At 39.0% G+C, this 257,823-nt stretch overlaps 15 protein-coding genes and 1 long non-coding RNA gene across 22 annotated transcripts; 9 read left to right on the top strand and 7 right to left on the bottom strand.

The window, feature by feature from the left end:
- The first annotated feature begins 31,836 nt into the window (after window positions 1–31,836).
- LOC133739049 (uncharacterized) lies at window positions 31,837–43,570 on the top strand. 6 transcript variants are annotated; one of them, XM_062166763.1, is made up of 16 exons: window positions 31,837–32,017; window positions 33,580–33,639; window positions 34,329–34,446; window positions 34,967–35,039; window positions 35,712–35,757; window positions 35,873–35,983; window positions 37,140–37,218; window positions 39,088–39,205; window positions 40,114–40,174; window positions 40,307–40,437; window positions 40,658–40,775; window positions 41,320–41,443; window positions 41,633–41,740; window positions 41,844–41,918; window positions 42,275–42,356; window positions 42,507–42,739. In XM_062166763.1, exons 1-15 carry the CDS (start codon window positions 31,973–31,975, stop codon window positions 42,334–42,336), a joined length of 1,329 nt encoding a protein of 442 aa, XP_062022747.1. In that variant the 5' UTR covers window positions 31,837–31,972; the 3' UTR covers window positions 42,337–42,356; window positions 42,507–42,739. The 6 variants fall into 6 exon arrangements, with proteins under 6 accessions (XP_062022747.1, XP_062022749.1, XP_062022746.1 ...); XM_062166765.1 differs by having other exon boundaries at window positions 31,839–32,017; window positions 39,109–39,205; window positions 42,507–42,730; XM_062166762.1 differs by lacking the exon at window positions 42,507–42,739 and adding an exon at window positions 43,279–43,570 and having other exon boundaries at window positions 31,840–32,017; window positions 41,633–41,749.
- Window positions 43,571–53,940: 10,370 nt separating this feature from the next.
- On the top strand, window positions 53,941–57,527 carry LOC133740492 (probable F-actin-capping protein subunit beta). The gene is made up of 8 exons (XM_062168442.1): window positions 53,941–54,229; window positions 54,337–54,407; window positions 54,837–54,950; window positions 55,138–55,220; window positions 55,321–55,394; window positions 55,549–55,668; window positions 56,941–57,036; window positions 57,223–57,527. Exons 1-8 carry the CDS (start codon window positions 54,101–54,103, stop codon window positions 57,301–57,303), a joined length of 768 nt encoding a protein of 255 aa, XP_062024426.1. The 5' UTR covers window positions 53,941–54,100; the 3' UTR covers window positions 57,304–57,527.
- Window positions 57,528–64,401: 6,874 nt separating this feature from the next.
- On the bottom strand, window positions 64,402–66,566 carry LOC133740787 (co-chaperone protein p23-1-like). The gene is made up of 6 exons (XM_062168728.1): window positions 66,405–66,566; window positions 65,382–65,568; window positions 65,125–65,287; window positions 64,985–65,022; window positions 64,865–64,901; window positions 64,402–64,748 (listed from the first exon to the last, which is right to left on the bottom strand). Exons 1-6 carry the CDS (start codon window positions 66,407–66,409, stop codon window positions 64,630–64,632), a joined length of 549 nt encoding a protein of 182 aa, XP_062024712.1. The 5' UTR covers window positions 66,410–66,566; the 3' UTR covers window positions 64,402–64,629.
- Window positions 66,567–73,389: 6,823 nt separating this feature from the next.
- LOC133736341 (pentatricopeptide repeat-containing protein At1g34160) lies at window positions 73,390–76,205 on the top strand. Its single transcript, XM_062163800.1, has one exon. It carries the CDS (start codon window positions 73,468–73,470, stop codon window positions 75,196–75,198), a length of 1,731 nt encoding a protein of 576 aa, XP_062019784.1. The 5' UTR covers window positions 73,390–73,467; the 3' UTR covers window positions 75,199–76,205.
- Window positions 76,206–76,400: 195 nt separating this feature from the next.
- LOC133736342 (protoheme IX farnesyltransferase, mitochondrial) lies at window positions 76,401–86,080 on the bottom strand. The gene is made up of 7 exons (XM_062163801.1): window positions 85,687–86,080; window positions 85,171–85,300; window positions 84,412–84,549; window positions 84,172–84,305; window positions 83,260–83,385; window positions 77,097–77,200; window positions 76,401–76,917 (listed from the first exon to the last, which is right to left on the bottom strand). The coding sequence occupies exons 1-7, from the start codon at window positions 85,992–85,994 to the stop codon at window positions 76,565–76,567; spliced, it is 1,293 nt and encodes a 430-aa protein (XP_062019785.1). The 5' UTR covers window positions 85,995–86,080; the 3' UTR covers window positions 76,401–76,564.
- A 1,093-nt stretch (window positions 86,081–87,173) lies between these two features.
- LOC133741350 (uncharacterized) lies at window positions 87,174–89,045 on the bottom strand. The gene is made up of 2 exons (XM_062169274.1): window positions 88,550–89,045; window positions 87,174–87,910 (listed from the first exon to the last, which is right to left on the bottom strand). Exons 1-2 carry the CDS (start codon window positions 88,570–88,572, stop codon window positions 87,361–87,363), a joined length of 573 nt encoding a protein of 190 aa, XP_062025258.1. The 5' UTR covers window positions 88,573–89,045; the 3' UTR covers window positions 87,174–87,360.
- A 150-nt stretch (window positions 89,046–89,195) lies between these two features.
- On the bottom strand, window positions 89,196–92,982 carry LOC133741349 (uncharacterized). The gene is made up of 4 exons (XM_062169273.1): window positions 92,717–92,982; window positions 92,520–92,634; window positions 89,790–89,958; window positions 89,196–89,704 (listed from the first exon to the last, which is right to left on the bottom strand). Exons 1-4 carry the CDS (start codon window positions 92,915–92,917, stop codon window positions 89,488–89,490), a joined length of 702 nt encoding a protein of 233 aa, XP_062025257.1. The 5' UTR covers window positions 92,918–92,982; the 3' UTR covers window positions 89,196–89,487.
- A 1,340-nt stretch (window positions 92,983–94,322) lies between these two features.
- Window positions 94,323–98,286, bottom strand: LOC133740510 (very-long-chain aldehyde decarbonylase GL1-9-like). The gene is made up of 3 exons (XM_062168466.1): window positions 98,096–98,286; window positions 97,529–97,881; window positions 94,323–95,260 (listed from the first exon to the last, which is right to left on the bottom strand). Exons 2-3 carry the CDS (start codon window positions 97,757–97,759, stop codon window positions 94,709–94,711), a joined length of 783 nt encoding a protein of 260 aa, XP_062024450.1. The 5' UTR covers window positions 97,760–97,881; window positions 98,096–98,286; the 3' UTR covers window positions 94,323–94,708.
- A 32,249-nt stretch (window positions 98,287–130,535) lies between these two features.
- Window positions 130,536–131,216, bottom strand: LOC133740305 (uncharacterized). Its single transcript, XM_062168234.1, has one exon. The coding sequence runs from the start codon at window positions 131,162–131,164 to the stop codon at window positions 130,538–130,540; it is 627 nt and encodes a 208-aa protein (XP_062024218.1). The 5' UTR covers window positions 131,165–131,216; the 3' UTR covers window positions 130,536–130,537.
- Window positions 131,217–132,544: 1,328 nt separating this feature from the next.
- LOC133737499 (disease resistance protein RPV1-like) lies at window positions 132,545–133,063 on the top strand. Its single transcript, XM_062165038.1, has one exon. It carries the CDS (start codon window positions 132,545–132,547, stop codon window positions 133,061–133,063), a length of 519 nt encoding a protein of 172 aa, XP_062021022.1.
- Window positions 133,064–133,162: 99 nt separating this feature from the next.
- Window positions 133,163–141,023, top strand: LOC133737498 (disease resistance protein RUN1-like). Its single transcript, XM_062165037.1, has 6 exons — window positions 133,163–133,176; window positions 136,296–137,394; window positions 137,561–137,650; window positions 140,330–140,663; window positions 140,746–140,819; window positions 141,000–141,023. Exons 1-6 carry the CDS (start codon window positions 133,163–133,165, stop codon window positions 141,021–141,023), a joined length of 1,635 nt encoding a protein of 544 aa, XP_062021021.1.
- A 4,297-nt stretch (window positions 141,024–145,320) lies between these two features.
- On the top strand, window positions 145,321–147,645 carry LOC133739902 (uncharacterized). Its single transcript, XR_009860878.1, has 4 exons — window positions 145,321–145,771; window positions 145,859–145,992; window positions 146,977–147,065; window positions 147,211–147,645. It is a non-coding gene; the product is annotated as an uncharacterized LOC133739902 (long non-coding RNA).
- A 24,122-nt stretch (window positions 147,646–171,767) lies between these two features.
- Window positions 171,768–175,318, top strand: LOC133736711 (NAC domain-containing protein 17-like). The gene is made up of 5 exons (XM_062164306.1): window positions 171,768–172,233; window positions 172,890–173,167; window positions 173,261–173,623; window positions 173,985–174,567; window positions 174,789–175,318. The coding sequence occupies exons 1-5, from the start codon at window positions 172,044–172,046 to the stop codon at window positions 175,148–175,150; spliced, it is 1,776 nt and encodes a 591-aa protein (XP_062020290.1). The 5' UTR covers window positions 171,768–172,043; the 3' UTR covers window positions 175,151–175,318.
- Window positions 175,319–183,968: 8,650 nt separating this feature from the next.
- Window positions 183,969–189,892, top strand: LOC133738320 (cleavage stimulating factor 64). The gene is made up of 10 exons (XM_062165836.1): window positions 183,969–184,275; window positions 184,380–184,458; window positions 184,877–185,051; window positions 185,664–185,697; window positions 185,803–186,047; window positions 186,149–186,226; window positions 186,550–186,585; window positions 186,664–187,188; window positions 187,695–187,967; window positions 189,202–189,892. Exons 1-10 carry the CDS (start codon window positions 184,242–184,244, stop codon window positions 189,349–189,351), a joined length of 1,629 nt encoding a protein of 542 aa, XP_062021820.1. The 5' UTR covers window positions 183,969–184,241; the 3' UTR covers window positions 189,352–189,892.
- An 863-nt stretch (window positions 189,893–190,755) lies between these two features.
- Window positions 190,756–199,699, top strand: LOC133738586 (uncharacterized). Of its 2 annotated transcripts, XM_062166148.1 has the most exons (15): window positions 190,758–191,072; window positions 191,295–191,525; window positions 191,639–191,953; window positions 192,160–192,267; window positions 192,934–193,123; window positions 193,348–193,610; window positions 194,408–194,537; window positions 195,138–195,217; window positions 196,344–196,577; window positions 196,661–196,737; window positions 197,027–197,118; window positions 197,610–197,692; window positions 198,380–198,451; window positions 198,784–198,909; window positions 199,445–199,699. In XM_062166148.1, the coding sequence occupies exons 1-15, from the start codon at window positions 190,938–190,940 to the stop codon at window positions 199,484–199,486; spliced, it is 2,178 nt and encodes a 725-aa protein (XP_062022132.1). In that variant the 5' UTR covers window positions 190,758–190,937; the 3' UTR covers window positions 199,487–199,699. The 2 variants fall into 2 exon arrangements, with proteins under 2 accessions (XP_062022133.1, XP_062022132.1); XM_062166149.1 differs by lacking the exons at window positions 197,610–197,692; window positions 198,380–198,451; window positions 198,784–198,909; window positions 199,445–199,699 and having other exon boundaries at window positions 190,756–191,072; window positions 196,856–197,069.
- Window positions 199,700–225,061: 25,362 nt separating this feature from the next.
- LOC133736484 (uncharacterized aarF domain-containing protein kinase At1g71810, chloroplastic) lies at window positions 225,062–240,205 on the bottom strand. The gene is made up of 21 exons (XM_062163984.1): window positions 239,783–240,205; window positions 239,663–239,707; window positions 239,504–239,542; window positions 238,632–238,802; window positions 238,340–238,492; window positions 238,045–238,080; window positions 237,111–237,154; window positions 236,329–236,419; window positions 235,729–235,770; window positions 235,531–235,639; window positions 234,225–234,339; window positions 234,081–234,130; window positions 233,840–233,918; window positions 232,542–232,592; window positions 229,354–229,495; window positions 229,184–229,228; window positions 228,068–228,172; window positions 227,914–227,955; window positions 226,961–227,143; window positions 225,603–225,722; window positions 225,062–225,314 (listed from the first exon to the last, which is right to left on the bottom strand). Exons 1-21 carry the CDS (start codon window positions 240,143–240,145, stop codon window positions 225,210–225,212), a joined length of 2,130 nt encoding a protein of 709 aa, XP_062019968.1. The 5' UTR covers window positions 240,146–240,205; the 3' UTR covers window positions 225,062–225,209.
- Between the last annotated feature and the right edge of the window lie 17,618 nt (window positions 240,206–257,823).

Below are 257,823 nucleotides of genomic sequence, written 5' to 3'. Positions count from 1 at the left end.
AACACAAGGTTCATCCATGTTTTGTGTGAAACCAAAAGATTTGACTGCATCATCAAAACGGATGTTCCAACTCCTTGAAGCTTGCTTGAGTCCATAGATGGACCTATGAAGCTTACACACTTTATGAATGTCATCTTTAGACGTACGTAAAGCCTTCAGGTTGATCCATATAAAGCTCTTCCTCAAGGTTGCCATTCAGAAAGGCAGTCTTTACGTCCATTTGCCATATCTCATAATCATAGTGAGCAGCTATAGCAAATAATATCCGAATGGATTTAACCATGGCAACAGGAGAGAACGTATCTTCATAGTCAATGCCCTCTCTTTGCTAATAGCCCTTTGCCACCAACCTAGCTTTGTAGGTTTCTATTTTACCATCTGAGCCTATCTTTTTCTTGAAGACCCATTTGTTTCCAATTGGTCTAATACCAGGTGGAGGGTCAACGAGAGTCCAGACTTGATTGGTATACATAGAGTCAATCTCGGATTCCATGGCTTCTTGCCATTTCTTTGAGTCAACGTTTGACATTGCTTCATTATAACTAGAAGGATCATGCAGGTTTTCATTGTCACCAAGGAGATTTAACTCCCCAAGGCTTTCATGACACAAACCATACCTCTTGGGAGGTATCCGGATCCTACTAGATATTCTTGGAGTTTGTGTTATAGTTGGTTCAGGAAGTTGTTCAACGGGAAATGAAGTGTTAGTTTGTGGCTTGTTGGACACTTCCTTGAGTTCTACCATTTGCTCAACATTTCCATCAAGGACATAGTCCCTTTCAAGGAAAGTGGCATTCCTGCTAACAAACACCTTTTGTTCTTCAGGTTGATAGAAATAATATCCTAAACTATCTTTAGGATATCCCACAAATAAACACTTGCTTGATCTAGCTTCAAGCTTGCCTGCTTCTAGTCTTTTGACATAAGCTGGACAACCCCAAATCTTAATATGATTGAGACTTGGTTTCTTCCCATGCCACATCTCATATGGTGTAAGAGGGACGGACTTGGAAGGCACTCTATTTAACAAATAAATTGCTGTTTGAAGTGCATATCCCCAAAAGGATATAGGTAGATCAGTATAGCTCATCATGGAACGAACCATGTCTAACAAAGTTCGATTTCTCCTTTCAGAGACACCATTGAGTTGTGGTGTTCCAGGAGGAGCTAATGAAGAAACAATGCCTTCTTGTTTGAGATAATCAATAAACTCATTGCTTAAGTATTCGCCTCCTCGATCAGATCTTAGAGCCTTAATACTTTTGTCGGTTTGTTTCTCAACTTCATTCTTAAATTCTTTGAACTTTTCAAAGGCTTCAGATTTGTGCTTCATAAGGTATATATAACCAAACCGAGAGTAGTCATCGGTAAAGGTTATGAAGTATGAGAATCCACCTTTACTAATAGTGGACATGGGGCCACATACATCAGTATGTATTAGGCCTAAGAGTTCTTTAACTCTTGTTCTTTGTCCACCATAATGTGACTTGGTCATTTTTCCTTTTAGACAAGACTCACAAGTAGGCATAGGATCAGATCCTAATGACTCTAAGTATCCATTTTTGGATAATTTGTGAATTCTATCTTGGCTAATATGACCAAGTTTAAGGTGCCACATCTTAATGGGGTTAACCGTTTCTCGAGTTCTCTTAGATCCCAAAGCATTTTCCTTCATACAGTTAATACTACCATCTAAAGCTAGATGAAAGAGACCATCAATAATATTAGCATGACATATCATGCGTTCATTAATAGATACAAAACCACTTAGTTTATCAAAAACTACTCTATAACCATCCTTCAAAAGCATGGAGATGGAGATAAGGTTCTTTATACATATAGGAAGATAAAGACAATTATTTAACTCCAATGTATCTCCTGATGGTAACTTCAAAATATAAGTCCCCACGGCTTTGGCATCAACTCTTGTGCCATTTCCTACACGTAGGGAAATTTCTCCAGCTTTAAGCTTCCTTGCTCCCACTAGGTCCTGCAACGAAGTGCAAACATGGTGGGATGCACCTGAATCAATTATCCAAGTGGAAGTATTATTAACTGTAAATATTGATTCAATCACATTGATCATACCTTCTGTTGAAGACTTGTTCTTCAAGGATGCAAGATAAGCTTTGCAATTCCTCTTCCAGTGCCCATCTTTGTTGCAAAAGAAACAAATACCTTTTGGTTCCTTTTGTTCCTTCTTCTTCTTCTTTTGGACTACTCCCTTAGGCTTTATCACTTGTTTCTTCTTCCCTTTGCCTTTGCATTTGGACTTACTGGATGAAGAAGAAGCGATAATAGCCGCACTCCCACTCTCTTTCTTAATTTGCTTCTCAGCTGTTACCAGCATATTGAGAAGATCAGAAAGAGTATGATCCATTTGTTGCATATTATAGTTCATTATGAACTGAGAAAATGAATCATCTAGGGAGGAAAGAAGAAGATCTTGAGCTAGCTCCGCATCAAGTGCAAATCCAAGGTCTTGAATTTGCTCAATAAGGCCTATCATTTTTAGACCATGTTGATGAACAGGTGCACCCCTCACATGCTTTGTCTTAACAAGCTCATTGACTACTGTGAAGCGCACATTTCTATTTCTCTCACCAAACAATTCAGTGAGATGAAGTAATATAGAACTGGCGCTATCCATATTCTCATGTTGCTTCTGAAGTTGTGAGTTCATGGATGCAAGCATAACACATTTAGCTTGCGTGTCATCATCCTTATGCTTTTGATAAGCAACACGTTGCTCATCGGTTGCATCTTGAGCCAATGGAGTGTGAGGAGGTGCATTTTGTAAGACATAAGCGATCTTATCGAATGTCAATACAATTTTCAAATTGCGGAGCCAGTCATTGAAGTTTGGGCCCTCAAGACGATTTTCATTGAGAATTTTGGTGATAGGATGTCCTGACATATTGCAGTCTACATAACATAAAATAAAAGAAGTGAGATTGATTTTAAAACCAAGTGACTCGGGTCTTAAGAATCAAATGGCACCCTCTCACTATTTTAACAAATTCCAAATCCCTCAAAGGAATTCGAGAGTATAAATTAAAACTCTTAGTGAGTATGGAAGACTCATTTTCATTAAGCCAACCGCATCATAATAGAACTATAAGTCAACTTAATTTCCATGAGAGGATACTCTTATTCAATCACATCAAATGTGAATATCCATAACTTTGGCCTCTAAAGTAATTAAGTCTCACCATAATAGGATATTGATAAATTACTCTAGTTAAGCTATACCCAACATCTCATGTAAGTATAGAGATCAAAAATTAAATCTCATCATAATAGAATATTGACCAAGATTTGTCCCTACCTTACAACATCAAATGTTGAATAACCTCTCTTTAATGCTCCTAGCAAGAAATACCTCCGTTCGGAATGATATTCACATGCAAGAACATCTACTAGGAGATTACAATGTTGGAAGGCCACAAAGAAGCATTCATAATGACTTCTTCGTTTTTCAACTTAATATCACTTTGAGGGAATTTTAAGGTCTCATCTTTAATAATCTCATTAATAACAATCACATTGCATTTGCTTTGATCCTAATGCAATCACACATTCATTATACTTGATCTATAATAAAATACTCCCACTAATTGTTTTCAGAAAACAATTTGATTTCATCAAAAACATTTTTCAAATGGAATCATGGGAAATATAAAATTACTTGATCAAGTGCAATGAACATGCAATTATAATAGGTCACATAGGATGATTATGGACTTATTGTTTGATCCAACATGAGCCAATATGTTGGATCAAGGTCATGTTTGGGTGGTTGATTTTAATTACGCGTAACGATTACGAGAATTAAATAACTAAGCTAAGTTATTACACTTTGCACTTGAACTCCTTTCAAGGCTTGATGACTTCAAACTTCTTCTTTGGATCATCCTCATGTGCCTCCATCTTTGATTACAAGAGTGGATGAGGGGCATACAAGCTCCCATTTAATTTAATCAAACTTGAATAAATTAAATAAGCTACTTAGTTACACAACCAAATGAATTAACTACTTTAATTACATAACCCAAATGAATTAACTACTTTAATTACATAACCACATTCATTCAAAATGAATAGTCGGCCAATCACATGCTCAATTATATTTGGCCATAGTCCATAATCATCCTTTAATTAACCAAGATTAACAAGGTTAATTAAACAAGCATAATTAACTCAATCAAAATAAGTTAACCACTAAATTACTTTAATTTAATGCAAGTAAATTAGTTGAGTGATTTAGGGGATGATGATGTCTTACATCATGCATCACTAACTTTTGGTGAGTAATTTAGGGGATGATGTCTCACATCACTTTTGATGAGTGATTTAGGGGATGATGTTTTACATCATGCATCACCAACTTTTGGTGAGTGATTTAGGGGATGATGTTTTACATCATGATTCACCAACTTTTGGTGAGTGATTTAGGGAGACATGTCTTTTATCTCATAATTTAGGGAGACATGTCTTTTATCTCATTCCAACTTTTGGTGAGTAATTTAGAGAAACTAATAGTAAATATGACTAACTCTACCAACCTTTTGGTGAGGGAAACATGGAAATGATTTTATGTCATCATTAACTATTAGGTAAATTTGAATTCATGAATTTATGGATCAAAAGTGAAAAACAAACACCATGAAAAATTAGCTAGTTCATAACTAGATTAGACATGTTCCAAAGCTGGAAATAAAATTTCAGCTTTGTGTTCTTCCATTGAACACTTGTTTACTTCATCTTTGAAGCCAAAAATCATGCATACCCTAAAGCATATATAATCTAACATGTTTCTAAGATTAACACCTTAATTAAGAAACATATAGAATCCCTTAATACATATCTCATATGCATCAAAGTTTCATAAAACTTAAACCACTTCTTACATGTAATTTCCAGAAAACTTTTTCTAGCTATCATAAAATCTACCTTACATCACATGCTTCATAACTTTTATGATAAAGCAAATTTTATGATCTAAATTACATATTACTCTAAGCTTAAGAAAATCACATCAACCAACATACTTAGCCATGTTTATAACATATCAAAATTAAGCCAATGGCTCTGATACCAATTGAAGGAATGGATGGATTTCAAAACTTTTTAATTAGTGCGGAATTAGTTTAACAATTAAACTACTAACTAAACATAAAATCCATTCCTTTAACCCATGATCTTGGCTTATTGTGATATGTATATAAACATAGCATGCATAGTAAGGAAGAACAAAGAGGGAGTTTATGTTCTACTCACCCTTGGAGCGTGATTTTAATCCGATCCAAGTGAACCACCAAAGTTCCTCTCCTTGATCTCTCCTTGTGTGTGTTTCCTCCACCTTGAAGCACCTTGGATTAAGAACTCCTTCTTGTACTCCTTCTTGTGCTTGTAATCTTCTCTTTGATGTAACAAGTAAAGCCACAAAAGGATATGGCCTCTAAGGATCTTCACCAAGTGAATCAAGAGATGAAGAAAGATGAAAGAAAAGAAGAAATTATGCAAGTGTTCTTTCCTTTAATTTTGTAATGGACCAAGAAAGAACTCTTTTTCTCTCTCTCTCTCTCAAATCTGAAAATAATAGTGTGGAGACACACTTATTCTCTTTGTCCATGCTTTCACTTTTATATAATAGGAAATAACTCCAATTACTAAAAGAAAATATTGACTTTCATAAAGCCAATATTTTGGCTGGTCCATACTTGTTATTGGGCACTAAAAATGTGTCTTGGGCTTTCATTTAAATCTCATTTAGTGAAGCCCAAGTCCACACGAAAAGCCCGACAATCGTTTAGGCCCAATAGGTTCGGTTTTACCCGAAAAACCTAATTATGTCCAAATAATAAATCTAATTAATTATTTGGTCATAACCAACTCTTGTTTAATCTTCTTCATATACAATCTCAAGGATCCACTTATATGGTGTGCGATCTCTTAGGTTCTAATTAACAAGGCAGTGAAGTTTATAGAAACCATTCTATTTTGTTTACGAATCAAAAACTCCATTTTTGATTCTCCCTTGTTATTAGGATTATAAATGTTTATTAATCCTCGGGGACTTCACAAGTCATGAGTGACGTCTTGCAACATATCATGACTACCCTAGTTAATGTGGAATGACAAAGAACCTATTCAATTGGAATTACAATACAATACGGTCCTTCTCTAACACTATGTTCTAAATCACATCATCGGGGTATGGAATTGATATGTCAATCCCCTAATGTGATTTTCATTCTTATGTGATTCTTAGAATGTGATTAAAAACTCCTTTTTAATCTCATTCAATGCTTTGGCCAAAGACTCATTGAATCACATCTTTGAACATACACCTTATTTACTTAAGGATAGAGATTCCTTATTGTACACTCACATGTCTCCATGACCGAATTGATTATACCAATGAATGCATCTATTATATCCATTAAGGGACACAATGTTATTGCATCATCAAGAGATAATCCATTCACTCATAAGACAACTATGGTGTCTCAGGTCAAAGGACTAATTTGTATTATTGCAATTTAGAGTTCAAGTTTGACATGTAAGTAAGACTCCATACAAGAACTCTAATGATCGCGTTCAGTGTACTCTTTAAGTTAAGAGCACCCACATACTTGTATTAGTGTCTCTACACAAATGACAAGAGACATATCATCCTCCATATTGAGCATACATAGTATGTGCTAGTCTTTCCGGATTATCAATGTCCAAGTGATAATCCTATGACTAGGAACCTTTTAGGATAAGAGTGTGAAAGAGTAAAGGTCTCACACATCTAACTCTTTAGATTACTTTCTCTTTAACTCATATTCCTTGGACATTGTTCAATCAAATATTAAATATAAGCAATGAACAATAAACTTGCCCTTTTGATTAATAATAATTACAATAATAATTACATCAAAATGATTGTTTTAGGACATAATTCCTTCACATGTCACCCCCTCGACTCTCAATTTTGAATGTTTACCCCCCCAAACTTTTCAATTTCAAACAGTCATGTCCAATTTCTCAGATTCCGTCCAAATTGGACGTTAATTCTGACGATCTTACCCACTTTGACGCCTTTTAAGGACACATATGAGTTTTTTTTTGTCTTGAAATGACCATAAAAGACTTCAAAGTGTGTTAGATCGTCAGAATTAACGTCAATTTGGACAGAATCTGAGAAATTGAACATGACTGACTGAAATTGGAAAGTTTGGGGGGGTAAAAATTCAAAACTGAGAGTCGAGGGGGTGACATGATGACACCCCCAAACCTCAGGGGGGTAAATTAAATTTAATCCAATAATTTATCAGCTACAATAACATTATCTTGAATCTGGCGCCCAGTAACAAACGCATAATGATTCTCAGTAACCAATATGCATGAAAGGTTTTAATCCAGTTGCCAAGAACTTAGATTAAATATTTTAAGAAAAGTTACACAACACAATTGAGCGAAACTGTGAAGCCATCTCAGGAGCCTGTGATTCGGAAATAAGAGTAATATACATAGCAGTATGAACATTGGTTGTGCTCATCGAAGAATGAATAGATTGGAAAATGTAGGTACATCATACCTGCCGGCCATAATCAACACTCATGCATAACCATTCCACCTTGTCGGAATGGCTCCAACAAGGTAACCTCTGGAAACACAGCAAGACAACCTCCACTGACAAACCAACACCAGGCCGAAATGTGCCTTAACGGGCCGACACGCGCCACCCAAAGTCACCTCTGCAGAAAGGACCGAAACTCAACAGACTGAAGGGTATCAGTCCCACATCGAAAACAAGGGTGAGTTGCCTCACCCTATCACCTATAAAAGGTCAACTTCTCTCTCTTCATTCACTACGCATTCAATAGCTACATACCGCTATATTTTTCAATACAAGTACATCGTCTAACTTTAGCATCGGAGGAGCGAAGACCGCCAACCGCGGTCTCCCTTCTTGACGCCGTTGTATTTCTCTTGGCAGATTAGCGGGATCTCAGTAAATCACACACATATCGGAAGATTGGACCCTCGTCCACGTCATCAGAAGCCGACATCACTTGGCGGCATTCTGAGCATTAACATTGGCACCGTCTGTGCATGGGAAGATCCTGAACTAAGAGTCATTCCCTTAACCTACCATGGCTAGCGGAAGCGGCGAGGGCGTTAGAGACCAGGCAGATCAAGCCGCCAACCCTCAGCCCAACCCTACCAACTCATCAACCGTCAACCGTGAATTATTTACCACACCAATTAATGTGGACGGTCAAAATCTCAACGCCCCTAAGATGCTCCCGACATAATCTGTCGTAGAAAATCAAATTGGCGCAAGCCGCCAGGCTCAAGGCCGGGATCTTGCCGCTATGTTGGAGATAGCCTTGGCGGACCTACACAAGGCAAACAAAGAGCGAGAAAGAGAACAAAGGGAAAAGGCGGAAGCTCAAAATCAAGTGGCAACACTACTGTCAAAATTTGACAAGCTGAAGAAGGCACTAGGGACAGGTGCACGACCAACCCAAAGTGAACACTCTTAAAGTGCCAGACTCAGCCCAGGCACAAGGATGAGGTTAACACAGGTGCCAGTGATCCCAGTAAGTGTCGCCTTAAACCCAGCAGAGCTAGCAGAAATAGGACCTACACTGCCGCTACAGCTGGTACAAGAGCAGATTGCGGACTCACAGCAGCAATATGACAATTCATTTAGCGCCAAACAACAAAGGGCAACCGGTAACATGCAGCCACCTGTACAACAGATAATGCTGCCAACCCTGCACATGCCTAGGCCAACTATTGATGCTGCCGCTTTGATACTGGGAAAAATGCAGGAATTAGAGGAAAGATTATTGAGGGCAGAGGCCGGCACTCTACCACCAGCACAAAACCCACTCTTTGCGGCACGATCGAGTCCATTCACCACTAGAATTTTGCAAACCGTCAGACCCACATATGCCAAGACACCCAAGATAGCTCAATTCGGCGGATCAACAGACCCATTTGTGCACATGGACACTTTCAAGAAGGTAACCAATAACAAGGGATTTGATGACACAACACTTTGTCACCTATTCAGCGAAACATTGGATGGCGAGGCAATGAGTTGTTTTTTCGAATGCCCACCGGGTTCCATGGACTCGTTCTCTGCTCTGTCAAATGCTTTTCTGTCAAGGTTCATCTTCATGACGGACGGTTACCATAACTCCAGTCAATTATTCAGCATCAACCAGGGTGTGGATGAAACGTTGAAGTCATTTGTCACAAGGTGGCGAACCGCCACATCAAGATGTCGGGATCTTGACAAAACAATGGCCCTGGCGGCCTTCAAGCAGGGACTCCACAAGGCAAGCTTTTTATATCACCTCAACTGCAATTGCCCAAACGCCACATATGACTATGTCATGAATGAGGCGGTCCTGCATGCCCAAGAGGAATACAATACCTATGGCGCCACACCACCACCACCAAACACTCCACCCAAAAACACCCAACCCGCCACATCCCAACCAGGAAACACTACCACCGCCCCAAACATAACCACACCACCCAATGACAAGAAAAGGGAATGGCAGCAGGGCAATTACCAGGACAAGCGGCAAAAGGACCAACAATATCATGGCAAGGGCAACAGGTCTTTCCACAATGATCGTCGGGACAGTCGCGATAACCGCCACAATAGGTTCGCCACAAACAATCAAAAGTATGACGTCTTTACAGTCTTGACGACATCATACGAAGACATATATGATCAATGCAAGGATCAGATACCACCACCACCCCCAAGAAAATACCCAAGAGTAGGAAAACCTAGAAACATCGGCAAATGGTGCAAACACCATGAGGATAGCGGTCACAACACCAATGATTGCAACGCTCTCAAAACGAAAATTGAATCATTATGCCGTGACGGAAAACTGGAACAGTATAACACCATCGATGAGGCGGAAAACGGAAAACGGAAAACTGCCAACCTCCTCCGATCGTCGCCAACATTGAACCAATGAGGCGGATTAACACCATCGATGGCGGTGCATTCATAGGTAACTTGTCGCACAGAGCAAAAAAGCGTTATGAGTGCGCTAACCACCCAAAGGAGGTATTCAATATCCGTTATGACAGATCTGCCAAGATGGCAAAAAATGGTTGGGAACCAATCACTTTTTCCGAGGAGGAAGAGCGTGGTATTCACGCACCACATGACGACCCATTTCTGATAGATGCAGTCCTCGACAAGTGGTCGGTAGGAAGGGTACTGGTAGATAGCGGCTCAGCTGCCAACGTTATCTTTAATGGTTGTTACAAACAACTACAGCGCAACAACAAACTTCTGCAAGACCACGAACCGCTACTCAGTTTCTCTGGTGATGTAACCCAACCGCTGGGGTCTGATTACATGCGCTTGTCGGTCGGAATAGCCCTTTGCACAGCGGAAATTCATACTGAATTCATTGTAGTAGACTGCTTCAGCTCATATAATGCCATTATTGGTCGCCCAGCTCTCAACAAGCTCAAATGCATTATAGTTGGATACATGTTACTCATGAAATTCCCAACACCCAACGACACTGGATCCGTCAGGGGAAGCCAGTCAGTTGCACGAGAGTGTTACTCAACAACAGTGTCACGGTCAAGAGGTCGCCATGAGATTTTGACGGTGGCTAACACACCACAGCTGACGGACAGAATTGATGACCCCAGGGATAAAGAAGATAAGAAGTACTACAAGAAAGAGCCCGTCAACTGATAGGAGCATTTTAATGTGATATTTTAATAGTTAATTCCTCACATTTTGCTTAGTTAATTCCTTAACGAATCGATTTTTAATTGAATTTTTATTTTTAGGTACATTGGAGTAGATGATGATGAAATAAGTGTTAGGTCCATAAAATGATGGAGAAAAATGGAAATGCACTAAAAATGTCAACTTTACACATTTTCCTACTCCGGCTTGGAGAAACCAAGCCAAGCAAGGAAGAAGGAGCGACCACCTGACCAAATGAACTTCAAATGAGCTGAAACATTCCAGATCGATTCTAGACATCCTAAGAAACATTTCTTATGAAGAGTGCAAGAGCCAAATAGAAGTAGAAGGCCTTCAAACAGTCAGCCCAATTTTCTGCAGAAGCAAAACTGGAAAACTGGACCTGTAAGGAGTCCAGCAGCAATTCCGGCCCAAAGGCATGGAGATAAATTCTGAAAATTTTATAGCATGATCTAAACTTATGTTGAATCATTTCATATGAAGAAGTCACGGGCAAAATCTGAAGTCTTGGTGGAGAATTAATTGAAGGAAAAATGAGTAGAAAGTGACTCAAACCTAACAAATTTCATTAGTGTTTAAATATTCAAACCTAACAAATTTCATTAATGTTTAAATGCTCAAACCTAACCCATCATCATTTGTTTAAGGCCAAATAGTTTTGCTTGGTAGCCTATAAATAGAGGATACAACAAAGAAGAAAAACACATTCCTTCATCCATTTCATCTTCTTTGTCTCTCCATTTCCTTTCCATTTTCCTTTTCATTCTCTAGCTTAGAAACACATTCCTTCATCTATTTCATCTTCTTTGTCTCTCCATTATCTCTCCATTTTCCTTAGTTATCACTTCCTTGCCTAAAAACTATTCCAAGACTCTACCCAATTCACTCCTCAAACTTCCATCACCTACAAGACCGTGACTACCATCTATCCATCCATCAATCTACAAAGCTCTTAGGCGCTAAGTCAAGGACGCTCCACCACCATAATAGAGACGAGTTCATCACCTTGTTGCCAAGCCGCTAAGGAAAACACTTCAAAGTGTAACTATGACTCTACTTATAATTTTTGTTTCGGTTTTGTGTGTTTGGATTTGTGAGTTGTGTAATTGGAGAGATGAAATTTTCAGAATATTTTTATTAATATTTTTGAAATTTTCAGTTTATTATTGAGTTAATTTTGAGAATTCTTTTATGATGCATGTTACAATCTTGTGCCCTTTTACGTGTTTAGGTAATTTTCAGAGTTAGGTTAATAAGTTTGCATGCTAGAATAACGGTGAGAGTTCTTGTGTGTTTGCTTAATTTTCCAAGAGTAATTGTTATTTGTTAAGGCGTTTAGTTAAACAAGTAGTAATTAGTTCTAAAAAGTGGTAAAAACCATGTTCAATGGTTAAACGATTCTGGAAATTACGTGTTAAATTCTATATGTAATGATTAATTTGCACGTGTGAGTTGATTCGAGGGTTAAATAATAATACTATTTAAGAGAATTACGCTAAGTGTTTTCGAAAATTAGTAGTATTGGGCTTGGTAAGGACTAACCTGATCCAAGACCACATTAGAACGAATTAGATAAATGGATTGATCCGCTAAGGCTTTTCATTTAGGCTCTTATCTAAGAATTTAAGATGGGCATATCTTTGTAGCATGTTGAAATGGATTTTCTGTTTTTACACTTAGTAATTCCCGAGTGGTATTGGTCTAGGTTAGGGAAGTCAATCATTGTAGATAGTTTTATTTGTTTCGTTTTTATTTTAAGTAGATTAGGAACCAACTTTCAAAACCCCCCATTTTATTCTTTTATTTGTTACTTGACCATTTTTGTACAGGTGTACCCTACAATCCCCAGACTGAACGACCCCTGCTTATCCTATACTGACAACTACATTTTACAGGGTTAAATTGTGAGACTATTTTAGCAGCATCATCAACCCAGAAACATCGCTCCGCACTGTGACCATCTCTGACGAACACCTAGAAAGAACTGTTCGTATCAGAGCCCAACTCTCCCCAGAGATAGCGGTTGAACTCACCCAGTTTCTCAAGGAGAACTCTGCTGTCTTTGCATGGTCGTATGCCGACATGCCGGGAATCTCCCCCGATATAATCCAACATAAACTTGGCATCAAACTATCCCATTATCCCGTCAAGCAGAAGCGACGGGCATTTGACGAAGAAAGATATCGGGTAATCAGGGATGAAGTAACCAAGTTACGCGACATTGGCTTCATTCGTCAAGTGCATTATCCGCAATGGATCTCCAACGTGGTAATGGTAAAGAAACCTAACGGTAAGTGGCGATTGTGTGTCAACTTCAAAGGTCTGAATAAAGCATGTCCCAAGGACAGTTTCCCACTACCTCGCATCGACCAACTGGTTGACGCAACAGCAGGACACGAGCTCCTCAGCATGATGGACGCCTTTTCTGGCTACAACAAGATAAAGATGCACCCCAATGACCAGGAGTGCACAACATTCACCACCGACAAGGGTTTATATTGCTACAACGTCATGCCCTTTGGCCTCAAGAATGCTGGAGCCACATACCAACGGTTGATGAACGCAATGTTTGCAGAACACTTGGGTAAGATCATAGAAGTATATGTTGACGACATGTTGGTCAAAAGCGTTAAGACTAACGGTCATGTGGCCAACCTCCGCATCACCTTTGCCATATTGGTAGCATATGAAATGTGCCTAAATCTGGAAAAATGCTTCTTTGGCGTAACCGCCAGTAAGTTCCTCGGGTACATAGTCAGTGAACAGGGAATATAAGCAAATCCGGACAAAATACAGGCGGTCATAAACATGAAGTTTCCAGAGAAAAAAGTGGAGGCCGGTGCAAAGTCTACAAGGAAAGTTGACGGCTCTTTCTCGGTTTATCTCCAGGTTAACCGACAAATGCCTACCCTTCTTCAAGGCAATGAAGCGGTCTCATTGCAAGGTGGTAGATTGGACGCCTGATTGTGAAGATGCGTTTTAGAACCTCAAGGAGTACTTAACCTCCGTTCCTCTACTCTCTATACAGGTACAAGGCGAAACACTCTACATCTACCTGGCGGTCTCAAAGTCCGCCATCAGCTGCGCAATTGTACGCAGGGAGGCAACAGAAGAATTGCCGGTATTTTATGCTGGCCGGGGCATGAATGGAGAGGAAACAAGATATCCGCCACTGGAGCAACTAGCGTTGACACTCATAATGGCTGCTAGGAGATTACGCCAATATTTCCAAGCACATACAATCCATGTCCTCACAAATCAACTGTTAAAGCAAGTCCTCCAAAGCCCGGAACACTCGGGACGCCTCAGCAAATGGGCAATAGAACTCAGTGAGTTCGACATCGACTACAACCAAGAACCTCCATCAGGGGGCAGGCTGTTGCTGATTTCATAGCAGAGTTAACGGAACTACATCCAGATCCGACAACCAGTCTAATATCGGAGGATACCATTCAACACTCTGAGGTCACACCGACAGATAGAAAATCACATTGGGATCTCTATGTCGACGGCTCTGCATGCTCCAAGGCTTGCGGTGCCGGTATAATTCTAAATGGGCCAAGGGGACTTAACGTCGAGTACGCCCTGAAGTTTAACTTCAAAGCCTCCAACAATACGGATGAGTATGAAGCACTTATCGAATGGCTATTATTGGTCATCGATTGTGGAGCAGAAAGCGTCAATATCTTCAGTGACTCACAGCTAGTGGTAAATCAGATCAACGACATCTTTCAAGTCAAAGACAAATAACTGGCGGCATACCTTGGGTACGCCAAGACATTGCTGGGAAAGTGTTTCGGACGAATAAATTCTCGAAACGTTTTATTTTCGAGGGGTCAAAAGGTTGACTTTTTATTCGTTGGGTTGATCTAGAAACTTCCTTCACGAAAGTTATAGAGCACGTCGATATGAGTTTGTGGATATGTGGATCACGGAAATCAGAGTTCGTATGAAAAAGTTATGGGTAATTGAAAAATTGGGGAATTTATATAAATAGGAAAAATTCTGGGATTTTTCATAAAACCCCAGAATTTCCCTTTTTATATTTTCCTCCCCTTAGTTTCTCTTCGTTCTCTCTCCTCAGAACCGACGAAACCCGGCCGACCCGACCCAGATTTTCTGGCGTTTTCTGTCGTCCTCCGACCAAGCCACCAACGCAAACTTCTTCGTCGCTACCTCCCAGTCCTCCCTCCGGTGCTCGACGGCGACGAAAGCCACTATAAGCGGCAGATCGGAGCTCCGTTTCTGACCCGGTTGAAGTTTATGATTCCGTCAATTTCTGGGACCGATCCTTACCATTTCTGGATTCCTCTTCTTCTCTAGATCACATCCATACTAGCCTTGAAGGACGATTCAAAGTGTGAAGTGAAAGATTAAGGTTGGAAGATCAATGACTCATATCGGTTATGCAGATCAGACGGCCACGATTGATCCATCTTGGGAGCTTGATCTAGGACGATCTAGGCTGAATCTGACTTAGCTCCAGGTATAAAAGTTGTTCCTCTCTTCATTGTGCACATTTTGGGATGGTTCGATTAGGGTAGTTTTGAGTTTGGTTCGGCAGCGGTGTGCCACCGCCTGTGGCAGCACTTGGCGGTGTTTCCAACGATCTCAGGGACAGTTTCTGGTTTTGTTTATCATCTACTCATTGATACGAGCATTTTGATATATAATACGTAATTTTTGGAAATCGTATGAAATTGGTAGGGTTTTTACCATTTTTGATTATCTCGATTTGCGATCCATGTATTCGACTATCCGATCGACTTGTGATTTTGGTATATCGAAGGTAGGAGTATCTCGGAGACTTTAGATGGTCTCGGATGAGGTTCCACCTAGATTGGCGTTACTTTTAGGGTTTTAGTTCAAACAGGGGTTCAAACTTTAATCGCTTCGTGTTTCGTGTGCTAAGTTGTGACTTTATTTTCCTTAGGTGCTCGACAGAGGGTGATATGTAATTATTATTGTTTCGTTGAAGACGCAGTTGGATTATAGGTTAGTAAATCTCACGTGATTCAATTATGAATGGATTGACTTATTTTTCTGAATTAATTGATAAATTGTAAATCGCTTTCGGAAATGAATATTTGTTTTAAATAATATGAACTCGATCGACTACGGTTCATAGGACTGCGGTTCACAGGTATGGAAAATGAGTTTTTAAGCATAAAAATGAGTTTCTCGAGTTTTGTGTTTGTGAACTATAGTTGGTATTAGTGCCATTCCTGAGTGGATGACTACATATTTACGTAAATTAAATGATGCATTTATGTTATGAATAATGGAGCTTTGGTGTGGAATTGATATGGGTTGTGATTGTGATTTTCTTATAAATGTGTGTGGTTTCGTATAGTATAACCAAGGTGGTGAGAACAATTGTGGTGATTATGATTGATATTGAGGATTGGTTATGATGCTATTGATGATCATTTCGATGAGCTTTATAGTAATTCATATTTCGTTAAGTGTTTACAGTAGATTGTTGGGTAAATTAAGTTATGTGTTATTTAAGCAATTCCATGTGCATGTAATCTCTTAAACTAAAATCATACGCAGGGATTACCATTATTCTGTATTGTTTTAATTGCATATAATCTTCTGAACTAAACTTTATGTACGGATTATCGTTGTTTGCCTTCATGTAATCACCTGAACTAAACTTTAACGACATACACATACAAATGTTAGCACCTACATAACACAACATCAAGCAAGTTTACAACAGTAATCACAACACAAGGAGGGAGGAACCTACTCAAAGGTTGAAATTGGCAGGACAGATGAGGAAAATCCTCATTTTGCCAACCCTTGCTGGCTATCATAACTTTGCCCCTCTACGAGAAATTCACGGAGGACAATAACCCCTCCACAATGTCACCATACTTTCCAGCCTTCATGGTGACATACCCATTGTCGCCTTTCTTCGTGAAATACTGCAACTTGTAACAGGCGCTGATCTCATGATGAGTGGGAAATTTCCCATTGGTGACACTCCAAAGCACAACAGTTCCCAACAGTTGCCTGAGAGTGTTAGGCGACACCTGATTGATATCGAGATTAAGGCAGAACAAAATATACTGCAACCAACCTGGTAGCGGTAGCGACAGCCCACACGTAAAGTGGTAATCATACACGGCGATACAACCCTCTTCAGGGTGACTTGCCATCTCCCCATCTTGCAAGGGGCACAACTCTACCTCATCTGGGATCCTCCTATTTCTTCTAAATTCTCGGATCTCGCCTTCAATCATGCTATCGCTAGCCTGGTCAATAGGAGTCCCATCACATAAACACCACCGAACATCATCACCCATGACTATGGTACCCGCCGATCTTGGCTTGGCACCAAATTTACCCTTTTCGTCCATTTCCCTATTGGCAGTCTCAGCAGCGGGCTCCTCAACCCTCTCTTTCGCTTTCCCCTTACTAGCTCATTTGGGACCCATCACCTAATTCTACGAATAGGTACGGATATCAGTCAATTTCATAGTCTAAACGACCTATACCCAAATCACAACCACACCTAGACCCCCAATTCTACCCATAATCCGGTTCTCACATAATCACACAAAATCGGTTTAGAGTCAGGAACTACCCTCTCAAACAATGCACAATCGACCTCTAAACTACAATCATTATCTATTCACAATACCTAACCTATCTATTTCAATAATAGCAGAACACAGCATACTGATTAAAGCTCAGAAAGTCCGTACCTCTGGGATGAATTTATGGTAGGATTGTTGAAACTTCACGGGCGGTCGTGAACGCTTCAAAGCTTCTTCAAACACCAAGAATGACAAAAGGTACTACCTTTCTCTAGTACAAAGCTCACATTTCAGAAATTTTCTTAACTTTCCCTTTTCTGGGTACACTGCACTCTCTACAAATCTCTGTACAAAACCAAAACGAGTGAAGGAATAGTGCTATTCCTCTCATCCTTTATTTAGATACTACAAACAGCAACAGATTATGACTGTATACACTAACTTTTCAGAAATTTTCTTAACTTTTTCTTTTTTGGGTACATTGCACTCTCTGCAAATCTCTGTACAAAACCAAAACGAGTGAAGGAACAGTGCTCCTTTCCTCTCGTCCTTTATTTATATACTACAAACAGCAATAGATCATGATTGTATACATTACCGGGGCCATGATCACACAATCCAGCCACGTGTTAGTCCAAAAACGACATAATCATGAGCGTGTGTAGCCATCCTTACAAATGGCAAACACGCATTTATGGAACGTTACAAAAGTCAAACGCCTATCCCACTAGCGCACAACCTATAGGTCACAGCCCGCCACATGGCATTATTCAAAACCCAAGAAACCCGCAAGCATATGAAAAGACAAAACACGAACAACTGTCACCAACCACTCTCAGTTCATCTAGTATAACGTCCCGAACTTGAAATTACTGTTTTACTAGTCATTTGGATTGTAAACGACTTTTACTCTTATTTTTATTGTCGTTTTGGTACTTTTAGTGGCCCTAAAGTTGACTTTTTGTTCGGGCCAAAATTTGAGGAAATGTTCTTCATGAAAGTTGTAGGGGACGTTAAACCGAGTCCGTGGACATGTGGTACACTTAAATCGGAGTTCATTTGTGAAAATTATAGCTTAAAATGTGAAATTTACTGTTCATGGTAATAAATATATATATATGGAAAGTTACCACTGTAGGTTTCCATTTTCAGAAACCCACGGTAACTCTCTCTTTCCTCTTTCCCCGACCTCTCTCCCTCTTCTTTCGGTCTCCCTCTGTCTCCGTCGAGATCGGCGCCGTCTGGCCACCAGAAAGCGAGCCCCGGTAAGTGGTCGACGCGGCTTCTCCCCCTCTACACGGCTGTGGCCTTGGGTGGTGATGTTTTGGTCGGAAAAATGAGATCGAAGCCTAAAAGCCCGACGGTCCCATTTGACGAATTCCGGCGATTTCTTCCGATTCCGGCTGTATCCGGCCACAAGACCGACGTCGAAGGAGCGGTTTTCGCCAAGGATCATTTTCCCCCTAGCCTTGAGCCACGATTTGCAGCGTGGAGGGTGAATCGAGCAAAACCCGATCCTAGGGTTCTTGAATTTTCTGGGTTTTGCTTCATCGGCCAATTTCGTGCAGTTAAAGGTAAAATTGGATTGTGTTGCAATTGAGAAAATTGTTGGGTCTTTTGAGTAGGTTGTGCTGCCAATTTTTGGTGGTCATCGGAGGTGGTTGCCGGCGGCGCGTGGGGCCCACGCGCTGCCACTGTAGATGGCGCGTGGAGGCGCGTAAGTCAGGTGTTTGGCTTTGGTTTTTTAGCCTGTTAAATTCTATAATTGCAGTAGAGCTTGAAATTGTGATTTTGATGAAGATTGGAGAAGTTTGGAATTGTTTCCAAATATTCCGAAGTTTAGGGTTTCGATTAATGAATTACGAGAATCCGACCGTCGGATATCTCTCGGTTCTGACTTGGAACCTTAAGATTATGAATTGGTATTAGAGGTAAAATTTGGGTTGAATCCGAGAACAATTGAAGAGATGAATTGTGAGGATTTGATTATGAGATTTGTATGAAATTGTCAAATTGTCGCTTACGGAATATAATCGTGTACAGGGCAACGTACCGAGCTCTGGCTCGATGAAGGAACTCGTATACGTGATCGTCGGAGTAGTACTGTGAGTGGACTTTTGTTTTTTAAATAATGATGCATGCATTTATTTCTTAAAATAATGCTCTAGTGATTATTCATATTACATTTTGAGCAAATGAATTAATTTTCGGAATTTGATTTCGATTTATATCGTGGTTTTGCTTTCAATAATGAGTTCAAAGGTTGGTTATGATTTATAATGTTATTTGATGAATTACTTATTTCTGAGGTAATTTCCGGAATCAAGTATATTTCTAATCGCCGATTTAAGCTCCTGGAAGATTTTCAAGATGAGTTTCGATGGAGTTGGATTTTTCTCATTTATTTTTCGACTTTCGGTTTTGGCATTGGGAATGCCTAATTAATGATTTTGGATTTGGTTTGTTTCTTGGAGATATTGAGAGATTTTTGTTGGAAATGGGATTTGCTTTTACTAATTTCCGGTTTTGGTTACGGATTTGAGAATATTTTGGCGTGTGGGACACGCCGTCGATTTATTATTATTTCTCACTTATTTATTTTGAGTTTGAGAGTAATCTTGGCGTGCGGGGTCACGTCGTTGAATACATTGATTTTATCTCGTGAGATATATGGAGAAGCTTTATGGATTTACTGGTTTTCGATTGTTTTTCCTCACCATACTCGGGTCATGTGATTAGGTCTCCTCCTCACTTACTTTGTGTTTGTGAGTGGCAGTTGAGGTAGCTTATTCTCCTCCTCACGTGGGTGGCAGTCGAGGTAATGTTCTCCTCCTCACACAATCTATGTGTGATTGGAAGTCGAGGTTATTAGTTCTCCTCCTCACACAATCTATGTGTGAGTGGCAGTCGAGGGTAGGTAGAGCCTGAGAGGCTCCTTTACCCGTATGGTGATATCTCTTCCCCATATCCTATCATTACTTGACTAGCGGGGCTAGTCCGTTTTCCGTTTAACCAGCGGGGCTGGTCTTATTTTTTGAGTATCGGAGTTTCAATCTTTCCTTATGGTTGTATGTGACTAGCTGGGCTCGTCGGTTTTTCTTGAGCGGAGCTTCTTGTGGTTTGTTTTCTTATTTATTGCATGCATCGGGAGATTTTTTAATGAATTAAATGTGGGAAAGTATAAAATCCTTTTTGTTTAAAAATTGTTTATTTTTGTCCACTCACACTAACGTGTTTTCAATACTTTCCCCTGGGCCCTTCGGTTTCAAATGCCCAGTTTGCAGGCGAATTAGTTGAGGTCGGGCGTACACGGAGTTGAGGCATAGTCAATAGCATGGCTTCCGCGTTTGCCTTTGAATTAGGTTTTCCTTATTTACCTTTCTATTAGAATTGCTCTGATTACCTGTGAAATTTATGTTGTTAAGATGAGTTTTATGTTTGTGAATTGGAGAATGTAGTAATTTGGGGAGCAGGGTGACTCCAGGAGAATAAGGATGAATGATTTAGAAGTGTAAATATGCTTTCTACAGGTTTTGGGTAGTCCATTTTAGGGGAAGTTCCGCCAACTTTTTGGTAGAATTTCTTCTAAGGTGGGCCCCGCAGGGCCACTTCGGATTTCGGGGTGAAATCCGGGGCGGGTCCTGTCAGTTGGTATCAGAGCATTAGGTTGTCAGATTCTGTAGACTTGTTCATATCTTGTTACCGTATATGCTTGATGTTACTCAGTACCTCCCGAGTGATGGCCCGACTGCAGCGGTTCCCCATCATATACTCTTCGGTGCTGTTGTACTCATCAAGTGTGTACGGTACATGTCTTGTTGGTTTTCCTTAGGTTCTATGCCTCCTGTACGCCGACCTCATAGGGATTTCACTACGTATCGGATTGATTACATGTCATGCACCTTTCCCCGGTAATGGTAGAGTAAGGCTACTCTACAGATTCGAGTTGTACTATGAAATCTGATTCGAGGAAATGTTGTGGGTATATCTTCCTCGATGCCAACAAGTTTGTTGGGGCAAGGGTTATTGTGCGAGATCGGAGTTTGATTTTGTACTCGATGGTTAGAGATAAGCGACCATTGTTTTGGGCTGTCGCTGAGTGTTATAATTCCTTCAGAATCAGGATTGTGGTTAGAATGGGAATTGGTAATAATGATGGTTCTGACCTTGAACCGAGTTTTGGAAAATGTGTTACTTGGTACAATCGGCCCTGTAAGCGGCATGTGTAATATTAATGAGATTTTTGTGAATCTCATTGTTGGAAATCAATTATAGAGAATCCAGATTGAAAGATATCATAACTGGACACCTTATGTTGGCGTCATGTACGCATCACCCTCCGGTGGACAATAAGGAAATTGAGGAAATATTTTGGGCTGTTATGGCTAGAGGCTGCGTTTTCAAGTGGCTATGGTCACTGATGTTGATAAGTGGGAAATGATAACAGTAAATGAGAATTGTAAGTAGAAAGAGATTTTAAAAATTGTCGGTTTGGGTCGTTGACCTAACCAGGGTGTATGAGCATAGTTTTGCTCTGAATGAAAGAAATTGATTTTAGATACCACAACTTATAGATTGTTTTCCTGAGTCTTGGATGGTAACGAGTAGGGAGATGAACAAGAGTGGGCAATTGAAGTTGATATGTATCTGAAGTTCGAGAAATGGGAAGAATGCTTAAGGTTTTATAATGGAGTTATGACTTTGGTCGGTAAATAATTGGAAGAGTTGGAATCAACTCTTCATTGTGATATTAGGCAAATGGGTGTCCTTGGTTATCCGCTTTTGGGTGAAACAGTCACACATAAGATTGGGGAATAGCGGTAATGACCTTGTTGGGTGTTCATGGAAGTTCAAACGGAATTACTATGTGATATGGAATGTGATTCGAGTTTTGAATCACGGAGCCTTGGAGATTGAATTGTGATAGGCTCTTGGTGGAGGTTTTGCTTGGCGGATGGGTTGTACTATCATATTATGGATGGTAGAATAACTTTAAGGAAATAAGTTTTCAGTCGGCTCTGGAAATATTTTAAGTTAAGGCTTGATCAGGACTCTTGTTAGCTTGGGTGGAAGGTAAGGTAGCCTGTTTTAAGTGACGTACTTCAGCGATGATTATTTGGGGAAATTGGGTCATTATTGTGGTGGGACCACGTTCAGATCCGGATATCGATTGATGTGACACAAGATGTTGGACGGATGTCCTTTGAGTTATATTAAGGATTGTTCGGGAAAGAGCTTGTGAATTGTGTTAGCTACCTTGGGGAATTAGTTATTACTTGAATTAAATATATGTAATGGATTCCTTTGGAGGAATTAAACAAGTTTTGCCATCGTGGTGACCCTTAATTAAAAATGTATAGAAAGTTTTTGATACGAGTGAAATCTGGTCACCACTTGTCTAACGGTAAGAAGCCTTGAACAATAAGTAGGAGTTGAGTTGGAATAAATTGATTGAACTTCTGTTCTATCAAGGGTTCAACAGATATTTAAGTACTAAATGTTGAGCCACTATGGTTGAGTTAGATTATTGGAATTATTTCTTAGTGAGAAGATTTGGAAAAGTTGTTGGTACAAATTCGGTTAGCACAGGAAAGTCATAGAGATCCTTGTTGTAACTAAAATCTTATAAGTCAATTGTCGATCGAGGAGCGGATTTGTGGTTATCTTATAACTAAAATCTTTTTTTTATAAGTCAATAGAGATCCTTGTTGGTAAGGACAATCGTTGTTATCAGTTTTGGCCTTAAGTAATTAAGAAGAGTTGGCTATATTCTAGTACTTACAAGTTCAACGTTGATTGACATAACTGATTTCTGGTGATTCTTGTAACATCAGACAATGAACTACTTCGATATCATATTTTCCTATCTTGGGAAGTAGACTCCGTTTCTGTGGTACACAAAGTGTTAATTATTTAATTAAGTGACTTTGAGTTTTTCTATTTGGGCTCTTATTCGACTTTCTCTTTAGGTTGTTTTGAGCAAAAGAGTTTTTGCAAATTTTTGCTTAGCAGTGGCTAAGACTGTTCGGCAATGCTTGAGGGCATATCTATAATATAAGGATTGTTGAGTCAATGGGGGATGCTGTGAATTTTAATGGGATTGTTGTCATTGGCCATATTATAGCTTGAGGATTGTTCATTTCAAGAATTGAATTTCTTTTATAGTTGGTCAACTCTTGGATCGGATTTGGAGCATTTATAAGTGTTGTTGGATACATTGTAGTCCAGTAATGGAGTTGGTACATACAGGGTTAGGAAAAATTTCCACAATGTTGTATCTGTAATGAAATTGTCATGAGGTGTTATATGTGTGGCTAACAAGGTAGCTATTAAATGAGTTTTCCACGTTGACTTGGAATGTCATCTCAAGGCGTGATCAATGTTCCAGTCAGGTATCAGAGTAGCGCAGCAGAAGTGTAGTGGCCCCATAACCTACTTGGTTAAGAACTTATGGGTCTGTTTCGAGGTTGACCTTTGTATGTTTGACAACTATGGGACCTTTATGGGAGCGACCTTCGATTAGGAATTTAAGCACAAACAAACAAGGAAGGAAGTGCTATCTTGTGGTAGCTAAGGAAGTTAATTGTTTTGGATTTGTCGATTAGCAATGACCATCTTGTGGTTGTTACAATATTGATGGTGAATGGGTTGAATCTTCACTAAGCAACTTTTATGAGAAAGTTATGAATGCTATAATTTTAACAGTGTGGGTTGTGTGCGTTTATCTAAGCTAACCATTGCAATGAATTTTCTTTTACACCGGAATTTAGGTACTTGCAAGTTTATGGTGTTATACGGTTCAACAAGGCAAGTGTTTTGACTTTGGACGTTGGTAATATTGGATTGTAAGCATGTTTTCATTGCTTTTGTAGTGGGGATCATAAGAGTTTCGGTTGGTTTTTGATTAGAGTTGGTAAAAAGGAAAGTTTAATCTAGGGAATGGTTGAAGAGTTTTGAGATTGTGGTATCTTGAATCAGTTGGTGTGTACTCTTCCGCAGTATGAAATTTCGAGGACGAAATTTTTATAAGGAGGGGAGATTATAACGTCCCGAACTTGAAATTACTGTTTTACTAGTCATTTGGATTGTAAACGACTTTTACTCTTATTTTTATTGTCGTTTTGGTACTTTTAGTGGCCCTAAAGTTGACTTTTTGTTCGGGCCAAAATTTGAGGAAATGTTCTTCATGAAAGTTGTAGGGGACGTTAAACCGAGTCCGTGGACATGTGGTACACTTAAATCGGAGTTCATTTGTGAAAATTATAGCTTAAAATGTGAAATTTACTGTTCATGGTAATAAATATATATATATGGAAAGTTACCACTGTAGGTTTCCATTTTCGGAAACCCACGGTAACTCTCTCTTTCCTCTTTCCCCGACCTCTCTCCCTCTTCTTTCGGTCTCCCTCTGTCTCCGTCGAGATCGGCGCCGTCTGGCCACCAGAAGGCGAGCCCCGGTAAGTGGTCGACGCGGCTTCTCCCCCTCTACACGGCTGTGGCCTTGGGTGGTGATGTTTTGGTCGGAAAAATGAGATCGAAGCCTAAAAGCCCGACGGTCCCATTTGACGAATTCCGGCGATTTCTTCCGATTCCGGCTGTATCCGGCCACAAGACCGACGTCGAAGGAGCGGTTTTCGCCAAGGATCATTTTCCCCCTAGCCTTGAGCCACGATTTGCAGCGTGGAGGGTGAATCGAGCAAAACCCGATCCTAGGGTTCTTGAATTTTCTGGGTTTTGCTTCATCGGCCAATTTCGTGCAGTTAAAGGTAAAATTGGATTGTGTTGCAATTGAGAAAATTGTTGGGTCTTTTGAGTAGGTTGTGCTGCCAATTTTTGGTGGTCATCGGAGGTGGTTGCCGGCGGCGCGTGGGGCCCACGCGCTGCCACTGTAGATGGCGCGTGGAGGCGCGTAAGTCAGGTGTTTGGCTTTGGTTTTTTAGCCTGTTAAATTCTATAATTGCAGTAGAGCTTGAAATTGTGATTTTGATGAAGATTGGAGAAGTTTGGAATTGTTTCCAAATATTCCGAAGTTTAGGGTTTCGATTAATGAATTACGAGAATCCGACCGTCGGATATCTCTCGGTTCTGACTTGGAACCTTTAAGATAATGAATTGGTATTAGAGGTAAAATTTGGGTTGAATCCGAGAACAATTGAAGAGATGAATTGTGAGGATTTGATTATGAGATTTGTATGAAATTGTCAAATTGTCGCTTACGGAATATAATCGTGTACAGGGCAACGTACCGAGCTCTGGCTCGATGAAGGAACTCGTATACGTGATCGTCGGAGTAGTACTGTGAGTGGACTTTTGTTTTTTAAATAATGATGCATGCATTTATTTCTTAAAATAATGCTCTAGTGATTATTCATATTACATTTTGAGCAAATGAATTAATTTTCGGAATTTGATTTCGATTTATATCGTGGTTTTGCTTTCAATAATGAGTTCAAAGGTTGGTTATGATTTATAATGTTATTTGACGAATTACTTATTTCTGAGGTAATTTCCGGAATCAAGTATATTTCTAATCGCCGATTTAAGCTCCTGGAAGATTTTCAAGATGAGTTTCGATGGAGTTGGATTTTTCTCATTTATTTTTCGACTTTCGGTTTTGGCATTGGGAATGCCTAATTAATGATTTTGGATTTGGTTTGTTTCTTGGAGATATTGAGAGATTTTTGTTGGAAATGGGATTTGCTTTTACTAATTTCCGGTTTTGGTTACGGATTTGAGAATATTTTGGCGTGTGGGACACGCCGTCGATTTATTATTATTTCTCACTTATTTATTTTGAGTTTGAGAGTAATCTTGGCGTGCGGGGTCACGTCGTTGAATACATTGATTTTATCTCGTGAGATATATGGAGAAGCTTTATGGATTTACTGGTTTTCGATTGTTTTTCCTCACCATACTCGGGTCATGTGATTAGGTCTCCTCCTCACTTACTTTGTGTTTGTGAGTGGCAGTTGAGGTAGCTTATTCTCCTCCTCACGTGGGTGGCAGTCGAGGTAATGTTCTCCTCCTCACACAATCTATGTGTGATTGGAAGTCGAGGTTATTAGTTCTCCTCCTCACACAATCTATGTGTGAGTGGCAGTCGAGGGTAGGTAGAGCCTGAGAGGCTCCTTTACCCGTATGGTGATATCTCTTCCCCATATCCTATCATTACTTGACTAGCGGGGCTAGTCCGTTTTCCGTTTAACCAGCGGGGCTGGTCTTATTTTTTGAGTATCGGAGTTTCAATCTTTCCTTATGGTTGTATGTGACTAGCGGGGCTCGTCGGTTTTTCTTGAGCGGAGCTTCTTGTGGTTTGTTTTCTTATTTATTGCATGCATCGGGAGATTTTTTAATGAATTAAATGTGGGAAAGTATAAAATCCTTTTTGTTTAAAAATTGTTTATTTTTGTCCACTCACACTAACGTGTTTTCAATACTTTCCCCTGGGCTCTTCGGTTTCAAATGCCCAGTTTGCAGGCGAATTAGTTGAGGTTGGGCGTACACGGAGTTGAGGCATAGTCAATAGCATGGCTTCCGCGTTTGCCTTTGAATTAGGTTTTCCTTATTTACCTTTCTATTAGAATTGCTCTGATTACCTGTGAAATTTATGTTGTTAAGATGAGTTTTATGTTTGTGAATTGGAGAATGTAGTAATTTGGGGAGCAGGGTGACTCCAGGAGAATAAGGATGAATGATTTAGAAGTGTAAATATGCTTTCTACAGGTTTTGGGTAGTCCATTTTAGGGGAAGTTCCGCCAACTTTTTGGTAGAATTTCTTCTAAGGTGGGCCCCGCAGGGCCACTTCGGATTTCGGGGTGAAATCCGGGGCGGGTCCTGTCATCTAGTTCCCTAGTCCATTCCTCCCTTGGGCACGGACTTGGAGGACTGGGAATATCGACAGCGAGACCAGTCTCGGTTGGCAATTACTCTCGTTTCACTGGTATTCTTCTCACCAATACAAAATCCCCACCCAAGGGACTCTTAACTGGGGACTTGGGGGACTTGTTCATACCTCTTATATAATATTCCAATAATACCAATAAAACAAGACTGATTGCCAAATACCCACCAGCGAGACCGACTAGGACCACCGCGATGTGACCGAACAAGCTGGCCCATCCCTAGCATGGACGTATTCCAAAGGGAACAAACTTCTCCCAGCGTGGACATATGAAATGAGCAGGACTCAGCGTCCTTTAGTGCCTATATAAGGCCAAAAACCTTTCACAACAGGTAAGTTCTCTAATCTAATTCTTCTTTTGATATTGTCAAACTTTACTGACTTAAGCATCAGAGAGTTTTAGGCCTGCAAACTCAGTCTCTCTCTGACTTTAGTTGTTTTAGACAGATTGCAAGAAGAGAAGTAGGCGAGACTAAACAAATCCATCGACGGTTTGAAGTTGGAGGTTACTATTCACGATTTCGGGTTCAACCTTCCCCTTAATTGTTGAGGTACTTCCGCTCATTTTCTAACTTGGTCACAATTGAAAGAATTAATGGGTGTGTTGAGAAGGTGCTACTGCCAAATTTTAGTGGCCATTGGAGTTGGTGGCAGTGGCGGCGGCGCCGCCACTGTGGGCGGCGGTAGCGGCGGCTAGGGTAGCTTTTTAATTTCAATTTCTGGCTAGTTGAATTCTATAATTATCATAGAGCTTATATATGAAGTTTGGTGAGGATTGGTGGAGTTTTGAATCGGTTATAAATTTTTAAAGATTTGGTTTCGGTTAATGTTAATCGTGAATCCGATTGTCGGATTTCCTCCATAATTGTTATATAGTCTGAAATCGACGAGTGGGCAGTGTTGGTGAAGTTTGGTTGGATGTGGAAGAGGATTGGAGAAGTTGAGGTTATGGGTTTTGAGATTTAATTATTGATTATCGTAAAATTATTTTCCGTCCGGTAATTATTTATGTACGAATAATTGTGTACAGGACGAGGTACCGACTCATCGTTCGTTGAAGGAACTCATATACGTGATCGTCGGAATAGTACTGTGAGTGGACTTTTGTTTTAAATAATGATGCATGCGTTTATTTTCTTGAATTAATGTTTTACCTAATTAATATATTACTTTCGAGCATACGAATGGATTTCGGAAATTTATTTCGGTTTATCTCGTGGTTTTGCTTTCAATAATGATTTTCTGAGATTGATTATGAATTATCTCGGTTATGACTTTTGGATATTAATTTTGTTATGCTTGGATTCGAAATTATGATTTATGTTGTTTTTCAATAAAGTATTTTCCAGGGTATTTTCCAGAATGGAATATTAGTTCATTATTGAACTTCCTTGCTTATTCATTATTGACCCGAGAATATTTTGGCGTAGGGGACACGCCGTTGATTTATTGATCTTACCTATTTATTTATCGACTTTCGATTTTGGCATTGGGAATGCCTTGATGATGATTTTAGAATTCGTTTTGTTTCGGTTTACGGGGATTACGATTTATTATTATTTCTCGCCTTTTTGCTATTGATTTGGAGATACTTTTGGCGTGTGGGACACGTCGTTGGAAATTCTTTTACGAGAGATGGGGGAAGTCTTATGTATTTTGGATTTACTGGATTTTCGGTTATGTTTCCCTGTGCCATACTGAGGGGTGATTTTATCATGCTAGCATTGATTTTCCGCCTTTGTGGCGCGGTGATGGGATCACCGTAGCCCTTCCGCCTTTGTGGCGCAGGTTACTGTCTCTGTGACAGTAATTCTGTAGCCCAGTATCCTATCGCTACACTTAGTGGCGTAAGGGTATATTACGGGAGTTATGGGAGTTCTTTAGCCTGGGAGGCTATCACCCAAGCCTGAGTGGTTATTCGTATGGCTATCATCTTCCCCTACTTATACTATTTTTGACTAGCGGGGACTAGTCTGAGTTTTCTTAACCAGCGGGGCTGGATTTATATTTTCGAGTATTGAAATTTCAATCTTTTACTCTGTTGTTGTGACTAGCGGGGCTAGTTGGTTTTCTGGAGTTCAACGTTTTTCGGGTTATTTTCTTAAGTGTTTTATAAATGTTGCATGCATCCGGATTTTATATATATCGAAAAATGTGGGAAAGTATGAAGTTTTATTTTGTTTTATTCATATTAAATTATTTATTTTTGTCCACTCACGCTAACGTGTTTTCAATACCTTTCCCCTGGGCCCTTCGGTTTCAAATGCCCAGTTTGCAGGCGAAATTAGTTGAGGTCGGGCGTACATGGAGTCGAGGCATAGCCAACAGCATTGCTTCCGCGTACTCATTCTATTTCTGTTTTCTTTGTTACCTAGTGGATTAGTATTGCTCTGATAACCTATGGGATTAATATTGTTTTTGGGTTGAGACTGATATTTGTGAAATTGGAGTTGTGATTTGGGGAGCAGATGGCTCCAGAAGATTAAGGATGGATGATTTAGAAGTGTAAATGTTTTCCTACAGGTTTTGGGTAGCCTACTTTTAGGGGAAGTTCCACCAAATTTTTGGTAGAATCTCTTCTAAAGTGGGCCCCGCAGGGCCACTTTGGGTTTCAGGGTGAAATCTGGGGCGGGTCCTGTCAAATCCGATCCCAGACTTCGTTGGCGGCCAGCTGTCAGAAGACCTCGGGAACACTACATATAGTCATGAATAAAGTAGGATTAGTTCTTGAGTTTTTTCAAAGCTCTCCCTAGTAGTGTCAAGTTACTGCTTACTCTAAGCTTATTCTCATGGCTCAATCTTGTCGTAACTAAATTTTGGATAAGTTTATCTACTTTTACTCTTTAATGGATCCACAGCCATGACAAAAATCAAAATACCAAAATAGATAACTCAATTTGAAAATCAAAAATTTAGTTTTGAAATTGATAACGCCTATAAATTTTATTGGATTAAATACTTGTTACTCCTCAAACTTTTAGTCCCTCCCTTTCAAATTAAACTAGATAGTCCTTATTTTCTCTAATTCTCATATAACAAGTCCAAAATGATCCGAAATGATTATTATGCCCCTCATTTTCTATTATTATTATTATTTTTATTTTTTTCTCTATTTTTTTTTTAATTTTTCTCCCGTTTTTTTATACTCTCTCTCTTTCTCTCTCCCTCCCTCCTCCTCTCCCTCTTTCCTGGCCGCATGGTCTCTCTCTCTCTCCCTTGACCTCTCTTCTTCTTCTCTTCCTCTGCCATCACCGGAGACCACCACTTCCGGCCACCATCTCACCAAAAACCTAAACTCTCCCTTTCTCTCTTCTCATCCGCGCGTCCTTCTCTCTCTCTCCCCTGACCTCTCGCTCCCTCTCTCTTCTTCTTCCCTCTGCAACCACCGGAGAACACCATCTCCGGCCACCATTTCATTTCTTCTGCCATGTCTAATCTACCAACTCAAAAAAGATTTTTTATTTACATTGATCAAAGTACGGATCAAGAATAGGTTTGAGCACCTCCATGCAACAAGCCAAGCATGAAAGCATGACTTTAATAAGAGCATATTAAACAAAAAATCGTACCTAATCTTACAATTCTGCAGCTAAACTACCTTCCACAAGCAAAAAAAAAAAAAAAACATTGGAGTAACTAATGAACAAAGATTGCTGAATCAAAACTCTCTAGTCTACCGTCAGATTTCACATAATCAATCCAATGCTCCGTTACAACTAAATTCAAACTCGATAATCTAAACCATACATACGAGATTCGAACCGAGTACTGTGTGCTCAGATACAACACAATAGCACGAACAGGAGGATTTGCTGCCTACAGACAACCAAATTGAACCCAAATTTAGCTAAAATTTCCGAAACACCAAACATTTGATTAATCAATTCGATTAATCAATTCATAAAACACAAAGATTGCCTAATAGAGGCGGTCTGAAGCTCCAGCAGCCATGAGCGGCGGAGCTAGCTTCTCCCACGCACCAGCGGCGGCGCGGGAAGCGCGTGCGTCGCCTCTGGTCAGAATCGGAGGTCGGGAGTTTGGGGTTTCGAAAGATAGTGTAACTCCGACTTCGTTTATGGAGGTGTTGAAGCTCGATTCGAGCTGGAGACTAGAAATCGAAGGCATGCAGAGCCGAGAGCTTCGGTGATGCTCGAACGACGTCGTCAGGCGTCGGCGGGCAGAGGGGTTTCTGGGATTTGGGTGCTAGATCGATTGGAGGTGGCGGCGTGATGAAATGGTGGCCGAAGATGGTGTTCCCGGTGGTTGCAGAGGGAAGAAGAAGAGAGAGGTCGAGGGAGAGAGAGAGAGACCGTGCGGCCAGGAAAGAGGGAGGGAGGGACCGAGGGAGAGAGAGAGAGAGTATAAAAAAAGGGGAGAAAAATTAAAAAAATAGAGAAAAAAATAAAAATAATAATAAAAATAGAAAATGAGGGGCATAATAGTCATTTCAGATCATTTTGGACTTGTTATATGAGAATTAGAGATAATAAGGACTATCCAGTTTAATTTGAAAGGCGAGAGACTAAACTGTTTTTCAGGCAAAAGTTTGAGGAGTAACAAGTATTTAATCCAATTTTATTTTATTTTTCGAATGACAAAAAAATGTCTGAAAAAAAAAAAAAAAAAAAAAATTAAGTCGTTAATCTTCAAGTGATTAGAAAAAAAGAAGAGACAGGGAGTGCCCTAACTGCAGCGCAGGCCGTCGTTTTGGTTGCCGCTGGAAAAGTAGAAACCAGCAGAAGCAGAGGATATCTATCGACCATGGACGTAACCACTGTAGTCGACTCCCTCCGGCATAGAGTTCAGGTACTCTCTCTCTCCCTCCGTTGAATCAAAACAATACATTGTCGATTGCTTTGCTTAAATTGTTGGCTGGCTTGGTTATTATCAGTCTCAGCTGTTGATTTAGCTTCCTTAAGCAGACAGACACTGACTTATAAACTCAACTGTTGATTCAGTCTCTTACTTCCATTTTGATTATGTCCACCTCTCATATTATGTTCAGTTCCATTTCGAAACGCCAAAGGGTGGTGTAAGCTGGGGAACTTGTTGAAAATGAACTTATGATTAGTTGTACTTCTCCTAAACAAAACTTGTGCTCCGACAAATTTTCGAACAGCCGCAATGTTATGACTTGAATCCTACACTGGGGTTAGTTGTGCAACCCCACTGTGGTGCCAATAAGGAAGGAATAAACTATTCCTAATACTAATTGACAAAAGATTACCTCTAACCCTCGTTGGTTACAGAAAGGCAACGGGCATGACTATATCGAGAGGTGTGGGGCTCATAGAATCAGCGACTGGGAAAAGCAGCTGTCGCTTGGTGTAGCGCTCCAATGAGAGAGTGAGGGAATTCCAGTCCAATGAGTGTGGTAAACCACTCATGGTTTGAGTGAAGGCAATTTGAATTAGAATACTGCTCTTGTTTAGAAGCGCAGAGAGATCAATGTTTTGCAGTCCGTTGCAGGGAGAAATTGAGTATGGGCAGAAGAGAAGAGAAGAAAAAAGAGAGTCCATATGGTTGAGGACACATGAAGTAAGATTTGGAAAGGAATAAAAACTACCGGTTTCACACCTGTAGGTTTCAGGAGTCACTCCTAGAAAGAATTCCGGTCTCACACCAGCCTTTGGCATCACACCAAAGATGTCTTGGAATCTCTACAAGTTAACCCTTGTCTCATACCAGAGCAGAAAATCTCAACCAAGTATTTTTATACCACTTCTGCTTCAAAGCTTACATAGTCGCCCTTTTTATGGAGCCATTACATGAATTATTGATAATCCTTAAACTAATGCTCGTAGGAATTCTGAAAGACATAACTATATGACACTTACTATTGAACATGATAACAAAAGAAAATCAAAAGATATAACCTAAAATTGCATTAGTGAAATGCATTTATTTCATGATTAAGGACAATCTCTTGATTGTATTCTGGATAGCAAGTGGATGAACTTATTTTTTATAATATGACTTGGCTTCCGCATCACCTTATTTTCTTATTCTTTCTAGTTATTCATCAAGTTTTGGGTTAGAGGCTAGCTAAGATTGTGTACCCATAATTCATGTAGTGGAAGATAGATTGTTGCTGCCCAATTGAAGTAGGCGACTTTGGAACCACATTATATCTGTTGTTCTTGTGTTCCTTATCTCTGTGTTTGATTCTCTTGGTTTTCTGGGTTTTGCTTGGTTTTGATGTGCCATTCTAAGCAATCAGCACAATGTCTCACTCTCAGTGTTTATTTAATACCGTAATGATAAACTGTCTTTTGCATTTATCCTATAGTATAGTCCAATAGTTACTTAAAGTTTCTATATTATTTACAAGTGTATTGTTCTGATTACTATTTTGAAATCACATCCAGGAATTAGAGGCATTAAATGCCAAGTTGTCATCTCAACTCGCAGTTTGTCGCTGCCATCAGGTTTGCTATTTTGCTGTTAGATTCTTTACTGTTTCAGATATAAACAAGAAAATAAATTTATGACTGAATTCTTTTTCTAAAGTTAACATGTAATGTTGTATGATGTATCACAGTTGAATATATGGTTCAGAAATTAGAAATATGTATAAAAGAAAAGGTAATCTAGTTCTGGTCCTTGATATATATCCACTATAAAACATCCAGTGCATCTTAATCATGCAAAATCCCTGTGGAGTTGGACTTGTCAAAGGAAACGGAACTAGAATTTGCTGCATAAGAAACCTATCAGGCATTCAAATGAATAAGTGAGGGAGTGAAATGGACAATTTTCTGTAAGACGAGAAACCTAACTTTAAAAGGAATAAAACCCCTTATACTTTTAACCAAAAAAAAAAAAAAAGTTTTATTAATTCCTTAAGACACATAAGAAAATAAAAACCCGCCTTCTGTTTGGTTGCATTTGTTTATGTTTGGAATCTGTATATTTTGTGGTAATTGTGTTCAGTATTGCCCAACAAATTGTTAATCACTGACTGAAGAATATGAACTTTCTACCTATGATCGTCGCTAATTAAATTGTAATAAACTTTCTTTGGGTCATTTACCGATGTCAGTAATTGACAATTATACAATTTGAACAACTTTTTGTTTTGTTTTTATTTTACGAAGATAAGTATGTTGCAATGCAGCAACAGGACAAGACTGAAGACTCTTCTGTAAGTTCTGATAATTTAGTTGAGAAAAGCGGGAAATCGAGCTTTCAAAGTAAGAACACCACCAAGGAGAAAGTTAAAGGGAAATTGCCAGGTATTTTCTTTGATTCATTTTTTTTTTCGGAAAGAAATAAAAACAAAGAAAATAATTTTGGCAAAAATTGCCAAACAACAAATAATTTCATTGCAAAGATGTCTCATACATTGCCAGAACCGGTGCCAGTGCATAATTCATAATTGCAAACATCTTTGCTTAATTACTCGCTCTCTTTCTCTCTCTCCCTCTCTCCCCCTCTCTCTAGTGGTTCATAGTTGTCCTTAGTTATTCTTCTTTCTAATAGCTATGTGGAGACTCATTGCATAATCAGTATGTTGCTTATTCTAATTTTAAGCTCCAAATTATTATAATTCAGATTTAGTTGTCTTTTTTTTTAATTGATCTTTAAATAGCTCTGTGGAGACTCATTGCATACTGAGTATGTTGCTTATTCTAATTTTGAACTCCAAATTATTATAATTCAAAATCAACAGTCTACTTTGTATAGGAAAGTTCACCTTTTGAACAGTGATACTCTGCTGAGTGATGGCTGATTCATTATATATGCTTGTATCAGGTTACGACACAAGGATCATGAATCACCACAGCAAGAGATATGTTGCTTTGAAAGTCATGTATTTTGGCCAAAGGTAGCATTTTTCCAGCAGCCCCAGCCCCCACCTCCAATAGAAAAATAAAAAAAAATAAAAAAACCAATAAGACCTTTAATTTTAGTGACCATTTCTGTTTTGGTTTTTATTTTTTATTTTTTGTTTTTTAGTTTATTTTACTCCTCAGTCCTAAACACTTCTCATGACCACCTTTCTTCTACCCAGACGACAATGACAATCCTCTCCACTGAAAACCCAAATTGCCGAGATTGTTTCTTTCTCCAAACAACCCATCCCAGCTAGCCATAGTTCTCTCCCCTGCTCTTCAAGCTGCACAAGTTTACACCTTCTCTTCCCCTTCAATGTTCAAACCCCTCCAAACAAAAAAAAGAACAAAAAAAGAAAAATCTAATCCCCTGATAAACACTCCCTTGGCTTCGTTGTTGCCTGCTTCCAATCCATCCGCAGCAAGAAAATCTTCATTGTTGCCTTATGTCGCCATAATCTCCTTTCTACAAGAGTTGAGGAACGAGGATAAGTGGTAACTCAACCAATGAAAAGATAAGAAATATAAAATTGAAAGCAGGTGTCATAGTCATATGTAATTAGGGCAGTGCGAATTTCACTCCCCCAAAAGTTAATATACTTCAAAAAAAAAAAAAAAAAAAAAGGATTATTGAGGCCTTTTTTACAATATGTGCTGTCTTACAGGTTCTATGGTTTTGCTGCTGAGGCACAGATGGATCCAACTATTGAGGTATTGGTTTCTCATAACAAATTTCTAATTTCTATTGATGTATTCATGCTAACTAGAAGAGCAATATAAATGAACATAACGTATGAGCTTCTATTGTACATTGAATAACGTGCAGTCTGAAATTTTCAAAGCTCTTGAGAAGACAAGACTTTTGATCGGTGATAAGAAGGAATCACATTACTCAAGATGTGGTAGGACAGACAAGGGAGTTTCTGCTGTTGGGCAAGTAAGTTGATAAAAAAAGTATCTATTTGTATGTTGTTGATTGGTGTTGACATTGCAAATGTTTGTTTAATTTTTGACATATATGTTGATGATATTTTTATTTTTAGTTTGTTATTCTCTTAGGTTGCTTATTTGTTTATTTTATCAATTTAGGGTCAAGATGCTGGAAGTAGATTTCCAGTATTGTCTCTGTATTTTCTATTAGTTTATTTCTCTGGCTTATGTTCTTCATATATTTATTCACAATCAGTTTAATTGTATCCTACCTTATGCTCAAGATCCTCGAGCTTATGAAATGACATCAAAATCAAACTATCAAACTTACTATGTCGTTGGAGCGGTTTTTGTGTATACATCCTCCTTTCCAAGTGTCTATAGATATTTGCATGAACATTAAAGTTGTTGGGAGAACTTGAACTGTCCCACTCATGGATCGACCATATTAAGGGATGCAGAGATCTATTATGTGTATAACTATGTTTGGAACCTTTCCTATTTCCTAGGTTGGTCTTACGATTATTTTGTCAAGATGAAATTCAATATACTGCATCTAAACCCATAGCAGCTCCATTTGGTGAGATAAGTCCACATGTATTTTTTTCTTTTTTCCCTATGTATATCTACTTTGTCTTGTTAATTAGTTTTCATTGAGGGATGCATCAGGATCCCTGTCTAACTGTACTTTTTCTTTAACGGAAAAAAAAAAAAAAAGGTTTAGTCTGTTCATTGAGGTTTGTTTTTAGATGTTTTGTACATAGTATTCAATTTTCAATGCCCTGTCTATCAGCAGCGAACATTGATTGGGAAGCTTAATTGTTTGATTTGTTTAAAACTTGAATGTCCTATCATCAACGCACCATTTTCAATGTCCTTACATTTCTTCATTTAAACATTTAGTATTGACATGCTGTTTCGGAAGCTTAATTGTTTGATTGTTTTAAAAGTTCAAAAAGTATCATTCATTTAAATGTTGTAAAGCAAATTTCTACTGATATGCCTGTAAACCCAGACTAATAAGTATGTTAATAAGAAACACATTACCTATATCCACATTATCAACCATGCTTGATCTAGCTCTAATTTGTGCCTCTCTCTCTATCTACCTTAACTTTTCCATTTATGTGACTTATTGAAATTATAACAATTATATTATACAGGTGATTGCTCTCTATTTAAGATCAAACCTCAAGGAAGCATGTGAAATCAGTGAAGATCCTAGCAACCAAGAACAATATGGTCAGCCTTTTTTTTTTGTGTGTGTGTGTTTTGGGGGGGGGGGGGGGGGGGGTTTGTGGGTGGGGTGCTGGGGTTCGTGTGGGGAGTAACCCGACATCCAGAATGCAGAGCCTTGCATTACAACATACAACATATAATGCCATGGGCTCTCCACATATTGCCAATTGGCTTTGGATTGGATGCTACAATTTGTTATTGATCTTGTCAAGCCCGACATGCTTCACGTCACCCAGTCTTAGTTGGACCACGCTTTTGGGTCAAGTCATGCCCCACATAAGGTGGCATATTGAAACAGAGTTGCATTACAAGTTTACAACATATATAATGTTCTCAGCATCTCTACGTATTGCCAACTTAAAATAGGATACAAGTAGTACATTGAAAAGCAAAATGAAATAAGCTTTATTCCTAAGATTGCAAGCAAAGCACCAAATCTACTACAAAAAGAAGACACACAATCAATTGATGTTACTTCAGCCCAATTAAGAAGAACAACACTAAAACACAAACACCTCACAAATGTTCAGAGGATTTCCAAGGAGAGGCTTATATCTATTTCTATCTAAAGTAGAAGAGATCTTGTATTCTTGCCATAGTGTCTAACATTCTTTTGTTACTCTCCAACTACAAAGTCCAAGTCATGGCTGTACAGGGCCAAAATCTTGTTCGTCCCCATTACTTAAAAGCCTCAGCATAGAGTAACAGTTTCCTGTGACCAAAGTTATATGGTTTGAAATAGTTATACAAGACTCACACTTGATATTGCATCTCAAAGTTTGTTAATCAAATTTAATTATTTTTCCGCCTGTAGATAGTAATCAGTTTCTAGTGGTTGAGTAAGATTTATTATTTCTTTAGGATTATGATATTAGGATCGGGTTGCCTTGTTAATTTAATATACATTTAGTTGTTTGATAAGGGCGGCACAATTGCTTAGCCTAGCGTCATAGAACACATAATTAGAGAAGTTGATAAGCATTGTGTAGTTCTACCTTTGTTGACTCAGGCTATTCCCAAATCAGATTTCCCTATGGTATGGGAGTAGAAATTTGAGGTAACTCTGAATAGGTATTAAATAATCTTGTATTCTTTTCAAGAGCAAAACTAGGACGTGTCTATTATACTACATTATTGAATCAAGCTGCACAAGGGTTTGACTCCAACAAATGGGTGAACGACACAGTTATATGGAAAACATCTGTGGAATATATGGTTGATCATCACTTAAGTAACAAAAACATGTTTACACTATTGCTTCAAAGCTAAGAAATTCTAGCACCTATGCATCTAATGCCTGAAGATTGGCGTATGGCCTGGTCTAAGCCTCTTGACCCGTGGGTGTTTTCTTTCAGAGGCCTCACAGGACACATGAGGAATGGGAAGATAATTTTGTCTTGGTGTTGGATGCATAATTAGTTGGCTATGTCGAGCAATTGTCTGTCTTGAGTCTTGATGGTACACCCACCTAAAAGTGTGGCAAGAATCTATTGTGAACCTGGATACATTGGACCATATGTGTCCTTAGATTCATTTTACATAGTTCTTAATCTTTAGCAAGCTCAAGTTTTTGAATATTTGTCTTTAAACGTAAGTTGCATAAGGCTGGCCTTTATTTGGAGAAGTTTTGGATAGTTGGTGTCTAACCCAAATTTGCAGACCATAAAATGTTAGACATGGAGATGGATAAAAAGTTCCTTAAGGGAAAGAAAATATAGCACTGTATTTGAGATTATAAAGCTTACTTGTCACTTGACTAAGATCTTTTGAAAATTTGAGCCGTATGAAATTTGCTAGAGCTTCATTTAAGATTTGTTGTACATTTGAGTTTGATCTCATATTTAACCCAACCAGATTCCAATTGAATAGCAGATGCTTGTTTGTTTCCCTCAGAAGGTGAAATCGATTATGTGAGGGTGCTGAATCGAGTCCTTCCGGATGATATTCGAGTTTTTGGTTGGTGTCCTGTACCATTGGGTTTCAGTGCGAGGTTTGTCTACCTTGTATGAATGTTTCCACTAATTTAAGATCATATGCATAAAACTACCTTTTACTTGCAAAATGTTCTTTCTTTTTCATATTGTGTGCATCTATTTTCCCTAAACTAAAGAACTCTGGAAAGGAGAGGTGTTCTGAGGATTGTTTCCTTCTATGGCACTTTCTTTACTGAAACGAGTTCATTTTCAAGCATTGAGACATAGAATGAGTAAACCCCTGCAGAGTCAGCTGGCAGTCCACTTAATATCATCGCAAATTTTGCATGGTACCCTCGACTTAATTGCCACAAAATGGGTGTATATCTCTTAAAGTTATATTGATAGTGTTTAGTATAAATTGACCTTATAAATCACTAACATCATGATTATTAAGCATAATATTTCCAATTAAGGAAGTATGCTTAGAAGGTTTGTAGCTTTTAAAGCTGCATTTTAATAAGCTGAAGGATTATGTAAGGATTTCTTATGCATGGTGTATTACATTTACATGGGAGTAAATGAATTCCTTTAGGTCATCACCACCTGTCCTTCATGGAGAAAAATGAGGTTGTTGAACAAGTCTTGTTTGTTTCATTAGTAAGTTGTCTTGCTTTCTTAACAAATCTAATGAAGACAATCAGTTGAATATGGCTAAGTTCTGATACTTTTACATTCTCCAACTGTAGAACAACTAATTTTTTGTATTCTTTTAATTTTATTTTTGATTACACATACTTGAGTAAGTTGAGTCAAACCAGGACGTTCGACTTAAAGCGGAAAGTGATGCCACTAGACCAAATGGTTGTGGGCACTTTTTTGTATTACTTACTGACCCTACTTTATTCTTTTGTTTCTTTTTTGGTTTAGGTCAAAGTTGGGACCTTGCGTTAGCATAATTTGTTGCTTTCCTTTATTAATACAGGTTTAGCTGTCTAAGCAGGGAGTATTATTATTTATTTTGGGGAGAAAATCTGAATTTCTTGGTACGTGGTTATTCTTTCTCGTTTCATTTATGGGGCTTTTTTTTTTTTTTTTTCAAATGCATATTTTGGTGGTCCCATTATTAAAATTAAGAGAACAAGAAACTTGGTTTTCTGTGGTTCATGTTTCACCAGGCTATGGAGACTGCTGGTAGGAAATTTGTTGGTGAACATGACTTCAGAAACTTCTGTAAGATGGATGCTCTTAATGTGCACAACTACAGGCGGAAAATCACTTCATTTGCAATATCGCCTTGTGATGTGAGGTTAATATGGGTAGATAAATCTTCACTCTTTCCCTTTTCTCGAATCAATTAATTCAGATAACCCTATTTACTTAACTAGAAATGAATGGGGTATGTAAAGTCATGTTTATCAAGTTTAATTTTTTATTTTTTCAAGATGACAACAAGAAAAACGAGAACTTTCTCTATTAAGACCAGGGCTGTTTTGAGTATAACTTGAAATGTATTTCATGATTCTCAGGTTTGAGGGGAACCAGCTTTGGGCATTTAAAATCAAAGGTAGTGCTTTCCTTTGGCATCAGGTCCGATGCATGGTTGCTGTACTACTCTTGATTGGCCAAGGTCATGAATCTCCTGATGTGAGTACCAAATGTCTTGTTGATTGATTGGTTCTTAAGTTGTAATTTATGCTTGATTAAGCTGCTGGGTATTGTCTCAAATAATCAGTTTTCTTGCATCTCTCAAAAGTCAAAACTATTATGTTGACATGCGAATTAATCTATGCAGCCAAAAGAACATGTTCATGACAATACTGGCATTTGGGTCCATTTGAAAGAAACACTATGCATATTATTTTATCTAGTACTAGTGGACATGAACTAAACACTATTATGCACATGCTGTTTTACAACTGTTTGATATTCAACATGATAGTGTTGGCTGCAGTAAGAAGGTTCAAACCAAGCACTGCACATGCCCAACCATTGGGAATTTGCGGAAAAGTCTTTGATTTGAACTTTCCACTGGAATTGAAACCACCCAGAAATGCTCAAAGGCTTTCTTAACACTGGCAGCTTTTCAGATAGTATCAGAAATTCAGAATATTTTTCTTTGTGGTCTCTACCTTTAAGCTTTCACTTTTATTACATAAAAGTAACTCGATTTAAATGCGTTAAATGGTAGGTGATAGATGCATTACTGGATACTGACAGAATTCCGAGAAAACCTCAATATGGCATGGCACCAGAGATTCCGTTGGTTCTTCAATCCTGTGAATTTGAGGGTCTCAAGTTCGCTTGCTCTTCAGGTACTTGGATGGCGAGAGTTGCATCCTTTGCTTCTTGTTTAGAAACATTAGACATATTTTTTATTTATAATGCTGATGTGTTATGTTCATTGTTTACTGTTTAATTTATTTATAAATGCTGGCTGGATCAAAACTGCCACCTGCTATGTCTCTCCAAATTCTGAATATTTCTTTCGGTTGCATTCCTAGATGCCAGACAAGCTTTGCGCATACACTTGGGTCATGAATGTCGAAACTATCATCTCCAAGCTGCAATTTTTAATGAGGCTCTAAGATGCTGTTTTCCAGTAGAAAAAGGTGCTGAAGGTGATATATTCTCTCTTATCACTCTCAGTAAACAACTAAATATTGTGTTACACAGACACATATGGCTATTACTGAGATCGCCTTTGTTTCTCAGATCAGCGCTCCTTGGATAATGGAACAATGAAGAAGAAATCTTCCCATGTTCCACTCATGTCGCGCCCAACTGAGCGTAAGTGCCGTATCTTTGAAGTTACATACGAAACGGTCGTTACAGTAATATAGACTTCTTATGCATCATATATAATTATGCTACATAATTATAAAAATACTTCAAAGACTAACTAGTTAACCTCCTTGCAACTGAATTTTTATGGAAACTTATTACTATATCTAGTGATTAATTGTTTTTATTGCAAATAATTCACAATTGTCCAAAACTCGATTTTTAAGTTAAAAACAAAATTGGTTCCATTTTGCTTGGTACTTAGTATGAAGATGAGGACATACAGCCGATGTTACTTCATGTGCCTTCTAGCTGTCATTTGCTAACGTTCCTGTCTAATAACTGTTAATGAATTGATCCAGCATCGTATGAAGAGAGACGTGCAAAATTAAACACAAGAGCTTGCAGACTGAAGAGTTTATGACATTATCATGGTGATTAAGAGTATGTTTGTATTAACAACTTGATTGTTTTTACCAAATAAGAAAAATAATGAATAAAATACTTTCATTGCATATTATGGTTCTTTGATTTTATTACGAATATAATCTTTTAAACAATGAGAATTGGTTTTTTTTTTTTTTTTTTTTTCAGATATAGATGGAAGCCTAAAAACAATGACTAATTGTGGCCAAATGAATTGGAAATTTTCACTAATGTAAATATAGATGGTAGATGAGAGAAAAGTGAGAAGTGTGATAATAGATGTGAAGTATATTTCTGTCACAAATAGTCTTTATATGTACTTTTTTTGGGTGTATATATAAGGCGTTAGTTTCATAGCTCTTTCTTCATCTCTCATCTTTCGCGGACCATTCTTCCATAGATTTTCCATTCAAGTAAATTGTAACACTTGTTCTTGAGTCTATGCGAGTTACAAACAAGTTAAAACTAGCATATGCATTATGCAGCCGTAGCCTTTTCTTTCAATGTCATTAGGTTGTTAAATATGAGAAGTATAACCCTCATTTAATTGATTTAATTGAAAATGATGAAAATACACTCCTAAGGCCAATAGTCAGACTAGGTGGAAATCAGGGGAAACTCTTGAGTCAACTTCAGAACGTTTTTATTCATTGTTTTACTTTTTATTATGTTTATAACACAGATGTTTCTTGGGTAGCACAGCTTTTATGCTTAGGCTGTGGATGAGCCAAAATGCAAATTACTTTTAGGTTATGTACCAAGGAAGAAAAACAGTAAATAAAAACAATAACAGGGAAGGAAGGGGATGAGGGAGAGTGGATATAGGAAAACTGTTTTTTTTTTTTTTGTTCTCTTTTAATATCTGTGTTTGATAATCTGATTCTATTGAAAACTGCATTTCAAGATTTAGCAAACAAATGTTAAAGCGGAAGTTTGACAGGAAAAGGTGGGAGGTCTGAATGAGCACTGAGTGGATCTGCTAGAAGTCTAGAACTTATAATTATAAGTAGCTCACAGCTGGAAGTTTGTGGAATTATTCTCTCGTCCAAACAGCTGCCAACAGACAAAGGTTGGAATAGCATGGTGTAGTCGTAGGACTCACAAAGCTCAATCATTTTACCAACTTGTTGGGAATGCTTTTGGGGGGTCATTCAAAAAGCAGTGCCCCTTTTGTTGAGCCTGGGTGACTTGATGCTGATGCTTGTCTATTAGTCTAACAACGCCAGTTTTTTTTTTTTTTTTAATAAGAAAAACTATAAAAGAACAAAGAGAAGAGAGTTAAATACAAAAGCATCTAGGTACAACCTGGCTCAAAACAGTCCTAAAATTTAATTTGAGATGTTCTTTCTCCCGTATGGTTGTATGAGTAGTTTAGTTTTATGTTTGTTCATTTTGCTTGAAGACAAGAAAAGTTCAAATATAAGGGAGTGATATGAATGCAATGAACGTACCTTTCTAGCCCTAATAACCTTAGTGAATTTCGTAGTATGTGATCCTCGAGTGTTATTTTGTAGCATGACTTTGTTTTCTTCATTTATAGGAAATTATGGTAAGAGAGAAAAAAAAATGGTTATTCCATGCAACCTCCGGCTAGGTAATAAAAGTTAACAGGTTGACCGAGTCAACCTGCCGCAATAGTAAGAAGTCCAAGGCTCAAGACTAAAAAACGCCATAAGTGAAGATCCAAGCACATTTTTAATTACATCTTGTATTCAAATTTGAAATTATAAATGAGAATAATAATTAATGGACCACACATATGTGGATGAGATATTATTAGTGTTCAGACTATGAACAAACTCACTTACATCTTTTTCTTTTTTTTAAAGGAAAAATAAATTAGATATTGAACCCTCTAGGGCTACCAGAGTTTACATTGTCAAATAACAAAGCCCTTGAGGCATCCAAAGGAACCATATTGGTCCATGAAACATCGCTATTGAACGGATGACTTAAGTTTGCTATTGCATCTGCTACGAAATTAGCCTCTCTGAATACATGTTTAAAAGAGATTGAATGGAAATAAGTAGCAAGCTTCTTAATGTCCTTGATGAGTGTGATTAATCTCCAAGGTGGAGTAATAGCACCTTTGACAACATCAATTACTGACAACATCAATTACGAGCTTTGAGTCTCCCTCCACCTTTGTCCTTCTGTAACCTTTAGCTTTTGCATAATCCAAGCTGTTGCGAAAGGCTAAGGCTTCAGCAACTGGTACTATTGTCTTACCAACTTGTCGAGTAGCTACAAATAGAGGTCTTCCATTAGTGTCTCTGATTACAAAACCTCCCGCAATAGAGTCTTGGCAAACGAAACCGTCAAAGTTGATCTTGACAGAGTCTCTAGATCGAAGATGGCTGCCATCTAATTGAGTTTGGATGAGGGGATGGTAGCACAGCACTAGAGAACACAAGATGGTTAGAATTATTTTGAATAATAGTAGCAGCAGCTGCAGTCACTGTTCCCAGGCTAGGAGAAGCATTTCGGAAAACATCATTCCTAGCCTTCCAAATTTGCCAGCAATGGTAACGATTTTTTTCAAACAGCTCACCATCGAAAGGGTGTAAAAGAAAGAGCTCCTTAAAAACTTTAAGATAGCCTTCTTCCTAGTTGACTGGGGAATCTATGCCAGCAAGATTTTAAACTTCTTTAGCAAACTTGCAATAGCCAAACAGGTGGTTGGCTGTTTCATTGTCTTCTTGACAAAGGGGACAAGAGTTGTCACTTATCATTCCAAACCTAGAGAGCCTATCTCTGTTTTTTAGTCTTCCTCTTAGGAGTAACCAGCCAAACATTTTAACTTTTGGCTGGATGTTCAGTTTCCAAAGCTTATTTATAAGGTCAATTTGCTCATGTTTTTGTAAATTAGAAAGTTGTAACCCAGTAGCAGATTTAATTGTATACTTACCATGAGAGGCAGGACCCTAGATGTACTCATCCTGTTGCTCCATCACCGGAAAAGGAATTCCAAGGATTTGATCAACAATAGGTGGGTCTAGAGCAGAAGACAATTTGTTCTTATTCTAGGTATTGTTACTGATGTAGTCACTAACTGTTTCCTCAATGTTGATTAAGTGTAGTCTGTCCTAGTTCAGTAAAGGGTGATCAAGAACCCAATTGAAGGTACAGAACTTGATGTCCTTTCTGTTTCCTATGATCCATCGCATGCCCTTAAGTATTAGTTGTCTTGCATCAAGAATACCATTCCTAGCCAGGGAGTTTTGTTGCTTCTTTTTTGCCTGAAAGAAGGAAGCTTAAGTAAGTATTTCTTCCTATGATCTGAGCCCACCTGTTGTCATGATCATTGATAATTTTTCCAGGCTAATTTTCCAAGAGCTGCATTGTTAAAAAAATGCAGTTGGTCTCACACGTAAGCCAACTATAGCTTTAGGCCTGCAAACTTGATCCCAAGCAACAGGAGGACATTTCATGTCGGATCCCCACAAAAGGATCTGGCTTATTTGTCAATTTCATTGGTTACTTTCTTTGGACACCTAAAACAGGTCATCACATGATTAGGCATACCAGCAAGGTTAGCTTAATAAGAGTAAGTCTACCCGCTCTTGAAAGGGAGCCTTTTTTCTAGCCAGCTAATCTGTTGGAGATTTTCAGGAGAAGTTCTTTAGCATTAATAGGGTCCTTCCAAAAGATCACATTGTGAATGCCAAAATATTTTTCAATAGTGGATTTTTGTTGAATTTGGAGAATATTAACAATGTCTAGTTTTAGAATGGCACTTACCTTGGGGGAAAAGTATAAGGACGATTTGTGATAATTTATATTTTTTGTCCAGAGGTAGCAGAATATCGGGACATGATATTTACAATAGAAATTCTAAATCCAACAGTCATCTGCAAAAATAAGGTTAGAAATTCTAAATCCGAGTGGGGAAGACAATAAGCCTACCTGAGACTTGTGGTTGCTAGCCAGATTATTTAGCTGTCTGATAAAAGGTTCCATAGCAAGAATAAAAATATAGGGAGAGATAGGGTCTCCCTGCCTAATGCCTCGAGTTGGTTTGAACTGTTCTACAGAAGAGCCATTAACAAGAATAGAAAAAGAAACTGAAGAGATATAGTTCATCACTAGGTTAATCCAATTATCATGAAAACCAAACTTCCTGAGGCAAAGTTCTACATAAGACTAATTGATATAGTCATAGGCCTTTTCTAGATTAAGCTTAATTGCCAGGGCTCCTGTACTGCCTTTCTTTTTTTGGAAGTCAGAGAAAAGCTCATGAGCAATGAGGATATTATCCTGTATGGCTCTTCCAGGAGCAAAAGCCCCTTGGTTTCTGGATATGCATTTTTGTAAAAGTGGTCTGAGCCTTGTAATCAGAATTTTAGTCAGAATTTTGTAAGAAACATTGCACAGACTAATCGGTCTGAAATCGTTCACCTTTTTTGGGTTTTCAATTTTGGGGATAAGTGCTATGTTGGTGTGGTTAATGAGATGTAAAGAGTTACTATCACTAAAGACATTTTGTATAATAGGAATTAAGGTACCTTTTACTTCTTCCCAACAGTTCTGGTAAAAAGATGCGTGTAGGCCATCTGGTCTTAGTGCTTTAAGAGCTCCAATTGATTTGACAGCATCAAGTATTTCTTCATCTGTGACCTGTTGTAAAAGTAGCATATTATCATTATCATCAATGTAGGGATTAATAACTGAAAGAAAATCATGAATGGAGTTAACATTTGGAGCAGTATCAAGCTGAAATCTCTTCTTAAAGTCCTGAACAAGAATATTGGTAATATCTTATTCAAAAGTTGCCCAGTTTCCAGAATGGTCCTCCAGTTTGGCAATGTAGTTGGATTTCTTCCAGACATTTGCTTGTAATTGAAAAAACTTGGTGTTTCTATCACCAAGTTTGAGCCAGTTTGCTTTGAATCTTTGAGCCCAAAAAATTTCCTCATTGCTATAGAGTTGCATGAGTTCCTGCCTGTTCTGCCAATCCTTCTCCTTTAAATAGACTGAAATGGGGTCGTTCATTAGTTGCTGTTGTATCATAGTTGATGCAGAACAGATGACAGCCCAATTTGAAGAACAGTTGGATCGTGCTAAAGGAGGAAAACGAAAAGTGACTAGTAGACGCGAAACAGCTCCACGTCCGTTTGGGACGCACCTTACCTTTCCGGAAAGGGAATCGCGCCAGAAATCAAACTCATCGCTTTGCCATGACCTGTGACCTTTTTCGGGCTTTCGGGGTCATTTAAGGTCTCAAAACTGCATTTTTCTATTTTCCGGTGTTTTGGTTTTCCTAGTTATTTTCGGGTTGTTTTTGTTTTTACCCATGGGCTTTAGGGTTTCATTGTTAGTCGCCCTAGGGTTTATTTTCTTATAAATAAGCCGCCTTAAGGCTGCAGAACGCATCTTTTATCTTATTATCAATAAAATTGAGATTATTCTCTTTTATCTCTGGTGGACTCCATAACCCTTTTGCTTAGGTTTATTGCTGGTAAACCTAGTTATCAATCCGTCTGCGTCAGGTGGTATCAGAGCAGGTCTTCCCTGTCTCTCCTATTTACCTTGGTAGCACTGGGTGAAGTTACAAAATCAGATATAGAAGCTTTCACAGCAGCGTTTACCGCTGCCATCAACACCATGAACAATCGGATGGACCAGCAGACCAATCGGATGGACCAGCAGATTGGAGAAATTCGTGGGTTGTTGGGAGAGAGGAATAACCACAACAACAACGATCAGAATAGAGGTAGGGGAGGAGGCCAGCGAGTTAGGGCTCCACGTAGAGAGGTTGTTGTTCATACTTCAGAATCTGAGTCTGAAGAAGAGGTTGTGCAATATGAACCACAAGGACAAGCTGACCAAGATTACAAAGTCAAGGCCGAAATTCCTTTCTTTTCGGGCAACTTGGGTGTAGAAGATTATCTAGATTGGCAGCTTCAGGTGGACAGGTTCTTTGAGATTATGGAAGTTCCTGAACACAAGCAGGTTAAGCATGTTGCATGGAGATTGAAGAGTATTGCTGCAGTTTGGTGGGATAAATTGCAGAACACTCCAAAGAAGCAGAGGAAGCAGGGTGTTAAGACATGGCGAAGAATGAAGCAGCTGATGATGGAGAGGTTCTTGCTGGAAGATTATGAGCAGATTCTGTACAGGTTGTATATTGAATGTGTCCAGGGAACTAGGACAGTGGCTGATTACACCGCTGAGTTCTTACGCTACTCAGAGCGTAATGAACTAGGAGAAACTGAAGGCCAGAAGGTGGCTCGCTATGTCAGTGGGCTGAAGCCTTCCATTCAGGACAAAATTGGGTTACGAACTGTTCATATTATGGCAGAAGCTTCAAACCTAGCATTGAAGGCAGAGTTGTTAGAGAAGCCTTCACGAGCTTCTTCTTTCCAGAGATATAACTACCAAAGGAGCACAGATTTAGCAAACGCCTCGACTGACAAGGGTAAAACCATACTGCAGAAAACAGAAGGTGCTTTTAGGGCTTCCAATCCTCCTTTTAAAGGGGCTGGCAGTTCTAGTGGTGCTCAAAACAGGGCCCCGAACCAGAGGCTTAATAATCCTTATGCTAGGCCTACAACAGAAATTTGTTATCGATGCAACAAGCCTGGTCATAGATCTAAAGTATGCCCTGAGAGGAGAACTGCCCTTATAGATGATTATGATGAGGATGAAGAAGAAGTTGGAAGAGATGGCAATTATGATGGGGCTGAGTTTGCGGAGGAGGAGTCCCCTGAAAAGGTTAATATTGTGTTGCAGCGGGTACTATTATGTCCTAAAGAGGAGGGGTAGCGACGCAATATTTTCAGGTCCCTTTGTTCCATTAATAACAAAGTGTGCAATTTAATTGTGGATAATGGAAGCTGCGAAAATTTTGTAGCCAAGAAACTGGTGGAGTATTTGCAGTTACCTACGCAGCCTCATGATGCACATTATTCCCTCGAGGGTGTCAAGAAAGGTCCACAAGTTCGAGTTGTTGAATCCTGCAAAGTACCGGTGTCCATTGGTAAGCATTATAAAGATGAAGTTATGTGCGACATTATTGATATGGATGCTTGTCATATTTTGTTTGGACGACCTTGGCAATTTGATGTGGATGTGACGTATAAAGGCAGGGATAATGTGATGTTGTTTATGTGGAATAACTATAAAATTGCTATGGCTCCTGTGTGTCAATTTGAGAAATCTGGTGGAAAGAAAGGGGAGAGTTTTCTGACCTTGTCTAGCAGTGAATTTGAGATGGAGGAGGCCTTTAAAGAATCTGAGGTTTTCTGTCCAGTGGTGATTAAGGGTTTGTTGGCTGCAGAAAAGGAAGAGGTGGTGATTCCTAAGGAAGTGCAGAATATGTTGGGAGAGTTTGAAGAGTTGATCGCGGATGAGTTGCCCAACGAGTTACCACCTATGAGAGACATTCAGCATCAGATTGATTTGGTGCCTGGAGCTAGCTTGCCCAATCTGCCACATTACCGAATAAGTCCCAAGGAGAATGAGATTCTGAGATAACAGATTGAAGACTTGTTGAAGAAAGGGTTCATTCGAGAGAGTATGAGTCCTTGTGCAGTTCCAGTCCTCCTTGTTCCTAAGAAGGGCAATCAATGGCGGATGTGTGTTGATAGCAGGGCCATTAATAAGATAACTGTGAAGTACAGGTTTCCTATTCCTCGTTTGGAAGACATGCTTGATGAGCTAGAGGGTTCCAAAGTGTTTACCAAGATAGACCTTCGTAGTGGATACCACCAGATTCGAATCAAGCCAGGAGATGAATGGAAGACAGCTTTTAAGAGCAAGGATGGCTTGTACGAGTGGATGGTTATGCCATTCGGGTTGTCTAATGCACCCAGCACCTTTATGAGGCTTATGAACCAGGTTCTTCGTCCTTTTATTGGTTCCTTTGTAGTGGTGTATTTTGATGATATACTGATATATAGCAGGACCAAAGAAGAACATCTGGTACACTTGAAGCAGGTTTTGGGAGCTTTACAGGAGAATAAACTGTACATCAACCTGAAAAAGTGTACATTCTGCACCAGCAAGTTATTATTTCTGGGATTTGTGGTTGGAGAAGAAGGCATTCAGGTTGATGAAGAGAAGGTACGAGCTATAAGAGAATGGCCAGCTCCAAAAACAGCTTCTGAGGTGCGGAGCTTTCATGGTTTAGCTACCTTCTACAGGAGGTTTGTGAAGAATTTCAGTACCATTACTGCCCCTATTACTGAATGTTTGAAGAAAGGCAAATTCCAGTGGGGGGAGGAACAAGAGAAGAGTTTTGCCTTGATCAAGGAGAAAATTTGTACTGCACCAGTTCTCGCTCTTCCTAATTTTGATAAGGTTTTTGAGGTTGAATGTGATGCTAGTGGCGTGGGAGTAGGTGCTGTATTGTCACAAGAGAAGAAACCAGTAGCATTCTTTAGTGAAAAGCTGAGTGAAGCTCGTCAGAAGTGGAGTACTTATGATCAAGAATTTTATGCAGTGTTCCGAGCATTGAGGCAATGGGAGCACTACCTGATTCAGAGAGAATTCGTACTGTTCACGGATCATCAAGCCTTGAAGTACCTTAACAGTCAGAAAACTGTGAATAAGATGCATGCAAGGTGGGTGAGTTTTCTGCAGAAATTCCCTTTTGTGATTCAACATAAATCTGGTACTGATTTGAGTAGGGTGGCAGATGCTTTGAGTAGGAGGGCTTCCTTGCTGGTCACTTTAGCCCAGGAGATTGTGGGGTTTGAGCTCTTGAAAGAGTTGTATGAGGAAGATACTGATTTTAAGGAGATCTGGACTAAGTGCAGTGGCAATAATGCAGTTGCAGATTTTTATGTGAATGAAGGATATTTATTCAAAGGCAATCGGCTATGTATCCCTAGTTCTTCATTGAGAGAGAAACTGATTAGAGATCTGCATGGAGGGGGTTTGAGTGGACACTTGGGCCGAGACAAAACTATTGATAGCCTTGAGGAGAGGTATTTCTGGCCACAGTTGAAAAAGGATGCAGGAACTATCGTGAGGAAGTGCTACACCTGCCAGGTTTCTAAGGGTCAGTCCCAAAACACAGGACTTTATCTTCCTTTACCTGTTCCTGATGATATTTGGCAGGACCTTGCTATGGATTTTGTGCTGGGATTACCCCGTACCCAAAGAGGTGTGGATTCTGTGTTTGTGGTAGTTGATAGGTTCTCTAAGATGGCGCACTTTATAGCTTGTAAGAAGACTGCTGATGCGTCCAATATAGCCAAACTGTTTTTCAGGGAGGTGGTTCGTTTGCATGGAGTGCCCAAGTCCATCACCTCTGATAGAGACACGAAATTCCTTAGTCACTTTTGGCTTACGTTGTGGAGAATGTTTGAAACAACCTTGAACCGTAGCAGCACAGCTCATCCTCAAACTGATGGACATACAGAGGTTACTAATCGAACTTTGGGTAACATGGTTCGGAGTGTTTGTGGAGATAGGCCCAAACAGTGGGATTATGCTTTGCCACAGGTGGAGTTTGCTTATAACAGTGATGTACATAGTGCAACAGGGAAGTCCCCATTCTCATTAGTTTATATTGCTGTTCCTCGACATGTGGTGGATTTGGTAAAGCTTCCTAAGGTTCCTGGTGTTAGTGTTGCTACTGAGGGCATGGCTAGAGATGTGTAGGCTGTTCGAGACGAAGTTAAGGCCAAGCTGGACGCAACTAATGCTAAGTATAAAGCTGCAGCTGATAAACATCGCAGAGTAAAAGTGTTCCAAGAGGGTGATGACGTGATGGTGTTCCTGAGGAAGGAGAGATTTCCTGACCAACCTATAACAAGCTGAAGCCCAGAAAATATGGTCCTTTTAAAGTGGTGAAGAAGATCAATGATAATGCTTATGTTGTTGCACTTCCAGATTCGATGGGCATTTCTAACACTTTCAATGTTGCTGATCTGCATGAGTTTCGTGAAGATGAGGCTCTTTATCCTGAACAGAACTCGGGGTCGAGTTCTTCGGAGGTGGAGGAGACTGATGCAGAACAGATGGCAGCCCAATTTGAAGAACAGTTGGATCGTGCTAAAGGAGGAAAACGAAAAGTGACTAGTAGACGCGAAACAGCTCCACGGAGTCCGTTTGGGACGCACCTTACCTTTCCGGAAAGGGAATCGCGCCAGCAATCAAACTCGTTGCTTTGCCACGACCTGTGACCTTTTTCGGGCTTTCGGGGTCGTTTAGGGCCTCAAAACTGCATTTTTCTATTTTCCGGTGTTTTGGTTTTCCTAGTTATTTTCGGGTTGTTTTTGTTTTTACCCATGAGCTTTAGGGTTTCATTGTTAGTCGCCCTAGGGTTTATTTTCTTATAAATAAGCCGCCTTAAGGCTGCAGAACGCATCTTTTATCTTATTATCAATAAAATTGAGATTATTCTCTTTTATCTCTGGTGGACTCCAGAACCCTTTTGCTTAGGTTTATTGCTGGTAAACCTAGTTATCAATCCGTCTGCGTTAATAGTACTATTTTCATGCAGTTCTTCTAATTTCCTGAACATGTTTCCGAAAACAGTCTTGCTCCAGGAGCGGGCTTGAGCAGCAAATTGACCTGTAATTGTAATGAAATTTAGCAAGGAATTATCATTTAATCGTTGTGCCCAAATGGAATTAACCATAGCCTTGTGAGAGAGCCACATAGCCTCAAAGTTGAACGACCGTGCTTTTTTCCTTTCTTTCTTGCTTAAAGTTAAGCAAATGGGACCGTGATCTGAGCCAATAATTGAACGATTTTCTAATTGAATCTCAGGGTATAGTCATTAATGATGAAAGTGGCATTTACACAAGCTCTATTCAAGTCTTTCAAACATTAAAGTGTCACCAAATTTTTATTAGGTTTTTGTCTTTTTATTTACGCATTTTTCTCTTTGTTTTTGAGCCTTGGATCTTGAGTAGAAGTTCAATTTTTTACCAATAAACCCAATGAAGTATTTAAGCAAACTTTCTCCACACTCGAAGAGGCTTTTGGTCAAATTTGAAGTCTTTTCTCCTTCTTCTTCTTCTTCCTCCAATTCTCCACATGTAGACTAGCACAACGTAGAAAACACACATCTTTGGTACCCGGACCATCATCTCTACACCATGACTTCATAAGTGTAGCTTGAGAATCCATGAAGTTATGGCAATTGCTAGTGACAAACTTTATCATGACTTTCATGGATTTCTTTAATCTTTTATTACAATAAAACTTATAGTGGACATACAAGCTTTTTTGATATGCACGAATGAAATGAACTTATTGAGTGAAAACAAAAGACTGTACTTTTGAATTGAAAAAAAAAAAAAAAAAAAACCGCCATTATTCGAACCATTCATATTAAAACCCTAAACTGGAAAAATCAATGAAATCAGAGATTATTTGTCTAGGATGTATCAGCCGGTAGAGCTTTTAAAAAGAAATATGAATAAAATCAAGAAAATAAAATCAAAGGCGGCTTTACTTACGGTTCTAGGGTTTTAGGAATCTTAGCAGTAACTCATTTCTGACGAACTCTTCATAGGGCGGGTACATAATATGCTTCTTTCGATTTGTAATGGATTGACACCCTGATTTGATTAAAATAAATAAATAATAAAAAGAAAAGGTGTAAATTGGAGCAGTTCCCGCGAGGGAAACTCGGATCAGACAAAACAAGGCGCCTCTTTTGGTCGTGAGAATGAGTTGTCAAATATCCAACCCAAACAAGCAGAGAGAATGAATTAAAATACAGAGAATAAATATCAATCAATCCAGACAGTTATAACTGAGACCGAGACAGAGAAAAAAAAAAGAAGAAGAAGAAATTGAAAATGGAAGCAGCGATGGGTTTGATGCGAAGAATGCCTCCCAAGCACATCGACACCGCTCTCTCCGCGCTCCTCTCTCTTCTTCCCCAGCACTCCTCTGATCTTCTCTCTCAAGTCGATCAGCCACTCCAGGTCCTCCCTCCCTTTGCTTTTCCCACGAAATTGAATCGAATTGAATTGAATTGAATTTTCAGTTAGGGTTCTTCGCTTTTCCAATTGAAATTGTGTGGCGTAAACAGGTTTTGTGCGATGCCGAGTACGGCAAGGAGTTCATTTTGTGCGAATACAATAGAGATGCAGACTCCTACAGGTGAAATCAACACTGCCGAGCATCGATTTCACACTTGTTCGATTCGCCTATCCGAAATGCATTTACTATTTACCAGTCACAGTCTGATAACAGATCTGGCCTTTAATTTTGATTTTCAGTTTGACTTTGTTTACATGATTAGATTTGACAGATTCGAGAAATGGAACTATATATGTCATCTTTTTCAATTATTAGATTTACACACCGAACGATTTCACTGAATTGGAGTTCTGTCACTTCAGGAGTTCTTCAAAGCCACTGGTTTTCTAATTGCTTCATTTTCACTTTTTGCGTAAAGCATTCGATATTCGTTAAAGAAGCTAGCTCTTTTCAATTAATTTTTTGTTTTTTTTTTGTTCTGTGAGTATCAATCATAGTCTCTGCTGACCTTGTTTCTTTTCTTTTTCATATTACTGTATTTGTATGTAGATCACCTTGGTCAAATGTATATCATCCACCGTTGGAAGATGGCAGCCTCCCATCTGCGGAGTTGAGGCAACTTGAAATTGAAGCAAACGACATCTTTGCCGTTTATCGTGACCAGTGAGGTCCTTTACTTACTTCGTTCTTGTTTTTATTAATTCAATTGTATCAATAAAGACCACTTTTTAATTGGTTCTTTTTTTCTGTTATCTAATTTTCAAAGAAAACTAGAATCTCTAGCCTGTATAGATCATTTATTTGCTTCGTTCTGAAGATTTACTTGCTTGATTGACGGGTAATTTGGTAGGTATTATGAGGGTGGCATTTCGTCAGTTTATATGTGGGAGGATGATAATGAAGGCTTCGTAGGCTGCTTTTTAATAAAGAAAGGTATAGTACCTGAACCATCTCAAATCAGTTTCAAAGCTACTTTAATTTTTATTTTTTTATACATACTAGCTGATTTTTTTTATTATTTTTGAGAATGAAGATGGCTCCAAGACTGGGCAAGGTCGGAGAGGTTATCTGCAGGAGGGGGCATGGGATGCTATACATGTTATTGAGGTAAAGTCCATTCTCCATAGTGGAAAAATATCGATCTTTGGTGAGGACATTCATGCGATCACACCTCTCTCTCCTTTCACACTTATTACTATATTTTTATGTGAGAATGTTTGTCTACTGACTTATCCAGTGTGGATCTTTGGGTTTTACATAGGTGGGTCCAGAGGAGGAAGGAACAACCAATTACCGTTTAACCAGCACTGTAATGCTATCTTTGACTACCGATAATGAGTCATCTGGCACATTCAGTTTGTCTGGATCAATTAGAAGACAGGTAAATATATGATTCTATTTCAACTAATAATTGCATACCTTGCTCACTGCAGTGCCAGAGCTCTCCTTTCATTTTACTTTTTACGTTATTTTGATATATATTGAAGAAAATTTATCTTGATGCATTGGGTCTGAGTTTTCCATTATTTATGCAATGGCAATTAGTATGTCTTCCATCTGAATTTCTGTTGGGCTTGAGCTTGTAAGTTGTAAAAGTGTTCCTCAGAGAAGGCATTGTTTATCCGGGAAACTGCTGCTCTGTTTGTAGTTGCAAATGGACTTTAGTTTAATGCTATAGTGAGTCTTTTTTGATATTTTTGAGAGATAGAACTTAATCTACACCAATCACAGTGCTGCAAAATCTTGGCGGCCGCAAGATAGCAGATGTCATTCTTCTCTTCCCACCCATCCCATGAAGTGCATGATGTAGAAATAAAAAGCAGAGTTTTAGAAACCTCTCCCCCAACCCAAAAGAAATAATAAGCGGTTGGATTTTTCTTCTGCACATGTAGCTTGTAAGATCTATTGGTCATATCAGTAAAGACTAAGGACCTTGAAGATGCACTAACATGGAAGGTCGGGGAAAGGGAAGACGGTGGGATAGAATTTAACCAGGGGGGAAGTAGTGAGAAAGGAAAGAATATAATTATTGAAGATAAGCTGTAGAGAATATACTCCTATTGAGGACCTGAAGCAGTTGCGGAAAAGACTTGTGCAGTTGTATGATTTCGTGACATGTATTCCAAAAGCATTACTAGGAACCCATGTTTTATCAATGCTTTTACTCTGTCTTGGTTATTCGGAAGAAAGTGGAATCAAAATGCCAAAACATGTTCGAAAATGCTTTGAAAGGAAAGCTAATATAAAACTTTCTTTTCTTTTTCCTTCATTTATGTGACTTGGATAGATTCATAATATTAGTTGTATTATACTGTCACAGTAGTGTGGCTGATAAGGTTTAAGTACAGCACATGATTGGTTTCCTTAACAAACTATTGGTTTTCCATGCTTCGGATGCATGAGATCATTTAACTAGCTACTTTGTTAGCTAGTTTTTGAGTTGTATGCTTTGCATCATTTTATAGGTATGGTATCTTGTTTGTCACGCATCAACTTCTTCTGGACAGTTTGTGATTTTTGCTGAGTTCGAAGTGATAAGGTTCCCATCTTCTGAAGAGAAAAATAAATAGATAAAATGCTTTGCTTGCATATGCCTATTTGTAGTATATCCTGGGTGGGATATCATGAGTAGTTTCTCCGTTTGGCTTTGTAGATGAACATGCGGCTCTCAGTTCAAGAAGGCCATCTGTGTAATATGGGAAAAATGATAGAAGAAATGGAGAGTAAGCTGCGAAACTCACTGGATCAGGTACTGTGGTTTCTTTTGTGTGTATTTCAACTCTCTACATTCCCATTATACAGTCAAAAACAATATTTCAAAAGTAGTGAACTATTGTGCAAGTTCTTTTGCCACTTTAGCCATGCAATTGGGAGGTAAAAAGTTGTGCAGTTGGTTGGAATTTTGAAATTCTATTATTTACGATCTATATCGCAGGTTTACTTTGGGAAGACGAAAGAAATGGTTTGCACTCTAAGACCACCAGCTGAAGTTGTGATGAGACTGCCTGACAGCTGAGGTGGCATTCTATGGCCTATCGCAATAGAGAGACCACCATATGCTTCTTCTCATATTTGCTTGACAGTGTGATTAGCAATATTTTTGTTTGTGTGTACTTGGTATGTTATACTTTCTGAAATGTTCTTCCCTTTGTATTTGGTATCTTAGAGTCACTCTGCTACTTCACAGTTGAGATGTCTGGTTTGTCAATTGAAAGCACCTCATGGATTTTTCATTCTTCATTGTGTTGTGTAAAGCATTTTTTTTTCTGGCCATGAGGAATGCAATATACTCCCTAGAATGATGCCTAAATGAATGTATCTTCTATTTTCAATTTTTCAGACCATTTCATAACTATTTAACTAGTTGGTGTTGCTTAGTGGATTGAACCTAAGAGCATCTTTAGTTGGTACAGTACACCCATCCTCAACAAGGACATCCTTAATAATATTAGTTGTCATCATATAAGGCCATTGTTGAATGTTATATTATTATTTTTTTTTTCCTCAAGATTAAAAAAATTAATTAATTTTGGATATAAAAAATTAAATTAATATATTTATGGAAATGCTACTAGAGAAAAGTCAGCAATCATTCCCTCCCCTCTCCGACGAGGTCTTTGGCAACCTTAGGTGAGGGTCTTTGGTGAACTTTCCGGTTACCTCTGGCGAGGTCACAAAAGTTACTCCGATGAGATTTTTGGCACGGTCACAAAAACTACTGTCATCAATACCAAAAGCTATTACTCTCACCAACGCCAAAAGCTAGTTATCAATCTTGTAAGCTACTACCAAGCAGAACAAAAACTGCTTCCAGAGACTAAGAAAGTTATTCTCAGAGACTAACAAAACTATGGATATGTAAACGATACTACCAAAATAAAAATGCTACTGCAATTGGTAAAGCAAACAGATTCAATGTTACAAAAAGTATGCGGGGTTCAACAATGATATAACTATTTAAAATCTACTTTCATAGTTGTACAAAGTCACTACCGTAGTTGTGAAAATCTATTAGCAAGCTACTGTCAATGTTGTAATGATACTGTCATTTTTCAAATGGCCACCATTGATGTTCTTGTTGTGAAGCTCTACCACACTACACTAACCATAGGCATATTTTGCCACCTTCAGCACTAGATTTCATTTCACCATTTCTTGGTCGGTCGGATAATCTCTTGGTAAATAGAGGCTTCACTACCCAAACTCACATGATTTTTAGAATCTAATACTGCAAATGCAAAAGGGAAGAATTCTACACGAACAAAGATACAACAAAATATTAATATTTGAAATGCAAACTAAAAACAACAGCGTCATAAGCTATTTCTATTCACCTAAACAGATGCACAAAAATGCATATAACTTAACCCTACAAGATGATAGGAGTATAAAATGCGACGTTTATAATGTCTAAATCCCTATATTTTGCTAAGTTATTTCCTTTAACTTGATCATATTAACTTAGTTAGTGTTTTGTAGGTACATTATGTTCGTGGAGATACTTTAGGAGCTAAATGGAGTCTCAAAGACCAGAAATGACTAAAGCAAGGCACAAGTGGTGCAGAAATGAAGAGAAATAAAGAAATGGAAGTTCTCTAAATCCTACTAGGAAAAGGAATCCCAGTTGGAGTAGGAATCAGAAGCTCACTTGGACTCAAACTCTTAAGTCGCAGAAATTTGGAGTTCTACTTGAATCAGGAGTCCCAATTCAAGTCAGATAAGGAAACCTAGTGTCACAAAGAGTCCTGTTGAACAAAGATTGCTCGAGAAGATTCTGGAAACATCTAGAAACATTTCATGGAAGAAGTCCTTATTGGACTAGGAAACCTATTGGCATGTGGAGTCCTGATGATACCAAAAGACCTGTGGAAGCCAGGAGACGTCAAAGAAGGATCATTGTAACATCCCGTATTTTCACTTACCCGTTTACTAGTCATTTGGACGGTAAATGACAACTACTCTCACTTTTTACTCTAATTCTGTATTTTAGTGGCCCTAAAAGTTGACTTTTTGATCGGTCCAAAATTTGAGAAAACTTCCTTCTTAAAAGTCGTAGAGGACGTTAAACCGAGTCCGTGGACATGTGATACACCTAAATCAGAGTTCGTATGCGAAAGTTATGAGTGATTTAAGAAAGTTACTGTTCATGGTAAGAAAATTATATATATAAGGAAATTTACTGTGGTAGGTTTCCAAAACCGGAAACCCACCTTTCTCTCTCCTCTCCCCCGATTTTTCCCTCTTTCTCCTTCGGGAAATTCTTCTTCCCTTCGATTGGCCGCCGTCCGGCCATCACCCGGCAGAAAGCCGGCCACCACAGGGTCGCCTCCTCCCCCTTGTCACGCTGGTGCCCTTAGTTTTCAACGATTTGGCCGGAAAAGCTCGGATCGAAGCAAAGTTCTCTCCGGCTGCAGTTTGGGGTTTTCGCCGATTTCCGGCAATTCCGGCCACCTCCGGCCACCAAGTTAACGTCGAAGGTTCGGTTTTTGATGGAGATCATTTCCCCTAAAGTATTTCATTCCAATTTGCTTTGTAGAGGTCGAATTAACGAGTTGCATTTCTAGGGTTCTTCAGGTTTCGGGGCTTTTCTTCACTGGTTGGATTCGACTACTTCAAGGTAAAATTTGAATGTGTTGCTGTTGGGAAAATTGTTGGGTCTGTTGTGTTGATGCTATTGCCGGATTTTGGTGGTCATCGGAGGTAGTGGTCGCCGGCGCGTGGACCCCACGCGCCGCCACTGTGGGTAGCGCGTGGAGGCGCGTAGAGCAGTGTTTTAATTCCGGTTTTTAGCCCATTAAATCCTATTAATTGTGTAGAGCTTGTATGTGAAATTTGGTAATTTTTGGAGAAACTTAGAATTATTTATGGATTTTGAAATTTAAGGTTTCGATTATCGAATTACGAGAATCCGACCGTCGGATATCTCTCGGTTCTGCCTTGGAACCTTTAAATTAACGAATTGGTATTAGTGGTATAATTTGGGCTAAGTCCGAGGAGAATTGGGAGGTGAAATTATGAGGAGTTGATTTTAGGAATTGTATTAAATTATTGAAGAATTATTCACGGAATATAATTGTGTACAGGACGACGTACCGAGCTATTGCTCGATGACGGAACACGAATGCGTGATCGTCGGAATAGTACTGTGAGTGGACTTTTGTTTTAAATAGCGATGCATGCATTTATTTTCTTAAAATAATGCTCTAGTGATTATTCATATTACTTTTTTTTGAGGAAATGAATTAATTTCCAGAAATTGATTTCGAATTATATCATGGATTTGCTTTCAATAATGAATTTCAAAGGTTGGTTTTGATTTATAATATTATTTGATGAATTCCCTATTTCCGAGGTAAATTTCCGGAATTAAGAATATCCCTAATCACCGAGTTAAGCTCCTGAAAGATTTTTAAGATGAGTTTCAATGGGGTTGGATATTCTCAATTGTTTACTGACTTTCGGTTTTAGCATCGGGAATGCCTAATTAAGGATTTTGGTTTGGGTTGGCTTCTTGGAGATTTTGAGAGATTTTTGGAAATGGAATTTACCTATACTAATTTCCGGTTTTGGTCACGGATTTGAGAATATTTGGGCGTGTGGGACACGCCGTCGATTTTTTCCTATTTCTCACTTATCCATTTTGAGATTGAGAGTAATCTTGGCGTGCGGGGTCACGTCGTTGAATACATGGTTTCTATCTCGTGAGAAATGTGGGGAAGCTACATGGATTTACTGGTTTTCGATCATTTTTCCTCACCATACGCGGGTTATGTGATTAAGTCTCCTCCTCACTGACTTTGTGTTGGTGAGTGGCAGTTGAGGTAGCTTGTTCTCCTCCTCACCTACTTTGTGTTGGTGAGTGGCAGTAGAGGTGATTTATTCTCCTCCTCACGTGGGTGGCAGTCGAGGTTATTAGTTCTCCTCCTCGCACAATCTATGTGTGAGTGGCAGTTGAGGGTAGGTAGAGCCTGGGAGGCTCCATTTCCCGTATGGTGATATTTCTTCCCCATATCCTATCATTTCTCGACTAGCGGGGCCTAGTCTGATTTCCGTGTAACCAGCGGGGTTGGTCTTATCCTGTTGAGTATTGGAGTTTCGATCTTTTTTCTCAGTTGTTTCTGACTAGCGGGGCTAGTCGGTTTTTCTTGAGCGGAGCTTCTCGTGATTTGTTTTCTAAATCGTTGCATGCATCGAGAGTTTTTAAGGAAATAAATGGGGAAAGTATAAAATTTCTTTCGTTTAGAATTGTTTATTTTTGTCCACTCACACTAACGTGTTTCCAATACTTTTCCCCTGGGCCCTTCGGTTTCAAATGCCCAGTTTGCAGGCGAATTAGTTGAGGTCGGGCGTACACGAAATTGAGGCATAGTCAGCAGCATGGCTTCCGCATCTGCCTTTGAATTAGGTTTTCCTCATATACCTTTCTGTTTGAATTGCTCTGATTACCTATGGGATTTATGTTATTCAAGTTGAGATATGTGTTTTGTGAATTGGAGATTGATGTTGATTTGGGGAGCAAGGTGGCTCCAGGAGCATAAGGATGATTCGATTGAGAAGTGTAAATGTTCCCTACAGGTTTGGGTTGCCCATTTTAGGGGAAGTTCCGCCAAATTTTTGGTAGAATTTCTTCTAAGGTGGGCCCCGCAGGGTCACTTCGGATTTCAGGGTGAAATCCGGGGCGGGTCCTGTCAATCATGAAGCTGCTAGAAGATGTCTAGACGTCATGTGCAAAGCATGTGGCCGTGTAATACATTATTAATTAGGAAAATAGAATAAATGTGCGACAAGGATTCCGGATTGAACTCTGATTGCTTTTGTCGTGAGAATTGGAAGTCTCTAGACGGTCATGTGTCGTGCAACATCTCATGGAGTACACATTGAATTCGGATATTGAATAAATGTTGAAGTAGGAGACCGAATTGCATTCTACTTTGTGTTGCCGTGATAACTAGAGGATTCTTTTGCCGTCCTACTTTCATGGAAGACAAGAAGAACACATATTGGACTTATGATGCAGCTTTAATGATGTGGAATTAATTTATTGGTCCAATGATGTGTCAACCAATCAGAAAATTCAAAGAAAAGCCTGGATCAATATAAACTAAGAGAAAGCAAGTAGATACGAATTGTGACTCAAGGCTTGACATCTCACTATATATACACAAGCTTTTGACGTCAAGGCCTTATCATTTTCTCCATAATTTCGTATTCTCACTTGTGTTCTCTCTAGTTTCAGGTTTTCACATCTTCAAGAAGCTTAGCCGTGCCATCCACCTTCCATTTCGGTGATCACCACCTTGTGCCGCCATCTTGGAGCTGCTTTGGATCTTTGGGACGTAATCAAGGGTTGTTCATACCACCTTCATCATAATATCTTCATGGTTATGTGTAATTGTAGATATAAATTCTGCTTTTGATTTTCTTTGTGTAAAACCAAAACTATGAGTTTATAATCTGATTTTTGGGAACAATTTGGAAACCCTTTTTTTTTTTTATGTAATATTCGATTTATGTGTTCTTGATCTTTATGTGTTGCGATTTCATGGAGTGATGATCTGATTTTGTGTTATTGATATCTTTTACATGTGTTTATTCTTTGGTTCGAAACATAGAGTGATTGCATGTAATTGGAGCTAGTAATTAGGTTTATGTTTTGTAACCCTAATTCAAATAAGTAGTAAAGGCTTTGGACAAGAGTTGAAATCAAATTGTTTATGCTTTGAATTGACATGCTTTGTGTACTTAGATTTGCATAATTATTAACCAAACTTTCACATGAACTTAATGATTCGAAATCTGATTTTTGCATGATTGCTTTAATTGTGTGATGCATGTTTCGAAATATATTATTTTGGTGCTTTACTAAATCAATTGTGTAAAGGAAAGTAAAATAAGGGACATTGTTTGCTTATTTTGTTTAGTGCTGTTAATTCTCTTCCATAACTACCCTCCCCCCTCTCCCGCGTTCTCTCTCTCTTCGGGTTCTTTGGTTTTTCCGGCATAACTCCGCCGTCCGGCCACCTGACGGCGTTCCACCGGTCATTTTATGACCGCCTCTTCCTGCTGCACACGCCGGTGGTGGTAGATCACGGCATCTTGGCCGGAGAAGGAAGAATCGACGCCTTGAAGCTTACTGTAGCAGTTAGAGGTTTTCCGGCGATTTCTTCTGATTCCGGCCATCTCCGGCGATGAAACCGGTCCTGATCGGAGCGGCTTGAGCCATATTACCATTCCCCTCAAGTTTCTTGCTTCAATTTGCAATGTGGAGGGAGAATTGAAGAATTCCCAATGCGAGTTAAGGAATGTGAGCCTGGAAGGAAGAGATATTTACAGAATCTTCCTCAAGCTAGCAAAAGTCAAGCATGGCTATAACAGCAGTAACTTGCTGTACAACGTGGGCAAAACAATGGCTATGAATTAGGAGCACAAAATTGAAAATTAAGCAACCAAGCATTGGAGGTGAGTTGCTTGAGAATATATGTCCTGCTTTTGATTGATGGAAGTATTGATAATATGCATATGATTGGGCATATCAATTTAGATGAGATACGGAAGAAGCAAAAATTCAATTGATAGGAAGATGAGAGAGAGAGAGAGGAGAAGAATCAGAAGATCGATGGAGTAGAGAGAGTAGTAAAGTATAAGGGCAGTTTTGTAAAATCAATACTAAGGGCATATTGTAAAAGTGAGTGTGCAAATTTCACCCCCCTTTACAAATCCCTTATTAGACCAACTTTTCAATCATAACTATTTTGATCGTTAAGTTTTTAAATTTAGAGTATACTACTTCTGTAAATTTTTGACCAAATCATTATGACATTTATGACTGTGACTTACAATTATAAACCTAAACGATCTATTCATGAAGCCATAAAAATTGTATAGTCAAAATGCTGATATATGATAAAAAGTGAATCCCACAAAATATCCTTTAAAATGACAACAACAACAACCGAAAAAACAAAAAAAAAGAAGAAACTCATTAGTGCTAGCATGGTTCCGAACTGCTAATTCCTCAGTCAAGCTCAACATAGAGATCTGATGCTATAATGCCACATATAGTTGGACAAAACAAAGGAAACGGGATAAGACCTCAGATCTAATGCAGTACAAAGAATAGAAATCATCACCATCATATAAGTACCGCATCATGTAAAGGAGAATATCTACTACAAGAAAAACAAAACCAGAAACAAAAAGAACACTACACTTCACTCCGTTATGTGCTTATAGAATCCTACCCTTCTACTTCGTTAAGTGCTTATACATGTGGCACTAAAACATGTCAAACAGGCAGGCTTGAACATCTGAAGGCACACCCCACCACTTGAAAGCTTTCTCATCAGACTGAAGGTTTTGCTTCATGCTCCATACTTGCAGTAGGCTTGGTATCAGATTCAGCAGAGGCAGATGGTGCTGCTTCAGCGGTCTCGTCTTCAGTGTCACTGCTATCGTCGAATTCTAGTAGCACAAGTAATTAACAGTCAGCATATACACTGTAAACACTGGAACTCACTTCTAGGTCTAGTTCCAACAGAATAATAACTAGATGACATAGCAGTATTACTGGAACTCACCATCAAGACCATCGCCCCCACCACCCATATTCAGCTTCTGAAAACAGGACATAGCAATTGATTAAGTTCATGAATAATCCATCATTATACAATTTGACAAACCATGGTATAGATACTTACAGAGAAATCCATGTCGCCAAAGTCCATGTCATTTCCAACTGAAATCCAAAATTACAGATAATGCAAACCCGGGTAAGAATATTTCCAGGAAACTATAAAGAACATGGATAACAATTTTAAAAGATCTTAGGAATACTCACGTCCTTGGCCTTCCTCCTCATCCTCATCTACCCATTTATCCCAATCAACTTTCAAGAACACAGGAGGTTTTCCTTCTTGTTTTATCAATCTGCTCCACCATTTATTTTCAGCCTTTGTCACTAGGTAACGGATATTTCTCAAGCCAATACTAGCCTTACTCTCCTGCAGTTAAGAACAGAGTCAATAACGAAACTTATAAAGAGTGAACAATTTAGTAAAATACATGCTGGTTAGAGATTTGCAAGCGTCGACCTACATTTACATCAATTTTGTCATAGAGATCAAGATCAACTTCATAGGGTGTCTTTTCTGGTCCAGTGGTAGCAGAGAATAGAAACTTTCCTTCAGGCTCCAGTTTGAGCTTTACATCCTGGGCATCAGGCAAGTCAATAGTAATGTAAAGCGTATCAGGCCGCTGAGCCCACTTGACAATAGGATGTCGGCTGAAAAATCACATATTAAAATGGTTATCAGACTGCTGAACGACTGCACAATAATTCTCTAAGACCATAACTTTCACTTCTGATGCCGTGAAGACAGTAAAACATTGTCTAAATTCTGTTATCGCAATAAATACACATGCTAGAATTATACTACATGCAGGCTGCGCCAAGATTAAAGAACAGAACGAAGCAGATAACAGAATCTCTAGTAGAATTTTCTTCCCTGCAAGTACAAGAAACAAGGAAGTAGCCTGGATTCTACCTTCGATATTTCACAGAATCAAACCTTTGTAGGTTCAAACAGTAAAAGTTGTACACTAAACAAGGCTTCTTTCACAAGTTTCTAGCTTTATAGGGATGTAGCTTTAACAAAACACAAACACAAACACATCTTCTTCCTATTCTTTTCAATTTGAGCAAGTTCCAAATTTGCAGGAACGAGAGTAATAATTGTCCTACAAGATTTCTACACACAAATCAAGCTTGCAAAAAAGGAACAACACTCTGAGATTACGTTTCTTATCCCATTGCATCTGATGTAATTTTCACCAAATTCTTACTTTTTCTTCCAAACTAAGAATATTTAACTATAATTAATTCGGTTGCTGAGTTAAAAAAAAAAAAAAAAAGGAATCTTGGTAGAATATAGCACATTCCATTCAAGGAAAATTGCGAAATCCATTGAAAGCAAAACCCTAGACTGGTTCGGCAATTAACCAATTGAAAATCGAAAAGAAGAAACCAGCGTATAGGTATTTAACTCAAAACTCTTTTATGTTTACAGAAAACCGCAGCCAAAATCAGAAATTAATGTAAAATAAATCAGGGAAGCATACCTCATGGTGGCGTATTGATTTGTTTCACAGACGCAGAGTTCACTTCCGAGAGAGAGAGAGAGAGAATGAACAAAGGAACAGGGGGGTTTTATTCTTTATAGATTTATGAGCAGTAAAGTGGTAACCAAGGGGGTCTAGATGCTTCTTTTTTTCTATTACTCATTGCGTCTGGATGGTTCTGCACGATTCCATTCTTTCCTTTCGTTTTAGACTTTGCATCCTTCGGAGATAATTATATTTCATTTAACGAAAATATCACACTTTGCATCCTTCAGTGATTAAAGTGAGACACATAATTAAAATTGAGTGACTAAAGTGATATATTTAAAACATATGCGGTGGCTGGGTGACAGGCCTGTTTTTCTTAACGAGATTGGATAACATATGCGGGTCAGGACGATTCTTGGATGTGTTTGACCTTTGGAGGTGGGCTGTTGCAATAGAGAATTCCCACTCCTTAGATGCTGTTGTCGGGTCGCCGAAGTCAATGTTTTTTTCGATGAGAAAAACTAATTACAAACAAAAACCACAAAGACAACCAACATCTAAACAATCGAAAAGAAAGACCTGACTAGCCGAAAGGGGAAGGGCAGAAGACCAACTCTGAGGTTGAGAACCATGTCCAATTTTGGCTTTAGCGTCTGCCAAGAAATTGGCCTCTCTATGTGTATGGCGGAAAGACAAGACACGAACTAACTGAGCAAGATGTTTGATATCCAGCACCAGATGTCTGATTTTCCAAGGAACGGAACTGATGCCATTGAGGCTGTCAATGAGGATCTTGGAATCACCTTCCACTTCAAACTGAGAGAAACCATGGATCCAAGCCGCATGTAAATCTGCTCGTAAGGCCAAACTTTCAGCAATCAGAATGTCAAGTGAGGCAACTGTGTTACTAGCTGCTGAGATAGGATCTCCATCCGAATTGCGAAACACGAAACCAGCTGCAGCTCATGAGGAAGCTCTTACAAAACCATCAAAGTTAAGTTTGAGGCGGCCAGTAGGAAGTGGATTCCATTTGATATTAGCAGGAGTAGCTGTCTTTGTGGAGGAAGAAGGGCTTGAACCTGTTCGTTGATGAGTAACCCAAGTTCAGGAAGCAGCATGAAGAACATGACTTGAGGAAAAAGTAGTATTTCAGAAGATAGAATCATTTCTAGATCTCCAAATATAATAAGCTGTGATCAAGGCAATACTGAGGCAATCTAGACTATGAAAAACCGGGTTAGTAGCTAAAAGCTCAAGCCAATCTAAAATAGAATTTTGCCAAGTATGTATTTGCAGAGTAGGAAAAGTAGTATGCCAAACAGGTTGAACTTCAGGACACTACAGAAACAGATGGTCTTGAGTTTCAAGGTGTAAACCACATAAAGGGCATTTACGATCAATAGGCCTAGAAGTGAATAAATTATCCCTGGTCAGCAATCGTTGACGTATGAGTTGTCAGGCAAAGACTTTGACTTAAGGAGGGATTGACAGTTTCCACATTTTAAGAAAAAGCTTGGATTTGACGAAGTGGTGTTAGCTCAGTGATTAGAGCACTCACTACCTAAGATCGAGGTCATGGGTTCGAGTCACCATGGGGGTAGGAGTGAAATCCTTTGATCTTCTTTAAAAATAGGAGAAGAAAAAGCTTGGATTTGGAATGAGCAACAACATCCTGAGTTAGTAAAGAAGCAGACTTAATAGTAAAATGTCCAAAACTCGTGGCTCCCTAAACCATTTGATCAGAAGATGGAAAATAAGGTAGAGGGATTTGAGTTATTTGATTAGCTACATTAGTAGGCAAAACAGCCCTAAGTTTCTGGTAATTCCAAGTAGAATTATATATATAATCAGCAACTACTTCAGTAGTATTGAGAGCAAGTCCACCCGTTGAGCTTGACCGGTCAAGCTCAACGGGTGAACTTGCTCTGATGGAATGCTGATCATTTTCAGGAATAAAATTAAGTAGGGGAAAAAGAAAGGCCTAATTAAAAAGCCAAAAATTAGTAGTTGCACCATCCCCAATTGTCCACCTCAAACCTGAAGAGAGAACATGATTAGGCATTAAGTGACTAAATAGTAGACTTTGGGCATTTAAAAGAGGACCGAACATGATTAGGCATACCTGAAAGGTTGGCCTTGAGCAGAGTAAGTTTTTCACCTTTGGATAAGGAGTTAGATTTCCAGCCTGCAAGTTTCTTTTGCATCTTCAGAATGAGGTATTTAGAATTGATGAGATCTTTTCAAAAAACAACATTATTAATACCTAAATAGCGACCAATAGTAGATTTATGCTGAATTTGTAAAATATTACAAATAGAAAGTTTAATAGAGGTCGGCACATTGGGAGAGAAATAGAGAGTTGATTTATGGTAGTTAATATGTTCCCAATAGCACAAGCAAAAAGGTTCAGAGTGTTTAGAACAGATCTAGCAGTAGTAGTAATTGTCTTAGAGAAGATTACATAGTCATCAACAAAGAATAAGTTTGAAATCCTAAGGCCACCAGGAGAAGAGAGAATCCCTACTTGGTTTTTGGTATAAGAGCTTAAGGCATTTAAATGTTGAATAAGGGGTTCAATGCACAGAATAAACATGTAAGGGGAAAGAGGATCACATTGTCTAATTCCTCGAGAGGGAGTAAAGGAAGCTTGGGGGCTGCCATTTAAGAGAATGGAGAAATTAACAGATGTGATACAATTTATAATGAGTTTTATCTAGTTAGGGTGGAAACCAAATTTAGATAAACAGAAGGGAATAAAATCTCAAACCAAATTAGGGTGCCACTTAATGCCTTTCTTTTCCTGTAGAGATAGGATACAGTTAAAGTCTCCTATCATGAGCTAAGGTTTAGAATTAGGTTTCAGAGTTTTCAAAGCATTCCAAATAGTCAGATGTTGATCTCGATGAGGGATCATATAGACAAACGTGGCAAACCAAGAAGTAAGAGATATGTTATCAAGAATAGAGCAATGTAGAAAACGTTCATGATCTAAAACCACATTAACAGAAAAAGTAGCATCATTCCAAAGGAGGATAAGGCTGCCACACTGTCTATTACTACCAACAACCATAGATTTACTAAAAGAAAATTTAGTCACTAGCCTAGAAGCTACAAATTCCAATAACTTGGTATCAAGAAAAAAACAAAAGATCCAGGGAAAACAGGTAAAATGAAGGGCCTGACTAAGGAAGCCATCCTTAGCAACACCCCTACGGTTCCAAGAGCCCCACTTCATTTGGGAGATTTTTTAGGGGAGACTGGGTCATTTACAGGGGTCATTTCGAAGTCCTCATCAGTGTCACGAGTCCTCTTCCTGGGACTAAGAAAAGGAGCGACAACAGCTTGATCAAATTCATCTTGACTGGGCAACATTGGTTCAGAAAGAGCAGGTTGAAAATCCTCCTCCGGGATGTGATGTTCAGGCTGCATATCAGGATCAGAAATAATGGTAATTGGGGTGTTCAGAAAGTCATTGACAACAAACTGGCCAGGACATTGTGGATTGGGAAAGGCAATCTCAAACTTAATCAATTCAGCTAAATCAGCAGCAGTGATAGAAACAACTCCATCATTCACAAACAAGGAAGGACAATGGTGAAAAGTATGTCTAGCAGGATTAAATCGGTCAAAAGAAGAGGAAGAACTCACCTTGGCATGCCTAGTGTCATTCAGGGGAGGAAAATTCGAAGAGCTGCAAGGAAGAGAATGGGTAGATGAAGAATCATCATCTGACTCAATGAAAACTGCTTTTGAAAAAGGGACATTCTTAAATAGCCCCATGTGAAGGACAAGCTCACGATGGGTACTCTGCATATTAAGGCTGCGGCAGAAAGGCGAAGTTAGATCAGAGGAACGAGGGCTAGGGATTTCTCGCTGGTAGTCTGTATGATCTCAGATGAGTCCTCTATCAGTGTGAACTAGGGTAGATCGATTCTGAGTGTGAGCACGGGGGTTTCTAGAGGACCGGCGCTGGACAATGCGCCATTCAGAGTCACCAGTTACCTCATCTGCAGGATAGCCCCAATTTGGAGCATGAACTGGAGTGTGTTGGGGGAGGCCAAATTAGCAGCTTGTGAAGAGACATTGTACGAGCTTTCAGAAAGACAAGCATCGCATTATCCAGTACAGGTCCATAGCGCATTTCATCATATTTAGTAGATGAGGGGTAAAGATAGTTCTCTTCTAGAAATTTGTGAATCATCAAGACAGGACGATCTTCCACATGATCAGGCAATAACCCAGAGGATGTTCAATGCTGCCACAGTAGAAGCAAGTTTCCAGAATGGTTTCGTAATGCAGGTTAAGGGCAATGCTTGTGTCTGAGCGAGGATCTACTAGTAAATGAAGGACACGGGGCCAAGGTTTAAGCAAAGAGATCTGGACACAGGCCCGAGCAAAGATAAAGGCTTTCCGGTTTAGGGTAACCTTGTCAATGCGCTGGCAGATGCCCAGCTGATTAAGCACTCAAGTAATGCCCGGAGCATTCCAATAATGGAAAGGTAAAAAAGAAAACCGGACCCAAACAATAAGGTAATCCAATATAGTATAAGCAGAATGGAAGCTAGGTTCCCATCGTCTTAAAGCAAAAATCTGACTTTGAACATACCAGGGTCGATTTTCCAACACATGCAGGAGGTCTTCCTCTACAAAGAAATGAACCTTGAACCATTTGAAACTAGCAAGAGCCCTCATTGAGATGGGCCCAGCTAACCTTCATGCGTTGGATCACAGTTTGAGGAGAAACAGTTTCATTGAAAATCTTGCCCATAAGAACTAAATTGGTGTTCTCCACTAAGCAGGAGTTAGTATAGGGATCGTCCAGCCGCACCTCCAAGGAAATAGAGGTAAAATGAACAGTATTCTCCGTATGGCCATGCAAAGCATCCGCATAGAGATATTAGGGGAGAGCAGAGCTCCTGGTGTTTCTGGGAAGGGTGGAGACATTAGAAGCCCCAATGGGGAGATTGGGAGCAATAGAGTAATGGTGAGCAGCAGTATTGGACCCTGCACGAAGAGGGCTAGGTAAAGGGTCAGTGGACTGAAGAATACCAGTTCTAGGGCCTTCCCCAAAAAGAACGGGCAGAGGAGTAGAGAAAGGGGGGTGAGGAGAAGAGGCGCTATCCTCTTCATCTTGGAGGGGGGGAAAGGGATTGCGATGCATGAGTGACTTTAAACTAGCAACAGAGAGCAAAAAGTTAAAGGCACAGAGGGATGAAGGAAGAAACATGGCCAACCTAGAAATCAAAGCCAGGTATAAATAGGGCCACAAAGAACAGCAGCTGGCAGAGCCTGCAAGCCTAGGGGTAGGAGGAGAATCGAAGCGATTGTTCATGGGAAACAGAAGGAATTTCAGAAATCGGCGTACCATTAATGTGATAAGAAAGGCGTGAGGATTGCATGTAAACTAAGGATGTCAAATGGCAGGAAGGTTAAGACCCAAAGCGTCACCAAAGCAGTTACTCGAGATCATGGGGTTAGGTGAATATTCTAGTGCAATTAATGCAAGCAGAGGGCAGCTCGAGGTAGGAAGGAGAAGATTTGAAAATCTAGCAAAGCATGAAGGAGGAAGGGTATAGGCCAAAACAGCGGTAAATCAAGAGAGAAGTGGAGACCATCTAAAACAAATGATAAGACAAGGTAGCCGAGGTGGAGGAGAGTCCAGATCTGGTGGCTGATCACTGAAAAGAAGTCAATCACTCAACGATGCAGACGCCGGAGAAGATGTGTGGGGGGAGAGAGAGGAAGATGTAGCATCTAGAGAGAGTTAGGGTGTCACCGGTTCGCATTTTGGGTTCGCCGAAGTCAATGTTGCAGAAGAGAACAAGTGTTCATGGTAGTCCTGTTTCTTACTTTAGTAGGTTTTTGTCTTTTAGTGTTTGGTTAGGCTTTGGTTAGTTCGTTTTAGTCCCTACTTACTTGAGTTAGGGTTTAGGGGTCTTGGTTTAATGGCAAAGCCATTCTTTAGGTGTCATGTCTGGGAATTTCATGGAATCTCTATACTTGTTTGTAGTCAAGGTAATGGGGAAGAGCTCCTGCACATGATTTTGCGGTTTTGGATCATGGTGTTGAATGGGGTAAGTTTCTTCTTGAGATTGGCTGCGAAGAGGTATGGTGAGTCATGGATTAGGTTGATTGATGAGCCATTGATTTGGTGTTATTACCGAGGCCTACAAGTGGTATTATCAGTGGCTTCTTATTGTCAATATGACAGCGGTTTATCCTTACATGTGGTCAGGTTGCTTGGGAACACGGTGTTGAAGAGGGTGACATGGTTGTTTTCAGTGTTGGCAGTGAGTAGTTATCTTGACTCTCGGAATTGGTCTTGTTTTGTAGCCTAGAAAAAGGGGTGATTAAGTTGGTAAAGGGTTGGGCTCGTTTGGCTCATGGATGTCATCATTGATGACGAAACCGTAACTGAGGTTGTTTTCACAGAGGAGAGTGGGGAACCTATGTTCACCACCTGTCATTCCCATATTATGTAATTTTTCAAAGTTTGGAATCAAGTTTGTTTCTTCTTCTCAAAAAAATTAAAAAAAAAAGAAGTTATGGACGTAGTTGCAAAACAATCATTTGTCAAGAACTTTTACATAGTTTTGCTATAAACTAGTCTTCCCCCACACACATATTCTTTATGTTTTTTTATTTTAGAAAAGGAAGAATATCATAAATGGTCACTCAATTACCTGTTCGACACTTTGATCACTCACTTTTTAAATATATTACTTTGGTCACTCAACTTTATCTCTGTTATTCACTTTAGTCACCACGTTAATTTTTTTCCTTAAATAAAACTTTATTTTCCGCAATATCAATGATATTTTCGTCCAACCAATTGTGAGAAATTAAAAAATTTGAATTGGAATGATTGGGGAAAGTGATTAAAGTGAGACAAAATGTCATTCGGTTATTAAATTGATTGATAGAATAATAGTTGAGTGACCAAAGTGATATATTTGAAAATTGAGTGACCAAAGTAATTGAGTGATCATCTGTGAAATTCTCTCGAAAACAATAAAGATAGGAGGGATTGGAACTAGATACAAATGCCTCCGGACCTGCTCGTCATTGTGATGGAATGGCCAACTTGGAGTTGTTGTTACAGAAATGCGACTCTCTCACCCACATCAAACAGCTCCAAGCCCACCTCGTAACCATTGGCCGATTCCAACTCTACCCCTCCATCACCATCAAGCTCCTCGAGCTCTGTGCTCTTCCCCCCATCGCCAATCTCCCTTACGCCACAACCCTCTTCCACCAACTCCAAAGCCCTTCCACCAGGCACTGGAACGCCGTCGTTCGAGGCCTCGCTCAGAGCCTCCAACCCACCCAAGCCGTCACATGGTACGCCACCATGTCGCGCTCTTCCCAAAAGGTCGACGCGCTCACTTGCTCCTTCGCTCTCAAAGCGTGTGCACGCGCCTTGGCGTTGTCCGAGGCCATGCAGATTCACTCTCAGCTTCTGCGTTTCGGGTTTGGACGCGATGTGTTGTTGCGAACTACTTTGCTTGATGTGTACGCGAAAGTTGGGAAGCTGGGTTTTGCGCAGAAGGTGTTCGACGAAATGCCCGAGAGGGATATAGCTTGTTGGAATGCTTTGGTTGCTGGGTTGGCTCAGGGGAGTCAACCCAGTGAGGCTTTAGCTTTGTTTGAGAGAATGACTGAGGAAGAGGGGTTAAAGCCCAATGAAGTCACTGTCCTCGGTGCGCTCTCGGCGTGTTCTCAGTTGGGTGCATTGAGAGGTGGAGAGAGAATACATACCTATATAGTGAATGCCAAGCTTGATACGCATGTCATTGTTTGCAATGCGGTTATTGATATGTATGCAAAATGCGGGTTCGTGGATAGAGCATATGAGGTGTTTGAGAATATGAGATGTGGGAAGAATTTGATAACTTGGAATACGATGATAATGGCATTTGCTATGCACGGCGATGGTTGTAAAGCGCTTGAGCTTTTTGAGAAGATGGGTAAAAATGGAGTGTGCCCTGATGCAGTGTCGTATCTTGCTGCGTTGTGTGCGTGCAATCATGCAGGACTGGTGGAAGATGGGGTTAAGTTATTTAATTCAATGGCGGGAGGTGGGATGGTGCCGAATGTTAAGCATTATGGGACTGTGGTTGATTTGTTGGGACGAGCTGGGCGACTTCAAGAGGCTTATGATATTGTGAAATCTATGCCGATGTTTCCTGATGTAGTACTGTGGCAGACTTTGCTTGGTGCCAGCAAGACCTATGGGAATGTGGAAATGGCAGAGATGGCTTCACGGAACTTGGTTGAGTTGGGGTCTGAGGGTTGTGGTGATTTCGTGTTGTTATCAAATGTTTATGCGGCTCATAAGAGATGGGATGATGTAGGCAGGGTGAGGGAAGCCATGAAGAGAAGGGATGTGAAGAAGATACCGGGTTTCGGTTACATAGAAGTAGAAGGTGTGATACACAAATTTTTGAATGGTGATCAAAACCATGTTAATAGGCATGAGATTTATTCAAAGCTAGATGAGATCAATTGCAGGATTAAAGCCTATGGATATGTTGCAAAGACAAATCATGTGTTGCATGATATTGGGGAGGAGGACAAAGAAAATGCATTGAGCTACCATTGTGAGAAGTTGGCTGTGGCTTTTGGTTTGATCAGCACTGATGAGGGGACACCAATTCAGGTGATTAAGAACCTAAGAATATGTGATGATTGTCATGTCGTGATGAAACTTATTTCAGAAATATATAATAGGGAAATTATTGTAAGGGATCGAGCCCGGTTTCACAGATTTCAAGATGGACTTTGTTCTTGCAGAGATTATTGGTGACATAGATTTGTTCTAACATATAGCTAAACAGGGGATGGGGTATTTGGGAGAATGATTTCAGTTAGGTGTTCTGAACGGAAATAGATTGCATCCATAAACTAGATCTCCTGTCAGCATTTTCTCCTTCAGTATCAAGTGAAGAGCAGACTTCTGGAGGTCGAATCAACAATTAGTGGTACAGTTTGTTTTGTTCAAGTACACATATTTCCTGGACCCGGGAGAAATAGGTTAGGAAGGATTTCATTCATTGTTTCTCCAGTGACCTGTCTACGGATATCTGCTACTATTGTTAGACTCATACTTGGGTTGGCAGAATCCTGCTATTAAAAAGTAGAGTTCCGAGTCTATCTGTAGCTGATCATGTAGTGATCATACCATGATGTGTGCAAGTGCAGTGAAATCATTACTCAGCATGAATAGCTTGGTGTCGATGTCCTGCATCGTCACGGTTATATGGTAAAAGAGGAAAATTGAACGGATGAAAGCCTCTATGAAGTTGTTATTGGTCGTTAGTGAAACGTAAGGTTTTGAAGCCTCTCAGAGTCTCAGTTGTAGTTGGTTAATATAAGGTGATTTGCATGAAAGAAACTTGGCTTGGTGCAAAGATATGCTTAAAGGTTTTGAAGCCTCGCTGTTGTAGTTGGTTAATATAAGGTGATTTGCATGAAAGAAACTTGGCTTGGCGCAAAGATATGCATATGCAGTGTTACCTCTACCATTTAACAGAGAAGAAATTGAAGAGTTTCTTAACCTCAAGTATACCATTTAACAGAGAAGAAATTGAAGAATTTGTTGACCTAAAGACGACAAAGATGCCTCCAATGTAAACATATGGCACATATTGATGTTCTTGACATGTAAAAAGCGTCTCTCATATCATTGCACTACCACAGAACAAACTGTTGGATTACACAGCAATCAACTTTGTAAATTAGAGATTGCTCCATCATTCATAAGACGTTTTCTTTTATTTTGTTTGCTAAAAGCTGCCAAAAGCACCAATGATATTGAGAAACAAGATACTGTAGGTGAATTCATCTTTAAACTATTGATTCTCCAGATTGAGCAATGAAAGTACTTGAAACCTGAACAATGAGGTAAATCGTGATGAGAAAATTGTTAAATAGTAGGCCTAATTTCTCAGACCTCAAATGAACAATACATGTATAATTCAAAAGTATTTAAACCTCGTGAAAGCAAAATACAAGGAAAAGGCAAAAAATAAAGGATTGCATTCGCAACAAAAGACAGGCTTTCAACTTGTCATGCAAGGCTTACTATGGAAAATATACGTGCATCTTTGCACAAAAAATATTTACTAGGCTGCTTTCGACCTTTATTCTACAAAACCCGGGGACTCAAATATTCATGAAGACACATATGACGGAACCGGAAGGAAAGGAAAAGGTGCAACAGAAGCATATGATACAGGTGGGCGATGCTTCTTTAATTTGTCTTTCTGGATGACATTTCCATCTTGTGAGGACATTGAAAGCTCAGCAATACACTGTGAACTCTCTTCAACAAGGCATTGCGGATTATCAGAGATACGGTGAAACAGAATCCCTGACATAAATACAGGAAGATAAAGAAGGCTGGCGTGAAACATCCTCCTAGCTTTATGTGTCGTACGGTCTTTATAGAATGAAAATGCCGTTGCACTTATTGCGAGAGTAAGAATGGTAGATTCAATACAAAACCATCCAGAAGTGACACCCCCTACAGACAAAAAGATAAAACTGTGAAATCACAAGTAATCCGAAGCAATAAATTTTTCCCATACTGAAGGATAGAAAACAAAGTAACATCACCAATGCCAGATACAAAATACAAATGAAACTTTGATAAAATAAGATTAAAAGGCATGAACTTTTCTGTTTGGGAATCTTCTGACTCACAATCATATGCCACATATCCCAAAGGGATAAGGTAAGCACAATTCCTTAAAGCCACTGAAGCTGTTCTTTGACCAGAAGCATCAGCAAGAGAGAACATCCTAAACCTGAATGTACAGCAAATAAGAAAAAAATTAGAGGGTGTCACACCAAAGAAACTAGTGAACTGCACAAATAATTGTGGCTCACAAAGCACATTGAACACCACCACACCAGAAATTTTTTTGGATAATACAATCATTTCTGCATTGTTTTGGGTGATTGATGAGGACATCATAGTCAAACCTTTTAAGGTTTATGAGCGGAAGAAATGGAAAAAGAGAGCAGCTAGTCATTCCCTTTCCATATGGTTTGATTAATTGCTTTCATGCTAGAAGTCTCTAGGCCGGTGTCTTTTCAGTTTCAGTTTGGGAGTTCCAAAGTTTCTTTATTATTTCAGTTTCAGTTTAGGAGTTTAAATTCCTTTATTAGGTCTTTTATGCTTCAGTTTTTTGAAGTGTAACAGCCCTAGCTATGAATGAGTCTTTAATGCTAGTTAATATGAGCTATCTGCTCAAATATAAATAAGTGTAAGTGCCAAGTGGCCAGATATGTCTTGATGAATAAAAATTTCAGAGTGTTTCTGAGTTTTCCTGAGATTGGAGTGTTGGTGTGAAGCCTTATGTGTGAGTGAGAAACCTGGGAGGGAATCCTAGTTCTTAGTTTTCACTTTCTACCCTACAAAACCTGTGTGTTAAAGCCCTAAACCTTAGAGTTTGTTGATTCTGGTGTCTAGGCAGTGAATTAACTGCATCAGTTTTGGTATCAGAGCTGGACAAGCTCTGGTGTCTCCTACCTCCAGCCAAAAGAAACTTCATTTAGCCATGGATCTTGAAATTTTGGCTAAAACGATAGAAGGTTTAGCCGCCCAAATTGGTCAGCTTGAGACCAGAATACAAGATCAGGCAGTTGCTTCTGACCGTCGTTTGGCAGAAATTGAAGCTTCCATCTACAATGAAGAAGAAAGGGTACGTGGGGGGCCGAGGGTGCAACCTAGAAGGAATGTTTGCAGACAAAATGTTCGACGTAACAATGGGCAAGATAGACATGATTCTGAAGAAAAAGCAATGAAGTCTATGAAGATTGAAGCTCCAAGTTTTGATGGCCAGCTGAATGCAAAGGTTTTCTTGGATTGGTTATAAGACATGGATCATTATTTTGAATGGTATGAGTTGTCTGCAGATCGCAGGATAAGGTTTGCAAAGATGAAATTGGTGGGTAAGGCTTGAGACTGGTGGTCTAATGTGGAAAGATGAATTGCAAGAGATGGTGAAGAATCTATTGCTTATTGGGATGAGATGAAAGAAAGGCTGAAGGAGAAATATGTTCCTTCCTTTGTCTTACAAGGAACGCTTGCTGGACCAATGGCAATCTCTTCGCCAAGGGAGCATGACAGCTGCTGATTAAATTGATAAGTTTGAAGAATTTATGGTGAGATGTAACATCACCGAAGACCCATCAGTAACTCTTGCTCATTTCAGAACAGGTCTTCGTCCAGAACTTCAAAGAGAGCTGATCCCTCATGATGTATATTCATTAGAGCGAGCTTATCAATTAGTGCAAGAATCGGAGCGCTACTTGAAGACCCCCACAACCACTGTGCACATGCGGTTTGACCAGCGAAATCCTGACTTTCGTCCCAGCACCTCTGGAACAAAACCGTATCCATTCTCTAATGGCTCTAGTACTGCCAATTCCATGGTGAAAGCTGATAAAGGAAAGGGACTGCAATCTGGTATGCGAGGAGGGGGATCTATAAGGTGCTATAGATGTCAAGGTTATGGACACTATGCTGGTCAATGCCCTACAAAAGAGCAAACTCGAAGTTTGTTTACAGCAAGCACAGAAGATGATGATTTGGAGGGTGAACCTATAGACATTGCTCAACCAAGAATGGCTGTGGTTAGATGCACTTTGACTCAACCTAAGAGTACTGAAGATTGGCGGAGAACAAACATTTTTCACACTTATGTTAAGTGTGGAGACAAAAGTTATAAAGTCATCATTGACAATGGAAGCTACATTAATGTTGTCTCCCCTCAAACCATTTCTAAATTGGGTTTGACCACTGCTGATCATCCTCAACCTTATCGTGTGGCATGGATTGACAAGTCTTCCATTCCCGTGACACAGCGATGTCCAGTTCCTATTCAGTTTTCATCTTACAAGGATACTGTTGATGTGGTGCCAATGGACGTGGGACACATTCTTTTGGGCAGACCATGGTTGTATGATCTGGATGTCACCATTTCGGGCCGAGCCAACTCATGTTCCTTTATTCATGAAGGAAAGCACATCAAGCTGAACCCGATCCAGCCCAGACTAGTACCCCAACCAACACTTAGCAAAGGGGGGCAGCAATCAAAATCCCTTAATATCATCAGTCCAAGACACTCTGCAAGGGAGACAACAGGTGATTCTGTTATTTTTATATTGATTGCAAAGGAATCTCACCCTTTGACTAGTTTGGAGTTGCCCCCGGATGTGAAATCAATCCTTGAACAGTTTACTGATGTATTTGCCGAGGACCTTCCAAATGAACTTCCTCCTCTCCGGGATATTCAACATGCAATTGATCTGGTCCCTGGAGCAACATTACCTAATTTACCACATTATCGGATGAATCCAACCGAGCATGCAGAATTGAAAAGGCAGGTTGATGAGCTTCTTGCAAAAGGGTTCATTCAAGAAAGCCTTAGCCCATGTGCTGTTCCTGCCCTTCTCACACCAAAAAAGGATGGCTCTTGGAGAATGTGTGTGGATAGCAGAGCCATCAACAAAATCACAGTCAAATATCAGTTTCCAATACCGAGACTTGATGACATGCTGAACATGATGGCAGGAGCTACTATCTTTTCTAAGATTGATTTGAGTGGTTATCACTAGATCCGCATCAGACCTGGAGATGAATGGAAAACCGCCTTCAAGACAAAGGATGGTTTGTATGAATGGTTAGTCATGCCATTTGGACTAACTAACGCACCCAACATTTTCATGAGTTATGACACAAGTTACGAGGCCGTTCATGGGTAAGTTCTTGGTTGTCTATTTTGACGATATTTTAATTTATAGCACATCCAAAGAGCAGTATCTTAATCACTTGAAGCAAGTCTACACAACTCTTAGAAGAGAGAAGTTGTTTGCAAGCCTTAAAAAGTGTTCATTCATGTCCAATGAAGTTATCTTTTTGGGATTTGTTGTGTCGTCAAAGGGAATGCAAGCAGATCCAGAGAAAGTCAAGGCTATTGCTGAATGGGCAGAACCAAAAAACATACATGAGGTGCGTAGTTTTCATGGATTGGCTACCTTTTATCGTCGATTCATTGCTGGGTTTAGTTCTATCATGGCTCCAATTACTAATTGCATAAAGAAAGGGAAGTTTTGGTGGACAAATGCAACTGCAAAGGCATTTCAGGAGATCAAAACCAGAATGATTAATGCTCATGTTATGCGCCTTACTGATTTCACAAAGCTTTTGAGGTTACATGTGATGCTTCAGGTGTTGGAATTGGTGGAGTTCTAAGCCAAGAGGGGCATCCTATTGCATATTTCAGCGAAAAGCTGAATGAGGCCAAGCAGAAGTACTCTACCTATGACAGAGTTTTATGCAGTGGTTCAATCCTTGCGGTATTGGAGACATTACTTGCTGCCACAAGAATTTGTCTTGTATTCTGATCATGAGGCTCTGCGATATCTCAATTCACAGAAGAGAGTAAACCCACGACATGCAAAATGAGCTGAATTTATTCAAGAGTATACTTTTGTGTTGAAGCATAAATCTAGAGTGGAGAATAAAGTAGCAGATGCTCTTAGCCGCAGGAACTCACTTTTACACACTATGAGTGTGGAAGTGGCTGGATTCGATAATCTGAAAGAAGAGTATTTGAATTGTCCAGACTTTGGAAGAATATTTTCAGCTCTCTTGGAAAAGCAATCCAAAAGCACTAAGTTTGTTCTACAAGATGGGTTTCTTTTCAAAGGAACCAAACTTTGTATTCCTCACACATCAGTGAGAGACTTCCTAATCTTAGAGCTACATGATGGTGGGATCATAGGACATTTTGGGATAGACAAAACCATTGCTCTTGTGGAGGATCGCTTCTATTGGCCTAGTCTTAAACGTGATGTTGCTAAAGTTGTTGAACGATGCCGTACTTGTCAATTGGCAAAGCACAAAAGGCAAAACACAGGGTTATACACCCCGCTGCCTGTCCCACATGCTCCTTGGCAAGATATTAGCATGGATTTTGTGCTTGGGTTGCGTAAGACTACACAGAGACATGATTCTATTTTTGTGGTTGTGGATCGTTTTTCTAAAATGGCTCATTTCCTTCCTTGTTCTAAGACATTTGATGCTTCTGAAGTGGCCAAGCTTTTCATGAATGAGGTTGTTCAGTTGCATGGTTTGCCTAAAACTATAGCGTCTGATCGTGATGTTCGATTCATGAGTTATTTTTGGAAGACTTTGTGGCACATGTTGGGCACCAAACTCAAGTTTTCATCTGCTTACCATCAGCAAACAGATGGGCAAACTGAAGTGGTGAATAGAAGTTTGGGAAATCTGCTGCGAAGTTTGGTTGGTGAGCATATCAGGTCTTGGGATTCAATTTTACCTATTGCTGAGTTTGCATATAATAATTCAGTTAACCGGACTATAGGCATGAGCCCCTTTGAAGCTGTTTATGGTCACAAGCCCAGAGCTCCAATAGATCTCATTCCCATGACAGTTTCACATAGGCCATCACAGTCAGCTAATGAATTTGCAAGTCATATTCATGAGCTGCATGCTGAGATTAATCGTCGGATTAACAGGAGCAATGAGCAATATAAAAATGCTGCTGATGTACATCGAGCATTCAAGGAATTTTCAGTGGGAGACTTTGTCATGGTTCGAGTTAGACTTGAACGTTTCTCTAAAGGGAAGGCAAAGAAGTTACAAACTCACAGCATTGGACCTTTTAAAGTATTGCAGAAGGTTGGAACCAATGCATATGTGTTAGAACTCCAGAAATGGGAATCAGTTCTACTTTTAATGTGGAGGACTTACTGCCCTATAGAGAACCTGTGGTGCCTGTGTTGCCATTTTCTTCTGAATTTTCACCAATCACCCCACCTCTGCCTCGTTCTAAAGTTCCTAAGAGAGATGTGGTGGAAAATATTGTGGATGAGCAGGTTGTTTCGACAAAACAAGGTGGCTACCAGAAGTACCTAATTAAATGGAAGGACAGACCAGATCCTGACAACACTTTGGTAACTAAGGAGGAGCTGCAGCGCATCGATCCAGATATCCTGGAAAGATACTACAGCTTTATCTCACCGGAGGCGAGTTCTTCCCAGCCGGGGAGAATTGATGAGGACATCATAGTCAAACCTTTTAAGGTTTATGAGCGGAAGAAATGGAAAAAGAGAGCAGCTAGTCATTCCCTTTCCATATGGTTTGATTAATTGCTTTCATGCTAGAAGTCTCTAGGCCGGTGTCTTTCCAGTTTCAGTTTGGGAGTTCCAAAGTTTCTTTATTATTTCAGTTTCAGTTTAGGAGTTTAAATTCCTTTATTAGGTCTTTTATGCTTCAGTTTTTTGAAGTGTAACAGCCCTAGCTATGAATGAGTCTTTAATGCTGGTTAATATGAGCTATCTGCTCAAATATAAATAAGTGTAAGTGCCAAGTGGCCAGATATGTCTTGATGAATAAAAGTTTCAGAGTGTTTCTGAGTTTTCTTGAGATTGGAGTGTTGGTGTGAAGCCTTATGTGTGAGTGAGAAATCTGGGAGGGAATCCTAGTTCTTAGTTTTCACTTTCTACCCTACAAAACCTGTGTTAAAGCCCTAAACCTTAGAGTTTGTTGATCCTGGTGTCTAGGCAGTGAATTAACTGCATCAATGATATATTCATATCTGCATTTTACTCATAGCGCATTCTCGAATATTGACTAATTCTTGATATATAACCATATATCATGGAACAAATGTAGAAAATAAATACCCCATTTTGAAACAATTTCCCAACATAACAGGTGAGCAAATCCAATTGATGCCAAAATGGCTAAAGTAAGACCTTGAAAGAACTGGTGACATGCAGTCACCAATTACTTCACACATCAGGACTTCAGATGAGAGAACATACATACCCTCCAGCAGCATAGTCATTGCGACATAAGTATGCAAGGGCCATAAAATGAGGTATTTGCCAAAAATATAGCGCAGCTGGGAGAATCATTGCATTGAGTGAAACCTGGCCAGATGCTGCCGCCCAACTGAAAGTCCAAAAGAGGAATCATGAGAAAGCATGCAGGAATATATGGTTCTGCATAAAAACTCAATACATATCAACTGGTTTAGTGTGGTAATAAACTGAGGTCAATAACAATTGCATATCAAGTTGATTGTGAGGAAAAAACTTCTAAAAGTTTTTCCCACATTTATAAAGATTTTTCTTTCCAGTTTTATATTTTAAGGTCATATCCTTCAGGATTAGGCATGTCCATAACCGGAAAACAATCATATAATGTTCTGCAAAATGTGCTACAGTTCACTTACTTCCCAGAAGTTGAAACAAGAACTCATATATAGCTAGGATTGCACACAATAAGTAATAAACTCGACATTACCAAAGTAGTTGAAAACTTCAAAAACATACATATTCCACATTCTTTTTTTTTTTAGACTGCACAGTAGCAAGCTTCCAAAGTTCCTTGAGGAGTGAAATTGTTTTTAAACTTTTTTTATTTTTTTGAGGTTAAAATTGAAGTTCATAGGAGAAACAAACACATGAACTTCATAAGGGCAAAAGAATGTAGCATGGAGAAATTGAATGAACACAAAAGAAAGAAACATAGAAAATGAGATTAATAAGTAAATGGCCCAACCTAGAGCAGAAAGCAATTGCACAAGGTGTGTGCACGCACACTCGCAAACACTTAGATTACAGCTACTTAGCGTTATCATAACACATTTTTTCAATAGTCAAAGATACTAAAGCTACTAACAGAGCAAGAATTTCAATGAAAGAACATTTCAAATAGAACCAGGGAACACTTTACCCTAGAAGTGGTGGGATAGCACCAACAACAGCGCCAACCCATGTATTTACTGGGTGAATTTGCTTCAATGGAGTATACACAAATGCATAAAGTATTAAATTGGAAGCAGCAAGACCAGCTGCCAGCATATTAGCCTGCAACAACCTTGTCATAAAAACTGCAACATTAGTCCCAAACTGATAGCCAATAAATTCTAATGTCATACAATAGTTTTAGAAGCGAGTATTTTCATTGGGCCACCTTGCTTGCCAACAAAGCAGTGCCAGCTAAACCAACAGTACATGCCCAGGCGACTGCATGAGGCCTCGTAATGCGTCCTGAAGGTAGGGGTCTTTGCATTGTTCTCTTCATTTTGGCATCATTATACTTCTCGAACACCTATAACAGAAAAATCAACAATAGCTCAACACATTATCAAGTTAAACGTCACATTAAAACACTAAAGAAGTAAAGATACTATGTGCAATGTTCCGCTACTTGGACCACATAAACCACCTGAAGATCAACTGCTGAACAAAATTTTACTATCGCAAAGTTAAAATGCACCATAATCAGTCAACAGAAAAAGGGAGCTCTTAAAGTTCCTTTAATGCTGTATTAGTAGTGATTTTTTACCCCGTCGGGTTCATCCTTTTCTCAGTTGTTTTCTTCATTAACATAATTAGAGAATGTGGGAAAAGTCTGTGAAGTAAGATGCGGAATATAATGTTATTGCACCACATACAAATATAATAAGTACGCAGAAGATAATGAAGCAAGTAAAAAGTGGTTTACCTACTATATCATATATTTGTAAGCATTTATCAATATAATCTTCAATAGGATGACTGGCCTTCATACTTTAAAGAAATAATGACTTAATGTTCACTGCAATGTCATTGCTAGTACCTCTTGTTTATCGGAAATAACATGAGAATGACATAAAAGAAAACATTTATTTATGTACATGTGTGTAAGAAGAAGAAGAAAAAACAAACTGTTACAAGAACAAGAACAAACCTGATTTAAAGAGTTAGCGGATGCTGCAACCATCATTGTGCCAGCACATGTGCAACAAAGTCCAGCAAAATCGACGGCACTGCCACTTCCAAGAACAAATCCAGTTCCAGAAGTTGCAACAACTAGCATGCTGAATTGCAATTGAACAAAAAAAAAAAAAATAGTCAGACAACTTCTTAAACCGAGTTCATGTGACGAAAAGTTCACAAGCCCCTACGAGAGTCAGTCCAGTACGAAAGCGAGATATAGTGATTCTGATATTAAAGAAGTAACGAAACCACATGATCACAACTATCTAGAACAGACAAATTAACGACTGCATACGTTTAATAGGCGATTACAAAAGGAATTCCAATCCAACATCAACAAGCTCTATTCCTAAATATCAACAATTTCAATCAGGACAAACACAACCAAAAATAAAAATCAGTCGGGGATTTTTTTTTTTTTTTTTATAACCTCCCAGAAATGATAGTCTTTACATATATAACAAAAAGTAGACCGTAGAACGTGTACCTGAGGCGAGCTTTGGAGAGCTCCCAATAGCAGCGGCCATAGTGACGAGTCAGCTGGGCAGATTTGGAGGCCAAAGACGCGAGATCAACGGCAACAGCCGAAAGGGCTGGGAGTCCATCGGACGGCTGAAAACCTAGTTTGAGATAATCTGAAGACGACGGGGGTGAAGAGGAATAGGGATGGAATTCGGAGCGGCAGTGCAGCAGTGGCCGAACGACGTCGTTTGCTCCAGAACAACTGGAAGGATTGAACAGCGACTTGTTGGAATTGATCAACTTGGACGAGAAACTCACCGAGTTCCTCCACATCGTCTCCTCCTCAGATCAGAAGAAGAAGAAGAAGAAGAGAGATCGAATTATGAGTCTGTGACCAATTTTGAAGGTCGCTTTGCGAAAAATAAAATAAATATATAACAAATGACAGATCCTACCCTTTTGTTTATTTATTTTTTATTTTATTTTATTTTTTTTCTTTTAGAAGTGTCTTTTATTTCTCTTAGGTCTCGTTTGGTTTACGGAAAGAAAAAAGAAATGAAATTTTCCTAGGACTTTCCATTTCATTGTTTGGTAATATAAGGAAAGTTGTTAAAAAGTTTACAATGTAATAAAATAATATGGTGTAAGTAATAAATGCAAAGAAATAATGGGAGAAAGTGATTCCTTTGAAGCTTTTCCCCCTTACTTTCCCTTCTTTCAGGAAATGATTTCCTTTCCATTTGCATTCCAAACACAATAAAGGAACAAGTTTCCTTTCGTGATGCTTACTTTCCGCGAACCAAACGTGGCCTTATGGTAAATTGGTAAGTAACCAACTATAGGCATAGGCAAACTCCCGCTAAGGTTTTTGATCAAAAAACTCCCGCTAAGGTTTTCAACAGCAATAGAGTTGCCCCTCTTGATTTCTTTGGTGGCTCTTGGGTGGAGCTAGCATCAACTCATTTCTCTTTGGCGATGCACCGTGGTGGAGTGGTTGTCGGTATCAATCAATCGGGTAGTTTTGGTGGTGGAAGTGCTAAAGGCCTTGGCATGATGAGGTGTGTTTGCCCGAAGGTTCATTTCATTGAGTGACTCAAAAGCTTCAGCTTTCTAGGTTGTGGCCTTTTGTACAGTGTCCATAGAAATAGTAATAGTTTGTCCTTCTTTTGATCTAATTAATTTTTGTGTTAATACCTCCAAGATAAAGCGAAAACGAAGAAAGAAAATATACCAATGCACATTTCTGTTTGTGATGGTGCTGCAGCAAATGTAGCTGTATATACATATACTTCTGTTCCACAGCTTCTTCCTTTTTTCCCTCTTCTTTTTTCATTTAATTGACTAATTATTGTTAACCACAATGTAAAACAATATCCCTGCTCTTCCCTTTTACAAAGAAATATTTTTCAGGAGTCAGGAGTCCCAGAGAGTATTGGATCAGGGAAGAGTAGGCATAAATTCCTTGGATACAAGTGACTGTATTATCCTTTTGCCTCACTGATCAAAAATTAGGGAAATTGCACGCTTTCTTTGCAAGCTTGTAGACATCTAAATTAGAGAACCAGATGTGTAATAACACAGCTGATAGGAGCAAACCTGATCACAATTACTTGCAATAAAGAAGTTACAAACATAAAAGTCCCTATATTTAGCATAAAAGACCAATTATTCATTGCTGGATTCTCGGACGTCTACTAGTCTAATCTGTTGATAGAAAACTATAAACAACCAAATCAATAATTTCTCCCTTAAGACATCCATATTTTCTCAACAAACCCTCCTTCTGAAACCCAGCTTTCTCCAAAACCCTCTGAGAGGCCTTATTCTTTGAATTTGCAAAAGCTTGCAACCTAAGCAAATGAGGGAAGTCCTTGAACACTTGAGGGACAGTAGTCTTAACTGCTTCACTGGCTATTCCTTGTCCCCAGTACTTTGGGGATATAGCATACCCGATATCAGCCTTGTGACTCTCATCTCCTGACCACGGAAAGACCGATATGAAGCCGATTGAATGGTCATCGATGCATATTGACCGGCGCCAAGGGTGGGGGATACAAACATCTTTGAGGAAAGTGAAAGCCTCCTCTTTGGTTGTCAAAGTCTTCCATCTGAGGTGTTGAGTCACTTGCTCATCGCCGGCATATGTCATGAGATCTTCAACATCTGATAGCTGGAATGGACGGAGGGTGATGCTTGACAAGTTGATCTCCATAACCCTGCTATTGGAAATGGCTATGGCGACAACGTTGCTGTATTGAATTGTACAATGGCACTGAGCTTGTTGGATGTTTTATAGCATAATTTAAAGGTCACCGAAGACTTGTTGACATTAACATATATGTGTAGTATTACTTTATAAGCATTAATTGATCTTTAAGTTATATCTTACCTTATCAGTTCATCTTGTTTGATGAAACAAACAACGATCAATCAGTAAATATTCCAATTATTCTACTCCACAAGGATTATGTTATTGCCGGCTACTTTGACCAAAGAAATTCAAGGGTTAACATCAATGCTGACATATAAAGGTGGTGAAATTGATTGTTTGAGATTATCTTGAACTTGGAACTGCTGAACTTCCTAATCCAATAATTTCATCTTTGTACCAAAATATGAAAGATAATTCCCACCAAGTTTTACATACGCTTAAAATAGTCAATTTAATTATCTCAAGTCTAAAACCCTAATATCATTTCATTCCAAGTTCAAATTAAGCTCGCAAAAAAGCAAACTTTACAAAAGAAGAAGAACTTTGCGTTGTAACGAAAAAAGAACAACTTTGTGTATTCTAAGCAAAAATAATCGACTAGCCATCTGTTTGCCTAAGCGCACAATTGTATTACAAACAACACGCCACTTTCTAGAAAAAATGTCATACTGCTTACCACCGTGTAGAAATAGCATCCATATGGTGACTATTCCGGCTATACCACCAGCCTGCTGGAGTAACCAAGGGCTTATACGGAACCACTATCACCGAACTCAGGCAAGGACACAGGCCAAATCCTGCCCGGGAGGCAATCTATATACAAGTTCACAACCCTCCTGGGTAAACTTCCAGGACAACTCCAGACAAACCTATCCCACATCAGAAGCACGCAAAGAGGAACAACCTAAACTCCACTACAAAGGGCAAATTTTCCGCTCATTAATGGCTGGCATTTAATATTCACTTATCGTTACTTTTTTAATCTTAATACATTGACGGACTTTAGCATCAGATGAGTAAATTAAAAAAATATATGACACTAATTTAAGGTGTAAAGGTCAGAGAGGTAAATCATGAAATTAGGCTTCTTTTTTCACAAAAGAAAAGTATGATGATGACATGAAATGCAGCAGACAAAATATGATTAATTCGAGGATAATTTTGTGCCTCTTGCCCATGCCCTTTGCAGATTATATTCACGTTCAGTTTTTATACCCACATGGCCATCTTTTCTTTTCTTTTTCTTTGCCAGAGAAGAAAAATTAATCTAGAGGAATTAGTTTAATATATCAGACCAAAAAATAGAAAACAGACCATTTCAACAATACAAGATCATTCTACTGAGATAAAGTTAATCAAGCAAGTCAGTTTGACGTTTCGCCACGCTTTGAACCAGGAGAGTTATTACCAACCAGAAAAGGAGAGCCACCTCTAGTAATAGGTGACAAGAAAAGTACAGAACACATTTTGACACGATACCAGAGCATAGCATACATCACATTCACCTGTTGCACTTTGGGCCTACTAACTACTGATTTGCAGCTACATGGATGTAACAATAAACCTATGACATGTTATGCTGTTCCATTCCAGGTAATACCTGAGATGATCCTACTAGTCAAATTGCTGTCGAAGCTGCATTTCAGTTTCACTTTTCCATGTAGCATGAGATGACTGGCCTTTCATCCTCTTATTCTTCTCCTTATCTTTGATTGTAGACCCCTTCTTCTTGGAGTCGTCGGTTGCCTCTACAGGCCGATCACCACATGCTGGGCAGACCATTCCCCGTGCATTGGAGAAGGTCTTGGGTATTCCACATTGCAAACACATCCTATCAGGACAAAATATTTCACATTAGTAAATTACAAGGCCAAGTTTCTTAGGAGGAGAATAATCCAAGAGAAGGCAATATGTACCTCAGAAGCGCTGCAGCATCCTCTGCACTGGGATTTGTTACAGTTGCCACACGCTTGCCTCCTTGATTTGTGCTTGCATCAGCTACTGTTGGAGGTTGCTTACCATCAAGATCACTTCTTACTCGTTCATGGATACCAACTAAATGAGCTTTGGACTCCACTACTGCACCTATAGACAATAAAACAATAGTCTGAATCTCTTCAATTTAGGCGAAAGAAAGGACACATAAAGGTCATATAAAAAACCATCTCGTTATTAAAAATGATACTGAACTATTAAAAGTCATGGTACTAAATGCATGATTAATTTCAAAACTTTGATCTAAATTCAACGACCAAGTTCTGTTCTATGTTTTCATCTATCAGAAAGTTGTTTCCTGATGAAGAAGCACTATATGGGCATCCACAGACAGTAGAAACCACAATCAGACACCATATTGTAAATAATGCATAACAAAGATTTTCCAAATAGACATCAGTTTCTTTATGTTGATATGCTGTCTATCCAATTCCAATGAATTCTTATGTAACAGACATTTTTTATATTTTTTATGTAGAATGGCCTCAAGTTGGGTGATGGGACAATTGCTGAAGAGGAAGGAAGAATAAAGAAAATGACCAGATTTTATTAAATTATTTGTGCTAAAGAAGAATTAGAAACTAGAAAGGCAGAATCGAAGGCCTGGAATGGCATCCAATTGGGGAAAATGAGGCAACTTGGTAAGAGAGACCTTTTCAGGAGGATGAGATGATGAAGGCTGTGAGCCAAAATCACCTGGTAATGTGGCAGCCACAACTTGGTTAGTAAAGATTTACACTCTTTGGAAGCCTAAGACTAAGCCCAGCCCGTTTTGGTTCAAAGTGAAGTGTCCGTAGCTGAGTCTAAATTGGTAATTTATAATAAATAAACAAACCAAGAGTCATTTTCAGTTTTATGAAGAGTATTTATACGAGTCTAGTGCTTTTAAGAGTCTATTAAGTCTTAAGATAAGTAACTTGTCTTTTTTTGTCTTTTAATCTTTTGTGAGTCTAAAGCCTGTAATAGGTTTAACTATTGTAAGCAAAAGCTTGAATTGGAGTGAAATGAAATGGAGGTTTATCAAAGGCTCAGTGCCTTGGTTTCTCTTCTCCTATCCCATTCACTGTTTTCTCCCCCCTTTTGCTCTCTATTCCCTAATTCCACAAAAACTTCAGCAGCTAAAACCTTCTCTTTCTTCTAAAATAACCTATTTCTTAAAGATTCTACACTTCCTATCCCACTCTTGTCTCTGTCCTGAATCATCTGGTCATCCTGAAGGCTCTTTGGTGGGAGTTTAATCAGTTTATCAACATTGTTGGGATATGCTGAGGGGGGACTGGATCAAAGTCTTTAATGAAATTTTCTGCAGCATTGGTTGTGAATGCAATCACTAATGAGACCTAAATTTGCTGGTTTCCACACCAAAAAATAAATAAATAAATAGATACAGTTCAAGTTGAAGACTTTGGACCAATAAGTTTAAATAGAGCTAGGGAGGTGCAAATGGTTGCAGGTTTGAAGAGTGGGGTGAGTAGCGGAAATCTCTCATCTATAATTTGCAGATGATACCATTTGTTTATTTTCCTCAAGGAGAATCATTTCTTTGCCAATCTTTTAAGGGTTACTAAATCCTGTTAAGTATGTTCTCAGTTGACAATCAACAGAGGGAAAATTCTCAAAATCTGGGATTAGCACTCGGGAAGAAGTGGAGGGGTTAACTAATCAATTATTTGGGGCTGTCTCTAAGAGGTAATCAAGGGGTAGAAAGATGGTCAGCTACTCAGCTTTTGAGATCTGATCCCTAGGATGTGGGATAGGGGATTAGGGGAATGACTAATCAATTATTTGGGGCTGTCTCTAAGAGGTAATCGAGGGGTAGAAAGATGGTCAGCTACTCAGCTTTTGAGATCTGATGGCGGAAAATTTGAACATAATAGAAGGTTGGAAGGACTTTTATCAAGAGGAGGGAGATTAACACTGGTACAATCAGCCTTGAGCTTACCAATTTTATTGTCTGTCTATTTTAGAATCCTTCTGGTAAGGTCGTTGGGTTGGACTAGCATTGTCCCATTCTTTTCCTCATTCATGTGTGCTAATTCTTTTTTCCTTCCTTTTAAGCTATGATTTTAGGTTTCAATTGAATATTAATAATCCAGAAAGTGAGGAACTCATGTTCTAATTACCTCAAATAGAGTGTGGTGCTGCTCTTTTCTAGACCACATAGGAGAAGGTCGTTGCTGGAAGTTTTCTTGTACATTTTATTCTAGGACTTGATGGACAACCCATTCCGACTCAATCTATTTCTTCTTTTGTAATTTGGGAGGCTAAAGTACAGCCTAAGGTACAGGTGTCAGCTTGGATTTATTGCTCAGGGGAAGACTAATACCGGTAATATGGTTCACCGCAGCAGAGGTTTAGTACTTGTCATGCAGAAAAAGACCCTGATGTGTAACCCTAAGGCTGAGAGTGACTGAATATCACATGTTTTTACATTGTCTAATCACTTGAGCCCTTAGAACAGAATTGTTTGGGGAGACCATGTTAAGCTAGGACACTCCAGGTCTCCGGCTAGTCGTGTGGCTCTTTAAGGATAATCACCTCACACATTATAGTAGTAATGGATCCACCCCAACTTGATAAGCCTAAGTAGTAATGGAGTCTATAATGGATGATAATGCAAAACAAAAGAAAATAGAGAAGCAATTGAATACCAGCTGGTAAGTCTTTCTTTTCCTTGCGATGTTTGTTGTGACGAGTAGCATGACTCACTTGCTGGGGGGAGTATTCTTGGACGCAGTTGTTCAGAAAAGCAGGGGGTCCCGAAATCTCCAGGAATGCACAACAAACACAAACAAACAGTTCAATTCTGAGACCCTAATTTTGAATTGCAGAGAAAGAAGAGAGGTACCTCGGAGAAGGCGTCGGAAGCAGACGGGAGGGCGGAGGTATTGGAGGAGGTGGATCGGGACGACTCATAAACGGAGGAGGATGCTAATTTGTGCTCAACGCCGTCGCCGTCGTCGTCCGATGAGTTATGGTAATGGAGGCCATTTTGGCCTTCTTCTTCTTCTTCAGAGGAAGAATAGCCCTGGACGAGTGCTAAGCTCATTGTCTCCTATTCAAATTTGAACAACAGAATCAATCAAGTGAATTATAGGCACAGCTTTACTTGTTCTAGTTTTCCGCTTTTATAGTTTTAATACAGTTTTTTTTTTTTTTTTTTTAAGAAAAATATCCATTCATTTCATTTATCAGTGAAATTACACATAACGACTCACTTTAACAGAAACTGATAAAAAAGTCATTACCTAAACAATTCAACACTTTAAAGATCATAAAGCACAGCCAAAACTACCCTACAAACATCCACGAGAATCAAAGGGGCATAGATGTTGCGGACACTCTTTGCGACATATTCTAAAGACGAAATCCTATGAACTCCTTCCCTAGAGAAGATGGAATTCTTACCACCTGTTAGCCACCTCATTGCCACCACTTTAAAGCTAGCACGCGCCGGCAACACACTATAGCCTTCGCCAATGACGGCGTCACCATCACCATACCACCAGCCAAACAGGCCAGTGTCCTCACCTTGCTGATGTTGATTCTTCAGCTAAAGCTATTGCTATAGCCCTCTTGAGCTCAAAGAGGCATCTATGGCATTGCAAACCTACAGTAAGCATACGCGCCAAGAAGAATCGGTAAAAACTCCTGCTCCAGTGCAACTTGATGTTGAACCTGCTCTAGCTTTGAAGAACAAAAATGGGGTTCTATTAGTGTCACCTTCCAAGAAATGAAGGGTAGTTCGTCCTCTTGGTTGGAAAAATAACCCCAAAGTTGAGGGTTTGAAGTCCCGGAAGTTTACTATGCAGGCTTAACCGAAGAAGCCTTGAAGAAGTGCACTACTAGGGTTTCTACAGTGGCTGAACCCCCTCCCAAGGCAGAGGGCATGGATGTTTCTATTGGTAGTTTTGGGGACAACCCCTATGTGTAGGGGACTCCTTTAGGATCATGAATAAATTGGAGAAGGTTTTTTTGACTGTGTTCGGAGCTTTCTCTGATAGTGTCAGGTTATTGGTTACTTGAAACTTCACTCTAGGATAACGTTATGTTTAATTACTTACTTTAGGATTTTCTAATCATTGCTCAATTTTGTCGTAGCCCTATTGTTAAGTAAGTCATTGTGTAACGATATCTTCATTTACCTTTTAACAGATACACTCAATTTTTATCCAAAAGAAAAATGCCTTCCTATCAAAGCACTCTATTCTTAATAGAAAACTGTATAGCTTTTAACAAAACTGGTTGGTAACCTAACCTCTTCTAACGAAACGATCTCAAACAGAGCCTAAATCACCAAACAAAATAGCAGTGACAAAATAGAAATTTGAGCAGGACCCATAATAAAATTGTTCCATTAATTATCCAGTAGCGCATGCTTTTTTCAATGGAATTGCTTTGGCTATGCTGCGTACTACGAAGTTCGTAGTTTCCAGTCAAAAGAATGTGTCACGTTACTTCTGAAAGAATAGGATCTATTTCTTAAACAAATCTAACCTTCTCAAGCAACATACAAAGTCCAAGTACATCAATCTCGACAGGTCTGATTCCTGAAAACTAACTGTCGCATAACCGTGAACAAATATGCTACAAATTCGACAGCCCAGTATCTCACACTTACAATTCATAAGGCAGGTCGGTAAACTTAACACAACCAATCAACAAAAAAATATGCCACAACAGAAAAAGGAACTAACTCAGATGACAAAACCCTCCTGCTAGAGCTAGACCATAACCTCAACATAACAGATCTATTTCGGATTCCTCTGAATGACAAAACCTCAGCAAAATACTTTCCCTGTGTGGAGTGAGCTTGGATTAGTACACTGTTTTCTTCCAACTAGTCTTTCATTGCTTTCATTGCCTTCGCTTCAAAACCCCCCTCAGGTCTCTTTACAAGACTGTAAGGCATGTAAGTTCCAAAAAATTTATCCCATATCGGGAAGAATGGCTGAGAATAGTTATACTTCAAGCCCTGAAGTTGATGATGAATGTCATGATAAGCAGTATTGTTCTGGAAGAAAATGTGGAAGATGTTACCAGGCAACCAAAGTCCACAGTGATCATCTACTGTTTTAATCACAGCAAAGCAGAAGAATATAACAGCCGTCCGTGCAGTCATTCCCGAGACTAGAAAAGAGATAGCCCCGCCGAAAGTGTCAAGTAAGAGACCCTCAAGTGGGTGGTTATAAAGGGCTCCAATTGCGTAGGGAACAACAAGTCTGTGGTGCTGAGAGTGGACATGGCGGTACAAGAACTTGTTCTGATGCATGTAGCGGTGCACAAAGTATTGCCATGTGTCCATGACTAGCATTGCAACAACAATCTGCACAATCTGGACAAGAATGGATGGCTGAATTGTGACACCAGATGTATTGGCCTTTTTGGTTAACTGCAGCAAAAATGCATGACATTAGTCATATAAGATAGCTAAAGACTAAAGTAACCTTCCAACCTAACACAGACATCCTAGCTTACTGTTTGATTGCAGGAATGAACAGGAACCAAGACTAGAATGTATCGAAATCAAAACAAGAATGGAAGGTAATTGCTAGTATCCATAATTTGGGTTGAATGTCCATTGCTTTATTTCTTTCTTACAACCAAATAATGGCATAGTCATGACCATTTCTCCCATGGTTCATTCCCAGGAACCAAATACCTAAGAGTAAAGTCCTACTTTTCTGAAGGGAAGAGTAAATTTTGTATTCATGAGTCATAGATCACTACGGAAAATGAATCGGCTAATGTAAAATTATCCAAGTTAAATGACTTGTCCAGTTGTCCAATCATACAGAAGGTAAACTGTACCGCACATTCCACAGTAAAGCTACTAAATCCAGCCATCAAACATAAAAACAAACAAGAGGATTTACAGTACCAATTTTCATTATTTTAATGAGAAACAAAAGAAAAGTAAGAAATACATAACAGTGAAAAAGGAGTCCATCGCTTACAGTCTCAAATTTTACAGATCAACAAGATTGGCATATTACACAATTTGAAGATTCAACATGGACAGAAAGAACAAGGAAGAAAGTCTTTTAAATTATTATGAATAAACAAAGTCAGCAAGACATGTCATTTCACCCTAAGCAATATAAGGTAATATGATTCCTTCTTATAGAAAAATTATCTTCCAGTGATTGTGGACCTGTAGCTCTAATAGTTAAAAGCATTTATTTACACCACATCCAACATCCTGAGCCCTCTCCCCTGATGTCACTAGTTATAGAAACTAAAGCCTTACAAACTTCATTGTTCCTTCAAAATGAGAATAAATCTGACTAAACAAGTAATGCCATCTTACAAGGACCTAACCCATATAGAACAGGGGTAGACTCTAGACTCTAAATTCATAACTTCTTGTCATGTCCTTATCTGTTTGGAAAAAGGCAGAACCTGTTCTGCATAATCAATGTCTCAAAAGGGGTAAAAGATAAAAAATTTATAAAAAAAAACATAATTGTTGAAGTCACTGCAATCAGTCACTAATGCTGTTTGCATTAAGCGCTGTCCATCATATATAAATAGTTTAAGTCTCATCCTTGTTTCTTAACAAATCAAACTGTGACTTCAGAATAACATACTAAATTCATATTTATGGTGTACAGAAGCTTTACCCTTCTTCATTAAAACGAAATCTAATATATCTCAGAATATGTGTCAAAACCATCATGTGTGTACTTTTAGTGACATAAACATGACGAAGTTCATACACATCCAATACACTAGGTTGCAATGCTAAAGTATTTTGCGAAGTGGCAAATAAACTAAATGTCTGAGAAGTCTACACAGTACAGGCACATCAAATTGAAAGAGAAAAGGCACCGTATACTACAACCTTGAAGCTCGACTACTATATTACTTCAGCAGTATATGATGGTAAAGCTCTGTGATAACCAATAGAGGCTACTAAGTCTGCATTAATTATTATCAAGAGGTACTGCCACTTAATGTATATGAGAGAATAAAATACTCTTTTTTTTTTTTGGTTAAGTATATTATTGGTATTGGTTCCTGTAGTAAACGCTGGTAAGGAATATGATCCCTTGATTGAATTTGGTGTTAAATCGTACACCACAGGGATAGATAGGGCTCAAGAGGTAAAACACAGGCACCAAACTAGCTTTGGGGGGGGGGGGGGGCTTAGCACCACATTAATTGCTGAGATAAACACATGGGACAAATAGGCTAAATTGAAAACACTGGATAAAACAAAAAACAAATAGGTGATTATCCCTTCTTGTTTTAACGTACAATACAATATGGTTGAATCTGGCATCCACCATGATTAGGTGATCCTTCCTACAAAATCCTTTGAAGTGTGCATCCACTTCCTACAAAATCCTTTTTAAGTGCGCATCCACTAGCTTTTGGTAGAAACTCTTATTGAATTACAGAACTGGAAAAGTATACAAAATGAGCAAGATCCCACTCCCATAGTACAAACTGGCATGAAATAGATTAAAAAATGATTGCGTAATCTTAAGGACTTCAACCATGTTAAAATGCAGAAATAACAGCTTTACTTGCGTAATGCTTACTTCTCAACACAGCCATTAATTCAAATCCAACATTATATAAAAGTGGACCATGAAAATGAAGCACATTCAGCAGAAACGAGACAAATGAAAGAGTGGAAGTTGAAGTAACTTACCACAAAGAGCCCCTGAGCGACGGTGGCCTGAGCGAGCTGTTGAAGCAAAACACCCTTTACAACAGAGGGAAGGGGCACCGAGTTCTTCTCGTCCTCCTCTTTTCGAGTGTGCAACCGGTAACTGTCCAACGGCGGCAACAACTGGTAAAACCCCGCATACAACCAGTAAACCACAATTGGTGCAAACGTCCCCATTGCCTCATCACTCACATACCCTTCCCAAAACACCATCTTTTCTCCCCTTTTTTGAAAAAAAAAAAAAAAATCGAGTGGAATTCTAAGCTCTTAGTTTCAAACAAATCCAATATATTTACAGCTCAAGATCTAGAATTCGAATGCACATTCCCTGAACCCTGAAAAGCCAATGAAGAAAATTAGATAAATCCCCGAGTTTCCGAGCAATTTCAATCAAAGCAACACGATTTTCTAGTACCCATTTTCCAGAATTTTAATGATTTCAGCTTTTCTGAGAAACCCAACAGAGCAGGGGAAAAGGGTTTCTTACCAGAACAATGAAAACAGACAATGAAATGAAATTCAGAAAGAATTGAAATTGGTTCGACTTACAGAGAATGTGGGTTCTCATTCAGATCTAAGACCCTGTTTGGCGCACCAGCAATAGAGCAATGCGGAACACTTTTTCGCTGACAATTGTGAGAGATTCCCAAAAATTTAAAACAATATATAAAGGCTTCTGTCTGTCTGATCTTGTTTGGGAGACTACGAAAATTATTCATTCAATTTTCTTTCCTTAAAAGAAACTTCCTTTTCTGTACAGTTTATTTTCTAAAAAACATTTCTGGCTGGAAAGACATACTCATGCCACGTAGATTTCATGTTTTATTAGAGCAAGTTCACCAGTTGGGTCAGCAGGTCACCTACTATTCACTGCTTTTTAGTGTATATTTTCATTCTCTAGGTCACGAAATACACTGTGCCTGTGACCTAGGGCACGAAATACACTGTGCAGGTCACTATGGTGACCCAGAACACTGTACAGGGTGACCCAGGGCACGAAATATACTGTGCTCGTGACCCAGAGGGTGAAATTAACACTAAAAATCAGTGAATAGTGAGTGACCTGGTGACCCAACGGGTGAACTTGCTCTTAGGACAATGGGAAGCAGTGGAAGAGAGCAATGAAGGGCTCTACCCGCTCCCGGGATCCAAATTTTGATATTAGGACAGAATTGTTCTTTTCGATCTGCAGTAGAGATTGTTTGTTGCTTCACTCGATTTAATTCTCACCACTTTGCACGACACAAAAAAAAAAATCATTATAGTGGTCGAATAATTTGAGGATTTAATATACGAGTCATGAGACTTGAACATATACAGCACATGGATGGTATATATGGACATGTTTTTTTACAGATGTAGACTAGTTCAAGATGGAGATGACATTGAGTGAATTTCTTAAACAAAAATTAAAGAAAATTGGAACAATCATTAAAAACTAGGGTTGGGAAAACACTCCACACACCCTCTTCCTAAAAACTTGACTCTTCTGTATTCGAAGTTCCTAGTCTAATGGCGCTTACCTCTGATGCTGGTCTTTGTCCACGTGGGTGTGTAGTGGTTGTTGTCAAAATGGGCTCCTGATGGTTTTTGGTAGTGTGAGGTTTTCTTGATCGAGGTATTTGTGAACAAGCTCGGTATTGTCGTGTTGGCAGCAACGAATGATAGGCGATTTCCCTTGGTTCAAGCTAGGGGTGAGACCATGGATGAGATTCTCTAGTTGAGTCGCGTTGGATGTTGACAAGGATCGTATTACTTCTCGACGGGTAGAATGGTGGAGACATGAACCTTTTCTGTTATGGCAGTGTGGCTTGAGTTTTTTAAATATGTATGCGTTATGGCGGTGTAGCTTCGGTGGTTTTTTTATGGACGACTGTTGACTTTTTATGGCAAATCATAGTGATATATAGGTTTTTTTGGTAGTGGTTTAGTGGTGATGAACTGGGTTACAAGCAATGGAATGTTGGATCTGGTTTGGAGTGGTAGTGGCGGTCTTCAAGCTGGCAATGATTGAGATCTGGTGCCAAACTGGGATGCAAGGAGACTTTATGTTCCTAGTTGTTGAGTAAAATTTGCACATGATGAGTGAAAATTACATCCAACATCATCCAACATAATTTCACTCGTACTAATTAAAAAACTAGTGTTTTAATTATTTCGCATTCGACTCATTTAAGATAGAATGTGTCTCCTATTTACAATATTCGGTGCAATGAAACACCATTTGATTTCATTTATGAAAAACCAATTGACGGATATAATTTTTTTTTTTTTTTTTTTTTTTTACAGCTGCACCCGAGATTTGAAGTGGGTTGCATCTGTACCCTTAGAGAAAGATCAAGGCACTCGTAGTTTAAGAGTTTCAATGAGTGAATGATCCATTGGAAGGCTTGAATTTTGGAATATGAAAAGTGTTTGGGCGAATGGTTAAAGAGAACTAGGAATCCGATTTATTGTTTAGGGATAAAATCTGTTTAGTCCCTGCACTTTTCCTCCAACATCATTTCAGTCCCTGACATTCCAATTTCATCCGAAAACTCCCTGACCTCTCAATTTCCCTCCAATAAGTCCATTCCATTAACTCTCCGTCCAAATGATCCATTAAGTCACTGACTTGGCAGTCCCTTCCACGGCAACTCATCTCAATAATTGTGAAATGTCCAAAATGGCCCCCTTGTTGGTTTTCAGCCTCCAACTTCCTCAAGAAATCTTCGAGCTCCATTCTCTTCTTGACGGCTTGTGCAATTTCTTCATCCTTTTGCTTCAATAGTAGTTTTGTTTTGGACTCGATTTTCTTCAACAACAATGCGAGTTGCTACTTTCTCTTCTCTTGTAGCATCAATCTTAATATCTCATTATGCTTTGAAAAAAGGAAAAACATGGATATTGAGTAAAAACCCAAGAGGACTAAAACCATGAAAGTAAAAGCAAATTGGGTGAAAACTCAGGACACCAAAACTAAAAATTTGTTCTTGAAAATGGGTTCTCTGTTTTTTTTTGTTTTTTCCTGTTCTTTTCTTCCCACCTCCTTCTACTTCACACCCGAAATCATAAACCACCACCAAGCTCACCATCCAAACCTCTTCGGATTTGCCCAAAACACTAAACGCATTAACCTCCCAATCCACTATAATATCATCCTCCATAGAACTGATTCAATTGAACATATTGAGCAGTGCAAACAAAAAATAAGAAGAGGGAGAGTAGAGAGTGAGGGAGACAGACTATTAACCCCATCATGGTCAATTTGATTGAGGACTTGAAAGGGAGAGAGGAGAGCAGAACGGCGTCGTCGGCGAGTTTGGAAGGGAGGAGTTTGGGGTAGAGAAGCTTTTGGGGTTTGGGCATACTCGAACCGTGTACTCCTTCCCGCTCAACTTATAAGTTGTTGAAAGCTTTGGCTTTGAGAATCATGGAGAGGCGAGCTTCGATGTCAGCATGGACGACGTCGTTTTGAGTGGGGGTGGAGATGGAGGTAAAGGCGGGTTGGTGAAGAAGAGCAGTGGAGGAGAGATCTCGAGGTTTGATATGCGTTGGAGGATTTGGGTTTGGATTCGCTGAATATGCACCGCACTAGGATTGGTGGTTGGGTTTGAAATCCGCTGAATGTGAATATGATTTTGGTACATGGGATTGGTGTTGATTGCAATGAGATTGTTGGTTGGGCTCTGAGAGAGAGCTCTGTGGTGGTTATGGTGGTAGTGGGCTAGTTAGGATTACGGGTATGAAGAAGAAGAAAGAGGTAGGAAGAAAAGAGAGAGAATAAAAAAAATAAAAAGAAAAAAGGAAGGGAGAAAAATAGAGGCCATGGTCATTTGGGACATTTCACATTTCAACAATCTTATGTGGCGCTGAGTTGGTGTATGGTTTAATGCCGCGTCAGTCATATCACAGAGCATTTGGACGGAGCAGACTTATTGGAGTGAAATTGGGACGTCAGGGAGTTTTTAGATTAAATTAGAAGGCCAGAGACTGAAACAATGAGAGAGGCATTGTAAGACCTCAAAAATTCGTTATTAATTTATTAGAATTTCTTAGAATTAATAAAGTGTTCGTTAGTGGGATTTCGTGGTTCGAGGGTGAAGCGGAAATTATTTCGAACAATTATTCACGCGGAATGCTTCGATTCAAGGATTGACTTTTTATACGTTGTGATTCTGGGAAAATTTCCTTCACGAAAGTCGTAGAGCGCGTCGATATGAGTTCGTGCATATGCAAAACGCAAAAATCGGAGTTCGTATGAAGAAGTTATGGCTTTCGAGAAAAATTTCCATTTTGGTATAAAGGACGAAGCTTTGTAAAAATTGCAAAGAAGGACATGTTTCCAATTTTGGAAACCCGATCTGTGTTTTCTTTCTCCCCAATCCCGGTTTCTGCCTCTTTCATTTTCCGGTCGATTCTCCCTCCTCCGGCCACCATAGGACGTTAAACAACTTGGGTTCTCTTTGTCTCATCCTCCTCTAGAAGTCTATGGAAGAATTGAAGCAAGATTCGAGCTATGAAAGAAGCTACATCGACTGGAAGAGACCACGGCGGAGCTGCAAATTGCCTTCATCGGAACTGGAGATTCCGGCCACCATAGGCGGAGTTTCTTGAGGGGTTTTGTAGCCCAGAGGTCGTAGAAGGTTTCCCCAAAGTGGTTTGCAACAATTTCACGTGTGGAGGACGAATCGAGGATTTGAAATTCTAGGGTTTCGATCGGCCCTCTTTCTTCCAAGGTAAAATTCGATCAATTGGCTTACTTTGACTTCAGTATAGTTGGGAAAGTTGTTGTACATGTTGTGAAGAAGATTTTTGGTTTAGGAATTGTGGCCAAATTTTGAGTTTGACGGCGGTGGCGGTTTCCGACAACTTCCGGCCACCCCAGGGACATTTTTATGTCCCTCTTTTCAATCTACACATCAATACGAACGTGTCAATATATAATGCATAATTTTTGGAAATCGTATGAGCAAGTTATGATTTTTAGGGTTTTAGAGTGTTCGATTCGTTTCAGTTTTCGATATGTGAGGATCCGGCCATCCGATCGACTTGTAGCTTTGATATATTGATTCTATAAGTATTCCGGAGACCTTGAGTGGTCTTAGGTGAAGTTTCGCCTCAATCGGCATTACTTTCGAGGTTTTAGTTGATAGGAGCATATTAATGCGACATTTTAATAGTTAACTCTTCATATGTTGCTTAGTTATTTTCTTTACTTAATCATTTTTAATTTAGGTTCTATTTTCTAGGTACATTGAAATAAATGACAAGGAAATGAGATTAAAGGCACCTGAGAATAAGGTTCTAAAAAACGCTAGGCGTTAGTCGGGCGGTGACCCGGAGACTAGCGCCTAGGGGCCTAGGTGGGAGCCAAGGCGGGGACTAGGCGGTTTCAATTTATTTAATTATTTTTATGACATATAATTAATAAATACTTCTTTTAGTTTCCTTAAAATACTTATTTTCCTTTTATATTATGTCCCAAAATATAACATATTATATTTCTTTTCTATTTGAAACTAACATTATCTCCACGGCTCCACATATTGCGAGTTTGTTACTTATCCATCATCAATAGTACTGTAGCTACTTGATTTCACCAGGAAAATTAATAGGTTTGACCGAAGAAATCGATGCCACCGCGCCTCGCACGCAACACAAAACTAGTACTGCTACTGTTCTTTTCTTCTTTATTTATATTATTCACTTTGCTTCTCTCTCTCTCTCTCTCATCGAGTTAATCTGTTGTTCGCCGATCCTGGAACCACCGCCATCCCGAGAATCCGAGATACTGAATTGTTGATATTCTGAGAGAGAGACGAAGAAAAATTCAGTGCCTAGCATTGGGAGAGATCAGAGGTTAGGCGAAGAAAAATCCAGAAGCAAAGTAGTTTACTTCAGATCGTTGTCGAGGTCAGCCTCCGCCTATAAAATCCAGCGCCTAGGACTAGCGCATAGACTGCCTAGCCTCCGCCTAGAGCGCCTGAGCGGCCGCCGAGATGTCAAACGCCCAGACCAATCGCCTATCTCAAAATCGGATCGGTGACCTAGCGCCTAGCGTCTAGGCGGCCGCCTAGACCGTTTTCTAGAACACTGCCTGAGTCACAGATCAACTAGATCCCATTATCCTCTCTCTTCTGCTACAGTAGCCACAGATCCATAACTCTCTCACCCACTCTCCCATTTCACTCACTCTTCCACATTAAATTATTGGGCTCTTCTCAAATTTCATCAAGGAAGATCATCATGACCTTAATTTCATCTTGGGTAGTTAGGAGGATTCAAGCTAGCTTAGTTTTCTTTGCTTTCTAGCATTGTTGAAATTAAGCAAAGCTTATCCTCTCTCTTCTCATCTATTATAATTGTACATGGTTTTGATGTTAAATCTTGTTTTAATTATGAGTGAGTAGTTCAATTTTGGGAGTTAGGGTAGTGAAGCCCTAACTCATCTTGTATAAATATTGATGCTTTAATTTTAATAAATGCAATTTCCATTGTGTATGCTTTAAATCCGAGTTTATTGGTCCTTAGAAGCATATTTCTAGGCTTTGTCACACCCTTTGAAATTATGTTGTGGGCAATTGTGATGAGTAGATTGATAAATTGACAACTTTTTGGTCTTGTTGCATCTATGATTTAAGTGTGGTGACCATTAGTTAGCTTAATTGTAGCTAAGACGTTGGAAATGACAAGTAGAAGGCACAAGGGATGCTGAAATGAGCTGAAAAGAAGAAATGAAGTTTTCCTGGTCCAGCCAAGAAATCCTGGTCCGACTAGGAAACCCAGTCAAAGTAGGAATCCTGGGTCAACTAGGAAACATGTTCGGAGAAATGAAGAAAAATGCAGAGTCTTAGTTGGACTAGGAAACCTACTCCTACCAGAAAAAGGAATCCTAATGACACAAGGAGTCCTAGTTGAACTAGGAAAGCAAAAGAAGATTACGGAACATTCAAGAATATTTCATGTGAAGAGTCCTTGCCTGAAGACATAAGGAGTCCTGATGGGGTTAGGAAACCTGAGAGCATTAGGAGCAAAGACTCATGAAATACCAAATCAAGAAATCTCTCTGTGCAAGTCAGTCAACTTCGACAGAGCATTGACAGCAGATCATGACGACCTAGATGATGATCTTTATATTGATGGAAAGCCTCGAATGTCTAGTTTCGAGAGATTTTTACGGCTTATAGATATCATTTTTCTAGAAGAAGTTATGACCGATTTAGTACAGGAAGGTCAAGCTGCGCGGGAATCGGACTTTTGACAGAAATTTCTGTTTTGAGGCTCAAATCACATCGGGAAGCCCATGGCCAAATTTATGCTTCATATTTCAGATAATATTGCACATATGACATCCTAAAGGCTTCCAGAAGAGTTTGGCATCATCCTTGGAGATTTTTAAGAGATTACAACATGCAGAAAGGATGGAAACAAGTCCAGATACGTTGCTTGTTGCTCACACCCCTTTTTGGACGAATTTTAGGAGATAAAATCAGAAAATATTCATTTTAATTCAGAAAATATTATCTTCCTAGAATCAAGGTGCAATTTTGAAGGCTTCTCATTGGTTGGATGACACAAGAATGCTGACGTGGATTTATCTGATTGGTTGGAGCTATGTGGATCAATCAGATAATTCGTAAAAATTAAAAGAAGGATCCAGAATGCTTGGACATCCCCTATATATAGATGCATCCTTGGGATGTTTTCATTGACCAAATTCTTTTCAACTTCAGAAAAACTCTCTTCATTCTCTAGTTCTTAGTTTTGCGTCTTCAAGCCAAGGAGGAAGAGGAGAAGGAGCCGTGAGCATCATCTTGCCTAGCCATCATCCACCTTGTGCCGTAGCCTTGAGGAGACTTGCTTTCAAGATCTTCAAAGATCAACGTCTCAAGTGTTCATCTCATCCCCTTCACGGTGTAATTTTACCTTTTTCCTTATGAACTTCTTTAAGTTTGCTTGGTTTGATTTCGTGAACTATGTAATTAGTTAACATATAACATTAAGGGAAAAGTTTAAATCCCGTCTCTATGTTTGAATAAAAGTTGCAATTTCTATAGTTGTGATACCTATGTTGCTTATGTGAGATTGCTTGATTGGTTTTGCTTTACAGAAAACTTTTACATGTTTATCTTCGACACTTATAGGATTTTCATGTAATTGGATCTAGATTTAGGTAAACAATTCACCTAATAGTTTTGTAAACCTAAATCATAAGTAGTAAAGGCTTTGGACAAAAGTCAAAACTAATTAAGGAGGATTGCAAATAGATGAACTTTTTCATACTAGGTTGACATCATTTCTTTGTTCTTTATGCATTGAATGTGTTCTTGAGTAGCTAGCTTTCTAGACTATGATTGCATGTTCAATAGGTTTAATTTAGGTGCTTTCACTTAAATCAAATATTCAAGGAAAGTAAAAAATGGGAAATCGTTTGCTTATTAACGTTTCACATGGTCAACTTCTTTCTCATGACATAGACAATCAACTATAGAAATTGTAATTGGATTTCATGCATATGGATGTGGTTTTGATTTTTGTTCCTTGCTTTCCATCTCCTGTATATGTATTTTACATTTTTATTTTTGTTTCTTTTAATTTTTAATTTAAAAATCCTAAATCCCCCATTTAATTTCATGTGTATATTTTCATTCTTTGTTTTATTTTTGTAAATAATATTTTATACTTATATTAATTCTTTACTTATTTATGCAATTACAGGTGTACCCTCAATCCCCGGCTTGAACGATCCCTACTTATTCTATACTGACAACTACATTTTGCAGGGTTAAATTGCGTGCTACTTTTAGCAAGTCATTAGTTCAAGCGGGGATTCGAACTTTAATCGTTTTCTATTTGTGTACTAAGTTAAGATCGTATTGTACTTAGGTGATTGACGGAGCGTATTCGATACCTTATATGCTGTAAGAGAAGATGCAGCAGGATTTAGAGGTGAGTAAATCTCACGTTGTTCATTTACGAACGAACTTACTTATTATTTGGAATTAATTGATAAATTGTAAATCGTTTTCGGAAATGAATATTTGTTTGAAATGATATGAACTCGATCGACTACGGTTCATAGGAATGCAGTTCACAGGTATGGAAAATGAGTTTTTAAGTATAAAAATAATTTTCTCGTTTTTCGTGAGTGTGAACTATAGTTGGTATTAGTGGCATTCCTGAGTGGATGACCATATATATATATATATATATATATATATTTACTGAAATATATATGTTGATGGCGTGACGTTGTGACATACGTATAATTTGTGAATTATTCGGATTATTATTCTGAGCATTCACTCTTTTCGGGAATGCAATATATCATGTAATTGATTGATGTGATTGTGTTAATTAAAGAGTATCTTGGGTTGAGTATAACATCTTGAGTCATGTGAACTTTTAAATGTTCGGTCTGAGGACCTTTTGTCACATTGGTGATCGAGGCAATTATATCGTATGCTTGAATCTTGGCCGAGGTGACAGGCTACGATTCAGTTATAGCTCTAGTCTATCTGCCATTGTACTACTTGGGGGATAACTTTGAGTTATTGTGTGCCTTTGAGTACAATGTACTGCTTGGGGGATAATTTTGAGTTATCATGTGCCCATGGGTATATTTGTTTAAAAGCGAGTGTCGGTGTCCTTTCTTTTGTCGTCCATGTGGGACTTGATTTGAATGAATTGTGGAGGTGACGTTGGTTGCTTTAATTTGATTTTGGGTTGAAAAATGATTAAACTGAGATTGTTGATTTATCTGGTTTTGAGTTTACTCATACAAGCTTCAAAATCTTACCGGGTTGTTGTTTGCAATCCCGGTGAACTATTTCATGGTGTAGCGGTTATTCCTGCAGGTCAGGACCACCAGGGTTGAGATCGAGGTGAGGAGTGCAGCAGTGTTAGGTTCAGAACCTATTTTGTTAGTGTACTGCTGTTTTTGGTATGCTCCTAGCGAGTGTTTACATTTGTGTATCAGTTCTCTCGAGTTTTGTAAACACTTATTGATGTGATATTCGACTTAAGTGATCGAGTCTTTATTGACGTTTTGTTGTTGCTCAGATGTAGTTGAAAAAGTTTCTAAGTATTTCGGGCATTTGGTTAAGTTTTCGTGTTTCGGATTTGAATTTCTTTATTCGAAATTCGGGGCGTGACAGGCATACTATAGGGACTAAACAGATTTTTTTTTCCCAAACCTTTTTGAGCCTTGGAAGAAGCTTTTGTTCAGTGAGAATCTTCAAACCCCGTTCCGACATGTGGCTAAGCTTACGGTGCCATATCATCGTTGATTCTTCTAAAGAACTTACCGACGCAATAGATGCTTTTCCTTCTTGTTGTGTCTCTCCTTTAAGCATGTACAGATTTGAAGCTATCTTTTCAGCTTTCATTACCACAAGCACATCTTTAACTATTTTCATGATCCCATGTTGACCACAGATTTTGTACTCACTACTATCTAATTGTCCCAAAGACAATAAATTTTTCTTCAGGCCTTTCATGTGTTGTACCTCCTGAATGGTGCGGGCTCCTCCAACCAATTAATTTCATATGGCAATGAAGTGCTTTCGCCAAGAAATGATCTCCAATATGCAAATTCAAAACTTTATAGAAGGCCCTGTACCTCATCAAGAATGAGTCCCAGTCTCCCACTTCTTAAGTTCACTCTGCTCTAGAGAGGGCATTGATAATGCTTTGAGCATATCCTTCAATTACAACTTGTTTAAACCCATTCCAGACCAAATAAAAAGACAAAAAAAAACAAACTTGTTTAAACCCAGCTTTATTGCAGAATCTGACTCCATGTTTTTATTTTTTGATCAACCTTGTGTTGAGCAAAAATTGCACACAGTGAGCGAAAATGTCACCCAACATAATTTCACTTGTATTCATTTAGTGAATAGAGTTTTTATTATTTTGGGTTTGACCCATTCAAGACAGAATGTGTCCCTTAATTACAATCCCTTATTACTGAAACACCCTTTGATTACATTTATGAAGAAACCAATTGATGGGATCTGTGTTTGTGTGTTTTTGCGGCTGCACCCGGATATTTGAATGGGTTGCCTACGTACCCTTGGAGAGGGATCAAGCAACTCGTAGTTCAAGAGTTCCAATGAGTGAATGACTCATTGGAGGGCTTTGATTTTGGAATGAGAGTAGTGTTTGGGACGAATTTAGTTTAAGTGGACCAGATATTCGATTTTGTGTTTAGGACGCGGTTGCATCTAGATAAATTTGGTTCTAGATTGCCTACATACCCTTTGCGGGATCAAACCACATGTAGTTCCGTCATTTGAGGTTTAAATGGGTAGATGATCCATTTATTTTGAATTTGTGTTTGAGAATGGTAGGCCTCATCATTTGGCCCGTGGATCAAGTGGGCCGATGGAGGCCTGCAAGGCCCGCGGGCTCAAAGCCCGGCCCAGCCAGCATAAAAGCCTGCCTAGGTGGGTAGAGGGCCGAGCTTGGTTTAGAGGTTTAAAACCCGGCCCGGCCTGCCAAAAGCCCGTAAAAGCCATCCAGGCCCGACCCGGAAGAGCCCTTAAATTAATTTAATTAGCTTAATTTTATTTACTTTACACTTCCATAAATTGTTAAAAATAGCTCCGGTGTCCAAAATAATCAAAGAAAAATTTCACAAACTCGTCATGTAGTGCGTGTTATTATTATATCCAAAGCCTCTTATCCGCAGTCGTTACGCCATCGGTCAACCAAGAAGGAATACAAGTGACGACGGTTGACCAATTCGATCGAGTTCGAAAATATGGTGAAATTGGCTAAATTTTTTACCACACTATAATTTAGAGCATCTCCAACCATTTAGTCAAAAGCCAAAGCCATATGCAAAATATGACTCCCCTAATGTCATCACTATTCATTCAATTTTTGCATCTCCAACCATCTTTAGTCAAAAGCCAAAGTCATTTAATAAATTAATCATTTTCGAGAATTAATTAACTACAATATGAATTTATATGTCATACATAATAATGTTATATAATATGAAGAAGAGGGTTGGTATTTATAGAATTTGTTAAAGTTACTGTTCCAATGGGCAAAAAACATTTTTCTGATTTTTTATAAAATTTTCTTTTATTTTTTCAATTTTTTTTGGTTTAAAACACATTTACTTTATTATTAACCGTTGATTTTAATCCATACAATTTTTTGAACCGTCAAATGAGATATTCAGTATATATATATATATAATTTTTATGTTAAGAAAGAATTAATCTGGGCCTTTCATTTTAAATAGAATTAATGAAGTTGAATCTGAGCCGTTCAATTTCTTACCGTTGGAAGACCAAAAAAGTTCTGCCCAGGCTGGCCCCAGGTGTCGGCCATCCATCAGCGCGTGTCTCGCGCGTTCAGCAGCTTCATGCCATTATTTTGTCTTCTTGCGCTATTCAAGACTGTCTTCTCCCTCAGGCGCGTCAACGTCTTCAGCTGAAATTGCAGCACATGCAGCGGGGCCCACCATTTTTTCAGCCAAAGAAATTTGGCTTTCGTTCTACAAACTTGAGTCATTTTGACTCCAGTTATGGCTCAAGAGTCAAAATAGCTAAAGCAAGAGCATGGTTGGAGATCCCTCTACCAAAAAGCCAAAGTCAAAATGACTTATAGCAAAATGGTTGGAGATGCTCTTATTGTAATAATCTCATCCAACGGTCGGTTTTCCTATTTTCCTTGAATTGATAGAGGTTGCTCTTTGGAGTGTATGATATATAAATATATGTTTATAAAAAATTAGTATCTTTAAAGATTTATTTGTAAATAAAGCCCGCAAGGCCCGGCCCGAAAAAGCCCGCAAGGCCCGCTTTATATGGATGGGCTTGGATCTTGCGATTTACAATAAAGCCCGGCCTGTATTATTGAAAAATGTAATAAGGCCCGGCCCAGCCCGCTCCAAGCCCGCTACGAATGGGCCGGGTCGGGTTGGCGTTGACGAGGCCCAGGGAGGGGGTTTAAAGCCCTTGAATTTGGTTTTGACTTTATTTGTGTAATTTGGGAATGAATTTGATTTTTCTGGTGTTTGGAGAATTTGACTGGAGTCAGTGATTCATTTGGGACTGGCCGAATTTGACTGGTGGAGTCAGGAATTCTGTTTGGAGTTGTGGTTGCATCTAATAAGTTGCTAGATTGCCTACGTACCCTTTGTCGGATCAAACCGCCGTAGTTCATTCGATTTAAATTTTTGGTTTAATTTGTCCCGAGCAATCAACAGATCTTTTTTGTCTATCTGTCAATCGAACATTTTAGGTGGACACCTCAATTTTGGTGAAGTCTTCCATAATTTGATTTCGGCAGCCACCTTGTCGAGCTTTGCAATTGGGCCTTGAGACTTAAGAATGGGCCTTGCACTGCTTTATTTTATGCTCTGAAGTTGGGTGCAGGTAATTTGATGAAGCCCGAAACTCCAAAAAGGAATGTGCAGCTGATTTGGACATCATCGATTTTTTTGGCTTATATCTCTGCCTTACAAACTCAGTCCCCGATGCCATCTGATAACACCCTCTGAACATTTTGACAGAGTTGGTAAGCTTCTTCTAAAGAATAGTGATTATCAGGTTGAGTTCTTGCTGTCATGTATGTCTTGAGATTATTTTGTCAAGACCAATTGATTAAGCTTGGTCATACTTGTTTGCGTCACCACCATTTTAACAAAGACTAGAAAAGTCAAGGAATTTCACTGTTGGTCTCCTTTCTTTCCATTGTTATTTGTCTCTTTGCCCCAAAGGTTTTATCAACCATGATTAATTATTACGTTGCATGTTCAGGTGTGCAGACATCAATTCAAGCCACATATTAAGCATTAAGGTAGGCTGGTAGTGTTGTACTATGCCTTGAATATTGATTTTGCATGACTTCCTTTTGATTGAGAAAGAACCACGTAGCTAGGCATACTTTGACAATTACACTTTCAATTATGTTTTGTAGCTTCTGTTCTTGTGTGCAGGTCTTGAATATAATTAAGCCAACAATATGAAACCAACAGCAAATGCTTTATTTTTTCTTTCTTTGCTTTGATTATAATGTTGCCTTGCAGACACCATGCAAACCGTTGCTCCATGTTGAGGACGCATAGTACGTTGGGAGAGAATATGATGATAGAAATCCTTGACTCTTCAAGTGCCTTCAGTATTTTCAACGAAATCTCTTCTCCTCTTCTAGTGAGATGTTCATCATCCCTGAAGGTTTGATATTCGCTTCTGAACCAAGCTGCTGTACAAATGGTCTGTAAAATTCTTGCGTGTATCCTCCCCTCTAAAACTAAAAAAAAACATCATATGTCCATGAACGTACGAGGCAAAGAAGGAGAGGAAGAGAGTACTCCTGATGGAATGGTGATTGGATCCATAAGCAAACAGGCTGAAAGATCGAGTTGGGAACGGTACTGATCAAGTGAGATGTCGAGGGAATATAAGAGCGTACATACAGCAATTTCCTGCTTCCTTCCATGTAAGTTAAAGTGAAGTACGTCCAGGAATATAAAAACAGATTCAATGAAAATAGAAAAATGGAAAAATAACAAAAGTCACTGCATTCGTGTTCTAGTTGCAAGCCGTATTGAAATATGCTTCTACGTAGCTATCATATATAATATGTTATTGTTTGTAATGGCAAAATTAGTCCCTAGCTGTGTTAATACAAAAATGAGCAATAATTGAAATAAGCATTCATTTTCCATAGGCGCGTTGAACTCTGATAGATGTGTTATAAAGATCGATTGGTTTAAACACAAAGCAACAACAAACAGCAAAATCCAACTTAATGATCAAATGGAAGCCTATAAACACGACATCATACCTCCCCCTGATGTCAATATCTCCCCTTGATTGCTACATCATGGGAGTTCGGATAACTTTCTTAATCCGATGCTCTTCACATGTTTCTCGAAGATGGATTTAGGTAACGACTTAGTAAATAAGTCCGCTACATTATCCTCAGATCGGATTTGGTTCACTTCAATATTTAGAAGTGCCTGTTGTTGCTGATTGTAAAAGAACTTAGGCGATATATGCTTGGTGTTGTCGCCTTTGATGAAGCGTAATTTCATTTGCTCAATACAAGCTGCATTATCTTCATAAATGCATGTAGGGTTCATCTGTGGTAGACTTCAAACCACAAGTTCCTCGAATGTGTCTAACTACAAACCTTAACCATATGCATTTTCGCACAGCTTCATGTAGAGCAATAATCTCTGCATGATTTGAGGAAGTAGCAACAAGGGTCTACTTTGTAGGCCTCCAAGATATCGCAGTGCTTCCCATGGTAAAGACATAACCCGTTTGGGAGCGACCTTTGTGAGGGTCAGAGAGATACCCTGCATCAGCAAAACCCATCAAGACATCGTTGTCATTTTGATGGAGGGGAGGAGGAGCACGGAAGGTGGCGTTTTGCCTTGTGGAGTCCGATCCCACACTTCCGTTATTTATTCTCTCTCTGTAGGGATAAAACAAGCTCATATCAATCGTATCTCTCAAGTATCGAAAGATTGTCTTTACACCAATCCAATGGCGGCGTGTTGGCGCAGAACTGTGTCGAGCTAACAAGTTCACTGCAAATGAGATATCCGGTCTGGTGCATTGAGCTAAGTACAATAATGCGCCTATTGCGCTTAGATAGGGCACTTCAGCCTCTAATAAGTCTTTGTCCTCATCCTTTGGACGAAATGGATCTTTTCCGGGTTCAAGACTACGACCAATCATGGGAGTACTCACAGGCTTTGCTTTATCTTCATTAAAGCGCCTTAGTAATTTTTGAGTATATGCTGACTGATGGATCATAATCCCATCACTACGGTGCTCGAGCTCTAGTCCGAGACAAAACCGTGTTTTCCCAAGATCTTTCATCTCAAATTCAGATTTCAAGTATTTAGCAGTTTCCTTTAACTCATCTAGAGTTCCAATTAGGTTCATGTCATCGACATAAACTGCTACAATTGCAAATCCGGAACTTGTCCTTTTAATAAACACGCATGGGCATATTTCATTATTTACATATCCCTTCCCAATCAAGTAGTCACTTAGGCAGTTATACCACATCCTCCGGATTGTTTCAATCCATATAGTGAGCGTCTCAATCTTATTGAAAACGCGCTCCGTGGTTTAGAGCCACTTGACTTGGGTAATTGAAGTCCATCTGGAACCTTCATATATATCTCTGAATCTAGATCCCCATAGAGATATGCTGTAACCACATCCATAATCTGCATGTCAAGTTTTTCGGAAACTACCAAACTGACAAGGTAGCGGAACGTTATAACGTCCATTACGGGAGAATATGTCTCCTCGTGGTCGATTCCAGGGCGTTGTGAGAAACCTTGCGCCACAAGGCGGGCTTTGTATCTAACAACCTCATTTTTCTCATTACGCTTTCTAACAAAGATCCATTTATATATGGCCAACAGGCTTTATACTTGGGGGTGTCAGCGTTATAGGCCCAAATACCTGTCTCTTTGTTAGTGAATCCAATTCAACCTGGATCGCATCTTTCCATTTAGGCCAGTCTGCTATTCGTTGACATTCTTCAACGGAGCGAGGTTCGATATCATCGTGTTCTATAATTCCTTGAGCGATAGAATTTGCAAACACATCATCAAGGATAATAGAATCTCGATTCAACGTCTCATGTACACCTAGTGTAATTCATAGAGATCTCCCTATTCCCTGGAATTGGTTCTAACATTGGAGCGTCCCCCAATGATGTCTCTTGGATATAACCATAATCCGGAATATCTTCATGAGATGGGTTATTTATGTCGATGATTAATGGATCTCTTTGTGCCAAACTCGCTTTTTTTCTTGGGCGAGAATCCATCGAACCTTTGGGCCTCCCACGTTTCCTTGCTGGGAGCCCGGCCTGAGCCACATTGCCATCACTATTAGTGGTGGCGGTGCCATACCCAATACCTCTAGGGGTGGCGCCATGTCCATGATTTTTAGGGACATCAATCCTTGCAGGTGCGTTTGCAGCAGGTATATGTGATCTTGTCACTTTAGCGATATCAGAAAACGCGTCAGGCATAGAGTCTGCTACGTTCTGAAGATTGAGAATTCTCCGCAATTCAATTTCGGACTGTGCGGTTCGGGGATCAAGATGAGACAAAGTGGGGACAGACCACGACAATTCATGTCGCTCCTGTTGAACATTATTGTTCTTATCTCCCCCTAACGACGGGAAGACTGTCTCATCAAAGTGACAATCCGCAAATCTAGCGGGTAAATAGATCGCCTGTCAAGGGTTCTAAGTAGCGGATAATCGTTGGAGAGTCATATCCAACATAAATGCCTAATCGTCTTTGAGGACCCATTTTGGTGCGCTGTGGCGGCGCAATTGGCACATAAACTGCACACCCAAATATGCGTAAGTGTGAGACATCAGGCTCATATCCAGTAACCATCTGGGATGCAGAAAAGGGTTGAGTGGCAGTAGGCCTCAGACGAATGAGCACAGCTGCATGCAATATTGCATAGCCCCAAGCAAAAACAGGGAGATTGGTGCGCATAACCAATGCTCTAGCGACCATTTGAAGTCGTTTAATGGCAGCTTCTGCGAGACCATTTTGGGTGTGAACATGAGGAACATGGTGTTCAACCTCAATCCCAATGGACATGCAATAGTCATCAAATGTTTTTGATGTAAATTCTCCAGCATTGTCAAGACGAATTGACTTAATGGGATGATCAGGGTGGTGAGCCCTTAATTTAATGATTTGTGCTAGGAGTTTAGCAAATGCAGCATTTCTTGTGGACAAGAGCATGACATGTGACCAGCGTGTCGATGCATTAACCAACACCATAAAATATCTAAATGGTCCGCAAGTTGGTTGAATAGGTCCACAAATATCACCTTGGATTCTTTGCAAGAATGGAATATTTTCCTTAGTGTCCTTTGCGTAGGATGGTCTCGATCCTAATTTTGCTAAAGAGCAGGCTTTGCAAAACAAAAGATGGGCTTTAGAAGCAACCAGGGAAGAATGTGGTTGAGCCACGAAGTCACAATTGACTTTAGAAGTAGAAAAAGGAACCAAGGAGGCATTAGTGGTGTCAATACCACATTTGGGCCGCAGGGGGTAGGCGGCGCTAGCCCTACCTTGGACCGAATTTCGGTTCTAACTTCTTTTCGTTTTTAAAAATGGATGTCCGTGTGAAGTCTTTAATATACGGATCATCATATCACGACCTGGATGTCCCAAACGGTCATGCCAAAGCCTATATGTGTCAGAATCTCATAAGTCATCTCTCATGACATGGTTGGATTCAATCATTCGAATAGTGGTTACATACACCCACTGGAGCGACACATAAGTTTCTCTAATACTCGTTTATGTCCATAGTCATTAGAGGTGATGCAAAGGAACTCTTGTCCATTCTCACAATGTGTTTCCACATGAAAACCATTGGCCCTTATATCTTTAAAACTCACTAGGGTTCTTCCAGCCCTAGGAGCATATAGAGCTTCGGTGACATTAATACTTGTGCCATTTGGCAACATAAATTGAGCTGGTCCTCGACCATGAATCAATTGTGATGGTCCAGCCATCGTAGTCACAGAAGATCGACTAGGCAACATCCATAAAAATAGTTGCCTATGTCGCAATATAGTATGTGTGGTGCCACTATCAACAAGGCATTCCAACTCTCCAGGAAACATACTGAAAAATAATAAAGTTCGGAATTAAAACATGTCCATGATATCGAATAATAATATGATACTTTATTAATAAAATAGCCAATGATTACATCAAAGGTCCCAAAAAGTCTAATCCAAAATAAAGAAAATCAAACTTAGACAAATTGTAGTCACTTAGTCGGTTTGGTAACTCCAATCAAATATGACCAGGAAAGTAGAGAGAGATGTTGGTGGAGCGAGGCTCTCTTAAGTACCAATGATCTCAATGACTTTCCTAGACATCATATTTTATTGGGTGCGCCACATGAGAAAGAGTAAATACAATTGTCACTTATTGACTAAGGCATATTGCCATTACAAAATTCTTGGAAAATAAAAAAGGACTATTCTAATCAAAGTCTTCAGCATCCTTGTGCACTTCATCTTCAGCTTTGAAGTCCTCTATGGTGAGGTTGACATCTCCACCATCTTCTTCTTCTTCTGCAAGGTACACTTCTTGCTCCCTCAGGTCCCTATATGCTCTGTATCTTGTAGCTAGTTGCTCGCTTGCCTTGCATTGCTTGAACCAATGCTCACTTGATCCACATCGATGACACACATCATTGTGGTTGCCTCCCTTCAATTGAGGTGCACGTTGTGGGCGTTCCCTAGGAGGGTTGGTGCCACCACCACGACCCATGGCGCCTCCACCACGAGCCATGGCGCCACCACCACGACCAGAGATACCACGACCACCTCTCCCACGTGTGGCATTGCCACCACGTGTATCCGCACCAAACTTGCGGTTTCCTTCCTTGTTAGGGCGGTTATATGGACCCATACGTTCCTCATGTCCCTTATTAGGGTTCCGCTCCTTGCGCCCTCCTTTGGGTGCATTATAATTTGCCTCATGAACGCTCTTAGTTCCAATGGGCCTTGAATTATAATTCCTCACAAGTATGTTATCATGTTGCTCAGCTACAGATATGATATTGATAAGCTGATGAAACCTCGTGATCCGTCCAGCATTGTCCTCAGTACGATACTGCTTTAATACCACAATGGCTGAAACGGGGAAGGTGGAGAGAGTTTTCTCAATTAGCTCGTGCTCTGTGATAGGTTGTCCACAAAATCTCAACATGGATTGTAAGCGAAGAGCTTCTGAATTGTATTCAGCAACAGACTTGAAGTCAGCAAAGCGCAGATTGTTCCATTGAACCTTCAAGTCAGGGAGGAGGGAATCTTGGACATTGCCAAAGCGCTCTTCTAGCGCTACCCATAGCTCTCTTGCATCCTTGATCGACATATACTCCAATATGAGTGCTTTGTCCATATGACGTCGCATCAAGATAACTACTTGAGCATGCTTTGAAGGTGTTCGGACGAACACAAGATCCGGGTTAGGTGCCTGGATTATGGGTAATATTCCCTTTGAAGTGAGATGGTTCTCAACATCGGTTACCCAGCTATGGTAATCCGAGCCTGTTGAGTCAAGCATGGGAAAATCGAGTCTAGGTTCATTCGACATCCTGAAAATAAGAAGAGAAGATATATTAGTTTCGGAGCTAAACTTCCACGAAAACTAAAATAATAAGATTTCCGAGCTATGCTACCAAGAAATCAATTTCCAAGAATATTTGGATTAGACCAACCAATGATGGTTTAATATGGTCATAATTTGATGCTTACGGACGCTCTTAGTCCGAGCATTATGAACACTCTTAGTTCATAAAAACGCTCTTAGTTCGTTTATTATGAACACTCTTAGTTCATACGAACACTCTTAATTCGTTAAGCGTGAATCCCCACAATTCCGCTTTATTAAATACTCAAAATCATGTTCATATATTTCCAAAATTCTGCAGAAAATAAGATGAATTTAAAATACAAGAAAGCAGCAACTTTAATTACAAAAACTTACGTGATGATTTAGGGCTTGAGAAAACGCGCGTGTTGGAGCAGGCGTGTTTTGGGGCAGCAGCAATAAGTGGCAACAGCAGCAGGAACTAGAGATGGCAGCGGCAACGGTTTTGTGCCGCAGCAAACTACAGTAGCAGCAATCTGTGGCAGCAGTGAGCAGTAGATGCAGCATGGGGCAATAGCAGATGCGGCAGCAAGCAGCAGGAAGGCAGCAGGGGCTGCAGGCTTGCTGCAGGAGTAGCAGGAAGGCAGCAGGGGCTGCAGGCTTGCGGCAGGGGGAGCAGGGAGGCTGTGGCTAGGGTTTGGAAAGCTGTGGCAGATTTGTTGTTTAGTTTTTAGGTTTTTAGGTTTTTTTCTCTTTTTTTTTCGGCTAGGGTTAGAGTATCGTGCTGATAACGTGTTGTAGAGAATTGTAATTGTGTGTTTATTATTGATAATAGGAGCCCTTTATATAGGGAGTTACAAGGTACACAATAGGTAATAGAATCCGAATACAATTGAATACCTAGAACACTTTCTTATTACAACTCTAAACCCTAGTTTGTAGAGGCACACATTATGTCAACATCCTTCAACAGATTATCAATTAAGGACTTTTAACAGCTGGAGCTCTTAATGACTAATTTTGATTGATGAACTTCTGTCAACCCATATGTTAAATCTACCGTGGTTGGCAGATTTCATTTCATCTGTCAAATTCGACATACGCTAGAATCACAATTCCACATCCGTTGGACATCAAATACTTTACCATAGTATGCATGTGGAAGAAAACAAGGTGTAAATGTCCATGGCGATGGTAGCCATCTATCCCCCCATATCCACATCAGGTCCTCCGAACCAACTCACCACCCTATCCACGAAAAAAGGCCCCTCCATATAAAATATGGTTTCGAACCCAAAGTCACAAAGGTCCAGCTTTGCTTATAGAAATATTTTTCAATCAAGACTCTGCTCACCATTGCTATAGAATTAAGAATAAGGCATCAAACTGTTTTGGCCAATGGCTTGGTTGAACACCCCAATCCTCCTACCATTCTATTTTCAAAAATCAACAGCTCCCACTTACACTAATGAATACCTCTCTTCCCTCCACCTTTGCCCCACCAGTACTTTGCAACTTTATATTGATAAACATGACGAACACCATTTGGTAATTGTGACGATAAAGCCACTTTTACTTCTTGCTTAAGTTTTTGAAAAGTCAAAAATGGTGGATTTGGTGGATTCCTTTATAGCATATGATAGCTGCAGTAATGTTGTGATTACAGCTAACCTCCAGCCAAGTATTCATATGCTGTAAGAATACTAGTTGTAACCGCCTCTATCTAGTATAAATAGAGGTCCTATGTTATTGAGTCTTGATTCCATTTTGTGAGTTAGAGTGTATTTCCTCCTGTTATAAGAGAGAGGGTATTGTCAATTGTGCTCTCCTTATTGCAGAGAGAGAAATTGTTGTATCCTTTTGTTATAGTAAAATCCTTCTGCAATTTGCCTATCATTTTGTGCTCCATTCGTTTTTATAGTTTCTACTTCAGTTGTAATTGTGTGCCCCATACCACAACATCCTAACAGTGGTATCAGAGCGCGGGGTTTATAGCCAGTTTTCGTGCTACAGTCATATCCAATTAGTGGAAATGAGGCATCTTCAACAATGGCGACGAAGTACGAAATAGAAAAGTTCAATGAGAACAATTTCTCATTGTGGAAAATGAGAATAAAAGAAGTTTGAGGAAAGATAAATGCTTGGCGGCAATTGGAGATAGGCCAGAGGAGATTACTGATGATGGCAAGTGGAACGAGATAGATGGCAATGCTATTGCTAATCTGCACCTAGCACTAGCCGATGGAGTATTGTCAAGTGTGGCGGAGAAAAAGACAGCAAAAGAGATATGGGTTGTCACACAACAAACCCGGTAAGCTATTCAAACGGTGTAGGGGTTAATCCTGTAGGTTAGGATAATCGGGGCTGGAGTGGAGGTAATGCCTTTGCAGCTTTACGGTAGGAAGCCATTTTTGTGACTTTACCGTTGATAAGGACTTCCGTTGTATAGTTAACTCTGATGAGCATTTACATTTTATTTTGTTGTTGACAATTTAATTCGTAAGCTTGTGTAATATATGACTCTATGGAGCGGGTCAATATTGACACAGTGAGTTCAGGGCATCAATATGTAATTGGTTTAAAAGGGAAAAAGTTTACAGGTATTTTGTATTGATGACTGAACGTTCACGCATGTATAATTATGAGATTATATACCGATTTTTAATTGTGTTAAAAATCAGGGGCGTGACAGTTTGGTATCAGAGCGTAAGGTACATATTTGGTGACAATCAATACTCCTCGAGTGATGGCCAGTCTGCAGCGGATCCCCATCTGATACTCTTCAGTATTGATATAGTGATTGGGTATGTAGTGAGCGTTGGGATGTGAGATTTCAGAGAGTGTAGGCTCGGTGATGTAAGTGTAGGAGCTTTGGGTAGCTTCTATGAGTTAAAGACTTTTGAGGAATGATGACCTTTAGTTTTAACTAGGGCTGTCACTCGGTCGGTTCGAATCGGTTATAGGTATTATCAACTTCAAAACCAAAGCTTTCGGTTTCAAAATTGAGCTACCAATTACCAACCAAAATTTTCGGTTTTTAATCATAACTACCAAATTCGGTATTTCGGTTTTCGGTATTACCAACTTTAGAACAACTAATTCTTTGTAATTAAAATTAGAACGAACAAAACTAGGTTCTTCAATTTTATAGTCGTAAACTTTGTACTCATCTCCTAATTATAGCTTTCTTTTGTATATATGACATCAAGTTTGAGTCATTTTCAATAAAACTAGGTTATTTAACCATCTTTGACTAGGTTACTTAAAATACATGTACTATTAATGTAGTATATGTAGTAATGTTCATACTATTATGAAAAATTTTATGTTTATTTCTTAATATACATGTATGTGTATTGAAAACCATAGTATATAAAGCTAATATTTAGATAATCGGTAGATTCGGTATTTACCAAAACCAAACCAACTTTTTCGGTAATTTTTGATTTCGGTTTTATCGGTCTCGGTTACCAAAAAGTCGGTTTACCAAACTTAAAACATCGGTTGGTATTCGGTCGGTTTGGTAATTACCAAACCAAGTGGCAGCCCTAGTTTTAACTCAAGATTGACGTAGGGGATGGAATTGTATCCTCTGACGTTGTGTTAAGGTTGATTTAGTCATAGCGTTGACTTATACTTGTGTTTGAGAGTTATACAGGTATTAACCATATGTTGCTATGCTCCTTAGGTGATGGATTCGCAAGGAGGAAGAGCTAGGGGTCGAGGTAGACCCAGAGGCAGGGATAGGGCCCGAGGTAGGGGCAGGATTCCTCCTTCTGTTAAGGAGATGTTTGAGAATGATGTCGAAGCATCAAATGTTGAGCTGCCTGTTCCACATGTTGTGGAGGTTGTGGATGTTGTAGATCCCAATCGTTTGTCGAAGTTGGCAAAGGAGATTTCGAGGCTGGGAGGAGTCCCATTTCAGGGAGGTATGGATCACATGTTGGCAGATCAATGGATCGAGAACATGAAGACCTACTTCGAGATGGTCGTCTGTGACGGCATTGAGAAGAGAAAGATTGCGGCGTTTATGCTCCAAGGTGATGCACGGGTATGGTGGAGCGGCACACAGAGAGTTATGGATGTGTCCACCATGACCTGGGATGAGTTCGTGGAACTGTTCAGGAAGAAGTACTTTTCGCCTTCAGTGAGGGAGCAGTTGGAAAGAGAATTCATCTCGTTAGTCCAAGGGACTAAGAGTGTGAGGGAGTATGAGGCTGAGTTCTCAAGGTTGTATCGATTTGTGAGGCAGATGGATACTGAGAGCTTAGCTATGAAGTTTCAGTGGGGACTGAATGCTTCGATCCGGCGCGATGTCGCTGTTCTGGATTTGAAGACGATGGAGCTCATTTTCACTAAGGCTATGGCCATTGAGCAGGAGAACCTGACTTTCCAGGAGCAGGAGTCGGCTGAGAGGGACTCCCGAAGGAAGGGAAAGGCAACTGCTGAGTGCAGTGAAGGGACAGATGATCAGAGTGGGTCCTGGAAGAGGAGCAGGACTAATCAGCAGGCGCCAGCTAGGGAAGCAGCTGCACCTGCTAGGGTTGCACCTAATAGGCAGGTGGCAAACCAGAAGTGTTTCAATTGCAATGAGATGGGCCTTGTTGCTCGAGCTTGCACGAAACCGAAGGACTTGGCATGCTTCACATGTGGCCAGAAAAGGCATTTCGCAAGGGATTGTACCCAACAGCAGGATAGGGGACAAGGGAACTGTTAAGCCAAATAGCTACCCTCAAGTGCAAGAGGTACAAGTTATAGAATAGAGGATTAAGTAAGGATGTCGAACCCACGAGGATTGGTAAATCCTTTCCTAGCTAGGGAAAAACCTAAAGGAAAACTAGAAGAATATGCAAATGTACAATCACAAACAAAGGCTCACAAGTGAGTACAAGTTCATGGTGAGTATGTGCAAGATGGTGTGTAGAGATTTGATTTGATGTTGGGAGTGGTTTCGATTCAAATTCAAACAACAAGAGCAAGAAAAGTAAACTAAGCTAATTAAACAAGTTGTTGTCAAATGGATGAGAGTTAGAGCTTAGATTGTCCACCAAAGCCTCCCTTGTATGCATTGATGCTTAAACTACAAGTGATGCAATCCCAAATACCCAATTACCCTCTTTGCATCCGGATAAGATTACAAAGGCTTAAACTCCTTTAATGTTATCAATTCTAACCGGATAAGTCTAGAATTAACTACCTAAGAACAATTCCTATTACCGGATAAGTCTCAATTCATTGTTCCTAGATGCATAAAGCTTTGAGTTTAGATAATCATGCAAGCAAACCAATCCTAGATCTAGGTGATTTTAACTCACAACCTTCATATGCACACATGGTGTGCTTTCATGCTCTTAATGTCTAGAGGTGACTAATCTCAAAACACTAATCATGAGATGACAAATGCATTATACTTGAACTAGTCAAATTCCAATATAAGCATTCACTTCTTGAATTAGCATGTGAAGGTGGTAATGGAAAATTGCATAAAACATAGGATTCACATCAATATCATACAAGATTGGCTAGGGCTTTCAACCCTAGCCCCAACAAATTCACTACTCACTCATAACTAGATAAACAAACTTCAACATTCTAAGATTCATCAAGAATAAAGAGTTAAAGAGTAAAGAGTGATTATTGATGATGCCAAAAGTGGTGGTGGAGATGGGTCTCCAAGCTCATGAGGTGGTGGATGTCTCCTTCTCCTTGCTCCAAGCTCTTGATTATGTGGGAATGGTGAAAGTAAGAGTAGCTAGTGATGATTTGTGGTGATGGAGGGTTATGAAAGTGTTGAGAAGATGAGTGTAGTGGTGGAAAAATGGAGGTTTTTCTGCTGGAAAAAATGATGGTGGCCTTGCTTGAGAGATGAGAGAGAGAGAATGCACATTCCTTTTGCAGCCCCCCTTTTTCAGGTTTCTTCCGTGAGTGTGAGAGAGAGATTGCAGCTGGATGGAGTTGAGTGAGTGGACTCCCTCAATTCAGCCATCCATGTTCCCCTTGGTGTCAAAGTGTGCAAAAGTTGTCTACCACCTTGTCTCCCCACAAAGCTCCAAAGTGTGCAAGAGACAAAAGCACAATGTGTAGGGAAAAAAATCTGAATTTCAAGTGAGAAATTCACACAACTATGCTCCTCCATTGCTGGAGAAATGATCCTCCATGAGTGGCGGCTCGAGGAAAAGTTCACCGGAAAAGTCGCCGGAAATGCCGATTTGTAATTTTCTTCCAATCTCCGTGTCTTCTTTTCCTTGCTTCAAATCTCCGCATTTCGAGCCTCAAATAGTCATTTTATTATTAAAGCATGGATTCCTACAAATAAAAGGAAATGGATTAAAAAGAGTAAAATAGCCTGCAAGACAAATCAATTTCTAAGTTATGGGGCACAATTGCATAAGTAATTTATGACTCAACAGGAACCAGTAGAGGCAACTGCCTCAGGGGCAGGCAAGGGTGTTTGCTATTGGTCAGCAGAATGCGGGAGAAGAATGTACCTTATCTGTTTCGGCTTGGATTGCTCGAATGATGTGTGATAGTTGCGTACTTCTTTCCGTGTGTTGTGTTGTATTGGGTTTTGGTTGTTAGCTATAGTTAGACTTTTGAGTGTGGTATGTTGTGTGATGCATCCTTCATTGTCGTGGTAGTAGAGGATCTATACCATTTTGTTTGTGATTTCAATGACAGGTGATGATTCATGTGTGGGGCAGGTGTGACCAAACCTTATATTGATTTTATGTCCCAGGATGGGTAGACACTTATTGAGCTTTGATGCATAGGCTATGGTTGATTTGATTTGAATGACCGTTTCATTTCAATTCTTGTAACGCGAGGGTTACATTATCGATGAAGTGATACAGATACTATCGTGATGACAGGATTTTGGACTCTTGTGTGATTGGTGGGTAGTGCTGCAGTCACAGAGTTTTATTGGGTAGTGTACGAGGATGGAATTCATGAAATGTTTAGATTACCTCCAAGTGGGATGGTAGGGTGCATTTGAATTGCGATATTAGGTAAGGTACCTATATTGATTGTTGAGCGAGATGCATGTTGTACCTTGGGGTGTGGAGATTCGATGTTTAGGTCAGTCTTATCTCCAAGATGTTATGTGGTGCGGCATATTTTATTTTGTCTATGCCGATGATGAAGTTTACAATGGATCCAGTGTGATTGATCGTAGTGTTGTTGAAGTAAAAGATGTGGCGATCATTGTTAGTGTTTGGATTGCTTTCTGTATGGATTACATAGAAACTTTGATTGGGGATAATTGACTAGTTCAATACCCTGTTGAGGCTTCGGAATGAGTGTTTTTCTTGCAGGAGAATCAGAATTGGATTTTTGGGGATGAGTTTATTCGTACTTGTTAGTTTTGTACGTTTAAATTTCGGGACGAAATTTCTTTAAGGGGGGTGGAATGTGATGCCCCGGAAATTCGTATTTATTTTTCGGAATTTAAATTGTGGTTATTGGACTGTTTCGTGGCTCGTGGATGGAGCGGAAGTGTTTCAGACGAATTATTCGAAAAATGTGGATTTAGGGGGGGTTCAAGGTTGAGGTTGACTTTAGGTACGTTGGGATTCTCCGAAAACTTCCTTCACGAAAGTTGTAGAGCGCGTCGATACGAGTTCGTGGATGATTTGATGCCTAAAATGCAACTTACGCACAACAAGGACACGGTCATCAAAGAATTGGGAAATATTTAAACCCGGAAATATCGTACCTCGGGGATCTTGAGCTAACTCAAATCCAATGGTTTATGGGTCACAAAAGTCACTTGCTAAACTAAAAGAAAAAAAATTGTAAATGGCTAAGTGAAACACCAAGTCTCACACATGCACGGCTTAGGTATCCCGAAGCCAAAAAGTAGCCAAGAACTCACCAAAATAAATTGGTAGGCTCAAGGCCTTATGGTACTTACAATGAAAAATGTGAGCAAATATTTGGGGGAATTAATTTTTGGTTTTGGAAATTAAAAACTAGAAAATTAAAATTTGCAAAAAAGTAAAGTGCTAGAAATTTAAAGGTTTGGAAAACAATAGACAAAATTTGGGTACTAAAGCATCCACTCTAGCAATCATTTACCGTAACAACACAATTTTGGCACACAACAAAAGGGAAATGGCGCAATCCCTAACTCTAAGCCGGACTAGGGCCTTAGAGTAATAATGCAAATCCGGATTAGGGCATTCACATTCTCATAGTACGAAAATAATGTAAATCCGGGCTAGGGCATTCACATTCTCATATCACACACATTAAGACCGGACTAGGGCTCCTAACATGCATAAAATGGCATTATAAGTCAATTTTTAGAGACTAACAATTTGCTCATGACAACATACTCATTCATAAAATTAAGCCACTAATTAAATGAATTTCATGATGAGGACAAGAACTAGTCATAAAATTGGCTAATTTCTATAACAAATTCCCATAGAAAATTACGCAAAGTCATGAACAAAAACCATAACACACTTTCATTAAGCACCAAAAATTAATGTCATTACATGGTAAAAATTGCTAGGGCTTCAAGCCCTAGACCCAAATAAGAAACTACTCACAATCCATCAACATAACCACAAAGAAATTCATCAATTACAAGAAATTAAAGCAAGAAGAGAGTAAAGAAAAGAGAAAGAGACCAAGACTAATTACAACTACACTAGAGAGTGAGCATGACTAGCTTGGAATTATACTCTCTCTTATACCTAAACCCGGATGCTTGACAAAATGATGGAGCTTGATTGAGGAATGGTGAAGAATAAATGAGAGGTGAGAGAGAAAATGGTGGTCTGGGTGGCAGGGGGTACGGTAGGAAGAAGAAGATGGGTCGGCTGTAAGGTTTAGAGAGAGAGCCGAATGGGCGAATGGAATTAATGTGTGGCCGGTGGTAGAAGAGGAAGAATGAGATTAATGGAGCTGGGGTCTTGATGGTGGCGTGCGGCGTTCTTTTCCCCCGAGAAAGAGAGCAGATATATCTATATATATGGGCTGCCAGCGAATGCCAAAGAGAAGGGAGTAGGGTTGCCACGTGTCAAAAGGTAACTAGTTCATGGATTTTGTTTCAAATGCACGTGATGGCTGCAGACCTCCCTTAATTGAACTAAAGTCTAATTAAATGTAAAGCTCAATTAAACCTTAGTCTAATTAAGTAAGGTGTCGCAACAATACTCTATATTTGTTTCTTTGTTGGTGCTGACCAAATTTGACCGTGTCGACAAATCGACTATTTGTCGGAAAATTCAATGTGCTCCACATCTGCACCATTTTATCGTGATTTTCGCAACTCTGCTTATTTCCTACAAAATAAATAAAAGTGGATTAATTATATAATAATTGACTTGAGGACTAACTTATTTTAGTGTTTTAGATATAATTACACGCATATAAATACGTGTAATCAGTGGACATGTGGAATGCGGAAATCGGAGTTCGTATGAAGAAGTTATGGTCATTGGAAGAAGTTTCCATTTTGGTATAAATAGAGGATTTTCCGTAAATTATTTCATAAATTCCATTTCCTTTTCCGGAAGAGGTTTCTCTTTTCTCTCTCGGTTGCACCTTCAGTATCTGAGTTTTTCGTCTGACCCGACCCGGCTTTTCCGGCGATCTCCGGCGGTCTCTGGTGACGAAAATTTCCAGATCGATTCGTCGTTGCCGTCTGCTCCTCCCTCTGGTGTCCTCTAGCAGCGATTCTCCTTCACGGCTGTGCTGCAAGGCGGCAAAGTATGAGGATTTTGGACCCGACTGGAAATCCTTGTTCTGGTGACAGCACGGCTTCAAGTTTCCTTCTTTGGGTTCGTGGAAGCTTTCTAGATCGATCTGTGGTGTTTGTTTGGATCGATTTACGTGGAAATCGGTTCAACTCGGATTGAGCAAAAATTCAAAGCTTGTGAGGTAGTTTTCGACCCTTTATGCTTGTTTTCTGACTTCGAGCTAGTTATGAAAATTCACAAGCATGCTTAGATGAACATTTTTGATGTTGGGAGTTTTGGGAAATAATGAGTTTTGGCCGGCGGCGGTGCGCCACAACCTGTGGCGGAGTTCCGGTGGTGTTCTAGCCATCTAGGGGACTGTTCTGGTATTATATATGTTCTACTCGTTGATATGAGCGTTTCGATATATAATACGCAAATTTTGGAGTTCGAATGGATTTGTTATGATTTTTACCGTTTCATATCGGTGAATTTATTTGATCCGTGAGGATCCGAGCGTTCGATCGACTTGTGGTTTGGACATGTCGATCGTAGAAGTATTCCGGAGACATTGGGTGGTCTCGGATGTGGTTTCGCCTCAATTAGCGTCACTTTGGGAATTTTGGTTCGATTTAGGGTTTCGAACGTTATTCCTTGTGTTTCATTGACTGAATCAAGACTGTACTTTCCTTAGGTGTTTGACAGAGTGCATTCTGTAAGTAGTCTAGTGGTGTGAAGTCGCAGCGGGAGTTTCGAGGTGAGTAATCTCACAAGGTTCATTTATGAACGGAATTACCATTATTGTTTTGGCGTTATTTGTTTAACTGCAAACTATAGTTGGTATTAGTAGGCATTCCTGAGCGAATGACTATATATATATATATTTACGCGAAATATATATATATATATTCTTGTGCGTGATGTGTGATGGAATAATATGCATGATTGTGTTCATATTATTGTTGAAGGCAACTTTTCGGGAAACAATATTGTGGAAAAAGATGTTTTCTATTGTTTGAACAGTATCGATGGTTGATTTTGAGACCAGATAGGGTCTGAAAAGCATAGGTCGCAGATGGTGACCAACGGTTGGTTCTAAGACCAGACGGGGTCTGAAAACCAAGAGTCACAGATGGTGACAGGTCGCAGATGGTGACCAATGGTTGATCTGAGACCAGATGGGGTCTGAAGATCAAGAGTCACAGATGGTGACAGGTCGCAGATGGTGACCAATGGTTGATCTGAGATCAGATGGGGTCTGAAGATCAAGAGTCACAGATGGTGACCAATGGTTGATCTGATACCAGATGGGGTCTGAAGATCAAGAGTCACAGATGGTGACCAACGGTTGATTCCGAGACCAGACAGGGTCTGAAGATCATGGGTCACAGATGATGACTGGTTGCAGATAGTGACCAAGGCAAGAAATAGGGAATCACGCAGTTGGCCTGGCAAGTGGGTACGATCAGCTAGAGCGCTAGTCTGTCTGCCGTTATAGCTTATGGGGATAACAATCGAGGTTGCTGGAGACTCATAAGTATGTAGCTTGAAAGAGAGTCTCGAGAGTATTCTCTCTTTTATTGTCTAGATGAGGCTTGATTTGCTTATTGATGGTTAAGTTAGCAAATAGAACATTTTCACAGCGGTGACTTAAGTTGTCCCTTCGGTGGAAAGGACATGGAATGTTAGAAGGAATCATAGTTGCATTGTTTCCTTAAGCTGATTTGTGTGAGTTGTTGATTGATGTTCATGAGTTACTCATACGAGCTTTCACAAGCTTACCGGGTTTGTTGTGTGATCAAACGGTGTAGGGGTTAATCCTGCAGGTTAGGATAATCGGGGCTGAAGCTGAGGTAGCTCATTGGCAGCAGAACGGGTGGGAAGCAAATTTTGTTGGCTTTGCCATTGTTATGACTTCCGCTATGTAGTAAGTTCTGAGGAGCATTTACGTTTTACTTTGTGATGACAATTTAATTCCTAAGCTTATGTAATATATGACTCTGTGGAGCGGGTCAATATTGAAATTGTGGGTTCTAGGCATCAATATGTACTTGGTTTAAAAGAAAGATGTCTCCATGTATTTTGTATTGATGGCTGAACGATCACGCATGTATAATTATGAGATTATATATCGATTTTTATTTGTGTTAAAAATCAGGGGCGTGACAATAACATAGAGACCGGTGAACATGCTGAAATTCTACTTTAAAGTCTACCTTATTTGTATGATCAACTCATCATCAACTTAACCAACAACATAGAAATACTAGTCTTCGATGATATTGCAGCTACGGTTCTTGAAGAAGAAAGTCGGCGCAAGAGCAAAGAAGATAGATTGAGAGGCTCACAGCAGGCCAAAGCTTTGATGATAACGAGAGGGAGATCAATGGAACGTGGCCCCAGTGGGAGTCAAAATCAGAGTAGACCAAAATCCAGAAGTAAGAAGAATGTCAAGTGTCATCACTGTGGCAAGAAAGGGCACTACAAAAGGGAGTGTTAGCATCTCAAGAAGAACGAAGAAACCAAAGGAAAAGGTCCTGAGTCGTCAAAAGCTCAGGGTTTTGTAGCAAGCACCTCAGATGATGGTGAAATTTTATACAGCGAGGCAACAACAGTTATTGAAGGCAAGAGAAAATTTGCTGATATCTGGCTTATGGACTCAGGAGCAACATGGCATATGACCCCTCGGAGAGAATGGTTCCACCAATTCTCTTGTTAATGATGTAATAGCTGAAAATTAAATGGGGTATGAAACTCTTTTCTACTTGTTACTGACAAGGTTTATAATCAGGCCACAATAAGCCCCGGCCCCTTGAGTTGTAGATTCTAGGGCTGGGCGTCCGGACCCGAAAGACCGAGAACCCGACCCGAACCGAGGAAAAAAGCCCGATTCGGTTCGGTTTTAGTATAGAAATTTTCGGTTCGGTCCGAAGCCCGACCCGAATACATATTTTCGGTTCGGTCTCGGTCTTCCTTTTTTCAGGGCCCGAAAGCCCGAACCGAACCGAATACTGTAGCAGTTGCCACATGTCGCTCCATAATTGGGTGTTATAATAATATGTTAAATATTAAAAAATAAAAAATAAACAACCTAAAAGTCTAAAATACTCACACGAGTCACACCAGTCGTCTAAATCAACCTAGCCTCCCTCAGTCCCTCTCTCGATGGTATCGACGATCTCAGCCCCAAACCTCCCCACCATCTCCGCCCTCCGAATTCTCCATCCCCTCCATCTTCGGCACCGTCACAATGAGCTCCCCGTCGACAAAAACCGCCCTGGCCAGCTCCTGCCGGGTCGACTCCGGCAGGCGGAACCTCCACATGTCCAGCTCCAGCTCGTCCAACGTCAGCTCCGCCGCGGACCCTCTTTCCCTGACGACAATCTTGGTCACCCCGGGGTGGATTTCGACGGTGTGGGCCCTGACGTCGTGGCCGAAGCTCTCGGTTTCGGCGACGAAGCGGAAGCAGTCGGGGTTCTCCTCGATGAGGACGTCGGCGTCGGAGCGGAAAGGGAGCTCGAGGACGCGGCTGAAGACATGGGGGAGGCGGCGGAGCTTCTTGTGGGTGAGGCCGAGGAGGGCCTGGGCTTCAGAGAGTGGGCTTCTTGAATGGTACTGGATGGAGATGTTGCGCCTCTTGGGGATTGGATGGACCTTCATGGCTTCAATGGGGAAGGAGGAGGAGAGAGCCAAGATTAATAGGAGAAAAAACAAAGATGCCCTGTGGGTGAAAAGTGAAGGCCAATCTTGGGTGGGAATCAAAATCCTGATTGGGTTGTGGTTGTTTTTATGAAAAGGAAGAATCATAAAGGATTGGTGGTGGGAAAGAATTTGGGGGTTTTCTTGTTTTTGGGAACCTTGGAGAAATTGAATGAAATTCTTGTTCCCCTGCTGGGTGTGAAAGAATTGATCCGCAGAGAAAGGAGAGATTGTTTTTAATGTAGATTTGATCCGCAGCCGAAAAAGCCCGAAAAAGCCCGAAAATCGAACCGTCCCGAATGGGTTCGGTTTCTGTCGGTTTTCAGTTTACAAAAAGACCGAACCGGCCCGAACCGACAGTTTCGGGTTCGGTCTCGGTCTCACTAATTTTCGGGCCCGGACCGACCCGAGCCCAGCCCTAGTAGATTCTCGTGTTCTTTATGAAAAATTCTTTGCAGATAAAATAATAATAATAATTTTTTCAAAAAAAAAAATAAATAATAATAATAAAAAAGAAAAAAGAAAGACAGCATGAGACATTCTAATTTCACGTTTTTTTTTGGAACTTTCAAATTTCAAGTGATTCGAATGTGGCATAATTTGAGAATTTTCAGATGATTGTTGGATTTCGATCACTCCCCCAACTTCCACCAATTTCCCTGGGGAATGGTCATGGTGCATGTTTTAACATCTGTCAGGTGAAAAGTATTAAACTAGCTGCTACTTCATAAACACATAAAATGGTGGACTTGTTTTTTACCTTATTGTGATCAAGATCACTGAGTTCTAAAGTACTCCTTTGTGTGGACTGATTAAAGCATGGTTTCAAAGTTTACTAAGAATAATGACAGATAGGGTAGCTTTGTCATGCCCCAGTAAACTTTTTCTGAGAGTCATAAGCTGAGTTGAATGTATGTAAATACTTTTAATGTTATGAGAAACCATTATCAAAGACTACTGAACATGTTAAACGAATTAGTCTATATCTCACCAATAATAATAAGTTAATAACTAAACCAATTTCTCTGAGTCAGCTCAGTGGTTAGAGCACCCACTACCTAAGATCAAGGTCCTGGGTTCGAGTCACCATGGGGGTAGGAGTGAAATCCTTTGATTCTTTTAAAAAATATGAATTTCTCTAAGTCAGCCATGCAAACTGAATCGGTCTTCTTCCCCCCATGGCACCAAGGAGTAATCCAAACAATTTCTTCTTCATCAAAGTTTTTCAGACGTCATCTTCAGATCACCTACAACTGAATTTGTAAACTCTGAAATTGCAACGAAGGTACCAGGACAGTATTGCTTCACATTCAGTTGACATGACATTCATGCATCTCTATTTAATTATTGAAGGTAGCTGATGTCAAAGAAGAAGAATAACGTCTGTTGAAGGTACCAGGAAACTGCTTTGTATTTGTGAAGTTACGCAAGATACATATTTATAACAAGAAAAGGCTTTGGCTTGATCAGCACGTACCATTCTGTTCCATGAAGACTAGTACTCGATTAAGAGCCTCTTCCTCCTCTTCCTCTACTTCTTTCGCTCATTCATGGACATACGATATCTTTATATGTTATAGAGGCGCGGATACACGCAATGGTTTTACAGATCATTTGCATAGCAATTTGCTTCAAAAGGGAATCAAAACCTTCCTAGCTGATGAGGTTATGAGTAGAGGAGAGGAACTAACATTGTCAATGCTTTTCCAAGCTATTGGAGAGTCCAGGATTTCTATTGTTGTATTCTCTGAAAATTTTGCGTCCTCGGAGTGGTGCTTGGATGAACTCGGTGAGATCATGCAATGTAAAGAATCAAAGAATCAAATTGTTTGGCCAATTTATTACAAGGTGGATCCTTTGGATGTAAGAAACCAGCAAGGTAGTTTTGGTGAGGCACTTGTTAACCATGAATCCAAATTCAAGGATGACATGGAGAAGGTGCTGAGGTGGAGAACAGCCCTTACAGATGCAGCAAATTTGCCTGGCTGGTATTTCAGGAAGGGGTAAACTTCTAACCATTTTAATTACTGATTCATATTTTTCTTCTTTTTTCACTATACTTAGAAAACTAGAAATGTGCAAATAGGAGTTCAAGTAGGGATGGTAATGGGGAGGGTAGGGTAAGGGGATTAAATTACCATCCCCATACCCGACTTCATTCCTCATCCCCTTACCCGCCCCAATCCCCGTAATAAGATACTGGGGATTCCCCATCCCCGTCCCCGTCCCCATTGGGGATTAGGTCCATGTACCCGCCTCAATCCCCGTTAACAATATTACTAATATATTATATAAAAATTCATATAAATAATTATGAATTGTAAAATATGAAGTTAAAATCAAACATCAAAATAATATAAATTTCTTATTTCAATCAAGGAAAATTGACATGTTGATAAAGATCTTTTATTAAAATAATCTTCCTTTTTTTTAACATATTTATTAACAGAATTTAAATATTGACAAAAGGATGAAATTTACATAAATATTTATTTATAAATAATATCAAATATATATATATATATACAAATCCTATCCAGAGCGGAGCTCCGCTTTGAAATTAACGTGTGAAGTTCGAGTTTTCGGTCACTTTTCAGTCGCATATCCACATCTCGACCGTTCAGTTTTTAGGTACTAGTGTATAGATCCTCTCTGCAAATTTTCAGCCAAATTGATGATCGTTAAGGTATCTAACTCGCTTAAACCAATGGACTGACTGAATCTGTCAACCTGAACCGTACTAGCTTTAAGGCAATTATCAATGCCTTAACGATCATCAATTTGGCTGAAAATTTGCAGAGACGATCTATACACTAGTACCTAAAAACTGAACGGTCGAGATGTAGATATGCAACCGAAAAGTGACCCAAAACTCGGACTTCACACGTTAATTTTCAAAGCGGAGCTCCGCTCTGGATAGGATCTGTATATATATATAATTTCAGATAATTCTTATTGGGTGGGTATGGGGATGGGGATCAAAAATCATCCCCGCCCCGTACCCGATTTCAGAATTCGAATACTAGGGATCCCCATCCCTGTTACCCGATTTCACCCGAATTTCTCCCCGTTAGGGTCGAATACCCGATGGGGATTTTTGTCATCCCTAAGTTCAAGTTGGTAATTATTACTAAATAGTTCATTGCTTGTTGAAAATAGGGTTTTTGTCCATTTACTCCATTTCTAGAGATTTTTTTCCCACTTACCCCATTAAGTTTTTTTAATTCCCTCTTACCCAATACACTCTAAGGGAGTCTTCCCTAATACCCCATTAAGATTTTTTTTTTTGTTTTTAATTTTTTTTAATACCATTTTACCCCTCACCCCTTTGTTACTTAGAGAGAGAGAGAGAAACCATAGGAGACTTCGCCGGAGCCCGTCACCGGTCGCCGGAATCCGGTCACCGGCCGCCGCCCATCGGACCTTTCAGAAAACCTCACCGGAAATGTTTATTACCCCAATAGACATCTATTGCCCACCAATAAAGGGGCAATAGACCTCTATTGCCCCCCAATAGACGTATATCAACCATATATTGCCCCCTAATAGAATTTTTGGTCTATTGCCCCCCCCCCCCCCCATAGGACTTTCGTTTGCAGAATGAAAACTAATATTTATAAAATTAGACAAAATTGCCCCCCAATAGAACTTTTGGTCTATTGCCCCCAATTGACGACTATCAGCCATGTATTGGCCCCCAATAGACGTCTATTGCCCCCCATAGGACTTTCGTTTGCAGAATGAAAACTAATATTTCTAAAATTAGACAAAAAAAAATTTGATTAAAGAAAAAAAAACGAAGAGATTACATCAATTTAAAACATGCATCTATTGGCTCCAATAAAACCTTTTTTTCTTTCTTTTTGGGCTTCTGGCATATTTTACCACCAAAAAAAAAAAAAACTGATTTGGGTCAAGCACCAACAGACCAGACTCAATCAAGGACCCGGTCAGAGTCGCTGCAGGTATAGCGGTGGAGCGAGAGAGGCCGAAAAGCTCTTATCCATCTCTCTCTTCGGAATCGGAACCGGAAGCCTTCGGTGTTGTGCTGGACGTCGAACTCAGTGGCTCCATTTTCGATCTTTGGCTGTCGAAGGTGAAACCATCTAAAACCGGACTAGAACAAAGCTCCGATCTCGTCCTCCGGGTCCGGAGCCTCCATGGCGCGGAAGTGCAGGCGTCGTGCTGTGGGGGAGGGAGGAAGAGAGAGAGAGATTGAGTGTTTTCTGATCTGCATCAGAGGATGAGAGAGAGTGTGTGCATATTGAAGGGATGACGACGACGGAGGCAAGCGACGGAGGCAAACTGGCCAGTGACGTCTTCTGTCCGATTCCGACAAGGAAGGAGCGACAGGGATAGAGAGAGAGAGAGAGAGCCGACGTCTGGTGTGAGAGAGAGACTGAATCTGAGGGAGGAGAGAGATTAGAGTGGCATCATGTAGTTTTTTAATTAGGTGAAGGGTAAAGTTGTCATTTCTCTTTAAATTGGGTTAATGGGAATAAAAATTTATTGCTGGCCGGTAAGTGAGATAACTTTGGCTCATTTTGGGGCTTTTGGTCAATGACCCTTGAAAATAAGTATCCAATGCTACATGAACAATCCACTTTCAAAGAAACTACCAATAAGATCGATTTTGCTTGAAATTAACCTTGCTTAGGGAATGACCCCATGGGTTTCTAACAGTCACTTTCTGAATTAAGTACTATAGAGCCAAGTGCTCTGCTATAGTGCTATTGCTATAATCAAATCTAGGACCTCCTACTTATATATGAATGTAGACTAATTAAGTCATTAAACCAAATATTTGTGGACATTAATAATTTATTTGTTTCTGTTTTGAAGTAACCAAAATTTTTTGTAGTATATCAACCTGTGATTTATCTTGGTGCTCCTAGCTAGCTACTACATTTTTTATTTTGTTAAGTATATTTTAGTGATCTTTCTATCCTTTTATTAGAAGAGGTCTAAGTTTCAAGACCCTACGCTTCTCTTTATTTATATAATATGAAAAATTTTACAGTATATTAAGGTATCAGCTCATCAAATGTTAACCAACTCCCTATAACGATAAACTAGCTCATAAAATTTTACAGAATATTAAGGTATTTATGTCTTTTCACTTCATATCCCTATTGTTTTAAATCATATGTAGGAAAAAAAAAAAAAAAAACTTTTTTGTTTTTTTTTTGTTTTGAATGTACTTATTTTCTATTTTATGTTGGATTCTTTCAAATTGCAGGCACGAGTCTAAATTTATTGAAAACATTATCGAAGAGATTTCAGTACAAGTATTAAATCGTACCTATTTGAATGTGGCTAAGTATCCTGTTGGAATAGAGTCTCGTTCACGAGATATATATCAACTTTTTGGCGTTGGAGTAGATGATGTTCGCACGATAGGTATATGTGGGATTGCTGGAATAGGCAAGTCAACAATAGCCAAAGCAGTTTATAATTCAATTGTCCATACGTTTGAAGTTGGCTATTTTTTGGAGAATATTCAAGACAATTCAACAACACATGGAGGGCCAATCCAACCACAAGAGATTTTTCCATATGAGATTTTAGGGGGAAAGCAGATGGAGGTCACCAATGTTGATGAACGAATCAGCATGATAAGGGAAATGTTGAGACACAAAAGGGTTCTCTTGATTCTTGATGATGTGAATCAAATGGACGAGTTAAGCAAATTAATTGGAGGCTCTGAATGGTTGGGCTTGGGTAGTAGAATTATCATGACAACAAGAGATAAACATCTACTAACTTCTCATCAAGTTAACCTTATATACGAGGTTAAGGAATTAGATTTTGATGAAGCATTCGAGCTCTTTAGTTGGAATGCTTTCCGAAGAAGTAAACCTCCGGATGATTTTGCCAAACTCACAATTACAATAGTAAACTATGCTCAGGGGCTTCCATTAGGTCTCATAATTTTAGGATCACTTCTATGTGGTAAAACTATAGATCAATGGAACACAATTTTCGATGGTTATAAAAGAGCACCTAACTTGAAGATTCAAGAAATTCTTAAAATAAGTTATAATGCACTGGAAGACTCAGTCAAAGAAGTATTTCTTGACATTGCATGTTTCTTAAATGGTAAAGATAAGAACTATGTGATAAAAATGTTGGATAGTTGCCACTTCGACCCGGAATATGGTATTGAAGTACTCAGAGAAAAGTCTCTGATATATATTAATGAAAATCATGTTCAGATGATTGACTTGTTAGAAGAAATGGGCAAAGATATAGTTCGTCAAGACTCTCTATTAAAGCCTGAAAACCGTAGTAGATTATGGTTCTACAAGGATGTTAACCATGTTCTAATGGAAAACACTGTAAGTTCATATTTAAAATCATATATTTTGTTTTACTAAATTTAATATTGGAAGCAAGGCCTTATGTAGAATATTACTTTATTATTGAAATCTTAAAAAATAGAAATGTATGAAAATTTTCACTTTTAATTTGTTAAATGACTTGAGGTGTCATTTTTTTTTTCAGGATACAAATAGACTGAATTCATTGAAAGACATCGTGATCAAGATGCCCAGACCAAATGATTTATACTTGTCTGCTAAAAGTTTCTCAAAGGTGGATTTCTTCAACTTTCTATAACTTACATAATGCATGCATATCTATACTATTATTAAGATAAGAGACTTTGTTAGCCAAAATCTAAAATTTTGACAGAATTGACCCTAGAAGATTAATAAACTTTGAGAATTAATTAAATCACAAGAATAATTAAGACATTTACAAAATGTATTTTTATTTAAAAAATTTGAAAAAAAAGTATCCACAACCCACTTTTCTCTCTCCCATTTTCTTTTCTCTGCAATAACCAACTTTTTTCTTTTATATTTTCTGAAAAAAAAAATTAATAACTTGCACATACAAAGCATGTGTGGAAAAATGCTAGTACTATTATTAAGAGAAGAGAGTTTGCTTTCCAAAATTGAATTTTTTTACTAATTTAACCTTTATATATTAAAAACTATGAAATATAATTAATCAATAAGAATAATATGGTAAATTATAAAATAGGAAAAAAAAATAAATAAAAAAAACAGAAAATGTGGTAGTTATACGGGAAGTTTTTCCACTACCTTTAACTTCTCTCCACACACATAGTGGGTGGTCCTTGCTAGTATATATAAAAGTTTCGTGTTGACAACTTCTAAATGAGTTCAGGTCCTTGAATTGGTTTGGATGTTCCTAATGATCTTTGACATCGAATTTTTGTCCATGGAAAATTGTTACATCCAACATGTCTCAAACGTATTTGGGGTTAGCCTAAGTGGTTACCGAGAGCGATTATGTTAGAATTAGGTTAAAGCAAGGGTTTGATCTGTTCTAGTGTACACAAAAAAAAATTAATACGTCTCCAACTATAATGTTGTAGAGGTAAGCAAACCATGCAGGAGTCCGGCCCGCTTAAGGTTTGCGCAGTATAGCATGGGCATAATTAAAGACAAGGCAGGCCAGACCGGCTGGGCTTCTCTTGAGCACGATCTGCCACAGGCCTGCTCGTTAAAAATGTAAATAATTCACTTGTTTATCATTTTTACCACATTAATGTTGTTAAAATAATTACTTATAAAAAAAAATGTTGTTAAAATAATTAATGATTTTATATATAAAGTGCTAAAATTTTAGTTAACCCTCAAATATAACTTTTTTTTTAACAGATATTTCAGTTATTCTTCTTCTTTTCAAATTTCAAACAATTAAAAACACATTTCATCAATCAAGGCCTGCTCACCTAAGGGACAGTTTTTAAGAGACTGTGAGGGACAAGTGAATCTGACGGCTGAAAATAAATGCACAGTTTTAAGTTGTTATAATTTCTGCTTTTATATATATATATATTTTTTAATAAAGGGCTGGTGCGGCTGCCCTCAAGCCTTGATTAATGAAACTGTCGAATACAAGGGGGGAACATTGAGCCTAAACCCCTGATTACAATAAGCATCTAGAGAACGTCCTGAAATACTATCATGAGTCTCTACCAAATAATTGTATTCAACTAGGCACCAACTAGCAAAGAGCGCTCTACTAGCGACTCTATCTGCTTTGATATAGCGGTGACATAACGGAAAGATAACTCGATATGTAACTCGATTACAACGTAGCATAATTACCATACGCACAGCTTTCCTACTATGTTGCCGCCAGAATATTAATCCGACGACACTTAGTCTCACCCTACCACTAGGAGGTAGCGACCATTTGACGAAGTAAGGAACTCGCCGCCTACCTAGAGCAGACAAGGCACTTTGAGTGCACACTTTGATATAGCGGTGACATAACGGAAAGATAACTCGATATGTAACTCAATTACAACGTAGCATAATTACCATACGCACAGCTTTCCTACTATGTTGCCGCCAGAATATTAATCCGACGACACTTAGTCTCACCCAACCACTAGGAGGTAACGACCATTTGACGAAGCAAGGAACTCGCCGCCTACCTAGAGCAGACAAGGCACTTTGAGTGCACACACAAGCATATAGCCCGACTAGCCTTACTCCACAGATGTAAGGACGTATTACTCGCAAACAGCGCAACAGAACTAAATAACAGCAATAAAGAAAAACATTATTAAAGTAAATAGCCAAGTCTGGGCCCAAGAAGTGAGCCCAAACCCAATCACCAGTCCAGGAAGCAAGGAGAGTACAGGCCATGTGTAAGGCCCAGTTGAGGTCAAACCCAGCCACCACCGACGGATCGCCACCGCCTGAACAGAAAGATCACGTCAGATCCTTCCCCAGATCGGATCCAATTCCTTCCCCAGATCGGATTTCTGCTTTTATATTTAATACATGTGGTTGAGATGCATTTGTCCCTCACAGTCCCTTAAAATTGTCCCTTAGGTGAGCAAATCTGTTCATCAGTCCAAGTCTATTGCGCATTTTCAAGGCCAAATTGTCAAATTAATTTTAAATTTTAAGACTTAGATTCAGATTTTTTTTTAATGGTAAAATGTTGTCGAGAACGGATTGATTACATCCTACTCAAATTGGTCTAAATCAGCAACTAGACTAGCTATATACCAAATTATGGTGAATTTGCAATTATGCAGGGTTGATGTTTTGGCTTCTAGTTACAATTTGAATACGGTTCTTCTGGTCCACATTTTCCAAATTGCATTTTCATGTTGTGCCTTCAATTAAAAGCACTAAAATCATGAACTCTTATCCCAAAATTATCTTATATATCTAAAAGCTCCAATTAGTTGATAGTTCCTATTATTGATTTGTAATGTAGGCTACTTCAGCGGATTGGGCCTTTTTACTCGTTGGTCTCTTCCTAGAGATTTCTTCAGTATTCGTTGACCAGGAATCATCTCCAAGTAAGCCCTTGTATGCTTTCGTTGGTATGCTATTAGCAATTGCAGCTCTACTCACTTGCATATGTGAGCTCATTCACAAGGGTATAAAGGAAAGAGTAGTGCTGAGGCGTTGTGGAATGTTATGGTGGTTTCATTATCCCCGTTCCCGTTATGTACTTTTTGGTACCCTTCCCAATTGTTTCGGATTAGTTGGTGGCATCTTTCAGTGCATTTGCTCGACGATTCAGTATGTTTACTACATTCGGTATGGTAAAGATCCGATCAAAGTTTCCCTTTTGCCTGCCATCTTTCTTATATGTCTGGCTATTTCAAGATTGAATTGGACTCGTAGGGATGAGACCATTGAACAAAATGATTAAGCAGATTGCGAGAAAGCAAGAGATGGTTCTTAAAGGAAATGTTACTGTGAGTTTAAGTATGTAATTGTAGTTAAGTAATGGGAATGCAGTTTGGGATTTATGCAATGAAGGAGTTGGATTGGCTGATGTTAATTATCTGTAAACAATAACAAGTATATCAAGAATATATTCTAGCTTTCAACTTATTTGTACTTTGATTCATTGACTTCATTTTTGTTGCTTTTAGATTGAAAGGAGTGATAAGAGCTAAAAGGAACATAGGTGTAATAATATACCACAAAAAACATAGGAGTGACTTAGTTTCCATGGTCATGTTCAGCCTAAATAACAATAAAACTAGCTTCTTCTTCCTTTTTTCCCCTTTTTTTCCGACAGAGAGACTGTTGGAATTATCTTTCTCCTACAATAACTCTCCAAACATATGTCGAAGTAAAAAAAAAAAAATGTGCAGATAAGAATGTCCAAAAGACAATGAGGGAGCTCTTCCTTCTTTTCTATTACAAAAACCACACAAAGCTAGATGAATATATGGATTCATGAAATGCTTGACCATCACCTTCGAGGTTGGCAAACTAAGCTTTTATCAAAAGCAGGTAAATATGTGCTTATTAAGGCAGTGGCCCAAGCTATATATTCTTATACAATGTCAGTGTTCCAATTACTGTTAGGATGTTGTGATATGGGGCATACAATTACAACTGAAGTAGAAACTATAAAAACGAATGGAGCACAAAATGATAGGTAAATTGCAGAAGGATTTTACTATAACAAAAGGATACAACAATTTCTCTCTCTGCAATAAGGAGAGCACAATTGACAGTACCCTCTCTTTTATAACAGGAGGAAATACACTCTAACTCACAAAATGGAATCAAGACTCAATAACATAGAACCTCTATTTATACCAGATAGAGGCGGTTACAACTAGTATTCTTACAGCCTAAGAATACTTGGCTGGAGGTGAGCTGTAATCACAACATTACTGCAGCTAACATATGCTATAAAGGAATCCACCGAATCCACCATTTTTTACTTTTCAAAAACTTAAGCAAGAAGTAAAAGTGGCTTTACCGCCAAATATCTCCCACTTAAAGTCACTGTTGCAATTCTTCCATCCTTTCTACACTTGCCATGTCCATGCTGCTTATGTTTTTACTAGGCCAATAAAGATCGACACCAAATAAACTTGTCATTCGTAATCAGATTTGTTAGAGCATCTGCTAGGTTGTCATTCGTATGGATTTTTTGTATATCCACACTTCATTCTTCCACCTTCTCACGAACGAAGTGATATTGAACTCGTAGGTGCTTTGTCTTTGAGTGAAATGCTGGATTCTTTGCCAGGTGCAAAGCGCTCTGACTATCACAAAATAGAGCAATCTTCTCTTGTTTGTGTCTGAGCTCCTCTAGTAGCATTTGCAACCATATTGCCTCTTTGCTAGCTTGTGTAGCTGCGACGTATTCTGCCTCTGTCGTAGAAGTAGCCATTTTAGACTGCAGTTTCGAAACCCAGTATACACATAACCTGTGGTGGGCTTGCTCTTGTCAAGATCACCTGCATAATCTGAATCAACATAGCCTCTAACAGTAAAATCTAATCCTCCATAACATAATGCAGCATTTGAGGTACCCTTGACATATCTTAGGATCCTCTTTCAGCACTCAAATGCTCTTTACCAGGATTAATCATGTATCGACTAACCGCTCCCACTTGATAGGAGCATTTTAATGCGACGTTTTAACTGCATTTCCCTACATTTTCTGCGTTATTTCCTTAATAAAACTCTGTTTAGGAAAGTTTCCATTCTCCGATTGGGAAAGTTCCTATTTGTAGAAAGTTTCTATTTTTGTAGTTTCTATTTTTCATTTTTTGGAAAGTTTCCATTTTCAGTTTAGGAAAGTTGCCATTTTTCATTTTAGGAAAGTTTCTATTTTTCTTAAAAGTTTCTATTTTCAGGACCTCGGAGCTAAAAAGTGGAAATGAACTCATAAATGGAAAGAGGAGCTTGCACACGTTAAGGGGAGCAAAAATGAGAAACAATGGACCACAAAAATGAGCAGAAATAAAGAAAAGAAGTTTTCCTGCTTCAACCAGGAAACCCTGCGAAAAGGAGAAGAGCTTACCAAGCAAGTTTCCAACGCAACCATGAAAAAGAAATGGAAAAATGAAGTGTTATGACGTTGGAAGGTGACAAGGCTTGAAGTTGAAGCAACAAGGCCCAAGAACTCTCAAGACTTATTGGATTTTCAGCAAAATGGATCAAAGGCCCACAAAAGCCCATGGAATTAGGGTTTGTGACGCAATGAAGAAACCCTAGAGATGTTTGCCGTCCAAAGCCAAGAGATAAACAAGGGAGATGGCGTGAAAATCAGAAATTAAAAGAAGATTTCGGTTGAGATTTTCTAGGGCAATTTTTATGGAAAGAAAATATACTTGGAGACTTATCTAGGGGATTTGCCGTGAGAAACTAAGAAGAAGGAAGGAAGCAACGTGAAACCCTAGCATGACACACCAAGAGATTTTCTAGGGGAGAGTTTTAAGGAAAGACAAAGTGTGGACATCAAGAAACGGCTCAAAAGGTGTCTAGATTCATCCCTAAAATCCCTAAAGGTATTTTGGCCGAAATAAAAGAGAGAAAATCAGAAAATATTCAAGGAATTTCGGCAAGAATATTTAGGGAGATATTTTAGAGAAATTTGTGATTGGTTGGACCACCTCATAGGGCTTATGTGGCAAGCAAGCATTGGAGGAAGTCATGTGGAATTATCACATTAATTCCGTGGAAAATAAAGAGGAGTGCACGGCTTGGAGAGCAAGGAGGCCGTGCTCCTATATATACTCTCTCAATGAAGACGTCTAGGGTTCCTTTCCTTTACGTTTACACTTTAGAAAAAAATCAGAAAACCTCTAGAATTGCCGTGAGCTTCTCCATCCTCTAGAGCAAGCCACGAAGTTCAAGCAAGGCCAAGGAAGAGAACAAGAAGCCGTGATCTATTCCTCCACCATCCACCTTTGAAGCTTGCTTTCGAGTAACAAAGGATTCTATCGTTATTCACCCATCATCATCTTCCATCCACGGTGTAATTCAACCTCTACTTTGTAACCTTTGCTTTGAATTTCGTTGGCTTTGCCCTAGTTGACATATATGTTTGAACAAATATTAATTTCTGGAATTTTATATGATTGAATGAAATTTTCAGATTCTATTATTGTTATTCGAGAGTTGCTTATGTGAGTTTGTTTAATTAAATTTGCTTTATAGATATCTTTTGTATTTTAATCTTATGTGGTTCGAAACACTTAGGGTTTTGATATGAATGTTGCTAGGTTTAAGAACATGAATCAACTTTTTGTTTTGTGTAAACTTGAATCAAAGTAGTAAAGGTTTTGGACAAATATCGAATTTAATTAAAGAGGATTGCAATTAGGTGGACTTTTTCATACTAAGTTGCACACTTGAGTTTATAGCCTTTCTATGCGTTTCATGCATTAAACAGGTCATGATTGACTAGCTTTCTAGGGCTTGATTACATGTTTGATAGGATTAATCTTTGTGATTACACTTAGGTTAATTAGCATTGAAAAGTAAAAAAATGGGAAATTATTTGCTTTCGAATATTTCACATGATCAACTCCTTTCTCATGACTTAGATGAACAATATTAGGGTTTGAATCGATTTTAATCATAGTTTCGGTTTTGATCTTTGTTTTCTCATTCCATTCGTGTTTTATTGTTTTTTATGTTTTACTTAGTTTATTTTCGAAAACCAAAAACCAAAAATTCCCCCCTTTTTCGTAAATAATGTTTATACTTGTGAATATCTTTGTGAATATTATACTTTGTTTTAATTTAATTGTTTAATTGTTTGACAATGACAGGTGTACCCTCAATCCCCGGAATAGAACGGTCCCTGTAGACCCCGTGAAATTCCAAACGTCACTTTTTGACGGGAAAATTTTTCGCGACCTTTGTTCGGCTAAATACTTTTGGAAATAGTTTGGGCCTTGGGCCCGAGAATAGCGTAAGGTTAGAGTCCAAAATTTACTCTGGACACCCAACCAACGGGTATGCTAGTGAACCTAGCCCAATAAGTTAGTCAACCTTTGACCCAAACCTCTTCCTTGATCCAATATGGTCCTTGTAGCTCATAATGACATCTTTGCATAATTTTGAAATATACTTGTGCGTGTGTTTACGATTTTCTTATTTTACCTTTCTTAATAATTGGCGAAATTTCTGCTCGCCTTACCCGAAGCTTACTCGTCAAGCATCTCACCGACTTTCAAAAGCACAATTTATTTACTCCTTATGTTTTTCAAACTCGAGCAAAACTCCGACAAAACTTGCCTTGCCATTTTTTCTATCTAAAAATAAGTTTTGTGAGACCCGATCCTTATTTGGCATTGTCAACACTTTAATTTGAGTTTTCTTGTATTTACTTATTTTACTTTTATTTTCCCCATCATTTTGGGTTTTTACCACCTTATTCTTTTACCCCAAATTTATCTGCCCAAAGCTGAGCCTTCTCCTTCACACGCAAAACTCAGCTTTTCCTCTTTCCTTGTTCACGTCAGAGTTGGACAGAGAGAAAAGGAGCCTCGTTCAGCTCTTCCCCTCCACGTTTCCATCATGCAAAGGGCAACTCCTCCAAGAACATCATCTCAGACCTTCAAAAGAGAGAACCCAGGCCATAAATCGTCATTCACCCTTCTCTTCTCACCTTTCCTCTCGTCCCTGGACACATCAGTCCGTTTACGAGCCTCGAAACACCTAGTTCGAGATCTCCGATCAGAAAACGTTCTTCATCAAAGTTGTTCGCCTATGTCTCCTCTATCTAGCCTCCAAATTTCAGCTCCATCGGAATTGATTTGAGACCTGTACACCCCTCGAAGCGGAAGCTGTTCCGGAGCAAGCCTGTTCCGGATTTCTGCTTAAACTTCCTCTCTTGCTCTACCCGAATCCCCAACACCTTGCTTGAGACTGATACCAACAGTTGGTAAGATTCTTAAGCCATCAAGTTCTCCTTTGTTTCCTCGATTTTAGACTCAATACGTTCAAAACACCTCATTTACATATTGAGCAGTCTCTGTTTCACTTTGCATGTTCGAGACTGAGCAAACTTCTTGGCCTGTGGCTGGACTCGATCCAATCAGCTCCTTCAGCTCTCTTTCCTGTTGAAATCCTCAAGAGAAGCTCATCTTTTTTTGTTAGTTTTTGGTGAGTATCATCCTTTCCTTAACACTATGTATTTTTGGTTGTTGTTACAAACTCTTGCAGATTACAACTTGTCACTATTGTGGTGGGAACCTTGTTGTTTTAGCTTAGAACCTTTCATTCTTTCTGATGTGTTTGGGGTATGCTAAACCATGGTTATTTTGAACATTGAAATCATGCTTGATCAAAGAGTTTATTTGTGTTACTGTTGTCCAAACACCATGTCTTCAAAACATCATGTTAGTGAGCTACAAGACCTTCCCCTTATAGTATTGAAGGGTGACTGAGACTTTAAGCCTTTAGAAGCTTTAGATACTTTTTGTAGGTGTCTTAGAGTCTACTTAACCAGCCATTTTGGGTACCAAAAGAGCTTTACACAAAAGAACCAGTTTCTGCAGATTTTCAGTTTTCAGTAAAATCTGACCCAGTTGCATTCATTTCAAAACTGGAGCTAAACCGTTGAGAATTTGGGGTCAGTTTCTTCTAGAGAAATATATTAGACAAATATATGAACGTTACAGAATTTGAATCACCCCAAAAGCATTTTTCTGGAATTAGTTATGCAATTTTGAAATAGGGGGACAGAAGCTTGTATTTCTGGAAAGAATCTGCACATTGTTTTACTTCAGCCTTTAAAACCTTTACTCTTTGTTTGGTTTCACTTGAAATTCAATAGCCATTTCAATCGTACTGAGTTGGTTGACAAGCCATCCTTCTTTCAAAATTTCTCAAGAATTTATCTCAAGTGCTTTGAACACTTTTCCTTGGCCCTTAACAGTTCTTACTTATACTCTGTTTCCAGCTTTTGACAACTTATCTTTGAAAGGTGTTTCTGCCACTTTTTCCTGAAAAACCAACTCTCCCTTAGTGCCCAAATGGTCTGGTTATTAGCTAGTCAATTAGGTTAAAGGAAAGGTTCTCTTTGGAGAGTATTGCGTGTGAATAGCTAGCCTAGTTTATCGTTATTAATGCCGCTTATTGATCTAGGCTTGACATCGTGGTGGAATCTTGTGAAGTGGTGGTTGCTACAAGGTTGCATTGAGGCCAAGTGCTGCAAGAGAAAGCTCGAGTTCCAGGTAGGGGATGCCTTTAACTCTATCTATGCTTTTCTTGCATATACTATGTTTTATATGAGGCCTCTTGCATGGTTTTTGGAAATTTTACAATTGAAATGGTTTGCGTGGATTGAATTGATGTGTTGGCAATTGATGGGGATGTAAGGAGAGGTCAGTTCCTCCTTGAGCCACCGGTGGTGGGCAGTGTGCACCATGCCCTTGTTATCTCCCCTTTGTCTCTAGCCTTGTGATTAATGAATTCCGGAAAGTGATTGGCTAGATGGACGGTTGTGATGGAAGTGTGAAAGATGATCAATTGCCGTGGGATTGTAGTTACGTGGTGACGATCACGTGGAAGCGCAAACCGGTTTTATCTACTTCTTTTATTCAAAACAATAACTCATGTTTTTAAACTTAGATATGGGGGCGGGCATGGGCAATGACTGGATGTAGGAGCCTAACCCCTACTTTAGTTTGTTTTGCAGGCTGTTGTTGTTGAAGCTTGGGCACGGAGGATAATCCTTGGAGGACACAATTTGTTTTACTATATTTAAAGTTTATTTCCTTTCGGCTTGCTTGATTTCACTAAAGTTTTGTAACACTATGTATGGTTGATGATGTGTGTGATTGCTTACCACCAAAGTGGAACCCTAGGGTTAGAACCTCCATTTGAATTTAGGTCCTAGTGGGCTAGACCTAGAAGACTCACATAAATTACCATTTAATGAACTTAATGCAAACTTGGGGCTAAGAATTAAAAATTGACATAGGTTCTAAAACTCAACTCAACACCACCTTCCTTTCCTCTTATTCGCCTAGTTCGTAATCTTGTGATTACGAGCCAAGCCCACTATACAAGCCCAAGAATTTCGGGCTTATAGATTTCTTGCTTTCCAACCTAAAGGCCTTGTCTCTTTGAGGAATTCTAGGCCCAAAACACTTACTCCAAGTGTCGCAGGAGTAGGGTTCCTTGGGGAGGCGGCGCTGTGGTAATCCGGTCTCCGGGTCGCCACAGTCCCTATTTGCTTATACTACTAACGATATTTTCAGGGTTAAATTATGCGCTTGCTTTGAGCGTATCACCACTACTTGTGCAATGTCTGGTCTTGTGCAAACCATAGCAAACATTAAGCTACCTACTTTTGATGCGTACGGTACTCGAGACATTTTCATCCTCTCTACTTCGTGATACGCTACAAGTAAGCGCGCAATTTAACCCTGCAAAATATAGTTGTCAGTATAGAATAAGTAGGAATCGTTCAAGCCTGAGATTGAGGGTACACCTGTAACTGCATAAACAAATAAAGAATAAGTTTAAGTTATTATTTACAAAAATAAAACAAAGAATTGAAATATATACAAGAAAACACAAATAAGGGGGTGTTTGGATTATAAAATCGAAAATTAAAATAAAATAAAGAAAATGTAAAAACACATATACAAGGGGTGAAACGCAAGGAACAAAGATTAAAACCACAATCACATGAATGAAATCCAATCACAATTCCTATAGTTGATTTTCTATGTCATGAGAAAGAAGTTGACCATGTGAAACGTTAATAAGCAAACGATTTCCCATATTTTACTTTCCTTGAATAATTGATCTAAGTGAAAGTACCTAAATCAATCCTATTGAACATGCAATCATAGTCTAGAAAGCTAGCTACTCAAGAACGCATTCAATGCATGAAGAACAAAGAAAGGATGTCAACCAAAGTGCACAACCTAGCTAGTATGAAAAAGTTCATCTATTTGCAATCCTCCTTAATTGATTTCGACTTTTATCCAAAGCCTTTACTACTTATGATTTAGGTTTACAAAACTATTAAGTGAATTGTTAACCTAAATCTAGCTCTAATTACATGCATATATCCTAAGTTGGCCACCAAATAACACATACATATAAAAGTTTTTTATAATCCAAAATCAATTAAGCAATCTCACATAAGCAACATAGAAATCAACACATAGAAATCACAACTTTATTTCAAAACATATAAAGGGGCTTTAAACTTTGCCCTTAACGTCGTGTTAACTAGAATTCATAACTCTACTAATCAAACAAAGGAAAACAAAAGAAAGTATGAAATACACCATGAAAGATGAATGACAAAACCTTGAGACGAAGAACTTGAAGATCCTTGAAAGCAAACAATCTTCTAGGGACAACACAAGAGTGGATGGCGGCTAGGATCTTCATGTATTGCATGACTTCTTCTCCTCCTTGGTGTGTGAAAAGAATGAAAGAATTGGTGAATGAGGCTTGCAAGGTGCATCTATATATAGGAGACGTCTGGGGCTTCTGGATTCTTCTTTGGGCTAAATACTAGTTAGTACCCGGTGGTTTAGGTACAAAATCAATTCAGTCCCTGGACTTCTAATTTCATCAAGAACACCCCTGCACTTTCAATTTTGATCTAATAGGTCCAATTCGTTAATATTCTTTCAAATAGTTGGATTATTCGTTGAAAAACTATTTATTTTTAATAGTAGGACTCAATCCTAAATTGACAATGCAGACCACCTTGACACCACATCATAAAATATAGGCCATATATGATCCACATTAACAAGTTAAATAACTCAATTGTCGGAAAACTAACAAATTTGACCTATTAGATCAAAATTGAAAGTGCAGGGGTGTTTTTGATGAAATTAGAAGTTCAGGGACTGAATTGATTTTGGACCTAAACCACAGGGTAATAATTTGTATTTAGTCCTTCTTCTTTTAATTTCTAGGAATTATCTTATTGATCCACACAGCATTAGCCAATCAGATAATTCCACGTCATCCTTCATGTGTCATCCAACCAATGGGAAGCCTCCAAAATAACACCTTGATTAAAGGGAGATTATTTTTGCATTAATTACATGATTATTTTCTGATTTATCTCCTCAATTTCAGCCAAGAATGAAATGTGGACTTCAAGGAATATATCTGGACCTGTTTTCAACCTTTCTGCATGTTGTAATCCCTTGAAATTCTCCTTCATTATCTGTAGAAGTCTCCCTTTGGCCACAATCATGTCTAGATGCATTTAGGATTTAATGGAGATGTCATTATCCAAATATATACTTGAAATTCGGCCACAATCAGTCTATGTCTAATGTGGGCTCCAAATTTGATTTTTAACCATATTTTCTTGTCAAAAATGACTCCCAATCCGTATCACCTTTGTAGAGGACGTTTTGAGCTTGTTCTTGGGCTCTCCTAGTCCACCAATGTATCCTATTGTCGTCAGAACTCCAAGTCCAACGAGGACTCTTCACATGAAATGTTCTTGAACCTTCCAGAATCTTTTTTTGCTTTCCTAGTTCAACTGGGACTCCTTGTGTCATTAGGATTCATTTTCCTGGCAGGAGTAGGTTTCCTAGTCCAACTAGGACTCTGCATTTTTCGCCATTTTTCTTCATTTCTCCGATCTAGTTGACCAAGGATTCCTACTTTGACTAAGTTTCCTAGTCAGACCAGGATTTCCTGGTCGGATCAGGATTTTCTTCATTTTAGCTCATTTCTGCATCCCTTGTACCTTCTACTTGTTATTTCCAACGTCTTACATCATTTTCAGGTGCCTTTAAGCTCATTTCCTTGTCATTTATTCCAATGTACCTAGAAAACGGAAACTAAGTTAAAAACGGATTAAGTTAAGGAAATAACGAAGCAAAATATGAGGAATTGGCTATTAAAACATTGCATTAAAATGCTCCTATCACTTCGTTGCTAGGACTCATACTTGAGGATAACTTGAAATTAATAGGAAGAGGGGTAGACATTTGACTCACAATCTTGCATGTTGAAGGGTCACAAGATTTTCTTCAAGTAGTTTTTCTGAGAAAGCCAAATCTTCCTACTATATCTGTGTCGATAAATTTGCATCCCTAGAATCTTGTTTGCTTGTCCCAAGTCCTTCATTTCAAACTCCCTAGCCAACTGTGCCTTCAAGTCTTTAATATGATGATCTTTGTTGGGGCCTACTACCAACATGTCGTCAATGTACAACAACAGAATAATGAAATCACCATCACCAAATCTCTTGTAGTAAGCACAAGGATCTATACTGAGTCTGTTGTATCCAAGGCTCATAATGAAGGAATCAAATCTCTTATACCAACGTCTCGGCGCGTGTTTGAGACTGTATAGAGATTTGTTCAACCTGCAAACCAAGTTCTCTTTTTCTTTTTCTTTTTCAAATCCATCTAGTTGGAGTATGTATATCTTTTCTTCAAGCTCTCCATGAAGAAACACAATTTTCACATCTAACTGCTCTAAGCACAAGTCAAATGTAGCACACATCACCTGACTACTCGAACTGTTATGAGTCGAACAACAGGAGAGAATATTTCGTTGAAGTCAATGCCATCTTTCTAAGCGAATCCTTTCACCACCAATCTAACACGATACCGCTCTACTTGGTCAGTGCCATCTCCTTTGATCTTGTAGACCTATTTGTTTCCAATGGCCTTCCTTCCTTGTGGTAGTGGAACAAGATCCCATGTCTTGTTTTTATGAAGGGCTTCAATTTTTCTTGCATTGCTGCCATCCACAAAGAAGCTTCTTGGTCTTTTGTAGCCTCATGGAAAGTTGATGGCTCTCCATCCTCTGTTAGTAGACAGTATGCGACATTTCCCTCCATAATGTATTGTGAGTGCCAAGCTAGTTCTCTTCTCAACTCGTGGAGTTTTAAACTCAACTTGTTCTTGTTCTTGGTGATCTAGTGTTGCTTCAGAAGAATCTGGAACTTCTTATTATTGTTTATCTTCAACTTGAATTGTAATAGTCTCTGGTTGCTCTCTTGAAGTGCTATCATTTTCTTTTCCTCTTACCTTGTCTTCTATAAATATTACATCTTTGTTGATTATCACCTTATGGGTAGTGGGATCCCATAGGCGGTAGCCCTTAACTCCATCAGCATACCCTAAGAAAATGCATTTTCTGGATTTTGAATCCAGTTTTGATGTTTCTTGGGATCAAGTAGGCTGATGGAGGTCCACAAGGCCCGTGGGCTCAAAGCTCGGCCCGACCAGCATAAAAGTCCGCCTCGGTGGGTAGAGGGTCGGGCTTGGTTTAGGGGTTTAAAACCCGACCCGGGCCATAGGCCCGACCCGGAAAAGCCCGTAAATTAATTTAATTAGCTTAATTTTATTTACTTTACACTTCCATAAATTGTTAAAAATAGCTCGGGTGTCCAAAATAATCAAAGAAAATTTCATAAACTCGTCATGTAGTGTGTGTTATTATTATATCCAAAGTCTCGTATCTGCGGTTGTCACGCCATCGGTCAACCAAGAAGGAATACAAGTGACGACGGTTGACCAATTCGATCGAATTCGAAAATATGGTGAAATTGGCTAATTTTTTTGCCACACTCATAATTTAATGTAATAATCTCATCCAACGGTCGGTTTTCCCATTTTCTTTGAATTGATAGAGGTTGCCCTTTGGAGTGTATGATATATAAATATAGGTATATAAAAGTAACTAAGTTTGACCTAGTTGATTGAATTCGAAACGAGAACCAAATTGGCTGGATTTTTTATAACCACGATAAAACATTACAATCTCTCCATCGAGCGGTTGGTTTCTCCAAATTCATTTTCCACTTCATGGTTGCTTTAGAATTAACCTCAAAAATTTAAATGCAATATATAAGTCATACAATTTTAGGAGGCAAATTGGTATAGGTCAACGTCTTTGTAATTAAAATTGAAATTTTTATCTATTGTCCACGCACATCCATCGATGGAATATTTACAAACGTGATGTGAAAAAATAAGCACGTTTCGCGATCGTCACGTCATCGGTCGACCAAGAAGACATACAAGTAACGACGGTTGACCAATTCGATCGAATTCAAAAATATGGTGAAATTGGCTAAATTTTTTACCACACTCATAATTTATTGTAATAATCTCATCTAACGATCAGTTTTCCCATTTTCTTTGAATTGATAGAGGTTGCTCTTTGGAGTGTATGATATATAAATATAGGTTTATAAAAAATTAGTATCTTTAAAATTTTATTTGTAAATAAAGTCCGCAAGGCCCGGCCCGAAAAAGCCCGCAAGGCCCGCTTTATATGGACGGGCTTGGCTCTTGCGATCTACAATAAAGTCCGGCCCGGCCCGGCCCAGTAGTATTTAAAAATGTAATAAAGCCCGGGCCAGCCCGCTCCAAGCCCACTACGAATGGGCAGGGCCGGGCCGGCGTTGACGAGGCCTAGGGAGGGGGTTTAAAGCCCTTGAATTTGGTTTTGACTTTATTTCTGTAATTTGGGAATGAATTTGATTTTTCTGGTGTTTGGAGAATTTGACTGGAGTCCGTGATTCATTTGGGACTGGCTGAATTTTACTTGTGGAGTCAGGAATTTTGTTTGGAGTTGTAGTTGCATATAGTGAGTCACTATATTGCCTACATACCCTTTGTAGGATCAAACCGCCAAGTTAAAATGCAGAACTAACAGCTTGCTACGGTCATTCTCAACACGTAATGTTTATTTCTCAAGACAACCCTTAATTCAAATCCAACATTATATAAAAATGGGCATGAAATGAAGCACATTCAGCACAAACGATACAAAAGAAAGAGTGAAGTTGAAGTAACTTACCACAAAGAGCCCCTGAGCAACGTTGGCCTGAGCGAGCTGTTGAAGCAAAACACCCTTCACAACAGAGGGAAGGGGAACCGAGTTCTTCTCATCCTCCTCTTTTCGAGTGTGCAACCGGTAACTGTCCAACGGCGGCAACAACTGGTAAAACCCCACATACAACCAGTAAACCACAATTGGTGCAAAGGTCCCCATTGCCTCATCACTCACATACCCTTCCCAAAACACCATCTTTTTGGGAATAATCAAGTGGAATTCTTAGCTTTAGTTTCAAACAAATCTAAATATATTTACAGCTCAAGATCTAGAATTCGAATGCACATTCTCTGAACCCTGAAAACACAATGAAGAAAATCAGATAAATCCCCGAGTTTCAGAGCAATTTCAATCAAAGCAACACCATTCTCTAATACCCATTTTCCAGAATTTAATGATTTCAGCTTTTCTGAGAAACCAAATAAAGCAGGGAAAAAGGGTTTCTTACCAGATAAATGAAAACAGACATTGAAATGAAATTTAGAAAGAATTGAAATTGGTTCGACTTACAGAGAATGTGGGTTCTCATTCAGATCTAAGACTCTGTTTGGCGCACCAGCAATAGAGCAATAAGGAACACTTTTTCGTTGACAGTTGTGAGATTTCCACAAATTTAAAACAATATAAAGGCTTCTGTGTGATCTTGTTTGGGAAACAAGAAAATTATTCATTCAATTTTCTCTCCTTAAAGAAATTTCCTTTTCTGTACAGTTTACTTTCTAAAAAAACATTTCTGGCTAGAAAGACATACTCCATGCCACGTAGATTTCATGGCTTCTGGTGGGAAGCAGTGGAAGAGAGCAATAAAGAAGGGCTCTACCCACTCCCGGGATCCAAATTTTGATATTAGGACAGTGAGAATTGTTCTTTTCGATCGGCAGTAGAGATTGTTTGTTGCTTCACTCGATTTAATTCTCACCACTTTGCTCGACCAAAAAAAATAATATATTTATCATTATAGTGGTCTAATAATTTGAAGATTTAATATACGAGTCTTGGGACTTGAACATATACAGCACATGGATGGTATATATAGACATGTTTTTTACAATTGTAGACTAGTTCAAAATGGAGATGACATCGAGTGAATTTCTTAAACAAAAATTAAAGAAAACTGGAACAATCATTAAAAACTAGGGTTGGGAAAACACTCCACACACCCTCTTCCTAAAAACTTGACTCTTCTGTATTCGAAGTTCCTAGTCTGATGGCACTTACCTCTGATGTTGGTCTTTGTTCAAGTGGGTGTGTAGTGGCCGTTGTCAAAATGGGCTCCTGATGGTTTTTGGTAGTGTGAGGTTTTCTTGATCGAGGTATTTGTGAACAAGCTCGGTATTGTCGTGCTGGCAGCAACGAATGATAGGCGATTTCCCTTGGTTCAAGCTAGGGGTGCGACCATGGATGAGATTCTCTAGTTGAGTCGCGTTGGATGTTGACAAGGATCGTAGTACTTCTCGACAGGTAGAATGGTGGAGACATGAACCCTTTCTGTTATGGCAGTGTGGCTTGAGTTTTTTAAATATGTATGCGTTATGGCGGTGTAGCTTTAGTGTTTTTTTTATGGACGACTGTTGACTTTTTTTGGCAAATCGCAGGGCATATAGGGTTTTTTGGTACTGGTTTAGTGGTGATGAATTGGGTTGCAAGCAGTGGAATGTTGGATCTAGTTTGGAGTGGTAGTGGCGGTCTTCAGGCTGGCAATGATTGAGATCTAGTGCCAAACTAGGATGCAAGGAGACTTTATGTTCCTAGTTGTTGAGTAAAATTTGCACATGATGAGCGAAAATTACATCTAACATAATTTCACTCGCACTCATTTAAAAAACAGTGTTTTAATTATTTCGCATTCGACTTATTTAAGATAGAATGTGTCTCCTATTTAAAATATTCGGTGCAATGAAACACCCTTTGATTTCATTCATGAAAAACCAATTGAGGGATATAATTTTTTTTTTTTACAGCTGCACCCGAGATTTGAAGTGGGTTGCCTCTGTACCCTTACAGAAAGATCAAGGCACTCGTAGTTTAAGAGTTTCAATGAGTGAATGATCCATTGGAGGGCTTGGATTTTGGAATATGATTTGGCGAATTTGGTTAAAGAGAACAAGGAATTCGATTTATTGTTTAGGACCGGTTTCATCTAGATTGCCTACATACCCTTCAAGAAATCAGACCACATGTAGTTTTGGATATTTGAAATTTGAATAGTTGGATGACCCATTTCTTTAGATTTGTTTTTGAGAAATTTGTTTGTCTATATGCGATTACATCTTGTTAGGAGAGTTTCTAGTGAGGACCACTAAAATGAGGACTTTTTTGTGGGACCCACTTTTCGATCATATCTCCATAATTAACCCTTAGATGTTTAGATATCCATGTATAGATCATTTATGCAATTTTTCAATCAAATTGAAAATCATTAAGGCATTCATAATTGTGATTTATCATTTATGATTATGAATGGTTCTGGTCTGACAAATTTGGTTCGTCCATTGATTTGATCTAGTTCTGTACCTTAACGATTAACAATCTAGAAGAAAATTTTCATAAGTTATCTACTCATACATACATAAACAGCCAACGGTTGATTTGTGGTAATGCAATCGAAAAGTGGGTCTCCCAAACCATTGATTGGAAAGTTCTCATGAAATCATCATTTTAGTGGTCCTCATTATAAGCTCTCTCACATCTTGCTTTATACATATTGTTTTGTACCAAAACTTGCACTAAAAATATCTTATTTGGCTACAAGTACTTAAGTTGGACACCTATTAAAGCGAGTGTTGAAATTGAGTCTAGACTTTGTAATGTCTTGTTGCTATGTACTTACTACTTAGAAACCGAATTATTGAATTTGGACTCGTGATTTGAAGTGGATCATCATAAATGGACATATAGGCTGCTCAATTTCAATTTTGTTAAGGAAGCCCAACAAACTGGGATGCTATTAATTTCGTATCCTTCCATTTTCGTGTTTGGTTGGTATTTCCACCGAGCATGAATTATTTCTTCTTCTTTTTTCCTCTTTGTTTTTAATGTGTTGGTCGTTGATCACTCTCTTTATCTTCTTTTTCTTTCATCATATTGGAGAGTGAAGATGTAATATATAAAAAAAAGTGTTAAAAAAAATGGATTAAATACTGTTTAGTCATTGAGCTTTTGTCCAAAAAACACTTCAGTCTCTGGCCTTCTAATTTCACACGTTTAGTCCCTGTACTTCAAAATTTCGAACCAATAGGTCAACTCCGTCCAATCTCTCGGTTAAGTGGTGACCTGGCACACACGTGGACGCCAACTACGCGCTGAGTAAGCGATATGGATGGCAAATTCTCCATTATGCCCCTGGTGTCTTTACCCTCGATTAGGACCCGATCCATAACCCATTTCCCCCAAAACAGCCCTAAATTTCAAATTCATCTTTCGAGCTCTCCTAATCGTGCCTAACCCACAAAATCAAAAACCCTGGAACTAAAAAAGAGGGGAAAATCTTTTGAATCGAGGGACTGAACCTCAATCCTAGTTGTTTCGAAGCAATCTGAGAAGTTGAATATAGAGGTGGCAACATGGCTGGGAACGACGGCGATGTTTGCGTTCCGAGAGCTGAAGACTCTGAGAAAGTGGACATCCCTGAATATAGTGAGTTATATTTCTGTTTTGAACCATATGATGATGAATTGAACATATTGACGAACTATTTTGGATGGTTTCGAGTTTTAGGGTTTTCAACAAAAATTGGGGGTTTCTTTATGGGTGGTTTGTGGGTTGTTTTTAGGGTAGGTTCTGTGTTGTTTCCGATGTTTTGGTAAAGGGTTTTCTGTTGGAATGGGAATTTCGAGTTCTAGGGTTTGAAAATCGAAATTGGGTGTTATGGGTTTCTGGGTTTCGAGTTTAGGGATTTTCAAACTATTTTGGGTTTGCAGATTTTGTGCACTTGCTTGCTTCAGGTTCAGTGTGTTGTATTTAAGTGCTTCAAATAGCTCGAGTGTTTGTTGAGAAGGCTGGGTATGGCTTTTAATATTGTCCGAGTTGTGGGTGAGTTTTCTGCTTTTGCTTTTATTATGGTACTAAAAGTGCTGAAAGTGGTCCATTAGAGGCAATAAAGAATGTATTTTTTTGTCTTTGTCTCTCATGTGGGAAGAATGGCATTGCTGGTCTTAAACAATGTTTGAAAGTGGGTCTGTTTGTCTTTTACCTCTTTATGGAGGCATATATTTGTACATTTCTGTTTTGGTTCTTGCATGCACAGTGGCTAGGTAGTTAATTTGCAAGTTTATTTGTGTTTTATTGCTTCAGGAGTTAGGTACTAATGTTTTTATAATTCTTATGCAGCCCACCCCGATTATTTCACCGTCAAAGTGTACCATGGAGGCTTCTTACAGAGGGAGTCCTATGTTGGAGGGAAGGTTGACTACTATGATAATGTAGATAAAGATATGAAGTCATTGGTGGAGGTAGATAACATGGTGATGCAACTTAATTTGGCTTATGCATCGCAAAGATTCGACTATTAGTATAAGATAGGTGATGAAAAAGATTCACTTATGAAGCTGGAAACAAATCAGGATGTGGTATTCATGTGTAGTGCAATACCTACTTGGAGGCTTATCATATTGTACTTGGACCATGTAGAGCTTCATGAAGTGTTTGGGGATTCAGATGATGATGTTTTCATGTACGAAGATTTGTTCTTCAATGAAGGTGGTAAGAGCGGTGTTGTTATAGAAGGGCTTCCTGACTCGCCAAGAAAGAAGCCAAGTGTTGTTATAACAGAGCTACCGGATGAGCCTATAATACAGCCAAGCAAAGGAGTTGTGATTAGAGATGTGGAGAACCATGTACCAACTCAAGCAAGCCAAGCTGGAGGTTTGGCTCCAAAAGAGAAGGGAAAATAGAAGCTTATAGAGTACCACTCTAATGGGGAAAAAACTTTAAAAGGTGACCAGCAAGCATCAAGTGGTTGGGGGCAATCAAGTATAGGACAAGGCAGCAGTGGTATTGGTTCAACAAGTGGTATGCAAGGGTCAGGTGTGGTGCAGGGGACAAGTGGTGTAGAGTGTGAGGGTTCTGGTGTGCATGATATAGATGTGATGGACTATCTTCAGTCCTTTGGTGGTGGTGAGGCTGATGGGGGATTTTGTGAGGGGGGCAATGAGGAGGCAGGTTTAAGTGAGGATGAGGATTATGATCCTCAATTTGATGACGAGGATTATGACCACTATGGAACTGATGATCATGATTGGCTGGAAGAAGTAGTGATGGAGGCAGCTTCAAAAGGCAAAACTGCAATGGTGGGATCAAAGGGTCAAGAGTCAAATGTAAAGCAGGAAGTGGGCTACTTTTCTGATGATGAGGATATGTTTAGGGAGGATGGTTCAGATGATGAGAAGCTGCAATATGCCATTAATTCTGATGGAGAATTAGAGGATGTGGGGATTGAATTCAACCCTATTACTGATATGAAAAAACCCAAGTTTTGCTTGGGAATGAAGTTTGCTGATGTGAAGGTATTGAGGGATGCCTTAAGGGAGATGTCAATTCAGGGTGGATGGGAATATGTCTATATCAAGAATGATAAGACAAGGTTAAGGGTGGTGTGCAAGGAGGATAACTGCCCTTTTTTTTTTGTTTGCCTCCAAGATGCAACATGAAAGCACTATTCAGATGAAGGAGTATGTACCTGAACACAAGTGCACAAGGAAGTTTAACAATAGCATGGTAAGGATGAGGTACCTCACTGCAAGGTTCAAGGACTAGATTGCTTTTAACCAAGAGATAACTCCAGGTGTAAGTGTTCTGATTTGTTTCTAACTGCTTATGCCATTAATTCTGATGTGTTTTGAAACTTAATGAATTTGTTTGTTTTTGTAGATTCTCTAGCTAAGACCATGTCAGCTAGCATTAGAGCTAGGGTTTCAAGGTCAATGGCTTATAGAGCTAAAAGAACTGTCTTATTGGAGGTTGAAGGATCCATTAGATAGCAGTATGCTAGGTTGAGGGATTATGGGATGGAGCTGCAGAGGGTTGATCCAGCAACATCCATCGACATAAAGTGTGACTTCAACAACAAAAAGAAGCTACTCATTTTCAAAAGAATGTACAATTGCTTAGGAGCCTTAAAGAATGGGTTCAAGGTTGGGTGTAGAGCAGTGATTGGGCTGGATAGAGCACATCTTAAAAGTTGCTTTGGGGGTCAGCTTCTAACAACTGTGGGGATTAATGCCAACAACACTTCTTGGGTTGTGGCATATGCAATGATGGAGCTGGAGACAAAGGATAGCTGGACTTGGTTTCTTGAACTGTTGGTGAAGGATCTGAGTATTGAGAATGATGATGCAGGCTGGACTTTTATTAGTGATAAACAGAAAGGGTTGAAACCTGCCTTTGAGGATGTTGTCCCATCTGCACAAATCAGATTTTGTGCAAGACATTTATGGACAAACTTCACTAAGCTGTTTCCGGGAAAGGTTATGAAGGACCAGATGTGGAAGGCAGCAAAGTCAACAACCTTGCCTTTCTTTCTCAAGGAAATGGAGGAGATGAAGGCCCTTGATGTTGATGCTTATAATTGGTTGACAGGTACTTGGTCTCCATTTAAGTTTCTATTTGAAGTTTATGGACTGTTGCTGATATTTACGTATGGAGTTTTTTTTGTTATTTGTAGCACCCGAAAGGCCACCCAAACATTGGTCCAGGGCATATTTCAGAACAGGCAACAATTGTGACATCCTCATTAACAACATGTGTGAGAGCTTTAATGCCCTTATTGTAGAGGCAAGGGGTAAGCCTCCTATCACTATGTTTGAAGAGATAAGGATGAAATTAATGAGGAGGATTCAAATTAGGAAAGACAAGATGGTAGCATATCATGGAAATATATGCCCAAAGGCTATAAATGTGATTGAGAAGAATAAGGTAAAGGCTGCTGAAGACTGCATTTCAACATTCAATGGTGGGGACCAAGCAGAAGTGGAGAACATTGAGGGTTCCAAGAATGTTGTTGACCTTGCTGCAAGGACATGCAGCTGCCGGAGGTAGGATTTGACTGGAATCCCATGCAAGCACGCCATTTCTGCAATTTTTGGGAAGAGGGAGGATATTGATGATTATGTGGCAGATTGCTACCTCAAGAGCACATAAATGACTATCTACTCAAACTTGATCATGCATGTTAATAGCATGGATATGTGGTCAAGAAGTGAAGAACCAGCAATCTTACCTCCTCAATACTCAAGGCAACCGGGTAGGCCAAAGACTAAGAGAATCAAGGATGCTTCTGAAAAGCTTCAAGATAGTGTTGGTAAACTTGGAAGGGTGCAAATGTCACTCAAGTGTGGCAACTGCAACCAAGTATGACATAATGTCAAAACTTGTCAGAGGCATTTGCCTCCAAAAGAGAAGAAGACTTTAGCTATTTCTAAGAAGAGGAAGGAAAATAATGAAGCTGTTCAAGGCTAGGTTCTGGAAATCAGGTATACAACAAATTAAGTGCACTTTTTTTTGCAGTTTCAATTGCATAGTTTATAAGTTAATTGTGTGATAAGCTGCTATTTCATTTGGCTATTGTTTGCTGCAATCCAAGAGAGGTAAAAAGGCCAGGTCCTATGACTACCAATGAGTTGAGGCAGAAAGTGAAGGAAAGAGCTGAGTATCAAAGGGTATGTTGCCTGCCATTTTTACTCTCTACTTGACTCAAAAGTGACATTTTCAACTTAAATTGACTCTAACTTGTTCATGTGTGTCCAGAAAAAGTGGGCTGCACAGAAGGCAGCAAGCTTGGCAAAAAATGAGTCTGCCCCAACAAGAGGGAGGCATAGACAAGCCACATCTGCCCCAACTACCTCAAGGCTTGTTCAAGCTACCTCAACCACCACTACCTCAAGGCCTCCACAAGCTCCTAGGGCATCAACCAAGCAAGTTGCAACACCAACAAGATCATCCCAAAGGATCAGAGAAAATTCTGGTAAGGGAGAGGGAAAATAGGTCTGCAAATTGATCAAGTGTTAGGCTGCCAAGTAAATGAAGTTTAGACATCCTTTTTTTGTGCAACCTTGTGTTGTGCCACTTAGTTGCTAGTTCTAATCTTTTGATAAGATGATTAGAGCTAAAGTACTAGCTTATAGAACAGTTCTTCAAGATGTAATGCTCTAGTTTTTGTTTTTTGTAAATTAGAGCTTTTTCATTGGCTTGCTGCAAATTCTATGGATTGATTTGAATGAAATGGTAGATTATTTTACTTGTTCATTGGCTTGCTGCAGATTCTGATTTTTTTTTTAAGGATTCTTTTTGTGATATTGTGGCAAACTATGTTTAATTGGCAGATTTCTTCAAAATTTGGAGTAGGTAATTTTGAGGGAATATATGAATGAATTTGGAGTGAATTTAAGCTGCAGCTGGGGGATAATGAAGCAAGGGTTACTTTGGACATTTTACCAGTGACTTGGATGCTAGAAGCTGAGTTGGCATGGATGGAAACGCCATGTCAGCCAGTTAACGGCAACTTTTAAAGGATGGTTAACGGAAAGGACCTATTGGTCCAAAATTTTGAAGTACAGAGACTAAACGTGTGAAATTAGAAAGCCAGGGACTGAAGTGTTTTTTGGCAAAAAACTCAATGACTAAACAGTATTTAAACCAAAAATATATATATATAACTTAGAAGTGGTGGCTTACTCTCAATTGTACCGTGACATTTTCAGTCAAAACCCAATACTTGGTGGTTAAGTTGTGACAATATTGGTGCAATAGCGGGCCACAGGCAACGCTTGTTGTTGTTTAACATAGTATCATAGCAGTTCCTTCTTAAATTATGTTGTAATGGACCTGAATTAAGGATCCTTAAATAGAAAATTTGAATAAAGTCATTCCCACTTTTTTTTTTTTATCATAGCAACAACTAATCTTTTGTGAGTTGAACTCACAACTTCCCACTTACAAATGAGAGACTTATGTCACTAGACCAAATGGTACTGGGCAAGTCATTCCCACTTTTGATTTTTTAATTTGAATCCAAGTGTTTTTTCTTTAACAGATATAGTCCGTTTACCAAGAGCCATGTAGATTTGTTTTCATTTTAGGTTTAATGAGTCAACTCTACAAATTGCATTATGCCCAAAATGTCCTTTGACTTAAACATCATAAGTTAAATATTAAAAAAACATTAAACACACATTGACTTTATAACATTTCAAGTCTACAACAACATAAAAATCTTCATGAAATTCTAAAGTTGGTTCATAAGCTCATATTTTACAAACATCTAATAATTAACATTTCATGGTTATCAGAGCATTCTAAAAGAAATATAAATGAAATTACGTCAAGTAACTTAATGGGTGACCTACGAATAAAAGATGACAACGATGGTGCTAAGCCTCAACTCCTAAAGCCGAACAGCAACTCTACGAACTGGGCATTTGAAGCAAAATGGCCTAGAAAAAAAGTATTTAAAAACGTGAGCGTGAGTGGACAAAAATAATTATTTTGAAAAATTAAGAAAATAAAAATTCTTTCCATATTTAGAACTTTCTAAAAAATCAACGCATGCAATACTTTATGAAACACTTTTTTTTTTTTTTTTTTTAAAAGGATGAAACACTTTTCTTGAAGAGAAGTTTTAAATACACACCTCTAATTACTTAATACACACTCCTTACTCAATACACCTATCATTTAATTTCTCATTCTAACATTTTACTAAATACACAACTCAAATTACCTAAAATATCCTTAAACTTAAAAACCATGAAATACACTATTATTTAACATTTGATTAGTATATATAATTGACCATATTAATTACTTGTGTTAGTTATTGGGAAATCCATAAGGATTCATTATTGTTCCCTTCAAAGTTCAAATAGATGCTTAGAAATAGGTTTTATATTATTTGAGCTCTCATCCACTAAACATCCTTTTGATCAAGTATAAAATTTTGAGTCGAACATTCAACCAAAATTGTATCAGTAGTTTCTCCACAATGGCGGAACTACGAAGTTGTCATTGGATGGTCAAACAAATTAACAATTACAAAGTTTTATACCTGTGATGTTTTATATTAGATAATAAATTGTCTAATAATCACTTTTAGATAAAAAAATAAAAAGAACTAAAAAGTGGGAGTAAAGTGATAAGTTTTAAAAACATTTAATGCTATTGATTTCGGAATTCTAAATTACATGGTATCGATCTCACCCCATTTAATTACAATTCATTTAAGGAAAATTTAAATTAGATGGTTTCTAACTTATTCTTGTTTTAAATGAGGATGCCATGTATAAAAATTCATTTTTTTTTTTTAATCAAAGGAGGTCAGTCAGATTTATAATTCAGCAAGCAGTATCAGAAACGACACACCCCATAGGGGCCGACAGAAAGAGCCGTCATTTAGGACATACAACGGATCTATACTAAGACAGAGCCTCGCACTCCCGGGTACACCCACCTTTTAAGGACCAATAAGCACCTTTATTCTTACAAGACCTAGAGATTCAGAAGCAAATAAAATAAAAAGTGACAACCGAGCGACTAGACCTTGGGACCCATAGGGAAATTAAACATTACAATCCGAGAATGCAGCACTTGCATCCCCAAGAGAACCAACATTTGCATGCAATTCCTCCATAAGTGTCTCAGAGTTCTTGCATGCATTCTCCACCGAAGCTTGAATCACACGATAAGTGTCACAAACCGAGTTGAAGGCCCAACAATTCCATTCTTTGGGATGAGCATGGATGACTCCCCTCGGACCAGCAGGCCCTGAGCCAGCCAAAATGCCAGAAAACTGGCCAAACCCATAGATGGGAACACAACAGCTTCCTCCGTCCAGCCGCTGCAGCATGAACAGCCCCATCGTTGATCACCGTGCCGGCGCCAGCAGATCGACTCCTCCGGCGAGCGAGATCCATCCACCATCACCCCTGCCATCGCAGGACTACAGCCCGAGTAGAACATAGAAGTCCGGGTCCAACCAACCTAAACCGGAACTCCAGCCGTTTCACCACCGTCAAGAGCCGCAGACCCAGACGAGCAATTTGCAACACATCGGCCATCCTTCGCCAGCGAACTTTCAAAGCGATCGGGTCGAAAAACCCAATCCTCGCCACCGTCGCTTAGCCCAGATCTATACGGCACCACACACATGGACCTCCATCGCATCCCAGTCTGCAGTCGGTCCACCCACCAACCAAAAACATTGAGTCTGACACCACCATCACCACTAAAACTCGAAACTACCATAGGAACATCGTCACCCCAAGCAACAAAGAAGAGGAGGAACAGCCAGAGAATGGCCATGGCCTCTATTGGCGAGCAATAGAGGAAAACAGAGAAACCGCCGCCGTAAAGGAGAGGTTTCTCAAACCGTAGCAGAGAGACGGCTAGGTCAGTGTGGGTCAAACTTATGTATGTATAGAAATTCATTGTGTTTATAATTATAGAATAATATAAGGAACATATGATTATTTTTTTTTTTTCTTTTAATACATAGATGTCTATTTTGGTCATTTAACCTACCTATAAAATCTGATTTGAAATATAAAATAATAGGGATGTGTATTAAGTAGTTTGTGGTGTGTATTTAAAATTACTCTTTCTTAAAACTGAAAAACTCATAAAAACAAACCAGCCCCGTTGGTTAAGCATAAAAGTATAGTAGGAGAAAAGTCACCACACGGTAAATAGAGCCTCCCAGGCTAGGGGCTTGACTGCAACCCACAAGGTATTGTGGGGAGGATCAAAGCTAGCTAGCAGTAAAATATGGCAATCCAAGTATGGTAAAAAAAAATAGATTAAAAACCAAGATAAAATATTTCCCCAAGAATCTCGCATAAATAAATAAATAAAATAATCACGAACCAATGCATGAATACGATTCCCAATCGCACTAGGAAAACTTTAATCAAGATCATTCTCGGAAAATATGACAACAAATGTGATTAATACAGTTAATAAGATTTCTCTCAAATTGCTAAATATAATTAGGCGAGATTACGAAAGTCCATAATTTAAATCTATAATCACGTTTCGGAAATTCCTCGGAAAACTCAACATCATAATATCCAACGTATTTTTAATTCCAAAAAATCATATTAAAAATCAATCCAAGTAGTAATTCACAATTCATTTCCAAAACCAAAACACATACCCAACAAGTAAAATAATATTTACGAAAAATAATTGCATGCATATTTAATTTTAAACAAAAATCCACTCACAATATATGGCGAAGCCTGCTGTCGATTAGAACTCTTCTCATGTGGTATCTCCTCATGTGCTGTACAAAGCAGCACTTATAAACAACTAAACCAAAAGCCCATATAAATTTACACTAATTAGAAATTGAACCCTATTCGTCGACCCCGAACCTAAAAACTCATATCCTTCTCGGATTCAACCCAAACTTCACCACTAACAACTTTTTGTCGATTTAAATGTTCTAGCGCAAAATCGAGGAAAATCCAATGATCGAATTTCCATAAATCGAAAACTGAAACTCTGAACTTCAAAAATTCTAGATCGATATCAAACTCTCTCCTATTTCCACCAAAATTATATCCATAAGTTCTACATACTACATTTAACCTAACTAGCCCAATGAGAAGGTCAACAGCGGGCCCACGCGCCACCTAGTCATCCCCCGATTCGGGTATCAACACCTATGCCAAAATCTTCTTATCAACATCCCCAACCATTTTCCTAACTATAACAGAGCCCAGAAATGCATAGAAAGTCAGAATTAACCTCGAAAGAAATTGGTGCCCTAGAAATTCAACTCCTTGATTCTGCCTCTACGCTTTGATTCGGTTCAAACCATTTGGAGGATTTGATAAACACCCAAAGAGCTCCAAAACCCAACAAGAATCACTTCGATTGGTTGCCGGAAACTCGAGTTCCAACTGGGTCTCTGAAACAGTTCCATCGTGACGGTTTTCTCCTTGATGTGCCTTCTATACCTTGAATCACAAAACAACATCACCATAGATCGAAAGAGGGAAGAAAGGGTGTTTGAATAGGATCGATGGAGTCTAAATCCGTTGCCGGACGGCAGAGTTTAGGCCTGATATCCTTTTCAGGTCGGGTCGGGTCGGTTGGAGAGAAAACGGAGATAGGTCTTGGGGTAACTAATGGCAACTTAACCAAAGTGCAATTTTCTATTTATAGTCAATTTCTCGAAATAATAACTTTTGTTTTTAGACCATAACTTCTTCATACAAACTCTGATTTGGGCGTACCACATGTCCACGGACTTGGTCTAACGTCATCTACGACTCTCAAGAAGAAAATTTCTATAAATAATCATCCTATAAAAAGTCAACTCGTCAGACTCCCTAATCGTTAAAACAGAAATCGAGGAAAGTAAATTACCTAAATACATGAAGGAGATGAACTAGATACTAGGCGTATCACACCGTTACTAAATACACACTAAATTTGACAAAAGTTGTAGTATTGATTTTAAAAGAACATAAGAATGTAATGACACTAAATGTAATTTTAAAATTTTTTATGTATTATAACAAAATATTTTATTTGGTAACAAATTTAAGGTCGCGTTTGGTAACTTTTTACATAAATGGTTTTTCAAAACTTTTGGCAATATGACTAAATTCAGTTTACCCCCCTGAGATTTGGGTCCAACATCATTTTAGCCCATATGGTTTCAATTTAATCAGTAACACTTGTAGACTTTCTAATTTCATCAGCCCTGTCCAATTTCACTCGCTCCGTCCAAATTGGACGTTAACTGCTGACGTGGCCCAAACTTGATGTAAAACCCAAACCTCAGAGGGGTAAATTGAAATTAGTCATTGACAATAAGTTTAAAACGAGAGTAAAATTATTGAATACAGTTAAACTATACTATGAACCTCATGTTCATAAGCAAAATTAGAACAATTCTTAGGTTCACCCCTAGGGTGAATAAGCATATTCACCCCCGTTGTCGATTAACATATTTTTACTTAATAAATTTATAATCCAACAGTCTATATCTTCAATTATCCTTTAAAGATCATCTCTGTAAAAAATCAATCGAATCGGAAATCATTTAATTATCTAATTGAATCAAACAAATGGATGGTTCTAACAACACTTACTACTACTATGATGAAGTGATGAACCGTCCATGTATTTCATAGAAATGAATAACTAAAAGGTCTTCAATTTGATTGATTTTTTACAGAGCTAATATTTATATTACGTTATACAACATGAATGGTTGGATTAGAAAATTATAAAGTTATTATGCGTTAAGCGCAAGAGAGGGTGAATGAGCTCATTCACCCTAGGGGTGAACCTAAGAATTGTTCGCAAAATTGGATCTCTCAAGCTTGTCATATCTATTTTAATAATAAATGAAGGCTTGGATTTGAAATTATGGATATTAATGATTCCAAGCAATGACAAATATATTTATTTTGCATATAGTTAAAGTATGGACATGACTGGTTGCTACTGTTGATGTTTTTTTTTACAATTAATGATTCTCAAAACTAAGATAATAATTATCTGAAGAGCCGCATATCTTGATTGATGGCTTCAGTAGAGCTCGTACTATGTTACTGATATAAAATGATGTTGTATATATTGGTGAAGATAATTTCTCTAATATCTAGGCTATATTAACCCCTAATTTTTCTTAAGACAAATAAAGTTTGTTTGCCAGAACTTATTGTGTCACTTTCCATCTCCTACATTATGTAGAATCATCAACCGACTTTAATGACATAGACATTGTTGTACAATACGTACAACATAACTACAAACCTTGCTCGCGAGAAAATTGTTCATTCATCGCATATTTGTGAGCTTAGGCAAGAAATACCGTTTATGAAAAATGATGTGAATTAGTGTGTGAGATATTTATCCACCATGTCTCATTTTGAGTTTGATAAAAATTCTCAGTGTTTGTATTAAATTTTAGACCTAAAAATTAATTTGGGTTCGCCACCCATCAATGGATCTGCAACCCAATATTTTTTAAAAGCATGTTTTGCGTATGGTCAACTCATATAGTCTTCCCATTATTAGGGCGGTAAAGACTAATGTAACAGCATGATTTTATGTGAAATATATCCAGTAAGTCCAAAGTTTTAAGCTCCCTATAATAGAATATTATACAAAGCCATATAACACTGTACATTATAAGTAAAAGATCTACATTTTCTAATTAATTTGTCCTAGAAGGACAATAGTACACATCACTGCTATACAAATAATTAATTGAGTTTGAGGCATGTGTATCTGATGCTAATATCAATAAAGCTTATTTATAGCTAATGCATGCATACAAAGACTGTGTGTGATTATCAATGATATCTTACTTTGTGGTAACTACCTAAATCATGTAGGGCTGTGTATAGATACACCATGTTTAAATCATATATGTCGACAAGTTATATTATTGGCCAAGTTACATTATATAAAATATATTGAAAGTTAGATCTCCGAGTCCCACCGGAAAACAGTGGCTTGTGGCGGCTGCCTCAGTGGGTAGCCCTCAGGGCTGGCTCTGTTTTTGCCCCATTGTATTTTTCTCACCTATTAAGGTATTTAACGAGACAACAATAAGCTCGTCCAACACTATATCATTAATGGACATCCAAGGGCAGTGTTGTAAATATTGTATATATATGATTGTCCATGTAAATGCTCTTTAATCTTGTCTTTATGATGTAAACCTCTCCTATATAAAGATCAGTGGCGGATCCAGGATGAAAATTTGGAGTGGGCGGCTAATCCAAGTCATGCTTATAAGATTTTTTTTTTTTTTTGTCAATAATGATTCTAAGAACGAACTAAATTTTAAAAGAAATACTAAATGGAGAATGTTGTAGCTAAAAAAACAGAACAAAATAGAAAAAAAGTAAAAAAAAAAAGGGGAGAAGAAGTTTGTAAGAAAATAAGAAATACTAATAGGAAAAACTAATAGAAAATGTTGTCACAAAAGAAGTAAAAAAAGGAGGATAAAATGGGAAAAAGACAAAAAAAGAAAGGGGAAAAAAAACATAAACAAAAGAAGAAAAAGGATGCGAAAATGGCAGATTTGCTCAACTAAGGGACTGTGAGGGACAAATGCATCTCAACCACATGTATTAAACATAAAAGTAGAAATTATAACAACTTAAAACTGTGCATTTATTTTCAGCCGTCAAATTTACATGTCTCTCACAGTCCCCTAAAAACTGTCCCTTAGGTGAATAGGCCTTGCGAAAAGGGAGAAGGATTGGGGAAAACAAGAATGAGGGATTGAGGGGACTCGAACCAAGGTTCGTGCTTGAGAAGGAGCAAAACAATCCATCACTGTGCCAACTGAACTAAAGTAATGAAAAGTTAGCACCCTTATACTATCTAAATTATTTCAAGAATTTTGGGTTGGGCTATAGCCCCTTCACTTGGTTACACCACTGATAAAGAGGTCTAATGAGAATGAAATGCACACTTTTACCTCATTCATATATTCAGTCTCTCTATTCCCTCTTTATTATTCTCTATTTTATAACATATTTTATATTTATTTTTTAAAAAACCTTACTAAACGTGTTTAACATTTATTTCTATATCTAAAAAATAAAAATTTATTTCACAAAACATTACCAAATGTCCTCCTAATTATAATAGAATAAATAAAAACGGTCACAACTTATGAAACGAAAGATTCGTAAAACAGGAAAGCGCTTGCACACGCCTGACGAAAAAGCGAGGTCTTCCTTCCTGTCCAGTGGCGAGCCTTTTCGTCGTTGTTTGACGGGCCTTGTCATCCCTGAGTGGATCTGATGTGAGGCCGGGCTTCTCGATCGATGTTTTGCATCTGGTTTGGGGAGATTGTGGCGACGGTGGGTAAGGTGAGGAATGGGAGAGATCACGGCTGTTGTCGGGTTTGGTGGGGTTGTCGTCGCGGCGTGGCTAGGTTCCAAACTTCCGATTGGCGGCAGGGTTAATTTATTCCGATCTGGGTGGTGTCTGATTTGGTGTGGTCGTGGTGGCGGATCTAGGGTGGTTCTATTGGATGATTTGAATCCTCTAGGGACGAATCCAATTTGGGGATGGATCGGGCACACTTAGGATTTGATTTAGTTTGAGCGTGGTGGTGTGTTCTGGAATGACTAGGATGGTCCTGCAAATTTGGCTCTGCGGGGCGGCGGCGGCTGTAGCTTGGATGGTGGCGTTGGTTTCTCCTAGTTCCTGTGTGGCGGAGTGGGCTTGGGCTTGGGCCCTCTTTTTGGTCCTAACTTGTGCTAGGTTTTTATTTTATGTTTTTATTCTTGATTATGTTAGTTGGTTAGTATTGTCTCGCCTTTGGCGTGTAATAAGACCCTGCAGCTATTCTGTAGGGCTAACTGCCTGTGTGTGCACTCTAAGTGCCTTGTCTGGCCTAGTGAGGCGACGATCCATTCTGATTAAATGGTCACAACCTCCTAATGGCAGGATGAAACTCAGTGAAGTCGGGTTTCATTTCCCGCGACAACATAGTAGGGAAACTGTGATTTTGGTAATTATACTTCATTGTAGTCGAGTTATCTTTCCGGTATGTCACCATTATGTCAAAGCAAATGGAGTAGTCAGTCGTGCACTCTTTGCTAATTGGTGCTTGTTTGAATACATGTATTTGGTAAGGACTCTTGATATCATTTCGGGATGTACTCTAGGTGCTTATTGTAATCAGGGATTTAGACTCAATGTCTCCCTTTGTATTTGACTTAAAACTGGCTTGAGGGCAGCCTTTTAATCAAACAAAAAAATAGAATAAATAAAACCGGACGTGGAGCTGAGCCCCCTAGCTTTTCAAATCCTTTTTTCTAAAAAAAAAAAAAACGTTACCAAATGCTGACGGAAATCGTTTTGTATTGATTGAAAAAAGAAAGTTAAAAAAAAAGGGAATCATACAAAGTTTCGCATAAAATCTAAGAAAAGGCGAATATCAACTTGGCTTCATCCAATCACTCACCCAATCAGAAAAGGCCACACCATAGTAAACGGGGTATTGCAGCCACACCCTAAAGCCTCCCAAGTTACCTAACCCCCACGCTTCTAGTAAACCAAAAGAAACTCAGCCTATAAATATCCCACTAAAGCGCAGTGCCAGGAAACTTCACTCTTTTAGCCCAGCCCAGCCCAGTCCAGTCCTTCGTCATCCCTATTCCTTCTTTGACTACGCTACCACCCAAATCCCTAGAACCCCTGTCTCGGCATGTAGACTTTTCTCTCGCTTCTAAATTTCCAATCCAAAACCTCCCTCTCTCTCTCTCTCTCTCTCTCTGCCTGCCGCGTTTGTTTGATCCAAAACGACCCGAGAAAGTTGACCCTCGATTGAGTTCTTGAATTCTAGGGTTTTTGTGGTTTTGATCCTCGCCGAATCGGTGATGGTCTCAGGAGACGACTTGGCGTCCGCCTTCTGCGACGGCAACTTTTGGCAGCCGGGGTTTCGGTTCCATCCCACCGACGAGGAACTCGTCCTCTACTATCTCAAGCGGAAGATCTGTAAGAAGAGGCTCAAGCTTAACGTCATCGCCGAGACCGACGTCTACAAGTGGGACCCTGAGGAACTTCCTGGTATGCCCCCTATTGCTTCTTCTCTTGATTATGCTGATATGTTTTGTTATGGTTTGACACAGTGAGGCCCTCAACACTTTGCACTGATCATAATGTGTGGTCACCCAACTGGGTTTTTGATTCTTTAACCCAGAATCAGGTTCTATTATTGTTATTGTTATTGAATTTTTTCTATTGGTTGATGGGTTTTGTCGATATAAGATCTGATATAAATTGAATTCAGTTTTGGTGTTATAAGGAGCAACCGTTTTCAGTTTATGCTCTGATGTCTCGGATTGTTTGACTGATCAAACATGTGATACTGTTTTCTTATCCAAGTACTAGACTTTACGGGACACGTGCACACACAAAGTAGATTTATTGAATGTTAATTTTCATTTGAGTAGCGCTAGCAGTGAATTGGATACATTGATAGTTTAAAAATCTGTTCTTGCTTAAGTTTGAGTACAGCTAGCTCTCTTGGTTTTTGCTGTCTTTGTTTGTTGTTTGATATCGAACATTATCTGTTTGTTAATCGGATTTCGGTTGGGATGGAATGAGTTTGAATGATTTAATTTTGGATGTATTGGCTAAATGGATTACTTTGTTGTATTAGTTCACTATAGTTGTTCATTCAATTTAGGTTCCTAACTGGTGAAAGTTTTGGTGATATGCAGGATTGTCTTTATTGAAAACTGGAGACAGGCAATGGTTCTTTTTCAGTCCGAGAGATCGGAAGTACCCTAATGGGGGGAGATCAAACAGGGCAACCAGACATGGGTATTGGAAAGCAACTGGAAAGGATCGCAACATTTCCTGTTATAACCGAACAGTTGGACTGAAGAAGACCTTAGTTTTCTATAAAGGCCGTGCACCTACTGGGGAGCGCACTGATTGGGTGATGCATGAGTATACCTTGGATGAGGAGGAGTTAAAGAGATGCCAGAATGTACAGGTATTAAAATTCAGCAGCTTCTTTTTCTTTGTGTTCTTCTATACCATTTTGTATTTGCTAAAGTTAATTGTTTTTATTGCTCCTCTCTTTCAGGAATATTATGCTCTTTACAAAGTTTTCAAGAAAAGTGGACCTGGTCCTAAAAATGGTGAGCAATATGGGGCGCCATTTAGAGAAGAAGATTGGGCTGATGATGAATGCCCGATAATAAATAGCTCTGCTGATAGGGAAATCTCAGTTGAGCAAGTTGGAGAGCTTGCTGCCAATTATAATGTGAAACCTTTTGGAGAAATTCCATTGAAGCAAGTTGAAGAGATTACTGCTAATGGTTATGTGAACGTTAACAGCGAAGTCCATTCTACAATAGATGACTTGGAGGAGTTCATGAAACAGATTGCTGATGACGCTGTGCTTGAACTGCCACAGTTTAATGATCATGTTTACACCCTATCTCAGGTTGGTAACTCCTTACTTGCTAGTGTCTTGTTTTCTTGGAGCTGCTTGAAATTGTCTGCATAAACATACCTTCAGCGCATATTAGGTGTGCCTTACCTAATGTTGTAAACATGGTTGTCTGTGCCATATTTGGGAAAGATGGCTGAATAAAACTTGCTATGTTAGGCTGGCCAATCTGCTTCAGAATTTTTTGTTTACGGGTCATCACTATATTTCAGTCCTTAATAAGCTGGGTTAAGAAGAGGATTGTACCAATAAGAAAACATAAAGCCAACATTTTTTTTTGCATGTTTGTAGCCTTGCATGTACATTATCTCCAACATATATAACATATAATTGATCCATGTAATTCTTTTTGTAGGTTGTTAGTGAAGAAGAAACACAAAGTACTGTGGTGGATCTGTACTCCAGTGAAGTTAAATGTCCACAATCGGTTATGACTTTTGATCCTAGTGGTGAGCAAGGCAATGCACATGCATGCTTGGACTTCACACAGTCAGCTACTTCACAGATGCAACTGTACGAGGTATCTGCTTCTGACGTTCATCAACCGGAGCCTTTCACTCCCATACTACGTGAGGACTTCCTGGAGATGGATGATCTCCTGGGTCCTGAACCTACTATTTCAAACACTGGGAATTCCGGGGGTAACTTGCAGTTTGATGAGTTGGATGGATTTGACTTCCATGATGCGGCCATGTTTTTCAATGACATGGGGCCCATTGAACAAGGAACTATTTCTCATCAATTCATGAATTCAATGGAGGGTAATATTGTAAACCAGTTTGATTACCAGATACAACCAGCACCTCCAATTCAGATCAACCATCAACTGAATCAAGAGTCAACTCAGATTAACAATCAACTATGGGCACAGAATGAAAGGCAAGATCTCTATACTTCAGCAGAATCAAAGCAGGGGTCTGGACCTCAATTCAACTCAGGTATATATAACAGTGAAGATGTATTGTCCATGCTATTGCCCAGCTTTTATTAAGTGCACACGTTCAACTTCAGGAACTCTTCCTCTAATGTATTATTGCTTGCTTCCGGGCTTTGGCAAGACTAACTTCTACTTTTGTAAGAAATTGGAATATGAAACTGAACTTGTGTGAATCTTATGAGTAGTAACTAATATAGGTAGTTCCTATCTGGTATTGTTTAGGTGTGGTATACGATTCGTCAAATCATCCTCCACAAGCAAATCAAAATCAAAGTGGCAATGAAGCTGCCAGTGTTACTAGTCAGTTTTCTTCTGCCCTGTGGTCTTTTGTGGAGTCTATACCTACTACTCCTGCATCTGCATCGGAGAATGCCTTGGTGAGTCGGGCCTTTGAACGGATGAATAGCTTTAGCAGGATGAGAATAATTGCGAGGAGCGCAAATGTCCCTGCAGGTAATGATTCTGAAACTAAGGGATCCCGAAAGAGGGGATTCTTCTTCATTCCAGTTCTTGTGGCACTATGTGCTATTTTTTGGGTCTTGATGGCATCTCTCAGGCAATGGGGGAGATGCATCTCCTCATGAGTTAGTAAATGGAAGGGAGAGGAAGTTTTGTTGCTACACTCTCCTTGGCAAAATTGATTTTCATTATGAATGAAACAATAGAATGCTAATTATCTATATGATGTTGATTGTAAAGGGTGAATTTTGCTCTATTCGTTTTCTCTTTTGTATATAGAAAATTCTAGTCAAGCTGTATTGTTTTGCGGTCACTAAAGTAGTGTGCAACTCTTACACCTACACTTACTTTTTCTGCCCCTGACATGCGCCTGCACTCATGGACCTCATGTATATGATTTAGAAGTTTCAAGCATCACTAGAGTAAATTCAGCCACTGTAGTCTTTAGACCATTTGCCACAAAAGTCTGCTGGCAGTTTTGTTCCTAATCTTAAGCCTTTTTTCAAAATCTCTCTAATTTGCAAAATCTACCATTCAGTTGTATGCAGATACTATGATTGTCAGCAGTTACTTTTGTTTTTGGTCAAAGAAACAACTAGAAATAGTGCAATCATCCAGTCAGATGAACTGATAGACTGAGATCTAGTTTTGAAGGAATATGTAGAAAGGTTCTGTTTTCATTTTCTTGAAATAAATAGAAACTGTTTAAGAAAAAAAGGTGTCTTTTACAACTTTATTGCACTAAAACAAGAAAGTGTTTCCCTCAGGGGGGGGGGGGGGGGGAGGAAGGAAGCCCCTTTGTTTTGCTTGACTAAAATCTAGATGCATCATACATAAACAGTAATTTTATGGGATAGACCGATAGAGATAGAAAAATTCAAGCTACTGGAAAAGATCTATCTTTTGATTGAGAATGTATGACAGAATATGGAATCTTTTTTGGTACAAACAGTATATGTGCTGTGGAGGTATGGGCCAATCAATTGGGGAGTACTATGAACTGATTTGATCGGTCATAACAGTAGTTTGGTTTCCGGTGACGGTTATACATGTAATAGCTTTTGAAATTCTGGGGAGTTTAGGAGCTTCTTAAGAGGCATTGAATAGAGAATATGTTTATGTATGCGGCCCCTTAGCAATTGTAATATTATAGTAGTACTCTAAAAATTAAAGCCTACAGAAAAGTAGGACATCATGAACAGCGTAATTTTTTTTTGAAAGGCATGAACAGCGTAATTATCTCCACTGAAACTTGCAATTAAAGCTGAAGTTCTCTCGTCATTATCTTTTCATGTGAAAAGTAATGTAGTTTTCTACATGAAAAAGTAACGCCACAGTAGGGGCAGGGTCGGCCACTCTTTTAAGTACTTGGAAGATTTTCGAGCCACCATCTTGGACTAGTAAACTTGCAGTTCTAAACAAATTTTCCTGAACAGGTATTCGATTTTTTGCACAAAACACTAGTGAGTTTGGGAAAGTCAAACGCAAAGTGTTCACCGCCCAAGCATCAACCTAGAACATCAGCAGAAATGAGACATCCACCTCCATTGACTATGCAAGCTTGAAACGCCGAACACACTTCACCACGCTTGGAACATTAAGTGCAAAGCACATCGTAACCATAGAAGACATAGGGAGCACACAAAAATGATCGTTCATTAGCACTAGGGGTGGGCAGAAACCGAACCGGAGGTCCAAAACCGGCCGAACCGGCCCAGAAAACCGGCTCGGTGACCGAACCGGATGAAACTGGTGGGAAAAAATGACTTGACCGAACCGGATCGGATTTCTCCGGTTCGGGATCGGGTTTAGCCAGTGAACCGGCCGAAAAAAACCGAACCGGCCGGGATAATAATATTTATTTAATTAATATAATTTTTATTTATATGAAAATTATTTTTAATAGTTGTCGAATTCTGATTGATTTAAATGAGGTTACACATACTCTCCATTGCACCTGATTGCTCTCAGTCTCAGCCTCTCATATACGAAAACCCTAGTTGCTCTCAGTCTCATCCCCTCATTTCGAATCCGCCTCTCTCTTTTCTCTCTCAACTCACAGCGACTGTCGACTGACGACTGAGGCCGCTTCTCTCTCTCGACTCACAGCCGTCGAACGCCGGTTCTCTCTCTTGACTCACGACGCCGCTTCTCTCTCTCGACTCACAGCCTTCGAACGCAGACCGAAGACACCGACTCGGACTAACGCCGATCGAGGACGTCATCTCGACTCATCTCCGGATGGAATCGGTATGGGTTCAGCTTGATTTTCATTTCGATTTCGATTTTGTTTGATTTGATTGTCAATACCCAAGTCAAGGCTTGGTTCTTTCTGTTCGTTTCTGGGTATGTTGTTCCATCTCTTACTTGATGAATGAGTTCTGGTTGTTGTGATTTGAGTTGAAAGTTGTGATTTTTGATCGGAAGTTTATGTTTAGTTGGTCAAAGATTGAGTTTTTAAGTTGTTTGGGAATATGATAATCTGTTATGTTTAGCTTGTTTGGGAGCATCAGTTTTGGATTGATCTTACTTGGGTTCGATTTTGGGTTCAACTTGTTTCGATTTGATCTTAAGTTTCTTGCTTGCTTTTGCAGTTCGATTTTGGGTTCAGCACTTAAGCTTGTTTCGAAATGATCTTTCCTTTCTTACTTGCTTGCTTCTTCAGTTCTTCTAATGAGCATGAGAGCATCAGTTTGATTTTGCAATGAGCTGCTCTGTTGTTTCTGTTTGTATCTTATTCTTTACTGATTTGATTTTTTCTTACTTTCTTATCAGGGAAGTGGAGCATCGCAAACTCCCAATGCGACACCAGCTGGGTCAAGCACCGGAACAACACCAACTGCTACAAGTGAAGCTGCTGCACCGCTTATGCTTCCTCCCCCACCACCTTCTGCAGCTGGAACTTGGAAGTTGGAACTTTGATTTATGTTTGTGCTGCATGTTAGCTATTTGGTTTGGAAACAGATTGTTAGACTGTTGGAACTTTGATTTAGTTTTGGAAATTGCTTTTTGGTTATAAATGTTGAACAGCTGCAGCAGATTGTTGATATTTGATAGTTGATCTGCAGGTTTGACAGATTGTTAATAATTTGTGTAGTTGAGAACTTGAGATGTTGATGTCATGAACAGGTTACTTGTAATGTTCATTACTTGATTTAGTGAACAGATTATGAGTGGTTTATACTTTATTTTGTTGATATTTTGATAGTAATGGTTACTTATTTTAGGACAGCTAAATTTGTCGACTTTGGTTGAAAATATGCGAAAAAGAAAAGAAAGTCGAACATAACCGAAATCGATCCGCACCGCACCGCAAAACGGTGTAACCGAAGTAAGCGGTGTAGGTTTTTAAAATGCGGTTGCGGTTTTAAATATAGCATAACCGAATGAAGCGGTTCGGTTGCGGTTTTGGCCTAACACCGAACCGCGCCCACCCCTAATTAGCACTAACCCAAGAGTTGCACCAATACTCCGCCCTACCTTGTCAAACTTCAATGCAGAAAGGAGGTTCTTTAGTTGGACCCAAACTCTGTTTTTTTTTTTTGGGCAAAGAGTTGGACCCAAACTCTAATAGTACGAATATCTACAAGGTAAAAAGTAAAAATCTGTAAGTTATCAAAAGCCGCAACTACCATGGTGACAATGTCAAAACACCATGAATCATTGCGTAGGTTGCCGTCGCCCCATCTCCATTGCATCACATAACTACTAGAGCAAGTTTTCTTAATCCAAACCCCACCAAAGGAGCCCTAGATTTACTACATGATTCCTTGTAATACAGACAGCTTCACTGACTTCCTAAAAGGAAAAAGAGAAAAGCAAATAAATCCTCCCATTCAAAACCAACGGTTCTTTGAAGATTATGAGATCTACCATTGTAAAATCATGAAGACAGCATCCAGCTAAAAGAAGGAGAAAACAAAAGAAAACATTTTAAGCAACAATGATGCCAAGAAAAAAAATCGCATTCAAATGGCAAGAATCAGTATTTTGTTTTTCTTAATTAGAAGTCAATTAACACACGGACTCAGATTTATGATGTACCAATACATTAAGTAGACTAGTTTGAGCATGAATGCCCTATTACTCTACTTATATATCGAACTAAGTTCTCTTGATGTGATGTAGCGTAAATTTTTTCCTTAAGACGGTTTATAAAATTAGAAGGATTTTTTTGCACCAACAGTGTCTGAAGACTTAGATGACTGACAATATGATACCCGAACTTACAAAGTTATCAAAGTAATACCCAAACTCAATTTTTCGTATCAACGTGGTACCTACGGTCATTCTCCGTCACGTCTCCATCAATTTGACCACGTGCGACGCACATGACTCTTTAAATGAGGCCAAAAAGACTGATTTGCCCTCAATTCATTTAATTTTCTCTCTTATTCATCATCCTCTTCCTTGAAATAGATCAAATCTAAAACCCTAAACATCATTGTTCTTTGAAAGCCCAAAATAGCTAGGCCCTCCATTTTCGGTGGACACCCAGGCTTGGGGCATTCAGGCTCGGGACACCTAAGTCTTGGTCCCGATGATTAGAGCGGCGTCGTCTGATGCCACCACTTCCATAAGTAGTGCCACTGCCACACAGTATCTAGGTTCATCATCACCATCCTCCGCCGCTGGCACGAGTAATTCATCACTGCTCAATGGAGAAGCTAGCGGTGGTGGAGTCAAAAATGGAGGAGTTTCTGCCAAAGGAGAAGAGTCCGAAGGAGGAGGATTCGGAGTGTGGGTTGATGCTAAAGCTGGACTATGACAACATTTTGAGTGCTTGGTCCGACAAAGCGTCGCCGTTTCCCGAGGAGTTGCAGGGCGGGCGCTGATGGAAACCATGTCTCTGTATGTTCCATTACAGTGAAATTAGAACTCAGCCTATAAACGAAAGAGAGGCTTTGCAGAATGGGTTACCAGAACTAAAAGGATAAGCCGACGGCGTCCGCGGCAGCTCTGGGTTGAAATCAGAAGTCGGGCCCTTGGTTTTGGTAAAAGGAGAGGCACTCACTCCATTCTTGGAGGTATTAGAGCTCGATTCTATTTGGAGAAGAAAGATTGGAGAAACCTAGAGTCTAGAATTCCGGCGATGGGGCGTGTGGACTCCTCTGAGGACGGGTCGGCGGCGAGGATTCTAGATTTTGATGTCCGGCTTCCTTTGAGCACGCTTGATGGCGGCGGTGTGTTAAGAAAATGGCCGGAACTCGATGAGAGCTAGGGAGCAGTGCCGTCAAGACTTTGATGGTCGCTTGAGGAGGCTAGCGGCGGTGGATGGCAATGATCTTCTTGGGTTTTGATCGAAATTGGGTCCTGAATTGATTGGAGGTAGCGGTGTCGTGAATTGGTGGCTGGGAATGGTGGTCTTCGACGATGGCAGAGAGAAGTGGAAGGGAGAGAGGAGAGAATTACTATGCTATTACTCGAGGGCTGGTGATTGGGTTGGAGGGTATGATTCAACTGGGAAGAAGGACTTGTGGTCTTATTTTGATACTCACATGTGTCACACGTGGTCAGGATTGATGGCGCCGTGACGGAAAATTGAGGTAGGTACCACGTTGATACGAAAAATTGAGTCTGGCTATTACTTTGATAACTTTGTAAGTTTGGGTATCATATTGTCAGTCACCCAAGTCTCCAGACACTGTTGGTGCCAAAAGTCCAAATTAAAAAGAGAGAAGTTTATTAAAAAGAGAAAAATTCAGCTACCGTCCCCAAACTATGCTGTCAAGGCCAATTTGATACCCGAACTCTCAAAAGTATCAATGTGATACCCAAAGACATATTTTGACACCAACGTGATACTTCCGTCCAAAATTTCTGACGGCGCCGTTTCTTTGCTGACGTGGCAAGCACGTGAAGACCAAAAACAAAGAAAAAGACTACCAAAGAGTCTGAAATCGAGGAGGCATGCCAAGCCCACTACCAAGACTTCATCCAAGCAGTCGAGGACCCTTGATCTCTCGTCTCCGACGGAACAACAAGAAGACCAAACACAACAACAAATTCAACATCTTGAACAGAAAAACCTAGAAGCCCTTATTTGATCGCTGAAAAATATAAAAATAAAAAAGTTCAGAGGACGAAAAAGATGTCACCTTTGTGATCAGGGAATGACATAAATTGGGGAAATTTTGGTAAGAAGAAAACCAAACAGCAATGTTGGTTAGAGAAGCAGAAACAAAAGGAGAAGCTAAACGACGATGATGAGTGGTGGTCGGGAAAGCGTGTTGTGTATCTAGGAGGAGATTATTATCGCTCAGATTCTTAAGATTTCTCAAAATTGTAAGATTACCATCTAAGATGTTGAATTTGTTGTTGTGTTTGGTATTATGTTCAAGACTTCATCCAAGTCGGAGATTCGGTGGCCAAGAGAGGTGGATCTAGGAATCAAGCAGCGGCAAGGTGAGGAGTAGAGCAAATGGGTGTCCTGAGCAAATTTTTTGGGTGCCGAGATCAAATTTGGATTGATACCTTCAAAATAATGGATTAAGACATGAAAAGACAAATTCCCCATCCCTCCCGCTAGAGAGATCATCGAGGCCTTCAAATTCCTAGTCGCCGGTTCAACAAGTCCATGATTCGAAACCTTATTGTCAATTCACACCAGTGGCTGAATCTTCTCATCGTGATTCATTGGCTGTTCCAGCTTGTTCGTTACAACGATCACCTGGATCAGAATTTAGAGGTGTTTATGGACAACAACCCTCTCAGTGATCGCCGAATTAGAACCCTCTCCAATCACAGCAGGCGAGAGTCGCTGATCAGAAGAGAGAGAGAGAGAGAGAGAGAGAGAGATGAAGCTTTGTGCTTCGTTTTTTTTGTTTTTTTTTTTAATTAGTTATTAGTGAAAGACTATTCTGCCCTTGATAAAAATATCACATGGAGCCCACGTGCTTGCCACGTCAGCAAATAGACGGAGCCGTCCCAAATTTTGGACGGAGGTATCACGTCGATGTCAATATAAGTCTTTGGGTATCACATTGATACGTTTGAGAGTTTGGGTATCAAATTGGCCTTGGCAAAATAGTTTGGAGACGGTGGCTGAATTTTTCTCAAAACACAAATAGTACTAAACTATACCTCAATCTTATCGATGATACCTGAACTTTATTTTTTTGTCACAACCAGTACCTGAACTCTTCGAGTTCTTTTAAAGTGGTACCGAAAGGCACCTTCGCTCAGCCAGAAATGGCACGTGAGGCACACATGTCTCATTTATTAGGCACACATATGGTATTTGGGTTCATTAATTGTTTGATTTGAGATAAGAATTTTGAGTTTTTGCTTCATAGATCAAAGATTGAAAAGGAGAAGATAGTGATCGACTTGGGCCATGATACAGTTAATGACTAGTATAAATTGTCATCTTTAACCTTGATAAATAATACACGTGCTCCTCACTTGTCATTTTTGACTAGATTGGTGATCGAATGTGGCATTAGGTACCACTTTAAAAGAACTTGAAGAGTTTAGGTACTGGTTGTGACAAGAAATAAAGTTCAAACACTATCGATAAGATAGAGATATAGTTCAGGTACTATTTCTGATTTTTACCCTTTTAAAAATAAAAATGGAGTGAAATTCACACTCATTACAACCTACACCTCATGTTTTCTACTCTTCTTTTTTAGTCATTGAAGTTTTGTCATTTTGTACAAAATGTCAAAATTTGAGAGTGAATTTCATTCTAAACGAGGAAAACAGAAGTGTGGATTACAAATAGAGGGTGCGAACTTCATTTTCCAAGTAAAAAGGGAAAATCGTAGGTACGGTACCTGAGCTTGTGCTCCTTATAAATTTTGGTATCTCACGTTTTAAAAATATCAAAACTGTACCTGAGGATAGTAGCAGCTATAACACCAATTACAATGAATGCAGAACCCAATTTGCGGTTTCTCTTGGTCTGGGCAGGGATGAAGAGGTTGTCGTTGAAGAAAGCGATGGTGTAGGTGGCGATGGTGGTGGCTCCATCTCCAGCTCGATTTGCCTTGAAGTTGTCGCCGATAATGGGGAAAGATGTAGCTCTTGGAGCACTCAACACCGCCATTGCTCTCTACCTCACCATCTCCGTCCTCCTCCACCACCTAGGTCCACAAAGCCTTTGCCTCTAGGAAACCCGAGACGCTCCTCCTCCACCTCCCCCACTCCTCCCGCTCCAAAGAGTCTGAAATCGAGGAGGCCTGCCAAGCCCACTACTAAGACTTCATCCAAGCTGACGACCCCCCATCTCTCCTCTCCGACGGAACAACCAGAAGACCAAACACAACAACAAATTCAACATCTTGAACAGAAAAACCTAGAAGCCCTTATTTGATCACTGAAAAATATAAAAATAAAAAAGTTCAGAGGACGAAAAAGATGTCACCTTTGTGATCAGGGAATGACGTAAATTGGGGAAATTTTGGTAAGAAGAAAACCAAACAGCAATGTTGGTTAGAGAAGCAGAAACAAAAGGAGAAGCTAAACGACGATGATGAGTGGTGGTCGGGAAAGCGTGTTGTGTATCTAGGAGGAGATTATTATCGCTCAGATTCTTAAGATTTCTCAAAATTTTAAGATTACCATCTGAGATGTTGAATTGTGTTTGGTATTCTGTTCAAGACTTCATCCAAGTCGGAGATTTGGTGGCCAAGAGAGGTGGATCTAGGAATCAAGCAATGGCACGGTGAGGAGCAGAGCAAATGGGTGTTCTGATCAAATTTTTGGGTGCCGAGATCAAATTTGGATTGATACCTTCAAAATAACGGATTAAGACATGAAAAGACAAAAATACTCTTGGAAAATTGACAGCTGGCAACCTCCATAATGGAGCTAACGGTTCTAAGTATTAATCTTTCGGTACCGTACGGACCATTTTTCCAAGTTAAAAAAGATAAATATTAAAAGAAAAAATAAACCGACCAAGAAAGACAAAATAATGTAAAAGAAAAAGGAGAAGGACATTGAAAAGGGCTGTTTCCAGTTTACCTTCCTCTCCACGAGATCGAGTCCTGAGCTTTAGTTCCGCGACTGCGTGAGCTACCCCCCCCCTTTTCCACTTCACTTTTGCACTCTGTCAGCAATCATCATTACATTTCCGTATCACAATCCAATCCAAAACAGAGACTCTATGTCATACTTGACGACGAGAGCAAGAGCAAACTAGGATGGTAAGGAGGAAGAAGATGAAGCAGTTCGAGTGCTTCACCTTCTTCTTCTCTTCCTCTTGAATTCATGGCCTCCTCTTCTCAGCACCGCTGCGTTTTCGGTACTCCTTTTCCCTCTGATTCCTAATCGATGAATTCTTGTCAACTCGATATATTTCGAATGCCATTGGATTGGAAATTTTCTGATTAAATTTGTTGGATGCAGTTGGGAATATTCCTTATGATGCCACTGAGGAACAGCTTATAGAAATCTGCCAGGAGGTTGGCCCTGTTGTATCTTTTAGGTCAGTCACTAGCCCTGTTGTATATTCTGAACCCTAAAATTTCAATTTTGAATTTTGTCTAACATTTATGATTCGTGTAGGGTACAGTTCATTTTCGAAGATTTTCTTTTTTTTAAAAATATATTCTCTTAGAAAAATATGCCTGAATTTGATGTTATTCCTTAGGTTCTGTATGTCCAGATGAATTTAATACATCACTGTGCTACTTAGACTGATAGTCTGCTTTTTTTTTTTTTAAATGAACCCGGAATCTAAGTTCCTTGTTAACAATTTTCATTTCAAAGTGATACTTGATGAAACTATATTAGTTAGGGAAACAAGAAGAGTGGAAACAGTCTTTTGTTGGGAAAGGGATCTACGCAGACTGTTAGGTTTTGTAATTAAATTAAATATTTATCTGTCTTTTTATTTGTTTCAGGTTAGTTATTGATAGAGAGACTGGGAAACCAAAAGGTTACGGATTTTGTGAGTACAAGGATGAAGAGACAGCTTTAAGTGCTCGGCGTAATCTTCAGGGCTACGAGATCAATGGCCGCCAATTACGAGTTGATTTTGCTGAAAATGACAAAGGCACTGACAGAAATCGTGAACAGGTGATTAGATACTTTTGGTTGCTCTTGTTTCTGTTTTCCTTGCTTCTCTAAATTTGTAGTGCACTTTGCTGTTAGTGTTAATTGCAAGTGTCTGGACCAACTGCATGAATATTGTGCTTTAATGTAACTGCTTGTTTGGTAGGTCTGATTAGGATTGTCCAGATAAATTGCTCTGGTCTTGTATTTCTAGTTATTGGAATATGTTGTCTGATGTTTCCTTTTCTTGGACATTTATGTAAAACTAAGAGCGTAATGAGTGCTGGACCGCACTGATATATTTTCTGCTTGCATTTGTTGGTCAGACTTATTTGTGTTTGCTAAATTGTTAGAATATTGTTGTTATCCTCACTACCTTCTAAAATATTTGCATCTTTTGGTATCCTCAATATCTATTTCTTCCATCTATATAAACTTTCTCTTGCCATTTCTTATTTTTCAATTGAATGGCATCAATGACTTACCTTACTACCTAGATAGCTACAATATAGTAAGTCCTTGGTTGAAGTAATCTTGAATTGTGCGTTGATGCCATAATTGCATGTCTGATAGCTTTGTATAGAGTTTTGTAACACTTTTGTTGTGAGGTTGAAGTAGTTAATTCTACTCTTGCAGGGTCGTGGTGGACCTGGAGTGACTGCAAATGTTGGTTAGTTCACTTTTTTACATATTTTTTTTTTCCTTCTGTTTATGAGTTATTATTTGACTCTAAAGAAAACCTAAAATTGTATCTTCCCTTATGGATATATCATAGACCCTCCAAAGCAAGTTGGAGGTGCAGCGGTTCATGGTGATTCTCTTCATAATCAGCCAATTGGGCTCCATATAGCAATAACTGCAGCAGCCGTCATGGCAGGAGCTCTAGGTGGTCCTCAGGCTGTTTTGCAGTCGAATCAAAATGGTTTGCAGAATCAGTCTGCATTGGCCAATGATCCTTTGACACTTCATCTAGCCAAAATGTCTAGGAGTCAATTGACTCAAATTATCTCGGAGGTCAAAGTGAGAAAATACATGAACCTTATCTCTTTATTCTGTACAGCTTTTCATCTTGATATTTTTTTTTTATAATTTTGTTTTCCTTTTGTCCTTCTCAATGTTAGGGAATGGCTATACAAAACAAGGAACTGGCTCATAAGTTATTTGTTGCAAGGCCACAGTTGCCAACAGCTCTGTTTCAGGTAGCATCTATTTATATATGTTCAAAACATACTGTTAATTATGGTGGCAAAGCTGTTTACATTTCAATTCTGTGCATAAATCATCAACATCCTTTTGCATGGAATTCCAAATCAAAGAAACAACATCTCCATGTATTGAGATATATTTAGAAGTAGAGGCTTGCTTGTTACCGTGACATTGTACCTCTTAATGTTATAGAATCCTACACATCTGGCAGATTGAAGGGTTAAGATATCAATAATCTGCATCAGTTGTGCCTTTGTTCTGTATTTTTTCATAACTATTTAATAGTATTTGAAAAAAATCTGAACTTCTTTTTCAGGCACAAATAATGCTAGGGATGGTGACCCCACAACTGGTTTGTCTCTCTACTTATTGTCATATCATTGTTGTTCACTGCTTACACTAGTTTAACCTATTGGCTTCCCTTTTTCAGTTGCAGATGGCAAATATCAGGCAAGCTTCAGGTCAGCCCTCACAGCCTCTATTCAATCAGGGCCAACAGGTTCCATCACCTGCTGTTCAAAATCTTGCTGATCTAGGCCCTCCTGCTGAGAATAGGTTGATGCCTAAAATGCAAGATGGCCCATTTTCTGCGGTGCCTCAAAATTTATTGGTTCATAGCCAGTTTTCTGCACCTCGACAACAAAACATGCAGCCTCGAATGCAGCTTCCACAACATGCGAACCACAATGTTTTGCAACATGGCACACTGCTAGGGCAGGCTGGAATTCCAACACTTCCTCCCATGCACCCGCAGTCCTCAAGCGGTTTGTCCATTCGGTCACAAACGCAGGTTGCCAATTCTTCCGTACTAAACCAGAAAATGCAACCTCCTTTGTTACAACACCCTGGTCAGGTTGGGCCTTCACATTTGGGCCATAACACTCCAATGGTTCATCAAAATGCTACCATACAGCAGTCTCCTTTATCTCGTCCTTTTTCCGATGCCATCTTTCAGGTGCCAAATTTTTCTCCTGCTTCTCTCATGTGTAGGCAAATATTAATATCTCACAAGGAGGTTGCTTTGCATCCTAGATCGCAAGATTATATCCTCTGTCTGTTTGTTTTTTTCCTCAGTGTCTTAATATTTTATTTTTATTTATTTTTTTCTCCACTTGGAGCAAAGTTAATCCTCCTCTTACTCATCTTGCATTGTTTACTTAGTTAAAAGAGAGGAAGGAAAAGATGATAGTAAAAGTGAATAGTCAATTCAGTGTTTAGTTAATAAGTCCAATAGAAATTTTTCATAATTGATATTGCTAGTTGTCTTGTATTTGCTTAGTTACAACTTGTCTCCCTTTCTTTATAATGATGAGGAGTTAACTTGTTCCTACAAACAAATTATAGAGCATTAGGGTGCGAAAGAAACTACCCTTAACTCCGCAGACTTTAGAAGTTTTTAGCTATCTTGCTAGTTTCATTGTTAATATGAATGTGTTATCTAACTTGAAATATTTGTAACAGCCTGGTCCCTCAATATCTAAGGGAGTCTTACAGTCGATCAACAAGGATGCTGATAGATCTTCTCGAGTGGTAGCTGATTCTTCAGAATCAGTTAATCGCCCTTCAAAACTAATGAAGTTGGATGATGGAAGGAGCACCCCTTTGATGACAGGGGGTCTCAATGTGTCAAATGCCAATGAATCTGCATTGCCCAATGTTTATGGAGCGGGATTGTTGCCTGGAAAGCCTGTTCACAAATCAGAAGACATGTACTCTGAGAAACAAATTTCTGAGGTAATGCCTGTGCCCTTGGTGGCAGCAGTATTTAAAATTCATATTTTTGAATTTCAGTTTATTTTCATGACTTGTATAGTTCATTCTTAGAACTGGGTATTATTTTGTAGAAAGAAAGTTGTTTGCTGTCCCACTGATGCAGAGATTTTTAGGTGTTTTGAATAGTTGTATTAATGCTAGCACAATTCTGACAGTTGAAATATCCAACCCAAAAGTTAATTATCAGTGGGTAGAGACGGTAAGTTTACAATAGCCAATGCGAGATTTGAAGCTTTAACACGTGGCCCCTGACTTGTGGCCTCACAGAGCCATACACATGGGTTAATTTTATCGAGTGATGTGGAGCATGTGCAGTTATACTCTGCCTGACCTGTGAATGAACTATGTTCTCATAGGGAAGGCATCGCCGAAACCAATTAGGTATAGGTGGGGTGGCCTAGGATTGTTTAAAATATATGTGAGACATAGAATACCTAATGTGGGGTTCTCAACATACCTCCTCAATTGTGAATTGCTAAATCCATGATGTTGGGTGACGTGGAGAAATGGGAACAACCTGTGAATGAGGTTTTCAAATTTTGCCACAGTTTCTGTAGCCAAGAGATATTTTTTGTACTGTGTTTTTCTTAATATAAAGACTCGTAGGAATTTAGAAGTGATATGGTGATTCAATAGCCAAGTTTGAAGAATGATAAATAAACCCATTGAAGTACCAGATTATTTGAACCATTGTAGACTGGACTGCGCATAGGCTTAGTTTTATGATGATGGATCTATGTTGGCTTGGAAATTATTGGATCAAAAGGCAAGCTAAGATTTTTAAAGTAGTTGAAGGTATCAATGAGTTTAGGGAATAGAGGATTGGCATGTTGCTTGTTACCCAGTAACAAATATATACACTGATGTAACAGCTGCCCGTAATTATCTGGTACTTAGTAGTGTGATATTTGTTGGGTTGTGGTGGAGAAGACTTAAATATAGTATTGATAAGTTACCATTTTGCATTTTTTATGACGTTGCACTTTGCTACATCTGTTCATATGCAAGCAAGTGCATGTCTTCATTTCTTGCAAATGAGCGCACATGTGTTCATTGCTTTGTTTTCTTTTTCCAAACATTTTTGCTCGGAAAGGTCTTTGTCCCTGTAGACACTAGTTGAGCTCCCTCACGTTGGACTAGAAGATTGCAAAATATTGTTTACGGTTAGACTCACATCGCTTTTTCTATTTCTCAGCCTCAGATTCCACCTGAGGTGGACTCTGCTTTACTGCAACAAGTTTTGAGCCTGCCACCTGAAAAATTAAGCTTGTTGTCACCAGAACAGCGACAAGAAGTCATTAAGCTGCAGGAGAGATTTCGGCGAGATCAGATTCAGCCATCTTAGCAGTTGGGGGTCATGACCTGCTTATTTAATGCAGCAATTTGTTACAGGTGGAGGCACTAACTTGCTTTCTACCACAAATAGCATATTATTCTTGTACCAAAGGAAGAAAAAAAAAGCCTGCTATTCATTCAATCAAAATTTGATTGTTTGTAACATTAATTTCACATAAGAGTCAGATCAGAGAATCTGCAGAGCTTGAGGTCTATTTGATTCATGTAGTGTATACAAGCTCGTGTTAGTATAGTTGGCAAATTAGTTAGGATAGGAAAATTTTGTTTATTTGCTGTCATAGCACTTGATAAGCTCATGTATGGCCTGAAGTACAGATGAAAGAAAGACAGACTTTGCTTCATTAGCTGTGTTGTTGGTGTGGGCTTGTCCAGACTTGTTACATTATGTATGTTTAGTTCCATGTTCAGAATAATGTGGGATTGTTAGGCTTCCCTAATCTTCCTTGTAATGTATGAGACGTTTTTACCTGGCAAGCACTTCATAGTCTGCAACAATAAAATTTTATTTCAGTAATGTTTTCAATTTTCTATGGTTCTTTATATGGTGTTCACATGATAATCAAGAATTTTGTACTCTTATCAATATTTGGATTTATAACGTAATTAAATTTTATACATTAATTTTAACTCTTAACATTAAATTCAAATATGGGTGCCCAATATCATTTGGTCTAGTGGCAGTCTCCTTTTTGTAAGTGAGATGTTGTGAGTTCGAGTCACTAAAGACTAGTTATAACATTTGAGTTGTTCAAATATGAGTGATCACAGAATTCATGGGCAAGTGAAAGCTCTTTATCTCCCATAAAAGATGAGTGTAATAACTTAGCCTCCACCAATGGGTGATTGGAAAAGTTGGAATCACATCTTGTATGTATTGCTGCAAAGAACACTATTCATTTTTTTTTTTATTTTTACTTTCTGAAATACACTGTTAATATAACTTAAACCATAGTTAGGGCAACAAAGCGAATGCACTCTTTAGAATGCCATTGTCAACACATAGTAATGTTCACATGGTCACTGTGATGAAGAATTTTGTGGTCACTCACTTTTAAGTTTCATATTAAAACTAATTGTAGGTGATTACAAAATTATTGGTGATTGTGTGAACACTACTTTGTCTATACCACATTACCACCATGGAGGTTGGATGTGCATGTACTCACACACCAGTGTGACTCTATGCAACCTAAGAAACAACTGAAACGGATGGCTCACACTTAATTTTTATTTTGAGCTTCTCTCAAATTTTTTTTATTTTTTTTTATTTTGAGCAGAAAAAGAAGAAATGGTGGATAACACATCTGGTTTGGGCTTGTATAATATATGGTATCAGTTATCTTTGCCAAAAAAAAAAAAAAAAAAAAACCTTGGGAAATCACAAAATTCAAAGACTGTCTAAGGAATTACCGAGCTTTGAACATGAAGGGCCAATAAAATCAAGTAAAACATATATAAAGCAGGTTCTTGTGGAATCGAGGCAAAAGGTCAAAAATCATCCCAACCTTCCTACTCACACAGTGGGTTTTGATTAGGGTTTTTTTTTTTTCAAATTCTCGAAGAAGAAGACGGGGAATGGGTGCACAGAAGAAAGGCGCGTCTAGGGCTTCAGAAGACCCTGAGGAATTGGCACGTGTCCCACTCCAGGCCATCCTCCTCGCCGATAGTTTCACCACCAAATTCCGACCCATCACTCTTGAACGCCCCAAAGTATTCTCTCAACCTCTTGTGCATTTGTTATGTATAATGCTGTTGTTGAATTCGAATCGAAAACAAGTACAGTTTCGGGGTTTTATGCTCCCTCCCAAATTGAGCTTTGTGTATTTTGATCGCTTATCTTGATTATCGATTTTAAACGTTGTTAAATGTTAATATGGCATTGGTATGCGTGATATAGTGTCGTCATGTTCAGTGCCTTTGTTTGTGATGAAGGTGCTGTTGCCGTTGGTCAATGCCCCGATGATCAGTTACACGTTGGCATGGCTTGAGTCTGCTGGCGTTGAGGAGGTTTTTGTTTTCTGCTGTGCTCACTCCAAGCAAGTCATCACTTATTTGGACAATTCCGAGTGGTTTTCCCAACCAAACTTCACCGTCACCACAATTGAGTCACATGATTCTGTTAGTGCCGGAGATGCTCTGCGCTTGATATATGAGCGCAATGTGGTATGCTCATATCTTCTACTTTCTTTGTGTCCCGTCATTTGTATGACAATTTCGTTGTATGTTCAACTTTATGCCTATGTAATCATGGTTTTCGCTTTCTGTGTCCTCTCAAGATACATGGAGATTTTGTCCTGGTCAGTGGGGATACCGTGAGCAACATGTCGCTTACTCAGGTGCTTCAAGAACATAAAGAGAGAAGGAAGAAGGATAGTAATGCTGTAATGACAATTGTTATTAAACGGTCAAAGCCTTCACCAATCACTCGCCAATCTCGACTGGGCACTGATGAGCTCTTTATGGCAGTAGATCCCAACACAAAGCAGCTCTTATATTATGAGGACAAGGCAGAACATGCAAAGGGATCTATATATCTTGATAAGTTATTGCTTGCTGATAAGTCTTCAATTTCTCTGCATAATGACAAACAGGTTATATCTCAAGCCATTCCGTTGGAGTTGTCTTGTTTGTTTCAGATTATTGATTAATCTTTATATAAAATTTCTACCTTGGTTCCTTTTCTGCTTATTTTCAACGACCCTTTAACTGTTTGGTGACTTCTAGTAGGGCTTCTTATGGTTATTTCTTTATACTACAAAATGCCTGTTTAAGAATCTTGCCCATGTCTTATCTGCAGGATTGCTATATCGACATCTGCTCTCCTGAAGTCCTCAGCCTTTTCACAGACAATTTTGACTATCAACATTTACGTCGTCATTTTTTAAAGGGATTGCTTCTTGATGATGTATGTCTCTCATAAGATATGTCTCTTTTTATCCAAAATATTCTGGTACACTGTTTGTGTTCACATTTATGTTAGGGAGGCATGGTATGGACACAGACACATAGACACACGATGGCCACCCAATGTGTGTTTCTGGCATGAGCATAAGCAATGGGTTATCAACCTTTTTTTTTTGAGACCATTTATTAGTTTTTACTCGTTCAATGTTTGTAGCATTTTATATTAGATGCCATAGATATGTGATTTGCCCTTCTCTATTGAGGCTTTGTCACTGAGTCATCGAAATATTTGTTATCGAAGAAATGACTGCTCAATCTAGAAATTTCTTTCATGCCTATATTGCAGAGGCAGGGAATTGTTTTTATGATACTTACCGATTTATACTTATTGAAAAACTTGCAAGTCTTGAATGCATGCATGCATGTGTGTATTGTTTCTTGAAGTATGCAACTGGCACATATATATTTGCATAAATGAGGAGTTCATCAATGGTTTGCGATATATTAACATGTTTATGTATTGTTGGTTTGTGATGATATTATCAAGATATAAATAATTTTTTCTTCTCCCACAAAATATGCATTTTTTTTTCCCAATCTTGGAATGGTCATCTCTATGCTTATTTCAAATTTAAAGTTCTTATAAGGGAACTGTCTATTCATTCAGATTATGGGTTACAAAATATTCACACATGAAATTCACTCGACTTATGCGGCTAGGATTGACAACTTCAGAAGCTATGATACAATCAGTAAGGACATAATTCAGAGATGGACTTACCCATTGGTGCCAGATGTTAAGTTTTTCGGAGATTCTTCAACGAAGCTGGAAAGACAGGGGATGTATCGAGCCTCAGGTAATTATTAGGGACCTGTGACATTTACACAGTATATGTATGGGGAGGGGTGGCAATTTTGTTTTAGGTTGCACTATACAATTAGGGTGATAACTGATCATTATCACTCTATAAATGTAGCCTGGTATCCTTACTTCTAAACTGATGGTCTGCTAATTTTCAACCTTGTCAATTAAATTTTTCTATCTCATTCTGTGTGATTTGATAAACTAGCTACTCTTTAGATATAGGGCAATCACGATCTGCACAGATTGGTCCTTTTACAGTCATTGGGAATGGCACCAAGATTGGGGACAACACCAAAATTTCAAATTCTGTTATTGGAGAAGGGTGTTCTATTGGACCAAACGTTTCCATAGAATGTTCTTATATATGGGATAATGTCACCATTGAAGATGGCTGCAAGCTAAGGCATGCTATAGTATGTGATGGAGTGATAATGAAGTCTGGGGCAGTTTTGGAATCGGGTGTAGTTTTGTCTTTCAAGGTATGTGTCACTAAAACCTTTTATAGCCTATTTGAAACTTCTGGATGCTAGTTTACCTCTCGTCTATCATAATGCTCGAAATGAGAACAGAATACAATACCAATTATATTACTGCCACAATTATATGCGAGAATCAGCTTCTATTGCAATGTTTTAAATTCATTTGGTCATGTAAAGTATGTTGATGTTGAAATTATAAAATTGAAAGCAGTTACTTATATGATTTCGTTAGTACAAAATGACTTAACCTTGTGATGATATGAAAGATTTAATACTAAAACATTGGTAACTTAGATATCTGTGCTCCTCACACTTTGTGGACCTGCCTTGTATTTATTGTAAATTCTTAAAACATATATGCATTGCTACCTCTGAACAGAAGTATTATGAGGTTACATCCTTGGTAATCAAATAACTATTCATCAGTTTAGAGCTGAGCACCACCTGGCCTTAGAGGATACCTATTTAGGCCGTCTAGAGAAAGCACTGTATACACGTTATGGATTATCTGGAGGAAGAATTGCATTTGGAGACGTACATACTTGGCATGCTTAGGTTCAGCTGTGTAAGTAGACCGGGATGTATGAGCTTTCCCACGACTCATGCTCAAACCTGGTCTTAGATAAACGTTGGGAAATATGAACTCTTACAGTGCTCAAATGGATTTTCCTTTAACTTGTCATTGTTAATTGTTATTTGGTTTGTCCTCTGAGTTTGGAAGAGCAAGATACATTTCATTTCTGATTTTCTGACTTTCGTCTGATTTTAAGGTGTTCTTGATATTGCTTTTCCTCCAGGTTGTGATAGGACAACAATTTATTGTCCCTTCATACTCGAAGGTATCTTTACTTCAACAACCAATAAAGCAAGACAGTGATGAGGAGCTAGAGTATGCTGACAATAGCACTGGGATTGCAGAAATTTCCCGTAAGTCTCTAGCGTTTGTCCCTAATCTTCAAATTTGATCTTGTTGATTTATGTTATAAGCAAAAGTATGGCCTAAACCCTATTATGATATTTTTAGGGATCTCCTCTTTATGCATGATCACTTCTTTAGATATTGTAGACAATAAGCCTATGAACTTTTTTGGAATAGTGGTGGTTTTTTTAAGGTGAGTATGGAAATGGTTCAATTAAGCAATTCAATGGAAAAACACTTGTTATAGGATGTTGTACTGTTTTGTGTAGTTGACTGCTATTGATATTTAGATAATGTCCCATATGAAGTATGCTACCCATGCTTGCCAATTAGTTTTTGGTACATGTCAGTCAAATACAGACCTGTAAATGGAGTGCCACTTGTGTATTTGTATATGTGGATTTGTTTTTCTGAAGAAGTTTTTATTGATTTTCAACTCTCTTTGTGTAGACATAGCTACTGTATCTGGTATTCATACTTTCATTTGCCAAGCTCTAGATATGTATTCTTAAGCACATTTAGCTTCTTTTATTTGTGAAAGTTACTGATAGTAACATATGCATCTTTTCCTAGTGATACATGCCCTTATTATGAGTTGTTACATGCAGCTCTTACACATGCACCGGATATATCGAATGGGGAAATAGCGAACCAACAACAGGAGACTCGGTGTTGGCCTACATCTGAGGTTAGCCCCTAGCTATGAATTTGGTTTTGTTCTGGCCTTAGTTCACCATCTTGCCTCATTATGTCAAGTTTGACTTATTATTTAGAAAACCTTCTTTCAAAACCATGTCAGACAATGTTGATAGCTGTCTTGTATTGATTAATTGTAATTGCATAAGTTTTAAAATCACTGCACTCAAGTTTCAAGTGATGCAGTCAAGCATGTTAGGGTGAAATCCTAGAAACTGCCTTAAGTGTTGAGATGATGAGCATTGGATAGGGAATGTTCACAAGTGATTCTGGTTTCACAAAAGAAAAGAAAGGAGTCACTTGTTTCATTAAACTGAGACACTTACAGCTTCTTGCATTCTTCTTTTTCAGTAAGTAGTAGGTAAGATAGTAATAATTTCTAGTGAACAAATGATGGGGCTGCTTATACATAAGATTAGGCATATGTGGAGAGGTCAATATGTCCAGGTCTAAAGGATGTGGTATAGCTTTCACATCAGAAATTAGGGATGCCTTGACATAAATCTGATCAAAGATTGAAGCTGCATAAACTCAGTTTGGTGTAGACTATGATATTTATGTGCATTTAGGCTTGTAATGGTCTTTAGAAGGGGACAAGGTTTCAAACTGGTAAATAACAAGTTAATACGAGGGATACTGTCCTGGGACCATGTATCTGAGAACATCTTATCTTTTTCTATCTTTTCAAAACATACTTTCGGATTTGTTTTTTCCTCAATGATTCTGAACTATAGATGATGTACATTATTAACATTGAACTATGATGGTGTTGCTGAAAATTGAAACAAAAAGAAGGGAAAGAAGAGACAAAAAAAAAAAAAAAAATTAATCATTGATTGAATCAGCATTTGTTTGGTTTAAACAAATGAACATGGAATGCATTGACTGGCCAAATGTAGGATGGGGGCTAACCATTCTTTTGTGGGCTGCATAATGTTAAAATTCTTTTCATAGTGGTCCTGCTCATGTAATGATTACTGACATTTTTTTTATCCCACCTTTTCCTCTAGTAATAATTAAAAAAAATTGAACCTCACTAGAAATGTTTTGAAATATTATAGATTATACTGCTGCTTATATCCTGATATTCTCTTATATGAGCTGTTATTCTTGATCAGCTTGGTATTGGTGGGGCTGGTTATGTTTGGTCAGTTTGTGAAGGAGGCCATGATGAAGAGTGGAGGCATTCAGTTGCTCCCATTCCTGCAGAGAAACTTGCTGAGGTGATACAAGCTGCAGAGGATGATCTGGAGGTTGATCCAGATGGCAGCAGTCTCCCACCTTCAGGAGAGCTGAAACCTGATTCTGATTCTGATGAAGAGTATAGAGATGGTTCCTACTTTGAAAATGAGGTGAACAATGTTAATTTATATGAATACAAGTTTACAAAGTTAAAAACTGAATCTAACCTCAACAAGTTGATTGTTTTCTGCAGGTTGAAGCAACCTTCCTAAGAGCTGTGGATGAAAATATTAAAGTAGAGAATGTCGTCTTAGAAGTGAACTCACTGAGGTATTCATTTGGTTTTCTCTTGCAGATCTATGGAATACCATGTAGCGTGACTATCATTATTATTTTGTGTTTGTGTAATAACTTATCCTTTGAAAGTTCTTTTAATTCAATCATGCAGAAACACTTTCAGTCAATGCCTTCAGTACCTGTCCTTATATCTGCCTGTGTATTTTGATCTACTGAGAGCCCTCTGAGGACATTTTCCAACCCTAAAATGTTCCGTTGTTTTGTTTATGCTTTACTGTGTACTTTTTGGTGATTGACGCTTGTCACATTTTTAATGTTGCAGATTGTCATACAACAAGCAAACTGCAAACTGTGCTGGAGCTATATTTTATTCAATGATGAAATTGGCATTAGAAACTCCACATAATTCAGCAGGTAGATATCTGAGGCTGCTATCTCTTTTCAATTTTAAGAAAACCCTCTATGATTGGAAACCTGTGATATCTGGGACTTAAATGGTATTATGTTGGGTAACAATTAATGACACCTGTTTTTTTTTTTCCCCCTTTGTTAATATTTTAACTTATGAATTGTTGAGTCATGGTATTTCTTGCATACCAATTTGATTGTCAGAAATACAAAGGAATATATAGAGATTAGTTGCCAAGAAAAAAAAAGAAGCTGGGTGTGGTTGGTTGGGAATTTAGGGTTTGGAATGTCTATTTCTTAGGTTAAAATCAGATAATGGTAATCCAGATTGCAGCCATGAAGTGTTCAAGGTTTCATAAGTCTGTTTTACTAGTTTAATTTACAATTATATTCTTTTATTTTTGTCTGTCGACTATTTGGAAGTTTGGATGTTACTTCTATTCACTAATGTGTGGCTTCTAGTATTTATGACAATTGATGCTCTTTTGTTTCCTTAGTTGAATTGGTCCAAGCTACTACGAAGGTAATTACAAAATGGAAAGGACTGCTGAAGTATTACCTATCAGACATTGATGAAGAGGTTTGGATTTCTGTCCTTTTAACTAATACTTGCATGCTTTTGTTCAATCAACACATTTCTTTTTTGCATCACTGAACTTGGTTAATTGTAAAATGTCCCTCCCTTCTCAGCTTTTTGTAGAGGCATTGATTTGCTTGGACATGCTGCATTTATTTGATTTACTTTACAAACCTTTGAGAGAACTTGTTTAAGAGAAACATCAATTGACAATTTAACCAAAGTTACTAGGCAAAAAAGATTCATTTTGCAAGACCAGACAACACTCCATCGTAGTACAACTTTGTTGTGGTACAATAACATAAATGGCACTCATGCTTCATATATATTATTTTTGTGCTTCGAGTCATCTCCACCTCTCATCAACATTTCATTGAGAAGAAAGATTTTATATATATATATAATATTTTTATATCTGGGGAGCTATTTAAGCAAGCTTTTAGGATAGTTTCTGTGTGCATATATCTATCATTGTTTAGATTTAACTTATACCCGGAGTGTGTCAAATGTTACTTTCCATCTTTGGTCTTGGTCTTTTCAAGGAGTTTAAGAGTTTTCTTGGTCTGGAGTCAGGATAGTCTTAAAGTTAGTATAATGCTAGAAACCTGGACCTAACATTTTTTATGGTTGCTAATGTAATGCTTATTGCTGTTATATACTTTGTGATGATTTGTTTTTGTTACTTTACAGATAGAAGTAATAATGAAATTTGAAGATATGTGTTTGGAGTCCGCTAAGGAGTTCTCCCCCGTGTTCGATAAGGTACGCTTGCCTACTTAGTTTTGGATCATTGTAAATTATACTCGGCATTGGTATGAAAAGATCAGAGAAATGCAGTCATTTTAAATTGGTTAACTTTTGAACTCCCTGGATGAATGTGGATATGCTTCTGCTTAGTGTTTTGCCAGCCTTTTATTTCTTGAGCAATGAAAAAATTGCTATGGATAATGCAATGCCACCAAAAAACATTTTGAATCAAGTACTGTGCCAATGTTTTGCTGAGTGTTTTGTTGTAACCTAGCTGGTTTAGTCTTTCAGTTCTGTCATGAAGTTGTTGGACTTGTTCTTCTGATTGTTGAATTGTTCTTTTACAGATACTCTATCAACTGTATGACCAAGAAGTTATACAGGAAGAGGCTATTCTGAGGTGGGATGATGAAAAGAGAGATGCTGATGAATCAGATAGAATTTTTGTTAGGCAGGCTGAAACATTTATCCAAGTAAGTGTGATTATTTACTCAATTTTGAATAAAATGCTTGTTAGCTAATGAAATCCTCTGTTTTTCTTTACAATGTTATGTATACTTGGGCCTCGCATGATTGCCATTATTTAGTTTTATTCTTTACCGGTTTACATGCTAGTGCCTGAGCCCTGCGTGATGTCTATATTTTCTCACACAAGCTCCATGAAAGATAAATTCAGCCCTTGGGGTTGGCCCAAGTAGTGAGGGAAGGTGGGGAAGGGGTTAGGATTAGGCCAAGTCAAAGGTTTCGTCCTTCCAGTGTAACCGGAAAAAGAAAAATATGAGTTCAATACTTGTTTTAATGTATAGTAGATTATATGCATCTATTAGAAACATATTGCGAAACATGCAGTGTGGCCATAATTTGCATTATTGTTCATGCTTTCAGTATGAGACAAATTTGTGCATCAGGTTTATTTGACTCAGAAAATGTTGGGCTGATGTATCCGGCAACCAGCATATTTTAAGTCTTGTTTCACAAAAGTTGCATCTAATGTGTTTTTTATTGCAGTGGTTGAGAGAGGCATCTGAAGAAGAGGATGAGGAAGAGTAGGAAACATTCAGTTGTAGGTTGTATTCAGTAGGCAGGACAGATATATTTCGAATTTCGAACAAGTATTTGCAATGTTGTAAGGTACAATGGGAGGGCTCGTTATGTCCGTAAGCTTGAAATTGCGTTTTACAGAATCATGCACTTGCATGCGTGTAATTTGATACAAAATCAATAGTCTTAGTCAACACAAACAATTGTTTTTGTCCAGTATTATTTCTGAATTCTACTGTGGACTATAGGTTTTTTTTTTTTTTTTTTTTTTGCCAAAATTGCAGGTTTTTATTATCTCACCAAATATTTTGCAACCAAAAGTCTGATTTTTGCCCAGTACCTTTTGGTCTAGTGACATAAGTATCTTATTTGTAAGTAGGAGGTCGTGAGTTTGACTCGCAATAAGTTAGTTGTTGCTGTATGAGTTGTTGATTTGTTAAAAAAAAAAAAAAGTCATGATTTGTAAGTGTTCTACGGACCCCAAAATCTCAATCCATTTTTTTTTTTAACAATTTCCCAAGTCAAAATATGGGGAAAATAATGCTTTGCCACTTGGAGAATGTCATAAAAAAACATGTTTTGTCAATGGTTAAAAAGGATATTGACAAGGTTAGGCATGTTTCGATATGTCACGAATGCCTCCATGGCACTTTTAAAGTGGCAAACTATGTTAAAACACTCTACTCAAAATTTTGGACGGATTTTTTTAGAGTTGTTTAAGCATTTGGTACGCATAATTTAGAGAAGTTGAAGAGTTGTGACCTGTTAGTTATGTTGAATAACTGACACTATGAAGGTTGCAAGTTCAATTCTCATTATTTTTCGAAATAATTTGTCTCCTCGCCATCACATACTAGGCTAACAGGTGTAAACACCCCCACGGGCCACACTCACGCCCACACCCATGTAAACTAGGCTAACGATGTTCATGGCAAGTGAGACTAACATTGCCTAAAGTCCTAAACCCATTTAAGTGTTTGTACCCACATTTGCATGTCCACTTAGACATAGCTAATGTGCATATAGTTATTGAACGATTTCAAATTTTAATAAGTCGCTTAACGAACAAATGGGTCGATGACTAAATATATTGGCCGATGAATAATTGGGCAGTACATTTGGTCCAAGACAAGTCGGATAAAAACTAGGCCGATAGAAGGTTTTGAAAGTTAGGCCGTTGGTTATCGACCGACTCATAATCATCAATTCAAAAGAAGGTTTATTGTCTAAAAGCCCATCGGCCAGTTGCTCAAGACAGTTTCCAACTCGGACTCAACTCGGAAAGAAAGCAGTCGATAGACAGAGAGATCGATAAGTGATAAAGATGAAATTTGATCAAGTTAGTATCTCAATCGATGTGAAGTTCACATCAGTCGATAAGGGGAGTTCAATCCAAGACAGTTTACTTCAAGATTAATTACAGTCGTTGATAATGATCATCAAAGCCGATCAAGACGGAGTCCAGCATCAAGTCAGCCGAAGAAAAGCATTGGAGCCAGGTCAAGATAGTCATTAAGCCAAGAAGAGGCTAAATTTCACTCAACTTCAAAGAGTCAAGAGATCAGTTCAAGTTGCAAGACAACCAATATAAATAGAAGCATCGACTGAAAACATCACATACACAACTCCAGAAACTCAAGCCATCAAGCTTTCTTGTTTTCGTTTTACCCTTTGCTTAGGTAGAATGTTTGTTTGCTTCCTTAGTTAGTTAGCTTTGCTAGTTACAATTTCAGTCACTTTACCTTTCTTGTAGCCTAGTATCGATTTTGAATTGTTTTCGTTGTTCTCCTTCAAACAATAGTTAATAATTTTCAACTTGTTTTGTTTATTTGTTCAGCCGTTCTAGATTTCAACTTTATTATTATTGTCTTTGATTTGCTTTCTATTTCCTTTGTTGCATTGTTTATTTGATCATGTTATTTAGTGTCTGTAGTCACATAGTAGCTATCAATATTGAGAATTTCATTCGTTACGAGTTCGCTTTTACTGTTACCTGTTATTACTTGGATCCAATTAACCTATGTCCTGTGACCAGACAATTCGTATTCACTCACACTCTCACAACCACACCCAATTCACCCGACCTTTAGCCATCAAGTCCTTGATCTAAAGGCGGCGGACTATCGGCTGAGAATAAGTTCCTTCGGCCAACAATCGTTTGATAAGTCAGAAAAATGCATTACATTACAGTTGCACACTTGGCCTTTTGGTCGTGTGCTGGCACGCCCCGCAATCTATTCAGCAAGAAGGACGTTTGTTCCTTGATCTCTCGGCTATCTTGGCCGAGGTGATTTTCAGAGGCAACAGTAAGTGCCCACAACCACGCCCACAAGTGAGGCTAACAGTGCATAAGGCAAGCGAGAATAACGATGTGTAAGCGAAGCTAACTGTGCTTATACAAGAGAAGTTAATCACACTGAAAGATGTGTGTTATCCCAATCCTCAGAACTTTTTCAAAAAAAAAGAAAAGAAAGAGAAATGTTACAAAAGTCTAATTCTACCCCATTTGTTCCACCTAATTTGTACTTGGATAGAATTTTCCCAATAAATCTCTGTTTTTCTCTTGTTATTCCCCAAAAGTAATTGTTTTTCCTTTATCAACGTTTTTTGTTTTGTTTTTTTTTTTTTTTTTTTTAAAACTGTTTTGCTCTCCCTGTTCCATCTACCTTTCTCGACCTCGTCTGGCTCGGCGACCAACTCACAGACGAGGTAGATACAGCTATCGAAGAGTGACAAGCTGGGGAGCTAGATGAGGCTGCTGTGGTGGCTCTAAGAGATGAGGAAGAGGCTTTGTTGGAGCTCCGGGAGGTCGATCGAGGTGCGGGACCTACACAAAGTCAGGCTTAAATGAGGCTCAGTGCCTTGTTTAACATTTTTTTTCCATTTTTATTTATTTGCACAAGTGAGAACCATAAGATTCTTAGCTAGCTTATAATCACAGAGGTATGATAAACCGGGATGAAAACACTTCCCATCTTTAAAGATCGTGTTGATTGTTACACGATAGGCGAATGAAAAACGCTCAAATCACTATGAGAACTAAGGGTCTCCGATTTTGATTGTGTCATTCTATGATTTAAAATAATTAATTAAAAATGGTGATGTTGAACAACTTATTGGCTTGACTGCAAGTTTATTTGACATCAATCTTACTCATAGTTATTTAGGGGTTAGTTTAATATTTTTCTCTTTGTATCTGATAAATGTAGTGTTTTTTTTCTTTACAGCATGTAGCATCTATTAGAGTTTTTTTTAGGCTGTAAAGAGGAGGAACATGGACCAGCTAACGAAAGAAGAAAAGGTCACCTAGGCATGGAATTCTTGTGAATCCCTATATATATATATATATATATATATAGTTTTTGAGGTATAAGGGTTCTTGCAATTTTAGTTTTTGAGGTATAAGGGTTCTTGCAATTTTTGTACTAAGGCTAATTAGAGAATAATTGAAACCATTTAGATTACAGGTCTTTCCGCTATGCTGATATGTGTAATTTATAAAAAAAAATCCTCAAGGCCCTAAATTCCATAGACCCAATATATAAAGAGGTTTTTTTTTTTTTTGAATCAAAGAAATGACTTTTATTGAGAAGGAGCTCAAGTGAGCTGTTTACAATCATTTTCAAGTACATCGAGTATACACTCTAGTGCTTGATTTAACCAAACCACAGCCTGTGCTGCTTCAAATCCAATACTAGCTAGGCGGTGCGCCACATAATTACAAGTACGGGGAGTGTAGATCAAAGACACTCCATCTAAATTCTTCCAAGCTTGCTGTATGTCATCAATGATACCCCCATTCGCTAGGAGTTGATGTCCAGGCCTCCGAACCTCATGAATAGCCTCCATACAGTCACTTTCTATTGTGACATCCTTGACTTGAAGGGAGTACAGCAGATCGAAGCCCTCTCTTATTGCCAGTAGTTCGCATTGCTTAGGAGAGGCGGTACACTGCACAGGTCTAGCGAAAGCAGCGACAAACTGTCCATTTGAGTTCCGCAGAACTCCTCCTACCCCTCCATGGGTTTGGTTTGGTAAGAAAGCTGCATCCACATTAAGTTTAAGCCTCCCATTATTCTCTGGCTGCCACCGCTGCCGGTTATGCTTCAAGGTTCGACTTGGTGCCGGTCGTGCTTTTTGAAATTCTTCCAACCATGTGAAGCTACTTAGGACAATGTCCTGCATTGATTGCTGAGTTCTAGACCATAGAGCATTATTTCTGTTATTCCAGAGTGCCCATATAATCATTAGCAGTTTGGCAAAAGTCTCAGGTTGAAGGCTCAAAGCTGTCTCCAGCATCCACTCTTTTAAACAAGATAGAGGGTAATAGAGTGCTTCTTAAATTAAAAGGAGGTGCAGTAAGGATTTGAGTAGCAATGGGACACTTACAGAACAAATGGGCATTGTCCTCCATTCGATGTGCACACAACAAAAAATTTGTATCACCATTGTATCCCTTGGTTAGCAACCTCTCTCTAGTGGGCAGCAAGTTATGACAAGCTCTCCAAACACATATTTGAACCTTTCCCGGCACTCGAGCTTTCCAGAGTTTCTTCCACAAGTCTATATAGGGATCTCCATTTGAGGTTGATGTGAGTACTTGTTGAAGAACTTGGTCCCTGGCAATCCGATATGCAGATTTAACAGAGTAGAAACCCCGTTTCTCCAAGCTCCAAATAAGCCTGTCTGCAGTTGGATGCCGGCTAAGAGGGATACATAGAATCTTAGTAGCAATGTCAGCCGGAAATAGAGCTCGGACCGTGGCTGGAATCCATTCCCTAGTATGCTCATTTATCAAATCAGCTACCTTTTCAAACGGTGAGTTGGGATGCTGTTGGACCCGAAACTGTTGAATTGTAGGAATCCATCGATCTACCCACAAGTCCACCTATTTTCCATCCCCAATCTTCCATTGAACCCCGGCTTTAAGGATAGGTCTTCCATTAATAATGCTTCTCCATGAGAATGATGGTGAGTCTCCAAGTTCTGCTTCCCAAAATGAACAGTAAGGAAAATAACGAGCCTTGTATAATTTAGCAATTAAAGAATCAGGATTAGTGACGATTCTCCATCCCTGCTTTGCTAGCATAGCTAAATTGTAAGCATAAATATTTTTGAAGCCCATACCACCCTCCTGTTTTGTGAGGCACATTCTGTCCCAACTACGCCAGTGGATTTTCTTCTGCTCATCAGTAGATCCCCCCAAAAGAAGGAAGCACACAGTTGATGAAAGTCATCACATAAGCTCTTTGGCAATAAGTAACAATTCATTGCATACAGAGGCATAGTTTGTGCTATAGCCTTAATCAAAATCTCTTTACCTGCACTGCTGAGAATTTTTGCTTTCCAACTAATTAACTTCTTTGTAAGCTTCTCTTTGATATATTCAAAGATTGCGGTCTTCGATTTACCCACCCTTAGAGGTAAGCCCAAATATTTGTCATGCTCATGAACTCTCTTCACAGCTAAAAGATCTGCGAGTTGTAACTGAGTCTCCATACTTACATTGTTGCTAAACACCACACTGCTCTTCTGAAAGTTCACCTTTTGACTAGATGCTCTTTCATAAATGTATAAAATATTTCGATAGCTAATGCATTCAGCCACAGTTGCAGTGCCAAACAAGAAGCTGTCATCAGCAAAAAACAAGTGATGTAGAGTTGGAGCCGTAGGACACATGGTAAGACCTTGAATCCTGTTGTTGCTCACTGCTTGTGCAATTAAAGCTGATAAACCTTCAGTACATAATATAAATAAATAAGGTGACAGAGGGTCACCTTGCTTGATACCTCTGGTAGGTAAAATCTTCCCTGTTGGTTCACCTTGTAGCAGAATGGAATAAGTGACAGAAGTTACACAATTCATGATCATTGCTATCCAATTAAGATTAAACCCTAATTTTGATAACATAGCCTGTAGAAACTGCCATTCAAGATGATCATATGCTTTACTTATATAAAGTTTGAGCGAGAAAAAACCTGTGTCCTGATGTTTGAGCTTGTACATAAAGTGTGCGGCTTCAATAGCTACCAAGGTGTTATAAGAGATTAATCGCCCTGGGACATAAGCACTTTGTAATGGTGAGATGATGTCTGGAAACCATTGTTTTAGTCTATTTGCCACAACCTTAGAGCATATTCTGCAAATCACATTACATAATGCTATAGGTCGAAAGTGCACCACTTGTGTCGGGTCTTTCACTTTGGGAATAAGGCACAGGTGAGTGAAATTTGTTTCTGACCAAGTATTACCCTGTTCTAAAAATTCACGAACAGCCAAGCACATATCCACACCAACCACATGCCAATATTTTTGAAAGAAAAAGGGTGACATACCATCCGGTCCCGGGCTTTTGGAAGGATGCATTTGAAAGAGTGCTCCTTTTATTTCCTCATCAGTGTAAGGCCTCATTAAATCTTCATTCATCTCCATTGTTACTTTGACTGGTGTAGCTTGTATAACCTCAAATAAAGCTTCATTGTCACAACCTTCTGTAGAAAACACTTGCTGAAAATAGCTCATAAGTAAACGTTGAATCTCATGGGGATCAGATTGCCATACATTCTGCTCATTCACCAAACCTCGAATCAGGTTTCTACTTCTTCTGTTACTAGCACGCCTATGGAAGAACGCCGAGTTTCTATCACCATCCTTGAGCCAGATAGCTCTAGACCTTTGACGCCAGTATTTTTCCTGCTGAGTAAGGAGTTGGCTATGTCTAACATGCAAGGATCGTTATTCCTCGTACTATTCTGGAGTGCAGGGCAGCCTCATTATGTCATTCATTTTTTCTTGTAACACACGCAATTCAACTTTTTGTTTATCAAACTCCTTGTTGTGCCACTGAAGGAGCTGTTGCCCAGTTTTCTTGATTTTGAAGGCTACCTGTTGAAGGGCGTCACCAGTAGTTGGCACGGCCCATTCACGCTGTATCATATTGTTGCAATCCGAGTTGCCATGCCACATTTCCTCAAATCTAAAGGGCTTCTTCACCTTTCGATACTGCAGCTTCTCCTTATTGACGTTAATAAGCAACGGGCAATGGTCTGATTTTGTAGGGTTAAGTGTTAACACTCTACTGTAAGGAAAGCAGCCTCTCCATTGTACTGTTTGGAAGCCTCGATCAAGGCGCTCCTTAGTGAATTTGTTGCTCCACGTGAATCTACTGCCAATAAATCCCATGCCCATAAGGCCACAATCAGTCATTGTTCTTCGAAAGGTAGCCATTGGCGTAGCACCCCTATTCGGGCCTCCAGACTTATCAGAGTTTGACATGATTTCATTAAAATTGCCAGCCATCAACCATGGAAGAACACAATTCTCTGCAGCCAATGCTCGAATCAGAGACCACGTTCGGCCTCTTCCTCCTCTTGCAGCCACACCGTATGTAAGACCCCGGAAATTCGTTATTAATTTCTAATGGTTTCCGGGAATTAGTAAAGTGTTCGGTTGTACGATTTCGTGGCTCGTGAATGGAGCGGAAGTGTTTCGGACGAATTATTAGTCGAAGAATATGGTTTTAGGGGGGTGGCAATGGTTGACTTTTTATACGTTGGGTTTCTCCAAAAACTTCCTTCACGAAAGTCGCAGAACGCGTCGATACGAGTTCGTGGACATGTGGAACGCGGAAATCGGAGTTCGTATGAAGAAGTTATGACCGTCGGAAAAACTTTTCATTTTGGTATATATGGGATTTTTCCGGAAAAATATCAGAAAAATCTGACTTTCCATTTTGGGAAAGTTTTCTCTCTCCTCTCTCCCGACCCGGTTTCGCCCCTCCCACTTCGCCGGCCGATATCTTCACCTTCCGGCCACCAATCGGTGCGATTCCAAAGGGAATCCTACTCTCCTCAGTCCCCTCTACACGTCTGTGGTGGTTATTTGTCGTGGGAAGCACTGTACACGGCGGTACAAGGCTGAGAAGTGGAGCTGCCGACGTTGAAATCGCCTCCGTGGGTTCTTCCTCCTCCGGCCACTATAGCTCGAGTTCTTTGAGGGCTTTTCTAGCCCATTGGACGTTGATGCTTCCCTCCAAGCGGCTTGCAGCGATTCAAAGTGTGGAGGTCGAATTTTGAAGATTGGGATTCTAGGGTTCATCGGTTTTCTGAACTTGCGAGGTAAATTCCGGCCAAATGGCTTTGATTCTGACTTTGTGCTGGTTATGAATGTTTTAATTGGAGTTGAGATGAAGAACTTTGATGTTGGAAGTTTTGTCAAATTTTGACTTTGGTTTGGTGGCGGTGCCGCCACTGTGGTGGTGGTTTCCGGCGGCTTCCGGCCACCTCTGGGGCAGTTTCTGCTCCTCAGTGCGATCTACTCGTCGATACGAGCATTTCGATATATAGTTTGTAATTTTTGGAAATCGTATGAGCATGTTATGAATTTTCCAAGTTTTAGGATTTTCGGTTCGATCGGTTTTCGATCCGTGAGGATTCGGCCGTTCAATTGACTTGTAGTTTTGTTATATAGATCGTATAAGTATTCCGGAGGCCTTGGGTGGTATCGGATGAAGTTTCGCCTCGATTGACATTACTTTTGGGGATTTTAGTTCAACGGGGTTTTGAACTTTAATCATTTTTGATCCGTATACTAAGTTGTGATGCATTTTACTTAGGTGATTGATGGAGTGTGTTCTGTACTTTATCTCGGCTATAAGAGAAGACGCAGCGGGATTTGGAGGTGAGTAAATCTCACGTGGTTCATTTACGAACGGATTTATTTATTACTCGGAATTACTTGTTTAATTGTTAAATCATTTTCGAAACAAATTATTTTGTTTTTAAATATATGAACTTGATCGACAACGGTTCATGGGTAGGTTAAAACAATGTTTTGATATAAATGATTTTCGAGAAGTATAATTTATAAAACTATAGTTGGTATTAGTGGTCATTCCTGCGTGAATGACTACGTATATATATATTTACGTGAAATATATATATTGGATGGTGTGACATTGGTGAAGTAATGATTGAGAGTTGATTGGATTATTATTTCGAGCATTTACTCTTTACGGGAATACGATATATCATGTAAGTGTTGAATTTATTGTGCTGTAGAGTTTATTGTGTTGAAGGGTATTTTGAGTTGAGTGTAGCGGTATACAATTCATCATGTGGGTGATTGATGTAATTGTATTAAAAGAGTATTTGGAGTTGATGGGTGATCATCTACTTTAGTCAAAGTCGATGGGTGAACATTGACTTTCGACTTTAGTTTGAGATTGATGGGTGATCATCGACTCTAGTGTGAGTTGTTGACCTGTGTGGTGATCTGTGTGATGACCTGTGTGGGTGTGATGAGCTGTGTGGTGGTTGGCGTTATTAATGGATGTTTTTAGTAAATGTTTCTATTTATTTCTATTATTGTATTGTTTGTTTTCTTGGTAATCTCCTGAACTAAATTCTATGCAGGGATTACTGTTCTGAATTAATTGTTTTAATGTAATTCCCTGAACTAAACTTTATGCAGGGATTACTATGAATTCTTTTGTTTGTTTTAATGTAATCTCCTGAACTAAATTATATGCAGGGATTACTATTTTCTGAATTAATTGGTTTCATCGTAATCTCTTGAACTAAACTATATGCAGGGATTACTATGATTTTGAATTGTGTGTTTTTAGTGATCTCCTGAACTAAATTTCTATGCATGGATTACTGATTTTGCTTAATTCTTATTGTGGGTATAGTTGTGGGTTGTGATCTGTAGTGATTGGAAATGAGTATGTTTTCCTGGTTGTGCCGTTGAGGCAAGGGAATGGTGATCTGATAGATTGTGGGGACGTGAAATGTTTAAAATATTGGGAGTTATTTGTATAGTTGGAGATTGTGGGAAGTGAGATAAAATGAATTGAGAGTCGGAGCATGTGGGTTTTAGTTGGGTTGAAATTATTGTGCATGATATTGATTAGTTTGAAACTTGATGTTTTGTTGTGATAATTAAATATTGTTGCTTTAATTATCTCACGAATTGAGAAATTATAAGCATGAGTGACGTGAGTCACTTTATTTGAGTTTACTCATACGGGCTGAAAGGCTTACCGGGTTTGTTGTTTACATTCCCGGTGCACTATTCTATGGTGTAGGGGTTATTGTGCAGGTTTAAATATCGGGTGATTGTTATCGAAGCTGAGGTGGACTTTCCGTCACGTGGGTGTAGAAGGGCGCTTATACTTGTAGTCTTCCGCTGTGTAGTGAGTTGGTGAGAGTGGTTACACGTTGAATTGATATTCAGTTTAATTTGTAAACTATTGTAATGTAATATGTGACTCTAAAGAACGAGTCGGTATTGACATTGTGAGTTTAGTTTGTGTAGTTGCTTGTTTTATTTGAAAATTTTCTAAGAGTCTTCTTGTGATTGTTTGTTCTCGCGTTTCGGATTTGAATTCCTTTATTCTAAATTCGGGGCGTGACACCGTAAATACTAGTAAACCGCCATTTCTCCCCATCCTCAGGTTTGCCAATATCCACATCGATATGGTGTGCTGACCGTGATCTCAGACTAGCATGAGTGTCGTCATTCCAGATTAATGCGACGCCTTGCGACTCTTTCTGCTGAGGGAAACAAATGTTGTCTTTGAATCCAAATCTCCGTGTAATGGAGTCAATCAAGTTCTTTTGTGCTAGGGTTTCAGATAGGAAAATAAGGTTAGGTTTTCGAGCTTGGACCAGATCTACCAAGGCTCTTTGGGTTTCCTGATTTACGATTCCTCTGCAGTTCCATAGTAAGATGCTGCCTTGCCTCATGGCGGAAAGCCACCGCGGATACCTTGCCGGGCTTTGGTGGCTCACACGGAGGGATGCGTTAAGGCATCTAACTCGTTTAAACCAATGGACGGACTGAATCTGTCAACCTGAACCGTACTAGCTTTAAGGCACTAATCAATGCCTTAACGATAATCATTTTGGCTGAAAATTTGGAGAGACGATCTATACACTAGTACCTAAAAACTGAACGATCGAGATGTGGATATACAACCGAAAAGTGACCGAAAATTCGAACTTCACACGTTAATTTTCAAAGCGGAGCTCCGCTCTGGATAGGATCTGTATATATATATATATATATATAGAGAAGAATCGTAAGCCAAACTTTTCATCGCCGTGATCTACGTAAGGTATTGTTTCTTATATACGTGTAGAAAATATCAGATGATAAATTTCAAAAGTTTGTGGCTTTGTAATTATTTTTGGTGACTGAATTAGGGTAACTACATTGACATATTGTTGCCATGATTAACAAGTTGTGATTGAGTTCAGTCAATTTTTATGTTGTTAATTGTCTTTGTGCAGGAATCCGATGTGAAGCAGTCAACATATTGAGATATGATTTAAACCATATGCTGAATATGTTGTAATAATTTTGTGGAGGTTTTACTGATAATCATATTAGCTATTTGGTGTTATAAAATATCTTTATTTAATCACCGAAAAAGCCTAATTATGGTGGCCGTTCGACCCTTTCAAGTTTCTCAGGTAATACTCTTTTCATATATGTTTACACTATGTATCCTTTAGATCATAATTTTGACATGTTTAAAATTTCAATTTTTATTGTGCATCCCTCAAATCAGGTGTGCAATCGTTTTATCAATGTTGTCATTAGGTTCCTTCGACATCATTTATCTTCTTTGAATTCTAGATATGAATATTATTAATGGGGTAAAGCTATGGTATGTTGACATTTCTCATACATCAACTATTTTGACTACTTTAAGGACTCATGTTACGACTTTGAGGACTAATATTATTATTTTGAGGACTCATATGGTAAACTAAGAAAATTTACCACTTTAAGGACTCATGTTACTACTTTGAAAACTAATATTACTATTTTGAGGACTCATGTGGTAACTAAGAAAATTTACCACTTTAAGGACTCATGTTAACACTTTGAGGACTAATATTACTATTTTGAGGACTCATTTTACCACTTTTAAGGCAATTGTATGCATGTCATACGTTAACACATTGTAGAATTTTCCTTATTAATGTACGTAGCTTAACTAGTTGTATTACAGTTTAGCTAGTTTTAAGATTTCTACAAATTATTTTATGAATTTCAAATCATATAGGTGCGAGTGTATATCAGTATATGAATAGGTAACTTTTCTCTTTCTTCAAATGAGGTGAATATGATTCACTTTACAGTTATCAACTTATCACTCGTTCAAAATACCTAATATTATATGGCTTCCTTAGTAGATTATAATGTATATAATTTTTACTTTTGAAATCCAAAAATCAATTTATTTGCTTTTACAAGTGAAGAATGTGTTTCATATCATGTGATTCCATATAACATTAATGTGAATTTGATAAGTATATTACTATTTAATGATTTAATATTTTTCAAATCCAAATAACACCTTCAATGAACAATTATTTGCTATCTAGACTTTATATATGTTCAAAAGAATATTAATGGCTGAGTGTGATCTTCTTGACATGGGATTTGTCGGTAGTCGCTTCACTTGGAGTAATCGATATACAAAGGAGCGCCTTGATTGAGGTTTTCAAACGCCACAGTGGAGAGCTCTATTCCCATACAGCAGAGTTATCACCCTCAACCCTAGTGAGTCGGATCATAACCCTCTTCTTATCGTGGTCAGTGCATCTAAACTGACAGGAAGAAAAACTGCTAAACTTTTCCGGTTTGAGGAGTGTTGGCACGACAGCCCTTATCAAGCAATTTTGGGCCACTCCTACTACCTGTAATGCCCTACAGCAAGTGCTACTGAAGATCAAGAAAACAGGCAATGAGTTAATGCAGTGGCACAAGACTGAGTTTGATCACCAAAAGGCTGAACTTCGAATCATTCAAGAGAAGTTAAATGACCTTATGCGCTTACCATACTCCTCTGAGCAATATGAGGAACAGAGAGTTTTACATATCAAACATAGTCAACTGTTGGCTCAACAGGAAAAATATTGGAGACAAAGGTCTAGGGCTATTTGGCTTAAGGATGGAGATCGCAATTCTGCTTACTTTCACAGGAAAGCCACCAATTGGCGAAGCAAAAATTTAATTCGTGGTCTCAATGATGAACAAAATCAATGGCAGTCTGAACCGCAAGAAATTGAAAGGCTCTTACTCTCATACTTCTCCCAAGTCTTCTCAACTGATGGTTGTGAGACAGATGCACTTTCTTCAATAATAGCGGCAACACCACAGAAAGTCACACCTGAAATGAATAGCGCACTCATGCAGCCTTATACCGAAGAGGAAATAAAGTTAGCTCTCTTCCAGATGCACCCCTCCAAAAGTTCTGGACCAGATGGTATGCCCCCTTTTTTCTATCAAAAATATTGAAGCATTGTTTGCAATGATGTTTACTTGGCAGTATGTAGCTTTCTGGAATCTGGAGAACTTGGTGCCAACATCAACTATACTTATCTATGCCTAATACCAAAGATTAATGATCCTAAGGAGGCAGCACATTTCCGACCAATAGCTCTCAGCAATGTTATTTGTCGTATTGCATCAAAAGTTGTAGCAAACAGACTTAAACGATGGCTTCCTCATAGAATCTCTCCTCTTCAGAGTGCATATGTTCCAGGACGAATCATCTCTGACAATACCTTGGTTGCAAATGAAGTAGCGCACTTCATGCACAAATTAAGGCATCAAGACACTGGATTCTTCTCTTTAAAGTTAGATATCAGTAAGGCATATGACCGCCTTGAGTGGACCTACATCCAAGCAATCCTGACAAAGCTTGGTTTCCATCCTACCTGGATCAATATGATAATGGCTAATGTTCAATCTGTGACCTACTCTATTCTGAAACAGGGTGAGCCTACTCCTCCCATCACACCTTCCCGAGGAATCAGGCAAGGTGATCCATTGTCACCATACATTTTTATTCTCTGTGCTGAGGGCCTCTCTGCACTTATTACCCATGCGGTTCAATCACACTGCATCACAGGCCTCAAAATGTGTCCTCAAGCTCTCACACTACATCACCTTTTCTTTGCTGATGACAGCCTACTCTTTGGTACTGCCACAATGGAAGAGTGTGTTGCCTTCAAACAAATTCTGTTGACTTATGAGAAGGCTTCTGGTCAAAAATTTAATTTCCAAAAAAGTAGTATTGTTTTTAGCAGGAATGTCAACCTGAAGCTTCAACATAATTTGGCATCCATCCTTGCAGTACGCAGAGTGGAAGAGCATGATAAGTACCTCGGACTACCATTGAGAGTTGGCAAGTCTAAAACTGCAAAGTTCGCCTACATCAAAGAAAAAAATGTCCAAAAGGATGATAAGCTGGAAAGGCAAAATTCTTAGCTGTGCCGGGAAATAAATTCTCATCAAAGCCATTGCTCAAACAATGCCACTGTATGCAATGAACTGCTACTTACTTCCAAAAAGCCTTTGTGATGACATTCATCAACTCTGTGCCTCGTTTTTCTGGGGTGATACTAATGAAAAAAAAGAAAATTCATTGGCGGAGTTGGGAACGACTGTGCTTAACTAAACAGGAGGGCGGTATGGGTTTTAAGAATTTGTATGCTTATAATATTGCTATGCTTGCCAAGCAAGGGTGGAGACTTATTTCCAACCCTCAGTCTCTCATTGCCAGGGTATATAAAGCCAAGTATTTTCCAAACTGCTCCTTTTGGAATGCAGACATTGGGGACTCACCATCCTTCTCTTGGAGGAGCATTTTACAGGGCAGACAAGTGCTGAAAGCAGGAGTTCAATGGAAGATTGGGGATGGAACTCAAGTAGATATCTGGAATGATAAGTGGCTCCCGTTAACAATACCTAACTCATTGATTTGGCCACCCAATACGGAGTGTAGTATGGTGGCTGATCTAATTGATGCTTCGAGTAGGCAATGGAAGGCTCCCCTCATTTATAGACTCTTTCCTAACCATGTTGCAGAACGCATTCTATGCATTCCACTTGGGAGAAACCCTAGCCCTGATAGACTTATATGGAGCCCCGAAAAGAAGGGATATTACTTTGTGAAAAGTGCTTATTGGATTGCTCGTATGGAAGTAATGCAACATGTTTTAGCAACTCCTTCATCAGGGGACCCTTATACTGCACTGTGGAAAAGCATTTGGAAGGCGAAGGTCCCTGGCAAGGTCAGTATTTATGTATGGAGGGCCTGCAACAACTTGCTTGCCACACGAGACAGGTTACTTCTCAAGGGCTACACTGGGGAAGTACACTGTTTATTCTGCCCGCATGGCATAGAGGATGCACGTCACTTATTCTGCCAATGCCCCACGGCTGCAACAATTCTAGCTGCACCCCCTTTCAACCTACAAACTGACTTACTCTCTGTTGGAACTTTCAAAGAGTGGATGTTGGACAGAGCCCTTACGTTGAGTGGGGAGGTATTTGCCAAACTAATGATTATTCTATGGGCTCTCTGGAAAAACAGAAACAATGTTCTGTGGAACGGTACACAACAAACAGCTCAAGATATTACCCTTGGCAGTTTTGCTTGGTTGGAGGAATTTCAGAAAGCTAGGGCTACCACTTCTCAAACCATAAAGCAACCTCGACGCTTTTGGAAACCGGCTGCTTCTAGAGGACTCAAGTTGAACGTAGATGCATCTTACTTGCCTAACCAAACCCGAGGTGGGGTAGGAGGAGTACTGCGTAATGCAGCTGGACAGGTAGTCGCTGCTTTTGCTGGCCCCATTCTGCACGCTGCATCTCCTAAACAGAGTGAACTATATGCTCTACGAGCTGGTCTCGACCTCATGATTTCCTTACAGATACAGAACGTCACTGTTGAAAGTGATTGTACTGAAGCACTTGCAGAAATCTCCTGTGTGGATCATAGTCTGCTGGCTAATGGTGGCTTGGTTGATGATATTAAGAGAGCTATATCTCTTATTCCTCGAGTTCAAGTGCAGCATGCCCCTCGTTCATGCAACTTGGTTGCGCATCGCCTAGCGGGAATAGGTTTTGAAACCACCCATCACTGGGTATGGATAGACCAAACCCCTGAATGTATTCAGGATGTTGTAACCTATGATTGTAATCACCTCACTTGAGGACTATTTCAATTGAAAGTTCGTTCGTTGTTTAAAAAAAAAAAAAGAATATTAATGTTGGGAAAATTCTAGTATATGTTGACGTATGCCATACATCAAGTTTTTTGTATATTTTAGACCGTTGGATTTAATTAAAAGTTGAATATATCTAATGGTCTAGAATATTCAATAGTGGTAACTTGCTTACCCGTTAACCTATATCAACTTTTTTTTTTCTTTTTCAATATTGGGGTTTTGTCCATTTACCCCATTTTTAGGGATTTTTTTCCCACTTACCCCATTAAGTTTTTTTAATTCTCTCTTACCCAATACACTCTAAGGGAGTCTTCCCTAATACCCTATTAAGATTTTTTTTTTGTTTTTAATTTTTTTTAATACCATTTTACCCCTCACCCCTTTGTTACTTAGAGAGAGAGAGATAGAGAAAATGGAAGATAGAGAAAATGGAAGAGAGAGAAACCATAGGAGACTTCGTCGGAGCCCGTCACCGGCCGTCGGAATCCGGCCAACTTTCGCCGGAATCCGGTCACCGGCTGCCGCCCACCGGAATTTGCTGAAAATCTCACCGGAAAGTTTTTTTGCCCCTAATAGACGTCTATTGGCCCCCAATAGACGACTATCAGCCATGTATTGCCCCCCAATAGACGACTATCAGCCATCTATTGTCCCCCAATAGACGTCTATCAGCCATGTATTGCCCCCTAATAGACGTCTATTGCCCCCCAATAGGACTTTCAGTTGCCAGAATGAGAACTAATCTCCCTAAATTTAGACAAATAAAACTTTGATTACAGAAAAAAAACAAGGAGATTACATCAATTCAAAACGTCTATTGCCCCCCAATAGCCGTCTATTGCCCTCCAATATAACTTTAATAGTCCCCATTTTACAAAAAAGAAAAAGAAAAAAAAAAGAACTGACAGTGAACCGAAAATCAAAGTATTGCAATTACAAAACTCTGAGATTGAACCGTTCCGGCGTCAAACTAATCAAGCTCTGTATGTACGAATAGGTCGCTGAGCTCGATCTCGTAGAGCTCTTGGAGGCCATGCTCTCTGTAATTCGAAGCTCTCTTTGTAAAGCGACACAGGGAGGTAGAAGCAGCGAGCACGAACAACAAGCAGAAGGTAGAGGAAGATCCATAGCTGTTTCTGGAAAACCCGAGGATGCTGTTGCTAAAACTAAGACCGCGTAACGATGACGGCGAGAGGGAGGAGAGAGAGAGACAGATGCAGTCGACGGCGACAGTAGTCGAGGTTAACGGCGGCGACAACCGACCCTTGTTCGTCTGGGTTTCGGCCACGGCGGTCTGAGCCTAGGCGAGCCAGTCGCTGGTGACGACGCCGTGGTGGGCGGCCGGAGTCTAGTAGTAGGCAGAGTTGGCGTTGGAACTTTGCAAGGTAGAGAGAGAGAGAGATCTGACAGAAATCGGAGAGGGATGAGAGAGATGAGAGAGATCAAGGGGTTTATTAATTTGATTAAGGGTAAAATTGTCATTTTTCTTCAAATTGGGTAAGTGAGAATAAAAATCTCTTGCTGGGGTAAGTGGGATAACTTTGGCTCATTTTGGGGCTTTTGGTCAATGACCCTTCAATATTCCCAATTACATATTGAAAATAAAATTTAGAAAACCCTAAATTGAAAAGGAAAAGAAGAAGATTAAAAGAGAAATATTGTCCCTAAATTACTCGTCCATCTTTTACAATAGTCATTCAGTTTTTGTCTAATTTTGTTCTAAGAAAAAACCCTAATTTGAAGAGGAGAAGACGAGAGGAAGGAGGAAGAGCTTGATCGAGGAAGGATATGTCACAGCACAGCTGGTAAGTTTTCTTCAATTAACCTTGTTTGCTTCCTGTCATCCTTAAATTATCCTTGTTTGCTTCAATTTGGTATATATTCAATTGCCCACCAACATCATGCACCGTGATTCCTATTCTTAAGTTATCCTTGTTTGCTCCGTCTGTTTCCCAAAAGAAGTAAAAAGCAAGCAATATATGTTACTTGCTATATGAATAATCCAACAATCCCAACTCTAATATTGGGAAATTAGAAAAATTTAAACTTCTATCGATCGATCGAATTTCTTGAACAATTTAAACTTCTATTGTCTAATACTTCCAAGGAATAGGCTGTGAATATTGATGGTGGTGGTGGTCCTCGTACTGCCAGTGGGTATAGCATGCAAATAGACATGTCAATGTCTCATATGCTAATGTTCTGTTCTATAATCTCCTGCGGCAAAGACGGTGAAGAATGATGAGTAGGCCAATCATGGTTTTACTTAATTTAGTCGCTGACACATATATGAGTAGGCCATCAATCTTGTAGGTGCACCCAGATTCATGATTATTATCATATTTGGGGCCTCTATATATCTAGGTGGAATTTAGAAGTTCATGGCTAAGTGTGTTATATAGGTTTTTGGTGCTTGAAAAACAACACAATATGCAAAGTTTAATGAGAGTTGTTTCAAATTTTAAAAGAAATTAAGAAGACAATGGTACCAGACTAATAAAGGTTTCCGGATTTCGGTTTATAGGTTATGTTTGATGACTTGAAGTAAAATCTTTAAGAACAACTAAACATACAGCAGCACTGAAGACAATTTTCTGCTTTTTTTACATAGAAAGTAGCTGTTATCGATGAATAGTGTGAACATGTATTGTAGTCCAATTTGAAGGTAAAAATTGTTTTGGATATTCAAGATTAAATATGACATCTGGGTGCACCTTATTTGTTGGCTTGTAGGTGGAAACTGAGGCATCTTATTTGTTATTCTCAAGTGCATCTCATCCCACTTGAGTTGAACTAATGTAAACATTATTGAAAAGAAAAGAAAAAAAAAAAAAAGGCCTAGCTGCTGATTCATTTATTATCATGGAAGGAGACAATAAACTAAAATCTTTTTACTTTGATCTTTCATATAAATCAGGAACTAGCGCTTTCGTTTCACCATCATCTACTCCACAATCCAAAACACCCAAAAGACTCCATTTTACAAATCCCAAACCCCGTTTCTACCTTAAATTGGTCTACTATGTACGTACATATTGTTCCCAGTACAGTAATTTTGTTTTAATAATCCTACAGGTTTCAATTTGATATAGATAATCCATCTAATTATATGTTGCATATTAGTTTGTAATCTTAATTTCTGTAATTTTTTCTTTATTTCAGGCATGGATGGATCATATGTACCTTCAATTTTTAATGGAAGTGACGTAATGAAATGCAATATAAGGGAGTTAGAAGATGAATTAGCAGCAGCCGCCACCGCAGCTTTGGCTGCCTCACGCTCCCTGTTATCAAGCTGAATGAGACTCTGGGTAGCTAAAATCGCTTGCGGCACCAAATCATGAGTTGCCCTGGCATACAATCTCCTCACCGCAATTGAAGCAGCGTCCTTAACCTCCTGAGAATTCAACGGAAAAAGAACAACCTTAAGGAATCAACTTCATTTGCAGAAACTAGGAGAGGCAGAACATTACAATAATATTAATTTAAGAAACTCATAGTGCTAATGAGGTACAGACGTACAGTAATGGATATTAAACTAACTTAAAGCACCAAAATTAAACTGATTTAGTTCTGATGGGAAACCTAACAAAATGCTAGGCAGCATATATAAATGGCTTACGGAACACATTGTTCTTAGGCAAACCAAAAAGCAGTCAAAGAACACATCTAGAGAAAGATTCTTAAAGTACTTGTATATATCTTGAAAAGCAATCAAAGAAAGGGGAATTCAATATGCAAGTGATGAGAAACTAATAAACTAAGATGCTAGTTTAGTTTCTGTTGGTGAAGTTGGAGTACTAATTCGAAGTTTATGATAATTCTGAAACCAAACAAATAACTCCAATGGTCTCTACCAACAATAATTATTATTGGAAATATGAAGAAGAGAGCATGATTTTACTATTACAAATTAAAAAAAAAAAAAAGGAGAGTCTCAAGATCAGTCGTTTGTGCCTGTTTTCTTCTTCTAGAGCGTCTAGCTGACTCTTGATTTGACAGCATCCTGAGCACCATCAACATGTCAATTGATAAAGACCTATGTTTTTAGATTGACCAAATATGGTGTTAACTCGCATATGGAGTAGTATCTGTTGAATTCCTGATATCAGAGATGACAATTTTTACAACAAACCTGTTGTCAACCAAATTCATCAGGTGAAAGTTCATGTAATAGACACCATCCCCACACACATAATAGTAGGAAACTGTAGGCAACCAACATGAAACTACAATCCATAGAATCAACATGAAGTGACTCACCTTCTCGCGCGCTTCACATCAGTGGGATCCATATTCTCAATAATTTCAATGTCTACTCCTTCCAAGTCAGCATCATCCGAGTCATCTTTCGACAATCCACTGGTTGTTTGAGCTTTTTTCTAAATAGCAGGCAAAGCCGGAATGCCAAGCGGGCTAGTATCAGCCTCACTTTGTGGCAAACCATAACCCGCAGCTAGCACATTCCCAATCAAAATGGTCTATCTATGTTAAACACAAACATATCTAACACTAACATTACTAAATTGCTGTGAGCATTGTGATCACTAAGCATTAACCATAAAGAACAAACCTTTATTATTAAGTCCAGAGGGTTGTGGCAATATAGATTGAGTCTCAGTTCGAGAGGAAAAAAAAAGACTAACCATGTTCTCTTTTGATTTTACGATAATAGAGGTCAATAGTAGTAATTAAGGTTGTAATTTTGATAATGCTTCAATATTCCAACCCATAAGTTATAAAATTGATGATAGAACGAATTATTGTAAAAAGTGATAGTCAAGTTGTAATTAGTGTTAATATTTCACTATAACAAAGTTTGAGAACCGTTTTACTAATAAAACAACGAATTGTGGTAAAAAGTGGTAATTTAGTTGTAATAAGTGTTAATACTTCACTATTACAAGTTTTCAGAATCACTTTACTAATAAAACAACGAATGTGTTGCTATATTGGTAAAACTTCATATATTTAAGTAAATTTGCGGTGAGTCCTTTATGGTGTAATAAGGTTGTCTATTTTGTAACTACCGTCGTTTAAGAGTTATTTACTTATTTGACAATGTTTTTTCTAGATTTTACGGCAATTGAGGTACAAAGTAATAACCAAGGTTGTATTTGTGGTAATTCTTCAATATTACAATTTTGAGAACCATTTGACCGATGAGACAACGAATTATTGTAGAAGTAGTAATCAAGCTCTTATTTGTGGTAATTTTTTATATTACAAGTCTGAGAACCATTTTACTAATGTGACAACGAATTGCTGTCAAAGTGGTAAAACTTTATGTATATATTGTAAATGAGGCGCGAGTCCTTAATTGTGTATTAAAGTTCTCTATTTTGTAATTTAATACTTTTCTTGTGTAAATCTCATCATCCATGAGATAATTACTCGTTTGACAATGCATTTTACTATAAATTACAACCATTGAGGTATAACGTGGTAATTATGGTTGTTTTAATGATAATTACTTGAAATATGATTCCATTTACAAAAAAAAACGATCACTTTACCAGTTCTACAACAAATGTTTTGTTTATATGGTAAATAATCATTTTAGACCTAAAATTTTTCAAGTCCTTAGAGTGTTTTGAGTAAATGGGGTTAAAAAACAGTTGGTGGAGCAAGTGGGCAATTTTTAGCCTAAAATCGGGTAAATGATCATTTTCCCTATTTATTTATTTATTTATTTTTCTTTGATAGAGTAATAGAGATTTCATTTAATCTCAAAGCCAGAACGGCACATACAAATAAACCCCATATGCTTGTACCCTAAATCAGTGGTCAAGCAGGTAAGGGAATACGGGTACCATCCACTAGTACATTGTCGCGCAAATATTCAAGAGCCTACAAAACTACATATCTCAGCTTACACTAAGAAAACTACCGTAAATCTCCATTCGTCAATGCACTCAATTGTGGTACTCCAGGAGATTCATTAACTTGGTGTAAAAAGAAACCATAGCAATGTAGACTAGAGCTCACTAAAAAAACAAGCATAAATTGGGCCAAAACCCACTACCTTCCCCAGACAAAAGGGAGTCATTGGAATAAAAACTAAATCTTGAAAACCCTAAAGCCCGAAATAAAGGCTGCTGCCCAGAAGCCCAAAGGAAAAACCAGCCCAAAAGCACAACAAGTTGGCATGGCACAAACCAGCCCCTGCCGCACTGTGCAGCATCGTTGAAAGCACCACGCCGGCCACCACAGCACCCCTAGAAGTCTTGACCCACCTTGACGCTGTCTCCATAGAGTTTGATACGACGATGCGACCAAAACCCACCTGGAAACCCAAACATCTCGATCCACCATTGATCTCCACGAGCTGCCGCTGCCTGGTAACCAAAACATGTCGCCGAACACCGACCCATGATCAACCGTTGCTTGCGATCTCACCCAACTCAGCACTGCATCGAAACCAGATTTGATGTCGATGGCCATCACTGTCCCACCTCCAAGCAAAATTTCCCTAAGACCCGAAGGCAAGGCCGATAACCACCACCCGTCCGGCAGCAGCCCCCACATCATCGCGACCAAGATCAGCGATGACGCTAGGCCACCACCGGACGAGTACCGCTTGACAAATGCCGAAGTTCCGATCCTAGGGTTTGAGAGAAAAAGTTGTGCGGCTCCTCAAAGATAAGAGTCTTTTTTTTTTTTTTAGTATAGTTTTTGTAGTTATTCTATGTGTACAACAAAGTTAATATGGTTATGTTAAATTAAGACATTACAATTTATGGGTTCAAAATTTTCAACCGCAAAAGAAATTTTCATTCTACAAATGAGAATAATGTGATTCCTTTTAAGGTTGTTCAATGTATGTAAACAATAACATTAATACGTCAACCTTATTTAGCATATTACAAATAATAAATTTAGGATTTCCAAATCCAAATGACAACTTAAACAATTACTTGTTTACTTTGTACAAATGAGGAATTGAGGATAACAAGATACGTTTTATGGCTATCATTCAATACTCTAATACATTAATGTGTTTGTCTCTTTAGCAGATTACAATTTAGATTTACATATTTGGAAATCCATTAATGAGAGTTCCATAAATAGTTCTTTGAAGGCCTATATATATACCTTGACTGTTGATTCATACTTACACAACTTGCATGAAAAATAACTCCTTAGAATCAATTGTTAGAGTTGGAGATGACTTCTAGTCGGTCTATGATTTACCAAAAACTACTTAGAGAATTAGCTAGCATCTCAAGTAAGCTTTCTGGTAAATCATGGATTCGATTAGAATTTGCTTCCATGAAAGAGATAGGTGTTTATTACTTAGACTTGAAGAAGAAATCTAGTCGGTTAGTGTTTTACCAGGAAAGTAGAGAGGTTTTGCATTGGTTACTTTCCTGGTAAATCATTAATCTGATAAGAATTCAGTTTCATAAAGCCGTTATACTATCATCAGTATCATGCGAGGCTTGGATTACACTCTCACCAGTTATCTTTCATCTTAATGCTTTTCTATTTATTATATTTTATTTCTATTGAATATGTTTTTTTTTTCTAGCTTCTGACTCCTAACACTTTGAAAAGTGTTTAAATATGAATCTAAATGTGATTCCATGTCTATTATAGCCGACCATGAAACTACCTTGTCCTTGGCTCAAAATTTATCTTATTTTCCAAGGCAAGACTGTTCCTATTGCTACCGTTTAATTACTATTTTCTCCATCTCTAACAAGATCATCATATGCTTAGGTGATTCAGTTAGGCGCTGGGATCCTCGGCTGTCTAGGCAAAGCCGCCTGGGCGCTAGAATTTTTTTTATTTTTGTTAATCCTCGTTAAAAAAAACGATGATGGTTGGATTTCCAAATGGTGTAGGATTGCTGGAGAAGTAGGTGGCGCTCATATTTGACCTGGAGCTTCTTCTTCTTCTTGCGTATTCTAGAAGAGTCACGAGGCCAATTGGAGATGGTTGCAGATTCAAGATCAGTGTTGACGCCATGGATTCCGATTCCAAGAATCTAAAGCGGATTGGAGGATGAGATTGGATGATAAGGATTGGGAATAAAATCAGATCAAATCAATTAGGGGAAATGGGGGAGGGGAGTGAGGGGGGTTTCTGTTATAATCAATATGTTAAAAAAATAAAAATAAAATTTAAAAAGAAAAAGTAAAACCCGCCTAGGCCCCAGGCCACCGCCCGACTAGCGCTTGACATTTTTTAGAACACTAGAAATATTGCCTGAATTTTATAATGTGTCAAAAAGTTTTTCAAGAAAAAAAGACGCAACAATTGCATAAAAAATACAAGAAAATAGGAATATAGCAATAGCGCAAGCGCTGTTTTACCACTACGGATTGCTGCCGTGTAATGAATGTTGTAGTCGATGGTATGACTACCCATGCATATCCAACTCACAAAATGACAAAAGTCAATATGAGAAAGAACAAAGGGCAATCTTCCATCAAAAGATCGAAGCCGGCCAAGGGTGTCAGAACATGGCCGTGTTGACATACGATCCCTTTCGAACAAATACCATAATCTTGAGTCCTCAACACAATACAAATAAACATCAGGATCCCAAAACCAGTGCAATAATTGGAAGGGAACCCAATAGAAAAGTTGTAACAAGATCCTGGGTTGGGTCCAAGCCCCACCTGGATCCCATATTCAGATCTGATGTAGACCCTTCCTCCAAGCCCAGCACCATGTGTTACCTGGAGTACTCCAAGTAAACCCGGCAATTTGCTTCTGACGACGCCGAACTGCGCATGCCAACATCTGTTGAGAAGGCCAGATCGGACTCCAAATCCGACTGACGACGAACTCCGCATAGGGAAGAGCCTCAACCCAATCCAGAGCCAGATCTGCACCACCAATTGACCTGTGGTACGACCACCGCCAGACGGAATCAACGTCATCCTGCTTTATGCGTCCTTCACCGTTGAAAACCCCACCAAAAACTTGGCATCGAAGAACGTCGGGGACCCAAAACCGGTTACCAACACCACAAAGCAAAGCTCTACCAGTGGGACACAACACCCACACCGACACGCAATCCGGCCAGAGGAAGACCCCCTTCTGCACCCACCGATTCGCCCCCACATCAGCAGCCCCGCTGGGAAGAGGCAACCCATTGAGAAAGCCGTAGCATCTACCCGGATCCCACTCCTCCCAGTAATAGCCGCCTACCTCCGAACCCGTACCAAAAGAAAATTGGCCCCCCGACACCGCCCCAGCAGCGCCCAAACTTCTCTCCAAAGAGGCACTGCCTCCGAAGACAACGAAAGTAAAAATGAAGATGCCAAAGCCTGAAAATTTCTCCATGGATGGAGTAGGTATAGGTGACGACGACCAAGAGAGCCGCCGCACCACAAACCCTAGCAGAGAGCTCTGCTAGGTCAGGTACCGTAACAAAATAAAAAAAAGGAATAGAAGAAGATAAACAGGCCCCAAAGTTAGTGAACGTTTCTTCTGGCACTTTCTATTGTTGTTTTGCCCATATGCGAGTATATTATTTTCCCTTGCATTGTGAATTTTTTGCATTCAAATATTTCTGAATTCCTTTTATGCAAGTAGATTGTAAAAACCAAGTTCTTGTATCATTGGTTTCTGTCGAGAAAATATGAAAGTTTTATTAAAGCAAACTTAAATACATCATTATCAAGGGCATTCTATTTTGTAATCCAATTTAGAAGTGTCGGAAGAATAAGGAAGCTCCGTACGCTTCATGAAATTACCCTTCTGATTGTCCTTGCAACGGCACGGGAAATTAGACGTCCAGTGAGATCAGCTGGCAAATTAAGTAACTGCTGTTGTGATTCTGGTGGGAGCTGAATATGAATACAATTGCAGTCAGCAAGAATGCATAACGGAAATATTCACAAAGTAAAAATAAATTTAGCTTCAGCAATAAAAGTTCCTTGTATCAATATAGCTTCACCACTTCATTTTCCAAAAAGAACTGTCGTCCGTATTTTCTCGTAGCGTAATATTCTACCAAATAACATTTCTTCAAATGACATACAAATATTACTTTTCTGCTACTGTTATTATATGGATGTATGGATGTCAAAATATGTAAATATTGATATGTGTTCAAATACAACAGTTTTCCTTACCTCCGGAATGACAGAGAGGATAGGTAGAACTTCTTGAATGGATCCAAGTTGATTGAAAACTAATGATGGTTCCGCCAAGTTCATTTGCTGATTCTCGTATGGACCATCCTCCCTAATCACCTAAAAGGATAAAATTGATGATGGTGAGCAGATTGCAATATGAAGGTTCTATTAATTTATCGACCATGCTCAATATAGTGAATCCCTGATAAATACAGGTCATGAACTATACAGATCATGACCTGCAGATTCAAAATTTGCTGTCAGAACTATGACCCAGGTATCAATTTATACCCCAACTAAATATTCGAGAAATTAGAGTTATCTATCAACTCTATAGGGATCCATATTGCCATTAAAATCCCCGTGTGAATCTCTCTTCCTCTCTCCCCCTCACACACACACAAATATCGATAAAATCTGTCTTTATCTGATCCAATTTTATGCGACTTATCATGTCATATATCCAGCATATGAATTGTTTTTATAAAAGATCAATAAAAAGATATTGCTACTAGACTACATTGAGCAATGGTTTTGTCAATGCTGGCATATTTGTGACTGCATGCAAATTGCTCATTGTCTGAAAAGAAAGTGTTTTCTTGAAGGCTTGTATAGCTATTTGTTGCTGACTGAGTTCGAGTTGGATTGTTCGGGAAGGCCTTGGAGCTTTTTGTTGATAAGCAGATCTGTGGGATTGCACTGAGATTGCTGAAAAAAGAGGCTGTTCTTGCAACATGTGCAGATATACTATTTGGCAATAATCTGGTTGATGGGGTCACGAGAAGAAGTTGAAGCTCTGATGGAATTTCCTGAACAAACTGAGATGTGTTCCTGAACAGTTTTATTGCTGAGGAAACTGAAAGACAAAAGAAATGACACAAGGCAGTGCTTAAAATTTTTGCTTTGGATTTGAGGGTTATTCCCTCCTTTGCGCATGGGAGAACTTTTGTTTTCCTAGCTGTAAAAAGAAGAAGGGCAGGTGCGTGCCACATAGAATTTTTTAACAGAAAATTGGAAGGACATGTCACTATACCCTTCATTTCGTATACTTAAACAACTCGAATATTTAATTTTCCTAATTCTTTGGCCAACAGTTACATTGACACAATGTTCCTTATTCAGGGGAAAATCTGGCTACCTAGCCTAATCCTATAATTACTCTCAGAATTCTCAGAGGAAAAGCCTCAGTGATAGAGTTGTTAATCTACACTACAACCACAGATTTAAGAAAAAGCAAGTTAATTCCATCCAAAGAAAAACTAGGCTAGCTCAGTCCTATTTGTCCACTTTATATTCACTGGCTCACTGCTGATATATATTACTCATCACTATGCCAAAAAAGATTGAGTTCTTACTGCTTTTGAGTTTTCATTTCTCTGAGAACCTGACAGCAATAGCAGAAGGCGACGTAGGGTTCTTAAGTTGATCTTGTCTTCATTCGTCATTGTAGAGAATGAAAAGGGAGCAATGAGTGGAACATTTGTAGTAGCCACAGTAGTGAGAGAATCCAAGGTTGCCAGCCCAAGTGCATCCAATCCCTTTATTCAATTGTGGAAGGAAATATATAACATTACAAAAACCAACAATAAAAGTATGGTAGAAAAAACAACTAACACATTAAATTGATTAGAAAACATATATAGTCTACTAACCAAAAGTCCCCTAGAAGTACACATTAACATTTAGACAAATTCAACACCATCATTGATCCCAAAATATATTGTAAAGATCAGATTGCAATAATTTAGGCATTGTTACCTTTTTAAATCCAGTATGACTGTCATTGTTATAACTAAATGTCATAAAAATTCTAATTCCCAATTCAGATACTGGGGCATAGGCATGTATGTGCAATTTCTTGAGTAGTCATGTATGTGCAATTTCTTGAGTAGTCATGTATGTGCAATGTCATAAAAATTCTAATTCCCAATTTAAATAAGGCTTAATCTTTTTAAGTCCAAGTAACATCGAAAATGGCACATTCCTAAAAATGTTAGATTTTAAGTCTGAGATAAAAAATAGTCTTCCAGAGGAGCTTCACCAGATATAAATAACTATCAAATAAAGATGCTACTACATTCAATTTGATTCTATGCGATTATCATAATTTTTTTTTAAATATTAGAAGAAAGAAAATTTGTTTTCTTTTACATATAATATTTTACTGCTTTTACATGTCTATCGTGTAGGTAAACTGAAACTGTATGTTATGTTCAAAAACTGAAACTGGACAAAACTTGTACTTTCAATATTGCTACCATGGATTATAAATTTAAAAAAAGAATACGAAAAATGATTCTATTTCTACCTTAACAAATTCTTGAAGAAGTATATCCTTCACAAATGCACCCTGAAATCGCATTATTAAAAAAAATAACCAAGAAGAAATATGAGATTGGTTTTGTGATCTGCGCTGTCTAATTGAAGACCGAAAGAAGGAAATAAGGAATGCTAATTCTTACCTTCTCTGTTAACAAAAAAGAAAGGATTTGCTTGATAAGTACCCCAGAATTAGCATCGTCATCTTGTTTTCCAACCATAGCTTTCTCTGTTTTGGCTCGGAGGGACTGCCACATAAGAGTACTTGATTATTTATGTAAACCAAAATTTGAGCAATTGAGGATCTTAATTAGTCGACACCAAGTATGAAGGTAAGACAATTAAATAGAGGGGAAGTAAGACAGTCCACTCATGCAAAAAAGATAGTAATTGTAGGCATTACAACGATACAGACATACCCATAAGTTTCAAAGATTTATAATGGTAATTTAGTGCTACACCCAATTTACCTATAGGAGATCCAGGAAGATTTTTCCTATTCCCAAAGTAAAAAATGAGCGAGTTCTATCTTTATTTGTATTATCTAAGAAGAAAACCCAACTACATCACATTCCTCTAAACCTCTCACCTACAAGGGGCCTTTCATATTACAAATGGCCAGATAACATATATGTCCACCACCCTGTCTTTTTCAATTTCAGTATTTGTCACAACTACCACCTAACACCTGTCTCAATAGTAATATATCAGATGCCAAAGAGGCATCTGTGATCTCCATCTTACTGTAGCAGACAGAACATTCCCATATCTATTGTAACTACATACATGCAACTGGACTGTAAATTTTAAATGCATCCTTGGCGTTTGATCTAGAAAATAAAGTGTATAAACAAGCTAATTCAACAACCCAGAGAACAATCAGATCTCCAGATTTCTTAATAACACTCCGGGGAATTTTCAACCTATTCCTTGATTATCTTCTATTCCATTGAAGGTTCAAGGTCAACCTTGATAAGACTGGGGTATCTGCTCATTTAGAGATTCTGAAACATTAAGAACTTTATCAACAACACTATAGATTCAGAATATTAAGATGGCAGTATGAAGTATGAACTAAAAATGCATCAAGTATCTATCAATGGCCATCCATAATATGTTTCCAGAAGAAAAAAAAAAAAAACAGAAGGACATAAATCTTAATCAGAGCATTTGAGTATTAGGTCAAAAATAGACCAGTGAAGAAAAGACATGAATAAAAATAGACCAGTGAAGAAAAGACAGGAAAGAAATATTCCTACCTCTGCAAATAGAGACTCTAGACGATCAATTCTGAATACACCTTCCTGAATAGGCATAATCTAGGTATGAGATAATGGTGTGATGAAGTATATAGTAATACAAACAAATGTAAAATAATTAAGTAAAAAAGTTTGACCATATAAAAGGAACAAAAAAGTTGTAGTTTTACCTCATAGAGAAGGGCCTGCAGGGAAGACTTGAGTTGAGGTGAGTTGTCGGTCAGTATTTTCCTAGCAATCCATGGGTATGTGCTACCTAAAACCTTGTAATCTGGGTTGGAGCCAATAGCAACACCTTCCAGAACAGCAAGACTGAGAGCCATAAAAAATTCTTAGACAACACCAATATTGAGCATTTAGCATGAACATGAATAATAGAAATTTGAACAGATTTAATAAGGTTTTGCGCCTGGTCCAGGTCGACCCAACAAATGATATGTTATCTTTCATGCTTCCAAAGCTTTCTTTATGTAAATGCTCCCATCCCAATATTTAAGTTATATAAGAAAAGCTGGAAGCTTAATGAATGTATTATGTACAATTTTTGCTAATAGGTGGCCCATGGCGATACATGTGATATGATTCAAAAAAGAGTGTGTGCAGAGAGAAGAAGGGATGACATGTAAGCCAAACTTCCCAATGTGATCAGTAATTCAAATAGTTTTTTGTAGTTCTTTGTTCAAGGAGCATCCTTTTAAAAATTGGCCATATCAGAAACCATTTAGTCATGAAAAACATTGAAATAATCCTGATCATTCTCAGACTGGTCAAATGATTCCAGCACGGCCTACTTTGCGATGATTCTTGAAAAGGACCTAAAAGTTGATGTTTCATAACATTGCAGGCTGGGCCAAAATACGGTGTTCCTTCTTTACTTACAACAAAAGGTCATGTGTATTATATGTGTGTGTGTGTATCATAAGTATATACACGGACACTTGCCATACCATGCAGACCTGGGTTAGACTGTGCAACTGTTTTAACTGTGTCAATTTGGCCAAGAAACATCTACTGTTTATTGGTGGAGGACTACTTGTACTGGACCCCAGAAGAAGGAAATTACTCTTTGGTGGTGTGCAAGATATAGTGTATTTTTATCTTCTATTTGGGTGTCATTAGTAAAGGACTAAGGCCCCGTTTGGGATTGCTTCGCTTTTAAAAAAGGGTTTTTGTCTATTTACCCCATTTTTAGATATTTTTTTCCCACTTACCCCATTAAGTTTTTTTAATTCTCTCTTACCCAAAACACTCTAAGGAGGTCTTCCCTAATACCCCATTAAGATTTTTTTTTTGTTTTTAAATTTTTTTTAATATCATTTTACCCTTACCCCTTTGTTACTTAGAGAGAGAGAAACCATGGGAGACTTCGCCGGCGTTCGGAGTCCGGTCAACTTTCGCCGGAATCCGAAAAACTTTCGCCGGATTCTGGTCACCGGCCGCCGGAGTCCCGTTACCGGCTACCGCCCACCGGAATTTGCTGAAAATCTCACCGGAAAGTTTTTTTGCACCCAATAGACATCTATTGCCCCCTAATAGACGTCTATTGCCCCAAATAGAAGACTATCAGCCATGTATTGCCCCCCAATAGACGACTATCAGCCATGTATTGCCCCCCAATAGACGTCTATTGCCCCCCAATAGAACTTTCGGTAGCCGGAATAGGAACTAATCATCCTAAAATTAGACAGATAAAACTTTGATTAAAGAAAAAAATGAAGAAATTATATCAATTTTAAAACGTCTATTGCCTCCCAATAGACGTTTCGATTACCGAAATGAGAACTAATTTTTCTAAAATGACACAAATATAACTTTGATTAAAGAAAAAAAAAAGAGGAGATTACATCAATTCAAAACATCTATTGCCCCCCAATAGACGTCTATTGGGGCAATAGACGTCTATCAGCCGTGTATTGCCCCCCAGTAGACGTCTATTGCCCTCCAATAGATGTCTATTATCCCCAATAAAACTTTCGGTTGCCAGAATATGAACTAATCTCCCTAAATTTAGACAAATAAAACTTTGTTCAAAGAAAAAAACGAAGAGATTATATTAATTTTAAAACGTCTATTGCCCTCCAATAGACGCCTATTGCTCCCCAATAGACATTCAATTTTTTTTCATTCCTTCTGTCCCATTACTTAAAACAAAAAAAAACAAAAAAAACTGATTTGTGCACCCAGAAAATACTCTGGGCACCCAAGTTAAGAGCCGGACAAAAACCACCGGAGCTCGCCGCCGACGTCTCTCACCTGTAAAAAAAATGATTTGGGCGGCTGCAACTTCTCTTTCTCCTTCTTCTCCTTCCGAACAGATTCTCGGAGCCAAGCACAACTTCTCGGAGCCAACCACTAGCCCACGGTCGAGCTGGCCGGACATGAAGAGACCGGGGATCCCCGCTTCGAAATTTCCTGAAATCGGACCCAAATCTCGCCGGAGATTATTGTTCTGCGGTGGGCTGCCATGGAATTGAGGCGAAAAAGGCTCGTCCCTGTGATTGAGGTTGGCTCCGGCCTCCGCCAAAACCCGGACGCAAGGCTCGGATCCCAGATCGGCGACGAACAGAAGAGCCGTGCGGCTGCGGAGTCAACTGCGTCACGTCGCGGTCGCCGCCAGCGGGGAAGGCTTTGAAGCTGTCTAATGCAGCTCCTCGACTCACCGGAGATCGGAGGATCAAAATTCCAGCGGCACTCCTCGACTCACCAGATCTGATTCAAATTAGAGAGGAGGCGCTGTTAATCGGAATCGGATTTTGGAGGGGAGACCGGAATCGGATTTTGAAGAGGGGAGAGAGAGAGAGACTGATAGAGATCGGGGAGAGAGGGTTGTGCTGGGGAGAGAGGAGAGTGGCATCAAGTGTAATTTATTAATTAGATTAAGGCTAAAATTGTCATTTTGCTTCATTTTGGGTTAGTGAGAATAAAAATTTGTTGTTAGGGTAATTGAGACATTTTTTGTTGATTTTGGTGCTTTGGGTCAAGAACCCTTTAAAAAAATCAGCTTTTTGTTCAAAATTTTAGGTTTTATTGTGTTTGGTAAATAAATAAAAAACAGCTTTAATTGAAAGTTATAGGTCACTAGCAGCAGATTTTAGAAGCAGCCCAGAGATTGCTTTTAAAAATATAATTTACCAAACAAGAAACTGTTTTAATTCACAGCTGATTATTCTCAAAACACAGCAGCAGCAGTTTTTTTTTTTAAGTCACAGCAATCCCAAACTAGCCCTAAAGAGGCCAAAGAAAAAAAGCTAATACGTAAACAAAATAAAGCGAGAAAAGATGAATGACTTTCAAAAAATTTGTGATATAACTTAGCAGTACAACTGGACAATTTTATATTTTGGAAGCACATAACTACCTTCGAATGACGAGAGAAAAATAAGAAGGTATGCGAAATTTGAATTTGTACCTGCAATAAACGAAGAATATATTACTTGAGTCAATTGATGAACAACCTAAAGCTCCATAAAGTGAACAATGTCTAAACATACATTCCATGTGTAAAAGTTAAAAATGCAATCAACAATGGTATCAAGTGGTTACTCTCTTGATCTAAGAGAAACATTCAAAAGTAGGATGAAAAGAGAAACAGAGGACATGGTATTTAGTGTGGCTCAGCACAATCTTACAGGAGAGAAATTCAAGTAAGTGTGGATATTACAGTGGTTACCAACCTAATACCTTAAATTCAAACGTTTAAAATTACCCTAGTTGGAATGCTATTCAATGTCTTACTAGTGTTTTTGTATTGATTGGAAATGAATAAAATGAAACAACAATAGCATACCCTTAGTTGTTACCAATATACCTTATATCACATGAATGTAATTCCTTTGTACAATAATAATCCCAAACCCAATTACTTTGTACAATAATAATCCCAAACCCGAAACAACTGAAGATTGAAAATCTATAGTATTGACCAGCTCAAAATTAGGAACTTAAGAGATAAGATCCCTCAGTCTCCACCTTGATAAAATTGCACCAAGCTAGTCATCTGTTTCTTGCACTAACCTAAACCATTCGTCCACAAAATCAATCTAGAATCAACACTTGTTACACAAAACCAGTATATCAAGTTGTGGTATTGTGCTTCCATTGCCTAAAGATATGCCATCTACAAGTTCCTTTCCAAATATCTCCAGAATGGGATATACTACATGCAAATCAGATACGCTAGGTTGCTATACTTAACTAACATACCCAATACTGTAAATTCTTGCACACAAACAACCCCAAAAGAAAAATGGCAGTGTTTGAACAATCTCTTAATTAGCATTTGTCATATATCTCATCTCTATCAGCAACTTCTTTTGCTTTTCTTTCATCTCCCCTCTCTTTTTCTCCTTTTGATATGTCTCTTCTGTATAAGGTTTATTCTTTATCTTTCTAAGATATGCTTTTCCATTGGTTCTTGCACTAAAATTCCTCATTTTCTTCAAGAAATATAACTTCCCAAGACATTCTGAAAAATCTTGTTCGGAAAGGATATAAGTCATGAAATTGTAGAGATCAATGGTCTATAAAGTATCCAATGTATCCAACCAAGTTCTAGCATTCCTCCTAGCATTGACAAAGATAGTAGTGTATGAACAAGCATTGCAAATTGTAAGTTACATCCCAAATGTGGATCACAATGAGGAGTCAAAACCTTACATGGTAGTTCCTAGATCTCCTAAGAGGTCTCCGAAGCTAATATTGCTCACTCCTTTGGCAACAGCATTCTGAAAGACACCTACAGAGAAACAATGTAGGTGACATCAGAGTGATCAGACCACTTGATACAGCTGCTCCACCAAAAAAAAAATAATAATAGTAATAATAAAAAACAAAAAAAACAAAAGACATTCAATCACAAATTGAACCCTTATAGGTTCATGTGCACAGAAACACTAACCTGTTAAAGCCTTTGTAACAGCTTCCTTGTCTGCAGTTGGTGGAATAAGCCTGGAGGGTTTGGAAGAGAATTACAAAGTAAACTACTGACGATAATAATGAATCTAAGCTGTTGAGCCACTGAAAGATATGGAAACTTTATTACCCAAGAGTAACAAAGTCTTTGGCCAATGCACCAAAATCGCGGTTTACAAGATGGAGTGAAGCTTCAATGAATCCATTGCGGAGTTCTTCTTTAAATTCACCCATCATACCAAAATCTGGTGGTGGGAAATTTTAAGAGTTAAATCTGATTGCCATAAACTTTCTGTGAGTACATAACAGGAACATTTTTTTAATTGACAGAGTCTTGACATGGGTACAGTAGATAAATGACACAATATGCAACCAGTGACAAAAGAATTAATTTAGGGTTCCTCAAATAATGATTGGCTGGAGATGACATCTGTTAAATGTTCATTTAGTGTTCATATACAACAGTAGTAGAAGTCATCTGGTTATCTCAATAATAAAAATCAATACATGAGAATGATATCATAACCTATTGAGTGGAGACCTGTATATATCATCAAAAAGTTTAATATAACAAATAGTTGCTTCATGATTTTTACATTTTTTTTCTTATTTCTTTCCTGGTTTCTTATGTTGCAATTTATAAAGAGTAAGTACTGCAATCCTAAAATGAACTGAACTCGATAGCTCACTTTACTTGGTTTCTCCTTCATATAAAATTTCTGAATAAATTTTCAAGCACTAAATGATGCATGAAAAACAGTACCTAGAACCCAAAAAGAATCATAATCACCGGTCAGGAGGTCCAGGTGAAGCCAAAAGTGCCAATTGTTAGAAACACACTTTTAACTCGGGGATTAATATACATACACCTAAATATCAATAGACAAGCAGATTGATTGCATTATCTGTAAATCTATTTGAACTGTCTATGCTCAAATTTCTTTTGGTCTAAGTCTTACAGGTAAAGCGGATCAACAAAAACCACCACAATCCACAAATAAAATTGCAGAAACCAGTAACATAGAAGGTTGGATAATGAAATAGCATACCACCACAAGCTTTAGTTTAGTTGTCTATTTTAAACATAATTATGTTCCTCACTAAATCAACACCATTGTGAAAAGACCAAAATATATACCCTTTTTTTTGTAACAAAAATATATACCTTATATTATATTTTCTCATTTTTCAATACTAGTCCTTACCTTCTGTATCTTTTTGTTTTAAGTATCTACATAGGTTTCATACTCATGAAGACTTTATCAATTTCTCGAAGCAATACGTTCTATTGAGAAAAAAAGTTATTGGTTCATCATTAATCAAGTACTTTATCACTTTTCAGATGGGTCATATATTTCGTTGTCCTTCATAACCATAAGTTATTGTTCTTTATATAGAATAATTGTTAACCTGACAAATATTCATGAGGCTAGTACCTAAATAAGCAAGTTTTCCATCATATGTGCGAAGAAGGTTTCCAGGGTGTGGATCTGCATGATAGAAACCACATTCCAGAAGCTGATTGAAAGAGCAGTAAGTCCCAACCTATTCAGCACGAATAGTAAGAAATTCAATACGTTGGTTTGTCAGAAACAACATAACCAAGATAAAAAAAAATAGTCTTAATGCATGACCTCCACCAAGTAAAGATCATTCATTTCTGACAGCTTCTGTCCCTAAAATAGCAATAAACAGAGAAAGTTAAGCAAATCCAGTAGGGGCATACCAAATGGCACATATAATATCTTAAGAAAAATAGTTTCAAGCACTCTATCAAATGTCCTAAGTACGATACTCAAACATACATTCCCATGAGTGACTTTCAAGTGTACAAGTGTACTCAAGTCAAAACAGTTATATTGTACTCTTAATTGTTAAGATAATAAGATTGATTTTCACTTGAGTAATTTGTTTTAAGTTGTAAAAGAAGAGGGATCGATATTAGCACGGATACCTAAAAATCTAAGATCTCTTCTTTACATAACCAAAAGACTTGAGTTTCGTAGTAGTGAAGAATAAGAATAATTATTAATCTTGCTAGTTGCAATCAGTCAGAGACCTCTCAATTTTCCCCTGAGACTAGCTCTAAATTGGTTCCTGATTATCATATCTACTTGATCTTATCAAATGCAAAAACTTAATGAATGGACAACTAACCACTGGAAGTTGTTCTTCCTAGAGTTTGGTCTCACGTTATGTTTGTAAATAAACAAGACAAACGAAATAGCACATACCTCCACCCACTCCATCACAAGCACCCTACGAGTTGTGTGTTCCAGATACATTTCTGGAACCAAAACATCAGGTATACCACCATATAACTGTCTGCTCAATTACAGTGGACCACAATTAGAGCATCCATATTGTGCTTTATGTTCACTATGAAATAATTCATTATTTAAAAAGGTAATGCAGTTATGAATGAAGGGGAAGACAAAAAAAAGGGGGGTGCTACATGGAAGATTTTCATGTCAAAGAATCCACTGTAGGAAAATCATGCAAAACTAAGGCCAACACCAAACAACCTAACTCGGTATCATATGACATAAGTTCTCCTCTCTAAAATTATCTATATTTCATCCACTTTTAACTAGTGAAGAATCACATGAATCAATATCCATTTTTTCTTTTACATGAACCTCTAGTCTTTTCTATAGAGGGAGGGAAGGGGAGGAAATCAGGCAAAATATCTGCCGGATTATTGCTAAACGTTGTCTGAAAATATATATCAGATGCATAAAATATATATCTATCGCAGAAAGATCTAGTAGAGAAATAATCAGAAGGGGTCCATATTAGCTTGAAACCTCTCTAAGTGTTCGTAACTGTAACCATCACTCTTAATTTAACAATTATGTTTGTGACTGAAAAAGAAAAATGGAAATAATATGGTCCTAACTGATTGCTTTGACTTCTCAAGAGAACTGATTCTCATATGTTGGGAATAGTATTATACAGATTACATGTGGATACTTTGATTACTACAGTTATGTAAATTCTGAATCCCTGCTCTCACCTGAACTTGATACCATTATTTGCTTCCTTCCTGTAGTCCATCTCCTGCATTCAATGTGATTTACCTGTATTCAATTTAAAGGTCTAAGCATAACCTCATTTAAAAAAAAAAAAAATTTAAAAAAAAAAAAGAAAAGAAGCAAAAGTAGACCACTGCGCATAAAACGTAACAGCTGCTAATAACTTTCGGTATAATGTCTTCAAATGGTGTAGTTATGCAGAAAATGTGGTATAATCATAACAACAACAATTTCACTGTCGCTGCTGATAACTTAAGTGTAACTATATAAAACGATTCCAAACCTTAAGACTCAAGTTTGGCCATTCATAAGATTTAGCTTAATCATGAGTTTTGAAGAACATAAATGAAAATACTTGGGCCACATTCTAACATCTTAAGCTTTTCCGACGATGATAAACAAACAAATCTAATCACGATACAGATTGGAGATCCAGAGTTCAAATCCAGGACTGCAAACTCACAGTTTAGTTTCAGTTCCACATGTTTGGCCCTTAGTGGTAAAGAGAGACCCAGACATGAGGGGCAGAACTAGAATATCAAAATAAAGCCATAAGAATCATAATAAACAATTTGTCCACACTCGATTTGATCCTTAGGAAACAATGTGGGGTGTTTTACCTTTCTTTTTTTTTTTTTCTTTTTTTTTTTTTGGAAAAGAAACAGATTTTAGTAAACAACAAATACAACAGGGGACAAGGAGTCAACACGTGTAGGGTGTTGTAGCTAAAGTGGTAGAAAAGACAAAAGACTTCCCTTCTAACCAAATATTAAAAGAAATACTCAGGAAACAGTGGTAAACCAATGAATCTTATCAGAGGACAACTAGTAATTGTATATGCACTGAGATCACTTTACTTAGAAGCAGACACCAAAACAATAGTCCTTAATAGAGCATAAAGAGATTAACACATACCCGAAAGAGACTTGATGCCCATTCATCAACAACTGCCTGCAAGTTAAGGTCATGTTCTATGTCATAAAAACCCAAAAAGGTGCAAGAAAAAAAATAAAAAGATATTAAAAAAAAATATTGACATTCATAGTGCTATACATCATGGTACTAGTGGTTCTCTGAGACCCACGCTGTATGACCAACATCATCATTAATACCATTCCACAATAACAAAGGGATGCATTCATAAATTTCCCTCACTTTCCCACTGTACAAGATGGTTGGTGCAATACTAGGTTACTTGTTGCTACATTACCTGAAGATCAGTGTTTAATTTTCTTATTATCCTGAGAAGACCTGCTAGAGAACGCAAGATCAATATGTCTAAGGAAATAGCAGCTTGTACTCCAGGCCTTTGTACTTTAACTGCAACAAGCTGTCCCCTACGGCGAAGCCTAGCTTGATACACCTAGCATGAGAGGGAGAAGAGAGAGAGAGAGAGAGAGAGAGGAATGTGGACTCTACTTAAGTATCCCACTAATTAAAAATCAACAGTAAAGATGCAAAAATAAGTCCAGGATAAGGAACAGCACATAAACAAATAAAACCTGTCCAAGAGAAGCTGCAGCTACAGGTTCTGGCGAGATCTCAGAGAAAAGCTCGTCTATTGGTAAAGCAAGTTCATTTTCTATTGTCTTTATAGCATCTTCATTAGAAAATGGAGATATTTGATCTTGCAACAGTGAGAGTTCATCCACGTATGATGGTGGTATCAAGTCCTTAATAGAAAAAAAAAAAAAAAAAAAAAAAAAAGTTTGATATGAGTATCAAAGCTACTGCTGAGGTAGACTCAGAAATATTAAATTTTTGCAAAGGAACAGCTATTTCATGACAGTCTTCTCTCCAGTAAAATCTTTTATTCTTTTTTTATCCAAGAACAATGTGGCACCAATAGACTTGGATTACACCAGAAACAAATCTAACTTACCAATCCCAAAGAGGACACAAGCTGTCCACAATTTCTTCTTTAACAATGTTCAAGAACTTGCTCGGATCTATTAAATCCTAAGATAAGACAAAGTGATACTTTTGAATGAAATATCTATTTTACAACTGATACTCGGAGCGTTTTAGAGTATTGATCAAGAATGAATTTCTACAAGAATCAGTTGACCTACAGGTATACCTTGTAAATATATGTACACACATATATATGACTCACTACTTTGCAAACCAGCAACAAATGAGAGAAACCATCTCCAAGGCTTCATCAATATCCAATCTACACCTTAGTATTGGAGAAGAAGAAGGGAAAAAAAAAAAACCAAAGCCCGACTTACCATTAAGAATTCCTAATGAGTTCAACATAACATTTACTAAGAAATGCATTGCAAAAATGTAGGATTGGTTCTTCAAAAGAAACAGCATGCTTCAACAACTATAAAGAGAGTACTTGGCTCATAGAAAAGAGTCAACTTACAGGTCGAGACGAAATAGCCTGAGCGATTTTGATATACGCCTGTAAAATTAACAAAAGAAGTAATATAAGAAATCCAGCTCAACGAACAAAGAAGAAGCCACAGGAGTAGAAAAGTTTATTCTAATTTCACAGTGAAAGATAGAAGAAAGCATTATGTACCGGTCCAAGTTCTACTAGTATTTGCCGAAGCTCAGCAGCTCTAACCTGCAAGCAAAAAATTAGACCAAAAAAAAAAAAATCTGGTAAAGAAATGAATAGCAGAGGTTTTTATAGAGTGACCTCGAACATTTGGTCGGAGCGTTCCATTTGAGCATCAATGAAGCGAAGCGCAAACCAATAGCCGAAAGTGAAGGCGATCTGTAGGAGTCGACGGAAAACAACGAGAGGCTTCCGGCTGTAAATGGCGCCAATTTTGGAGATATCATAGTCGGCCAAGGAGTTGGCCTCCGACGCGCTGAGCTCGAAGAGGTAGCCGGACTTGGCGGTGAAGGCGTCGATGTCGACGTCGTTTTTGAGGGCGGCGCATCGGAAAAGCGAGCGGCGGGGCCGAGCCGGAGAGAACCGAGAGGGTTTGGGCGTGGGCGTGGGAGTGGGAGTGGAAAGGAGAGAAGAGAGAGAAGGTGAAGGAAGGCGAAGAAGCATTTCGCGGGAATGTAATGTTTATCGAGAAGCTAGGACCAACCGAACCGAAGAACGTAATTTAGAAGTAGTATTATATCAATGGAATATTGCAAACGGAAACGTTTGCTCAATTTCAGCCACTCATTACGAAAGAATGCCGTCTCCAAACGGCCGTTTTCTTTTTGGATGATGGTCTTTTTGTGGTCAGCCACTTCTTATCCACTACAAATATGGAAACTCGTTAATTCGTTATAACACTTGGTGCATTTTTGTTTGTTTTGTTTTTTTTTTTTTTTTGGGTCCGAATGCGAATGGTATTTCGTTGATAAAGAAAACAATGACAAGGGAAATGAAGAAAATATAGAAGTTACGAACACAAAAGAAAAACTTGAAGGGACATGAGAGAAAGGAGGCGCAGTCACAGCATCATGCTTAAGACCCTTAATTTACACGTTTTATAACTTCGTTTTAACAAGTCTACGGATTGATTTGCTCGTTGTTTGATTAAAGACCAATAAATATCTTAAAATGAAAATTAGCAAGTCAAATGGAAGGGGAAGGGGAAAAGTTACTAGGCTGGATCAATTTCCTCATTTCCTGAACATCTTGGTGAAGCTTATAGAAATCTGTTTCCACTACTATATTAGCTGATTTGCCAAAGAAGATTATAAGAGCAAATACACCCATGTTTTGATTTCAGTTATCAAATTGTCAACCTTGTCAATTCACTGTTCTACCAAATTGGCAGTTGCCTTTAATTTGTTAATACAGCAATCAAAGGCAATTATGTTGATAATACACTATTTAAAGTTAAAATATGATAATATTAATAAATTTACAAAATATGTTGTGTATTTATAAAATTTATAAGTGGTGCAAGAAGTGAAGAAAAGTGAATGTGTATTTTATATAATTTCAAAAAAAAAATCTTTTTTTTTTTAACTTTTTTCTGAATCAAATTGTGTGAAAAGAAGTAGTAACAGAAGCAAAAAAATAAATAAATAAATAAAACTTTAGTGAAAATTGTCTTTAATTCCAACCACTGAAATTGAATCGAATATTATTTAAGAACAAAAGAGGTTGTTACATCTAGGTTCACGTGCCAACTTTTTTTAGGTGATTTAGCTCTCCACTGCATTCTTTAGACTATTTGGCTTTCTCCACTGCCTTTACTCGTGGATGGATTTGATTTTGTGCTTATCTTTTTGGTGGGGCACTTGGGTGTTAGCCTATTTTTATGAACATTGTAGGAGGCAACAGACTTTGAGTTCACATTTTTGAAAAACTGCATTCATATTCTATATATGTTTATTTCTGATGTAAAAGTCAAATCGATGATACTTAAATAATGACATTTTGTCCCCTGTTGTGAGATAAGTTACAGATGAAACTGTTCGAAGCTCTGATATCACTTGTTAGAATTTAGAGCTCTGATACCATTTGTTGGAGGTTGATGGACTAGGAATTGCAAAAGCTTTTTATGTGAGGATGGAAACTAGAAACTATAATTAAAACATAAGGACAAAGATAGAGACCTCAATGGCTCGCTCAATTGTTGTTTCATTGAAAAAGGTGTTTTAAGATGCTTATGTAAGAAGCTAGCTATTCTTGATCATGTTTTCATGATGAGCGTGGATGGACCATCTCATGCGACTAAGTCTAAGCGTACCATAACTACTAGCAGCGACACATTTTCAGTCTTTGAGGGATCATGGAAGCATACTAAGAAAACTACTGAAGATGATGCAGACTACGTGGGGTTGCAGTGTCTAACTTAAGAGAAGAAAATTCAAGTGGTTGACTACAATTATGAAGAGATGGTGTTTCTCAAGGAGAAGGTTGAGGATCTCAAGGCTGAGAGAGAGAGAGAGAGATTATTTTGGCGAAGATTGAAGCCCTGGAAATTGTTGTTAATGATCTTTCTATTGAGTAATTTGCATATGCTCCTGCACCAGAAACTATCATTTTATAGGATGGAAACATGGAAGATTAAGATACTTATCTTACGGGAGGCAAAAGCAAATTTAGTTTACAGGAGGTATTGATGGAGCATTAAACCAAATTTGCACCCTTGGTTTTCTAAGAATAATTAAGTTTGTTATCAATTATGTCTTTTGAGTTGCAAAAATAATCGGTTACTACTTACTACTGTTATTGAAAACACTAGATGGAACAATAGTTAAGGACTGATCAACATATGCAGTCCTATAATGACAAACACACAAACACAATTGGACACAAGTATTTGTTGACACAGTGTAAACCTCACCACTGAGGAAATTTCACTACGAGACTTATAACGTAGTCTACACGAGAATCAAATCCATTATGAAACTAGATGATCACAATTTACAAGTAGTGGTATTCAACACCAACCACATTAACTAGCAACAATGCTAACTTGTTTACAACTGAATAACCTATTCTACACAAAGCTTGAATCGATCTTTGTTGATAGAAGAAACTGAACACGCCTCCTGATTCAACCTTGTCTCGAAGCCTCACTGATCTCAAGCATTATGCAAGTGAAGAATGCAGTGAACAAGTAATGAGCACAAACAAAAATACCAAAGAGAGGTTTAGTAAAACCAGTTTGTGCAGACTATGCAACACTAAGAAATTTGTCAACCAAAAACTCTAACTTTGGAAATGCTATTTGAAACCCTTTTATATAAGAAAAGACTCCCCCTCAATCCGATCACATTAATCACAGATTGAGATAAACATGGAAAGGTTTTTCAAACACATCGTGAGACTTAATCAATCCTAACTAACATCATGCGATTGCTATATCAAAAGATAATTATCTGATATGCACTTTAAATGACTTTAAGAGCAGATAAGATATTTGAAAACTCTTTCCTAAAATTCCGATAAGATTTCCAACAGTTTAAATCCACAATTTAAGCAACAATCTCATGCATGCAATATGATATGAAATGCAGACTACCTTAATTAGATCAAGATTAGTGAGTTCTTCAATCCTTTGATTTACGCTGCCTTGAATACACCAGATTCATGTCAGCTACTACAACTTCTTTGCTTGATCTTTAATCTCCTAGAGCAATCGAGAAAGCAAAAGAGAAGAGTTCTTCTAAGCCTTTGGTCCTGCAATCTCCTAGAACACTTAGGAGAATTTGTGCTGAATGGGAGCTTGCCAAAAATACTTACAGTTATGACCTTTTAGCTTTCAATAGGTAGCTAGAAGGTTGTCTGTTTAATGACTATGTTATTAGAAGATGGAAAGTTAGGCACTTGAATATTCTTAAGCTGCCTATATAAATTTCTTGTAATCATGTTATTGAATAAATAAAATAGTCAAGCATCAATAGAAAAGTGTCCAAGTGTTTTCCTACAAATGTATTGTAGTCTTGTTAGGATCTCCATCTTTGTTCTTATGTTTTAATTCTAGTTTCTAGTTTCCATTCTTACAAAAAAAGCTTCTGCAATTCCTATTCCATCAACCTCCAACAAGTGGTATCATAGCTCTAAATTCCAACAGAAACTTTCACCTTGTTAATATGACTGAAGTTTATGTTAAAAATAAATGGTTATTCACTCAAAAAGACAAAAATTAATTTTTTTTTTATTGATCCACCTAAATGGGCAAAATAAGATGTTTCTGTCTTTTTAATTTTTTTATTGACCTCCAGTAAAAGGATAAATGATAAGAAAAACTCCATTATGACTAACTAAATATTAAATTAGCTTAAAGTTATGTGAGATCCTAAATTGGTCCATATATTTTTAAAATTTATGTTAAATTACTCCACCAAATTTCTTATTTGTTTCCGTTTTGCGCTTTATTAATAAAAAGCTTTGCAATTGAAGCCTTAACTTTGTCTTCTCCTTGTACACTCTCATCCTCCCTCCAGCTCTCTGTAAGAATGTCAAAGAGACCTTGGAGGTCATACTAGCAGCGACGTCTTTAGAATAGCCTAGAGTGGATGCTGGAAAGACATAACAACCGGCAGTGATGGAGGCGGTGTACGTAGGTACTGTGGCCTTTGGTGTCTCTGGGAGACCGAAACTCCATAGTTTGATTCATCTGTGTCTATTCTTCAAATTCAAAACGAACCAATCCCACATCGATTATGAGCCAAGTCTTTCACTTCTAGTTCAATCATAGAATTCATGCCCAAGCACTTGCCTTGTTTCATTCAATCGATCATAGAATGAAAGCTTTGCTTTTTTTTAATGAAGTTGACACCTGGGGTTTTGAAAAGTGACATGGTCAGCAACTTACTGTGACATGCACTATGACATGAAACAGTAGACTGTGGCATGAACCAACAAACTGTGTCATGAACAGTGAATTCATATTGTGTAATTTGAAGTGATAGTTCATGTCACGGTTAAAGTCATTAATATATTATTAATTTTTCATTCAAAAAGGAGACAAAAAGGATGATTCAGAATCAGAGGACCTTGCTGAAGATGAGAGTGTTAAAGAGAAAGAGATGGTGGGAACAAATTTGGAAGAAGAGAAAAGGAGGTTAGAGACAGAGATAAAGAAAATGGAGGAAGAACTAAGGGAAGACAAACTCAGTTCGGGAGAAGAGAAAAGGAGATTACATACTGACTGGAGAAAGAAGGAAGCCCTTAGATAATTAAGAGAAGATAAAATAAATTAATTTTATGAGAAAACAAACTCACATTCTTATCAAAACTCACTGCTTCACCTTGTCTTCCTCCTTGCTCCCCTTTCACATTCCATCTTCAACCTCGAGACCTTTTCTACATAACAAGCTCAGAACTTGGACTTCTTTTAGATTTCCAAAGCCTAGGCCAACGATGACACTTCCTCATTCATCATCATCATCGTCATCGTCGTCGTCGTCATCATCATCATCCTCACAATTCGATCTCATTTCCAATATCAGTGAGTATAATTTTATCAGGAAACAAACACATTATGAATTGATCGATAGAGATTTGTCTTTGTTTTGATTTGCATTGTGACAGAGTTCTTTAACGGTATTGTCGTCTTCCAATTTGGCAACGAGAGTGAGAAAGCTGCTTTGATGAGATTAATAGTCTTCTAGATGTGGAAATGAGTGAAAGATTGGTTGGGGGAAGCAATCTTAATTCTTGACCCACACCCCGATCTTAGTGGAGAGGGGGATATCATCGGCGGTGAACTAGAGCTTGCCATGGGGCTCGGGCCAGGGGACAATGAGCATCACCGAGGACCAAGTCACGGTTACGACGCCGTAGAAGAAAAAGGCGAAGCCAAGAGATTGGGTGTAAACTGTGACGAGAGAGAGAGAGAGAGAGAATGGCATGAGTTGTAATTTTTATTCTTTTTAAGGTTATGTACTTATGTTACTAGGAGATAGAGTGATTTAACATGAATTAATTTGTGTACCCTAAGGCCTTCTCCAACCCAAATGTCTAAAGGGCTAAAGGGGTAAACTTTAACCCAAATCATGTCTAACCCATTAGGTTAAGGGTTAAAGGGCAAAAAATGAGGGCTAAAATGCAACTCAAAAGGCTAAACATAACCCTTCAAATAGCCTTTTAGTTCTTTTAAAAAATGGATCAGAAAGTAGGGAGGCCCACGTTGGGGTCAGATGTTTTGCAAGCATCTAGCCGTTGCTAACGTCATCTATCCGTTGGTTTTTTTTATTTTATTTTTTTTATTTTTTTATTTATATAAAAATTTTCACACTATAAATACATATCACCTCAACCTAATTTTTCACATCTTCGTTCTACTTCTTCACATATATCTCTCTATTCTCAATCTTTCATTTTCTCCCTATTCTTAAGCTCTCGTTTATTTTTTCTTTATCGAAAATGGCTAGTTCGTAAAAAAGAAGTGTGAATTGGTCACCGTTGGAAGATGAAGCTGATCAAGGTGAGTAGAGAAAAGTATATGATTTTATGAGTTATGCTAGTTCAAGCACTCAGTTTATAAAGTTATTTTTTGCTGAAGATAACGAGTGCCACGTAGACATCATATCCACTCCAATTAAAATTTGATAATCCAATGAAGACGGAACACATGTCATTCAAGAATCTTATCCAAAAATTTGATAAGATTCGATCAAGCCAAAAATTGCTTTATATCCATTTCAAAATTTCACAAACAAATCAGGACGAAACACGTGGCCTCAAAATCATATCCGAAAATTTGATAAGATGCGATCAAGCCAAAAATTTCTTTATATCCATTTCAAAATTTCACAAACAAATCAGGACGAAACATGTGGCCTTGAAATCATATCTGAAAATTTGATAAGATGCGATCAAGCCAAAAATTGCTTCATATCCATTTTGAAATTTTACAAATGAATCACGACGAAACACGTGGCCTCGAAGTCATATCCGAGAATTTAAAAATATTCCATCAAGATAACATATGCCACATATATAAAATCATAAAAGAAATCTACAACATTGCTTGTGAAGCAACACATGGAATTTCAAAAGTAAAACTGGAAAAATATTTTTTTATCATAAAAATGATTTTAATTACTATAAGTAAGAATCTGATAAAAAAATAAGAATATGTTATAAAGTAGAGAGAAGATGGAGAGAAAATAGTTGGGAGGAAGTAGAAGTGTTATCATTCTGTCTCATTAGCCTCCTTTATATAAAGGTAGGGTTTACATCAAAGTACATAACTAATGAGTATTTACATGGACATCCATATATATAATAATATTTACAACACTCCCCCTTGGATGTCCACCAATGAATGATGGTATTGGACGCGCTTATTGTTGCCTCGTTAAAAACCTTGCCAGGTAACAAAAACCCAGTAGGACAAAAATAACCCTGGTCGAAGGACAAAAAGAGCACAATGCGCATATGTCCTAGGTAGCATGTTTCTGGATGCTCCCCCTGATGAGAATCTCTCCCTGATTGTTGCAAGCCTCATTTATGTATGCAATAAGCTACATGTACCATGTATAGTAGTTTGATGTGTCTATCACTGAAGTGAGACCATGTATGCTTTGCATATAGGGGCTCATCACAAATTTTCATACCTGCAAAGTTTAAGCAATACCAACAAAACTAGACGATTTTCAATAAGCCTTACCTCATATGATAAGGTTAGAAAACAATCTCATATGCTTAAAATCATACACAAAGTAATAGCTAAACAATACAAAGAAATTGACACATTTAACTTTGTATAGTTTAAAACATTGAAAAATCATCATGGCATACCTAGCCATACACATCAATATCTTTGCGTATTGATATGTCTCATACAAGCTCTTCAAGAGCTCTAAGTAATTCATAACTTTGCGAAAGTTAGAATATGTTGCAACATTATAATCATAATTCGAATTCGATAGTAGTCTCGTCATAGTACTCATTAAGACAATTTAGATTACGTTGACTAGAACGAAATTAGTACATATGAGCCAGCTTTAGACTCTTTGATTCCACGAGTGAGCTTCAGGCTCTTTCAACCATTCATGGACTTGCATTTGAATCCTTCAAGGATTTGATAAGCAATAGGCTTATAATGACACTTTCCTTTTGAGATTTTGCTTTTAGCAATGTATCTTTAAGATCTTGATCATAATATACGATGACAATGTGCCATAAATCTCTAGTCAATATTTATAGAAAATTGTCATTCGTATAAGGGAAGATGTTCACAATCTCATGTCTCTATAAATAAACATTGTGTCATAGTGATTTATCTTCACTTTTGATAAATACCCTTTTGTACCATGTAGGGTTAAAGGTCCAAGTATTTCATCACGTTTCAAATATTCAATTTCATTGGAATTGCCTCTTTCCAATTTGGCCAATAATATACTTTGTTGACATTCATAATGAAACGTGGTATAGCATCAATACAACCCTTAATGATTTTTAGTAGCTACCAAATATAAATTATCATCGATGATCAACAATCATAGATCCCACACATTCTTATATGCATGCATTAGCTATAATAAGCTTATTGATATTGGGTACCCATGCCACTTCTGGGGCATATATTGTCACTTCTAAGACAATCATCTCTCATAGATGGATTATGTCGAGAATGTGGATCTTTTTACTTATAATCTCCTGTAGAGCGTTATAGGGCTTGTATGAACTTCCCTCTTTGGAAGCTTATAACTTTAGACCTGGTGGATACATTCCACACAAATTCACGCCGTTATTTAAATGACAGTAATCTTTCCTTCTCCTAACGGCGGGAAGACTGTCTTATTTTGATCATGCTAAAAAAAATGCATTCAAAAATCTATCACTTTCTTTGGAGTAGAGATATTCATTGGCTAGTGGTGAACCCAAACCAAGTTTTAGGTCAAAAATATTTTGTCCATTAGCATCAATCATATTGATTTATTATTATATCACTAAGACACCATTTCATAATGGTGTACTTACACCCTTTGTATGTGTAGCCATATTAGGAGATGTGATATTGTTTAATGACATTCTCTTCAGAAGAACCGTGTCAATGGATACACTTGCATCCCACAAATCAAATGGAGTTTACATTGTTTGTATTAATATGGTTGGTCTTAGGGAGTTTAACCCAAGCAGATGGTCTTTGCATTTAGCATATAATTTTGTCACTTTCTTTTATCAATTCACTAGTTTAGATATTTCTGGAAGTCAAAATGACATGATGAATAAATATCTCATACCAATTCATATCGTTCTTCAAGAACAATCTTTCTCCCCCTCATTGTAGGAGGATTGTCTCATTAAAGTGACAATTCGCAAATATACGGTAAATAAACAATTTGCTTGTGAGTAAGGTTAGCAATCATCAAAACTTGTAAGTGATTCCATGCAACATTGTCAACAAAGATGACGTAACCGGTCAAGCCAAAATAGTGTATTTAGTTTCATGACATTATATGCCTAAATTTACTGTATAAGTTTTACACAGTATATATGAGGTAGCAAAACGGTCTTCTCCAACCATATTGAAGGTACTTAGTGCGTCAATATTTCAAATTTAGTAACATGATAGTAGCTCATTTGGATCCATAGATCAAGATCTACAACTCTTGATATGAGTGTTACGTACCTTAGCTTGAGTAAACATCAATTGTGAAATATGGACAATTGGAATGGACCAAATTCATTTTGAACTGCTGGCCAGAATGATGTACTCAAAATTTCGAGTTAAAGATTACAATCCATAAGAACAAGTAACTTTATCATGTGGAGAACCTCAAGTTCTGTGTCACATATGAATGTGTGTAGTCATAAAGAGGAGGGACTTCAGGCCCTCATATAATTGGAGATCCAATAAACTTGAGGTTTCGTTTTTTTCAATTTATAACAACCTCTTAAGGAACATCAGGTTCCTAGATAATCAAAATAAGAAACATTTAGTTTCAATGGGAACTCAAGAGGTTACAATAAATCTGTGGAATAACACAATAGTGCTTTCAAGTTGCTTATTGTAAGCAAAAGACGTCAGGCATGTGAGATGAATCTCAATGTTCTTATTAGTCAATGCAATTTAATTTGACCAATGCCCTTTCAAAAATGGCTTGATAATCATCCACCATATAGTGTACCATAGGCAACACACACCCAATTTACAATTTCCTCACATATGTGGATGTTAGGATAATATTTACATTGATTCTTGATTTCTCTCTTGCCATGATCCACTTCTGGTGGCATTTCATGGTATAGCCATGTCAATCAGCTTTCTTATCAATGAGATCCATGAGAGGGAGAGGTTATACATCTCTGGTAATATTGGAGGCACATGATGCAAAGAGACAATAATATGTGCTCTTCTAGAGCCATCAATCAGATATGTAAGATCTGAGATGATTTGTTATATTAGCCCCATAAGCATAAGCCTCAGTAATGTTTTCTGGACACCATGGATAAAATTGCATTGCCTGAAAGTCACTCAAAACATAAGTTTGAAGATGACACAAATCAAATTTGCAAGAATTGAACAGTAGATCTCATAGGATATACACGAAGCTTCTGGTTCGTGTTATACAAGTAAAGCATGACGTTCCATTATTGTATTGTTGTTTGATGTAGATTAATAACATCAAATTTTCAACTTCTGGCCAAAATGATATATTCGAAATGTCGAGTTTAAACTTCATGACCATAACTTATGAGTGAAGGACTTTAGATGGTCATCTAGTTAGTTTGATCATTGAGGAACTTCAAGTCCACATGTAATTAAGGATCAAGGAACTAAAGGTTCTGATCTCTTTTAATTACAAACATTCACGATCACAAATTTGGGTGTACATACTAGGGAAGTCTTCACTAGGTTTGGCACTATCAGCTGAGGCCCATCGGGACTCTCAGGTACTATGCCATGGGCCGGGTTCACGACCCACCATGGCGGGATTCATATGGGATGTCACCCCGGGCACCCAGGGCTCGGGACATGGCTAGCACAGCCCATCTGATTACACAACAGAGGGATGATAAGGCATCAGGAGAACAGCTTGCATCCCACATCGAAGATAGGGGAAACTCCTTTCCTATGCTAGAGTATAAAAGCATCAGTACAACTACCTTTTATGGGTAATAACTCCTCTATCCACTATTTACTTGATTCACTTACATATTAGTTTCTCACTCAAGCATCGGAGAGGCGTAAACTGTCCGGTACGGTTTACCCCTCTAACGCTGTGTTCTTGGTTCAGAATTTAGGAGTTGGATCGGTACCCCAGGCGGTATAGCATTCTGTGTGAGGTACTCGGAGAAAGCCACCAGAAATATTGGCGCGCCAAATAGGGGTCTGAATCATGACCGAGCCGGAAGAAACGGCAGGTGAGGGTAGAAGTGTTGCCCGGGCCCTGATATTCACTCCGAGTACTTCATCAGCAGGAACACCAAGTATCGGAGCTGACACACATGGTCTCGGATTCCTGAACCCATAAAGCACAATCAACCCACCGATCATCCCGGACCAGCTAGCCCCGGTCTCAGAGTTGGAGTCCATGCGAGCAGAGATCGCAGCCTTCCGGGAACAGGCCAGGATCGATCGGGAACAACAAAGAGTCGATAGGGAGACGAACCTCCTTTCACAACAGAGGCTGCAGGAGCTGGAAGATGAAAACACTGCGCTGGACTGAAGGCACCAACATAACGAGGCACTCACCCAGGCCCTAGCGAGAGCATCTCAAGAGTTAAATGCTGCACCCGTTCCTGAGGTGACCGGCATAGCGACAGTCCCGCCCACCGAGGATGGTCGCCGGGTCATCTAGGTACCGGTGGATCTGCACCCGGAGAGTCTGAGGCATATGCCACCGCCACCTTTGCCCCGGCTTACTCAAAGTGATTCACCGGTAACTGATCCAAACACGGCGTTACTCATACAAATGAGCAACTCCTTGCATGCACTTCAGGTAAGGGTAGAGGCAGCAGAAAATAGGGATACCTGGCGGCCCCTGACCACTTACGAGGACCGTCCGGGCCCTTTCACCCAGCAGGTTAGAGGCGCGGTACGGTCGAACATATCAAAACCGCTGAAGATTGACTATACAGGAATGAGAGACCCATACCAGCACCTACAGGCTTTCCGGTCACAGACAAGCGCTAAGGGATACACTGATGAGGTGTGTTGTAACATGTTCCAGGAAACATTATCAGGGGAAGCTCTGAGTTGGTTCTACGAACTGCCGGCTGGTTCTGTAGGGGATTTTAAGGAGTTAGCGGACAAGTTCGTAGCTCGATTCATCTTACGTACCGATGGGATACATACCCCAAAGGGGCTGCTGAAGGTTCAGCAGGGGCAAAATGAAACGTTGAAGTCCTTCGTTAACCGATGGCAGGCGGCTACCGCAAAGTGCCGGGACCTTAACAAGGAACTGGCTGAACTGGCTTTCAGGAGGGGCTTAAGGCGTGGAGAGTTTCTGTATGGAATTAACCATCACCCCCCGGCTAGTTACGACAAGCTGATGGCTACGGCCATCAGGCATGCTCAAGCCGATTTCGAGACATACGGGGATAACGTCAGACCAGAACTTAGGGTCTCCAGCCCTGCTCCACTGGTCAGGGATGAGCCACGAAAAAGGGAGTGGGTCCATGATCAGGGCTGAAAAGGGATGCTAGTTTCGGCCGCCAAGAAGTTTTCAATTTCCACAAGGCCCCGCAACAAGACGGTGACGCTGGGTGGAAGTCTGTCACATTCCTACAGGAGGAAGAAGCTGATCTAAAAATGCCCCATGATGACCCCTTCCTGATCATGCTTCAAATGGACCATTACATAATGTCCCAGGTACTCATAGATACCAGGGCCTCGATTAGCGTATTATTCCGCGATGCATACAAAGCTTTGAACAGAGGAAGGGCTAAGCTGTCACAAGATAATGAGCCCCTCATTAGCTTTTCAGGAGATATCGTCCAGCCACTCAGATCAGATTACCTATCGATCACGATAGGAGAAAGTCCAAACTGTTCAACCATCAAAACAGAGTTCATTGTCATCGACTGTGCCTCGTCCTATAATGCTATCTTGGGTCGACCGGCACTCTAGCGCTTGAAGACATTCATCGCAGGCCACATGCTCATGATGAAAGTGCCAACTCCAGTGGGAATAGTGACCATACGGGGTGATCAAGCTGTGGCAAGGCAATGCTATTCTTTGACAGTATCTCGAGGCAAGGGAAAATCTGAAATGTTGCCTGTGACCACTGACCCTCTCACCGATAGGTACGAAGATCCAAGAGATGATACTGACTCTGACGAAGAAAGGCCCGGTGCTGTGGAAGATATCAAAGAGGTCATGCTATCTGAGCAGTTCTCGGACAGGATTGTCAAGATAGGTACCAAGTTGGCTCCGGCTATCAAGGAAGATCTAATCTCGTTCCTCCACTCTAACGCATCCGCTTTCGCCTGGTCATACGAGGACATGCCCGGTATACCAACTGACATAGCCATGCACAACCTTAGCATTGTTCCTTACTCAGCACCAGTAAGGCAAAAGTGAAGAGCCTTCACACATGATAAGTACCGGGCTATCCAGGTTGAAGTAAAGAAGCTGATGGCCATCAACTTTGTCAGGGAAGTAACATATCCCCGGTGGTTAGCCAACGTGGTCATGGTACCAAAGAAAACGCCAGGATCATGGCGTATGTGTGTAGACTATACAAATCTCAATCGGGCATGCCCTAAGGACAGCTTCCCTCTCCCACGAATTGACCAATTAATCGACCCCACCGCTAGGTACCGGTTACTCAGCTTCATGGATGCATTCAGCGGGTACAATCAGATCTGGATGAACCCAGCAGACGAAGAGCACACCGCTTTCACCACAAACAAAGGTCTCTATTGTTACCAGGTCATGCCTTTCGGATTGAAAAATGCAGGTGCTACTTATCAGTGACTTGTCAACTCCATGTTTGTAGATGTCATCGGGACCATCATGGAAGTATATGTGGACGATATGCTAGTCAAAAGTCTAATCGCAGAGGACCACGTAACCAACCTATCCATTGTATTCTCAATCATATTACGCAACGGTATGCGGCTAAATCCACAGAAGTGCATTTTTGGTGTCGAAGTCGGGAAGTTCCTCGGGTACATCATCAGCCACAGGGGAATAGAGGCTAACCCGGAGAAGGTACATGCTATATTAGACATGGTATCCCCCACTTACCGGAACGATGTTCAGTCCCTTACAGGTAAAGTGGCCGCCCTGTCAAGGTTCATTTCAAGACTCACAGACAAGTGCAATCCTTTCTTCAAATTACTAAAAACCCAACACGTGGAGGTAATAGCATGGTTTGTAGAGCACGAGGCTGCTTTTCTCAGCCTGAAGGCATACCTGGCAGTGGTACCGCTGCTTTACAAACCCGTTCCCGGAGAAATGCTTTACATATACCTCGCGGCATCTTCTACAGCGGTCAGCTCAGCTTTGATTAGACGAGATTCTGATTGCGAGTACCTGGTGTACTACGCTGAGAAAGGTTACACTGGTGTTGAATCCAGGTACCCGGACATTGAAAAAATAGCATTGGCCCTCCTGGTATCAGCTCGGAAGCTAAGACACTACTTTCAGGCACACTCAATCACTGTTTTCACTAATCACCCATTGAGGCAAGTATTGCAGAAGCCAGAGGCATCGGGAATATTAATTAAATGGGCCATCGAATTGGGGGAATTTGACATCAAATACCAACCCCAGTCAGCTATTAAGGGCCAAGCAGCGGCAGATTTTATTTCTGAACTGATCCCCCCTCATGATCCACCCCCGGGATCACCTGAACCGCCAGCCCCGGACCCACCCCAACCAAGCACTTGGCGATTGTATGTCGATGGCGCGTCTAACAAAAAGATAAATGGCGCCGGTATCTTGCTAATCAGCCCGGACGATCAAGTCTACGAGTACGCCCTCAAGTTTGCCTTCAAGGCATCCAACAATGCCGCAGAATACGAGGCACTCATAGCAGGTCTACAGATCGCTCGGGAACTAGGCGTCCAGCACCTTAGTATCTTCAGTGATTCCCAGTTAGTTGTGAACCAGGTCAGTGGTAACTTCGAGGCAAAAGAGCCCCACATGTCCTCTTACCAGACCCTAGCCCGGGCTTTGGTTCAGATATTTACATCCTACATTATCACCCAAATATCGAGAGCAGAGAATGATAAGGCAGACGCCCTGGCTAAGATTGCGGCAACTTCTCAAAGTCCTACCAACGGGGCTACCAAAGTCGAAATACTAGAAAAGCCGAGCACTTCTAAAACGGTGTCAGAAATATTCACGGTGGACCACACCGCCTGGATGGACCCAATCTTGAAGTACATGGTCGACGGTCTAGGCCCGGAGACTCCAATTAAGGTCAACCCGATACACGATCATGAATGGAAAATTATACTGAAGAGGCCATTGCTTCCCCAGCCTCAAGTGTGTGATACCAGAGGACGACCACAAAATAATGAAGAACATACACGCTGGTGTATGTGGTAACCATGCAGGGGCCCGGTCTCTTGCACACAAGACCCTGAGGGCAGGATACTTCTGGCCAACCATGTCGGCCCTAGCTCAAACAATATCGAGTTCTTGCCACAAATGCCAAATGTATGCAAACATTCCAAGAGCACCGCCCATTGCTCTCTCCATACTCCTGGCACCTTGGCTCTTCTGCCAATGGGGCCTGGATCTGATCGGTAAGCTTCCCACAGCAGTGGGACAATTCAAGTACGCCATTGTAGCCGTTGACTACCAAACAAAGTGGGTAGAAGCAGAAGCTCTTGTCGCTATAACCACGGAGAAAGTGAAGAACTTCCTATGGAAGAACATTTACTGCAGATTCGGAGTCCCGGATACCATAGTCACGGACAATGGCACCTAGTTTGACAATGACGAACTCCAGGCTTACACCGAGAACTTGGGCTCTAGGATCCTCTATGCATCCCCGGCTCATCCCCAGACCAATGGTCAGGTCGAGGCTGTCAACAAGATAATCAAGAAGATACTGAAGAAGAAACTCGATGATGCCAAGGGTCTTTGGGCTTCTAAACTCCCGGAGGTGTTGTGGGCTATCAGGACCACTGCCACCTAAGCTACCAGAGAGACCCCCTTTTGCATGGCTTTTGGGTCTGAGGCGGTCCTCCCCATTGAAACTCAGATCCAGAGTCCCAGAATCGAATACTTCGACACGGGTACCAACATGGAAGGCCTACAGCTCGATGTTGATTTACTCGAGGAACGAAGAGATGTGGCACACATGCATAACTTATCAAACAAGCGGAGGATAGCTCGTTATTACGATGCCAAGGTACAATCCCGGACACTGAAACTGGGGGACTGGGTCATGAAGCAGGTTTACCCAAAGCCCCGGGGGTTGGATCCATCCTGGACAGGCCCTTACGAGATCGTCGAAGAGGTAGGCCCCGCAACCTTTTACATCCGAGACATGGACGGTGTCGTTTCCCGACACCCATGGAACACGCAGCGCCTCCGGTACTATTATAAGTAGCTCCCGGAGCATCTTGTCCTAGCTTTTGCTTTTTGACCATCCAGCTATGACAAGCTACCCATCGGGTACTTATGTTGTATTGGCCACCATGTGGTACTTGAATGGAAAAATGAATTATTCAGACCATTTCTTGCATTTTTTACCTTAGTTACCGGGCGTTCCTTGGACGCAGCTATTATCAATTACTTTATTCCAGTAATAAGTAATGCAAGGACAAACGCTTAAACTGAGGCATAGAATTATAGAAATTGTAATTCCTTTAAAATTCCCATTCAAGTTACAAAAAATTACCATTCACAAAAAACCTGGACTACCAGGCAAATGAATTAAGCCATTGTTCAAGGCAAGGACAATTCCTACTAAAAAGACAATTATATAATATCTAATCCTTAAACACTAATGCTAACGAGCGGTACTCTGGGATCCATCGGCACCCGCTTTGGCTGCAGCCTCCTGCTCCTTCCTCTTCTCAAGAAGTCCCCGCCTGAATTTGGCTTCATCCAGGTACCCGGCTGCCACCCAATGTTTATACTTCGTGATCACGGCTTTATCTTGGGCGGCGAGTAGCATATCAATGAGTTCTTGGGAGTCCTTGTACTCGGCAACGGCCTCTTACCTTTCAACAGGAATACGCTCCTCCAGGTTCTCTGTTCTCGCCTTCCATGACGTGGCAGACTCCGCGGCTTCCTTCTCGGAGTCCCGGGCACTCTTCACTTCATCCCTAGCCCCAGATAACTCACTTTCAAGCTCCGCGATCCGTTGCTTCGCTGCCTCCAGCTCGGTCACCTTGGGAGTTAAGGACTCTATCTTCTTCTTCAGTAAGTCCCGCTCCTTCTCCAGCTTGGCCTTCTCCCCGTGAAGATACTTCACTTGCCCAGAGAGACTGCTAACCTCCTCCTTCAAGTGCGTATCTTCCTCGCTAGCATCAATCGCGTACACGTTGAAAAGTGCCTGCAAACACCCCGTTAGCACACAAGAATAGTACAAATAGTTTGAAAGGGTAAAGTAGGTCCCGTACCCGCATCATTGATTCCCGGGCAAGGCGACGATTCTCTTACGGGGTATTGTGCTTTTCCCGTACCCGATCGAGATCTATATCCTTCAAATCGGCGAGCATGGAGCGCACAAACTTCTTATCAACGACCCCGTACTCGCTCAACAATTACTTGATGGGCTTCCGGGGGACTATCGAGATGGCCGGAGAAAAGAGCCCGAGCGACGGCGACGCTTCCGGTCCCGGGGTATTTTTCTTTTGCCTCTTAGGCTCCGACCCCTTAACGTCCCTACCAGTATAGGTAACGCCTTCAGTGTTCCCGCTTCGATGGTGGTGCCTATGGTGCCTCTTCTTCTCGCCAGGCAGCAAACCCTCCTGGCTCCCAGCTGACCCGGCAGACAGAGAAGATATGGAGCCAGACACCGGCGCCTTCCCTCTTCCTGTATCAGCAATGGTGATCACGTTCCCGGCAACAGGTTGCTCGAACCGGGTAACGGGAGCTCCAGGGTCAGGGTCCCCATACCCCCCATCAGCAATCTCAAGTAGAACTTCTTCAACGGAGCGACTTGTAGCCTTCGACGACAAGTCAACGTCAATGTGAAGGGCATCTTCTCCCTGGTTCATCAGCATGTCCATCAACTGATTGTCATCCATCCTGTCGTCCTCCTTACCTCTCCGGGGTTTCCTCTTCGGCGCTTTCACTACAAACAACTTTAAAAATCAATCATCAAGCACAATATATGTATGCATGTATCAACTGAAAAGTCACCCTCACCAGGAAGCCTCCCTAGGCCTAGCCTATC

The sequence above is a fragment of the Rosa rugosa genome, chromosome 3, assembly GCF_958449725.1.
Source record: "Rosa rugosa chromosome 3, drRosRugo1.1, whole genome shotgun sequence".
Taxonomy (NCBI): Eukaryota; Viridiplantae; Streptophyta; class Magnoliopsida; order Rosales; family Rosaceae; genus Rosa; species Rosa rugosa.
Note: the sequence above shows the minus strand (reverse complement) of the source record. Positions and strands in the feature narration are given on the sequence as shown.

Coding starts and splice junctions, on each gene's coding strand:
- LOC133740305 (XM_062168234.1), bottom strand. CDS start 131,164: ATGATTCTTCCTTTTCATAAAAACAACCACAACCCAATCAGGATTTTG.
- LOC133740787 (XM_062168728.1), bottom strand. Junction 65,288..65,381: donor ATGACAAAATTGATGTAAAT/GTAGGTCGACGC, acceptor TCTTAACTGCAG/GAGAGTAAGGCTAGTATTGG. Junction 65,023..65,124: donor TGAGGAGGAAGGCCAAGGAC/GTGAGTATTCCT, acceptor TTTGGATTTCAG/TTGGAAATGACATGGACTTT.
- LOC133737498 (XM_062165037.1), top strand. Junction 137,651..140,329: donor CTGCTAAAAGTTTCTCAAAG/GTGGATTTCTTC, acceptor TTTGTAATGTAG/GCTACTTCAGCGGATTGGGC. Junction 140,664..140,745: donor TGTTTACTACATTCGGTATG/GTAAAGATCCGA, acceptor TTGGACTCGTAG/GGATGAGACCATTGAACAAA.
- LOC133736711 (XM_062164306.1), top strand. CDS start 172,044: ATGGTCTCAGGAGACGACTTGGCGTCCGCCTTCTGCGACGGCAACTTT. Junction 172,234..172,889: donor GGACCCTGAGGAACTTCCTG/GTATGCCCCCTA, acceptor GGTGATATGCAG/GATTGTCTTTATTGAAAACT. Junction 174,568..174,788: donor TGGACCTCAATTCAACTCAG/GTATATATAACA, acceptor GGTATTGTTTAG/GTGTGGTATACGATTCGTCA.
- LOC133739049 (XM_062166762.1), top strand. CDS start 31,973: ATGGACGTAACCACTGTAGTCGACTCCCTCCGGCATAGAGTTCAG. Junction 37,219..39,087: donor TAGCAACCAAGAACAATATG/GTCAGCCTTTTT, acceptor ATTGAATAGCAG/ATGCTTGTTTGTTTCCCTCA. Junction 41,750..41,843: donor AGTAGAAAAAGGTGCTGAAG/GTGATATATTCT, acceptor TTTGTTTCTCAG/ATCAGCGCTCCTTGGATAAT.
- LOC133737499 (XM_062165038.1), top strand. CDS start 132,545: ATGAAGACTAGTACTCGATTAAGAGCCTCTTCCTCCTCTTCCTCTACT.
- LOC133740492 (XM_062168442.1), top strand. CDS start 54,101: ATGGAAGCAGCGATGGGTTTGATGCGAAGAATGCCTCCCAAGCACATC. Junction 55,221..55,320: donor CTGCTTTTTAATAAAGAAAG/GTATAGTACCTG, acceptor TTGAGAATGAAG/ATGGCTCCAAGACTGGGCAA. Junction 55,669..56,940: donor CTGGATCAATTAGAAGACAG/GTAAATATATGA, acceptor TTGGCTTTGTAG/ATGAACATGCGGCTCTCAGT.
- LOC133736342 (XM_062163801.1), bottom strand. CDS start 85,994: ATGTGGAGGAACTCGGTGAGTTTCTCGTCCAAGTTGATCAATTCCAAC. Junction 77,201..83,259: donor AATGACTATGCTGCTGGAGG/GTATGTATGTTC, acceptor CTGTACATTCAG/GTTTAGGATGTTCTCTCTTG. Junction 76,918..77,096: donor GGGATATGTGGCATATGATT/GTGAGTCAGAAG, acceptor TTTTGTCTGTAG/GGGGTGTCACTTCTGGATGG.
- LOC133738320 (XM_062165836.1), top strand. CDS start 184,242: ATGGCCTCCTCTTCTCAGCACCGCTGCGTTTTCG. Junction 184,459..184,876: donor GGCCCTGTTGTATCTTTTAG/GTCAGTCACTAG, acceptor TATTTGTTTCAG/GTTAGTTATTGATAGAGAGA. Junction 186,048..186,148: donor AAATTATCTCGGAGGTCAAA/GTGAGAAAATAC, acceptor TCTCAATGTTAG/GGAATGGCTATACAAAACAA.
- LOC133736484 (XM_062163984.1), bottom strand. CDS start 240,145: ATGCTTCTTCGCCTTCCTTCACCTTCTCTCTCTTCTCTCCTTTCCACT. Junction 235,640..235,728: donor ATGATCTTTACTTGGTGGAG/GTCATGCATTAA, acceptor CGTGCTGAATAG/GTTGGGACTTACTGCTCTTT. Junction 233,919..234,080: donor TGTTACAAAGGCTTTAACAG/GTTAGTGTTTCT, acceptor GTTTCTCTGTAG/GTGTCTTTCAGAATGCTGTT.
- LOC133736341 (XM_062163800.1), top strand. CDS start 73,468: ATGGCCAACTTGGAGTTGTTGTTACAGAAATGCGACTCTCTCACCCAC.
- LOC133738586 (XM_062166148.1), top strand. CDS start 190,938: ATGGGTGCACAGAAGAAAGGCGCGTCTAGGGCTTCAGAAGACCCTGAG. Junction 192,268..192,933: donor AGGGATTGCTTCTTGATGAT/GTATGTCTCTCA, acceptor CTATTCATTCAG/ATTATGGGTTACAAAATATT. Junction 197,693..198,379: donor TATCAGACATTGATGAAGAG/GTTTGGATTTCT, acceptor GTTACTTTACAG/ATAGAAGTAATAATGAAATT.
- LOC133740510 (XM_062168466.1), bottom strand. CDS start 97,759: ATGGTGTTTTGGGAAGGGTATGTGAGTGATGAGGCAATGGGGACGTTT. Junction 95,261..97,528: donor TCGCTCAGGGGCTCTTTGTG/GTAAGTTACTTC, acceptor TTTTTGCTGCAG/TTAACCAAAAAGGCCAATAC.
- LOC133741349 (XM_062169273.1), bottom strand. CDS start 92,917: ATGAGCTTAGCACTCGTCCAGGGCTATTCTTCCTCTGAAGAAGAAGAA. Junction 92,635..92,716: donor CTTCCGACGCCTTCTCCGAG/GTACCTCTCTTC, acceptor GCATTCCTGGAG/ATTTCGGGACCCCCTGCTTT. Junction 89,705..89,789: donor GATGCTGCAGCGCTTCTGAG/GTACATATTGCC, acceptor TTGTCCTGATAG/GATGTGTTTGCAATGTGGAA.
- LOC133741350 (XM_062169274.1), bottom strand. CDS start 88,572: ATGGATGCTATTTCTACACGGTG. Junction 87,911..88,549: donor GATGCTATTTCTACACGGTG/GTAAGCAGTATG, acceptor AATTCAATACAG/CAACGTTGTCGCCATAGCCA.